The sequence below is a fragment of the Lissotriton helveticus genome, chromosome 4_1 (genome assembly GCF_964261635.1).
Source record: "Lissotriton helveticus chromosome 4_1, aLisHel1.1, whole genome shotgun sequence".
Classification (NCBI taxonomy): Eukaryota; Metazoa; Chordata; class Amphibia; order Caudata; family Salamandridae; genus Lissotriton; species Lissotriton helveticus.
The window spans coordinates 270,283,166-270,526,958 of NC_136063.1; the positions used below are offsets into that span (position 1 = coordinate 270,283,166).

The following is a 243,793-nucleotide window of genomic DNA, read 5'->3' on the forward strand; positions in this document are numbered from 1 at the left end:
TGAGGATAAATGCACCAAAACCCACCCAAAATTCAATCCATGGAGAAATCAGATATGTTTCTTTCAGTTGTTTCAAAAGTACTTTAACTTTATCTTTAAAGGTTTTTGTTGATGGCTGTGTGTTTGATTCAGTGAAGCCTTCAGAGGAATCATCGAAGTTTATGAAGTAGCCGGATGCAGTTCTGTCAATTGTTCCAATTGCTTCAGGATTACTGTTTCTTGCAGTCGTTTGTTACTTCATTATAGATTGGTGTGTCTCTGCTAAATGTTGTTATTTGGGTTTTCAGAGGTCTAAGTTCCATTGCATTGTTGCATAGTCCTTGTTGTAGTTCTGTAGGCGTTTCGAATGTGATTAGCCTCTTAGATTGAACCTCTGTGTTAGTAGCAAATCTTGGTGTTCTACTACTTCTCGGGAGTCCACTTGGTCTACTATTTGCTATCGGCCACATGTTGTGGTTTTACCAGGTCCATGGATACAACTCGGTTCTCCTTTTTACCAGCAAGCGGCGGTAGCACAACTGATCTTGTCCCGTTGACAGACAAGACAGGAACTGCTTTTCTGTAAAAAGGCCCAAATTCCTTCTTTACCGCGATCTTTTCTCTGACTAGATCCCCGACTTTTGGAATCCAGACAGGTCTTGCTGGGACAGGTGGTGGTTCTTCAGTGGTTGTTGGCTGCTGTTTCAACTTTATGTTGCTCAGGTCTTTTCTTGTTTCATTTAAGTCCTGCAAAATAGCCAAACGATCTTTGATATCAAAGCTTTTTTCTTTCACCACTGAAGTCTGACTGTCAAGGTCAGAGACCAACATCCTAGTTCCAAATAATAATTCGTACGGACTGAATCCCTTCAGAGAATTTCTTGGCAAGTTATTTAGACTACGTTGGACACTTATTAGATGTTTGACCCACCCAGCTCCCGAACCTAATATCCTTTCTGTTATAGATAGCTTTATGCCTTGGTTTTTCTTTACACCATCCCGTATCCCTCAGGAAGGAAGTGAGAAGAGTCCCGCTGTGCTATGCTCATTTGGCCATGTTTCCCCTCAGGCTGGAGGGCTAGAGTGAAAACAATGGTCAAACGTAGCATGCTTCTAGAGTATATGCCATTTAGACTCGCAAATCTTTGTATAACAGTCCAGACGTCAGCCGAGCGCTGGTGATCTACATTATAAGTGGAAACTAGCCTGTATATGTTAATCGGACGCTTTGCTTTTTACTGTTGATCTTTTCTGGAGTGAAACGACACGGTATTACCCCGTTTCTCTCACCACTGCGATTTCTGTTACAGTTTGGGCAGTTCTTTACAAAAATGGTATGATGCAGGCTCATGCCTGGCCACCAGTACCTTGATTGTAATTCTTCCAGAGAATCTTTTAGTTTGAGGTGTCTGAGACCCTCGCCCATATGTGCGTCTGCTATTAACAAGTTTCTCCTGTCCATGTTTGGAATCACTCTATCCCCCACTCCAGGGATTCGAGCAAAAGGGACGGAGTTTGCATCGATTATGTATGTATAATTGAGTGGATAGTTGATCGGTAGCGCTGAGCAGTCGCCTTTTGATGACGTTTTCACCGCCAGCACTGTTTCACCGTCAATATACTTTACTGTACGCTTTTTTCGAGCTACGGAAGCCGATTTAGTTGCTTCCGCTGTGGCTGTCTCAGCCAATGAATTCCCTGCAACGTGAACGCCATCACGCTGATGACTCAGTGTATGTATCACGTGAGTCTTTGGTAGTTCTTTTTGTAACAGAACTATTTGTTCCCAAAGCAGTTTTTGCTTTATTGTTGCACCTGTGTCATCTTTGTAACCGTTGTGAATCCATGTCTGCAAATCGTTGTTATATGATTTGACGCAGTAATATGAATCGGACACTATAAGTGTCGGGAACTCGCGATCCGCATTATCTAGCGCCATTTTTAATGCTATTATTTCAGTCTGTTGTTCTGAATTAGTTTCTACTGAGTGTGTTTTTGTTAATAGAGGTCTTAGTTGACCTCCGCGCCACACTTCTTTTGTAATCTCACATGTGGGGTTGTATGCTTGTTCTCCCCAAACGGAGGGTTGAGCATGTCCGTTTGTATAGATTACACAAGCGTATTGTCGTAAGGGCAGAATGTCGATAGGCAAAGGGAAAGTTCTTTCATATTCTAGATTTTTCAATTCCTTTAGTTCTGGATCAAAGTAGTAGTATACTTTGTCCGTTGTAATTGAATTCACCCATTGTATCCATTCCGGATTCAATGTTGTTGTTGGTAAATTACAAGGTGTTGTTAATGCCTCAAAGGCTGATTCTGCTGTTCTGACTGTGATACGTCTACCGTCCGCTTGATCTTTTTCTCTAGCTATTGCGGTTTGAACTGCATGAACAATGTTTTCTTTAATGCTGAATTTCTTTTCAGCTTCTGTGTACAAGTGTGATTTGAATGCAATTGGTACCTTTTCTCCCTCATTAGAGGTCAGGTATGTGAATCCGCATCTTCCTGGGATGACTCGAATCACAAGATTGCGTGTGTTATCACGTGTTTCTAATTTTGTTTTAATTAACATGTCTGTTTGTAAGGATCTCAAAATTTCTGTGTGTGTTTGAGTCCAATTGGTTCTTTTAAAATCTGGTTTTATTAGATCATAAAGGGGTTTGACCCTTTCTGCGTAATTTGCAATGTATGTTCTTCCGAAATTTAGGAAGCCTAGAATTGACTGTAGGTTTTTTAGTGTTCTAGGTGCTTGGAGTACGGCACATTTATCTAGGAAATTGTCAGCCAGGCTTTTGCCTTCACTTGATAATTCGTATCACAAGAACAGGACTGTTAGATGGGCAATTCTGGATTTTTTAAAGTTGAATTTGTAACCCTCTGCTGCGAACCCAAGTATTATGGTGTTCACTCTCTTCAAGTGAGTATCCAAGTCATCATCTGTTAAGTATATGTCGTCGACATAAGATAATGCTTCGTCATCATATGTTTGTAGTAATTCTGTTACTCTCGCTGAGAATACCCCTGGGCTATTCTTGTACCCCTGGGCTAACTGACAGAATTGTTTTTGAGTGCCATTTATTGAGAATGCAGACACATATCTGCTCTCTGGTGCTATGTTTTGACAAAAGAATCCATTAGAGATGTCTAATGTTGTTTTGTATTTTTTGCGCACTATGTTATTCATTAGTGCAGCACTATGTGAATTTTGTACTGCAAAAGTTTTGCAACATGAGTTAAGGTGTCGGTAATCCAAAACTAGACGATATGAATTGTCTGGTTTGGAGACCGGAAACAAAGGGTTGTTCATTTGTGAGGTGCAAGTTTCAATCACCCCCTGGTATTCTAGTTGATCTAGGATTTCTTTTACCTGGTTTTTAGCTTCTTGCTTAATTGGGTACTGTCTTTGTGCAGTAGGTTGTGATTTTAACTGGATTTTGTGAGGAGGAGAGTCCTCATCCCATCCTACATGATTTTTATATAAAGCAGGAGCTTGAGCTACTGCCCACTTTCTGGCAAGTGTGTATTTTTTATGAATTGGGATATGATTTGAGAAGGCAGGCATAATTATTTCTTCGCCATGAGGGCACTCCCTGACAAACTCTGGTGGCCAGTCTTTTTCAGCTAGAAGGATGTCATAGCCCTTGGAGAGATTATCCCAAAATAGTCCCCTTATTTTTCTAGTCTTATCCCCCTCTATACGTAAAGTTATTTCATATATTTTGTGAGGTTTGCTAACTCTGGTGTCTGCAGTTTCCACTTGAAGATATTCATTCGTGTCCACTGTCTCCAGAAGATTCATAAGGACTTTGCGAGCTATGCTCACTTCTGCTGCGCTGTCTAGCATTGTCTGGGCCCATTCTCCGTTTTTCAGTTGTGTCCTCAGTATTCTCGGCATTGTTAACTACCTTGATACTGGCTACCTTCTTTTTTGGAAATTGTAGTTTCTTTTTTAGATGAGCAGGTTCCTTGTCTTTGGACTTGGCGTGCTCTTCTCTTTGTTCTGATCGTCCTCTTCTTTCCGATTTCTGCGAGGAAGTCTGAAAAGATTGAGAGGGACGTGTATCAAAATCTTGATATCTATCAGGCTTCTTTATATTATCCCTATTTCTAAGGTTATATCTTTTCCCGGAGGGGTCACTTTGGGGTGACCTGTGTCTCTGGTTCGGAGATTTTTCTCTCCGCCGAGGAGACCTTCCTCTGGACTGGAATTTCTTTTCTTTAGGATTGGATTGTTTGTTTCCATCCCAGCTCTTTTTTTGTGATGTTGAATTATTATTAAAAAATATTTTTTCAGGACTTTCAATCAGTTGTGGTTTTACTGGTATTCCACCTAAACTATCTCTACCTAGTTCCTCATAGGATTTTTCTATAATTCTGGCAATTTCAGCTGGTTGGTCTGCTATATCTGTTTCTTTTAACCTCTGGCGGATCGCCACGTTTGCTACTTCTCCCTTTATGTTGGCTAATAATATAGCCGAGACCTGCTTGAAGTCTTTTAGTAATTTCATACCAAGAGTTAAAGCGGGTTCTGGACCGTATTTGTCTTGAATTTGTTTTAGCACATCTGGTATTACCGAAATGGATGGAACACCGTGCGTTTTTGTGTAGATGGAAGCAAAGACTGTACCCCAAGTGTCACAGTCCTCCACGTGTGGTGCGATTCCCATAGGAAGACAGATAGTCAGAATCCTGTGTTTTTCTAACGGGGTGGTGTCTGGAAACACCGCCTCTATTTGGGTGATTTTTTGTGCTAACCAGAATGGTATTTGTTCCCGTTTAGCTGGTACTTTACCTAGGCAGGATTGTATGTTCTGTGGTGTAATTTTATTTGTGTTCCCCTGATGAGGGGTCAGCTGTGGAATTTTAATTGCTGGTTGAATTGTTGAAGTCCGCATCACATATTGGACTAGTTGTCTATGTAATTTTATTAATTGTTTTAGCTGTGTTAAAAGCTCTGCTTGTGACATCCCATTGATGTCTGGATGTGGTGTGTATCCGGCTAGGACCGGCCACGTTGCTCCTGGTCTACCTAAGGGACCGAGCCTGGTGATGTGATTATTGTGTTTTAGGGCGCCATTAAATAAGAGCAGGTGCTCTTGAAATTTAAATGGTACTTCCACCTCCTCGAAAGGAGTGTACTCATTAGGAGGGTCCTCTGTTTTGTAATAGTGGAAGTACTTTGTTACAGCATTTGCTGCTGGAAAATGTATCCATGAATAATATACCTCTGTCTGCCGATATTCGTGTGCCTCAATCACGAATATGACTGTGCCACCTCTAGGTGTCAGTCCATTTTCTATAAGTTTTAAAGTTATAGATTTCCTCTTGATGACCGGGATGAGTATTATATCCGGGTCTGCATCTTGCAGTGCATTATCAGCTGCTGCGAGTTCAGTTGCTATCCTAACTGTCTCTCTTTCTTCATCACTGTCTCCCATTTTACCGACAGGATGGTTCTTTAGTTTGTTTGCAGATCGGGCTTCTTATGGAAACAAAGATTAGATGCACAATATTTTGGAACAGTGTATCCTTCAACGTTGACTAAACCAAGGACCATACATAGGAGTTTCCTCCTGCGAGGTCTGGCGGATATTACCTTTTACCCACTCCAGACGTCTTTGGAGTATTATGGGAAAAAGGGGTCTGAGTGAAAAAGCACGACTGAGTTACTCTAAATATCTTACGTTAGTTTTATCGCCCTTCCAAACGCGTTGGGCGCCATGTAGTGTAGTTCCTATTATCCCAATAGGCTCTGCGCATTGGAATAATACCTTCAATAGTATAGGCCTAGACCAGACGTTAACTAGGTCTACTACTGTCGATATTAGACTTAAAGTTTTGGGTTTGCCAGCTAGCTCAGAGTTCACTAGAAACTTTCTCGAATAGGCAAGGAGGAGTTGAACCTCCCTGGATAGACAAGAAGGGATTTAGTTTCTGACAACCATAGAACATGACAACTTTGCTCTCCCCTAATCAAGAGTGTATCTCTAGAGTCGTGTGAACAAAAGACAATTTATTTTACTCAGTCAGTACGTGCATTCTTAGTCTCACCAGATTGTAGAGAAAAGGAAGAGACGGGCGTGTTCAATAAAAGATGTTATTTATTGATCAGTCTCTTTTCTCATACAAGAGAAATGGATCGATATTATTGCAATACTTATGGTTAAGTAAAGTGCATACAATAAAAGCAGAAGTATAAAATAATACTGTAAAAACATTGATATGGTTTCTAAGCCATATGAAGGTTTAAAATGAATAAAATATATACATACACATTTACATTTGACTAATCGTACTCAACTGGTGTTTCTAACTACGCCTACCCCGTGTACCTGACCTAAGCCTAATACGTGGGCGGGAATAGAAAGTTGCAGTTTAAGTTAAGTTTGTTTTGCCAAGTGACTGACTAAAGAATTCTCTGCAAGGGGTTATTCAGTTCTGTACCTGGAATCTAGGATGAATGAGGGATGGTATCTCTCGTCTCTGGTCTCGATATTCCAGGCTGCCTGCGAGGGCTACCCGGAAGCGCCGGAGCTGGATTTCTCGGCAGGAGAAAAGACAGCGTCTCGTTCTCAGCGCGTCAGGAAGGCGGGGCTGCGCCAGCGGGGTCTGCTCTGCTCTGGGCTTCGGCAAGTCTGGCTGCTCCGATCTCGTCACCACCGCGTGTGTTTGCATAGGGCAATATCGGTAATATTTATACCTTTAAGGTGCCGAGATTGACGTAAGGATGGACATAGATACGTCAATAAGGATGTCATACGACCTGGTCGTTAGCACATTCCTTTGCTGAAGTTCTCGGTGAAATCAAAACAATGGCCGCAGGGTTTTTTCCCAGGTCTGTCATAGGTTTGATTTGTTTTGAGAACTCCGTATGCCTTATCAGGGGCTGGAGGAATATCGCTTGTCTAATTAGATGGCAAGCGTTATGACCTAATCAGATAACACGTTCCTGTGCCATAGTGTGGCTTTATCAGATAACGGTTCCTGCATCATGGGGGTTTTCTGCCTCATGGGATGGCTGCTAGTTAACTTGTTAACCAGAATAGGGCCAGGAATAGGGGGATCGATACAGAACCTATAGGAATACATCACACCCACTCCACGCTAACTATGGACATATTTACTAATCTATGCATAGTAAAACATACTGTAGAGTATTGTGTATACCTCACCACCCCAAAATACATAAATGCATTTCGAATTTCATCAAATATACGGAAAAAACAGTCACATGTAATATATGCAATATATGCACTCAAGCTGTAGAAAAATGCTAAAGTAATTACGCATATCTATACATTATCACTAATTTGTATATGAGAATTCACACATGAAATGGCTCTTAATACAGAAAATAGTTTCGAGACCATTCCATCACAAAATAAAATAATTATGAACATACCAGCGGGCAGCTAATGTCTATAAAGTATCTAAAAATAGAAATCTTAGTTCTCTAAGAATAGTTCTTACTTTAAGCAGAAGATAGTGTCCCGAAAAAATATGCAAAAATATTTTGGGGCTGCTGAAAAAATTGCTGTCCGTGAACTGGAGGGAAAATTGTTCATGGTATTTTGCTATTCTAGGTGAAGGCCAAATTCAGGGAACGCCGTGTGCGAGCTTGCTCAAAAGTCTCTATTTCTGCTCTGGTGAGAACATCATATCATTTAGACTCTCGAAAAAGTTGTCAACAGCTTCCTGAGAGAGTTCCACTAACTCGGAAATAGGTGTAACCATGCATTCGTGCGCATGATTGTCTCCATTGGCGTTTTGATTAGTATTGCTGACAGAAGGTCGTACCTGATCAATGCCGCTTTCATCTTGAACTTCACTACCCCTTAATCGTAGTGGTGAAGCTTCCACGAATGCCGTCATCAGGATTGGTAGCCGTTGAGGGCAGCACAAAGCATGAGCCTTTATTGGACTCAACAATGTTTCTGCATCCATTGGCGCATCTGATTGTAGAGTCAGACAGGTGTCTAACACGCATTCTTCTCCGCATAGCAGGCACCTTAATACAGGTAAAACACATCGTTGCCACATTGGTCGAAACGAAAGAAACCAAGTCATGTTCAGGTCTCTAAGCCGGGTTAGTCCCAGGATTTTTGATATCCGGTCCCGGTATCCAATGGCTAGGATTGTTTCTTCCCTTGTCGCAGGTGTTTTGTCTGTGACATGGTTTGCCATAACAAAATATAAGGACCAAGAATAGGATTCCTGCAATTAGTCCCAAAATGAGGGGAAGTCCGCCAAAAATCGAATGGACGAAATCTGGAAAAATACCCAGTATGGCTTTGAATGGTGTTAATGCCATCGAGAATACTGTCTTAAATACTTTTGAGACTCCACTGGTATCAGAAATATTTAAGATTTCATTCAGGATTTCTGCGAAATGTATGGGGGAATTAGTCGATAACAATGAATGTATCTCTGCAGTCGTCCTTGCGACTAGGAGATCATACGTTTCTTTTGATGACGTGAGCCTGGTAGGCGTCTGAAGAAGCACTGTTTTCATTCTGCTTAAAGTATCTATTCGAATAGAAGTAATTTTCAAGTTGGGCCATGCCCTTGCCTCCCTGTCTGGAAGGGAGCTGGGGAACAATAAGCGTCCACAGCACTTGACCTTCGCAGTCGTAGTTACGAGATAAGGAGTCCCGGGCATAAGACTACAGCATCTGCGATCTACAATTAGAATGTAACTCCCATTATAGAGTCTTTGAAAGAATGGTTCTATCTCTGTTGCAGGTGTGCCTAACTGGTGACATGAAAGGTTATTTGAGTTCCCTTCACAGGCTCCATGCAAACTAATTCCATTACACAGAAGTGTACCGCTTAGCGACATCGCACAATTATTGCCACTAAGAAACACTTTCTGTCCTTTATTACTGACACATGCATGTGAATAGGGCAGGTTCCATGTTGTTTTAATGTACCCTTTTCCCATTTTTTCGTACATGCCAGCCTGTATATATTTTTGGCAGTATTGAAACCTGAAGGTTGATATTGGAATATTAATTATCCCATGTATTATCCATTCACTGACAGGTCGTTCTGACATTGTCACTGGTAATCTCTCGAGTTTCTCAATGCTCAGGATTGTATAATCAGCACCCTTCTGGGCCATACTGATTTGTTTATCAGTAAGGTTAAAGATATTGAAAAGTGACGTTGTGTTGATTAAACGCCAAGGCACATAGCCTGAACGCAGATTTTGTAACGTCCAGCCTAGCTGTACAATAGAACGCAATTGGGACTGACCGTGTTGTAACAACAGTCCTGCGATATTATGTCGATTGCTGAAGACACAATGCTGTCCAGAGAAAAAATTCTGGAGGACAGAGTCATTAACCCATTGTCCACTACAGAAAGTGATTTTTCCAAATTAATACGGTCAACTTCCCGTATTCTTTCTGCTGTCTCAATTTGAGTCACCTTCCAGGCCTCGTTGTATGCTGCATATACAGAGGCTGCTATGAAACGTTTCTGACGCTGTTTGCGCGGTCCCATAATGAAATCACGCAAGTCAGCACCATCAGTAAGTAAAGTTAGGTGTTGCTTAATTTCTGTCAGTGTGGAAGTTTGTAGCCATTGAAGGCATAATTTGCCCACACTGTAGGTGGTTATTATTCCTGGGTGTTGTCTTTGGGAATATCTAGGGTCTGGCCTGGTCATTTTGAACCCCTGTGTTTTGTTCAGGAATCTGTCTTGACAGTTATTAGTATCTGTGGGCCAGATCAACCACTTTTTCCAATCAGGATGTGTTCTGTTTTGGTTTAATACATAATTTACGTCTATCTCTTCATCTGTGGAGCTATTGCTATTCATTGTTGGTTTTGGAATAGACGGTTTATTTAAGTCTTTGATTTTGGCTAAGCCAAGACAGGTAGTCTGTTGAACAGTGTCGTTTAAGAATATAATTTGTTCTGGGATCATGCAGGCTCTAAACAAGGATTCTATACCCTGTACTTGCCATTCTTTTGTACCCCAAACACTTTTTACTTCAACATGTTTGTCCCAATAATCAAATCCAAAAGTATTCCTTTGTTCAAAGAATGAATCTGAATATATCAATTTCGTGTTTGTTATCATGGTCTTTGTCCCTGTCTTATTTGACAATTTGAAATAAAATGTTTCAGCATTACTTGTGTTAAAACCTGAAAAGTATGAATATTTGTCATAAACGGTTCTTGAGCTCCCTTTTGGAGGGGTTGCACAATGTTCCCATTGATTATAATTTAAAACATTTCTAGGTTGTGCAGATTTATGTAGAAAATGGTTACCATAGTGGTTATAACAGTACATACTATCATAATTTGTCGAACCCTGCAAATAATCATGTTTGGTAAATTTAGCAGACATCACTAAGTCAGACATCATATTATTTATACTTTCAAAGTCCCAATCATCAGCAAATGAGCTCGGTTTTACAAAGTCACTCAATGAGATCTTAATTTGGTGTGGATATTTCAGGATTTCAACCGGACCATAAATTTCGTAATCAGTTTTGTCCCATGCTACCCCACCCGGTATAGGATTGGCTGTGAAGTTGACTGAAGAAAGTTCCCTTTTCTCGACGTGTGAAGATGTGTGTGGTTTGAGAATCAAGTTGATTTTCTGACTTGCTGTGTCCATTTTAGCATATTTTCCCTCAATGAAGCGTCCCAAAGTTAGTACCATGATGAGCCAAAGTATGAGGATAAATGCACCAAAACCCACCCAAAATTCAATCCATGGAGAAATCAGATATGTTTCTTTCAGTTGTTTCAAAAGTACTTTAACTTTATCTTTAAAGGTTTTTGTTGATGGCTGTGTGTTTGATTCAGTGAAGCCTTCAGAGGAATCATCGAAGTTTATGAAGTAGCCGGATGCAGTTCTGTCAATTGTTCCAATTGCTTCAGGATTACTGTTTCTTGCATAGTCGTTTGTTACTTCATTATAGATTGGTGTGTCTCTGCTAAATGTTGTTATTTGGGTTTTCAGAGGTCTAAGTTCCATTGCATTGTTGCATAGTCCTTGTTGTAGTTCTGTAGGCGTTTCGAATGTGATTAGCCTCTTAGATTGAACCTCTGTGTTAGTAGCAAATCTTGGTGTTCTACTACTTCTCGGGAGTCCACTTGGCCTACTATTTGCTATCGGCCACATGTTGTGGTTTTACCAGGTCCATGGATACAACTCGGTTCTCCTTTTTACCAGCAAGCGGCGGTAGCACAACTGATCTTGTCCCGTTGACAGACAAGACAGGAACTGCTTTTCTGTAAAAAGGCCCAAATTCCTTCTTTACCGCGATCTTTTCTCTGACTAGATCCCCGACTTTTGGAATCCAGACAGGTCTTGCTGGGACAGGTGGTGGTTCTTCAGTGGTTGTTGGCTGCTGTTTCAACTTTATGTTGCTCAGGTCTTTTCTTGTTTCATTTAAGTCCTGCAAAATAGCCAAACGATCTTTGATATCAAAGCTTTTTTCTTTCACCACTGAAGTCTGACTGTCAAGGTCAGAGACCAACATCCTAGTTCCAAATAATAATTCGTACGGACTGAATCCCTTCAGAGAATTTCTTGGCAAGTTATTTAGACTACGTTGGACACTTATTAGATGTTTGACCCACCCAGCTCCCGAACCTAATATCCTTTCTGTTATAGATAGCTTTATGCCTTGGTTTTTCTTTACACCATCCCGTATCCCTCAGGAAGGAAGTGAGAAGAGTCCCGCTGTGCTATGCTCATTTGGCCATGTTTCCCCTCAGGCTGGAGGGCTAGAGTGAAAACAATGGTCAAACGTAGCATGCTTCTAGAGTATATGCCATTTAGACTCGCAAATCTTTGTATAACAGTCCAGACGTCAGCCGAGCGCTGGTGATCTACATTATAAGTGGAAACTAGCCTGTATATGTTAATCGGACGCTTTGCTTTTTACTGTTGATCTTTTCTGGAGTGAAACGACACGGTATTACCCCGTTTCTCTCACCACTGCGATTTCTGTTACAGTTTGGGCAGTTCTTTACAAAAATGGTATGATGCAGGCTCATGCCTGGCCACCAGTACCTTGATTGTAATTCTTCCAGAGAATCTTTTAGTTTGAGGTGTCTGAGACCCTCGCCCATATGTGCGTCTGCTATTAACAAGTTTCTCCTGTCCATGTTTGGAATCACTCTATCCCCCACTCCAGGGATTCGAGCAAAAGGGACGGAGTTTGCATCGATTATGTATGTATAATTGAGTGGATAGTTGATCGGTAGCGCTGAGCAGTCGCCTTTTGATGACGTTTTCACCGCCAGCACTGTTTCACCGTCAATATACTTTACTGTACGCTTTTTTCGAGCTACGGAAGCCGATTTAGTTGCTTCCGCTGTGGCTGTCTCAGCCAATGAATTCCCTGCAACGTGAACGCCATCACGCTGATGACTCAGTGTATGTATCACGTGAGTCTTTGGTAGTTCTTTTTGTAACAGAACTATTTGTTCCCAAAGCAGTTTTTGCTTTATTGTTGCACCTGTGTCATCTTTGTAACCGTTGTGAATCCATGTCTGCAAATCGTTGTTATATGATTTGACGCAGTAATATGAATCGGACACTATAAGTGTCGGGAACTCGCGATCCGCATTATCTAGCGCCATTTTTAATGCTATTATTTCAGTCTGTTGTTCTGAATTAGTTTCTACTGAGTGTGTTTTTGTTAATAGAGGTCTTAGTTGACCTCCGCGCCACACTTCTTTTGTAATCTCACATGTGGGGTTGTATGCTTGTTCTCCCCAAACGGAGGGTTGAGCATGTCCGTTTGTATAGATTACACAAGCGTATTGTCGTAAGGGCAGAATGTCGATAGGCAGAGGGAAAGTTCTTTCATATTCTAGATTTTTCAATTCCTTTAGTTCTGGATCAAAGTAGTAGTATACTTTGTCCGTTGTAATTGAATTCACCCATTGTATCCATTCCGGATTCAATGTTGTTGTTGGTAAATTACAAGGTGTTGTTAATGCCTCAAAGGCTGATTCTGCTGTTCTGACTGTGATACGTCTACCGTCCGCTTGATCTTTTTCTCTAGCTATTGCGGTTTGAACTGCATGAACAATGTTTTCTTTAATGCTGAATTTCTTTTCAGCTTCTGTGTACAAGTGTGATTTGAATGCAATTGGTACCTTTTCTCCCTCATTAGAGGTCAGGTATGTGAATCCGCATCTTCCTGGGATGACTCGAATCACAAGATTGCGTGTGTTATCACGTGTTTCTAATTTTGTTTTAATTAACATGTCTGTTTGTAAGGATCTCAAAATTTCTGTGTGTGTTTGAGTCCAATTGGTTCTTTTAAAATCTGGTTTTATTAGATCATAAAGGGGTTTGACCCTTTCTGCGTAATTTGCAATGTATGTTCTTCCGAAATTTAGGAAGCCTAGAATTGACTGTAGGTTTTTTAGTGTTCTAGGTGCTTGGAGTACGGCACATTTCTCTAGGAAATTGTCAGCCAGGCTTTTGCCTTCACTTGATAATTCGTATCCTAAGAACAGGACTGTTAGATGGGCAATTCTGGATTTTTTAAAGTTGAATTTGTAACCCTCTGCTGCGAACCCAAGTATTATGGTGTTCACTCTCTTCAAGTGAGTATCCAAGTCATCATCTGTTAAGTATATGTCGTCGACATAAGATAATGCTTCGTCATCATATGTTTGTAGTAATTCTGTTACTCTCGCTGAGAATACCCCTGGGCTATTCTTGTACCCCTGGGCTAACTGACAGAATTGTTTTTGAGTGCCATTTATTGAGAATGCAGACACATATCTGCTCTCTGGTGCTATGTTTTGACAAAAGAATCCATTAGAGATGTCTAATGTTGTTTTGTATTTTTTGCGCACTATGTTATTCATTAGTGCAGCACTATGTGAATTTTGTACTGCAAAAGTTTTGCAACATGAGTTAAGGTGTCGGTAATCCAAAACTAGACGATATGAATTGTCTGGTTTGGAGACCGGAAACAAAGGGTTGTTCATTTGTGAGGTGCAAGTTTCAATCACCCCCTGGTATTCTAGTTGATCTAGGATTTCTTTTACCTGGTTTTTAGCTTCTTGCTTAATTGGGTACTGTCTTTGTGCAGTAGGTTGTGATTTTAACTGGATTTTGTGAGGAGGAGAGTCCTCATCCCATCCTACATGATTTTTATATAAAGCAGGAGCTTGAGCTACTGCCCACTTTCTGGCAAGTGTGTATTTTTTATGAATTGGGATATGATTTGAGAAGGCAGGCATAATTATTTCTTCGCCATGAGGGCACTCCCTGACAAACTCTGGTGGCCAGTCTTTTTCAGCTAGAAGGATGTCATAGCCCTTGGAGAGATTATCCCAAAATAGTCCCCTTATTTTTCTAGTCTTATCCCCCTCTATACGTAAAGTTATTTCATATATTTTGTGAGGTTTGCTAACTCTGGTGTCTGCAGTTTCCACTTGAAGATATTCATTCGTGTCCACTGTCTCCAGAAGATTCATAAGGACTTTGCGAGCTATGCTCACTTCTGCTGCGCTGTCTAGCATTGTCTGGGCCCATTCTCCGTTTTTCAGTTGTGTCCTCAGTATTCTCGGCATTGTTAACTACCTTGATACTGGCTACCTTCTTTTTTGGAAATTGTAGTTTCTTTTTTAGATGAGCAGGTTCCTTGTCTTTGGACTTGGCGTGCTCTTCTCTTTGTTCTGATCGTCCTCTTCTTTCCGATTTCTGCGAGGAAGTCTGAAAAGATTGAGAGGGACGTGTATCAAAATCTTGATATCTATCAGGCTTCTTTATATTATCCCTATTTCTAAGGTTATATCTTTTCCCGGAGGGGTCACTTTGGGGTGACCTGTGTCTCTGGTTCGGAGATTTTTCTCTCCGCCGAGGAGACCTTCCTCTGGACTGGAATTTCTTTTCTTTAGGATTGGATTGTTTGTTTCCATCCCAGCTCTTTTTTTGTGATGTTGAATTATTATTAAAAAATATTTTTTCAGGACTTTCAATCAGTTGTGGTTTTACTGGTATTCCACCTAAACTATCTCTACCTAGTTCCTCATAGGATTTTTCTATAATTCTGGCAATTTCAGCTGGTTGGTCTGCTATATCTGTTTCTTTTAACCTCTGGCGGATCGCCACGTTTGCTACTTCTCCCTTTATGTTGGCTAATAATATAGCCGAGACCTGCTTGAAGTCTTTTAGTAATTTCATACCAAGAGTTAAAGCGGGTTATTATTATTATTATTATTATAATTGCATTTATCAAGCGCACAGCTACCCGGAGGTTTCCCGGCGCTAAGCAAACTGAGCAAAATGAGCAGAATAAGAGAACAAAAAGAGTCAGACCAGGAGGGTTAAAGGTTAAAAAGCCAAGTTTTAATTCCTTTCCGGAATTTCAGAAAACAAAGTTCAGAGCGCAGAGATTGGGGTAGGGAGTTCCACAGCGAGGGTGCCAACAGGGAAAACGAACGTCCTCCCATTTTGGCTCTGATGACACGAGGAATCCTACATTTGTTCTGAGTAGAGGACCTAAGTGTACGGGGGGGGGATGTATTGCTGAACTAGAGCAGAAAGATAATGGGGAGCTCTACCTGTCATGATCTTGTGCATATAGCAGAGTGCTTTAAATTTAATTCTACTCTCGACGCATAACCAGTGCAGTTTACGCCTATGCTGTGAGACCGAGGATCTTGCAGGGAGGTGACAGATAAGGCGAACTGCCATATTCTGTACCACCTGAAACCTCCTGGTCACCTCTCTGCAGGCACCGAGGAGTAGGATATTCCCATAGTCCAGGCGTGAGGTGACAAGAGCCTGGACTACGGATCTAAGGGTGTCAGTCGGCAACATCCACGTAATTTTCCTCAGCCACCTGATGATGGTGGTACGGGTGGCTGAGACTTTCACCACGTGTTGTTTAAAAGATAGCTGGTTATCGACGATCACCCCCAGATTACGAGCAGACACGCTGGGAATAGGTAAAGGTCCCATCTCCGGCGGCCAATGTTGTGGGCCCCAGAGCGCGGTGTCTGAACCAAACAGGAGCAGTTCGGTCTTGTCCCCGTTTAATTTTAATTTGTGCTGCAGCATCCACTCGGATATTTGTTTCAGTCCGGATTGGAGAGAAGAAGAGGGAAGATTTTTATTAGTGGACAGTGAGTAGATGACTTGAGTGTCATCAGCATAAGAGTAAATTGTGAGACCAGCCTGTTCTGCCAAAAAAGCAAGAGGTCTCACATACAGGTTAAAGAAAAGGGGACTGAGGATAGACCCTTGGGGAACACCGTGAGAAGAAGGGAATATAGATGAAACAGAGGAAGAAGAGAAAACTTGAAACGTGCGATCAGAAAGAAAATTGGCAATCCAGGCCAGGGCGGAACCTCCAACGCCAATAGACTTCAGGGTGGACAACAAGATGGAATGGGAGACGGTGTCGAATGCGGCACTCAAATCAAGCAAGATGAGTGCCACCGTCTCCCCATTGTCCACCTGCCGTCTGATGGTCTCAGACACACCCAGGAGGGTGGTCTCCGTCGAAAAACCAGCCCTGAACCCGGATTGAGAACCATGTAAGAAATTAGAAGTTTCAACATATGAATTAAGCAAAAAATTAACATGTTTTTCCAAGATCTTGGAAAAGCATGAAATCAAAGAAATGGGGCGGAAATTAGAGAAATTGTTGGAGTCAGCGTTAGTCTTTTTCAGCAGTGGGACCACCATCGCATGCTTCCAATCACTTGGCACAAGCGCTTCTGTTAACGAAGCGTTCAGGACATCCAAAATAATTTGGAGTGAGGATGAGTCCAGAGAACTCAGGACTTGAGGGGGCATTGGGTCAAGGGGGGAGCCTGATTTGATGTCATGAAGATACTTTTTTAGAAGCCCAGGAGAAATGGGGTCCCACACTTGAAGTGGGGGAGTCACTGACTCAGAACAGGGCATGAGTATAGGGGAAACATTGCACAGATCTTGCGCAGAAGGAATGGCGGCTGCAGACATAGAATCAAAAGTGTCGTAGATCCTATCAATTTTCTCAAGAAAGAAATTGGCTAGAGCATTGCACTGGACCGTGTTCAAGCAAGGGTCCTTAGGTACCGAGGACGCACCTGACAGGTCTTTAACTATTTTAAACAGGGCCTTCGGCCTATTTTGTGCTGTCAGTATGGTGCTATTAGCAAAATTAGCTCTGGCGATGTCACAGGCCGAATGATATGATTTCAGGGCAGACTTATATTTTGCTTTGTGCTCTGGATTATAATTGGAGCGCCAAATACGTTCCAGCTTTTTACAGTTGGATTTTTTAAGGCGGAGGGAGTCCGTGAACCAAGGTGCCGGTGGATGGTGAATTTGTGCTTTATTTTTATGAATAGGAAGGCACGTGTCCAGAGCGGTTATCAACCATGAACTAACAGCCGGTAGCTCTTGAATGGTCGTGCCGGAAACTGTGGGTTTAGAATTAGCAAGAAAAGAATTTAATTTGTCAATGGCTAGACGTTTCCAGTTCCTGCTGGCATTATGGGGAAGACCAGGGGTCGAAGAATGGGATTCCCTTAATTTGATGGAGAAGTTGACGATATAATGGTCAGACCAGAGGACTGGAATTGCAGAATGATAGACAATATCTGTAAGATTAGATATAATGGGATCGAGAAGGTTACCAGCCTTGTGGGTAGGGTCAGAATTATGAAGGTGAAGGTCGAGCGCTTCAAGATCCTGTAGAAGACGCTTAGAAACCGTGCAAGAAGCAGAGTTAAAATGAATATTTAAGTCACCAACAATAGTGAAGTTCGTTGATTGTAGTAAAAACGGAGCTATAAATTCAGGGAGTGAAGCAGCCCAGCTGCTAGCAGATCCCGGTGGTCGATAAATCAAAGCGCCGGTCAGGGTAAAATGAGGGGAGAGGGTTAGTTTAAATAACCCGGCTTCACAGTTAGGGAAATCGAGGTCTTCCCATTTGCAAGAGAATTCTCTCTTGAAAATAATAGCGATTCCCCCGCCATCTTTAAGGACACGGTTACGGCCTACATAAGTGTAGTCAGAGGGGAGAGCCATGGCGATGTCAGGACCAGAGCAGTCATTCAACCAAGTTTCCGTGACAAACACGGCAGCTGGACCAGCTGACTCTAAAAGATCAAAAATATCTCTCTTGTGTTTCGAGAGAGAGCGGCAGTTAATGCTGATAAAACTCAGAGAGGTGCAAGAGTTACGCACAATAATAGGAAAAGTAGGCTTAATGGTGGAAGTAGTCCAAAAAGTAGAGGAGGTACAGTCAGTACCTGAATTTGAAGAATCCAAGGCAAGGGAGCAGTGGGGGCATGTAATGGGAGCGTTTTGGCAGTTCAGAGAAATGCCTGAGGGACAGAATGATCCTCGCAGCTGAAATAAAGCAGTGCGAGAATATGAAATAAGAGTATGGGCAGGGGAACCAGGCCCTAGGCCCGTGATGGCGCGGACGGGCGCAGACGGGCTTAACTCTGGCGCGACTCCGGCGCGCCCGCTGCGCTCGTCCGCTGCGCTGACGCATGAGAGGCGTCTTTGTAGGCGGTGATGCGGAGGGGGAGGGGTCGGGAGGGCGGGGTAGGGCCAAAATTAAAATAAGATTGCCGATCCCGGCTCTTACTCAGCGGGACTGTCGAGTGAAAACAGACACGCTGCTAGCAATCAGCAGTTAGGGTTAAAAGAAGCCAAAGTTATACAAAGCGCTCAGCGCGAAGCCATCCGCCCTCTGCCACAGGGCATTGACAACGCGCGAGGAAAGAGGCAGCGCCTAAGTAGGCGGTGATGCGGAGGGGGAGGGGTCGGGAGGGCGGGGTAGGGCCAAAATTAAAATAAGATTGCCGATCCCGGCTCTTACTCAGCGGGACTGTCGAGTGAAAACAGACACGCTGCTAGCAATCAGCAGTTAGGGTTAAAAGAAGCCAAAGTTATACAAAGCGCTCAGCGCGAAGCCATCCGCCCTCTGCCACAGGGCATTGACAACGCGCGAGGAAAGAGGCAGCGCCTAAGTAGGCGGTGATGCGGAGGGGGAGGGGTCGGGAGGGCGGGGTAGGGCCAAAATTAAAATAAGATTGCCGATCCCGGCTCTTACTCAGCGGGACTGTCGAGTGAAAACAGACACGCTGCTAGCAATCAGCAGTTAGGGTTAAAAGAAGCCAAAGTTATACAAAGCGCTCAGCGCGAAGCCATCCGCCCTCTGCCACAGGGCATTGACAACGCGCGAGGAAAGAGGCAGCGCCTAAGTAGGCGGTGATGCGGAGGGGGAGGGGTCGGGAGGGCGGGGTAGGGCCAAAATTAAAATAAGATTGCCGATCCCGGCTCTTACTCAGCGGGACTGTCGAGTGAAAACAGACACGCTGCTAGCAATCAGCAGTTAGGGTTAAAAGAAGCCAAAGTTATACAAAGCGCTCAGCGCGAAGCCATCCGCCCTCTGCCACAGGGCATTGACCGTATTTGGACCGGTTCTGGACCGTATTTGTCTTGAATTTGTTTTAGCACATCTGGTATTACCGAAATGGATGGAACACCGTGCGTTTTTGTGTAGATGGAAGCAAAGACTGTACCCCAAGTGTCACAGTCCTCCACGTGTGGTGCGATTCCCATAGGAAGACAGATAGTCAGAATCCTGTGTTTTTCTAACGGGGTGGTGTCTGGAAACACCGCCTCTATTTGGGTGATTTTTTGTGCTAACCAGAATGGTATTTGTTCCCGTTTAGCTGGTACTTTACCTAGGCAGGATTGTATGTTCTGTGGTGTAATTTTATTTGTGTTCCCCTGATGAGGGGTCAGCTGTGGAATTTTAATTGCTGGTTGAATTGTTGAAGTCCGCATCACATATTGGACTAGTTGTCTATGTAATTTTATTAATTGTTTTAGCTGTGTTAAAAGCTCTGCTTGTGACATCCCATTGATGTCTGGATGTGGTGTGTATCCGGCTAGGACCGGCCACGTTGCTCCTGGTCTACCTAAGGGACCGAGCCTGGTGATGTGATTATTGTGTTTTAGGGCGCCATTAAATAAGAGCAGGTGCTCTTGAAATTTAAGTGGTACTTCCACCTCCTCGAAAGGAGTGTACTCATTAGGAGGGTCCTCTGTTTTGTAATAGTGGAAGTACTTTGTTACAGCATTTGCTGCTGGAAAATGTATCCATGAATAATATACCTCTGTCTGCCGATATTCGTGTGCCTCAATCACGAATATGACTGTGCCACCTCTAGGTGTCAGTCCATTTTCTATAAGTTTTAAAGTTATAGATTTCCTCTTGATGACTGGGATGAGTATTATATCCGGGTCTGCATCTTGCAGTGCATTATCAGCTGCTGCGAGTTCAGTTGCTATCCTAACTGTCTCTCTTTCTTCATCACTGTCTCCCATTTTACCGACAGGATGGTTCTTTAGTTTGTTTGCAGATCGGGTTTCTTATGGAAACAACGATTAGATGCACAATATTTTGGAACAGTGTATCCTTCAACGTTGACTAAACCAAGGACCATACATAGGAGTTTCCTCCTGCGAGGTCTGGCGGATATTACCTTTTACCCACTCCAGACGTCTTTGGAGTATTATGGGAAAAAGGGGTCTGAGTGAAAAAGAACGACTGAGTTACTCTAAATATCTTACGTTAGTTTTATCGCCCTTCCAAACGCGTTGGGCGCCATGTAGTGTAGTTCCTATTATCCCAATAGGCTCTGCGCATTGGAATAATACCTTCAATAGTATAGGCCTAGACCAGACGTTAACTAGGTCTACTACTGTCGATATTAGACTTAAAGTTTTGGGTTTGCCAGCTAGCTCAGAGTTCACTAGAAACTTTCTCGAATAGGCAAGGAGGAGTTGAACCTCCCTGGATAGACAAGAAGGGATTTCGTTTCTGACAACCATAGAATATGACAACTTTGCTCTCCCCTAATCAAGAGTGTATCTCTAGAGTCGTGTGAACAAAAGACAATTTATTTTACTCAGTCAGTACGTGCATTCTTAGTCTCACCAGATTGTAGAGAAAAGGAAGAGACGGGCGTGTTCAATAAAAGATGTTATTTATTGATCAGTCTCTTTTCTCATACAAGAGAAATGGATCGATATTATTGCAATACTTATGGTTAAGTAAAGTGCATACAATAAAAGCAGAAGTATAAAATAATACTGTAAAAACATTGATATGGTTTCTAAGCCATATGAAGGTTTAAAATGAATAAAATATATACATACACATTTACATTTGACTAATCGTACTCAACTGGTGTTTCTAACTACGCCTACCCCGTGTACCTGACCTAAGCCTAATACGTGGGCGGGAACAGAAAGTTGCAGTTTAAGTTAAGTTTGTTTTGCCAAGTGACTGACTAAAGAATTCAGCCTGGCTGTAAAAAGCTTGGGGATTAGGTTGGATGGTGACCTATCGATGGCTCCTCAGATCTCGTCGGTTGTGGGCAGCTGTACAAACATCATCCGGCAGCTGCGGAAGCTATCCCCTATCCTCTCACAGCCCATGATGCGATCAATAGTGGCTGCTACTATTATCTCCAGAATCGATTATGGGAATGCTCTCTATCTTGGCCTACCTAAAACTCTCACCAACAGGCTTCAGGTTTTAATGAATGACGCTGCTCGATTGATCTTTAGACTTCCGAGGAGGTCTAAAGCCACTCCTTTATTACAAAGCCTACATTGGCTTCCAATCAAAGAAAGAGTGGAATTTAAGAGTTTGTGTACAGCTCATAAAGCAATTTATGGTAAGGCTCCAGCCTACATTAAAGAGCGCCTGCAGCTGTACTGTCCGGTGAGAACACTTCGGTCTTCGGACTCGCAGCTGTTGACCTGCCCACGCTATAGGCTAGCGACGAAGGGTGGGAGAGCCTTTTCAGTGCTGGTTCCCCAGCTGTGGAACAGCTTGCCTGGAGGGCTGCGTGAGGAAGGAAACCTCCTAAAATTTAGAAAGAGTCTAAAAACGCTATTGTTCAGGAGAAGCCTGAGCAGGGTTTAACTGAGTGCTGCTCTCTGCTCTTACTTCGTTGTGTTATTGTCTTGTACCATCTTTCCTGGCGCTTAGAGACCTGTAGGTGATTAGGCGCGGTATAAAATTAAAATAACAATAACAATAACAACAATTCTCTGCAAGGGGTTATTCAGTTCTGTACCTGGAATCTAGGATGAATGAGGGATGGTATCTCTCGTCTCTGGTCTCGATATTCCAGGCTGCCTGCGAGGGCTACCCGGAAGCGCCGGAGCTGGATTTCTCGGCAGGAGAAAAGACAGCGTCTCGTTCTCAGCGCGTCAGGAAGGCGGGGCTGCGCCAGCGGGGTCTGCTCTGCTCTGGGCTTCGGCAAGTCTGGCTGCTCCGATCTCGTCACCACCGCGTGTGTTTGCATAGGGCAATATCGGTAATATTTATACCTTTAAGGTGCCAAGATTGACGTAAGGATGGACATAGATACGTCAATAAGGATGTCATACGACCTGGTCGTTAGCACATTCCTTTGCTGAAGTTCTCGGTGAAATCAAAACAATGGCCGCAGGGTTTTTTCCCAGGTCTGTCATAGGTTTGATTTGTTTTGAGAACTCCGTATGCCTTATCAGGGGCTGGAGGAATATCGCTTGTCTAATTAGATGGCAAGCGTTATGACCTAATCAGATAACACGTTCCTGTGCCGTAGTGTGGCTTTATCAGATAACGGTTCCTGCATCATGGGGGTTTTCTGCCTCATGGGATGGCTGCTAGTTAACTTGTTAACCAGAATAGGGCCAGGAATAGGGGGATCGATACAGAACCTATAGGAATACATCACACCCACTCCACGCTAACTATGGACATATTTACTAATCTATGCATAGTAAAACATACTGTAGAGTATTGTGTATACCTCACCACCCCAAAATACATAAATGCATTTCGAATTTCATCAAATATACGGAAAACACAGTCACATGTAATATATGCAATATATGCACTCAAGCTGTAGAAAAATGCTAAAGTAATTACGCATATCTATACATTATCACTAATTTGTATATGAGAATTCACACATGAAATGGCTCTTAATACAGAAAAAAGTTTCGAGACCATTCCATCACAAAATAAAATAATTATGAACATACCAGCGGGCAGCTAATGTCTATAAAGTATCTAAAAATAGAAATCTTAGTTCTCTAAGAATAGTTCTTACTTTAAGCAGAAGATAGTGTCCCGAAAAAATATGCAAAAATATTTTGGGGCTGCTGAAAAAATTGCTGTCCGTGAACTGGAGGGAAAATTGTTCATGGTATTTTGCTATTCTAGGTGAAGGCCAAATTCAGGGAACGCCGTGTGCGAGCTTGCTCAAAAGTCTCTATTTCTGCTCTGGTGAGAACATCATATCATTTAGACTCTCGAAAAAGTTGTCAACAGCTTCCTGAGAGAGTTCCACTAACTCGGAAATAGGTGTAACCATGCATTCGTGCGCATGATTGTCTCCATTGGCGTTTTGATTAGTATTGCTGACAGAAGGTCGTACCTGATCAATGCCGCTTTCATCTTGAACTTCACTACCCCTTAATCGTAGTGGTGAAGCTTCCACGAATGCCGTCATCAGGATTGGTAGCCGTTGAGGGCAGCACAAAGCATGAGCCTTTATTGGACTCAACAATGTTTCTGCATCCATTGGCGCATCTGATTGTAGAGTCAGACAGGTGTCTAACACGCATTCTTCTCCGCATAGCAGGCACCTTAATACAGGTAAAACACATCGTTGCCACATTGGTCGAAACGAAAGAAACCAAGTCATGTTCAGGTCTCTAAGCCGGGTTAGTCCCAGGATTTTTGATATCCGGTCCCGGTATCCAATGGCTAGGATTGTTTCTTCCCTTGTCGCAGGTGTTTTGTCTGTGACATGGTTTGCCATAACAAAATATAAGGACCAAGAATAGGATTCCTGCAATTAGTCCCAAAATGAGGGGAAGTCCGCCAAAAATCGAATGGACGAAATCTGGAAAAATACCCAGTATGGCTTTGAATGGTGTTAATGCCATCGAGAATACTGTCTTAAATACTTTTGAGACTCCACTGGTATCAGAAATATTTAAGATTTCATTCAGGATTTCTGCGAAATGTATGGGGGAATTAGTCGATAACAATGAATGTATCTCTGCAGTCGTCCTTGCGACTAGGAGATCATACGTTTCTTTTGATGACGTGAGCCTGGTAGGCGTCTGAAGAAGCACTGTTTTCATTCTGCTTAAAGTATCTATTCGAATAGAAGTAATTTTCAAGTTGGGCCATGCCCTTGCCTCCCTGTCTGGAAGGGAGCTGGGGAACAATAAGCGTCCACAGCACTTGACCTTCGCAGTCGTAGTTACGAGATAAGGAGTCCCGGGCATAAGACTACAGCATCTGCGATCTACAATTAGAATGTAACTCCCATTATAGAGTCTTTGAAAGAATGGTTCTATCTCTGTTGCAGGTGTGCCTAACTGGTGACATGAAAGGTTATTTGAGTTCCCTTCACAGGCTCCATGCAAACTAATTCCATTACACAGAAGTGTACCGCTTAGCGACATCGCACAATTATTGCCACTAAGAAACACTTTCTGTCCTTTATTACTGACACATGCATGTGAATAGGGCAAGTTCCATGTTGTTTTAATGTACCCTTTTCCCATTTTTTCGTACATGCCAGCCTGTATATATTTTTGGCAGTATTGAAACCTGAAGGTTGATATTGGAATATTAATTATCCCATGTATTATCCATTCACTGACAGGTCGTTCTGACATTGTCACTGGTAATCTCTCGAGTTTCTCAATGCTCAGGATTGTATAATCAGCACCCTTCTGGGCCATACTGATTTGTTTATCAGTAAGGTTAAAGATATTGAAAAGTGACGTTGTGTTGATTAAACGCCAAGGCACATAGCCTGAACGCAGATTTTGTAACGTCCAGCCTAGCTGTACAATAGAACGCAATTGGGACTGACCGTGTTGTAACAACAGTAAGTCCTGCGATATTATGTCGATTGCTGAAGACACAATGCTGTCCAGAGAAAAAATTCTGGAGGACAGAGTCATTAACCCATTGTCCACTACAGAAAGTGATTTTTCCAAATTAATACGGTCAACTTCCCGTATTCTTTCTGCTGTCTCAATTTGAGTCACCTTCCAGGCCTCGTTGTATGCTGCATATACAGAGGCTGCTATGAAACGTTTCTGACGCTGTTTGCGCGGTCCCATAATGAAATCACGCAAGTCAGCACCATCAGTAAGTAAAGTTAGGTGTTGCTTAATTTCTGTCAGTGTGGAAGTTTGTAGCCATTGAAGGCATAATTTGCCCACACTGTAGGTGGTTATTATTCCTGGGTGTTGTCTTTGGGAATATCTAGGGTCTGGCCTGGTCATTTTGAACCCCTGTGTTTTGTTCAGGAATCTGTCTTGACAGTTATTAGTATCTGTGGGCCAGATCAACCACTTTTTCCAATCAGGATGTGTTCTGTTTTGGTTTAATACATAATTTACGTCTATCTCTTCATCTGTGGAGCTATTGCTATTCATTGTTGGTTTTGGAATAGACGGTTTATTTAAGTCTTTGATTTTGGCTAAGCCAAGACAGGTAGTCTGTTGAACAGTGTCGTTTAAGAATATAATTTGTTCTGGGATCATGCAGGCTCTAAACAAGGATTCTATACCCTGTACTTGCCATTCTTTTGTACCCCAAACACTTTTTACTTCAACATGTTTGTCCCAATAATCAAATCCAAAAGTATTCATTTGTTCAAAGAATGAATCTGAATATATCAATTTCGTGTTTGTTATCATGGTCTTTGTCCCTGTCTTATTTGACAATTTGAAATAAAATGTTTCAGCATTACTTGTGTTAAAACCTGAAAAGTATGAATATTTGTCATAAACGGTTCTTGAGCTCCCTTTTGGAGGGGTTGCACAATGTTCCCATTGATTATAATTTAAAACATTTCTAGGTTGTGCAGATTTATGTAGAAAATGGTTACCATAGTGGTTATAACAGTACATACTATCATAATTTGTCGAACACTGCAAATAATCATGTTTGGTAAATTTAGCAGACATCACTAAGTCAGACATCATATTATTTATACTTTCAAAGTCCCAATCATCAGCAAATGAGCTCGGTTTTACAAAGTCACTCAATGAGATCTTAATTTGGTGTGGATATTTCAGGATTTCAACCGGACCATAAATTTCGTAATCAGTTTTGTCCCATGCTACCCCACCCGGTATAGGAATGGCTGTGAAGTTGACTGAAGAAAGTTCCCTTTTCTCGACGTGTGAAGATGTGTGTGGTTTGAGAATCAAGTTGATTTTCTGACTTGCTGTGTCCATTTTAGCATATTTTCCCTCAATGAAGCGTCCCAAAGTTAGTACCATGATGAGCCAAAGTATGAGGATAAATGCACCAAAACCCACCCAAAATTCAATCCATGGAGAAATCAGATATGTTTCTTTCAGTTGTTTCAAAAGTACTTTAACTTTATCTTTAAAGGTTTTTGTTGATGGCTGTGTGTTTGATTCAGTGAAGCCTTCAGAGGAATCATCGAAGTTTATGAAGTAGCCGGATGCAGTTCTGTCAATTGTTCCAATTGCTTCAGGATTACTGTGTCTTGCATAGTCGTTTGTTACTTCATTATAGATTGGTGTGTCTCTGCTAAATGTTGTTATTTGGGTTTTCAGAGGTCTAAGTTCCATTGCATTGTTGCATAGTCCTTGTTGTAGTTCTGTAGGCGTTTCGAATGTGATTAGCCTCTTAGATTGAACCTCTGTGTTAGTAGCAAATCTTGGTGTTCTACTACTTCTCGGGAGTCCACTTGGCCTACTATTTGTTATCGGCCACATGTTGTGGTTTTACCAGGTCCATGGATACAACTCGGTTCTCCTTTTTACCAGCAAGCGGCGGTAGCACAACTGATCTTGTCCCGTTGACAGACAAGACAGGAACTGCTTTTCTGTAAGAAGGCCCAAATTCCTTCTTTACCGCGATCTTTTCTCTGACTAGATCCCCGACTTTTGGAATCCAGACAGGTCTTGCTGGGACAGGTGGTGGTTCTTCAGTGGTTGTTGGCTGCTGTTTCAACTTTATGTTGCTCAGGTCTTTTCTTGTTTCATTTAAGTCCTGCAAAATAGCCAAACGATCTTTGATATCAAAGCTTTTTTCTTTCACCACTGAAGTCTGACTGTCAAGGTCAGAGACCAACATCCTAGTTCCAAATAATAATTCGTACGGACTGAATCCCTTCAGAGAATTTCTTGGCAAGTTATTTAGACTACGTTGGACACTTATTAGATGTTTGACCCACCCAGCTCCCGAACCTAATATCCTTTCTGTTATAGATAGCTTTATGCCTTGGTTTTTCTTTACACCATCCCGTATCCCTCAGGAAGGAAGTGAGAAGAGTCCCGCTGTGCTATGCTCATTTGGCCATGTTTCCCCTCAGGCTGGAGGGCTAGAGTGAAAACAATGGTCAAACGTAGCATGCTTCTAGAGTATATGCCATTTAGACTCGCAAATCTTTGTATAACAGTCCAGACGTCAGCCGAGCGCTGGTGATCTACATTATAAGTGGAAACTAGCCTGTATATGTTAATCGGACGCTTTGCTTTTTACTGTTGATCTTTTCTGGAGTGAAATGACACGGTATTACCCCGTTTCTCTCACCACTGCGATTTCTGTTACAGTTTGGGCAGTTCTTTACAAAAATGGTATGATGCAGGCTCATGCCTGGCCACCAGTACCTTGATTGTAATTCTTCCAGAGAATCTTTTAGTTTGAGGTGTCTGAGACCCTCGCCCATATGTGCGTCTGCTATTAACAAGTTTCTCCTGTCCATGTTTGGAATCACTCTATCCCCCACTCCAGGGATTCGAGCAAAAGGGACGGAGTTTGCATCAATTATGTATGTATAATTGAGTGGATAGTTGATCGGTAGCGCTGAGTAGTCGCCTTTTGATGACGTTTTCACCGCCAGCACTGTTTCACCGTCAATATACTTTACTGTACGCTTTTTTCGAGCTACGGAAGCCGATTTAGTTGCTACCGCTGTGGCTGTCTCAGCCAATGAATTCCCTGCAACGTGAACGCCATCACGCTGATGAGACAGTGTATGTATCACGTGAGTCTTTGGTAGTTCTTTTTGTAACAGAACTATTTGTTACCAAAGCAGTTTTTGCTTTATTGTTGCACCTGTGTCATCTTTGTAACCATTGTGAATCCATGTCTGCAAATCGTTGTTATATGATTTGACGCAGTAATATGAATCGGACACTATAAGTGTCGGGAATTCGCGATCCGCATTATCTAGCGCCATTTTTAATGCTATTATTTCAGTCTGTTGTTCTGAATTAGTTTCTACTGAGTGTGTTTTTGTTAATAGAGGTCTTAGTTGACCTCCGCGCCACACTTCTTTTGTAATCTCACATGTGGGGTTGTATGCTTGTTCTCCCCAAACGGAGGGTTGAGCATGTCCGTTTGTATAGATTACAGAAGCGTATTGTCGTAAGGGCAGAATGTCGATAGGCAGAGGGAAAGTTCTTTCATATTCTAGATTTTTCAATTCCTTTAGTTCTGGATCAAAGTAGTAGTATACTTTGTCCGTTGTAATTGAATTCACCCATTGTATCCATTCCGGATTCAATGTTGTTGTTGGTAAATTACAAGGTGTTGTTAATGCCTCAAAGGCTGATTCTGCTGTTCTGACTGTGATACGTCTACCGTCCGCTTGATCTTTTTCTCTAGCTATTGCGGTTTGAACTGCATGAACAATGTTTTCTTTAATGCTGAATTTCTTTTCAGCTTCTGTGTACAAGTGTGATTTGAATGCAATTGGTACCTTTTCTCCCTCATTAGAGGTCAGGTATGTGAATCCGCATCTTCCTGGGATGACTCGAATCACAAGATTGCGTGTGTTATCACGTGTTTCTAATTTTGTTTTAATTAACATGTCTGTTTGTAAGGATCTCAAAATTTCTGTGTGTGTTTGAGTCCAATTGGTTCTTTTAAAATCTGGTTTTATTAGATCATAAAGGGGTTTGACCCTTTCTGCGTAATTTGCAATGTATGTTCTTCCGAAATTTAGGAAGCCTAGAATTGACTGTAGGTTTTTTAGTGTTCTAGGTGCTTGGAGTACGGCACATTTCTCTAGGAAATTGTCAGCCAGGCTTTTGCCTTCACTTGATAATTCGTATCCTAAGAACAGGACTGTTAGATGGGCAATTCTGGATTTTTTAAAGTTGAATTTGTAACCCTCTGCTGCGAACCCAAGTATTATGGTGTTCACTCTCTTCAAGTGAGTATCCAAGTCATCATCTGTTAAGTATATGTCGTCGACATAAGATAATGCTTCGTCATCATATGTTTGTAGTAATTCTGTTACTCTCGCTGAGAATACCCCTGGGCTATTCTTGTACCCCTGGGCTAACTGACAGAATTGTTTTTGAGTGCCATTTATTGAGAATGCAGACACATATCTGCTCTCTGGTGCTATGTTTTGACAAAAGAATCCATTAGAGATGTCTAATGTTGTTTTGTATTTTTTGCGCACTATGTTATTCATTAGTGCAGCACTATGTGAATTTTGTACTGCAAAAGTTTTGCAACATGAGTTAAGGTGTCGGTAATCCAAAACTAGACGATATGAATTGTCTGGTTTGGAGACCGGAAACAAAGGGTTGTTCATTTGTGAGGTGCAAGTTTCAATCACCCCCTGGTATTCTAGTTGATCTAGGATTTCTTTTACCTGTTTTTTAGCTTCTTGCTTAATTGGGTACTGTCTTTGTGCAGTAGGTTGTGATTTTAACTGGATTTTGTGAGGAGGAGAGTCCTCATCCCATCCTACATGATTTTTATATAAAGCAGGAGCTTGAGCTACTGCCCACTTTCTGGCAAGTGTGTATTTTTTATGAATTGGGATATGATTTGAGAAGGCAGGCATAATTATTTCTTCGCCATGAGGGCACTCCCTGACAAACTCTGGTGGCCAGTCTTTTTCAGCTAGAAGGATGTCATAGCCCTTGGAGAGATTATCCCAAAATAGTCCCCTTATTTTTCTAGTCTTATCCCCCTCTATACGTAAAGTTATTTCATATATTTTGTGAGGTTTGCTAACTCTGGTGTCTGCAGTTTCCACTTGAAGATATTCATTCGTGTCCACTGTCTCCAGAAGATTCATAAGGACTTTGCGAGCTATGCTCACTTCTGCTGCACTGTCTAGCATTGTCTGGGCCCATTCTCCGTTTTTCAGTTGTGTCCTCAGTATTCTCGGCATTGTTAACTACCTTGATATTGGCTACCTTCTTTTTTGGAAATTGTAGTTTCTTTTTTAGATGAGCAGGTTCCTTGTCTTTGGACTTGGCGTGCTCTTCTCTTTGTTCTGATCGTCCTCTTCTTTCCGATTTCTGCGAGGAAGTCTGAAAAGATTGAGAGGGACGTGTATCAAAATCTTGATATCTTTCAGGCTTCTTTATATTATCCCTATTTCTAAGGTTATATCTTTTCCCGGAGGGGTCACTTTGGGGTGACCTGTGTCTCTGGTTCGGAGATTTTTCTCTCCGCCGAGGAGACCTTCCTCTGGACTGGAATTTCTTTTCTTTAGGATTGGATTGTTTGTTTCCATCCCAGCTCTTTTTTTGTGATGTTGAATTATTATTAAAAAATATTTTTTCAGGACTTTCAATCAGTTGTGGTTTTACTGGTATTCCACCTAAACTATCTCTACCTAGTTCCTCATAGGATTTTTCTATAATTCTGGCAATTTCAGCTGGTTGGTCTGCTATATCTGTTTCTTTTAACCTCTGGCGGATCGCCACGTTTGCTGCTTCTCCCTTTATGTTGGCTAATAATATAGCCGAGACCTGCTTGAAGTCTTTTAGTAATTTCATACCAAGAGTTAAAGCGGGTTCTGGACCGTATTCGTCTTGAATTTGTTTTAGCACATCTGGTATTACCGAAATGGATGGAACACCGTGCGTTTTTGTGTAGATGGAAGCAAAGACTGTACCCCAAGTGTCACAGTCCTCCACGTGTGGTGCGATTCCCATAGGAAGACAGATAGTCAGAATCCTGTGTTTTTCTAACGGGGTGGTGTCTGGAAACACCGCCTCTATTTGGGTGATTTTTTGTGCTAACCAGAATGGTATTTGTTCCCGTTTAGCTGGTACTTTACCTAGGCAGGATTGTATGTTCTGTGGTGTAATTTTATTTGTGTTCCCCTGATGAGGGGTCAGCTGTGGAATTTTAATTGCTGGTTGAATTGTTGAAGTCCGCATCACATATTGGACTAGTTGTCTATGTAATTTTATTAATTGTTTTAGCTGTGTTAAAAGCTCTGCTTGTGACATCCCATTGATGTCTGGATGTGGTGTGTATCCGGCTAGGACCGGCCACGTTGCTCCTGGTCTACCTAAGGGACCGAGCCTGGTGATGTGATTATTGTGTTTTAGGGCGCCATTAAATAAGAGCAGGTGCTCTTGAAATTTAAGTGGTACTTCCACCTCCTCGAAAGGAGTGTACTCATTAGGAGGGTCCTCTGTTTTGTAATAGTGGAAGTACTTTGTTACAGCATTTGCTGCTGGAAAATGTATCCATGAATAATATACCTCTGTCTGCCGATATTCGTGTGCCTCAATCACGAATATGACTGTGCCACCTCTAGGTGTCAGTCCATTTTCTATAAGTTTTAAAGTTATAGATTTCCTCTTGATGACCGGGATGAGTATTATATCCGGGTCTGCATCTTGCAGTGCATTATCAGCTGCTGCGAGTTCAGTTGCTATCCTAACTGTCTCTCTTTCTTCATCACTGTCTCCCATTTTACCGACAGGATGGTTCTTTAGTTTGTTTGCAGATCGGGTTTCTTATGGAAACAAAGATTAGATGCACAATATTTTGGAACAGTGTATCCTTCAACGTTGACTAAACCAAGGACCATACATAGGAGTTTCCTCCTGCGAGGTCTGGCGGATATTACCTTTTACCCACTCCAGACGTCTTTGGAGTATTATGGGAAAAAGGGGTCTGAGTGAAAAAGCACGACTGAGTTACTCTAAATATCTTACGTTAGTTTTATCGCCCTTCCAAACACGTTGGGCGCCATGTAGTGTAGTTCCTATTATCCCAATAGGCTCTGCGCATTGGAATAATACCTTCAATAGTATAGGCCTAGACCAGACGTTAACTAGGTCTACTACTGTCGATATTAGACTTAAAGTTTTGGGTTTGCCAGCTAGCTCAGAGTTCACTAGAAACTTTCTCGAATAGGCAAGGAGGAGTTGAACCTCCCTGGATAGACAAGAAGGGATTTAGTTTCTGACAACCATAGAACATGACAACTTTGCTCTCCCCTAATCAAGAGTGTATCTCTAGAGTCGTGTGAACAAAAGACAATTTATTTTACTCAGTCAGTACGTGCATTCTTAGTCTCACCAGATTGTAGAGAAAAGGAAGAGACGGGCGTGTTCAATAAAAGATGTTATTTATTGATCAGTCTCTTTTCTCATACAAGAGAAATGGATCGATATTATTGCAATACTTATGGTTAAGTAAAGTGCATACAATAAAAGCAGAAGTATAAAATAATACTGTAAAAACATTGATATGGTTTCTAAGCCATATGAAGGTTTAAAATGAATAAAATATATACATACACATTTACATTTGACTAATCGTACTCAACTGGTGTTTCTAACTACGCCTACCCCGTGTACCTGACCTAAGCCTAATACGTGGGCGGGAATAGAAAGTTGCAGTTTAAGTTAAGTTTGTTTTGCCAAGTGACTGACTAAAGAATTCTCTGCAAGGGGTTATTCAGTTCTGTACCTGGAATCTAGGATGAATGAGGGATGGTATCTCTCATCTCTGGTCTCGATATTCCAGGCTGCCTGCGAGGGCTACCCGGAAGCGCCGGAGCTGGATTTCTCGGCAGGGGAAAAGACAGCGTCTCGTTCTCAGCGCGTCAGGAAGGCGGGGCTGCGCCAGCGGGGTCTGCTCTGCACTGGGCTTCGGCAAGTCTGGCTGCTCCGATCTCGTCACCACCGCGTGTGTTTGCATAGGGCAATATCGGTAATATTTATACCTTTAAGGTGCCGAGATTGACGTAAGGATGGACATAGATACGTCAATAAGGATGTCATACGACCTGGTCGTTAGCACATTCCTTTGCTGAAGTTCTCGGTGAAATCAAAACAATGGCCGCAGGGTTTTTTCCCAGGTCTGTCATAGGTTTGATTTGTTTTGAGAACTCCGTATGCCTTATCAGGGGCTGGAGGAATATCGCTTGTCTAATTAGATGGCAAGCGTTATGACCTAATCAGATAACACGTTCCTGTGCCGTAGTGTGGCTTTATCAGATAACGGTTCCTGCATCATGGGGGTTTTCTGCCTCATGGGATGGCTGCTAGTTAACTTGTTAACCAGAATAGGGCCAGGAATAGGGGGATCGATACAGAACCTATAGGAATACATCACAACACTGCCCACCACCGGGGTTGGTATTGTTGGGGTATCTATTCGAAGGTAAGGAATCTAACACTAAAGTGTTTCTTTCAGATGCACAAGTTACTTACCTTCGGTAACGACATATCTTTAAGAAACATTAGTTAGTGTTTGATTCCTTACTGCCCCACCCATCCTCCCCGTTCTGTGAACCGATATCTAGGGTTAGGGTATTTCCCTGTCAGGGCCCTAGTTTCATGGCACCAGTGTCGGTTTCTTGCATGGCTTTCCAGCGATGTCATTCCGGCGATCGCAACGCAGACGACGGACACGGAGCCGCAGGACGACGGAGCTGCAGGACGACGCCCACCGACACGCAGGTGTCCTGCTGACGAAAAAACTTCCCGGATCCAGTCTAACGCCTGGGGATATTTTAAGGTAAGGAATCTAACATTAACTAATGTTTCTTACAGATATATTGTTACCGAAGGTAAGTAACTTGTGTATTTAGACCAGCCAGCACTATATGCCTATAGGCATCCTGCCCATCCCTCTGCACTTCTGGAAAGGGATCCTTCAGGTACTTCAGGAGATTTGCGATCACAATAGCTGCCATTCTCAGGGAGCACTGGCATATCTTCCTTACCAGGCAGGCGGCATTAAGGAAGTGAAAGGCTAAGCTACCAGCTGAGAAAGCCTTTTTCCTAATGGCTTTCAGGTTTTGTACTCCCTATCAGGAGGAGCTGAGCAGTCCTGGAGCAGGGTCCATGTTAATGTCTGCAGATGTCTCGGCACTGACATCTTAGAGGGCTAGCACATTTGAAGGCAGCTCAGTCACACTACACTGGGACTGAAAATCCAAATCCGCACCATAGCGTGATACTGGGCGTATTCTTTTTCTTCCAGAAGGCGGAGTGCTTCTCTCCTGGAGTTGTGGGTTTTGACTGTCAACAGGGGTTTAGGTGGTAGATGCGCATCCCTATTGACACCGAGGGCAGCGCGACCGCCATCGAGGCCACAAGTGGTGTATGTGTAGTCAGACCGTGCTGTGGCGCTGGTGTTGGACTCCGCATAGGACAGAGGACAATGTTTCCACTGACGTTGGTCGTATAACTCGTGGGTGTGGTAGGGGCTTAAAAGATGGAGACATCATAGATAGAGCCCATATGGTGCAGTAGCATTCCCAGAGTAAAGCCATATGGGGCCTAAAAGAGTCCTTTGGGGTGTGCATGAAGGCCAACGGATTCATCCTCGGCACGGGGTACTTCGGGAATGATGGAACTACCGGTGGTTGATAAGGTGGAAGTGGAAATGAAGGCGTCTGCTTGAGGGATACGAGGGACATCACCAGGAAAATCTCCACTAACTCCAGCTCTGGAGACTGGCCTGAAAGGGACTGGGCCTTGGACTTTTCATCTTTGAGAAGACTGTGCTTTTTCTTGTGACTCCTCTAGTTCTTCGAAGATCTGGTGGACGGTAACGACCTTGATGGTGCCCTGGGCTCTTGACCGTCATTTTGTCCTGCAGTACCCTCAATGACGCTCTCCATTACAAACCATGAAAAGCATGGCACTACGCTCCTTAATGGCCTTCTGGTGGAGCTGCTGGCAGAGATCACACACCTACATGTCGTACCCCTACCAAAGCACCAGACACAGTTATCATGCAATGAGAGGGCCTGAAACCAGACCTCTTCGGAAGTAACATGTCCATATCTTGCACCAACAGGAATTATTTTTTGTGACAAGTAAAATTCTCCAGCGTGTGAGAATAAAGCACCAGACACATTTAATACGTCAGATGCCCTTCTCTGGTGCTATATGGCAGTGGCATCATCGTGAGCCTGTGCCGACAATGTAACAGAACCCGTGCGGCAAACTATTGCAGTGGGTTCTGGACCAGCGTGGCACTTAAGGAATGTTCAGAAAGGAGGAATCTGCATTATCAATTACCCATCAAAAGGAGTAATTTTGTGAAGCTCTGTAGGTATGTAGATAGCATTCAATAGCGGTTTGCATGGTATCTGCATACACAGTGCTTTGAAATCTCACTGTTATTTTCTTAGGAAGCAAGTACAAGCACACACGCTGTATATTCACAGAATAGTTAAGCTAAAACCCACTTGTTTAAAGTGTGCTTTATTGGACCAAAGCTCATGCTGCACTCATGCTTATAACTCTTCTAATAGGAAGGAGGCAGGGCCTCGGGGCAGCTGTATTAAAGGAAGGGCAGGTCAGGAGAGATGGGGAGCTTGTTGACAAATGCCACGTTGACATATGCTTCTAGCAAATGGCAGTTGGTCAGAAAAGGCTAGTGCCAACAACGACAAGGGGGCAAAAGAGATGGGGAATATTCACCAGGCGTCAGACTGAATCCGAAAACTGTTGAGCACTGACGCCGTTCTGCTCTGGAAATGACGTGCGGGGCCAATATAGGTGCCACTTCTATGCGCTGATGTCCGTTCCTTTCTTTCATGCACCACCAGGCGTATCTGGAGCTACCTTTCGTCTCTAAGAAACCTGTGTACCTCACAAAATTCGATAGTCCAGTGTGAAAGGGAACGGAACTTCTGAAAATAACAGGTTTTAAACCCTGTAAGAACTGTAGCAAATATTTTTGACAGATCCTCGCCCGGGTTAGTCTGTGGTGCCTGGGGTCGAAGCACATTTTTTGATCAAAGGGTCTGCCAAAAACCACCTAGAACCAAGGGCATGTATGTGTAAATACAGCAGTTGGTTCCCTGTGGTATGCACAATTTAAAATATAGAGGCTATTCTGTAAGAAATTATTCAGATACACAAGTGAGGTTAATATTCCAAAATATCAACAAATCAATAAAATACCCTCAGTATACTTTTCAAGCATTATGTATTCACAGAAAAAAAGGTGCTCAGTGCTCCAAAGATCACATAGTGAATGAAAAACTTAGTGCAGTGCAATAGTGTGTATAATATATATATATATATATATATATATATATATATATATATATATAAATAAATAAATAAATATAATGGAGCAAAATTGCTTTTTTCTATGTTTGGGTCGCAGGATTTCGGGTACCACAACAGTTTAGTACAAATCAGTTCCTAATGTTCTACTTGTCAATGACGTTTAGACCCATAAGGAATCAACAGTTCTCATCAAAACAAAAACACAGAACAGTAAAGAAAGAGCAATTATTCTGTCGAAATTTGACAAGTTGAACATAGCCGTGCCAAGTACCATGCAACACAGGTTTGACTAACACATTTTAGTGCTGGAGTCCGCATCACCGCACTAAAATGCATTAGGCACGCATTTACGGAGCTTCTTGACACTGTCGGGATCATGAGAGGCTCCGGTGCTGCAGGAATATAATTATTAACAAAAGTTGGCCTCTTAAACGCTTCAGGGCAACCAACATCATTTCAGTTCTGTGTAGTGGGTTACCTAGGCTCGCTATCTTCAAGAACCATTTTAATGACAACTATCTTCTGAGATCGCAGCAACGCAGTAAGCTAGTCTAGCTTACTGCGTTGCTGCGATCTCAGAAGAAAGGAAATTTAAGGAAACTTGTTATGATAACATTCAATTTACATTGTCATTTTCATTGAAACGTATTCATTTTAATATGGAAAACATTTTAAAGTGTTGTTTTAATTCTGTTTATTTATTCGAGTGCCTGTGGATACACGTTTTTTTTTGTTTTTCCGTCTGGTGCGTACACGAATAAATCAGAAGGTTTTCCGACGCGTGAGATGGCCACATACAGTTGTCCATGTGAGAAGCACGGATTCTCCAAATCTAGTCCACACACTTGCTGCGATTGTCCTTGTGCTTTGTTGATTTTTATTGCAAAAGCGAGTCGCACCGGAAAGTGTAAACGTTCAGTATTGGAAAGATTATGAGGGCCCTGGGGCCGATATTTAACCATTTTTTTTTTTTTGCCAGAAACCTTCGCGGGAGTGAATGCATATTATTTTAAAGACATATTTCTAAAATAGCAGCGGCTCATTTCTCTGGGAGATAGTTGTGTGGATAGGATCAGGCGCTGGGCTGCTCTTTGTAACAGGAGTGGACTTACACAGTCCCAAGCTGCTTGTGAAGCAGCCTGGGACGTGCGGAAAATGCATTTTTTTTTGTCGCAGCCCTCCGGAGGTGAAGGAGCTCCAGAAGCGAGCTCCCGAGGCAGGAGATCACTCGAAGGAGTACAAATCTCTCTTTTGCCCAGAGGACTGCTTCGCGTAGCACCGACACCACTCGAACATCCTCAGCGCTACAACTTGTGGTCTCGGTCCCATGTAGGACCTACCACCTGAACATACTGGGAAGACTTACCCCTGGTATCATCGTCACTCCGAGAATACTGTGCGCCTTTTGAAGGTGAGCTGGCCCAGAAGAAGAAGGGCCCTCTGGCTGTTCTACCGTGCACTGGGGTTTGATTAGCTTACGCGTTCTCGCCCCTACCGCATCGGCTGATGACTGCTCACCTTTTGCAGTAGCGCCAGGCCTCGGAGGGGGTAGAGAGTTCCCGGTTCCGCTCACAGTGGTGGGCTCATCAATGCGCTCTCCCCCCGCCACGCCGAGCAGAGATTTCTAACCACAGTGCCAGGCACGGGAAGCTGAGGAGAGTTCCCAGAGGCACTCACAGCGTTCCTCAGCCCCCGCCATTTATTTTTATTTAGTGTGTCTTGTATAGCGCGCGGCTACCCCAACGGGGTGTCCCGGCGCTTCTGAGAGTGTAAATGAATCTTACTCCTGAGGGGATCAGCAGAAAAGGAAAGTTTTGAGTGCCTTACGAAAAGAGAGCTCCTCAGGGATCAACCTGATGGCAAGAGGAAGTTTGTTCCAGTGAGAGGCGGCACAGACCTGGAAGGTTTTCCCTCCAGAGCGAGTTTTATTAAATCTAGGAGAGATGAGAAGATTTTTGGTATCAGAACGGAGAGATCTCACATTTTTATAGGGGCGCAAACAGGATGTCAGGTAAGCAGAGCCTTGTCCTTTCAAAGCCCTGTGAGCCAAGATTAGGGCTTTGCATTCAACGCTCTTCTGTATTGGCAGCCAATGAAGCGAGCGCCAGTGAAATGAGATACGCTCTCTAAGGGAAATGCCACATACTAAACGGACCGCTGAATTTTTTTTCAAAACCGTTTTTATTAAGAGTTCAAGCAGAATTCGGCACAGCCCTCCACAGTCAGGAGGAGACTGTCAATGATTCATGTGTAGAAGTATGGCAGTGAACCCAGAGTTTCAAAATGACTTACCCCAACAATCCCCCCCATCCCACCCAGCCCCAAGCAAAAAACTACCCCCCATCCCAGCCCCAACTACCCACCCCTTATCCCACCCTAACCCGGTGCACGTGATCAGCTTATCAACATGAGATGTATAGCAATGGCAGTGTGGGCCAACAGTCTAGGGTACAGGATCCACATCAAGAGACTGAACATCGGCAATGTCTATCGGGGGGTCAAGCATCAGGCCCCTGTAGTCCGCCCACCGCTTCCAGATTTTGTAGTGTTTGCGTGGACACCCCCGGGCTTCGAAGACCGGCAGCTCCAGGCCCATAAGAAAGTCCAATCCTGCCTTCCATACTCCAAGCGGGGGGGCCCGGTCGCTCTTCCAGGCCTGTGCCAAGTCCCGCTTGGCCACCACCAGACCCAACAGCAGTAGGTGTCGTTTGTAGATGTTACCCCCAACGCCCTCCAGGACATGGAGAAGGCCCAGCCTAGGGGTACGGGGCAGGTCCCACCTCAACACCTCCGACAGGCAGTCCCAAACCCCAGCCCAGAATCTAGTCAGTCTCTCACAGGACCACACAGTATGGAAAAGCGTCCCCCTTTCAGTACCGCACCTCAGACACTCCGGGGCGGCTATCAGGCCCGCTCGCCACAGACGGTCCCTAGTATAATACGCCCTGTGGAGGTATTTGAATTGGATAAAACGAAGACGAATGGCTATGGCAGTACCACGAGGAGATTCAAGGGCCTCACGCCAGTCATCCTCATCCAGGGGGCCAACATCATTCTCCCAGGAGGCCTTCAACGTCGACAGGGAAGGGGAACAGTGCGTGACCAGGGAGCGATATATCTGAGAGACCTTCTTGTCACCCAGGTCCCACATAAAGAGTTTCGCTTCAATGGGACTAAATTCAGGGAGTTGCTCCAGGCCCACTAGGCTAGGGGCAAGGGCGTGGCGGAACTGGAGGTACCGGAAGAATTGGGACTTGGGCATGTTAAATTCAGAACTAAGGTCCTGAAAGGACTTAAGCGTAGTGCCAGTAAGAACATGACCGAGAGACAAGATACCGATCACATCCCAGCTGTCAAACCCCGATAGGGAAGCCAATGCCGGAAGCAAGCCATTACGCCACAACGGGGTCTCGGCCGTTAGCCTACCCCACCAACCCACACGATGCAAGGCTTGTCGCCAGATCGCGAAGACCACCTGAGTGACTCTCGGCAACAATCTCCTCCGTCTGGCCGAATACAATAAGGTGTGTAGGGAGGCACCATCCATCAGAGAGTGCTCCAGGGCATAGGCCGGATCACTACGGTCCCCGTACCACCACTCGTTAAGCACCAGGAGGTGGGAGGCTTGATAATAAGAAAGCAGATCCGCGGACGCCAAACCGCCGCAGTAAGTAGAGAGAAAGCACGTGCGCAGCGCGACTCTAGAAGCACCCCCAGCCCACAGAAACCGACCCAGCACCGAGTTAACACTGCGGAACCACCGTGAGTCGATCCGGAACGGATGGTTCTGCAGTTGGTAGAGAAGCCGAGGTAAGGCCACCATCTTAAAGTTGGCCGACCGACCATAAATGTTAAGGGGCATACGCGTCCACGTCTTGACGTCCATCTGGACCTGATCCCACACCGGCTGGACATTCCGATCCCACGCTACCGAGGCCGAAGTCGAGAGGAAAACACCCAAATACTTCACGCCATCAGCAGCCACCCGAAGGGACGCAGCCCACGGACAGCAGGCCGAGTCACCCCCCAACAGCCACAGGGTCGACTTACGCGGATTAAGAAAGAGCCCGACGCCTGACCAAACTCCTGCATCAACTCAAGGACACGGGGGCCCGTACGCTGCAAATCTGTCATGAAGAAGAGTACGTCATCCGCATACAAAGCTATTCGGTCCGAGTGGTCCGTCCCCCACACAAAGCCTCGATAAATGGCATCTCGGCGCACCCGGGCGGCCAACGGCTCCATAGCCAGTGCAAATAGGTACGGGGAGAGGGGGCACCCCTGACGCGTACCCCTGGTCACAGGAAAACGAGCTGAGACCGCTCCAGAGACCCGTACCAACGCCGTGACATCCGTATAAAGCAACCTAACATAGGAGACAAAGACCGGGCCCAAGTTCAGCAGCGGCAAAAGAGCAAAAAGATAGGTCCAGCTGACCGAATCAAATGCACTATCAATATCCGCCAGCAGAAGCGCCGCCTGATCCCCGGAAGACCCGACCGCGTCAATTGCGGCCTGCGCCCGCCGAATGTTGTGTCTCGTCGCTCTGTGCGGCATGAAGCCCGCCTGATCTGGATGGACAAGGGCCGAGATGTGAGGAAGCAGGCGGTTCGCGAGCGCCTTGGCCAGGAGCTTAGCCTCGAAGTTAATGAGGGATATAGGACGATAGGACTCATGGCGATCGGGGGGTCTGCCAGGCTTCTGGAACACCACAATTTCGGCGTGACGCCAATCCGGGGGGAGGCTGCCACGTTCCCTCGCCAGTTCCAGCGCCCGCCTGTAGTGGGGACCGAGCTGTAGATGAAACTTCCTATAGAATTCACTGGGGAACCCACTCGGCCCAGGCGCCTTGCCCGCATTGAGCTGACCCAGTGCGTCGCCCAATTCCTCTGCCGTAAGGGGGAGATCTAAGGCATCGCGCACCTCATCCGAGATAGCATGCGGGGGGACCGCCGCAAGGTATCCCCCAATGCCGTCCGGGGACATGTCCTCCCGAGAGGCATATTGACGCCCATAATAGTGCGCAAAGCTCGCCGCCAGTACCGCAGGATCCGTTATCGCTACCCCGGCGTTGTCGACCAACCCCGGCAAAGTGACTGGCTGCAAGGACTGCTGACAATGCCTGTGGAGCATGGTGCAAGACTTATCGCCCCACTGGTACACCCTACTACGCGTAGCCAACCACGCCTGGCGAGCCTCGTCTAATAAGGCAGAGGAGTATGACTGCTGCGCCTGTAGGAGCAGCCGCAGTGTAATATCATCGGCTGCTTCCCTGTGTCTCGCCTCCAGCACCTCCACCTGCGCCGCAGCGGCAACAATGCCACTCTGCCGAGTCCGGCGGGCAGAAGCGCACCAGGCAATATCAACACCCCGCAGGACGGGCTTCATAGCCTCCCAGACCGTCACCGCGTCTACCCCTACCGTAAGATTGTCCTGCCAATAATGGGCAATCGCGCCGCGCAAATGCTGGGAGTAGTCTGGACGCTGCAGGTGCCACGTAGACATCCGCCATCGAAATGGTTGGCGCGCCTTACAAAGATCAATTTGGACCGCCACGGGGGAGTGGTCAGACAGCCCGCAAGGCCGGATCACCGCCCCCTTCACTCTGTCTAGGAAAGCCCCCGGCACAAACACACAATCAAGGCGCGAAAGGGAGCCATGCACAGCCGAAACATAAGTGTATTCCCGCCGCTCTGCATGCAGGTGTCGCCAAACATCTACCCATCCTAGGCCATCAATCATAGCACTCAACCGTGTAGGGGAGGCCACAGGTGCAGCCCCCGGTCCCCTCTGCCTGTCCAATGCCATGTCTACCACATCATTCCAATCGCCACCAATCACAGCCAGGGAACGGGGGAGCTCAGTCCACAGGGCAAACAATCGCTCCGCAAGGGCCCATTGCAGCGGGGGAGGGGCATACACACTACCAAACACCACAGGCTCTACACCGATCTTCCCTTGTATAAACACAAATCGGCCCTGAGGATCAAGCCACTGACGCTCATGAGTGTAGGCCAGCCGTCTGTGGACAAGAATGGCCACCCCCCTCGAGCCCCTAGTAAACCCGGCATGGAACACCTGGTGGAAGCCAAACCGCTGCAGACTCAGTGCCTTAGTGCCCAACATGTGTGTTTCCTGAAGGAGGAGTACATCCGCAAGGTCCCTTTTTGCCCAGCGAAGCACAGCCCCCCGCTTAATCTTGTCCAGGAGCCCCCGAACATTCCAGCTCAGAATGCGCATGGAGGCGCCAGGAGACGCTGGACGTGGAACATCAGCCATTGTCATGAATAGGGAACCCCGGCGCTCCCCAGCACCCGACCCAGATCTCCCACACCCCAATTGCAAAGATCACAAAGAACACGTGCACCCCACAGAACTCAACCCCAGACCCCACACCCCAACTCCTCCCTCCCCCACCCCTATACCTCAACAAACAATGAAGCATCTGTCGCGGCATACGGTACTCCAGGCCCAAAACATAGTGCCGAAAGTCAAGCATGCCAATGGATCCCAACTAGCCCCCCCAACCAACTAGACACACTCCCGAAAACCACCCCCCAGTCCCAATAGGAGGAGGCAGCCCATATAACGTGCCCCGAACCCCATCAAACACACATCGAGGCTAAAGGCAGTGCGGCACATAGAACAGAAGGCCGCAATGGTCCCACATCTCCGCCAAAGAACAGAGTAATACTGCACCAGCCAATGTCGGTCCCACCGAGCAAAGTTCAGCCGCCACGGTGTAAGATCACAGATGAAAAGCAGTCAGTAGGTGGCCAGCCAACGATGATCAGACGTCCTTGTCAGATGTGTCCGTAGCATGTTGCGTGTCCCCTAGAAGGGGGTCCCGGGACAGGGATCGTCGTCGCGAGCGGGACTTGCGATGTTGTTTTCCTTTGCCCGGCTGATCCCCCCGATCCTGAGATGAGCTGCGTGAGGAGCCGGAGTTCAACCCGGCTGGGCGTGTGGTTGTAGTCTGACCGCCTCGTCGGTCCACCTGAAGACGGCCTCCGGAGTATCGAAGAAATGGGTCTTAGAGTTGAAGATCACCCGGAGGCGGGCCGGGTAAAGCAGCGAGTATTGAATTTTCAGGCCGCGCAGCTTGGCCTTGGCCTCCAGGAAGGAATGTCTCTGCTGTTGGACCAGTCTGGTATAGTCCGGGAATATCATGATCTTATGATTATCGTAGAGCAGAGTGTCTTTAAGCCGTGCCTCGCGGAGAATGACGTCCCTATCATGGAAATTGAGGATCCGGGCGATGATCGGGCAAGGCCGCTCCCCAGTCGGCGGCCTCTGCGTCAAGGCGCGGTGTGCACGCTCCACCACGAAGCAGCGCGACAGGGCCTCCGGGGGCAGCCAGCTCTCCAGCCACTGGGATAGGAAAGTGTCCATATGCCCCTTCTCGCAATCCTCCGGAAAGCCAATAAAGCGCAGGTTGTTCCGTCGCGCCCGTCCTTCAGCGTCCTCCACACGAAGCGCTAGGCCACGCTGAGTCTGTTCCAGGTCAGCAACCCTCTTCTTGAGAGCGCCCACGTCTCCCTCCACCGTCATGACCCTGGTCTCCGTTTCGGTGATGCGGGCGACCGCATTGCGAAGGTCCTGACGCAACAGCATCACATCGGCACCCACCGCGCCAATCTTAGCGTCCAACATGTCGCGGGACTGCGTAATGGCCGTCAGCAGCGCTGCATTGTCCGGTCCCGCATTCTGGCCTCCTCCGGCACCCCCTCCAGGGCCAGTGAATTTGTCGATAGGTCCCATTTTAGCGGCGGCTGTGCCACCACCACCTCTGGTCATGGCGGCAGCAGAGACGGCCGAGCAACACGCACCTGCAAGAGGGTCACCCCTCGTGAATGTCCACCGCTCAGGCCCCCGATCAGGGCTTTCGGGGCTCCTATGCTCCTGCACCTCCGGTCCAAGGATCAGCGTCGGTGACTCCGGGCAGAGGCTGCCAAACTCGAGGCTCCGGCTCCGCCCTCCTCGCGCCCAAGGCCCGCACCGCCACCACACTGTCCCTGGTGGTCACAGGGGGGACCCGGCTGCTTCAGGCTTCACGAGGCCCTCCCGCAGGGCCGCCTCACTGCAGCCCCCAGCTATGCCGGCAGGTCCGCAAGCTGCAGGGGGCTCCTCCGCTCCTCTTCTCCTCTCCCGGCCGGCACTCCAGCCCCCAGGCCACTGCTCAAACGGACACTGCAACGAGGGTCGCCGCCGGCCGGTGGAGCCAGGCGGGGCGTCTCCAAACTCGAGGCCCCTGCTTCAGCCAAGCGAGGCAGGCCGCCGTATGTCCTCCGCGGCTCCCCGGGGCACCAGCACCAGCCACCACCACTGCAGGGGCACTCAGGGATCACCCCAGTGCCTCGAGAACACCAGGCAGCCCGGGGATCAGGCAGACAGGGAGGCTCCACGGGCCGCGCTCGGGCCCACCGGCTCGGGGGCCGCCAAACTCGAGGCCCGGGCGCAGGTTCTAGGCCGCTCTCCGCTCTGGCCGGTTCCGATCCTCTGGGTGTCCCGGGAGCGCCGCTCCTGGGATCGGATGCCTCCCAGCACTATCCGCCACCGTCACCTCACTTGTGGCACAGAATTCAGGGTCCGAGGGCCAGGATAAAGGTAAGGATAATCACCGGGCTAGCGGGAGCTCTAGAGAGCCACGTCCGCCATTAGCGCCCGCTAAGCCACGCCCCCGGACCGCTGAATTTTGAACTGTCTGTAGTCGATGGCATAACCCTGCAGACAACCCGGTGTACAGAACGTTAGCATAATCCAAGTGAGAGGAAACAGCTGATGAACGGTGTGCAAGAAAATGGGGGAAGAGGAAGGAAGCTGAAGCGGATCGAGCGCACCAGATGCACGGCACTTGATTTGCCCGCTCTTACCTCTCACTGCCTTACCCGGGAAGTTTGAAAAAGGCTCACAGCGCCGCGCTGGCTCTACTATTGGTATGTTGCTTTTGAGAATAAAAAACTAGCTAGCATCCGCGCCAAGAATTTTCAGTTCTATTAAGGACACGGAGGCGAGGATTATGCTTCTCTTTCTTTTATTTGCTACTTATGTGCGTATAAAATGCCTATTAAGTGCTTTAGAAATATGTAGCCCAATCTTACTAAACAGTAACCTCCCAAACCAAAAATTTCCTTCTGGGGCATGTTTTCTATAGTCCATTACTTCTTTGATAAATGGCCAACTAATAATAAATATGTCAACAGCTAATATTATCCATCCTACATTTCTAAACCTATCTACCTGTTGGTGTTTCTACAATGAGAAAGTCCTGGATTTCACAGGTACAGTATCTACTCCAGAGGGAGTTTCATTTAGTATTAAAGAATTGTTACAATTATGCGTTTCAGCTACTGCAATTATGTGGGGTTCAATAATTTAAGGTTTATGAAGGATGTTTGTCCTGATGGGTGATCATATTACATAAGTTTTTAAAAACTATGTCTGCAACTTTTATAGCCAAGAGGTTAAAGTCAACTGACGGAAGTCGGTGTTCATTCCCAAAGTTGGGGCCACCTCCTGTTCATGGTGCCATGGCATCTCAATATTTTATGATGATTTTTACCGTTCCAGACATCTGGAAATATGTTGATTGGTTTTCTTAGCCTACGTTTAAACAGTTTGTTATAAACGGGTGATATAGCTGTAGTTGTGTTTTTGCTAAGCGTTAAAATAGCATAATCCGAAGCCTCCAGTCCTGTAATAGAATAAAAAATTAGCTAGCATTCGTGCCAAGAACTTTCAATTATATTAAGGACACGGAGGCGAGGATTATCCCACCTGGTTTTATTACAATGTTGATAATAAATCACCCACCCACATGTATTTAATATTCTGTATAAGCAGAAGTTACGGGTTTTTTCCCGGTCTCCTTTCAGGTTCTGGAAAAGAAGACGGAGCAGAAGTACTTTGGTTTAGAAGATATAAACTTTCCAGTTTGGTTATGGTTCTTCCATGTTGGAGAATGATCGTTGGGTCTCATGTTCCTTATTTTGGACTGAAATTGTTAACGTTATTCACCCGTCAAGGTTCGAGCAAAGAAAGAGGAGCAGAAACAGGATGCAGTGGTCTTATAGGGCTGTACAGGGTGTGATGTATTATAAGCATCATGGGAAATGTAGGTTTATTTGCATACAAAACGATTTTCATTGGCTGCTGTGGGTAGCAAATAAAAGAAAGAGAAGCATAATCCGAAGCCTCCGGTCCTGTAATAGAATTCCAGCTGATCGTAATTTCGCCCAGGATCTCAAATCCCAGGAAATTGACACAGCACTGATCACACGGGTCGGACACAGTGCGCTCAGCATAAGCTTTGTAATGGATGAGAAAGGAAGCTTCTCCCTGCTATGCGCACTGCATGCTTGCTTTTCAAATCTCTTGAGTGAGTCTGTGAGGCACTTTGAGTGTGTAAGTAAGCCTCTGCTCTGCTCTGTGGTTTAATGAGGGAAAGAATTTCTGCCTCATAACTGTGAACCATGTCTTTTTCGGAAGACTGCTTAACAAGCTGCTCCCCTCCCTCAGTTTTGGGAACTTCCAGCATTTAAAATGGCTTCTCCTTTTTAAACAAAACTAAAAGACTACCCAACACTCTCCCAATTTGCATCATTCAAAATAGCTATAGGAAGAGGAAGAACATTAGTTACTTACCTGTAAACTGTGGTTCTCCAGTATTGGTGTCTTTGATAGATTCACATGCTTGAACACTCCCCGTCGTCGAAGTGGGAGTCCCACGGTACATAAAATAGTAGTAATATATATATATATATATATATATATATATATATATATACACACACATATAGAAAATTATACAATTTATCAATATACATAAGAAATGTAATACATATAAATTATATAACGTAAAGTTAAAAGTACCATAGAACTGAAAAAAGGCCCATAGAAGCCTTAAAGGGAGAATTCACTCTAGTAACATATAGTCATTATAATAGTCCACATTCCAGCCAATCAGGCAACAGCACCCTCTAGAACCTTCTCCTCAGAAGCTCAAGCCCTCAGATTTTCGTAGCACCAAAGTGACCAAGAGTGTATGAGGAGAAGAGAGCCTCTCAGGGGAGGAAGGGTGGGTCGCATGTGAATCTATGAAAGACACCAATACTGGAGAACCACAGTTTACAGGTAAGTAACTAATGTTCTTCTCCAGTATTAGGGGTGTCTTTCATAGATTCACATGCTTGAATAAGAGTAGAAAGCAGTAAAGTAATACATGAGTCATAAAAGGCAGTTCAAAACCAGGATAAGTAAAACTATAGTATTATTAATATAGCATACATTGAGACATAGGTCAAAAACCTTTTATGACAGGAGGCGGGAAGTAACAGAGGCTCACCTTAATTAAACAGATTTCGTAGCACAGCTTGGCCTACAGCAGCAGCCGCGGCGTCCGCTGACTCAAGACAATAGTGCCTCGTAAACGTGTGTCTGCTCGACCACGTTGCAGCTCTGCAGATCTGGCGCAGAGGCACTTCAGCAAAAAGGGCGGTAGGTGATGCCACAGCCCTTGTCGAGTGTGCTCGCACCGGAGCAGAGAGAGGCTTTCCGGCCCGGCAGTGGCAGAAAGAGATGGCAGAAGAAATCCATCTAGTAATGGATTGTTTGGTGACTGGTTGTCCTTTGCATATTCGGCCATAGGCCACAAAGAGCTGGTCCGATTTACGAAACGGAGCGGTGCGCTGGATGTAGAGTTTCAGGCAGCGGTTTAAATCCAAGGAATGCAAAGAACGCTCAGCGGGAGACTGAGGGTTTGGGAAGAAAGTCCTAAGAATGACGGGCTCATTCAGATGGAAATCGGAGGGAACTTTGGGAATAAATTTAGGATTTGTATGCAAAGTAACAGCGTCCTTGGAGAATTGAAGAAATGGAGATTGAATTGTAAATGCTTGGATATCACTTACTCGCCTTGATATTGTCAGCGCGAGCAAAAGAGCAACCTTCCACGTGAGGAATTTTAAGTCCGCTGAATGGATTGGCTCAAAAGGAGGCAGGAGGAGCTGAGATAAAACCAGATTCAAGCGCCACAAAGGCGGAGGACGACGTATAGGCAGATACATTCGAAAGAGGCCTTTGAAGAACTGCCGAATGATCCGAGAGGAATACAAAGATGTGGTGCCATCATGACGAAAGCGGGAAATCGCTGCCAGAAAGACTTTAAGAGTGGAATGAGACAGTCCTGATTTCGCTAGAGATAAGAAAAAAGGCAGGATTTGCCCCGGCTTGGTGAGCATTGGATCAAGAGATTCCTCGTGACACCAGCGCCAGGATACTCCATGGAGTCGCAGTGCGCTTTACAAGTACACAAACATTTACATTTACACCAGACACAAAATCGCTTCCATTTCAATTGATATGTTTTAATGGTGGAAGGAGCGCGTGCATGAGCCAGCACGTTCCTGCGCTCCGGAGTGATATTCAGACCTTCAAACTCATTGTGTTCAGGTTCCAAGCATGCAGTTAGAGATATGCCGGATCTGGATGGCAAATGCGGCCTTGGTTCATGGTGAGCAGGTGAGGCAGAGGGCGAAGAGGTATCGGATCGCACATGGACAATAGGAGGAGGTCCGTGAACCACGGGCGACGTGGCCACTTGGGCGCAATCAGTATGACATGGCATGGTTGAAGCTTCATCCTGTGCAGCAGGCGCAGAATGAGAGGGAGCGGGGGAAAAGCGTAGACGAATTCGCTCGACCAGTTGATCGAAAAAGCATTCCCGCTCGACTCTCTGTGGGGATGCCGACTTGCAAAGCGTAGGCATTTGCAGTTGGTTGGAGTCGCAAACAGATCCAGTTGTGGTTGGCCCCACTGGCGAAAGATGTATTCCAGAATGGGTTGGTGGAGTTCCCATTCGTGATTGTGTGCCAGAGATCTGCTGAGACAGTCGGCGAGGGTGTTGGGAACGCCCGGCACATGAACTGCTGTCAGGTGAAGTTGATGTTGAATTGCCCAATTCCAGATTTCTTGCGGCTGTTTGGAAAGAAGTAGAGTTCTCCTACCTCTCTGCTTGTTGAGGTAGTGCATGCTGGTGGTGTGGTCTGTCCGCACCAGCAGTGATTGGCCTTGTATCAGTATCCGGAAAGACTTTAGGGCAAGGAAGATAGCCAAGAGTTCTAGACGATTTATATGCCATGTGCGATGAGCTGCAGTCCACTTGCCCTTGACCGACATTCCGTCGAGGTGTGCCCCCCAACCCTCCAAGGAAGCATCCGTTGTGAGGGTGAGTGTAGGAGCTGTTTCCTGGAAGGGCCGCCCGGCGGCGATATTCGGAAGGTGAGCCCACCATTCCCAAGCTGTTTGAATGCAGGGGATCAGGTTGAGTTTGTCGTTGAACGACCCCGAAATTTGTTTCCATTGTGTCACCTCCTCCTGTATGACTCTCATGTGAAGTCTGCAGTGTGGGATCAGATGAATGCAAGAGGAGGCCATGCCCAGAAAAGATTTCAAGATCCGGACAGAAACGGACTTGTTTGATTTTAGATAAGCGACCATCTTGAGTATGCGAAGTTGTCGCTCCTGGGACACAAACACCTGTGCTAGACGAGAATCGATTAACGCTCCTAGAAAGATTCTCTGTTGTGAGGGGCGAAGATGAGACTTTTCCTGATTCACAGAAAGGCCCAAGGTGTGAAAAAGTGACAGACAGGTCTGAGTATGCCGTCTTGCTGTTTGACGTGTCTGTGCTTTTATTAGACAAGGGTAAAATTGAATGCCTTGCAGGCGAAGGAAAGCTGCGACCGGAGCAATGATCTTCGTGAAGACTCTTGGCGCTGATCGAAGGCCGAAAGGCAACACCTTGAACTGGAAGTGCTTCGATCCGACAGTGAAGGGAAGATATTTTCTGTGTTTGTGATGTATTGGCACATGAAAATATGCATCTTGGAGGTCGATAGTGGAGAGGAACTCTCCGGGATTGAGGTATTGCAAAATTTCCAGTAGGGTCAACATTCGGAAAGTTTGTGATTTGATGAATTTGTTGAGGGCTCGTAAGTCCAGAATGGGGCGCCATTCTCCCGATTTTTTATTGATTAAGAAGAAGCGGGAATAAAAGCCCCTGCCCTGTTGTGCTCGAGGGACCACTTCGACATCCCCTTTTTGTATCATGATCATGACTTGAGCCAACAGATCTTTTAGATGAGGTGGGGGGGACCAGAAGGTTGACGGGTGGGTGGAAATTTTGTAAACTCGAGAACATGTCCTTTCGAGATGACATCTAGGACCCAACGATCCGAGGTGATATGAGACCAATTCAAGAAGTTTTTGGAGATTCGACCTCCAATCTTCATAGTCGGAGAACACTTGTTGGGGAAGTCACTGCTTTTTGGAGGTGTTTCCCCCTCTGTAATGATTTTGCCTCCGATAAGGTCTTGAATCGGTCTGGCGATTTTGAGATTGGTAGCTGTATCTTTGCTTGTTGTGGCTATAGGAGCGATATTGGGAGGAGCCACGAAAATCTGAAGAGTCGCCTCTGCCACGTGCTCCTCGAAAAGGCCGTTCCCTGTACTGGAGGCTTCCTAAGGCACGAGCAGTATCTGTGTCCTTTTTAATGGATTCCAGAGAGTCGTCGACATGCTTGCCAAAAAGGGAATCATCATTGTATGGCAAGTCGAGAATTCTCGCCTGCACCTCTGGGCGAAAAGCCGTAGATTTGAGCCAGCCCTGGCGTCGTAAAACAGCGGCTCCAGCAAGTTGTCTGAACCCTGTTGAAGAGATGTCAACAGCTCAATCTATAATCTCTGAAGAGATTTTTTCTCCTTTTTGGACTATCGTCTGGGCCTCGGCTCGGACGGAATCTGGGAGCTGGTCAATCAGAGCTGCGATCTCTGACCACATTTGGCGGTCATATCTTCCAAGGATGGCCAGGGAGTTGGCCGCTCTGACCGTTGTCGCAGCCATGGTGGTAAATTTCTTGCGATAGAGTCCAACCGGCGTCCTTCTTGGTCCGGAGGGGAGGTTAGCGGAGTGGCCGGATTCCTTGAACGTTTCTGGGCAGCCTGCGTTACAATGGAGTTCGCCTTATGGTGTGAAACAAGGCATGCTGGAGAGTCTGCAGGCGCCTTGTACTTTTTGTCCAGACGTGCTAACACAGCTGGGATGGAATTTGGTCGTGCCATAAGTTTAAGGCCTTCTTGCCAAATAAAATCAATAATTGGGATGGTATGGGTTTGTTTGAGAGGCTGATCTTTGAAATCATAGAGGAAGCAATCCGTTTGCTGCATCTCTAAGGTTAAATGGAAACGTTTGGCAGCACGCACCATTAAATTATGAAAGCTTCCAATGTCCACCTGCGGGGATGGCAAAGGCGATGTCGGTGGCGTAGATGGCGTTTGGGCTCTATAATCATCCCAATCCGCGAGGACGTTATCTACATCCTGATCAGTGTCCTGGTGCACATCCGCATCATCATCTGTATCTGGCTGCGGATGGACCGGCGTCTCCGCATGTATGGGTGTTGGCGCCACAGGTTGAGGAATTGGTGAAGTAGGCGCAGATGGAGGGAACCTGCGATTATAATCATCTTACATATTCTGCAGGTTGGTCACCGAAGAAGACGGTATTTGAGTCATTCGTTCCTCATGAGGTGCCTCAAAGCGAGCATCATGGACAGGAAAGAGAGCACCCCCTTCCTCCTCATACTCTTAATCATCTTCTTGGCACTTTATATTGAGTTCAGATGGACTGGATGCAGGGCGAAAAACATCATTCACATAGGAACCGTCATCAGAATCGTCTTCTGCAGACTCAAATAATTGCGTTGGAAGAGTTTCAGTCATAGGACTCAAAGGAACCACTGAAGCTTAGCCACCGTGAAAGTAGTTGCAGTAGCGAGTGAATGGTGTGTCGTCGACGGTCCCGTCGACGAGGTGGCAGTGGAAACAAATGTAGATGGCAATGGAGCCGTCGACGGAGATAATATCTTCTCCCTTGTCTTCATTGACTTAGATTTGCCGTCGAAGGAGTCGTCGACGAAGAGGAAGTCGTCGACATGGATGTCGCCGTTGACGAGACAGTCGTCAACAAAGGTGGAATCGTCGGCGTAGACGGCACCGTTGACGAGGATGTTGCCGTCGATGAACTGGTAACCATAGACGAGGGTGCAGCAGTCGACGAGGTTTTGGCCGTCTACGAGGTCTTGGCCGTCTACGAGGTCTTGGCCGTCTACGAGGTCTTGGCCGTCTATGAGGTCTTGGCCGTCGACGGTGTCTTGGCCGTCGACGGTGTCTTGAACGTCGACGAGGTCTTGGCCGTCGACGAAGATGTGATCGTCGACGAAGATGTGGCCGTCGACGATGGACGCGTCGGCGGGGCCTTCGATGATGAATGCTTCTTAGCCACAGGCGTCGACGATGCAGGTTTAATGGCTGTCGACGATATCTTGAGAATAGAGGAAATAGGCCTCACCTCTGGGAGCGTCAACGAGGTAGACGTCGTCATCGTCGTCTTTATAGATATAGAACATGTTGTCGTCAACGTTGGTACAGCGTCGACGGATCTCGTAGTCGTCGACGGACGCGTCGACGGTCCCGTCGACGAGCTGGCGCCTGTTTTAGATGACGAGGGCACAGCTTGGGATTGCGACGCCAGAGAACCAGGTCCCGTAGGCGTGGAGGCTAGCAAATCCCGTGGGGAGACAGATTTAGAAGCGTCGACAAGCTTCTTTCTCTTCAGGAAAGGAGAAGGCATCTCAGTGTCTGACCCACGCTTAAGAGGCTTTAGAATGGAAAGAAGACACGCTTTCCATGTCAGAAACAGGATCTTCGGAAGTCTTCAACTTCTGTAGCCACAGAAGGAGACGGGCCTCTCTATCCTTTAAAGTCTTTGAGGAGAAGGTCCTGCAAAACTTACAGTTTTTTTACTTCATGGTCCGGATAAAGACAGTAAATACACTTACTGTGAGGATCTTCATGAAAAAGGCGAAGCTTTCCACGGGATGAACAAGGTCTAAATAAAGATTTTTTAGTTGAAGACATCTTGACAGTTGAAATGAGCAAAAGAGTTGAAGAAACTGAGCAGAGCTCAGGGAGACTCCCTTCACACGACGTGTGGTAAAAAGTCTGAGGGCTTGAGCTTCTGAGGAGAAGGCTCTAGAGGGTGCTGTTGCCTGATTGGCTGGAATGTGGACTATTATAATGACTATGATATGTTACTAAAGTGAATTCTCCCTTTAAGGCTTCTATGGGCCTTTTTTCAGTTCTATGGTACTTTTAACTTTACGTTATATATTTTATATGTATTACATTTCTTGTGTATATGTATAATTAAATGTAAATGTAAATTATAATATATAATTTTCTATATGTGTGTATATATATATATATATATATATATATATATATATATATATATATATATATAATCCAAGATTCCTGTCCACCCTCCAGGGTACAGAAAAAAGGTCGGGTTTTGATTTGCTATTGATTTATATACACGTAGTGGCAACATAACTCTGAGTATATAAAGGACTTTGTTGTTATATTATGTATCTATAATACGTGCATGCTTTATGGTGAGCCCACTGGGGCGTGAGTCTTAACCATATAACCACTACAAGATGGCGGTCAAAATAATGATATGAAATGCGCATAGTCCTATGTCCATTACTATCACAGGGTGTATGTATACGGGTGGAAAATGTGCTGACACTACCGTGAGCAAGCCTAACGGCGAAACGCGTCGGCTTTGTTAACCTTTGTTGGTAAATAAACACTTTTGAATATCTCGGAGTGTCCCGACCTTTTTTCTGTACCCTGGAGGGTGGACAGGAATCTTGGATTTATTTCTTCAAAAACCCCGGTTTTGAGGGAGGGACCGCTGTGCAGTTTGAGCCCAGGATTACCGGCACGTTGTGCAAAAAACAAATCGTTTCTAATCCGGGCTCCACCCCTACTACCCGTCCGAAAAAGGCGCCAAACAATTTTAATCGTCAAACGCCACAGTACGGGGGAGATCCAGTGCGGACCGCAAATAGAGACCATCGAGTAGCGGTTTCAAAATACAGTAAGCGGCGCCATCGGCTTTCTAGACCGAGCAAAGCTACGCAGTGCCAGCTACACTGTATCAACTTGACTACCGTATTATCAGGAAAAGCACTGGAAGATCGCTGTAGGGGGAACAGATCAACCCACGCTATCCGAATTAAGGGAGAGCTAAGGCTGAACCGAGATACAGAACACGAACAACGTGTTTAGAGTACCACGTTATATTTGTTACCACAAATGGCAAACAATTGGGAAAGCAAAAGAAAAGAAGCTTCCAATAGACTGTTTTTCACACAAAGTATGGAAACTGCTGCAAGTGCACAAGAGGGCAGTGTACAAACCCTGGAGACTAATGAAGTGAAAATACTATCAATATTTGAGAAACTGGAGAAACTGCATAGAAAGGAACTCGCCAAATGGTGGGAAGCTGAGTCTCTTCAGAAATACATCGATGTGGGCCGGGTCCCGAGGGGGCTTCGCCTATATACAATTCCAACGTACGAAGACCCGGATCCGGAGATGCTCGAAGAGTGGGCAGATAACTCGAAGGAAAGCTCGACGGTAATGATGCGCATATTAATCAAATATGCATTTAAAGACAGGAGCAAAATAATGAAAGAAATCGGAATACTTTTGGAGGAACTTTTAAAACTTACAACACAGGAAAAAATAGATTCCTTCATGGAAAAAATGCAAGTACGCCTCAATAAAGTAGAAGAAGAGATTACCGCCCGCAAACAACGGAAATTTATAAGAGACTACAAGGACTACCAAGCGGGTAGAACCCTCACGTTCCACAAAAAATATGACCACCTATTTGCCGAAGGGGAGCAGGGACAGAACAACAAATCGCGGAAGACAACACATGTCCCAGAAGAAGCGACAGCGACAGCTCAAACCGAGGAGAGCGAAACCTCGGATAGCAATATGTCGGATGTGTCCCTGGAGAGGCTTAGCCAGCGGGAGCCAGTGGCAACCCCGAACCGGAATAACTTTCTGAAACAATTCCAGGCAATAAGCAAGGCGAAACAAGTCCAACAGAATGCACAAGAAAAGGAACAGGATTTTCGGAGGGGCCGAGGACCACGCGGCAGAACGCGAGGAACAAGAGGAATAAAAAAGCCAGAAGAAGGTGCAAGAAACGACATACCCGCAGCTTCACCGATGGTAACAAGAGCAAAGAGAGGGAAGCAATGACTGTCATCAACATCTCTAACCGTGAGTTAAACAGTATAGAAACAAATGTACTATCGTTAGGATTATCCTTTTGCCCCACTAAAAATATGGATTATGTGCAGACCCGCATTGACATTTTCTACTTTTTGCGTAAATTGAAATTGAGGAAATGGTTCCACTTACATCCTATCCCGGGGGGAGTTAATGAGGACATTATCAGTACACCCACAATCTCTATTGCGGATATTGACGTTTTACAAACATTATGTGAACTGGATGAAAATGTGGTACACCATGATAACCCTATACTCAATTTACAAGATACAGATCTGGTCTTAGATGCTGCAGGCGGTAGTGGCTTCAAGCCTAAGTCCAAATTCCTTCCTGTGGTACATTGTGAGGCCATAGAGGTGTTCGAAAAAAGTGTCACCAAAGAACTGAAAAAAATTCGTTATAAAAAATATGGGAACACAAGACCTAACCTCAATAAAGAACAGGTGACTGCCATTGATAGTCTTAGAAATGATCCAACTATCACTATAAAACAATCAGATAAAGGCGGCAATGTGGTGGTGTGGGGGACACAGGACTACATCAGAGAAGGAGAACGCCAACTATCAGATGACACATGCTACAAAACAGTAGAGAAGGGAATTATGGAAACTGCACATAGGAAGTATGATGCAATGTTGGAGGATTGGAAGGATAAGGGATTGTTAACTTGGGAGGAATATGGTAGCCTAAGGTGTAGGCATGCAAAGACACCTCTACTATATTTACTCCCCAAGTTGCATAAGGACCCTAAGAATCCCCCGGGGAGACCCATCGTTTCGTCGATGGGATCCAAGCTGGAAATGACATCAAAATACATTGATTTTTTCCTCAGGCCCTTTGTTATAGCCCTACCGGCATACCTTAGGGACACTATGCACTTCTTGAATATGATTGATGGAATACACTGGGAATCTGATTTTTTGATGATTACTCTAGATGTTACGAGCCTATATACATCCATAAAGCATAATGCAGGGATTCGGGCAGTCAGACATTTTTTGAAAGCAAGATCCATCTCATTGTTAATGCATACTGAAATGTTGATTGATATGATCTCATTCTGTTTGTCTAATAACTATTTTTACTTTGATGATCAACTGTATGTACAGTTACAAGGGACAGCGATGGGCACTTGCTTTGCCCCAAGTTACGCCAACCTATTCATGGGTTGGTGGGAGGAGCAAGTGTCCAACTGCTTAGAACAGTTCAATGACCAGGTTGTCATGTGGACCCGGTTCATTGATGATATTTTTGTGATCTGGAGGGGAGATCATAAGAGTGCTATAGAATTCATCAAGGAGCTGAATGATAATGATTTGAACATCCAACTAACCTCACAGATAAGCAGGAACTCTTTAGTATTTTTGGATGTAGAGGTACAGGTGCAGGGGGATCATCTTAAAACCACACTGCATAGAAAGTCTACTGCCGGGAATAGCCTACTAAGTGCCTCGAGTTCGCACCCATTTAGTCTCATACAAAGTATTCCCTATGGGGAACTAATCCGGGCAAAAAGGAACTGCAGTAACAATGAGGAATTTGAGAGAGAAAAGAACACCATGTGCGAAAGATTTACAGAAAGAGGCTACTCTAATAAAGTGATCAAAAGGGCAGTGAACAAAGTTAATGAACTAGAGAGAACAGCACTACTCAATCCTAGAGTAAGAAATGATGATAACGAGAATAAGATCAGATTTATTACTACATATTCCAGTCAGGCCTTCCAGGTGCGCAAGATTCTCAATAATAACTGGCACATATTAAAAACTGATGCCACACTGGATAAATGTTTACATGAATCCCCCCAGATTACATTCAGGAGAGGAAAGTCACTGAGGGATGAACTGAGTAACACAACCAAAAACACCAGAGGACAGAGTAGAGGGATGGCAGGCTTTTCTTGCTGTATGCGCTGCAAGGCGTGCACATACAGTAAAAACTGTACGACACTCAAGATCCCCAACAGTGACAGAACCTTTGAAATAAGAGGAGATTTTGATTGTAACACGGAGATGTGTGTGTATTGTTTAATATGCCCGTGTAACAAATGGTACATTGGTAGCACCAAGAAAAAGGCCAAACTTAGAGTGTTGGAGCACAAAAGAGCTATCAAAAACAATAATGAATTATATCCTGTTGCTCGTCACTACAAGAGCTATCACAATCAAAATGAAAAACTCCTGGCCTTTGTGGTGTTGGATTCCATTAGACCTCAAACCCGTGGGGGGGACAGAGAACACCAACTCAGAGTTTTGGAGTCTAAATATATTATCGACTTCGAATCTCTAATGCCCATCGGGCTAAATTCCAGTGAAGAATTAGCAGTCCATTTGTGTTGAAATGAATAGATTATACAGCCAGGAACTTCTTGTATATAAATATTGCTGCAAACCTAATAGGAGTTTTTTTATGATAGATAACAGTTTTTAATCTAGTATTGTCTTTTCTTTTGCTATGATATGTGAGCACCACGTTTGTTTGTATTTTCAGGACTTTGCAGTTTGATGAGGAGAAACTATTTTGGGGGAGTGATTCTGATCATGTGGCAAGACCCTCGCAACGTTTGCCCACTTGGGCTGGACTTTTTTGATTTGCTATTGATTTATATACACGTAGTGGCAACATAACTCCGAGTATATAAAGGACTTTGTTGTTATATTATGTATCTATAATACGTGCATGCTTTATGGTGAGCCCACTGGGGCGTGAGTCTTAACCATATAACCACTACAAGATGGCGGTCAAAATAATGATATGAAATGCGCATAGTCCTATGTCCATTACTATCACAGGGTGTATGTATACGGGTGGAAAATGTGCTGACACTACCGTGAGCAAGCCTAACGGCGAAACGCGTCGGCTTTGTTAACCTTTGTTGGTAAATAAACACTTTTGAATATCTCGGAGTGTCCCGACCTTTTTTCTGTACCCTGGAGGGTGGACAGGAATCTTGGATTTATTTCTTCAAAAACGCCGGTTTTGAGGGAGGGACCGCTGTGCAGTTTGAGCCCAGGATTACCGGCACGTTGTGCAAAAAAAAAAATATATATATATATATATATATATATATATATATATATATATATATTTTACTACTATTTTATGTACTGTGGGACTCCCACTTCGACGACGGGGAATATTCAAGCATGTGAATCTATGAAAGACACCCCTAATACTGGAGAATAGTGTATTCTCAATGGTGGACATCTTGGATAGGGCTAAGAAAACCTTTATTTCCTACCTGCGTAATGGTCTGTGGAAAGAGGATTGGTGTATCAATCTGTGGCGACCATCTTGGATATGGCAACTCACCACATTATTCCATAAATTAATTGGGACCTCCAGTAATGACATTCGTGCACTGACTACTGTAATCACCTATAAGATTCTGTTGCTCCCCTACCACTCATATGGGCACCTCTATTTATTGGAATATGCTTTCTTACATGTCTTCTGTCTCGTTACATACCTTCTCCAAAATGGTCTCCCTTGTCAATTGCTGAAAACAAAGGAGGGTCTCCCACAAACCGCTGCACTGGATGAGCAAATACGGCAGACATCTTGGAACGTTATTGGTCAGTCATCAGTCTGTGACTTCTCACCTTTACTGGTCAGCTGACACACCTCCGGTGGCCAATAGTACCTCCTTTTGGTCCTGATCAGACCACACCTCTTCTGGATTATTTTCACTCAATTTCCAGAATATGCTCGCTCCTCTTATTATACTTTTTTGCACTTTCGCTACCTTAGTGGCCCCTTCTTCTACACCCACCCCTTACCCCCATCTCCCTACCATAGCTCCCATTCAAATTAAGTCTGGAGCTAACTGCTTCAAAGTTATTTATCTCCCTAATCTGTCCAAAGTTGCTGCAAAACGATTTAAGCATTACACCATTGAACAATTCTCAGATTCCCTCTTTGTTGACCAATTCCACAATGGGCGTCTAGGGAAGCTTAAAAACAACCTCATTTTCTCCACTCACGACATACCTTCCTGGTATACCTGCTTCTTCAATATGTCCTCCTCCTTCCCTATCCCTCATGTGCAGCGGCTAAAAATGTCCCCCTCCACTTGTTTTAATGGTTCCCTCACCATTACACTTTAGAACAATGGCACTGTCATGATCCAAGCTACTGACTCCGTTCTCTGTCTCTCTCTTTGACCATCTCTTCCACTCCCTTCGTCCCACCCATCCGACTACTATCTCCCTTGATTGTTCTTCTGCTAGCTCCTCGCCTTTGTCCCCCCTATCTTCCTTCAGGCCGCTTTCCCTGGAGACACAGGGCAATCCCTTGTCCCCCCCCCCTTCTCTTGTTCCCTCCCCTCCCGTTCTACCCCCCTTCCCAATCTGATCTTCCCCCTATCTCATCTACATTACCTCCGGCTTCCCCTCCCCACCCTGCCTCTTGCCAATATTCCAATGCCATCTCCCCCCTACTTAATCCACCTTTCTTACAACCTGGTCTACTAGTCAACTTCCCTACTCTCCCCTTTTCCTCTTCCTGTCTCCTCCTCATACCTTTCCACTCTCCCCCTTCCCTGGTTTCCTTAATTCTTCTCCTGCACCTTCCATCTCTTTTATACCTCCCCTTACTCCTATGCTTCACAAACCTGTCAACCCTATCGGTAATTCCCCCATCTGACCCTACAGTCCTACACTCCTCCCCCAACTTCCACCTAGCTCAATGCCCCCAACTCTTCCTGATGCCTGTTTCCCTACATACACCTTTCCTAGCATATGGTACCTATCCAACACCTCCCCATTCATCTGACCCTCCTTTGACTCCCCCCCCCTTCCTGTACAGCCCAGTCTCCTCTTACCTCTGGCCTTCCTTTGGCCCCCCTCCTCCTCCTTGTACAGCCCCCTCTCCTCCTCCCATATATCCGGCCTTCCTTTGAACCCCCTCCATCCACACTCCACCCCCCGCCCTCCCTCTCTACTCCTCAACTGCCTCCTCCCACTTTTAATCTCTACCCTACCCCTATGCTCAACACCAGTAAAAATATCACTAACACCATTCACTCCTCTCTAACACCATCTTTCCTTACTTTCGACCCCTGCACCCAAAACCCACCCCCCATCTCTCCCTGTCCTCCCTTGCCTACTGCACTCCATCCCTTAACCAGCGAGCCTCCCAACATTTTGTGCTCTGCCCTCCTCTCCCTGGAAAATAAACTCGATTCTTTCATTTCTTCCATTTCCCAGCTTGTAGCGTCCATCTCACTTCTAAGTACTAAGTTATCCCACTTCCCTACAACCCCCCGAGGAGTTCCCTGCTCCTGCGCCCCAATAAAACCAACCATAGCCTGTCCTCCACAGACATCACCAACTTACTGGCTAGCTACAAGACTACCAACGTCAATCCTCCTCCACTTTCCCCTCCTAATAATCCTACTCAATTCAGACCATCAATACTGTCAGACCTATCCAGTCTCCCTCTGCTCCCCTGGCACCCTCTTCCAAGAATCTTATCCCCCTCTCCCTTAATAGCCCAAACTCCCCCATCACCAAAACAGTTGCGTCAGAGCTGCATTGTTTGTTCCACAACTGCAGATCTGCAATCAAGCACAAACTGGAAATTTCCGACACTATCACCCATCACAATCTTGACATGCTCTTCCTCACTGAGACCTGGTTTAATGATTCCTCTCATACTTTGTTTGATCTTCTGTTACCTACCAACTACTCTATCCTCAGAAATGAAAGAACTGACAAAATTGGGGGAGGTGTCGATATCATTTTCAGAAACTTCCTTCTAATTAAAGTCATTCCTATCATCCTCTTCCATACATTCGAATGCTTATCCCTAGAACTTCAAAGTACATCACGGCTCACCTTTCAGGTTCCAGGTCATCTACCATCCACCCCTGTAACTGCTCTCCCTTTTTGGAGGAACTCACCGACTTCTTTAGTGACCAATTGTCTCAAAGTGACAGACAGATCTTCCTGGGTGACTTCGATCTACACTGGGGCTCTTTGGAAGACTTGGCTGCCAAAAAGCTTGCCATTCTTCTATCAGCCAAAGACCTGTTCTAGCACTGCTCGGAAACTTCACACTCTAAGGGCTCAATTCTGGACCTTGTCATATCCAAAGCAGACCTGCTCACTATTGCTCCCCCTGTCCATGTAGACTGGTCAGACCACTTCCTCATTCCCTTCAGTTTTCATCTATCGCACGTTATTACACTGAGCCAACCCAAAAGGGGAACTACCTGGTTCTGCAACACTAAAAACATTGATATTGACACTCTGTGTGAATCTGTGTTGCAATCACTTCCTAGACTAGACCCTAGCTGGGATGTCAATGATCTCACCTCTCATTGCCTCTGTCCTAGCAGTCGAAATCGATATAGTTGCCCCACTCCAAAGCAAAAAGAAAAGACCCTCCGCTCCATGGTACAATAAAGCTCTGTGATGAAAGGAAAAACCTTAGAATCTTGGAGAAACAGTGGAGACAATCTACACCCATCACCAATCTCTCTCTTTTACGTTCGGCAAGATGCAAATACCACAAGCACATATTCCAAGAAAAAGCATCACATTTCAGATCCCTCCTCGACTCAGCCAAAAACAGACCCAAACAACTATTTGACCTCATCAAAAACCCAAACTGCTCCCCCCAAACCATCGATCTTGAGGATTATTCAAAGAAAACAGCAGAATTTGCCTTCTTTGATGAAAAGGTAAAATCACTAGTGGATCAGGTCATCCACCCCCATTGAGGATCAAAATCCTTAGTCACTTGGCAGAACTGTGCTGCCATCTCTGAAGATGACCTCCTCAAATGCATCCTTGAAACCAAACCCTTCAACCATTCCTCTGACCCCCATCCCTAGTGGCATTGCTATTGATTTCTACACCAATACTCTCTTTTACTGGACCAGGCTAGTTAACCTCTTCCTCAGTCAAGGCTGCCCTCAAAACAGGACAGGTTATCCCTCTTCTAAATAAATAAAAAAAACCTCCACTGATGCGAATGACCTCAACAACTTCCGCCCCATCACCAACCTTCCTTTTCTTTATAAAATCACAGACAAATGTGTTGCGAAACCACTTTCCCTACATATTATGGACAATAATCTTGACGTGTTCTAGTCTGGCTTCATCCAAAATTGCAGCATTGAAACAGCCCTGCTGCAAGTGATTGATGATGCGCTGCATATACTTGATTCTGGGGAATCGTGCCTTCTGATTCTTCTTGACCTCTCTGCAGCCTTTGACACATCGCAACACCCTCCTTAACACTCTTCAACAGAGAATGGGCGTGGAAGGCACAGTGCATAAATGGTTTGCCTCATTCCTCCCGGACAGATCCAAAATGATCAAGATATCAAACAGTCTTTCATCTCCATTGGCGGTACGTCAAGGCGTCCCTCAAGGTTCTATCCTTGCACCCACTTTGTTTAATCAGTCGGGAACCTCCTAAGTAAATCCAGGATCCACTACCATCTCTTTGCGGATGACCCCCAAATCTACCTCAAGGTGTCTTCTGCACACGATTTTTCACTACTCAACTCTACTCACAACTGGGTGTTAGTTCAACTCATTCTCAATCCCACCAAAACTGAATTCACCCTCCTATCTACCTCTCATTCCCCTCCTCCGGTTCAATCCTGGATGGATCAGCTGAATTTACTGAACAATAAACCCATCATTGTCGACAGCGCTAAATCCCAAGGTGTCATACTTGACAAAAAAACTCAACCTAATCTCCCACATCAACGCCATTGCTAAGAACGCACATTACCAGCTGCGCCTTCTGTGGGGAATCCGTTGGTTCTTCCCAGAGAAAGACCTAAAAACAATGATCCAATCGCTAGTTCTCTCTAGACTGGATTACTGCAATTCTCTTCAGATTGGTTTACCCAAATCTCACCTCTCCCCCCTCAAATCCATCATCCACTCAGCAGCTCGCTTTATTTCAGGATCAAAACAAAGTGACCACATTACTCCTATCCTGTCTTCTCTTCGATGGCTTCCCATTGAGGCAAGATCCATTTATAAAACTGCCTGCATCACCCATAATACCCTATCAGAAGCTGGCGAGGGGGTGAAGTTGAAGCATGAGGGTCAGCTAGGTTCAGCTGCCCCAGAGCTTGACGTCACCCCCCTGAGCTGCGCTGTGACATGCCTGGGGTGTGGGCTCCCCAGGCCGTACTACTGGCAGAAAGGTGAGGGTGCTGAATAGCCTAGGCATCCGAGCAGCAGGGGCGGTCCTGCTTTCAGGGTGTTGTGGCATTGCCCCCTATATTTAGCCCCCAGGCCCTAGTTGTGTCCACTATACCCAGTGTAAAAGCAATAAATCAAACCCTGGACGCAGCATCAAGTTTTCAGCCATAGGCCAATTTCTTTAAGTTCCTTCCAGAATCCTCAGTAAGGAGGTGGGTAGGGCGGGGCTTCAACACACCACGCACAGTAAAAAAACATCCTCAAAGGCAGACATTCTCTCACTCGAGTGCGCATGGCAGGCTGGCCGCAGTAGGCAGCCGTCCCAACTCTACATGCACACTTGAGGCCTTGCTCACCTGCTAAATTAGTGAGCTGGGGGCTTCACTGCTGCCGTTTACCTGATGGGGCTGATAAACATTTCCCTTTCGAAGGTTTGCTGCGCGATTTTGACCCTGGGACACCCCCTTCCAGCCAGAGTGCGGATATGACAGAGGAAGTAAGCGGAGCAGTGTGCAGTCGAAGTCTTGGAGTCAAAGCACACGTCAGCTGTAACTGCCAAGCCGTGCTAAACTAGCATAGATCGAGGCTACACAGGGTTTTCGATCAAGCTGCAATTCGAACCTGTACGTAAGCCCTTATTGCAGTACTCATATGCCTGCCCAAACATAAGTGTGGTAAACTTTTACAATATTTGAAGCTGGAGTAAAGGCCATTATGGGGTGATAACGAGGTATTCTGCCATAGCTGCTGACTACATGACCGTACTGACACTCAAGAGTTGAAAATAGTGCTTACTGACACAAGTCGATGTCCCACAGATGGATACCATTTCCTAAGGATGACATGGCAGAGCAGGTTAATTTTAGCAAAACCACCATTTTGGATGACACGGTCTCTGCTCTAACAGTGCTGCAACTTGGGTGCTCTGGGCGGTGCTGCCACCGATTGACTCAGCTGGTCAAGCTTCAGTACATAGGATCCCATGAGGACTACACCACAGGAGGAGATTAATGTATAAGCTCGTCACTAAACCACTCACTTTATGAACTTATTTAAGTGAATCAGAATAGTGAACTCAAGAGGTATGTATTCCTCCATCTTCCTTCTGACCATTACCTCGCTCATCACCTCGGTCTCACACGTCCTATCGTGCCATGTTCAGGCCCGGGTCTCCGGCTTCACAGCAAGGCAGCACTTTGAGTCCGACTCAAAGTTGCTTGGCCACAGCAGCAGTAAAACAATAATAACCGAGACCCTTCAGGAATCTGCACCCTGTGCCCAGTGGTCGCCAACTCACTGCCGCAACACTCTGAGATATTGGTTTTGATTAAGGTTCAACGAAGGGGTAGCGAGTGCATTTAGTAAGGTAATAGAAACACATGCAGCTGAATGGAGCCCTGTTGAGGAAGCAGAAATGAAATTCCATTATTCCCAAAAAAAAAAAAAATCAGAATGCTATGGCACTGATTTTTTCCTTCACTGCTGCTGTCACACCTCTGAATTATTTTTCTACAACCTCCTAGGAATGCCACAGCCTCCACTCCATCCATGACCCTCTTTGAGCCTATGCCACCTTGCACATTCCCACGTTGGCTTGAAAAAATGAGTCCAAGTCAACTGCCGAAGGGTTTCTTTGCAGTGACATGTGACTATCCTGTTGCACGCTATACTAAACACCCACAAAAATGGAGCTGAAAGTAGACATGAATTGGTTTTTATTTGTTGGTTGTATTGTTTTAGTCCACTTGTAGCACACTACCACAAATTAGGCTTCAGATTGCTGTCGCTCTATCCATACACAATTTCATATTTATTAAGAACAAAGATATTGCCTTTTTCCATAGTTTTACAACAGATCCCTGGATGCTGTAACCACACCGTGTTTGGAAATCTCAACAAGGCATTTGCCCAATCTTACGTAGTCTGCTGTTTTTAATCTATAGGTCAGTTTTAATTTGCACACCCTGAATAGTTATTTTACATAATCCCAATTTGAATTGTCAGAATTACTTATTTTGTGCAAAATCCAAGATAGCTCCCAAGGTTTCAGGGTTATTATAGCTAGTCTCTTCATTGATATCTAAACTACCCTTTCACAGTTGCCTTAATAATCTCTCTTTTTCCAAAGTTGCTTACAAATGCAACATCTGCTCACTTTTTTCAAATTTTCCCCGAACCCGCCCCCCTTATGACAGTCACTCATCCTGAACTTTTACAACACACCACTTTCAAATGTCACCAGCCACCACAGGCGGAGGGGCTACCTCATTCACCACGACTCCGAGCAGGGGCTGCAGGAAGCAGATGGGATCAGGAGAGACTCGCTGACAGCATCAAACTAAGGGGGGGGGAGGGTACTCAGGCTACCCGACTGGCGTCCCTGAGCAGTCCCCGGCACCCGCTGGATAAGATCTGTCTCCATCTATGTGATCCATGTTGGCTCTGCTGAGCAAGGTGCGGCCTGAAGTTAATCTGCATGGAGGAGTCCTGGTAGACCTGCAGCAACTGTAACCCAGGTGGTAACTGGCCAAGATCACCTGGGTCACTACCATGACCAGTGAAGTTTCCCGACACCGGGTGGCTTTGGGAACACTCAGGAGAATAGGGACAAGCAGCTGGAAACTGGACAATCTGCAGGGTGTCTGCTTTTTTTCTCTAGTGCGCAGGTAGCCGTGAGTAAAGCAGCATACCTCATTTCTCCCCTTCCCTTACTATTGAGCACAGAAGCAGTCACAGAGAGGCCCTATAATGGCCCAAGGAAGATGGGGGTTGAGGGGGTGTAAAAGGAGCTTGAGGAGCACACCAGATAGAGATGAACAAATACCCAGTCCCCAAAGATCCACCCAGGGGGAAGAGGGGGCACGCGATTCAGATGCTCCCACTGCATGACATAAAAAGCAATTTAAGGCATGTGCAACTCCCTCAAACCCAGAATTGCCTCAGTTACCAGAGAAGTGGTGTTAGTGAGAGCCATTCCACATAACATGGACGCTCGTGTAAAGGAAATGGATAATACCATGGCTGCCCTGACGGTTGACACAACAGCCTTGAAATCACAGATCACTGAACTGCATGCCACCACGGTCGTCCTGTAGGCTCAATTGGAGTACTATGAAGGCTGCTCCAGACCAAACATTCACATAATTGGGGTGCCTGAGCTAGTGGAAGGGCCAGCAGTGGACCTGCTAGTTGAAGACCTAAGTCTGAAACCGCTGCAGCCCCATGACCTTTGCAATTACTTCTAGGTGGATCAGGCACACCAAGTCCCAGGGATCCAGGCGAAGCTAGGGGCAGCAACCTGCCCAATCATAGCTAGAATAATCAACTACCAAGGCTGTGATGTCATACTCCAAAGAGCCCACAGCACCCACCTCCAATATACGAAAATGCCACCATTACTTTTTTCCTGGATGTGCAGAGAAATCAAAGAGACCCTTATTGGTTCACAGAGGTAAAAGTAGATAATACTAATGCTCTTTGTTGTGGTTGTGTGGGGGAGCAGTAAGGCTTATCGGAAGGTAGTGTTAAGCATGTGTTTTACACAGTGGCAATAAAAGGAACTCAAGAATGACGTCAACCAATTTGCACAAAAACAGCAAGTCTTTTTAAATCTATTTTGAACGAAGAACTTCAGTTGAAAAGGTAAGCATGTAATACATTTTAGGACTAAGCAAGGAAAGTACAAGCACTATACAGTTGTGTGCAATTATGCAAAAGATTGTGCTAGGGAGAAAAACATAGTATGCAGTAAATAAGAATGCAGTAAGACTTAGGGGGTTCACCTTCTAGAATTCGAGTGTTAAGGATCCAGGGTTCTACGAGCAGTTTCTCGGGAGCGTGCTGGATTCATCCATGATCAGGGTGCTGGGAGAGCAAGTACCTGGCATGCTACGAAGGAGGTGGCAACCTAAAAATAGGCTGGGGGGGGGAAGAACTTGTAGGCAAGTCTGAGGGCACTCAAACAAGTGTAGAGGTCGCAAGGGCCTGGGGAGCACAAAGGTTTTAGAGGGGTTAGGGCAGGACTGCTGGGCTACTCAGCAAGTGGCTCTCAGGGCTGCAGAAGTCTCAACCGGTGATTGGTCCTCAGGCAGTTGGAGTCCAGCTTTGACTCCTGTAGTCAGTCTTGAGTTGCAGGGCGGGTGATACCTTGGGGTTGGTGCCGGAAGATCCTGGAGCCTCCAAATTTGGTGAGAAGGAAGAGTTGATCTTCAGGGCTGCTGTGCCTTCTTCTGGGCAGTTGCAGCATGGGCTGGGAAGCTGCAAGTTAACATTCAGACTCTGCAATTGCTGTGCCTGCAATGCAGGCGAGTAGCTCCTCTACTCCAAGGGAGTTCTTACACAATTTACCAAAGTGCTGGAGGGCCCCTGGGATTTGTAGAGGTCTCTCTGCAGCAGGATTAGTCAGTGTTCTGAGATTGTCGTGCCTTTGGGCTGCAGGTAGGGTTTTGCACCAAAATCTACTCCAGACTGTCATCTCGGGGTCATCCACTCTTCTTTGTGGTCATAGAATCTGAAATTCAGTGGTGCCATCTAAATACTACATTTAGGGGTGTTAGAGTGCCAGGTAGTAGCCAATGGGCCACCTACCTTTATGTGAACTACACCCTCTAAATGCTCACCCCACGGGGGTAGGCATGACCCCAATAAGTTATTTTCTCCATCTACAAGATGGTGGAAAAATGAACTGGGGGAGCCACATTGCCTGCCCCCACCTCAAGGGTGGTGTAGGTTGGCTGGTGACCCTTCTCATACAACTAATTTTCCTGCCCGTCTTGCCGACAGTAGGGTCGGGGTGCCATCTGCTGCTTGCAGGAGAGGTGTGTTTCAGAGTTTAAAGGCGGCATTGCCTTGGACAATTTCCACCCTGGCATGATGTCCCTATTATGGAGGGGTGCAGCACCTCCACCCAGGACAGGTATTGTTTCTGGCCCTAGAGAGCAGAGGCTCTCACTCCATGGGTCTAGAAACAGGTCTAATAGCGTCAGGCTGGTGAAGACCAGTCAGGAATACACTACAAGTTAGTAGGTTTAAGGGGAATCATTTTAAAGAATCCTCTGGGTGCAATTACTAATAAATCTGACACTGGAATCAGTGCAGGTTTTTTTAAGACTAATTGTTTGGTACCAAACATCCCATAATACAGTGAAGCCATCATGGCACTGGGGAACAGGTCATGACGAGTGGCCAGCTCATGTACTCTGGCTACCTTTATATTATCCAATAATCGACATGGATATTGTAGGGGCATATCTGCTCATGCAGATACATCCTCACAGGAGATATAGTGCATCCTTCCTTAGGGCCAAGGTCTACTATAGGGGTGGCTTACCTATATCCCATGCAGTCTTTGTGGGCATGGCATACAGGAATGTGCCATGTCAACTCTTGGGTACTGTCTTCACCAAGGCATGCAGTCTGCAATGGCAGCATGCATGGCCTTGGTGAGAGGACCCCTAAGGTGGCACAATTTGTCCGGCTACCCTCAGGGTTCCTCTTCAGTGCCAATGGCTTAGGGTACCCGCAGTACCATTTACTAGAGACAGAGTATTGAAGGCATGCCAATTGGAAAGCAAAATTACCATTTACGGAAGGAGCTCTGGCACAGGGGACCTGGTTGGCAAGGACCCTGTGCACTGCTAGTCAAAATTCCATCATTTTCCAGGCAAAAACTGGGGCTAACCATGTCCAAAAGAGGCACTTTACTACAAGAACCCCCTTCCCAACTGAGACGATGAGACTAACCTTCCCCTAGATAAGGGGATTTGTCCACATGGAAGACCCTAGAAAGGCCATCTGCATTGGCAGTCCCAGGTCTGCGTTTCACTTCAAAGTCCATTCTCTGTAGGTTTAAAGACCACCTTAGCAGTTTTAGATGTTCGTATTTCCTTTACATTAACAGACTGAGGCATGTGGCTGGGTTGAACAAGGTAGAGAGTCTGCTTCTTCAGGGACCAAACCACAGTAAAGGCTTCCCTCTCAATGGAACTCCCAACGCTGTTCCCTGTGGAGTAGCTTTCTACTGATGAAAGCCACTGGCTGGTTCAGACCTTTGTCATTTTGGATAGGCCTCTCCTATCCCATGTTCGGAGAAATCAGTCTGCACAATAAATGCTTGGTTTAATCTGGAGCTTTCAGACCAGGTGGAGAGCACATGGTTTCTTTGATGGTATTAAAAGCCCAGCTCACAGCCCAGCTCACTGTCCAGTTCACCTTCTTGGGCATTATTTTGGAAGCAGATTCTCTGAGGCGTCACAATGGTGCCATAATACTTGAAACCTACTATAGTACCACGTCAATTCAAGGAAGGGTACGACTTAAAACTGGCTTGTTAGAGCCACCTAGTCCAGAATGCTCTGGATCCGGGGCTGGAAGGATTGTACCAGGCCTCCACCAACAAATTGGCCCAAGTCCACGCCCCATCTGGCACTTGCTTGCCAGGATAGTGAGGTCTGTAGCCCTCAAAGCCTGTTGTATTTTTTCCAAGTTGGATCGGGTAATTCTGCTAGGTGGAGCTAAAGACCGCATTATCAGCCAAATATGCTGCACTAAAGAATTACATTCCAGCAAGGGATTTCTTCACCAAGCTTTCAAAAGTGGCAGGTACATTTTCCAAACCAAAGGGCATCATAGTGAACTGATCATGCCCATCTGGGGTTGAAAATGCATATTTGTTTTTTGCTCCGAGGGCCTATCTGCCAGTATCCTGATATGAGATCAAAAGTACTCCTAATTCGCTGCTCCCAACCTGTCAATCAGTTCATCTGCCCTAGCAATTGGGTGTGCATTGGTTTTAGTTACAGCACTATGGCCTCTATAGTCCACACAGAACCTCATTTCTTTCTTACCACCCTGGGTAAGAAGCTTGGAGACCTATACAACTGGGCTGGCCCAGGCGCTCTCAGATGGTTCTATGATTCAATTCCAGCATCTTCCTTACTTCAGCTTTGATGCTCACATGATCAGATTAACTGTACATTTTATTCTGGACAGGCTTTCACCAGTGTCCACATGACTATACCAACTAGTTTGACCAGGGGTGCAAGAGCAGCTCAGCAAACAGATTTAGGACTTGCCTGAAATTAATCTGCTGGTCAGTAGTGAGGGTGTCTAATGAGACCATCCCTTCCACTGACCCATCATTTGGAGTGTTAGACAGGAAGTAAGGGAGAGGCTCCCTCTCTGCTGCCTGATCCTCATCTGTAACCATCAGCATGTGGTTTTTTTTCACTTAACCTACACTATGATTAGTACTGGTGAAACAAGCTGCTTTACACTTCTTCTGGACTAAGCCTGAAAGATGCTTGCCACAGCTACCACTTAGAATCTTTAAGGTTGTCTAAGACTACTAAAATCACCATAGGGGCTGTCTGGATTAGTGCATGGTGATACATGAGTACCATATCCCAAGCCAGCCTCTTCCATTGGTCTGCAGGAGTTGGAATTAAAGCCTGCATGGTTTTACCAGCTAATCTAGGTGTGAATTACTTGAAAACTCCACTAGCATTAGGCATATATAACATTTACTAAGTTCTACTGAACATAGATTGGTTGATAAGGGTCTAGCACAACCCTTGCTCCAATCTTAGAAAGTTTAGTTTCCACTAAAGTAGGTGGGTGCAATGTCACTATACTTAGACGGGTCTTTAGTATTGGACCTCAATGGGGCCCAGTCTTCTAGATACAGTGGTCTTAAGTTCCAGGAATTAGGGGCCCTGTCTACTTCTAGGAAGTAGAAGACAGGTAGCAACCCAACCACTAAGCACCTCTTAGAGATGATCATAGATCTCCAGAACTTTGACAGGGCAGAGGATCAGGAAAAAGTCAGTGTGAATGCTCCAGAATAGGAGTCAGTATGGGATAACTGTAGTGGCCCCAATTCGGAGCATGGCTAATAGGAGTCTGATGACTCCACCTTGGTAAATTCTGATAGGGCATAGTGCAGACGGTGTCCCCTTTATTCCTCCTGGGAGGGTTCAGAGTAGGCAGAGGTCTAGCACCCCCCACCTCCCCCCTTCCCACACACACATCCCCTTGCAGAGTCCAATGCTTCAGATCATTCTATAGGGACCTCCAGCTCTAGTAGATGGGGACCCCTTAGAGGGACTCGGGCAAAGATAAGTTACCCCTTGACAAGGAGATCCTGGAAGAAACAGACTAGAGTCCCATGGTGGCAGCAATAGTGTAACTAGAATCAAGGAACCATCCTTTGACACTAGTAATACGACAGGATAGTCCTTCCTTACCAGGAAGGGAATGATATACATAAATGGATCACTGCCTTGGAGAGGGCCTGTAAAGTTCAGGTCCCTCAAGGGCAGCCATCCTGTGGCTCTCCTTTGCTAACAAAAGGTAGAGAAGCTACTCAATGTTAGAGAAGTGGATGGTGAGAATTGAATTACTCAGTCTTAGAGTGCACTCATAGATGGGTTTGGCTTAACCCCCGAGCAATACAATATTAAGTTCAGACACCTTTAAGGCAAACACCCAAGACTGGGTAGATGTCATGGACAGTGCCATTAAGGCTCTGGAAGGCTGGCTTTATGAAAGCAAGGTACAGGACTATGAGGGATTGTACAATTTGTTAAGGGAGCACATCCGGACAGTCAGAACCAACTACTGCACCAGTACCTGGTGGACTCTAATCTGACCCCCAAGAATTGGGAAAGGTGGCAGACAAATGGGTCTCCATCAGGTTTAAGCAGAAAAACCATGGTGGTGGAGGGGACCAGAACTAGCAAGATTTTAAAAACCATAGGAGAAGGGTGGGGAGAAGAGCAATGGCATAAAGGAGTCAAGGTCCCCAAATACCTGCATCTGGAGGGTGAGTTCCAAAACTCCAAGAAGGGTAAAAAGAAGCCTAGGTAAAGTAAAGACCCATTGGACAAGTGATACAGATTGTCCAAAGGCCAAGGAATCTACCACCACTGCCCCAACAAGCACCAGTACAAGTGGTAGTACAGCAACCAAGGGATTAGTTATGTTAACCTTGGGTTCTGAGGTAGAGTCTGGCCTGGTCAGAACTCCAGCTCAGGCTGTCCTCATCTGTGATGGTGGCATAGATCTCACCATCTTACTAGTAAGTCCCACACTAACTTGGGTAAGTACAGACAGCCTTTAATCAATGGTAAGGAAGATATGGCTTAAATGGACACAGGGGCCAGTGGTGACAGAAACTTGTGTCCCTTGAACAAATCAAACTTGGTCAGTTATACCAAATAACCAACGCTAGCAGTGTCAGGACTGTTCATTTCTTGGCAGTTGTGAATCTCGTGTGGGGGTACCTGGTCCTAAAGGAGTGGAGGCATCTCCAGACCTACCCGTAGATTGCCGGTTCGGCAAAGATCTAGAAACTTCATCATGGTCCGTTCAGGGACCATGCAGAGATTAGGGGAGTCTCTGCCAGTGCATTTGCTGTCACCAGAGCTCAGGTCAAACAGCTCAGCTCTGCATCCTGAAAGAGTGGACCAAACTGCTCCTAAGATAAGGAGCTGTAAGGATAAGGAATTATCTTTCTCCCAAAATCCCAGTGAAGACTAGTTATCGTTACACATTTCATACTTAAAATACTGGATGCAAACTTGATGCAATCAGTTATGGATCTTCCCAGAATGCAAGGCAGAAAAGTAACCTTAGGGCACTGCCTGAAAACATCTTTATTTCCACTCAGTCTGAGCTTAGCCTACTCTTTAATGTACACAAAATCGCGGTGGATGAGGAACAGATACAACCCAAGTAGCTCAAGAGAAACAGAGCTCATACCTTTCAAAACTTCCATTAAAGCATTCCTTTTTTTGCTGCAACACCCACAATGTACAGGGCAGTCATGGTAATCATCAAGAAGCTGAAGAAGATTCGGCTACAACAGTATTCAATGTAGCAGCAACTTTATTCAATGAAACAGTGCTGTAAGACTTAACTTTAAGTGCAGTTCATGAATTTAGCATCCATTTGTCAAACAAGAGTCAAACGTCTACATTTTATCTTCCCCATTACATGGCCAATTCTCAACTGCTTCTTCTCATACACAAAACCAAATTGGTTGACCATCTTCATACCTAAACAAGGATATATATTGTGCAGTAGTCACTATGCAAACTAAAATTTAAATCAAGACTAAAACTAAAATACCTTTAAAGAAAAAGAAATAATCATTTATGCTTCTACAATTTTCTGAGTCTTTTTTGCAGTATTACTAGATTTCCTCTCCACAGCTTTAATCACCCCGACAGCAACCGTCTGCTTCAAGTCACGAGCTGCAAAGCGTCCTGAAATGCAATATATATCACTGTAAAACAGCACTGCTAAATTATTAATTCTAGCCAACACCACTACTCCGAAAGGAGTCAAAATAATGTGCTCTTATGCAGAATAGGTAAGACAGCAACTACACCTGCCATTTAATGGTAGTCACCAAGCATAAATTAGGAATGTTAGAGTACATTTAATATGCAAAATAAGCGCAACACTGAGCAACCCATACCCATTTTCCCGAGTTTTACGGTGGAGCCACTGGGGCAGTACATTGGAATGTTTCAAAAGCTGGCACAGGAGGATACTTTACCATTTGTTTACCTTTACACATCTTGCAGCCTCAAGTGGAAGAGACAGCATCTCAGATATACAAGTGGGCTCCAAGTAGTGCACCAAGATGCAAAGTTCCAGCTCTGGCTAGTCCTACGCTATGTAGCCAGCCTACTATAGTAACTATATTGAAATGCTTGTTAAACCTGCAGAGGACAATTTAATTGTAGAACTTCTAGTTCCACAAACAAGCCAGTCCCATCTTCTGCAGAAGAAAGGAGGATCTATTTCCAGCAATTCCCTATGGAGAGTAGAGAAGGCTTAATAGCTTGTACCAGATGTGACATGCTACAGATCAGCCCAATTAAAGCATACCAGTTCAATTAAAGAAATCCTATCCATGCCACTACCAGTATGCAGTTTAGTTTGAAGGTCTAAATGAAATCCTGGCCAATTTGCTATTTCTTCTAGTGCATTCCGACATTTAGACATCCATGCTGCTACAGCAGACTAGAGACTCCACCTGCTTCAGTGGCACTTATCCACGACTGGAAATTCCATTAGACAAGCAGAAGATGCAAAAACATTGAAAACTCCCACAAGGATGAACTGTTCCATATAATTTACTGCGATGTTACCATGTTGCCAACCAGGACCTCAAATGCCCCTGAAGAGTTTACTCTGATGTTAAAGTGATGCATAATGAAAGATTCCACCATTGCCCCCCAAAACTAAAGCATTGCATAACTAGTGAACCATACCAACCTAAAGGAGGGTAATCATAGAAACGCTCCACGCAGATGGGTTTATGAGGAACAAGCTTGACCACTGCAGCATCTCCAGACTTCAACTGAACGGGGTGATCCTCAAGTTTCTTACCAGACCGGCGGTCAAGCTTCTCCTCAAACTCAGCAAACTTGCAGGTGACATGAGCAGTGTGACAGTCGATAACTGGCGAGTAGCCAGTCTTTATAAATCCTGGGTGGTTCAAAATGATCACCTAAATTATGAAGGCAGAGGTTACTTTATCCTGTATAACAAAAATGTCAAATTAAACCATCAGCAAGATTCGTTTTAGGAACTGGATGCTTATAAATAAGCCATCATAGATCAGACTTAAAATTGCAATTTTAGAAGCCAAAACAGATCCCAATTGTCCCACAGAATCAATGTCACATCAAGTTCCAATTCTTAATCCTATGCTATGTGTAGTCTCCTGCTCAGGTGAATAGCATACAAAGTGTAATTTAGAGCATCAAGGCATGGCATACACAATACCCCTCCTTTCTCTGCTGCCCACTAAAACTGCAGACAGCTTAGGGGGTCACCAGATCCCATCACACCCATGATTAGTTTCAAATCAGAATTGAAAGCTTACAGAACTAGTTAAGCATATTACTATTGGGATAAAATTACACGGGACTTCCTTTTGCCAATTACTGTCAACCTCCCCTCAACCCACACATTGCATTTTTAACATTACACAGCTAGGAATGCCAGCTACCGGTGCAAGGTCCCAGTCTAAGCCACCAGCTAAACAAGATTTACTTTGAAAAAAACACCCTATTTAGGTCTCCATTTGCTGTAGAGAAAACAATATTCACTGTATAAGAACTCAGCCCATTACACTAACCTGTGCACTGAAACTAGATGATCCAGTTGGTGGGTCAGCTTTAGAGTTACCTACAACATTCCCACGCCTTAGGTTTTTGACAGCAATGTTTTTTACGTTGAAACCTACATTGAATCCCGGTAGGGCCATTTGAAGTGGTTCATGGTGCATCTCAATAGATTTAACTTCAGCCGTAAAATTAGATGGTGCAAACGTAATGGTCATGCCTGGCTTAAGGGTTCCAGTTTCAACTTTACCAACAGGGACAGTGCCAATTCCTAAGAAACAAAGCACAAGTAAACTTTAAAAATTGTACTTGGCATTCAAAGGTTATGCTTTGGTGACAAGTTATTTAACGGATCCCCAAACTGCTTTAGAACTATGAACCATCATCTTCACAAGACAGTCAATGATCCTGATTTAAACATGCCATTGTCAATTCTTGGTCTACCCTAGTCGTTCTTAAACTTTTGAAATCTGTTGACCTCCACATATTTACATGAACCTGGAGACCCCAACTGAATTATGGGTCCCTGGCCTAAGCAAATTTGTTGGTGTAGTGTAAAATATACAAATTTACAGGACCAAGCATGCAAACAAAAAAATGAAATATTTAATTCCACAAAAACTATTTTTTGTTAACAGTGGAGCTTTTCTACAAGTTCCGTTTGATACGTTGCACTACTCCCACAAATCAATGTGATTAAAACAACCTCCCCACCCCCTGCCCCCGACCGGATTGAGCACCCTAATAACAGCTCTAAAATCAGGGTCATATTTGATGTACATCAAGATTTTTCGTGGACCAAGACGCCATTCACCAACTAAATCTGCCTCACTGAAGACATGGTTGTAACCAATCTATACATGCTTACAATGAATAAACGTAAAGGCCCCTTAGTAATGTGTAGACCGTTCGTTAACATAATTACCCCTCTACTTCACTCCCCCTTAGCAGCCACTAAGTATAGGTGATGTCACATCGGTACTTACCTCCTATCTTGTAGACATCCTGCAATGGTAGTCGCAGTGGTTTATTGGATGGGCGGACAGGAGCTAGGAGAGCATCCATGGCTTCGAGGAGCGTGCACCCCTTAGCAGACCCCTCCTTTCGTTTAATCTTCCACTCTTTAAACCAAGGCATCTGAAAGTGAACAAATTAAGAGCCTCAAATGGAACAAAGGAACGCCAAGCCAGTAGATGTGTCAGTTGTAAAAACCCACTCTACTATAAATGTCTGCTACGCAAGTCGTGAAGGCCAAGAAAAGCCTTGCTTAATATGCACCAAGAGTGCCAGTTGCTGCTTGACCATGAAAGCAGTCCGAAATAGCAATATGCTGCTGATAACAGGAAAAAATAAATTGGGAATTAAAATGGAAAACCCACCCTCCAATTCGACATACTTAAGGGTTTCTGCATCTCAGAGCTACTGCTGCTTCCAGACCCTACAGGTCTCCACTGAAGACTGCTGTAAGGAAAACTGTACTCATGGCAGAACTAAGATTAGAAAAACTGAAGTAGTGTATCCCTTTTGGACTGAGTCGCTTGGGACACAAAGCCTTCGGACCCCCTCAAACAAGAATATTTTCTTGTCAGATTTCCTACATGGCTGATCAGTTATCAGATAAGGCCCACTCCCAAATGCAACCCAGGGCACTATAGTAAGACAGAAGGGGGCGCAGATGCCTGTGCAGCCCATACTGTAATTCTGATAGCGCTGGTGCACATGTAGTGCCAGTGCCACCTTCAGAGGGCAATCCCTCATTTGCATACGAGTGACCCAATGCTAATGAATAACTGACTGCGTCCACACCATATTCTTGACATGGGTGGAGAGACAAGCATGCCTTTGAGGCGGACTGACCATTCATACCCTTGAAAGCAGCCCTCCGGAAATTGATCCCATAGACGCCCTGCAGGAGGGTGCAGTCACTCACTCCAGCTGCCTGCAGTGGGTGCTCAGTCACCTCTTTAAAGGGCACTTAGAGCAGCTACTCCACATTTCATAAAATGTGCTGTCCGCCAATGCAGTGCAGGTTCACGGCTGAGCTTGGTCAGTACATTCATTGTAATAAGAGTCCACTCACTGTCGCCATTTGCGCACCTATTTAAAAGTGTGCTGTGGTGCCAACCACGAATATGTGCACCCCAGGCGTTCAAGGTAAAAGTGACAGATTTGAACAATCACAGAATGAGGTTACTACTATTAAGATAAATTATGTAGCTGGACACTGCCCCAGTGAGTAAACGAGCGCTTCAACTGTTAACTAGGTTATGTAATATTACCAGTGTTATGAAGACAGTATATCTAGTTAATTAGTATGCAAAAGGAGGATCCCAGTGTACTAGAGATACAGTACAACTAGTTAAGGCACGAGGAGCAGAAAGGTACATCGGGGGAAATAGGATCATGTCAAAAGAGTAAACTGCCTGGAAAGTGGAGTGGAGTGTCCCCATTATAATATAGAAGGCAACATCTAAAGCAGCAGCCCTTAAGCACCACTGAGGATTAAAGATACAGCTCACATAACCCTACTTCTCCTGTAAGCGATGGCCCAGACATAGCCACCAACGAAAAAAATATCCAAAGATACAGTATCAAACAGAATGCAAAACAGCCCAAGACCCAAGGGTGATACGAAAGACTAAATTTAACATTTAAGTTTGTGCCCCTTTACCTTCTTACTAGGTGATGTGATATTCTCGCCATTCCAACCAGACACAGGAACAAAGGGAATTGCACCAGGATGGTAACCTATTTTCTTCAGGTACATGACTACGTTTTTGGCAACTTCATCATAGCGCTTCTGGCTGTACGGCGGATCAGTCATATCCATTTTATTCACACAGATAATGAGTTGTTTCACTCCCAGTGTGTAAGCCAGGAGGGCATGCTCTCTGGTCTGTCCTTTTCTGGAAACCCCAGCTTCAAACTCCCCTGTGGCTGCGGAGACCACAAGCACGGCAGCATCAGCCTAGGGGGATAAAAACATTATGAGTGCTAAGCATGCCTAAAGCATTCAACACTGCACAAGAAACCAAATCAGCACTGAGATGGGGTGTCGCACCACCAGTAGACGCTTTGCATTTGATACAGCACTGCGGTGTACAGTTTACTGCAGATCAAAAATGATACATTGTACACAAAAACTGGGTGGAGTGCATAAACTGGACTACAGCAGGAAGGAGATACAGCCTAGTGCAGCATTTCCCAAACTGTGCTGGTGGGTCAGGAAATCCCGAGCAATAAGATCCATTTAAAGTATGTGTACATCCAGGCACATTTGTACCTGCTTCAAAGTAGTAAAATGCCAGGCTAGGCTGTCTGACAAATTACTGCTCATTCTCTTAACGTGCTGCAAAGAGGGGTTCAAGTGGACTATGACAGTCTTGTAGGGGTAAAGGAGCGAAGTGGTAGGCTGTAGTTTAAATAAACTAAATGAACTGTACGCATTCAGCAGTTAGAAAAGCTAAACTGAAGCTTTTTTGTAATTCTGAAGTGGGCTGGAAACAGCAACAGGATCAAGACACTACCTAGTGACCCACAAAAATCAGGTTTCCAAACATTTGTGTGCCAGCTTTACTAGTAAAAGTGCCTGTGCAAAGTTACTGCCGTTTCACTAGAAAATGTCCTGTCTAGAGTACAATAAGCTACCACAGTATGCTTTAGTTCTATTTAAAAAAATAAATACATTTAAAAAAAAAATCACCCCTCGTGTTTATTAGAGGTATGTGCGTAGTGAATCTGTCAATCTAAAACGTGTTCTAAAAAGCTTGGGAACCAATGGCCTATTGGTTTAAGAGACCCAGTTATGCTAAAACTGGTCTGGGACCCTCCCTTAGCCGTTCAGGGTGGATTGTACCTACTGGAGCATACAAAGACTGGTGTGCATAAAGCTGGTCGATCTGGAACGGGGCGAAAAATGGACTAAATTGCTGTCCATGTGACTGCCAGTGGATGGGTCATGGCACCCATATTTTTTGTTGTCCTTACGACCCCCAGTTAGTTTACTCAGAAACTTTAGTTTTGATGCTATTGAAAAGGTCCACATTGTTAAATAGTGCAAAAATGTTGTAAAAATTCATTTTGTAAGCAGAGTTACAAACTCACTCCGTTCATTGAAGTGCGCTTAAATGCAGAACTGATCAAGAGGAACAGCTGTTGGGAAGCAAAGGGTGGTTAGGAGATACCCGCGAGATTTGAAACCAGTTTACCTGGGATGTTCCGGTCAGCATGTTCTTAATGAAGTCACGATGCCCCGGTGCATCAATGATGGTGATAGTGAATTTCTGTGTTTGAAACTTCCACAAAGACACATCAATCGTGATGCCACGCTCCCGCTCAGCCTTCAGTTTATCAAGGATCCAAGCAAATTTAAATGAGCCCTTGCCAATCTGTCGAAAGAAAAACAAACAAATAAAATGCAGCAAATTACATTCTTAGAGTACCAGCACGCACTTTAAACCAACAAACAAGTGCCCTGCTACACATTCCTTGTAATCCTTCACCGGTGAAGTTCAGCTTAGAACCCCACTCAAGACTGGTACTTATGTGTAGTCCTGCAGAAATGCATCTGGCAACTCCTGAAGTGTGCCCGAAAGCAGCACCTATCCATCACCACGTAATGTATCGACAAAAATCTAGTGGCCAGAACCCAGATATCAAAAGCCTAGCCCTAAACGGAGAATGTGACAAACTGAGCCCAGACAAAAGCTTCATCTTTGAGGCTTAGGACACTTTATTGGCTAACCATATTACCATCTGAAAAAGGTACACATTGGTTTAAATCTCCTACCTAGGCATGCAATGCACACATCTGTGGTCACGTTATATTGGAGATACAGAGTGCATATGTGGGTAAGATTTTTACTCAGACAAATTTAGACTTCATTTGAAGTGTCTTGTTAGGTCCAGCATGACAGCGAACCTGTCTGCATGACAGATTGTTACCCCTCTGCCCAGAGCAGCATCTCTACTTTGGTTATTCGCACATCATTCTCAGGGCCACTAGAATTATGTAGCAGGGAAGGAGCCAATAACGCAGTACATAGTCATAATATTACTTAATTTTCTCTTTTTATACGTGTTAACACAGGGTATAGGTGGCGCCTCATTGCTATCCGTTTAAATCCCAAATATAGCAATAAGCAACGGAAAGGTGACAAGTCAACCTTTACAAAGTGTGTATCACCTCTTGGCAACATGTAGGTGCGTTTAGTAACTTTTGAAACGCTTGAACCAGAAACACTTAAAAATCGGCAGATTAAGTAAGCATCAGCTCGATTATATGACAAATCCATAAGTAGGCGAAAATGGCCATACAATCGCATAATTAATTCTCTTGGCCCTGAATCTGGTCAGTCTGAACATTTTAATGAAAGCACCTCATGTGGTAAACTGAAGTTTCACATCCCAAAAATTAACCGTCAGGACGCAGTTGGTCTCACTTTCACTGCAGCAGGCCCTTGCAATGACTCAACATGCAAGCCAGAGCTACTGGGTTTGCAAATGCTTGATAATAGTCAGTGCTACATACGTCTAGTGTTTTAAGTAGGCCGGGTACAGCCGGTGCTCAGCACCGGTACTTCTTAAAAGCAGGTGCTGAAACTTGTCCCTATCGGGCTCTCATTTTAGGCCTCACCCTCGATGGAAAAAATAAACTAACCCAACTCTGCAGCAGTCCCACCTTTCTCTGCCTTTGATGTAATTTCAAGAGACTAGTTCCATCACTCATCATTTTAGAACGGAAGCATTTTCATTAGACACAGCGAAGCCATAGTTGCTGCTTGAAAATAAAAAAATCTTATGTAACTAAGCCACTGAGCCAATAGTACTGGCGTGTTGTAGACGATATATATATATATATATATATATATATATATATATATATATGCAGCCACAGAAGCGACAAAATACCTGTCGGGCGGCTCACTAGGCTAAGCAAGAATTTTTAGCTTAAGTGTCAAAGCCACGCGCATAAGCCCTCAACCACCCGGTTTTTTCCTCACTCACAAACCCCTACATACATCCAATCTAAATCGGACTAGGCATACTATGCCGGTTGAACCACTCCAAATTTCTATAAACACGACACCTGTAGTTGATAACCTGCTGTTCAGATATGGGGTTACTGCTAAATTGCTGTAATTTTGCAGAACGCAGGTCAAATTGGAAAGCAGCCGGTAGTGCGGATATGCTCATACTGTGATGAATGCAACAATTAGCTTTGTAATTAAAGTACCCTTCGCTTAACAATTAGATCACCAAAACGCTCCTCACTGGCCTAAAATATAGCTCGTTTATTTGACTTACGTTTATAGCGCCTCGTGTCACTTGGGCAGATATTAAAGCAAGGGAATGATACCAACTCCTCCGGTAATGGGGCGGGAGGGCAGAAAGAATGCGCTAACAGGAGGTAGGAATGCATGTTCTAAAGCCGTGCAGGTGTTTACGAGCCGATTCGACTCAATACCACTTTTCGACTGTTCTGCTAGCATAGAAACGTTTAGGAGAGTTTTTTTTTTTAACCAGGGCGCGGGGCGAAGGCAACGGGTACCCAAAGTAGAAATGACCTATACAAGTTTCAGCAGCTTCCCAATTCGATTTAATGCAGTCTTTGCAAGAGAAGCAAACTGTCTCTATTGCAGAGAGCGCCCCCCGCAAGCGAGCCCAGCTCGTACCCTCTAACCAGGGAAGCAAGCAATGACCCCTGAAGGCGCCGAGACAGGGCAGTAATCGCAGGACACCTCCGCCATCATGAATACATGTTTTTAATTTTTTTGGGAGGGGGGGGGGGGGTTCTCTGCGATATAGCAAGCACCTAGCAGAAATAAAAACGATGCAGTGTGTTTTCCCCCAAGAAAGCACATCGCATTACAGTTTGAAAAAATACTCCGTGTGGTGTTTGGGTTTGCTCCCCTCAGCAGCTTATACGTACGAATTAAACAAAAGTTCGGTTTCACATAGTTCCGCAAGGTCAGCGTCCGCCTGAACTGTGTTTACACGCACCTACATACAGTGTCACAACTTAGCGCCTAGATACATCAGATACGCGACATTTTAGCCACTGCTAAAAGATACCGGGCCAACATACTAGAAAGAAGAAAGTGAAAAAAAATCCATATATACACACACACGTATAATTTCCCCAACTGATATATATAAATATAAAAAACAGAGGCAATTTCTGGCGGGAGACAGCCATAATAGTCTTTTTTGCTAAGTATATGTACATATGGAAATCTGCACCTAAACCTGAACTACAGGCAAGCATGCTAACAGGCCATAGGGCTCCCACACTTGCATGCGGTTAACAGAACGGCGGTGATTGGCGTCAAGAGTCGGGCACCCCAATCCGCTAGCCTTTACCTGATTGGCCGCGGCCTCCACCTTCTCCAGTACCCGCGGCTCCAGCCCCCCACACTTGTAGATCATGTGTCCGGTGGTGGTGGACTTGCCCGAATCCACATGGCCAATAATAACCACGTTGAGGTGCGGTTTCGCGGGCGCTTTGTCACCACTCATGTCTGCTGCGCTCTCAATCCGTTCTGCCTTCTCTTCCTCTTCTCGGGATATCTGGAACTCAGCAGGCTTCCGCGCAGCTTTTATTGCCTCTATTCGGACTGGGTGTAGCTGCAGTACGCGGCCACGCCCACGAGAAAAAGAGAGCCAATCACGGAGGCTACGCCCAGCACAGCTGAGGAAGATAAACTGTCGCTCACAAGAAATGAACCAATGACAGAGGTCAGTGAAGGAAGGCCGTTGGAGCCCAAAATACTAGACCAGACTCCATTGGTTTTTCGGCATATGGTCCTTGCTTGATCGGTAGATACTGTCGCTGATCACAAGAGTTGAAAAAAATACTAATGCTTCTCAGCTGCGTGTAGCAATTGCCCTTTTAACCCGGAATGGCAATCACTCGTTATTCTGCTATTGTGAGTAAAAACCTTTAATCATCTGTATATTGAAAATGCGTTTTTTTGGGGTTGCGCCTGTTGTTCGTGAGGTTGTGTGGTTTTCAGAGTTTCTAATCTGATACTAAATAAAATAGGGATTTGGCATGCCCCTCAACTAATGTGAAACCGATGTCAAAGAGACAGATATACGCAGAAAAACACAGTTTGTGTTATGTTTCCACAGTTTGCTTCTATTTTTTTTTTACCAAGATATGGCCAAGTTCCTTAATGTGGCACTAAGAATTTTCTCGATATGTTGGGATAGCCTTGATTCATTTTCTTGGTTTACGAATTATTATGTGAGTACTTGGACAGATTTTGAACATTAATATCCGTTTTGCATAGGTGCTTTTGCAATATCCAGAGGCAACCACTGAATTGCAGTTGTGTACATGTTCAAACTCTTCTTAGCATGATGGCAGTACCGTTGGTCTAGAAGACCTACCCGCCATCAGTTCAAGTCTAAAACGAGGGTGAAATTGCCGAATGCTATGCACACCATCCGTGGGTCACAGAAAAGGTTTTTGTAACTTTGGGAGATGTTTTTCTGAGTTCAATGGACAGTGACATTTAAAAATTTGCAAACATTCGTGACAAGAATTTTCAATTCTATTAAGGACTAGGAGGCGAGGATTATGCTTAGTCTCATTTCTTTACTGACACATAGCAGCCAATCACATTACAGTAAAGAAAACAGAAACAGGGCAACCATAGAGTACACCCATAGTATATAAACAGTCTCAGAGGTAACCACTTCCTCTTTCTTTGTCCAAAATCCAGTAGGAAGAACTAATTAAACATCAGAAACCAAGGAAAACATCATTCGAAAGGACCAAAATCCGAACGTGGAGGCGGAGGAACTTCCAAAAACCACAGGAACAGAAGCAGGCCAACGAGGAGAAGAAACTCGCAGCAGAACGTCCACAAGGGCGGAGCCGGAGGAACCTCACTTGGGATCAGAGCCTGAAAAGAGACACAAAGCCGTAATACACATCCTGTGTAATCATGAGCAAATAAAGGGTGGGTAAAGAAAAAACCAAAGCATTCATCACATTTCATTAGGAAAGATCCATGAAGTATTGCATAGTAACAATATAATAGATACATGCATATACAACGGGTGGGATAATCCTCGCCTCCTAGTCCTTAATAGAATTGAAAATTCTTGTCACGAATGTTTGCAAATTTTTAATTCTATGTCAGGACAGGAGGCTCCGATTATGCTTTTTTAAAGCTGATCTACCACCACAGAAGCAACACTATCGATAGGTTTAAAGTAAAAAGTTTTAAACACAGAAGCAGATGACCAATCTGCAGCCTTCATGATATCAAACAGAGTAACACCCATGGAATAAGCTTTGGACGCCATCGCTCCACGTGCAGAGTGTGCGCCAAACACAGAAACATCAATTCCAGCTTCAGACATAAGCCCCCGCACCCAGCGCGCCAAGGTAGCTGGAGAAACAGGGCGAAAAGGCTTTTGTAATGCAATCAGCAGTTGACCCTGCATGTCTGAGCGCAAAGAAGCAGTACTCACCTCATAATCCTTCAGACATTGAACCACACAAAGGTTGGGGTGAGAAGGGAAAGAAGGATAAGAAATAGAAGGCGTATTAGATTTGGTACGTCTGGAGAGACGAAAGGAAACTCCTTCAGGAGTGAAGCTGCGACCCGCCAGATCCAAAGCGTGCACATCCGACACGCGCTTACAAGAGACCAAACATAGCAACATAGTCCGTTTTGCAGAAAGCTGCTTGCGAGATAAGGAAGCATTGGAAGGCCAGGCCTCCAAAAATCTGAGGACAACAGAAACATCCCACAAGGTAACATATTTAGGGGTGGGAGGTTTTGCAAAACGAACTCCCTTAAGCAACCTGGAAACAAAAGGATGTTCACCCGCGGGTTTCCCATCTATGTGGGCATGACCCGCCGAGATAGCAGACCGGAAACCGTTGATAGTCGAATAAGCCAGACCAGAGGTGGCTAAGGAGGCCAAGAAATTAACAATCATGCTGATATCTGCTGAAACGGGATCAACTTGTTGTTGTGAACACCAATCACACCAACGCTTCCAAGACCCCTTATACCGTTTGTGAGTATTGGGAGCCCAAGCTTCACTAAGGAGCTTGGAAGCGTCGCTTGAAAGGCCCGGGAGCGACCAGCGATCCCCGAGATCCTCCACGCGAGAAGAGGGAGGGAGCCTGAGAGGATCAGGGGATGAGGATCTCCGAGAGGGTCCAACAGGAGATTCCACAATGGGGGAAGGAGAAACGGTGGGGCCGAACACATTTCTAGAAGGACCGGAAACCACGCTTGAGCCCTCCAGAGAGGGGCAATCAGAATCAGATCCGTCTGAAATCGTTTGGAGTAGGCCAATACCCTGGGAATCATTAGAAATGGAGGGAAGGCATAACAGAGGGTCGATGGCCACTGCTGGAGAAAGGCATCCGTGGCCAGAGCCTGAGGGTCCGGCCTCCAACTGTAAAAATGCGGAAGTTGCGCATTGAGGCGTGAGGCAAAGAGATCTAGTTGGCAAGGACCCCAACGCCGATGGAGAGCACGGAAGACCCGGGGATGCAGCCTCCAATCGCTGTAATCCCGAAGGTGCCTGGAGTGCCAGTCCGCTATCTGATTGCGGCATCCCGGAAGGTACTCCGCAATAACAGTGATCTTTTCCTGCAGACAGAAGTGCCAAAAATCTTTGGCGATCTCCGCCAGGACTCTGGACCTGGTCCCGCCCAGTTTGTTCACATAGCGGACTGCCGAGATATTGTCCATCCGGAGAAGGACACAACAACTGGTCTGTAGGGGAGAAAAACATTTGATCGCAAAGGAACCCGCTAGGAGCTCCAGACAGTTGATATGAAGTTTCAATTCCTGAGGGGACCAACGACCCCCGGTCGAGACCGAGCCGCAACGGGCTCCCCAGCCCCACCGACTGGCATCGGATTCGATCACCAGATCCGGAGACACACCGAAGAGGGCTCGGCCGTTCCAGGCCTCCATGTGGTCCAACCACCACTGCATCTCCCACCGGACCTCCTCCGTAAGAGGAATCTGATCGGAATATCCGAGGCCTTTCCGGAGATGAAGAATTTTCAGGCGCTGCATTGCCCTGTAATGTAGGGGACCCGGAAAAATCGCCTGAATGGATGACGCCAGCAGACCGACTACACGCGCCAACGACCTCAACGACACAGTCGGTCTGGAAATAACAGACATCAACTCTCTCTTGATATAACGCATCTTTTGGTTGGGCAAGAGAAGTTGACAAGTAACCGAGTCGATCTGAAAACCCAGGAAATCGATACGCTGGGCTGGAACCAAAACCGATTTCTGGACATTGATTAGAAACCCCAGAGACTGTAAAAGAGTGATGGATAATTCCAGATGTTGAAGAAGTTTGAGAGGACAATCCGCCATAAGGAGAATATCGTCCAGATAAATAATCAACCTGACACCCAGTGACCGAAGATGTTCCACAACTGGTCTCAACAGCTTCGTGAAGCACCATGGTGCTGACGAAAGACCGAACGGGAGAACCTGATACTCGTACCAGACTCCCTGCCAGAGAAACTGGAGAAAACGGCGATGAGGTTTGTAAATCGGAACCGAAAGATAAGCATCCTTGAGGTCCAGTCTGACCATCCAATCCCCTTCTCGAAGGAGATCCCTCAACAGATGGATGCCCTCCATCTTGAAATGACGATAGACGACTCCGCCGTTGAAGTCTTTCAGGTTGAGAACAAGACGAGCACCGCCCCCTTTTTTCTCGACCAGAAAGACAGAACTGGCAAACCCCTTCGGATGACGGGTGGTTGGAATCACCGCCCCTTTTTGCAGAAGAGAGTCTATCTCCTCGGAGAGACAAACCTGATCCTGAAGAGAAAAACGCAGACAAGGAGGGGGACAAGTCTGATGCATCGGGTGATAGAATTCTATTCTGAACCCCTGAACAGTTTGTAGCACCCAAGCATCGCCGGAGAGCATGCGCCAATTCTGCAGGAAAAATTGAATGCGACCCCCCAACATCACATCGCATGCATGAATCAGGCTCACCTGTAGGGTGGGAATCTTGGTATTGTCCCTGATGACCACCGGAACGTCCTTTGCCATACTGGCCTTTTCCTTTTCTGGAAGGATAAAAGGTTGCGCGGGTGGAGTAGCCAGAGTCGTATTGGCCACCACGATGCTGCGATCCACCCCTCTGGGACTGTTGCTGAGATCCACGGCCGAACGACCGTCCCCTTTGTCGTCCGGCCTTGGTGAAAACCGGACGCATGGCCCGGCGCAAGGAAGCTTGTGCCTTATCAATGCCGCTAAAGGCAGAGACAAACTTAGTCAACTCCTTTAGAAAAGGCTGGCCAAAAAGAAGACCCTGCGCCTCTGGACCTGCCTCAGAGGTGGCCAGCTCCGCCAACTTTGGATCCAGTTTCAGGAGAATGGATCGACGACGTTCTGCTGAAATGGCACAATTAACGTTCCCAAACATGCATACGGCCCTCTGTGCCCATTCGATTAGCTCGTCAGGGTTAACTGTCGCCGAGGCTACCTTGGCCTTGAAACCTAGGTCCAGGATTTTGGATAGGGGACCCAACATGTCCATTAGCTTGTCTTGACAAGACCGCCAGGAGCGGTCCAGGCCTTTCTTGGGGTCTTTAGAATATTTTTTAAGGTAGGTGACCATCATAGGGTCCACCTCCGGGGTTTCGGCAATATGGTCTGCCAGGTCAGGCCTCGGGCACTCAGAGCGAAGCCGAGCCCGGACAGGCGCCTCAAAGGGTTGGCGAACATGCGCCTCCAGGTAAGCTGCCACCGCTGGAGCGGGCAGCCATGACGTGGAATTTGGATGGACAATGTCCTCAGGTTCGAAATTGAGAAGGGGGGGGACGCTCAAAGGCGTCAACAAAATGCTCCTTGCGGAGACGCTTTTTAGGAGGAGAGTCATGACCTGAAGAGGCTTGACCATGGTCTGACTCCTCCGCATAAAGAGACGCAGAAGACTTGGGTTTGTCTGAAGATAAAACCTTCGCCAGTCTCTGAAAATCTAATTTATGAGGGTTACCAGGAGACTTTGCGGATTTTTGTGAAGGAGGCAACCAGCCCTGTTGAATGGCATATTCATTAAGATGGCGTTTAAGGGGATTAATGGCCCTTACCAGTGCCTTGTTAACTGAAAGTTGAACACCATTATCCAACTCCTCCACTAAGTCATATTCAAGAGAAGTATCTTCCTCCTCATCATAATAACAGTCTTCATCTTCATCATAATACTCAGCCATTGCAACAATATGCAAAAGTCAATGCCCACAAGACTGTAGTAATATATGGAGTATCTTAGATACCAGTAATGGGGGAGTGTGAACCCCAAAGCAGGCTTAAACTGAGGTAAAACTCGATGCAAAAAACAATTTGAATGTGGAGGGAGAAAGCCTGCCGTCAAAAAACACTCTAGGCAGAGCCTATGCACAATGAAATACAACCGAAGCTCTTTCCTGAGCTCCGGCGTCAAGCGGGGTCAAAAGTTCAGGGCTGTGGGCTTGAGCGCAGATTAACAGCGGTCCTTCACTCAACCGGCAGGAGGGCGTGTGAAGAAAAAATGCCTCGAGCCGGAAATAAAGCAGCGCGCATGCGCGACGCTGAAATGCCACTGAACAACACCGGCTCGAGAGCGCTCGCGCTCCCAATGCGAACCGCGGACCCCTGCTCCCGCTCCACCGAAAGCGACCGGCACAAACGGCCAGGCACTGGGAGGCGAGCAACGCGCTCCCAACAAACGCGCCGAAAACGGACGCGAAAACAGTACCAGCACACCGAAAGGCGGACCACAAAGCATACACAAGCCGCGCGCAGGTATCAGAAAGCAGCGCAAGATAAGGCAAGTGCACAAACAATCATAACAATAAGATTTACAACAGCAATATAAGCATTAGAAGGTAAATAGACTTAACTGGCTGCGGAGCAGCAAAGAAAGAGGAAGTGGTTACCTCTGAGACTGTTTATATACTATGGGTGTACTCTATGGTTGCCCTGTTTCTGTTTTCTTTACTGTAATGTGATTGGCTGCTATGTGTCAGTAAAGAAATGAGACTAAGCATAATCGGAGCCTCCTGTCCTGACATAGAATGTGTGATGCATTGTGAGGAGTGGCAAACTATATCTGTGCCACCTGGGGAATGATGTCACAATCAGTCTTAAAATCCCAGCAAACATCATTTCAGTCTGGAATACCTATTGTTAATCACTGTTAGAGCTGCAGGGACTGAGTAAAGTGATATACGTTTTTTTATCTACACTTTGATGGGGTCCATTTAGTACCAGTACAGCAGGCCAAATGTGCTTTAAAGGGTCTTTAAAGAACATTTGGCCTGCTGTACAGGTACTAAATGGTATGACGTAAGGTTACTTCTTTAAGAAATATTTTTTTAAACCACACCGTGCCTGTAACCTTGGTTAGCAGTGGATAGAGATTAAAGTCCCTCCTTTATGTAGGGCCCATACTCTTTACTTTAACACACATTGGCCAAGTGACAGCGGACAGAGCTTGATGCAAATAATTGTAAAGACGCTGTAATCGATGGGATGGAAAATTGTGATTTTCTCCCAAACTAATATTTGGAGCCCCCCGAACCAGGCCAGGCCCCACCCTCATGCCTGCCTATCCCTAACGGTTTCTATGAAGGCTGCTGAATCCGCCTGAAAAGCACAGGGGGAATATCATTTTATTCTGTCTATGAAGGACATATGTACTCTCAGAGCTAAACAAAGACTCTATAATGCATCTATAGGAGAGGCCAAAGGCCAGTATTATGCCACTCGCATTGAGCGAGCAAAAAACAATTCCAAAGAAATCTTCTCTATTGTACAGAGTTTTCTAGCCCCCAGTGCACAGGTGGCAGTCACACCTGTTTCAGAAATTTGGTGTAACACCTTGGCGTCATTCTTTAGGGACAAAATAATCAGCATCCAAGAATCGCTATTAATTTCTTCGAGGAACCTCGGTGTGGTGTTATCTTTACCTATTAGCACGGCTGAGCCGCTCGCCACCTTTTCGGAGTTTAGGCCAGTTGACTCTGCCAGCTCCCTTAAAATTCTTAAGGCCCTTAAGTCTGGCTCACCCTACGACCCCTTTGCAGCCAGGCTTTTGTCGGATCTGGCTGACACCATAAATATAGAAGTGAATCTCATGATCAACAAATCACTATGTATGGCTTGTGTTCCTAAGGCTTGGAAACATGCCCTGATTCTTCCATTACTTAAGAAGCCGTCTCTTGACCCATTGGTGCCTGAGAATTATCGCCCTATCTCGCTGCTACCAAGTTTGGCGAAAGTATGCGAGAAAGCAGTCACCTTCCAACTCACCAATTTTGTTGAGGAGGAAAATAGGCTTCATCCGGCCCAGTCGGGCTTCTGTGCTGCTCATTGCACGGAATCTGCATTGCTGGAGGTCACTGAGGCAATCCGGGAGTGTTTGGATGCCGGCGGGAGAGCAGCATCGGTTATGCTAGATCTCTCGGTGGCATTCGATACCGTCACTCATGCCATGCTTCTCAATCGCTTGTCTTCAATAGGCATCTCCGGTAAGGCTCTTCAATGGATTAGCTCCTTCCTGGAGGGTCGGCAGCAGCAGGTCTGGCTCCCTCCGAGTGCCTCTGCGTCCATGTCTGTGACTACGGGGGTGCCGCAGGGGTCATCACTTAGCCCCCTCCTGTTTAACATCTATGTGACTCCGCTGGTGTATCTTGCGGAGTAACTGGGGGCTAAGGTAATGGCATACGCAGATGACACCCAGTTGTTGTTTACTTGGCACAAGGTGGAAGACTTCGTTGGGACAGCTCATCATTGCTTATCCTCAGGCTTCCAATGGTTGGCCAATGCACAGCTGAAATGCAATGAAGAAAAGTCGGAGGTGCTGTTGTTTGGCTCTTTTCCATCGGATTTTAGAGAGAGGTTTTGGCCTCTGGGTTTCCCCCGTCCCTCTGAGAGAAAAGGCGCCGTAAAAAACCTCGGCGTCTGGTTCGATGATAATCTGAACTTTGTGACGCAAGTAAAGAAATTGTCCGGCACCTGCTTTGGCATATTGAAGAGCTTGAGGAAGTTTATCCCCTTTCTGCCTAGCACTTCCAGAGAAACAGTGGTCCGTGCATTAATTCTGTCTCGCTTGGACTACGCCAATGCCCTCTTGGTCGGTTGTCCGGGTTTCCTTGTGAAAAAACTGCAAGTGGTGCAAAACTCGGCAGCCAGACTTCTTGTGGGTCTGTCATCCAGGGACAGTGTTCGGACACATTTGCGTTCCTTGCACTGGCTCCCAGTGGAATCGCGCCTGAAATTAAAAATGCTGACAATTGCTCAACGGGCCCTGTATGGCATAGGTCCCATCTATCTGCAAAAAAGATTCGCCTTCTATGCGCCAGGGAGACAGCTTCGTTCCTCTGCTCAATTGCTGATGCAGACCCCGAAGTTCAAGCGACAGCGTCTTGGTGGTAATTCCTTTGTGCACAGGGCAGGTTTGGCCTGGAATCTGTTGCCCCTAGCCTTGCGGGGCACTCAAGACTCATTGCTATTCAAGAAGAAACTCAAAACGTTGCTCTTTTAATCAGATGAGTGTGCATTTCTTTCTTTCTGAAGCAAGCGCCGGCACACTTCCAAGTAGCCGTGCGCTTTTTAAATTAAATATAACATAACATTCTCTGTCCTGCCTAAATAAAGTAAAGTACGACTATGGAAATGGTGCTTGCTGTATCACTCCAATACTCTGCACCTTACCAGAGCAATAGATGTTTCTGTTTAACATTCTGAGTGCATCCTCTATTGCACTGTGCTTAAATGCCCCTCTCCACACACTATGCAGCATAAACACCGCCTAAAAGAAGGACATGCCTGACTGTAATGACTGCATATGCAATATATCCGCTTTCATCACCTTTAAAAGTGCCAAACCAGACAGATAACCAGGTCATTTACGCCTAGATGCAGCACCAATAAAGCCGGACACTTCCTGCCCAGAGATGACTCAGCGATCCAGGGCTACAATTTGCCTCATCGCATCCTGCTCTTACCACACCATGTTACTTCTCACACACCTGTCCTTAAACCAAAGCTTTGCCTAAAGTTTTGGACTCCACCTGCTTCAGTGCTCATTTGACCTGCGAGTGTCCTATTATCCAAATTGTAATAATGGCCGACAATAGTCCTTGAACATAGACTGCAACAAGAGTAACGAAAAAAACAACGCAACTAACCTTAAACTGAGCCCACAATCCCAGATGTACCTCTCACAGCATTTAGGAGGCTATCTGCTTTACCTCCTTATGTCAGATCTCCAAAACGCAACATTTCTACCTCTGTAGACCTGCCAGTCCTAAATGAGTGAGCCCATAACGGACCTCCCTCGATGCCCAATAACAGCTGCACTTTTCTCATTAGCCGCAGTAGGTGGAAACTAGAAAGCCTGAATCCATTTATATGACAAAACACCTTCCCCCTTTAACCATATTGTGTCTCCTAAAATGCCTGCCATGCTGCCTCAGGACAAATCTACTACCCCAACCTCCCTCAGAATCATCTATCTACCACTCTGGTCCATTTTCAAAGTCTGCAGCGCCCCAAAGCACTATGCGTTGTAAAGGTATTCGTTGTAAATACCGCGTTGTAAAGGCATGCGTGGTAAAAGCATGCGTTGTAATGTCATACATCCGTCTGTCTGGCTTGTGATATCCTGTACAACATTGTGCTTATACATACATTTAAATATCTCGAAAGAGATTATCTTCTTTACAGTGGGCTTTATATTAGTCGTATTCCCCATTTTGAAATTATTTCCATGACAAAATTCCTTGCCACAATGTTTTTGTCACTCGTGTATCAGGCCAACATCATTTTTTCAGACCTCTTTGATTCCCACATTACAATTTTTCCTCCAGGTTTGTGCAGGACACAGGATGAAGTGTGTTCATTTAAACTATGCATGATTTGATTATTCATGCTGGTTTTTCCGGTACCAGAATTGTTGGGTTTGAAGAAACAGCATATCATGCTGAGTGAGGAGGTGTGCCTTAAGGGATGTGGATGTATGACATTACAACGCATGCTTTTACCACGCATGCCTTTACAACGCGGTATTTACAACGATTACCTTTACAACGCATAGTGCTTTGGGGCGCTGGATAGTGAATAGTTTAATTTACTATTCCAACTCCAGTCCCCGTGGATAGTAGGGAAGGTGTTGGATAGTAAATTAAATCTATTCCCTATCATAGAGCGCCCCCCAGCGCAATCCGTTGTAATGGTTTGCGTTGTAAAAGTTGCGTCGTAAAGGCACTGCGTGGTAAAAGTTGCGTTGTAAAGGATGTTTCCCCAGACAGACATATTTGCTGATATTGGTGAACATGGGAGCAAGAATGAGAAAAACACCACAATAGGGAAGTCATTATTTTTTACCGCGCTGTTTATTGTGTTTTGAGGTAACCTGATAACAAAACAAAGTAATTCATTACATACTGCAAAGCATTGCACATAATGAAATAAAACAGCAATGCAATACATACATATTAAAGATGTCCATTACCTAGACCCCTATTGTATAGGAGAAGTTCAACCACGTGCCCCATATCTTTGTGTGTGTTATTGGGGACAGCTGCTGGATTTGTAAACATACTCTTCGGCTCTGGCAAACCAGTCCATTCCAATCAATGTGTCCATTTCTGTAGCAGGGAAGCCCTAACAGGGAACCGGTTGTGTGCTATGTCACCTTTGGCAAGTATAAGTATGAGATCCAGCAGGGTTCTGGTCGACAGCGGACCTCCCCATTCATCCATTAGTCCCAAGAGTCACACTCTATGGCCAGCAGTAACCGTTCTACCTACAAACTCCATGAGGATCGAATGTATATGCGACCAATATTGCTGTTTTATGGGACATGTCCACACTGTGTGGTAAAAGGTGCACAGCTCAGTACTGCATCTGAGACAGCTAGGATCAAGGCCCTGTTAATAGGCCTTGAATGGCTGTGGTAGACCCTGTGCAGTTATTTCAGCTGAATAAGGCGCAGTCTTGTGGAGATCGCCAGTATCTTTTGTGAAATTTTTGCCTTTACCCAATCCGCATCATCTAGAAGGCCTACATCCTGTGCCAATCTATAGTGCACTGTCACCAGAGGATCAGGGGTATTGGCGACTAGTGTGTGATAAAGCCTGGAGATGTCCTTGCTCCCTATGGCTGACTGTGTAACTTGTGCCTCCAGTTGATTATAGCCAGAGAGTTTGAGAAGAGTGCCTCAATGTGCTTTCTGATCATGGCACAATTGTAGATAGGAATAGAATTGTGTGATTTATTTTGTATGTCTCAACTAGAAACGAGAAAGGTCGTATATGGCTGCCCCTGGTACAATGGGCCTATGGTTAAAGAAGGTCCTTCAGGGCTGCAGCACGAATTTGGAACTCTCATCAAGCACTGACACACTGCCACTGCAGCCCGTGTGTCTTCGTGCAGACAAAACTGAAGATTCGACATGGCACAAATTCCTGTGTGCCATGCCCAAAGACACTGCAAGAGATATGGGTAAGACAGCCCTCTAGCAGGCCTTAGCCTTGGCAGGGTGCACTATAACTCCTGTGTAGGCATATGTGCATGAGCAGATATGCCCTATGCACTTTCCTCGCTGATTCCTAGATATTGTAAGTGACCAGTGAAGCCATAGTAAGTACATTGGTTGAACACATGTCATTACAAGTTCCCCAGCTCCTTGATGGCTTCACTGAAGTATGGGGTGTTTGATGTAGGAGACTGGTTCAGTATATAGGGCCATATGTATGAAAGTTACATTTTGCGATTCTCAAACAGCGATTTTGAGAGAATCGCTATTTGAGAATCACAAAATGCTATGTATGTAGGATTTGCAAATAATTTTGCGAATCCTACATATTCCTTAATTGCGAATCGCTAATTGCATTTCGCAATTAAGGAATACCTCCCCATTCATTCCTATGGGCCTAGAGGCCCATAGGAGTGAATGGGAAGACATTCTCAATTTGCGATTCTCAATTAGAGAATCGCAAATTGAGAATGCAATTTCAAGGGTGCCAGGGTGTCAAAAGGACACCCTGTTGCACCCCTGAATTGTGCATGAGTGCCCATGTGACACACATACATGCCCTAAGGGCATGTATATTTGCCACATGGCACTTTGAAAAATGCAAAAAGTGCATTTTTCAAAGAAATCGCAAATTACCACCAACTTGAAGTTGGTGGTAATTTGCGATTCCTTATGGCCAAATTGCACTTTTTTCTGGGCCTCATACATTGCATTTAAGGAATCGCAATTAGCGATTCCTTAAATGCAATCGCAAAATAGGGAATCGCAAATTTGCGATTTCTTATTTTGCGAGGCTGTTTTGCTTACAAATAGAAACAACCTCTTGTCTAACCTACTTAATTTAATTCAGGCAACTGCTCTGCTAATCTTCATTAGGTGTACAGCACAGATACTAAAACAAAAGTAAAAGTGATTTTCATTTGAATTCTATTTTATTTATACAAAAACATTTTTTCTCTTTTTTGTTTTTATAGTTCTATTTTTCTATGTAAAAAAGTATTCTTTTCAAACATAGGACGGAACAATCAATTGTTGACATTATCCTACAATAAACATTATTTTCTAAAATTCAGATAAGACATCACATTCTGTTATTTCCTTGCCCATAGGCATGAGAAGAACTTAATAGACCCCACACAAAAAGAATATCATAATACAAATGAAGTCAAGTTCAAACGCTCACACATCCTTTCTCACCAGTCAGTGTTCTCAGACATACTAAAAAACACACCGTACAGAGAAAATATTTTTCATAGAGAGAAAAAAAGAGAACATAGGAGAAGCACATCTTAACTTGATCAAAGCTTGATCTATTGAAAACACATTCATATAAGGGGCATCAGTCCATCCTGTTCGTTTCCAAAGGCTTTCTTTCTTTGGCTGGTTTCCTTGTATTAAATGTTCAGATGTGCAAGAACTGGCTTACGTACGTTTCGGTGAAAAGATGGTTATATCACCTTCATCAGGGCTTAAAAAAACAACAAAATCCAAAGGGACAAGTGGGGGGGGGGTCTAGATATCTGAAATAACATAATACAACATTAAAACATCTGTGCTGTACATCTCATATCACCTAATTTTATGTTTTTAGAAAGCATTTTAGTGTGCTTAAAAAGAAATTGCAACCGAGAACCACTTCAAAGGTAAAAAAAAGCAGAATTTATAAGAGAAGTGACCAGTGTTGGTAATAATGGATTTTAAGGAAAGGCCAAGAGTCTCCACAGCAGACTTCACCAACAAGTGAGAGAGCAAAATAAGTGATACTATATAGAACAAGCCAACCATCACAAGTATAAAGAGTTATAAGATCAAAAAATGAATAGACCTACATCTTTAGTGCCAAGATATATTTCAGAAAGCGAAGTATAATGTGCTAAGTTCTGAAGGAGGGCTTCCTTTATCACGCTATCTATAAAAGGAATAAAGCTGTCAAGTAGAAAGCTGCATCATAGATGATACTGTGATGATATTATCATGAGCCTAGGATGTACCTACTTACAGACTGAGCTACTGGCGGTGAATAGAAGAGTTATTCTGAAGTCTGATCAAGCGGAAAGGCACATTGATTCTGACAGTCCAAGGGAAGATACATTAGAAGGCTTCCCTATATTGCCTGTGAAGAAATTGTAGCTTAATGTATCATGCGAATATAGGAGAGTCCCAGGTAATGTCTACCATATATATCTTAATGGGATCTTACCCATATTCAAACCCCAGTCGGTAGAACATATGATTTCCTATATTTATGTTCCAGAGTCCTCTCTAGGTTCGGTATTACTCTGGTCACTGTACTTCATTTGTCTACAGAAACAAAAAAGCAAAAGGGGGGAGTTGTCTATATTCACTGACAGCTGAAACCAAACTACTAGAGAAAAACTACCTCTCTCGTAACGCCAACCCAGAAACGACTCCTGCGACCCAGTGAGCTGCCCTGAAGGCGGTGGTTAGGGGGGGGGGTTATTGCCCTCGCCACGGCTGATTATAGGGAACGCCAGCGCAAGCGTGATGAGCTCACACAATGCGTCTGTGAGTTTGAACACATGCACTAGAGGACGGGAGCCCCAGGAGTGTGGCGGAACGTTAAGGCCATGCAACACCAATTGACGGCACTTGATCAAGACCGCGCAGAGTTTGCGGCCCTGACACTGAGACACGCTTGCTATACTGAGGGCGATAGGTGTGCCCACCTGCTGGCCAACAAGTTACGGGAAGCACGTCAGCAACAAAGGGTTAAGGAGATTGTGAGGCCTGATGGGACTTGTGTCTCAGAAGATGCTGAGATAGTGGAAACCTTCCACGCCTTTTATGCCACTCTCTATACTGGTAGTCAGTTGGATAGTTCCGAGGGTGCCTCCATTTTGGATTCGGTCTCCTTACCCTCTTTGACAGAGCCTCAAGCGGAATACCTTGAGAGAAATATTCAAACGGAGGAGGTCATCACTGCTATTGCTCGACTTAAATTGGGAAAAGCGCCAGGGCCAGACGGCTTTTCAGCTATTTTTTACAAGAAGGTTTGCGCAGTGCTCGCCCCGATCCTTACCCGACTGTTTAATACGTTTGCTGAATGAGGAGCGATACCGACTGACCTCTTAGGGGCTTCTATTGCAGTTATCCCAAAACCCGGGAAGGATAGGACTAAATGTGGGGCTTATCGCCCGATTTCCCTATTGAATGTGGACCTTAAATTGTACACTGGGATCCTGGCTGCCCGACTAGCCCCTCATCTGCCTGGACTTATCGACCCGGATAAGGCAGGTTCTATTCCCGAACGCCAGACGATAGATAACACTAAACAAATTCTCCACCTTATAGAGAAAGCTACCCGGGTGCCTGGGGAATATATGATGTTAGCGATAGATGCCGAAAAGGCTTTTAATCGCGTTCACTGGCCTTATCTAGTGCAGGTCCTGGAGAGAGTGGGGATTCGGGAGAAATTCCGCACCTTTATTTTTAATTGCTACAAGTTCCCTACAGCCGTGGTCAGGGTGAATGGCTACATCTCTGCCAGTTTTAACATCGAGAGAGGCACAAGGCAAGGGTGCCCATTATCGCCCCTTCTCTGCGCCTTATACATGGAACCTCTGGCACAGAAAATACGACAAAATCCGGCAATCACAGGGATCAAATTTGGTGGTTATATCCATAAAATCAGCCTCTATGTGGATGACGTATTGATCTCACTAGATACTCCAAAGACGGCCTTGCCGGCGTGTATGGCAGATTTAGACGCCTTCACCCGGGTTGCCGGATTCAAAATGAACACAGACAAATCGATGGCCTTGGATCTCTCACTGTCTCCTCACACACAGGCTTATCTGCCGGGTCTATTCCCCATTCAATGGGCAACGGACACAATCCCATATCTGGGGATCCAATTGGCCTCTTCACTCCCCACTATAGTCGCCACCAACTATGCCACCCTCCGCGGGAAAATCCGAGGGGATGTCACCCGGTGGAGACATTACCCCCTCTCCTGGTTAGGCAGGATCGCGGCGGTCAAAATGACTATTCCACCTCAGATCCTCTACATTTTCCGTGCCCTTTCGCTGCGACCGCCTGCCGGGTGGATCCGGCAGACACAATCTGATCTGGCCCAATTTATCTGGCACAGCCGGAAGCCTCGAATGCGGAGAATGTTGGTCTCGCTTGCCCCAGAGATGGGAGGTCTGGGGGTTCCCGATCTCCACCTATATTATCAAGCGTCGCAATTGCGATACCTAGTCGAATGGAGTAAATGGGAATCGGAGAAACACTGGCTGTTTCAAAACCAGGCGGTGGCGGCACGACCACTGCAGGAAATCCCTTTTCTCCGCAAGCCCCACAGGCCCCCTAACCTGCACGCCTCGCATATAACGCGGGTTCCCCTTCAAGTGTGGGACGTCACTAACATCGCACACGGCCTCACGACCTTCCCCTCTTCACTCACTCCGTTGGTCGACAATCCCGATTTTACCCCGGGTGCAGTGGGGAAGACTTTTGCCCATTGGAGGCCTGCGGGTTGCCGCTTCTTATATCACATATATGGAGCAGAAGGGGTCGTCCCCTTTTCCCAATTCAAACAGGAGTATGGCCTCTCAGAGACCGAGCGGCTACGCTATTTACAAGTGAGGCAATGGGCACTGCAACCGCCGGTACGCGCAAGGGCGGATAGACTCCTCCTCCCATATGAACGATGGCTCATCTCCCGCACGTCAGATACTAAACTAATTTCTGATCTCTATAAGATGCTACAAGCTACGCAGACGCACATACACAACTCGGGCAGGGAGCGGTGGGAGAGAGAATTAGGTAAGACCCTTAGCCACAAAGAATGGGAGGGGATCTACTACAGGGCCTGACACTCTGCATATCACATGGGACTCACGGAGACGTTCACAAAAGTGGTGACATATTGGTATTATACCCCAGAACGGCTACATGCGATGGACCGCAATCGGGATGCGACCTGTTGGCGTGGCTGTGGCCAGGTTGGCAACCTGGTACACTTGTTGTGTGAATGTGTACAGATTCAACCCTACTGGGCGCAAGTGCTGGATGAAATAGACAAACACTTTGAGACAGAACTCCCGTGCTTCCCGGCCTATATCCTATTAGGTCTTCAAAACTCACTGACCTATCCCTTACAATCCCGTAGAGGTAGACAAATGGCTATTGCATTGGAGAAGTGTGGCTCAATGGTTAGAGCGGCAGACCCTGATGCAGAGATCTAGCCCGGGACCAGGGTTCAATTCCCGCCTCGGCAGTTCTTGGGCTCAATTTCCTCGGACCTGATAATTCTCGCCTCGGTGCCTATTCTAATCATGGGTCCCACTCTGCAACTCTGGGTAATAGCTTGCTTAATCTCCACAACGGCCCCCACAACGCTAGGATGCCTGGCTTCACCTTGGGGGTGCCCAGGAGTGGGCACTTCACAAGGAAAAGCCAGGAAGGGTTCCACAGCGGTATTTGTACAAGCGCCGAGATACCCCAGCTGGGGTCGATTTGTGCGCTATACAAGTACACTACATTTACATTTACATTTACATTGGACTCAACATACTCACACATTGGCGTACTCCCACCACACCCTCCTTTGTAGGATGGCTGATGATCAGTGGCAACCATTTATGTCACTCTTGTCCACCGAATTCCGGGAAATCACATGTCCCCGATATCTGAGATTGTTAAGACTCACGTAACCAAAGAAGGCAGACTGTTAAGTTGATCATAGCAGATTCGGCACAGCTGGGTGGAGAGGTGGTGGGGTTCGGGGGGAGGAAGGGAGCACTGGACGGGAGGGGGGAGGGAGGATTCTTGGTATAGGGGGGTTGGGGTTTTCTATTTCCTGTTGTTTCTTCTCATCCTTTCAATACCATGTACGAGCACTTGACTGATTGTCCCTTGAACACTGAAGCCATGTCTATAATAGACTTTATTTGATTGCACGTCTTGACATTGAAAGTTCACAGCTAAAATGTACATGGAGATGTTTATATGCCTTTTCTATCTGATCTCAATAAAAACAGTTAAACCATAAAAACATTAAGTCTACCAACACTGAGGGGTTGGTTTCTAATCTGCTAGCTAATGGCGTACTTAATTGTAACCTACAGACTGCAGCACCAATATCCTCTCCATCTTCTGGTGCGTGTGGCACCAGCAGTAAAGTCAAGGAATGTTTTTCATCAGAGCTCCCAACTGTGCCGGATACCCTTTCTAATGCTGGTGGTACCAATAGCTCACCTGCACTGCTTCACATATGTCCCCAGTTTCTCGCAGTGTGCCTAGGAGTACCGCCAATAGTGCAAACTTAGGGGGTGGCAGATTTTGTGCTGGGGCTCCGGGCCCCGAGAGAATAGAAATCACTCAAGCCAGCAGGGAGGTGCTTAGCCTACCACCTGCATCATGTCCTTTTGTTTTGGTCCTGGCAGGGGTACCGCCTATCAGGAAAAAACAAGTGGAAACATGGGATCAACTGAGCAATAAAAGTGCTTATTGGGTGTCAAAACATAAAGGTTCTACCATATATTAAGGGAGTGCCCAGAGATAGTGCCCTTCTGGACTAAGGTTGCGGACACAATGGCAAAAGTTGTGGGTTCACTGGTCCCGCTAGAGCCCAGGTGGCTACTGCTAATGATCAAGGGGGCCACTGACTGCTCCAGATATAATGAGATCTGTCTGGCACTGGCAGCCGGGGTGGCAAAAAGGAACATAGCCAACGGCTGGGGGGCGCAGGCTCCTCCGCAGTGGAACCAGTGGTTGCGCGACCTAGATTGGTGCCAGAGAGCTGAGGAAACAACTTAAAAGAGCAGAGGTTGCACTAAGAAATGGAAGAAAGTCTGGGGGCCATGGCAAACATACAGGGCGCTGGGGGGGGAGGGTCAGGGTCATGATCTTAACAGTTGAATGCCCAGCTTGTGTCTTCGACAGCCTTACACTGTATTGTAAAATGTTACTCTACCACATGCTCTATGAACACTGTCCTGTAATGTATGATACCATGAGCACAGTTAGTAAAAAGATTTTTTTTAAAACCCATAAAGGGTTCAGGATGTCAAACATAAATTATATTATCATGGTGCGTAGAGTAGGTTCGGTTGAGCCGTCTCCAAGGAATATTGAGGGGGACTGTATGGTCATTAATTTTCGAAATCCACAGTGAGATCTTTATTGATGGCACAGGAGGTAAACACCCCAACTCAACTGTCACTGCCCCTTGGATATTTTTACAGACCAACTATGGGGTTAAAAACCAATGATGTTTTCTCCCTAATTACTCACAATAGGTTTCTACCTTTGTCTGGTTTAGATAACCAGGATTGACTGCCTTCCGTGCCAGTTCTTAATGAGTTGAGTCCCTCGTTAAATGAGCTCTTGCCCGGTGGACACTGAACCTCAGTTATGCCTGGTGATGATCCAAATTTAAATATATTAAATTTGAATGTTGCTGGTCTGGCATCTAAAATAAACTTGCCAGACTGGATAGAATTAGCTCAAAAACTGGACATCCTTATGTTATAGGAAACCTGGGCCACGCGGGATCTGTACTAAGAAGAGTTCGAATGTTTTAACATTGTTGTCTCGATTCCTAAGGCATGCCGCCCATCTGGCGGGCTTTCAATTTGGGTAAATATCTCGGCAGGAGGCAGTGTGAAAGCTCTTGATACAAAAAAAGGATAAGTTTCAGGCATTGATTTACACAAGGGGGGTTTCTATCTGTTTAATTAATGTCTGTAATAATGATTTCTACACCTTACCAAACATGAACTTTATTAACCTGTTAAAATGTATTTCAACTTTAAAAAATCATAAGAGTTTTGATAATCTAGCTGGAATTTGTCTGGGGGTGATTTCAATGTTAGGACCTCTGGGGGAAATATATTAGGCATGGACTCTCTTAATACTGCCGCCCCTTGTAATAGAATTATTGGATCACCTGTGCACTCATAATGTACTTAATACTATGGAAATAGCCGTAGTACCCAACAAGGATAAGTAAGTTGAGCCAACATATAGAGGTAGGGGAAGTGCGTCTACTATCGATTATGTTTTCATTTCCTCTACTCTAGAAGATTGCCTGCTAAAAGCTGAGGTCATAACAACTGTTCAAGGTGACCACAACCCTATCCAAATAATATTGGGAATCGCCCCCAAGCCAACTTATGCTAAAGAATGTGGCGCTAGGAACCTATCACCCTCCACTGACAATCTGGGACTAGTCTGGCGACGTATTGATAACAATGATCTGTTCCTTAATATGGTTAAAAAAACACTTGCCTCTTATTGACACTTGCCTGATACTAAAAGATTTTACAACCCTGAGGCAATCAGTGTTTTCGTTCAACTCTGTGAAGGCATTACATTTATGCTATCAAGGCCCTTAGTAGAAACACATTCTGGCCCAAGATGGTTCATTAGAGATTGCTCTGTAGGAAATAGAAGCTTCGCAAGGCACTCATAATGAACCCCAAAGACCAGGACCTCATTAAATCATTGAGGCAGCAATATAAAGTAGCCATCAGCCAACGAAAGGATTTAATTATAAAAGACAGTTAGCTGCTCCTGTGATGGTATCTCAGTGCAGTCCCTTCTCAAGGTAACCCTTTTCTGTAAATTTTTATTCTGAACCCAGAAAACGTTGGCTGATCCCGCTATTGAAACTGATGGGTTTACGTCAATGCCGAAAAGCCTTTTTGGCTCTTCAAATGCTGGACTCGACATCGAACCAACCTGTAGTCTGAGCTTAGTTTTACGATTTTTTTTTTTACATTTAGAAAAGAAACATTTTAAGAAAGCAGACTAATAATGTTTTTTACGAGGTTATTGCAATTTGTATTCTGTGATCTAGCAGGAAAACTCCTAATGCATTTTACTTGGTCACTAATGAAAGTCTCTAGAGAAACTTATATATCATAGTATATATTATAAGCGGGTCACTCATGATGCAATCACTGTAATTTGCACCTCCAGTAGGCACTTAAAAGCGTAATTTGCACATCTTTGAGCTCAGCCTCAAGCACTGTATTCCTCTATTTTTATATGACGTTCATTGTTAAGAATAATTGTCATCCATGCAACTTATCTGAATTTTAAATTGTTTTTAGATTTTCATTTTGCACCTTTTGGAAGTATCTAAAAGCGAAATTTGCACATTGCTGAGCCTAGACTAATGAACTTCATTGCTATTTCCACACGATGTTCCCTGCTAAGAATACCCGTCATTCTTGTAATTGAACTGAAATTAGAAATAATTTCATCCTTTCTTACTGATAACATCCACTTTAAGCCTCAAGAGATAGACGTTTTGTATCCTTATCTTTTCTATTTCTAATTTGGCAGCATTATCAATATCTATGTATCTGTGATGATTTTAACATGTGTATTTGTATTTGCTTATATGGTCGTGCACTGCATACAGAATAAACCATTTTGATGATGATGAAAAGACAGTTGTGATAACCTTGCATGCGCTGCCATATTAAAGAATGGCTTTTGGGCAGCATTTAAAGACATGAGGTGCATGCGAGGCTAATTTTTCTAAGATTTATTGAGTCCCTGCTCTTAACGAGGCCTATTGTGAATATAAAGCAGCCACCAGGAGTTCCATAACCCTGTCAGAAGTGGGACGCTATCCAACAGAGTCTGGGCAATAAAGCTCCTGGCCCTGACGGGCTGCCCATTGATCTCATCAAGAATAAACCAGAGTTATGGGCCCCCCTTTTGTGAAACATTTTTAATAACTTAACTAATGCTACAATTCCCAGCACATGGTCTGCCAGTATTATCATACCTATTTCCAAAAACGGTAATCTTTCGAATCCAAGCCATTATAGACCGATCTCTCTGATTGATAATACACTGAAAACTTTAGGGAGGATCTTGTATAACAAGATAAGGTTGTGGGCTGAGGATGGCCACATTTTACATCCATCTCAGTTAGGGTTCAGTAGTAAAATAGGCACTGTTGAGCAGTGCCTAACCCGTAATTTGAATATTGGCAAATATACTATAGCCCAAAAATCTCCTTTTAATATGGCTTTCATGGATCTTACCTCAGTCTTTGACTACGTTAATGCGTCACGATTATGGTCAATTGTTTTAAAATAGGGCTTGGATGAAGTTTTAGTTCATTGTTTAGCTTATTTGCATAGGGACTTGAAGGCCCGGGTGAGGATCGGTAAGGGTAGGGAGGTATCAAAAGACATCAAAATAGGTAGAGGAATCAGACAGGGGTGTGTCTTGGCCCCTCTCCTTTTTCTTATATATCAACGATTTGCACAAATCTTTGGCAAAACTTATTATGATGTCCCCAGATTTAATGGTAATATACTCCATGCCCTACTATACGCTGACGACGCTTTCCTAAAGGGCCGCACACCGAACGCACTACAAACTCTTGTACGGGGTTTTGTAGATTTTATGGCTGCTTTAGATCTACGTACTAATTTAAAAAAATAGTTTTTAATGGCTTGGGGACCGAAAAAGTATTTTATTAACACAATCAGTATAGACTCTGAAAATGTACACCACACTTGCACTTTTCCCTATTTGGGATTGGTATTCGCAGCAAATGGCTCTCGGGATGACCACATGGCGCATAGCAGGAGTACGTTCTCAAAACCATTAATTCAATTCTTGGCCTCCCCAACCCAAAAAGACAGAGGTGGTCTTAGCCATTTATAACATTTTTAAATCTCAGTGTATCCCGACTGCCACATATGGTGCTGAAGTTTGGGGTTTCGCAAAGTGTGACAGCATCCAGGGTGAAGAAAGTAGATTTTGCCGGAGACTCCTCGGAGCTCCGATTTCCTTATTACAGTATGTTTGTCACAAAGTATTGAAATTGCCATTTATCTTAGACTATATCAGGGCTTGTCTGGCTATATTCTGGCTTTCAATCTGGAAAAACCCGGCAGCGATCCTCACTAGAGACATAATAAAGGACTACCTTAAGTATGAGAAAGGCAGGGACATACCCTGGCTTGTTGTTGTAAGGGAGAGCCTAAATAATGTGAACCGTGATCACATTTTCAAAATCCCATCAATTTAGAGCGTATAAATAAAAAAGTAATTCAGAATGTTTTTATATGCTCAGTATAGCAAAGCAAGATATGAAAAGGAGTCGCAAAAAACCTCAGTTGCCAGGTATATGTCCATAGAAGATGCCTCTTACCTGCCGTCCAGCTATCTTTTACAACCCATAGGTCGATGGAAAAGAGGATTGCTCTTTCGCCTAAGGGCTGGTACATTGAGATACTTACTTTGCTTTCCTTTGGCATATAACACTAAACTTGACCAACTGTCATGTCCTTGTGATGACCAAAGTAATCAAATGATGTTACATTTTCTATTTTTTTGTAATTTTTATTTAAAATATACAAAATGGATGTTAATGCAATTTTTTAAAGAAAAAAGCAATTTCTCACTATAAAGAAGCTTACACAGAAATCCTCAAATTGCAAGAGGATGAATTCATTTTCCGTGTAGGCTCATTTTTAAAAGTAGCAGGATGTGCACGCAGAACAATGGGTACCACATGAAGGATAATTGTGATGATAGTCTATTGCCATTGTATTTATGATTATTGTTTAATTATCTGGATTTGCCCTTATTGGTGTAACTCATCTAACTTTCTAGATAGTAGCCACACATAATCAACCAGTTCCTATTCGGAAAATGTTTTTATATCGCTGTGTTTTTATTGATCATATCTTTAACTGACCAATGTATTATTATGCTGCTATTTGATCTGTGCTTTTATGGATATTTGTATCCGAATAAAGATTCTTTGACTTGACTTGACTTATTCAAGAGGGTGTAAAGCAGGTGCATTTTACCACTATAGTCACTCAGTAAGCTTTTCCCACAAGAAAAAACCACACCAGGTGAGTATATACATACTTTGTATTTATTAACACACACTATACACTAACTTGGTATATCTCCTACCCAGAGATATCAACTACATACTAGAAATACTTCAGAAATAGGTAAGTAGCACAAGAAAACTTATAGGGCACAACCAGGGGGCGAAACCATTCACTAAAATAGTGGAATGTGAGGTACCAAAACAGGACTAATGCCCAAGTATGAAGGACCCCAGGGGAAGCGTGGAACCACCCAAGGGGAGCTGCCAGGGACCCCAAGGCCCCCAAGTGTAGGGTGGTTACACTGGGTAAAACATATTTTGGATAACACAGGGTAAGTTATGGTTGGACATTTACAGCTCTAGGACCCTTCCCAAAGGACTCAGAAGGAACCCCTTGTATCAATGAAGGTTGGAGAGCCAACCCACCCATGGATACCTCAGGAACCAGGATACCTACACCAGGGACATAGGGATGAATGTCAGAGGGATGTCCGGAAACAGAAGCGAGGAGGCCGTATTGGGTTGATAGTGGGTGTTTTATTGGTCAATAGGGTATATGCGCAGACAAAGTGTTATGATCCAAAGGTGTATATACAAAGTCATTTATCTGTGTACAGACATGAGAAAGGGCATTTCACGCTTTTCCTCTTCTCTGCCTCTTCTAGGTGCTTCGTTCCGGAAGATGGGGAGGCTTTCAGGGGTAGAACAACACAAAAGAGGAAAAAAGAGGCGGTGAGGATTACCGTATTGGTATCAATATCCTTCCACCATACCGGGGTGAGTGCAAGCCGAACCGAGGTGACAGAGAAAGCAAAAGAAGGGGATGCCGTGAGCATGATCCCCTACAGGGACCTTACTTCAGTTCCCCCCTGTGGGCAGGCTTATTCAGGCATCGGTCAAGCTGTGCTCGTAAAAGGAAAGAGTGCGTTTGGTGTGCCAAAGGAAACAATGAAAACAAAGGAACGACTGGCTATGAAAAGAAAACGTATAGTTGCAGACTTTGCAAGGCAGCTAGAAGTCGGTGCATCTTAAGACAAGGCGGTGGATGTGCTTCCTTAGCCAACCGCCTTAACCCGCCACACATTGATACCCCTTGTACCCGCAGCACGTACGGCCTTAAGCCGCAACTCTCTGGAGTTGCGGCGGCTCCTGCGCGTCCTCCAGGGACCACCACTCTTCGCACCACATGTCAGGGTCGTCTTTGTAGGTGACATCGACGTCAGCTGTGTCCCTGCTGTTACTCCCCGCTTACACTGCTCCGTCTTCAGCATCCTTCCCTGCGGTGAAGGTTTCCGTCTACTTGGCGTTTTCCTCCGTTTCGCCGGCAGTCTCTCACGCATCTTCCTCCCTTTCAGGTTCCTCTTCCGGGTGGATGTCCTTCTTCGCTGTCCCCGTTCCCTTTTCTCCTCCTCGCCTGATTGGGATTGGTCTTCTCAGCTGACATGCTGGCGCAGGGGCGGGCCCGGCTTCTAGCACCCTGCCAGGGTGGTGGTCACATCCTAATTCCGACGGAGGGACCGTCGCTGCCCCTGCGGACGGTCCCTCCACCTCGGGGTGGCGGACGGACGCAAGTCCGTCCGCCATCATAATAGGTCCCTAAGTGTGGACAATCTGCTTATGGATTGGCTGCTGGGCTTTGGGAGCTTCGGTGGAACTTACTGAGCCCCGGCATCCACATCAGACTGTCCCTGCACGCCAGCGGGCTGTGGTAGGGCTAGGAGTTGACTGCAAGGGCTTGTTTGGTGCTCCAAATAGTTTCTTGCTTCTGTTTAACCAGCCGTTCCTGGATTTGTTCCACATTGCCTCGTACATCGTTATTCGTGATATCGGACATGTATTAGGAAGTGGGTACATATGAGGACTCATGTGAGTTGCTTTGTCTGACACTAGTATCTAGTGAGAAATATTTGAGTGGGTGCTTGGCCTCGCATGGCTAGGATGCAGAATTAGGGGTGGCTGCTATTGACTGTAGGCATTTCCAACCAGTACAGAGGACAATAGAGTGGTCAGTTCAAACCGTGGACACAATACAAAATTGGTGACACTCATCCTGAACTTTTACGCCTCACTACTTTCAAATGTCACCTGCCGCCACTGAGGAGAGACTATCCCTGTGCTGAAGTGCTTTTTCGCTCTAGGTCCTCATTGCAGGTACTTTTAGATCGATATCTAAATGAATAGGCACATTTAATATACGATTTACCTATTTATATATAGAGTATTGGTAATTTACCCCTTTTGCTGACGTGAGTAAGGTTGGGATCTGTTCACCCCATCCGGAAGAAGAAGCCCAGCTTTGAAATATGTCGACGCACTAGTGAGGTATTGTACATTACATACAAAAATACCCCCACCACACCCCTTTTAACAATACCAGCATGGAGACAGAATAAAGTTTATTTCAGCACTCTCACTTCATTTCACTCCTGAACCCACCACTCATATATTGCCCAATACCCTCACGCACCACACACAGAGTTTACAACAAGTGCTTCCTCGTAGTCGCTGGTTAGTAGCACGCCGCATTCCGTAGAGGGATGCGAAGACCCCTATGATGAAGCATGACACCAAGGGTCCTTTTGGTGTGTGAGGGGTATTTAAAGAACACCATGTGCTCCCCACCATTGTAGGGACCACATTCCTAATTCCCCCTGTGGATTCTTTCTGTTTATGTATATTGCGGTTGGGGAGACCGAATCCACTTCCTCTCCACTCCCTTTTTGTTATTGTTTACGATATTGAGGTGAGACACAAAAAGGGGAAACCTCCCGAGCAAGGCAGCTCTTATAAGCCTATCTCCCTGCTAAATCCAGAAGTGAAAATACTAGCCAAAATACATGCCAAGCGTCTATCACCCCTGCTCAACAAACTGAACCATCCAGATAAATCTGGCTTTATACCGGGCAGGAATACTGCACTCAATCTAAGGCGTCTTCATGGTATCATGGGCAGGACCGGGACGATCAGAGAGGAGGCAGTGATAATGTCCCTCAATGCTTAAATGGCATTCGACATGATCGAATAGCCCTTCCTATTCGCAGCTCTTGAACGATTTGGGTTTGGAGGAAACATTTTGTCATGGGTATGGCTCCTCTACACTGAACCCCTGGCACGAGTCACAGTGAATGTTGGGCAGTCAGCGATGTTTAAATTGCAGAAAGGGACAAGACAGGGCTGTCCACTTTCACCATTGATTTTCGCATTGGTCCTCGAACCTCTGGCAATCTGGATTAGAGCAGACCCTCTTATCAGAGGACTAAATTGGACACCGAAGTGGGAGCACAGCATCTCCCTCTTTGCCGATGACATTTTGCTCTACTTTGCCAAACCAGATTTTTCAATACACAGAATCTTACACATATTTACCCTCTTCCACAAGTACTCAGGTACACTATCAATTGGGAGAAATCGCTCGCATATATCCTGTGCAGGGAATGTTTCAATCTGCCCAGCGGTTGTGGAGCGAAAAAAGTTACCAAAGGCTTTCAGTATTTGGGGATCTATGTCACGACTAATCCTACTGTATTTTATGATAAAAATGTGTCTCCTCCACTGCGTCGACTACAGGACGACGTGCAGCATTGGAAGACCCTGCCCCTCACGTTGCTGTCCAGAGCTTCCGTGTATAAAATGATGGCACTTCCCGCTTTGTTTATGTCTTACAAAACACACCATATCTTGTTCCAGCTCAGTACTTCCAAGCATTAGAATCAGAAGTACGCCCACTTCTCTGGAATAATGGCATTCCTCGCATAGCACTGACCAAACTCATGAAAAGCTGGTATGACGGAGGAATAGCCCTCCCACCAATTAAAAGTTATTATTAGGCCTCTCAATCAGTAGTCACCAATCACTGGGTACACTGGCCAGGAACAGAACCAGCCTATAGGATGGACAGACACAATATGACCCCTGGAAATTACTTGAGAGCAATATATGGAGGGGGAAAGAATGGACCAAAATGCACACCAACCTCAACTACCGTGAATTTATGGCACACTGCAACGACCGTCCTGGAGTGGAAAAACAAGATCACTCAGGTTATCCCTCTTTTAGAGACTGACCAATTGGGGTTGTTAGCAAAATGTCCAGGATTCGATAAATGGGACTTGATTGGTCTTTCGAAGGTGAGTGGTGTGTGGGCAGGGGGGAAGGTTGCCCCCTTCAGTGACCTTCAACGGGACTATGAATTTGGTGTAGGGGAAACCTTAAGATACCTTCAGGTCCGCAATGCACTAGGCAGGGCGGTCCCCAGAGGTACTGATCTCCTGGCCTCTTGGCCCCTGGAGGACAGACCCCTTGATGGCTATCTAAAGGAGAAGGCGATTTCTCTGACTTACAGAAAAATACTAAACAGCACGCCTGACACAAAGGAAAAAATATGTGCAAAATGGGTGGAGGATGTGGGTGATATGAGTGATGAAGAGTGGCAGGAGGCACTGGCATCCCCTGGGAGGTGGCGATTCGCTTCCTTTTTAAATTAATGCAACTTAAGATTCTACATAGAGCACGCTACACCAGCGTAGCATTGGCCAAAATGGGTATCTTAAACTCCTCACTATGCCCTAGAGGGTGTGGCCTGTTGGGGAAGTATATACATCAGTGGTGGGAATGTCCGACTCTCCAGAAATATTGGGGGAAAGTAACGAAAATGTTAGCTACTTGTGGGAAAAAAATTGAGGTCTCGCCCTAATGGTGTCTCCTCAATGTATGGGATGCAACTAACCTGCCTGTAGCTGAGAAAAGTTGGGTCTCCCTCGGAATTGTGGTAACGAAGCGCAATATAGCTGGAAACTGGAAGGGAGTTACCAGGCTTAAGTTCCGAGATTGGGAGACAGACATGGACTGGTGCATGCAGGCGTAGAGGGTGGTATATGAAGAGAGAGGATGCCCACAAAAGTGGTCCAAGATCTAGTGGCGTGAAACAAAAGTAGAGGGATGATATGTACGCCGTTTAATGATTCTGCCCCACAGGAAGGAGAACATTCTGGATATTGAAGACCAAAATGCAGTACAGACTATAAGGAATGATGTAAAGATATTGGCCCAATGTGGCGACATACTCACAACTGTACAAATGCACTGTGCTCGTTTGACATTTGTGTAATTGCACTGTAAATCTTTTTGTTTGTCTATTTAATGAAAAATATTAAAACGAGAACAACGGAATTGTTCTCCAGAAACAAGCTCAAAATAAATGCCTCTGTGACCTGAAGAACCGTGAAACCCTGCTCCTGGTTCCATTTCTGCACCCAAAGCCTCTGACCCGAGTCCATTTGGCCCACCAGTCCTAGTGAGGTTCCCCAGCGCTCCAGACCCTAAGTCCATCATGAGTTGACCCCCCCCGGACTCCTTGACGTCGCCTGCAGCCTCTGGACGGAGACCCGCCTCAACCGCTACCTGCTCAGGTAAGCTGTTTCCGAGATCAAAAGACATCCATGCACCCGACAGCCCTGGACCTTGGTGAAGCAGACCAAAGGTGTCCCAAACATCACAACCTACCACTCCAGCTGTTGATTTCCTCGACCAGCCTCCTGGCCTGAGCCTGCCAGCCCTTTTCTGATTTTGCCTTTCTCAATTGCTTTACATTTGGCAGCCGACGCTGTGTTGGCACGATGCACCCTCCGCCCCTGTGCAGCTGGTGGTGTAGTGTTGGTGCTGCTTTGGACCCTGCCCAGTCCTTGCTTTAACCCCCGGAGACTGGCCCCCCAAGCTGCTGCTACTTACCTGTAAGCAGCCCCTCTCTACAATTACCCCAGTCTTCATTGAGTTGTACTGGTGCTAAACACTGTATTTGCACGCTGCACCCTACTGCCCCGGTGCTGCTGTTGGGTTACTTTTGGTGCTGAACTGAACCTTGCCTAATACTGACCTTAACTCCCAAAGACTGGTTTTGTAAGGTGATGTTACGTATCTGTATGTTGAATGGTTTCGTCCTTCCATAGGTTAACATTGCAAAATCTGAAAATTGCTCTGTGTCCACTTTTGATCTTGAAAAATATTTCTATTGCAAAACATATATACCTACAACGAAGTTCTGTGGTTCTACAAAAGAAAAATAACCAAGTATTATTTTTATAAATTGGCCTAGTATTTATTTATTGAGTGTTTGTCTCATTTATTGCCACGGTGTGAACAACAAATGCTAGACACTGCCCTCTGATAAGCCTAACTGCTCGCCCACACTACCACAAAAGAGAGCATTAATAGTATATCCTTTAGCCTCTGTAAAGCCTCTTGGAATCCAGTGAGCTCTCTGCGCACTATACCTCTTTGTGGTATAGTATATAGAGAGCCAACTTCCTACACGAACCAATTAAATTGAGTAACTGATAGAGACATCTATCCACAGATTCTTTACTATAGAATTTCTTACACTGGATCCGGAAGAGTTTTGCTCAAGCAATACCCTTGCATGCCAGTAGGTGGTATCTGTGGGCACCACGAGATGTCGTCTGTGTTGCCACATCAGAAGTGACATCCATCCCACATATGTAGGCGCCGTCTTGGCGTGCTGAAATCAGTTCCTTTCTTTCTGCGCCAGCTACCTCAGATCCTAAAGAGAGCTATCCTCCGTCACTTTTTGACAGGCTTTTTTTGTCATTTTTTCAATGATTTTTGGTGTGTAGGTTTTTCCACAATGTTGAAGAAGACTTCTGGATTCAAACCGTGCGGCACCTGCCCTCGCGTCATGTCAGTGATTGATCGACTCCTAATTTGTCTGTAGTGCCTGGAGTATGACCACGACTTGAAGTCCTGCTCCAACTACCAGGCCAAAGCTTCGAAAGCTGTGAGGTAGCTGTCCCTAACACTGCTTGTTGCTCTGCTCGCGGCACCATGCCGTTTGCGCTAGAGGTCTCATTCTTGGCACCGGTCTAGATGAAGGTCCGAGCACAACTCTGGGAATCCTAAGTCCTCATCCTCCCACTCAAAGTCATTGGATCTGTCAGGTAAATCCGCAGACCCTCAGAAGAATTGAGGTGCTGTGACTGGAATATCGGGACCTGACCCAGAGGGAGGCAAGGCAGCCTTGCTAGCCACCCACCACCGCCTCTACAATACCGGATATAAGGCTGACAAGCTGCTGTCGTGGTTGAGTAAGAAAGAGGCCGAGGCACACTGGGTGGGAGCCATCACGGCCTCCTCAGGAGTGAATTACATGACCGACGCCCTCATGGTAGAGGAGTTAGCCCGATACTATGCAACATTCTACATAGAGCTTGTGCTGCCGAATGCTGACCACATTAGAGACTTCCTCACAACAGTGACAACCCCAGTGCTTACAGGGGTTATTGAACTCCCTGAGGTCCAGGCTGCAATAGTGAGGCTTAAACCAGAAAAACTACTGGGCCTTAAGGGGCTCCCAGCAAAATTCTTTAAAAAATCCCAGAATATTAGGACTCCATCTTCTTAACCGATTTCGAGAAGCGAGGGATAGGGGACCGCTACCACCTGATCTTCAATACGATACCATAACTGCAATACATAAGGAGGGCAAGCCTAAAACCAGCTGTGAATCATATTATCCGATCTCACTCCTGAATGTTGAAGCTTAGGTGTTGCCCATGATCCTGGCTACTAGGCTGCTGAAGGTTGTAGTTCCGCTGTTACATAGAAACCAACCAAGCTTCATGCCAGATAGATCCCCCAGGCTTACTCTACGGAAACTATGGAATTGGTTGGCAGAAGTACGACGCAGTGAGACACCCCATGTCTTTTATTCGCTGGATGCAAAGAAAGCATTTGATGCAATATACTAGTCATATCTTCAGAAAACAGTGGCGAAATTCCCCTTCGGCCCAAGGTATAGGCAGATGGAAACATTGCAGTACCAAGTCCATAACTTCGGCAGAGGGGATTAAAGGTGTCCTCTCACTGGCATTCCTGATAGATCGAGGAACCCGGCAGGAATGCCCCCTGTCCCCCCTCTTGTACATTCTTCCAATAGAACCTCTGGCATATATGATCTGTGGAATCCGTTGATTTTGAAAAAACGTGCCTCAAGAAACAAGTCTGAAGGCACCAACAGCCAAGGGTGCTGACTAGTATTATATAAATCAGAGAAAGCAGAAAGATGCAGAGAAGATGAAATGAAGGGGTTAGCAAGAACCACCTCGGGATAGCTGGTGTCCTATCATTACACAAACATGTGCCCAGTGTCATCATCTTGGATACCAAACAACTCTCTCTTGTCCCTACTTATTCGCTGAGGGGACCAGAGAGAATGAGTTGTATCTTCTTGTGCGGTTCTCACAAAGGAAAAATAGATACAGAAGGGACTCTTTCTTTTTATATTTTTATCTGGAATAATTCTTAGGTGCAGTGCAAAAAAAAGTGAAAAAATGTGATTTAAAAAGGATAAACAACAGAGATAAAGTATGTAGATAATGCTTTTTCTAACACTTTTTCGAACAATCTCTAATTTGTTTTCTTGCCTAAAACCAGTGTGAAGGTGAAAAAGAAACAGTTATGAATTAATCACTGTTTCAGCGGTCAGCATGTTTCAGCCACTAGGATAATTCTCCCTCGCTTTCTTCAGGACCTAGACAAAACACCTCTTTGTCACTTCAAATAACGAGATTTCATACATACAGTACAGATTCTGCTGTATCAGTATTCAGATCCTCGATTCAAGCATGTAGCATTACGGCATCTAGAAAAAATAATTGAGCGTCAAATATATCTGCATCTCATGGCTTTCCAACATGATTATTCTTTAAAATTGCTGTTTTTAGAAATAATTTTAAATGAGCTTACCATTGCTTGTCAAGGACTAAGCCTAACCTCTCTCGGCACTAGCTCAAGTTTTTAAGAGGCCCCGCTCTGTGGGATAATCATAATCCAACGACAATTGTAGTGTAGTTCCTATATTCCCAATAGGCTCTGCGCATTGGAATAACATAAACGATAGTTTAGACGTAGGACTGAGGTCGACTAGGTCTCTACTGAATATGTTAGACTTAATTATGAATGCCAGCTAGCTCAGAGGTCACTAGAAACTTTCTCGAATCAACAGAAGGAGTTAACTTTCCTGATTGGACAAGAAGGGATTAGTTTCTGACAACCGCATAAACATGACAACTTTGCTCCCTCCAGAACAAGGAGTATATCTCCAGAGTCGTGTGAAAACAATAGACAGCTATTTCACTCAGTCAATCGTGCATGCTTAGTTTCACCAGGAGTGCAGAGAAATAGAGAGACGGGCGTTTTCAATAAAAGATGTTATTTATTGAGCAGTCCTCTTTCTCGTGCAAGAGAAGTGAATTGCCACAATTGCAATACTTGTTATAAAGTAAAGTGCGTACAGTAAAAGTAGTATTATGAAACAATACTGTAAAAGCATTGATATGGTTTCTGAGCCATATGAAAATTAAAACGGATAAAATATATACATACATAAAATCACTGACTAAACGTACTCAACTGGTGCTTCTAAGATACGCCTACCCCGGTGTACCTAACCTAAGCCTAGTACGTGGGAAGGAGTAAGTGAGCTGCAGTTTAAGTTAAGTTAGTTTTTGCCAAGAATCTGAATCAAGAATTCTCTGAGGATCTAATCAGCTCCGTACCTTGGTTTTAGAATGAAGGAGGTCTTGTATCTCTTTCTCAGGACTCGATCTCCCAGCAACCCACAAGGGTGACTGGAAACACTGGAGCTGGATTTCTCGGCAGGAGAAAAGACAGCGTCTCTCTCAGTGCGTCAATGGGAGGGTCGGCTTCCTTCAGCACTCGCATCAGCTGGGCAAGTAGATAGCCGCTCTGCTCCAAACCACTGTGTGTTTGCTTAAGGCAAACGTTAGTATATTTATACCTGGAAGGTGCCGAGTTTGACGTAAGATTGGACATAAGACGTCACTAAGAACTTACAGTTCTTTCTGGACTCCAGGAGTTCTTGTTCAAATCAAAACAAAAGCAGGGGGGATTCCCGGGCTGCTGGAGGCTTGGTTTGTTTAAAGAATGCGTTGTACTTTCTAGGAGTCTATGGGACTAACCTTGCCGTATTTGGACTGCATTGGCTATGACTAAATATGAATATGATTCTTATGCCTTTATAAGGATATGTTTTGTTTTAACCACATAAGGGCATGAATCGGGAATATTTAAATAGGGTCCTAGATACGTTTACAACACAATATTTTATGGAAAAGGCATATATATGTAGTTGTAGCTATATTTTTATGCCATTCAACCATCCATTATTAACTAAAAAGGGGCATACTGTTTAAACTTCCCAGTCACAATCAAAGCAGAGCGTAAGCTTAGCAAATGGACACAGGATATCAGAAAGGAGCTCATCTCAAGATCAACTATGTATATGAAAATATGCTAGTTGTCTTAGTAAAGTGTCATTATGTTCTATCGCAAGTTGGGAAAGAGAAACAACCCATGTGTGAGCCACTAGTCCCAGTGGTGACCTAGGTCTGCTTAGATAAGAAGTTCTCTAAAAACAAACAAACTGACCTAAGAAGCCAGAAACAGTTATAAAAAGAACGGTACAATGTTGTTGATGGATTATGATTATCCCACAGAGCGGGGCCTCTTAAAAACTTGAGCTGGTGCCGAGAGAGGTGAGGCTTAGTCCTTGACAAGCAATGGTAAGCTCATTTAAAATTATTTCTACCACAGCAATTTTAAAGAATAATCATGGTGGAAAGCCATGAGATGGAGATATATTTGACGCTCACTTATTTTTTCTAAATGTCGTAATGCATCATGCTTGTATCGAGGATCTGAATACTGATAAAGCAGAATCTGTACTGTGTGTATGAAATCTCGTTATTTGCAGTAAAATGTAAATGTAAATTGATACTTGTGTAGCGCACTACTCACCCGCAAGGGTCTCAAGGTGCTTGTACGAATACCGCTGTGAGGTGTCCACTCCTGGGCACCCCCAGGGTGGAGGCCAGGCATCCTTAGCGTTGTGGGGGCCGTTGTGGAGATTAAGCAAGCTATTGCCCAGTGTTGCAGAGTGGGACTCCATGATTGGAATTGGCACGAGGCCAGAATTATCAGGTCCGTGGAATTTTTGAGCCCAAGACCCGCCGAGGCGGGGAATTGAACCCTGGTCCCGGGCTAGACCTCTGCATCTGGGTCTGCCGCTCTAACCATTGAGCCACACTTCTCCACCAGTGACAAAGTGACAAAGAGGTTTTTTGTCTAGGTCCTGAAGAAAGCCAGGGAGATTTATCCTAGTGGCTGAAACATGTTGATCGCTGAAACAGTGATTAACTCATAACTGTTTCTTTTTCACCTTCACACTGGTTTTAGGCAGGAAAACAAATTAGAGATTGTTAGAAAAAGTGTTAGAAAAAGCATTATCTACATACTTTATCTCTTTTGGTATCTTTATTGTTTATCCTTTTTAAATCACATTTTTTCACTTTTTTTGCACTGCACCTAAGAATTATTCCAGATAAAAATATAAAAAGAAAGAGTCCCTTCTGTATCTATTTTTCCTTTGTGAGAACCGCACTAGAGGATACAACTCATTCTCTCTGTTCCCCTCAGAGAATAAGGAGGGACGAGAGAGAGTTGTTTGGAATCCAAGATGATGACACTGGCGACATGATGGTGTAATGATGGGACACCAGCTATCCCGAGGTGGTTCTTGCTAACCCCTTCATTTCATCTTCTCTACATCTTTCTGCTTTCTCTGATTTATCTAATACTAGTCAGCACCCTTGGATGTTGATGCCTTCAGACTTGTTTCCTGAGGCACGATTTTTCTAAGTCCACGGATTCCACTGTGTTTTGTGAGTATCAGAATTAGGAGGATTGAATCTGTTACGGTCTTTAAACTTATCCCTCGGACCCTTCATTTTGTGTATTTATATATGATCTGTGCCCACCCTGGTATACAAGGTTTCCAGGTTTCCGAATCTAGTAACGGGGAGGAGAAAATTGTGCTTCATGCAGATGTCATCTTTATCTAGGTCATAGACACAATTCATATAATCTTCCAGACCATAGAGAAGTTTGGTCGTAACTTACGGTACAAGTTAAAGTGGGAGAGGTCTGTGGTGTTTCAACCATATGGCCCCTCTGATCCCGTCGCCATTCTGGGTAGACTATGGGTGGAGACCTGAGAATATATGTAATGCCCTATAGAGACCTGTCTCACTGCCAGCCTCTGGAGGGTGCTAACTGTTTTTCAGGGAGATGTGGAACGGGGGTGTGGGCTACCCCTGACCATCATGGAGAGGGTTGCCATTTTCAAGATGATCACACTTTCTACATTGCTATTCAGCTTCTAGAACACATACTACAACATCCCAGTGGAGGTAGTCACTAAAATAGACAGGGAGGAAAGAATGTTTCTGTGGAACACAAGGCACCCCACAGTAACGATACAGACGCTGCAGCGAAGCTCCTATAATGGGGAGATCTCTGCCCCGGATGTGAGGGCTTATTATTCGTCTGTGCATCTGCTATCAACAAATGACTGGGTGTTTGCGCCTCCGGATCACTCAACCTACAAGTTAGAAAGCATCTGGTTGCTACCACGTCCCCCTCTGCACTATATATATGGAGGGGCCAGGACAGGCAGACTGCTGCCGGCGACGCAGGTGATGATGGAGGAAGTATGGGGTGTGCAACCAAGGTGACTAATGAAACTCCCTTATGGGAAGGGGGTATGATGCAGGAATGGTGGAAGCTGTGTGGGTTTGAAGCATGGGATTTGATAGATGTCTCCAAAATATGGGATCTTCTTGCAGATGGAGACTCAATGCACTTCCCATCTCTTAGGAAGGAATAGCACCTCCATCAGAACAAATATTTTAAGTAGGTGTAGCTTCTACAGGCATGGATGGTCAAAGGATTGGATACTGTAGTCATACCTGAATGTGCCTCGCTCAAAGACAGACTACTTATAGACAAGCTCGGGATAGGGGCGAAATCACACACCTACAAAACACTAAATAATAATATGCCTGATACATTGTTCAGGCTGCAAGAAAGGTGGATAGCTGATGTAGGAGAGATGGATGCCACAGACTGGGTGGCAGTCCTGATTAATCCGTGTGAAGTAGCAATAAAGTATATGTTTGACTAAAGCAATTTAAAGTACTCCACCGGGTCTATTATGACCGAGCAAGGATGAATAGGATGAGAAAAGTGGTGTCCCCAGACTACTACTAGGTAGGACATCCTGCGCACACTTTAGGGATGTCTCCCGGATGTGAGTTAGAAAGGGCCCAATTGCTACAAAATTTGCCTCTGCACCATAAATATACAGTGGAAGCTTGGAAGTAGGCCACCAGAAGTATAGGTTGGGTGACTAAGGAAACACCCTTATGGGAAGGGGGCATGATGCAGGAACTTGGGAATTCGCGAGGTTTTGAAGCTTGGGATTTAATAGGTGTCTCTAAGATAGGGGATCTCCTTGAAGATGGAGACTTAATGCACTTCCCCTCTCCTGGTAGGGAATACCACCTCCATCAGAACAAATATTTGAAGTATAATTAGCTGTGTCATGCATAGGTGGTCAAAGGTTTGGATAATGTAGACTTAGCTGAATATGCTCAGCTCCAAGTTAGACTACTTATGGGTGAGCTCGCGAAAGGGGCGATATCACACACCTCCAAGCATTAAATAATAATATGCCTGGTACATTTATTTATTATTTATTTTAATTACTTATTGAATTTATAAGCGCAGGAATCGCCCTCGAAGGGGTATCTACGCGCTAAAGGGACGATGTATGCAGATCTAGGTTGGTCAATTACTGAACAATTCTGTCCTGAAGTGGAGGAGATTAGTGCACGTGCGTAGTTGGATAGTCAATTGGTTCCAGTACACGGGTCCAGATGAGTTAAAGCTTTGCCCCCTGCCCAAAGTTTTCAGTAACGGGGAGAGCTAGCGGAGCTTTATCTCCAGAGTGCAGAGATCTGCCAGACAGATAGTATTTAAGTTTTCCGGTGAGGTAATTAGGGCCTCTTTAATGTAATGACTTGTGAACTAGATTGCAAATTTTAAACTTGATTCTCTGGCGGATGGCGGGCCAGTGAAGCTGCCATAACAATGGCCAGGATTGGGTACTGAGGGGCATGTTGAGAGCTAAGCGGGCTGCTGTATTCTGAACCACCTGCAGTCTGTTCAGCATAGTTTTATCAGTGGACAGAAGAAGGCCGTTGCAGTACTCAAGATGGCTGATAATTAAAGCTTGTGTTAGGTTCCTGCGGACAGTTATGGGAAGGAGGTGAAACACTCTACGGAGGAGGCTAAATGTGTGGAAACAGGTACCTGAGGTGGCCATTACTTGGTCTCTCATAGTTAGAGAGTGATCCAGTTGGACAGCCAGGCTTTTGGCCACAGATTTGGGAGTGGGGGCTGAGCCCAGCTCTGCGGGCCACCAATCGGGAGACCACAGGGTTTGAGGTTTACCGAACAGTAAGATTTCAGTTTTGGCTGCATTAAGCTGAAGGAAGTTTTGCGTCATCAATCCGTAGATTGCTTGCATACCTTCGCAAAGCGAGATTTGGTAGAGATCTTGTTGTTATCAAAAGATAAGAGGAGTTGGGTATCGTCTGCATAGGAATAAGGGGTAAATCTATGGTCTCTGATGATCTTAGCGAGGGGGCAACGAGCACATTGAATAAAGTAGGGCTAAGGCAGGAGCCCTGTGGTACACCCTTAGTGAGCTCCAGGGTGCATGACCGGAAAGGGCCCATGTTGACAGGTTGTGTCAGCCTTTTGAGTGCTAGTCCTTAAACATTGTGCAGACTTAAGGAAAAGTGGGTAGCTGATGTAGGAGAGATGGATGAATAAGACTGGATGCAGCCGCAAGAAGTAGCAATAAAGTTTATGCTTTGACTAATACAGTTTTAAGTACTCCACCAGGTCTATTATGACCGTGCCAGTGTGAATAGGATGGGAAAAGCGGTCTTACCAGACTTTGTACGTTGCACTAGAGCTAGGGATGTTTACCTGCACACTCTTTGGGGCTGCCCCGTTAAACAAGTGTACTGGACTAAAGTGATACGGGAACTCCGGGCTTTACGGGGATGGACGTCCCAATGGACCTGAAATATGTTCTTTTAGGAATACCAACTGAGGTGGATGTCCTGAGGGCTAAACTACTCTTTTGCAATCTGGGTTTAGTCTTGGTGAAGAGGGATGTGGCCAAACACTGAGGAGTGCCAGAGGACCCAACACTATGCACGTGGAGGACTGGAATGGACATGAATATGGCTGCAGAGAGGGTCACCCACAAGAGCAGTGGGTGTCCTGCAAATTATTAAAAGTCTGGGGGAATTTAATAAACTATTTTAACCTGGGACCAGAGTATGGCGAGTCCGAAATCCTGTGGCAAGTGGCTCAGTGTGTTGTGTGGGAGGTACTCATGCAAGCGGTGTGTCTAATGATATATTGTATGCCACAATGGGTCCCTTGTTATTGGTCATTTTGTATTGTGGGCACCTGTATTGCTAATGTCTCTAGGGACTCCACCCCCTCCCCCCCATCCCCCCCCCCCCCCCCCCCCGCCACCCAACGTTTTTGATGTTTCAGGCATTGCATGCTCTGTATTCTACTGTGATATTATTTGGAAAAAATTGTATGTTTGCGGTATGGCGCCCAACTGCTCTGTTTTCTTTAAAAAACAATTAAATAAAGATTTTTTTAATTATAGTGTAATTATTTTAAAGGGAGCATAATTATTTTAAAAGCAAAGTAGAATTTTCAGTGATCTTTTCTTTTTTCTTTCAGGCTCGGGTTTCTGTTTTTGATACCGGCAGTTCCTCTTCTGATGAAAGCACTGAGGTAAAGGTAGCCTGCATCTCTGAAAATTTTTGTTTTATGTATTATATTAACGATCACAAAAGATGATGCCTAATTCAGCACTTAATAACATTTTCAATATAAATATATACATATATACGCTCTCTTCACCCTCTCTGGGGAATTTGGAGCAGCCAAATCAAGGGTGGCGTCGAAAAGTACAGAACCAGCCCATTCTGAAATATTTTTATAATCCTTACAGTGGTAAAGAACGCCTTCGACGCTCGAAAAGTAATAGTTTTATTACTTAATCCATCACAACGCATTGCGAACCGCCATGCAGCCTTGCTCACATACACCGAGCGCCATCTTTGTAATACTATTTACAAATTGAATGGCTTACTTTGTCACATAGGATCATAAACAACATTTATGAGACGCTACGGGTCTCATAAATGAGTAATTAAAATCTCTTCCATATTGAGGCCACATAGTGTTTTTATGTTAATTTCCGGATGTAAAGTGACTCTAATCTGCGGAGTTGTTTCTCTCTTTTGCACCCATGTGTGTTTCAAGGCACTGAGTCAATGATTAAATATTTCAAATCCCCTACAGTGTTGCAATGCTTTTCCTGAAAGTGGCAGGCAATTGGATAGCTCCTAACAACGTTCTTGATGGGTCACACATGTCATAATACCAAACCATGCAGTAGATAGTTGAATTAACCAATCCTGTTTGGTAGCCTAGACGAAGAGATTGCACTCTCACACATCCACGTTGATCCAATTCCTGAAACATGCTAATCATCAAATGAGTGTTAACTCGGGCAAACTATGTGGTACATTATACATTTATATGTGAGATGCAGAGCCAAACGTAGGTACTAAGTACGAGTACCTGTGGATAGGTGTCTGACCGCCACCATTGCGTCTGACCTCCTGCCCTATTACGATGGTGGCGGGTAACTCATTACCTACTGGCGGTCGCCAGTAGGTATATATAGTTAGGATTTTTTCTCTATGGGATTTTTGAAAATTCTATGTCTAATAACTTTGGCGTTTGTGGACGGAATTGGCTGAAATTTTCAGGAAAATGGCACATTTTGTTTCTGAGCAGCCCTTGAAAATTTGGGGGGGGTTCGTCAAGGGGGGGCCGAGAAAAAAGGGGGGTCCCAAAACGTGTTTTTAACATTGAGTTTTCCATAGGGCGGTTGGCCTCACTTTTAGCCCGAACGGCTGAATGGATTTGCACGAAACTTGGCAAAATTGTAGGGACTGGTAGCCCGATGTGCCTTTGCTAGGTCTCAATATATGTGCTCCAGTGGATTTTGAGAAATTAACGTTCAAAAAAAGATATATATCTGTAACAGCGGACCGGGCAGCGCTCCGGTTCGCGGACTTTACGCGTAACGGAACTTCGCGTAGCGAAGCTGATTGGCTCTCCGGCGTCTGTGAACATTCCAAACAGTCCGTAGCGGCCGCCATCTTGTCTCTCGGTAGGATCGAGAGACAAGAGGAGGCCAAAGCGAAGGGGCAAATGACCATAAGGGGGCATAGTAGATCCTCGCTGACCCCCTAGGTTTGATGTGGAGGTTTTAAAAGGGTCCCGCGGTGCAAAAAAAAAAAATAATAATAATAATCGAACGGCTGAATGGATTTGCACGAAACTTGGTAAAATATTAGGGACTGGTAGCCCGATGTGCCTTTGCTAGGTCTCAATATATGTGCTCCAGTGGATTTTGAGAAATTAACGTTCAAAAAAAGATATATATCTGTAACAGCGCTCCGCTTCGCGTAACGGAGGTTTGCGAAGCTGATTGGTTCTCCGGCGTCTGTAAACATTGCAAACAGTCCGTAGCGGCCGCCATCTTGTCTCTCGGTAGGATCGAGAGACAAGAGGAGGCCAAAGCGAAGGGGCAAATGACCATAAGGGGGCATAGTAGATCCTCCTTGACCTCTTAGGTTTGATGTAGAGGTTTTAAAAGGGCCCCGCGGGGAAAAAAATAAATAATAATAATAATCGAACGGCTGAATGGATTTGCACGAAACTTGGCAAAATTGTAGGGACTGGTAGCTCGATGTGCCTTTGCTAGGTCTCAATATATGTGCTTCAGTGGATTTTGAGAAATTAACGTTCAAAAACAAGATATATATCTGTAACAGCGCTCCGCGGAGATAAAATTATATCTGTATTACCTAGCTGTTGCTAACACCAGTTAGCGACGGCTAGTAGGAGATAGCGACCATCTTGGGCCCCACTTTGCATGTGAGTGATATTTATCACTAATGACATGCAAAGTGGGCATGCCAAGATGTTAGCGACTGGAAACAGTCGCTAACATCGCTATCTCCTATTATCAACTTTTGGAAATATTTGAGATAAGCGCGAATATCTCCAAAAGCTAGCACCTGCCCTGAGCAGTTCTTAGCCATGTTATCCAATGGGAGGTGGATAACATGGCTAAGAGCATTAGCTCGGTAATGCATGAATATCGCTGAGTTTTCAGCGATATTAATGCATTGCGGTCGTTTATTATCGTATTTGCGATAAACCTTGATAATAGCAAGGTTTATCTGCGATAATTTCTGACGATGCTTAGCGGTAAAAAAATCGTTGCTAAGCATCGTTAGGGATAAATATCGCTTAACTTTGGTAATATGCCCCAACGTCTGTTAACGTTCGATTCGAAGGAAATCAGGAAGTGTTGAAAAACATTGTCTGCGCCATCTTGTCTTTTTTCAAATGCCACACTTTTGTCGTGCACGGCAGCCATTTTAGATGCCTTGACCAGACCCACTCTGTGCACGCTGTCGATCCTTAGCATGGCTCCCCACCCTCGCAAGCATCTCCCCCAGGCAGTGGTCACCCCCGCTCTCTGTCTTATGCATGGGTAATAAACCTCCCCCCATCTGCGCTGCTCTTCCCTGAGAATCACACCCTGTGCCCGCCCGACACCTCCCTTTCGCCCTATTCACTACCGCACCCTCTGACACTCCTTTTCCTCTGTGTCCGATTGTCCAGGCTGGTCCTAGGGTATCAGCTAGCCCTGCAGATGTAGTTTATGGCCCCAGCTGTAAAGAATCACCCCTCTTCAAAGGAGTTATAGTAGATCAAGGCCCACACTCGATGAGATCCGTCACAGCAGACGCGTTCCTATTATCTGAAAACCATCCTGTATTGTGATTGGGGAGGGGACCGAGCCTGAAGCGGAAGATTCCAGGGATGACTCTTTGTACATCAAAGTTTTTACAATTATGTGTCACATTAAAAATATATAGCACTCCGACAAAGTAGTAAGATTATAAAACTTTAATAACTTATAAATATATACAAGAAAACAAAAATAGTAATAACATATAAACATTTTTAGGGAAAAACAACGAAGTAGCGGTCGGCTGTGCGAATAGTCCCAACGCAGCATTACGTCCAGATTTCCGGCGTGGGGCGTCGCGGGGGGTGGGTCATCAGTAGCAAACTGTTGTGCGAATAGTTCCAAGGCAGCAGAACGATGGCACCAAGGTGATGTCCAGTAAGTTGCCGCACTGGTTTTGGTATCCTACAATGCTGCTCCGAATAACGGCGTGGGGCGCCCCGGGGGAGGCGGCGTGAACGGGCCTCTCCAGGTGGAGTGTCATCTGTTGTAGTGGGGCGCCCCTTTACCGTTTCAGTTGCCATTCCGTCCGTTTTTGGTCCACTGTGTCAATATCCGCCATTCAGCTGAGTTGCGCCCACTCTTGCGGTGCAGCGATAGGCGGCTGTCACAGGACTCTCAAAATGGCGGCAGGCTCTTTCCTTTTTGGGCCTGGTCCACTGAAATGGCCCTGGGACACCTTGGAAATCGGACGCTTGTCTGCTAGGTCTTGGACCCCATTCTCGAAAGCGTCCCCTCCGCCTTGAGGATTCATCAAAAGTTTTGGGGGCCCCCGACTCCTGTAGGCTTCTGGTGGGGAGCGGTTGCCATGATTGCTCGCGGAATGACCACGACGGAGCTACGAGATGGTGGTGCTCTCATGCTGACGCCAGCTTCAGTCTGAAACATCCAGAAACAAGGTGGGGCTTTCATCGTTTGGGAAAAAAAAAAAGTTTTCATCCAATGAAAAGTGTTGTTTTTAGGTCATATGATCAAGCCTTCCATCATTAGGAAACCAAAAGTAAAATGAACCAATGAAAAGTTTTATAAACAAGTCACATGACCTGTTATGCGGCATAGGGTATAAAATGCGGAGAAAATATGTTGGCACGTGAGGCGGCGTCAGTAGCGGACCGATGTACGAATAGGCCGAAGGCAATACAACGCGCCAAGATCCGGATGGCACCGAGGTGGTGTCCAGCAAGTTGCAGCACTGGTGTGGCCATCCTACTATGCTGAAAGTCGGCGTGGGGCGCCCCGTTGGCCTGTGAGTTTGCGTCAGTAGCGGACCGATGTGCGAATAGGCCGAAGGCAGCACAACGCGCCAAGATCCGGATGGTACCGAGGTGGTGTCTAGTAAGTTGCCGCACTGGTGTGGCCATCCTACAATGTTGAAAGTCGGCGTGGGGCGCCCCGTTGGCCTGTGAGATGGCGGCAGTAGCGGACCGATGTGCGAATGGGGCCAAAGGCAGCGCAACAATATTTTCGGAATAGAAGACACCACAAGGCGCTGAGATGCCAAGATCCGGATGGCACCGAGGTGGTGTCTAGCAAGTTGTGGCACTGGTGTGGCCATCCTACAATGGTAAAAGTCGGCGTGGGGCGCCCTGTTGGCCTGTGAGATGGTGTCAGTAGCGGACTGATGTGCGAATGGGGCCAAAGGCAGCGCAACAATATTTTCTGACTGACACCACAAGGCGCTGAGATGCCAAGATCCGGATGGCACCGAGGTGATGTCTAAGTTGCGGACCGATGTGCGAATGGGGCCAAAGGCAGCGCAACAATATTTTCTGTATGAAAGATACCACTAGGCGTTGAGATGCCAAGATCCGGATGGCACCGAGGTGATGTCTAGCAAGTTGCTGTACTGGTGTGGTCATCCTACAATGCTGAAACTCGGCGTGGGGCGCCCCATTAGTCTGTGAGATGGCGTCAGTAGCGGACCGATGTGCGAATAGGCCGAAGGCAGCACAACGCGCCAAGATCCGGATGTCACCGTGGTGGTTTCATAGTTGAGAGGCACTTCATCTGCAGTGGGGCGCCGAGATCCGGATGGCACCGAGGTGATGTCTAGCAAGTTGCTGTACTGGTGTGGTCATCCTACAATGCTGAAACTCGGCGTGGGGCGCCCCATTAGCCTGTGAGATGGCGTCAGTAGCGGACCGATGTGCGAATAGGCCGAAGGCAGCACAACGCGCCAAGATCCGGATGTCACCGTGGTGGTTTCATAGTTGAGAGGCACTTCATCTGCAGTGGGGCGCCGAGATCCGGATGGCACCGAGGTGATGTCTAGCAAGTTGCTGTACTGGTGTGGTCATCCTACAATGCTGAAAGTCGGCGTGGGGCGCCCCATTAGCCTGTGAGATGGCGTCAGTAGCGGACCGATGTGCGAATGGGGCCAAAGGCAGCGCAACAATATTTTCTGAAGAGAAGACACCAAAAGGCGCTGAGATTCCAAGATCCGGATGGCATCGAGGTGGTGTCTAGCAAGCTATGCAGTTGAGTTGTGTGCGCACTTGCGGCGAATAGGTCGAAGGCAGCATAACAATGTTTTCTGAATAGAAGACACCACAAGGCGTTGAGATTCGGTTACCACCGAGGTGATGTCTAGCAAGTTGCCGCACTGGTGTGGCCATCCTACAATACTGCTCCGAATAACGGCGTGGGGTGCCCGAAGGGGGGGGGGGGAGGCGGCGTGAACGGGCCTTCCTAGGTGGAGGCTCGTCTGCTGTAGTGGGGCGCCCCTTTACCGTTTCAGTTGCCATTCAGCTGAGTTTCGGCTGCTCTTGATGCTACAGCGACAGGCGGCTGTAACAGGACTCTCAAAATGGCGGCCTGTTCTTTGGATTTGGGCCTGGTCCACTAAAATGGCCCTGGGACACCTTAGAACTCGGACGCTCGATTTTTTTTTCCTTTCCTGTACATGCAAAAAAAGGTAAATGCCCGGTACGTTACACGCTTCATCTGCCACGATGAACTCTCCAGAGGAACCGAAAAAAAATATAGGTATGGTAACTATACCATGCATCGTCATATGGAGAGGTGGCACCAATTAATTATAGTGCTGCATAAAAGAGAGATTTGGAGGAGAACCCCTTACCTGCTAGTACATTCATCAAAGAAGTGGCACTGACAGCATCAGAGGCAAGGGAAACGGTCCCAAATATTTAGAAGAACTTTGGAAAGATTAAAATGACATGTTTAGATTGTGGCAAATTAATTTCATGTGGACAGATGAGTGTTACTCTAATAAATACAGCATATGAACATCATCATAGTCGATGGTTGGTAGAGACATTTTGACTATATCCTGGACCTGCCCGTCCTCGCCCAAAATGGCGCCGGAATAAATGGGACTCGTAACTCCTTGTTGTGTACTGGTTGCAGAACCTTGAAATCACGAGATACGTATGCAGTTTTGAAGCACATGGCGGGCGGGGACGAGAATTGATTGAATATTTCGACATCCCTATTGATATTAAGTTCTGATGTGTTATTGATTACTGTACTATTGAAAGTTCGAATTAACGTCACCCATGGTACTTGCCCGCAAATGTATATCTAGATAATTTTATTGTAACTGGCCCTGTCGTATTTTAATTATAAAATGTACGTCCACCGATTCCGTAACTGTTAGACACCTTAGTTCTTGCAACCTAATGGCCCGCCCGTTACGTTCCTCTACAGTGTAAATGTCTACTCATCATATACGATTACAGTTTGCTCCGTGGCCGGCCCACGTGGTTATAGGCTCGTATTTGTATAATGAAATTTTCACAATAAAGGTTTTTAAAAGAAAACATGGTAGTAGTATATACATTGGTAAAGTTTTTAATAATAGTCACTGTTTTAGAATCATTAAAAGGCAAGTGAAATAAAGCAGACCAATTACATGAAGGGTAAAAGGTATAATACGAAGGAACGCAGTAAAGATAAATGGTCAAGGGCTGTTGTGTTTTCTATTCCTGCAACATAAAGTGATCGATAAGAATCTCATATTCAGGCGTATCGGCGACTAAGACAGCAGGTCGACCCTCTTTTGCTCAACGGCTCCGTCATGGGACTAAGAAACGCTCTTTTTTTCGAAAAAAGAATATATTTTACTTGCAGGACAGTTGTAAATTTTCCGGGAAAGTACATTAGCCTGGAACATTATAACATATATTTAAGAAAAAATAATGTTCGGAAGTAATAAAAAGCGTAATTTTTAGGTCATATGACCAAGCCTTTCATCATTAGAATAAGAAAAGTAAAATGAACCAATGAAAAGTTTTATTAACAAGTCACATGACTTGTTATGCTTACGTTACGCGCTGCGCGCCCCGGATGACTTCCGGATGCGCTAACGCGGCGCGTCATATGACGCATTACGTGACAACGCAGGTCCAGAATATAGTCAAAATGTCTCCACCAACCAGCGGTCGGAACACAACCCCTTTCAGCAGGCTAAATAGTTCTGTTAAATGACAACAGAAGGGACAGGCAACAAGAACCATCAGTCAAAGAGGGGAGGGCTAGTTCTTCTCTACCGGGTTACATTGGGGCGCTACCGGAACTGATCGAATTGGTAGTCTACAGTGTTTCTGGATGTTTCAGACTGAAGCTGGGGTTAGCATGAGAGCAGTACCATTTCGTAGCTCCGTCGTGGCCATTCCGCAACCAATCATGGCAGCCGCTCTTTATCGTTATTTTGGGCGGGGTGGGTGGCGGAGCCGAGCTGTTTTGCAGCCATCATTGTGTGGAGTTCAGTTCATCTCACTAGTTTTGTATTTGTCATGAGGGGTTGTTCCTAATGTTTCTATTTTAGCGAGGTCAAAAAGAGATCCCGTTAGTGGCCTACTGATTTTGCTCGATTCCTTTTCTTTTTTTTTTTACACGATTTTTCGTTATCTGCAAAGACTAAACAGAGTATTGCGACTCTGTGTTTGTTTGTAAATAGAGAATGAACCAAAGAGAACCAATTCTAAAACAGTAAATACTTGGATAACAATCAATCAAATGGAGAGAGAAGCAGGCACGACGTATTACAACGGGGGCAAAGGCCTGCGTTAACTACCCTTCACTATGTGCAAAGAGAGAGTACTCCTAATAGAAATGAGGGGGGGGGGCACCATTCAAAGCAGATCAGTGTGCATAAACACGAAAATGTTTTCACTTACCACGTACTTGACATTCGACAGCTTATGATATTTGCTATTAAAAAACCATTGAAATTCACTGAAAAAACCATAGGTTATAGATCATATATAGTTAGGAATTAGCATTTACAAAACCTTGAAAATTCACTGAAAAAACCATAGGTTATAGACCATATATAGTTAGGAATTAGCATTTAAAAAACCTTATTTTACTCACACAAAACCATTGAAATTCCATATATAGTTAGTTGCACTAACTATATATCGCGCACCCGCAATCCACTGCTGATGATGTCACATATTACATCATTCATGACATGGTCAGTGACATCACTGATGACATCACTGATGACATCTCAAATGACATCACTGATGACATCACTGATGACATCTGAAATGACATCACTGATAACATCTCAAATTCACTGATGACATCTCAAATGACATCACTGATGACATCACTGATGACATCTCATTTGACATCAATGACCACATCACTGATGATATCATTCATGTGACAATACAATGCATCTCCTCACACTTTAATATAACCTCTGTTACACCCAGTGTTAAATACAGAGTATAATTTTTGAAACCATTGACACACCAATACTAGTTACTACATACGCACTCAGTGATTCATATGTTTACACACACATTCACTCATTTACCCATACAATCATTCATACATACAATCACTCATCTTTACAACACTATCATATGCACTCATACACCTATACAGACTCTCACACTCTGTCACTCATCCATGGAGTTACTCACACACCTAGTCAGTCCTGTAAATAATCAATCACACTTCCATTTTCTAATCTATACAGTTAAACATAGAGCACCTTACATTTTGAAACATATACTAACACATACTTACTCTCTTATACAATCATTGATACAAGTACACATTGATCTGCACAGAGTCACACACCTCCCAGCCAGCCACACACACACTCAGTCTCCCATACAAATACTTGGGCAATCAATCAATAACCCATATAGTTACTCATATAGCTACTGACCAACACATGCAGCAGTTTACAGAACAACAGACATAATGATGCACAAATTAAGACAGTTTAGTCACTAACCCATGCACTCAGTGAGACACATTTAATCACTCACTCATACAGTCAGTCACGCACCTACTAAATCCTTTGTCCAGACACTTATACTTCCACTCATTCTTCAATATGTAAGACACATTTTAACTTTACAGAAACATACAGTCACTGGATGTTGTCATCAGTGATGTCATCAGTGATGTCATTTGAGATGTCATCAGTGATGTCATCAGTGATGTCACTGACCATGTCATGAATGATGTAATATGTGACATCATCAGCAGTGGATTGCGGGTGCGCGATATATAGTTAGTGCAACTAACTATATATGGAATTTCAATGGTTTTGTGTGAGTAAAATAAGGTTTTTTAAATGCTAATTCCTAACTATATATGGTCTATAACCTATGGTTTTTTCAGTGAATTTTCAAGGTTTTGTAAATGCTAATTCCCAACTATATATGATCTATAACCTATGGTTTTTTCAGTGAATATATATATATATTCACTGAAAAAACCATAGGTTAGAGACCATATATAGTTAGCTGGACATTTTATTGACATAAAACCAATGAAATTCCATATATAGTTAGTTGCACTAACTATATATCGCGCACCCGCAATCCACTGCTGATGATGTCAGATATTACATCATTCATGACATGGTCAGTGACATCACTGATGACATCACTGATGACATCTCAAATGACATCACTGATGACATCACTGATGACATCTCAAATGACATCACTGATGACATCACTGATAACAACATCCAGTGATTTTTTGTTTCTGTAAAGTTTAAATATGTCTTACATATTGAAGAATGAGTGGATGTGTAAGTGTCTGGACGAAGGATTTAGTAGGTGCATGACTGACTGTATGAGTGAGTGATTAAATGTGTCTCACTGAGTGCATGGGTTAGTGACTAAACTGTCTTAATTTGTGCATCATTATGTCTGTTGTTCTGTAAACTGCTGCATGTGTTGATCAGTAGCTATATGAGTAACTATATGGGTTATTGATTGATTGCCCAAGTATTTGTATGGGAGACTGAGTGTGTGTGTGGCTAGCTGGGAGGTGTGTGACTCTGTGCAGATCAATGTGTACTTGTATCAATGATTGTATAAGAAGGTAAGTATGTGTTAGTATATGTTTGAAAATGTAAGGTGCTCTATGTTTAACTGTATAGACAAGAACATGGAAGTGTCATTGATTCTTTACAGGACTGACTAGGTGTGTGAGTAACTCCATGGATGAGTGGCAGACTGTGAGTGTCTGTATAGGTGTATGAGTGCATATGATAGTGTTGTAAAGATGAGTGATTGTATGTATGAATGATTGTATGGGTGAATGAGTGAAGGTGTGTGTAGACGTAGCAATCAGTGAGTGCGTACGTAGTAACTAGTATTGGTGTGTCAATGGTTTCAAAAATTATACTCTGTATTTAACACTGGGTGAAACAGAGGTTATATTAAAATGTGAGGAGATGCATTGTATTGTCACATGAATGATATCATCAGTGATGTGGTCATTGATGTCAAATGAGATGTCATCAGTGATGTCATCAGTGATGTCATTTGAGATGTCATCAGTGATGTCATCAGTGATGTCACTGACCATGTCATGAATGATGTAATATGTGACATCATCAGCAGTGGATTGCGGGTGCGCGATATATAGTTAGTGCAACTAACTATATATGGAATTTCATTGGTTTTATGTCAATAAAATGTCCAGCTAACTATATATGGTCTCTAACCTATGGTTTTTTCAGTGAATTTTCAAGGTTTTGTAAATGCTAATTCCTAACTATATATGGTCTATAACCTATGGTTTTTTCAGTGAATTTTCAAGGTTTTGTAAATGCTAATTCCTAACTATATATGGTCTATAACCTATGGTTTTTTCAGTGAATTTCAATGGTTTTTTAATAGCAAATATCATAAGCTGTCGAATGTCAAGTACGTGGTAAGTAAAAACATTTTCGTGTTTATGCACACTGATCTGCTTTGAATGCTGCCCCCACCCCTCATTTCTATTAGGAGTACTCTCTCTTTGCAGATAGTGAAGGGTAGTTAACGCAGGCCTTTGCCCCCGTTGTAATCCGTCGTGCCTGCTTCTCTCTCCATTTGATTGATTGTTCTCTTTGGTTCATTCTCTATTTACAAACAAGCACAGAGTCGCAATACTCTGTTTAGTCTTTGCAGATAGCGAAAAATCGTGTAAAAAAACAAAAGGAATCGAGCAAAATCAGTAGGCCACTAATGGGATCTCTTTTTGACCTCGCTAAAATAGAAACATTAGGAACAACCTGTTGAAAATAGCAATGTGTATGTACATAAGCGGCGTTCATTTGTGTTCACAGTACCCCTTGTTGATTGTTTGAATCGAGCATTGAATTGTTCGAAGTTGGTTCTCTTAAGGATCTTCTCTGCCTGCAAACAAGGAAGAATAGGAATATTCTCTCTCCCTTTGCAGATAGTGAAGGGTAGGTAACGCAAGCCTTTAACACGTCGTACCTATTTCATTCCTCATTGATTGATTGATTGTCCGAACATTGACTGTTTGGGAATTAGTTCTTTTTGGAGGTATTCCCTGTTTGCAAATAAACGTAGGAAAATCTTTGCAAGTAGTGAAAGGGTAGGTAATGCGGACCTTTCTCCCCCGTTGTAATCTGTCATGCCTATCTACTCCCCACTGATTGATGCACCTGTTTCACCCGGACCATTTACTAGAGATATCTGGCCCAACAAGAGAGCACCCCTAGTGAAAAGGACATATGCAATAATAACGAAGTGATCACTGTATCCTGTTAACAGAAACTTTAGCATGAAACAACCTGGAAAGAAAAGAATAGGAAAACGAAAATCAGTAGGCCACTGATGAACTTTTTTATTAAATAACAAACAAAGAAACGATAACAATAAGTAATGATAAAACCTATTATTGTCCTAGAAACAAGAAACGTTAGAAGTAAGCCCGTAATAAGAAACCTGAAAACATCGCCCCTCACTGCCCCAAAACGTGTCTGTCCCACCGCCTGCCACGGCCAAATAACGGCAAACTGGGAAAGATAGAAGTCAGCAGACATCCGCCCCATTCTAGAAACTTCCAAAGGGCAACAGGTTTTCGGCTACGCCCAGCCGGAAGCAACACATATAAGGCGGGTCCTGCTGCCACGCCTCGGAGATCATCACGTAGGGTGTAGCCGGAGGAGAGGCCGAGGCCGAGGCCAGCGGGACCCGGCCAGGGGGATTGACAACGCTGGAGAGTTGCAGGGGGGGGAATGTCCGTGTCCTCGACCCTCCCCTCTCTCTCCCAGTCCGGCCGCGGTGGCCCTTGACAGTTTCAGGTAGTCCCGCCACATTCTCTACCAGTCCGGCCACCAACGGCCGGGGCCGATGGGATCCGGCTGCAGCCGATAAACCAAGGAACCCGTTCATGGGGCCAGAGCAAGGGGCGTCCGGCCGACATCCACCGGAAGCCCGGCCCGAAGACGGACGGGACACTTCTTCTTTCTTGAATAATGGCTGCGACAACACTGGGGGGGGATGTCTTGCACATGCCTCCGACCCCCCCCCCCTCGTCCTCATCGCCTGGTCCGGCCATAACAAATCTCAAGCGAGACGCCGTGGGGTGCAATGGGAGGGAGAGACGGTGCGAACAGGCCTCTCCCGCCTCCCCAGTGGAGGCTTCCCACCTGCGCCCTCAGCGCTCCAGGCGCCCGGAAAAGGGTTCTTCCACTGTGGCGATGCTGCAACGTCTTGCCCGGCAGGGTGGAGCCCGTCCGCTCATTTGACCCCGCGATCGCCAGTAGCTACCGAACTCTCAAAATGGCGATCGACGTGGCAAGAGCGGGCCCAGCATAAAGAAATGGCCCGGTCACTGGTTGACTCCACCACAGTAGTCCTCCACGACCTTGAAGATTCTAGAGAAGCCGCGGGAGTCTCCGACCCCCGCAGACACCCCCGATGGGGAATGACTGCCATGATCGCCCGTGGAGTGACGAAACTGTATCCGCGGGACGTCGGCGCTCCCATGCTGGCGCCAGCCTCACTTTGAATTACTAGAATCCTTCAAATCTCAGTTCCGGTGAAAGCACACTGTGACCCGGTAGGAAAAATTGTTGCACCCCCTCCCCTTTTTGACTGATAGTTCAAACCACCGATCCTTTCCTTTGCCCTTTTACCAGAACTTTGGACTGCCTCCCCCTCTTTTACATTTTCTAGAGAAAACAAAACATTAACCACTACATTAGCATAGCAGTTGACACCAGAACTGTTTTCAAATTGAAAACCAACAACATCTTCAACAGAATCCTTTTTGTTTCTGCTGTGACCCTGCTACAGCACAGGCATTGTCCCCAGCAGTAATTCTGCAATGCCGGTAAAAATACCTGTGGTGCCTACTGGACTCACTCACCCCCGCGGCGCCCCACGCCGTTATTTGCTGGGCGGCAACTTACTAGACATCACCTTTGTGCCATCTAGATTTCAGCGCGTTCTGCTGCCTTGGAACTATTCGCACAACAGACTGCTACTGACGACCCACCCCCAGGCAACATCTTCTGAATTTTCATAATTTGAAAGAACTAGTAACATGTCCTCATCAGGAATTTCCTCATGAAAAGTCTGCAATGATGATTCTTGTAACTCTATGGTCTCCAAACATTCGATAAATTCGCCATCAAGAGATTGATCAAAAAAATCATTCAAGTCATCTCCTCCTTGTGAGAAAATTTCATTATTGGTGCTGTCAATTTCAATAAATGTATTGGATATTTCAAAAGAAATTGCCACGGTCTCTTCGTTGTTTAAATGTTTTTACTGTTTTTGTTTTGTTGTATATATTTATAAGTTATTAAAGTTTTATAATCCTACTACTTTGTTGGAGTGCTATATATTTTTAATGTGACACATAAATGTAAAAACTTTGATGTACAAAGAGTCATCCCTGGAATCTTCCGCTTCAGGCTCGGTCCCCTCCCCAATCACAATACAGGATGGTTTTCAGATAGTAGGAACACGTGTGGTGTGACGGATCTCATCGGGTGTGGGCCTTGATCTACTATAACTCCTTTGAAGAGGGGTGATTCTTTACAGCTGGGGCCATAAACTACATCTGCAGGGCTAGCTGATAGCCTGGACAATCGGACACAGAGGAAGAGGAGTGTCAGAGGGTGCGGTAGTGAATAGGGCGAAAGGGAGGTGTCGGGCGGGCACAGAGTGTGATTCTCAGGGAAGAGCAGCGCAGATGGGGAGAGGTTTATTGCCCATGCATAACACAGAGAGCGGGGGTGACCAGTGCCTGGGGAAGATGCTTGCGAGGGTGGGGAGCCATGCTACGAATCGACAGCGTGCAGAGAGTGGGTCTGGTCAAGGCATCTAAAATGGCTGCCGTGCACGACAAAAGTGTGGCATTTCAAAAAAGGCAAGATGGCGCAAACAATGTTTTTCAACACTTCCTCATTTCCTTCGAATCGAACGTTAACAGACGTTGGTGCATATTACCAAAGTTAAGCGATATTTATCGCTAACGATGCTTACCAACGAATTTTTTACCGTCAGAAATTATCGAAGATAAACCTTGCTATTATCAAGGTTTATCGCAAATGCGATAAAAAACGACCGCAATGCATTAATATCGCTGAAAACTCAGCGATATTCATGCATTACCGAGCTAATGCTCTTAGCCATGTTATCCACCTCCCATTGGATAACATGGCTAAGAACTGCTCAGGGCAGGTGTTAGTTTTTGGAGATATTCGCGCTTAGTTGGTAATAGGAGATATATATCTTGCATGTTGTAATGCAAATTATTGTGGTATATGGAACTCATACCATAATCTCTCAGGAAAGCAGAAACTGATCCTTTTGGGACCGCCTGAGAAGGCCTAGGGGGTGAGGGGTACTCTACTTTGCCCCCTTTTCACGTTCCGAACTATTTTATTTTACTCTCTTCTGTAATTACACAAAATAGCAGCGATAAGATGCATCAGAGACACACAGTGAGAGAAAGGAGGCCGGAGATGAAGAAGAGATGTCAAATACACATTGGAGATAATATAGTGGGAGAAGGGAAGTAAATATGAGTAAACTTACCATGTAACATAAAAATGTTGCACTCTATACTATAAGTCTCATTTTATACTACAATCACTTCGCTACAACCTCATAAATTAAAAATAAAAATGAATAATGTCTCAAACAATTTTTGATTTCTAAATATAAATTTATTCTTCTGAATTTTCTAAATTTGAAAGAACTAGTAACATGTCCTCATCAGTAATTTCCTCTTCAATCATCTCATCTGGAATCTCCTCATTAAAAGTCTGCAATGATGATTCTTGTAACTCTATGGTCTCCAAACATTCGATAAATTCGCCATCAACAGATTGATCCAAAAAATCATTCAAGTCATCTCCTCCTTGTGACAATATTTCATTATTGGTGCTGTCAATTTCAATCAATGTAGTGGAATCATTCAAGTCATCTCCTCCTTGTGACAATATTTCATTATTGGTGCTGTCAATTTCAATCAATGTAGTGGACAATTCAAAAGAAATTACCGCGGTCTCTTCATTGTGAGCCATTTTATTTTCAAATTGCTTGCTGTAAATTGCAGAAAAAAATAATCACTTTCATTTATCGTTTTTAGTAATACATAATATAAAACTAACTTTATCAAGTATTTAGTATAACAGAAGGACTGCAAATAAATAACAGAAAACATTTTTCAAATTATCTTCAAGTGTACAACATAGTTCCCCTTACAAATTAACAACTCACCTTTTTAAAAGTAGGAGAAGTGTTAGTACTGTGTAAATCCAACACCAGAAATTCACCACCAAAAATTCCTCACAAATGTACCTCAGACAGTAGTATCACAAAATGGCTGTGGTTTCCTCTCATTTGAGATATATACATAACCAATTAACTTTCATCACACACAAATACAAAACCAAAGTAACATTTTAATTGGTTCTAAATTTCAACACTTTCAAATGTGTTTTCCCCATGCAATTTTCCATAGGACATTTACATACGTCTACAGCCTGAATGGCTGAACGGAATTACACCAAACTTGGCAAAATGGTACATCAAACCTAAGAGGTCAGGAAGGATCTACTATGCCCCCTTATGGTCATTTGCCCCTTCGCTTTGGCCTCCTCTTGTCTCTCGATCCTACCGAGAGACAAGATGGCGGCCGCTACGGACTGTTTGGAATGTTTACAGACGCCGGAGAACCAATCAGCTTCGCAAAGCTCCGTACGCGAAGCGGAGCGCTGTTACAGATATATATCTTTTTTTGAACGTTAATTTCTCAAAATCCACTGGAGCACATATATTGAGACCTAGCAAAGGCACATCGGGCTACCAGTCCCTAATATTTTGCCAAGTTTCGTGCAAATCCATTCAGCCGTTCGATTATTATTATTATTTTTTTTTTTTTGCCCCGCGGGGCCCTTTTAAAACCTCCACATCAAACCTAGGGGGTCAGCGAGGATCTACTATGCCCCCTTATGGTCATTTGCCCCTTCGCTTTGGCCTCCTCTTGTCTCTCAAACCTACCGAGAGACAAGATGGCGGCCGCTACGGACTGTTTGGAATGTTCACAGACGCCGGAGAACCAATCAGCTTCGCTTCACAAAGCTCCGTACCGCGAAAAGTCCGCGAACCGGAGCGCTGCCCGGTCCGCTGTTACAGATATATATCTTTTTTTGAACGTTAATTTCTCAAAATCCACTGCAGCACATATATTGAGACCTAGCAAAGGCACATCGGGCTACCAGTCCCTACAATTTTGCCAAGTTTCGTGCAAATCCATTCAGCCGTTCGGGCTAAAAGTGAGGCCAACCGCCCTATGGGAAACTCAATGTTAAAAACACGTTTTGGGACCCCCCTTTTTTCTCGGCCCCCCCTTGATGAAACCCCCCCAAATTTTCAGGGGCTGCTCAGAAACAAAATGTTCCATTTTCCTGAAAATGTCAGCCAATTCCGTCCACAAACGCCAAAGTTATTAGACATAGAATTTTCAAAAATCCCATAGAGAAAAAATCCTAACTATATATACCTACTGGCGACCGCCAGTAGGTAATATATATCAGGCGGTGGGGAGGCCATTGGCTAAAGTGCGACCTAGTTCAAACAATGGCCGCACGTGCAAATACAAGCTCCGTGATAGAGAGGCAGTCAGCAGAGCGTGGGCAGTTGAAATGTCGGACGAGACTGTTAAAGAACGGGAAATGGCTTCACTGGAGCTTTTCCAGAATTTGCCTAATGTTTCCAAAAGGGGAGCAATTGCAGGAATCTCAGCAAGCGCACAACCAGCTCCCACATCAAACGAAGCACAGATTAAAAACATCATGAAACGCATGGAAAAATGTATGAAAAATGAGTGCACAAAGTGGTGGGAACATAAATCACTCTCAATGTACGTAGCTGAAGGGCGGGTCCCACGTGGACTGAGAATTCTTTTAGCACCGAGCTACGATCAGCCACACCCAGACATGCTCAAGGAGTGGTGTTTAACTAATTGGGACTCTTCAACCAAGCTGATAAAAATATTAATCAAGTATGCAGAAATTTACCGTCTGCAACTTTTAAAAGACATGGAAGATAAAAAATAATGAATTGACAAAATTTGAGCCTAACGAATTGATACCAAAAATGAAAAAGGAAATACAGGAACGCCTAAAGGTACATGAAGAGAAAAAAAAAACGTGGAAAGCATGGAAATTTGCGCGCGACAAAGATGATTTTGAAAATGGCAAGATCTACACATTTGCGCACAAGTTTGAAAATGCTAATCGCCTGAAAATCAATCAAAAAACAACCCCAGTTGGTACTACATCAACAACAGGAGCTGGGGCAAGTAGTACCACACAGGAAACAGAAGCAGGGGCCAGCGAGACAGAATCTAATAGCAGTAATACAAGCAGTCTGTACTCAGATGAGGACCCCAGGGGAGCATCAGGCATGACAGAACCTCAATATGGAATTGAATTTAGGTGAAGAAGTTGATTTTTTAGTAAGCGCCTGCCTGCAAACTTTACGCCCTCGCAATCGGCAGATACAATTTCAAAAAGGGCAAGAATCAACAGAAGCCGCAAACAACGCCGGAAAAAGCACAAAAGAAAAACGCAACAAAAAGAAAAAACAAATCTGGCGCAACAAGAAATAAAAAGGACAAAGAACAACACAATTGTCAATTTATCAGCGGCGGTATTAACATCAGCAGAGGAGCCGTTGCTGAGTTTAGGTCTCACTTATTGCCCCATTTCAGACTTCAATTATACTTCCACCAGGATTGATGTCTTTCGATATATCCGCAAATTAAAACTGCGAAAGTTTTTTAATATCAAAGAAAGTCTTAATGAAATTGAGAGTAATACCATGAGTGCACCCAAGGCAATGTTAGAGGCACGAGATGCAAGAGGGCTTCTTACACTACAACAACTGGGGGACTCTATTAGCAACATCGATGATAACATCAATTTGTCCACTCAACAAGAATTAAGAAATCAGAAATACATCAAATTGGAGCAGGAGCAAGTCCATTCAAGCCCGCTTCCAGTTTTATTCCTACCATGCCAAGAGACGCCATCGATTCATTCCACGAGGTGGTCACGGCAGACCTCAAGAGATTGTACTACCAGGTCAAACATCGTAAGAGAATCAAAACATCCAAGGAACAACAATACTGGGCTCTAGTTAATAAATTGAAAAATGACCATCAAATTATTGTGTGCAGTTCTGACAAGGGAGGCAACATTGTCATCTGGCCCTAAGCACAATATATTGAAAAAGCGAACAGACAACTTTCTGACATTGTCTGTTATGAAAAGACGAGTACAAAACAGTATGATTTGGCTAGAGAACAATTGAAGAAATTCCTTTCAGATATAAGAGGGAAGGATTGATCTCTAGCGAGGAATTCAAATTTCTTCATGTGGAGCAACCAGTTTTGCCCAGATTTTATCTGATTCCCAAAATACATAAAGGCAGGTCTCCTGTTCCAGGAAGACCAATCATCTCAGCCATAGACAGTGTAGCGGAACACCTAGCACAATACACTGACTATTTCTTACAATCCCTGGTCACAAATCTGCCGACATACAGAAGGGATACAGGCCACTTTTTGCAAAAGTTAAAGAACATTGCATGGACAGATGATGGTTTACTGGTTACGTTAAACATCGAAGCCCTTTATACAAGTATAGACCATCATAAAGGGCTTGAAGCACTGGAATACTTTCTGAGCACAAGACCAGTGCATTGTTACAACCACAATAAGATGCTTGTTGAATTTGTGAGTTGGTGTTTATATCAACACTATTTTTTGTTTGGTAATGATGTCTACGTGCAGAAAAGGGGTGTAGCCATGGGGCAAGCTTCTCTCCCAGCTACGCGTGTCTTCACGTTGGCTGGTGGGAGAAGCGGGTCCTCATGGAGACACACCATGCGATGTTCACAACAAATGTGGTTATGTGGGTTCGTTTTATAGACAATGTGTTTTTAATTTGGCGAGGGAGTGAAGAAAGTGTGAAAGAATTCATTAAGGCACTTAACAATAATTAGGAAAATCTCAGGTTCACGCATAACATTAGCAACGAAGCAGTGGACTTCTTAGATGTCAAGGTCTTTCACAAAGCAGATAAATTAGCAACCACTCTCCATAGAAAGGACACATCTGGAAACTGCCCATCCCCGCCATGTCATAGACAATATCCCTTATGGAGAACTACTTCGGTTGAAAAGAATATGTTGTAGTGATGAGGAGTTGGCGGTTTGCACTACTGAAGCATTGGACAGATTTAGGGAGCGAGGATATAAAGCTAAAATATTAAAAAGAGCGGTAAATAAAATGAAACTAAGACCTAGAGAAACACTGTTTAAACCAGTGACTTCAGATACAGTTACCAGGGAAGATTCGGCTGAATCTACCATCAGGTTCATCACTGCATATAGTTGCCAGGACAGAAAGATTCGGTCCATCCTAACTAAAAGTTGGCCTATATTGAAAACTGATGCGGTGCTGTCTCAACATTTACCTGCTCTACCGAATATTACGTTTCGGAGGGGACCCTCCTTACGTACACATATCTCTAATCCTTGCCCAGAACTGTCCAAAAAGGAAAAAAGGTTCCCACCCCGGCTGGTTGCAGGGCTTGTAAATTTGGAGTTAACACCCAACATTACAATACTCCATTCAGCCCTGTACCATTGCCAATTAAAGGCAATTACGGTTGCAAGACGGAGTATGCTGTTTACGTCCTGGCGTGTACCTGCGGCCTGAGGTACGTGGGTAGTACCAGGCTTCCGGTGCATGCCAGGATATTGCAGCATATTCGGGCAATCGCCAACAATGATAGCTCCTACCCAGTAGCTAGACACTTTAAAAGTGTACATGGGAATAACCTTCAATGTCTAAGCTATTATGTCCTCTCCTCAGTGCCAAAACCTAGAAGGGGAGGTGACCGGGATAGGATGCTACGGCAATTGGAATCTAAAATGATTTTAGAACTAGATTCCAAGGTACCGAACGGGCTCAACACTACGGAAGACCTGTATTATTTCTTGTAAATAATTAACTTTCTTCAAATACAGGCACCGTAGTCATTTTACAGCCAGTACACCCTAGACCTAAAGCAAAATTCTATATTATGCCTCTACTTAAGCCATCCATTTATACGTTTTATTTATATACAGTCTCTGTCCTACACCCAAAAATGACTTTTTTCGTTCTCTTTTTCGTTATTAATATTTGTGCAGTGATGGATCTATGATTTTCCTGCACTATAATAGGTTGCACTTTATACATGTACTCTGGGCAGGTTATATTAGTCATTTTAGAAGGGGTTGCCATCACAATTCGATGTCCCCAATGTTGGGTATTTTGTATATACATGTAATATGAATGTTTTGACTTTTAACACAGACTTAGTTCTGGAATGCTCTTTAATCTTTTGCGCCAGATTGCACATTTGTAGGTGAAGTTTACATTGCTATTGTATTGCACATTTGATATGGAACTACTATAATGATCAAATCCAATGAATTAATATATTTATTTGTATATTGGTTTTAAGTATGTACATTATTACTTTTTTAACCAAGAAATGATTTAGATTTTATATACATATTTATTGAATTTTTTTACATTTATGTGTATATGTATAGTGGTCTATTTTCGAAATTGCAATGTATTTATTTGTACTTTGCACATGGGCAACTGCACAATTGTAATGCACTTTAGAGACACAAACTCAGAACAGTCTATGCAACCAGGCATTTATGCAGATATTAAAAAATATTGTAACCCAAGGTTAACATTACCAATGTATTTACAAGTGTGTAGAGAATGGCAAGCAAACCCCGATGCTTTCATTGTGACTATTACCTACCAGTATTTTGTTTGTTTTCATTTTGTCACATGGTGCACACAAACTCAGTTAAAAAGAGGGCATTATGGGTAATATCTCTGATGTGAACAAGGGCAACTGCCCGAAACGCGTCGTCTGCCACGCTGCTGTACTTCTCTCGGATATAAATATCCTTTTGCCACCATTTGGGATTCGTTGGTCTTTTTGAGATTAATCGCCGAGATACAGGTGATCCCAAGTCGACCTTCTGCAGCCGATATATATATATATGTATGTATTACCTACTGACGGTTGCCAGTAGGTAGTTATAGCTAAAACCTAGTTTCCATAGGAAATCCGCAACATTCTATTTGGAATAACTTTGCCGCCGGTGGACGAATCTTCGCGAATTTCTCCAAGAAGATGGCCTGCTCCGCTCCGCTCCTTCCCTGAAAGTTTGGGGGTGATTCGTGAAGCGGGGGACGAGAAAAAAGGGAGGTCCCAAAACTTGTTTTCCCCATGCAATTTCCCATAGGACCTTTAGCCGGGGCTACAGCCCGAACAGCTGAAAGGATTTACACCAAACTTGACAAAAAGGTAGAGTTCTGTTCTCAGATGGGCCTTTTTGTTAAATGGTGTAAATTCGTTAAGTAGTTCCTGAGAAAATCAAAAGTAAAATCATAAGTATATCTAGAGGTGCATACGGTAAGCTTACTGTAAGCTTACTGTACTCTGTACCTTCCCGAGCACGAGTTGAATGCTAACTGGCTGTCAACTGTCTATCTGAAAGAGACACGTTAGTGATAGATTACTTACCTTAGAATATCCCCAGGCGTCAGACTGGATCCGGAATTTTTTTTGCGTAGCAATACCCCTGCGCGCCGGCAGGCGTCGTCCGCGGCTCCGCGTCCGTCGTCTGTGTCGTTAGCGCCGGAATGACGTCGTCGGAGTACTTAGACGACGCCCATGCGCGCTGACGTCAGTTCTTTTTTCCGCGCCAGCTAGCGCAGATCCGGAGAAGCTCTACCCCTTAGTCTTTTTTGACTAAACTTTTCGATCTTCTTGATCGCTTTTCTAGTACGAGTCTTCGACTCCGACGGTGCCGATAGGGATGCCCGGGTTCAAACCCTGTTCCAAGTGCGACCGCCTGATGTCGGTTACCGACCCCCATCGCCGGTGCCTGAAGTGTTTAGGCCCGACCACGACGACCGTGCCTGCTCCGACTGCCGACCCCTGACGTCGAAAGCTAGGCGGGAGCGGTCCCGCAAGCGGCTCGAGCTACGACAGTCGGCCCCGCGCCGCTCCAGGTCCCGGTCCCACGGGAGGTCGAGGGACCGGTCGCGAGGTCGGAGTCCTCGCAGCTCCGGGAGTGGACATCGGTCATCGGGATCCAAGTCCTCAGGTAAGAGGCATGAGAAGTCGGAGAGGGGTCATCGTTCCTCCGACCCACCCCGTCGCTCGAGCGATGCGGCCGGGGGTTCGGGTGACACCACCCACGCGGCTCCGCTTGAGTCGCAGGCGTCGCCACCTGCCCCACACCTTCGGGTCCCTGAGCATGGGGCGACGCTGGAGGAGGTCGAGCGGTACCTCATGGCCATGAGGTCCCTCCCTCCTCAGCCGGGTCCCGTGGCGCCTTCGGGCCCCGGCTGGAGGCCCTAGCGGGTCGAGTGCTTTGGCCTCGACGCCGTCGGGTGCTTCGGCCCCGGCGCCGCCGGCGACTTCGGTCCCGGCGCCCCAGGACCTCACCGGATCCGCTTCCGGATCCGGGTCGTCGCCGGTCGACCTCACGACCTCACCGACGCCGGCCCCACGGGTGTCACCCGCGGCGCCCCTTGTGGACGCCGTCCCCAATGTTCCCTTCGGTCCGACTCTGGTGCCGGAACGGCGCCGTTGGGCGCCGCTTCCGACGGCCTTTCGAAATTTTTATTTCCATGAGGAGGCCCCGTCTGATGACCCTGTTCTACAGGTGATGGGTGACAAGGGAGATTGGGAGGGGTCTGCTGACCCTCTGGCAGAGGAATGCCAGTGTCAAGAGGACTGGACATATGAGCTTGGGGAGGCCAGTGGTATTGACACTTCGCCAGACACTGGATTTGTCTCCCCTCCCACCGTGGCTACGGAGGAGGGGGCTGCTTACAGTGTAGTGTTGACGAGGGCGGCCAAGGCCTTGGGCCTTGAGCTCCCCGTCACGGCCGTGAGGACTAACCTCCTCACTGAGGTCCTTAAACCGCAGGCAAGCTCCAGTGAGCCACTGCTGCCGTTTAATGAGGCCTTGTGTGACGTTCTTGTGGGCACTTGGTCCAAGCCCGCCTCAGGTCCGCCTGTGGATAGGAACGTGGCCAGACGCTACGGCCCGGCTCCGGGCGACCCATGCTTTTTGTCCACCGATCCAACCCCCGAGAGCCTGGTCATCCAGGCCTCTACTTCCCAGATCGCATTCCCGACGCCCCCGCCCGATCAGGAATCCAAGAGGTATGAACAGTTCGGGAAGAAGGTGTTCTCGTCCCTGAGCCTCTTAGGCCGCTACACCCACACCCGGTGGGATACGGTCGCGGACGTGCTGCCACAATGCCCGGAGAAGGTCCGGGCTAAACTCGCCCAAGCCCTTGCGGAGGGTCGAGATGCAGCATGATATTCCATCCGGTGTGGGCTGGATACCACGGACTCACTGGGCAGGGCGATGGCAACGACGGTGGCGGTTCGACGCCACGCCTGGTTGAGGACCGCCAACTTTTCAGCCGATGTCCAGTCCACTCTTCTGGACATGCCATTCGATGGCCGTCGCCTCTTTAGCGACAAGGCAGACCATGCGCTTGAGCGTTTCAAGGACTCCAGGGCTACGGCCAAGTCCTTGGGCCTCTCGGCCCCACCCCAGCAATCGGGTGCCTTTCGTTCCTTTCGTGGCCACGGAAGGGGCGTCCCCACACGAGCTGCCAGCCACGCACCGCAGAATGTTCAGCAGCGCGGAGGTGGCCGTGGAAACCGCCGTAACGGCGGTCGGGGACAGCGGCGAGGCCAGTCCACACCTCCCTCCGCAGCACTTGCCGCAAACCCTTCCTAGTCCGTGTTTTCAGGCCCATGTGACGCCAGTGGGTGGCAGGGTTCGCCATCACCTCTTCCACTGGCGCAATGTCACGTCGGACGGGTGGGTGCTGCAAATTGTCCGAAGGGGCTACTCCCTCCCCTTCGAGGCAACCCCTCCAGCCATGCCACCGCAGTGTCTCCGAATATCGGGGGATCATTTGCGGCTTCTGCAGGAGGAAGTTACGGCCCTCTTGGCCAAGGGGACCATCAAGCGCGTTCCTGGGCCAGAAGTAGGGTGTGGTTGCTACTCCCAGTACTTTCTGGTACCCAAGAAGGGCAAAGGGGGCCTCCGCCCTATCTTGGACCTACGGAACGTCAACGGTTTCCTCCTTCAAAATGCTGACACTAGCTCAGGTCCTAGCTGCCCTGGACCCAGAAGACTGGATGGTAGCGTTGGACTTGCAGGACGCTTATTTCCACATCCCCGTCCTGCCGGCCCACCGGCGCTACCTGCGGTTCACGGTTGGCCACGAGCACTTTCAATTTACCGTGCTCCCCTTTGGCCTTACCAGCGCCCCACGGGTGTTCACGAAGGTGATGGCGGTGGTCGCAGCTTATCTGCGCAGGTTAGGGATTTCAGTCTTCCCCTACCTCGACGACTGGTTGTTGAAGGCGGGCTCGCCCCAGACAGTCGTCAGCCACCTCCAGACGACGGCAGACCTCCTGCATCAGCTGGGGTTCTCCATCAATGTACCAAAGTCACACCTGTGCCCCTCTCAGAAGCTCCTCTTCATCAGAGCGGTTCTCGACTCGGGGCAGTTTCGGGTTTATCCTCCCGAACAGCGGGTCCGGGATATTCAGGCTATGATTCCACTCTTTCATCCTTCATCCCGGGTATCGGTCAGGTTGACGCTGCGGCTTCTGGGGCTGATGGCCTCCTGCATCCTTCTGGTGCATCACGCTCGGTGGCGGATGTGGGCTCTGCAGTGGGACCTGAAGTTTCAGTGGGCCCAGCATCAGGGCAACCTTTCCGACCATGTCCTGATCTCGGAGGGCACTGCTAGACAGCTGCAGTGGTGGCTCACGGACCGCGATTGGGTTAGTGACAGATCCCTCTCCCTTCCCCAGCCGGAGCACGTAGTTGTGACGGACTCGTCCCTCCAGGGCTGGGGAGGCCATATGGGAGAGGCGGAGATCAGAGACCTCTGGTCTCCGGCGGAGTCCCGGCTCCATATCAACCTCTTGGAGCTGCGGGCGATTCGTCTAGCACTGAAGGCATTCATCCCCCCTGTCCGGGGGAGTGTAGTGCAGGTGTTCACGGACAACACCACAGCCATGTGGTACTGCAACAAACAGGGCGGGGTGGGGTCGTGGACCCTTTGCCAGGAGGCTCTGCGCCTCTGGCAGTGGCTGGAACAGCAGGGCGTGACCCTGGTGGTTCAACACCTGGCAGGTTCTCTGAACGCCAGGGCGGACGAACTCAGCCGTCGGTGCATTATGGATCACGAATGGCGTCTGAATTCAGACGTGGCGCAAGGCCTCTTTCAGCAATAGGGAGAGCCTTGGTTAGATCTTTTCGCCACCGAAGAGAACGCGCAATGTCATCAGTTCTGCGCGTTGGAATTTCCAAGGCGGCACTCGCTCGGAGACGCTTTTCGTCGCGAGTGGAGTTGCGGTCTGTTGTACGCCTTTCCCCCTATACCACTTCTGCCCAGAGTGCTGAAGAAGATCAAGCGCGACCGGGCCCAAGTCATCTTTGTGGCTCCGGACTGGACACGAAGGTACTGGTATCCAGAGCTACTCAGTATGTCAGTCGATCCCCCGGTTCGTCTGCCTCTTCAGGAGGACCTTCTGTCGCAGCAGCAGGGGACGGTCCTCCACCCGAACCTGTCCAGTCTCCACCTCCATGCTCGGAGATTGAGCGGCGACAGTTGAGGCCATTTGACTTGCCTCCTGAAGTCTGCAATGTCATTCTGGCAGCCAGGCTTCCCTCCACTAAGTAGGTATACGCCTGCAGGTGGAACAGATTTGTGGCATGGTGCACAGCAAAGGCTGTGGATCCTCTTGCTGCCCCTCTTTACGCAAAAAAAATTCCGGATCCAGTCTGATGCCTGGGGATATTCTAAGGTAAGGAATCTATCACTAACTAATGTCTCTTACAGATATATGGTTACACAAGTAGTAACTTGTGCGTCAACACTCTAAACCAGAAAGTGTTGGCAGCCATCTTGTGCCTCGGTAGACTGAGGCACAAGAAAGCAGAAAAACAAACGTGTAGAACGCAAAAAGGGTGCAGGGTCGAAACACCCTGACCCCCTAGGCCTGCTCAGGGGGTCCCACAAGGACCCCCAAGGCCCCCCCCCAATTTTTTTTGGGACAAAAATCGCGGGGTAGTACGATTACCGTACGCGTACCTTTCCGAGTACGAGCTGCATGCTCATTGGCTGTGGACACTCCAAAGCAGGAAGTGTTGGCAGCCATCTTGTGCTCGGTAGACCGAGGCACAAGAAAGCAGAAAAACAAACGTGTAGAACGCAAAAAGGTGGCAGGGTAGAAACAGCTTGACCCCCTAGGCCTGCTCAGGTGGTCCCACAAGGACCCCCAAGGCCCCCAATTTTTTTTTTTTAAAACCCGGTCTGCTTTTTTTCAAATTACCGCCCAGGGGGAACAAATCCAAGGGACATAGTGAAAAAGAAGTGGGGGGTGGCCCAATCCCCCCCCCCCACACTGCCCTGGGGACCACCACCACCCGGGGCAAAGCAACGCAGCCCACTGGCGCATACTGTAGGTTCCAGGTGGGCTAGTTGGCCCACATGGACCCACAGTATGCAAGGGGAATTGGTTCCCCCTCTGCAAACGTGCCAGGGGGCTGCGTTGCAGAGAGGTGTAAAAAGGGGCGTGGCCTCATTACACCTCTCTGCAATGCAGCAGTGTACAGCCTACCTGGAATATGAAACCATAAAGAGATGTGCAGGTAGAAATGGATATTGCCCAATGTAGCCAGTGATGTGGTGTGATCTCATGACCCTGGTCTACATGCAGCGCACAGTGGAGTGCGGGAACTTGCTCACCGAATAAGTGTTTGTGTGTGATTACTTTTATCCCCCCTTGGTCAGTCAGCATTAGGCAAAGGGACAACAAAGGAAAGAGAAGAAGAAGAACCTCTAACCATCAAGCACAAAGACAAATAATAACTGCTTTCAGCAACAGATTGACCGTCGAGGAAATCACAACCGCATTCAGCCCTGTACTTTAAACCGCCAATGGGATCTCAGATGCACTTTGGATGGACTCTCCATTTTGTTTGGGTGGCAGGCTTGATGTAATATGTGGAGGAAGATCCAAAGGGGAAGATTTTCCTTCCTCCCCCATCAGGCGCAGGGAAGTGCTGCCTCTGCGTACCTGTCCCCACACAGCCCCAACACTTCTGAACTGGAGACGCCCCCCAGCACACAACTACGTTCTCAGGACAACACAGGAGTCAGCGGGGCAAAGACAGAGACAGTGTTGCTGCTCCCTGTGGGCTTTGAGTGAGCAAGCACCCATCCACCAGCAATGGGTGGTGGGAGAGGCCAATGTTTCAAGATTTTGGTTCAGCATGCAGCTAAGATTGCAAGGGCCATAATAACATTCACAGAGAACAGGACATCTACACCTCAGTAACAACCATATAATGACTGCATTATTGTTAGTGTGTCTTCATATGAAAGGATATTGAAGCACACAAGCCCCTGGTGCAGCAATGTATTTTACACTGATCTTGTTATACTAATAAGAATAAGGTAACTGCCTAAAGTTTGGAATTTCTAACTCACTTACCCTGCGATTGTCCCATGATAATTGTATGTTCTATGTCACTCTCTGTGTTTCATGTGTATTATTTTGCTATGTATCCTGATTAAAACACCCTTCATTTCAAGTCAATCCACTGGCAGGACAAGTATGTCCAAAATCTGGACTCCGTATCTTGCAGTCCTGTTTGATGCCATCCTTTGGGGTTCCACGCTACCGGAAACTTGGTTGGGAGCGGAGATTGTCCCCATTTACAAGAAGGGCTGCCCGTTATCCCCGTCCAACTATAGGCCCATTAGTCTCCTAGACACTTCCCAAAAACTAATGGGCCGGATTCTACTGGATAGGATACTGAGCTGGATAGAGGAACACAAAATACTGAACACCCTTCAAGCTGGTTTCAGATCAGGCATCTCGACCCTGGACCAGATCTTTAGGCTGCAGGTCCTTTTCTGGAAAACTGCAAGACTAGAGGGTGGCAGCCTCTACCTTGTTTTTGTGGACCTGCGGGCCGCCTTTGATCTTGTGCCCAGAGAGAAACTATGGAGAGTATTGGAAGAACTAGGCCTCCCGCTCTATTTAATAGATGTCTTGATCCATCTCCATGCGGGGAACTTTGCCCAAGTCAGGTGCGGAAGGAACGGCGAACTCTCGGCCCCCTTCCCTGTAACCAGGGGGGTACGTCAGGGCTGTGCACTCGCCCCTACCCTTTTCAGCCTTTATGTCAATGGCTTGATAGGTGAATTGGAGGGAGTTATGGATAACGATGCCCCGAGATTGGCAACTGGAAGGGTGCCTGCTCTGATGTTCGCGGACGACACTTTGCTGCTATCCCGAACATCATCAGGCATCCGGCAGGTTCTGGATGGGTTTTCAACTTTCTGTGCCTCGAGGGGATTGGAGGTTGACCTGGACAAAACCAAGTTTATGGTTTTCAATCCCCCGAGGCACACCCGCCCGAGCCCTGCCTTGAACGGCACCCCACTTGAGCGGGTGAAAACCTTTGTCTACCTGGGTGTCACGTTAACTGAATACATTGACTGGGGCCAACAGGTGTCTAGATCTGCCCTGAGACTTTCACAGATTACAGGGGGGATCGGGAAATTTCACAAATCTACACTTTTTAAACCAGTCGCCCCCGTCCTTGAAACTTATAGAGCTCAGACCAGGTCCGCAGCTACGTACAGGGCAGAACTATGGGGGCACAAGAACGCATTAAGTCTACTAAAGGCGGAACAAGCTTTTATGAGAAATCTGGTAGGCTTACCCCAAAGCACCCCTCTCACACCATTCCGGTTAGATATGGGCCTCGAGTCCATAAAAGATTTGATTGCCGCACGACCCCTGCTCTATTGGAGAAGGCTCTGGACTGTACCGGAACTTGTTGATTACAGATTGGAATTTTCTATGGTCTGGGGGCAGCTCAAGAACAAAAATATACCCTGGCTATCCCACATTAAGGCCTTGCTTTATCAAATTGGCTTGCCCCAATTGTGGGAGTCCCCGGAGATGAGCTGCCCTAGGCTCCAGAGGTCAGAACTGTTGGCTATCTTGAGAAACTACAGCCTCAACACGCTACTCAGCTCCCCATCCCAGGGCAGACTAACAATCGAATTCCTGCAAGTGAAAGCTGTGCCCAAGAAGGAGGACTTTTTAGATCTAATACAGCCTCCTTTTGCGAGAAAATTATATATTCAACTAAGGCATGGCTGTTTGCCCATCAGGGGGCTGACTTCCAAATGGACTATTTCAAATGAGGGAAGTTGCCCAGCATGTAACAACAGCACAGAAGATATCGTTCATGTTATTATTATTATTATTATTAAATTTTATAAAGCGCGTAGTCACCCGTAAGTATCCCAGCGCTAAAGATCCAAACAACTGAGGATCAACCGGGGCAGATGGGGAAGGCAGATCAGGGGAAAAGGTGCGTTTTCAGCCGCTTCCTGAATCGAAGGTAGTCTGGTTCCGTCCTAAGGTTCCGGGGAAGGGAGTTCCAAAGGCGGGCAGTGTTAACAGAAAAGCGCCGTCCACCCGTGCGCACCTTCTTGACTCTGGGGATGGTGATAAGGTATGCCTGATCAGAACGGAGGGATCTTGGGGCTTTGTAGGGCCTGATGAATTTTCTTAGAATAGGGGGGCCTTTTTCTTGTAGGAGTCTGTGAGACAGACAGAGAGCCTTGAACTTCACCCGCTCTCTCACTGGGAGCCAGTGAAGGAGTTTCAGGGCTGGTTTGGCCGAGGATCTGACCGGGGTATTAGTAAGGATCCGGGCCGCGGCGTTCTGGATCCTTTGTAATTTGTTAAGGGTTGCCTCAGGAGCGCCTAGGTAGATGGTGTTACTGTAATCCAGCCTTGATAAGATAAGGCCTTGGATTAGCAGTTTCTGGGAGGCCGGAGGAAGTAGAGGCAGAATCTTCCTAATCGATTTGAGGAGCCCGAAACAAGTACCCGCGATTTTTTTGGCTTGCGTCTTGAAAGACAGATCTTTTTCAAGCCAAATTCCTAGGCTCTTAATCTCAGACTTAGGAGCAGGGGGTTCACCCAAGCAGGGGGGCCAGATGTTCTGAGAGAGGGAAAGCCCCTTCTGGCCAAGGAGGAGAATATCTGTCTTTGAGCCGTTAAGTTTCAAAGACGAGCTATTCATCCATCCTTGTATTTCTGCCAGACAGTTGTATAGATCAGATGGTGCTTGGTTCGGGTGGGATAGGGACACCACTAATTGAGTGTCATCAGCATAGCTGATGATATTCACTCCGAACGGGTTGACAACCTCCTCCAGTGGGGACATGTAGACATTGAATAATGTCGGGCTTAGGGATGAGCCCTGGGGCACGCAGCATTGGAGGGGGGTTTCGGGGGAATGGGTGTCATTCTCCCAGACCTGAAAGGAGCGCTGGCCAAGGAAGGAGGCGAGCCAGGTCAGCGCAGTGCCCTTCACACCGACGTTCTTAAGTCTTTGGATTAGGACCCGGTGGTTAACGGTATCGAAGGCCGCACTGAGGTCCAGGAGGATCACTGCCACTGATCCTTCTGCATCCAAAAGTACTCTGGCCTCCTCCACCGCTGCGAGAAGGGCGATGTCAGAGCCCTGCCCTGGACGGAATCCAGTCTGCGAGTATCTAAGCAGATTGTTGGTTTCCAGATACTGCGAGAGTTTTTTGTTCACTAGCTTTTCAGCAATTTTACTGGTTCCGGGGAGAAGAGAGATTGGCCTGTAGTTGGCCAAATCCGAGGGGTCCAGAGAAGGTTTTTTTAGTAGCGCCTTGACGACGGCCGCCTTCCAGCTGGAGGGAACTTTTCCCTGAAGCAGTGAAGAATTTATGAGATGGGTGAGTGGGGGGACGATGGTAGGGGCAACTTTCTTAAAGATGCGTAGCGGAACAGGGTCCCTAGGGGATCCGCTTTTGATGGTGTCTAGCGTGGTTGCAACCTCTTCGGCAGTTACTGGTCCCCAAGAAGTTAAACGGGGAGAGGTGGGGTTCATATTAATACCTTCTTCCTCGCTGAGGTTAATGGGTGGAATGGAGGCAAGGATTTTCTGAACCTTCTCCTCGAAGAATTTAGCCAATTTAAGGCATTTTTCCTCATCTGCTTTGCGGTCTGGCGGAATCTTTGGTCCGGTATCTGGGGCTTTAAGTAATTCTTTTAAAATGATAAAAGTTTCCTTGCTGGAGCACGAGGAGTTTTCTATCCTTTCCTGAAAGAATATGCTTTTAGTATTGCGAAGAGCGAGCTTGTAATTTCTTAAGGAGGTATGGAAGGCATCCTTCTTAGCTGTCGACTTATCCTTCCTCCAGGAGCGCTCGGTTTTTTTACACTCCTTCCGTAGAAGATTAAGCTCAGGAGTGTACCAGGGGGCAGGGCTCACTCTTTTGATTCGCCTAAGGGTGGTAGTTTTGGGGAGAAGTTTGTCCAGTGATGAGGTGAGCCAGGAATTGAACTGTTTATCAGCGTTGGCTGGGTCTGAGATTGGGGAGGGGAGAGATGCCCTGAGAATGGTGGTCCATGTCTTGTTCTTCTGCTCGGCGTATAGCAAAATACGAAAAATGCTGGTTGGCCCCTCTGTGTAGAAATCTGGGACTTAGACAATGTGCTCAGGATTGCAGAATTTTAACATATGATACCTCCCCCCCCATTGTGTTTGCTGTCTCCCGCTTCTTGCTCGGTATGTGGCGCAGAAGGACTACCTTTTTTACAAGGACCTAATTGGAGTAATCCCCCTTTAGTATTCCTATTTCTTTTACTTTCCTTTTTTGATAAGATTTTGATAACTTGGGACAAACTTGTGGTTTAATAATTTTTTAACGGTTACTTATTTATGGATTTTATTATCGTGCTTGTATGTATTTTATCTGCACATTTATGGTCTATGACCGAAATAAAGTTATCAAATGAATGGTAATTATTATTGTACACTTCATTGAGTTCTGTCTCTCTTCCCACCCACACCACCTCCCTGAGTGAACCTTGCACCACTCTGACCAGTTACCCTGATGTTCAAGTGCTAAGGAAATGTTGTAGGTGTCCAGGTTTGGGTCCAACAATAGTGTAAGCTCCAGAAAACCAGAGGTAAAAGGCTTGAATTCTCACAATTTAAACAAAGGGATCCCTCCTTGCACTGGGACTCCTAAAAGGTTCCCACACCATGATTTGGTGGAAGGGATGAGCATAAGGGGATTCTGCTCTCTATGGCCGGTTTAGGAATGAGACAAATAACATAGGATCACTTATAGGTTTGTGGAAAGGGTGCCTTTTCATGTAGGCCAAGTGAAGTGAACACCTTGCATGGCCATATACAACATTATCAATGTCCTGTTTCATCCCACTGTGTAAATGATACTCTCTACAAACTATAAACAAATGAGTCCAACCCCCCTCCCTATCTCATGTCCGGATCCTTTCCTAGTCTCTGTGTTTTTTTAAATATTTTATTGTGCATTATGCAGACTAGAAGTAATTGTTAAAAAGTTGGTAAAAAAGACAAAAAGTTGTTATTCATCAGAGGCGTAGCTAGAGCTTGTGACGCCAGGGGCTATCCTTTAGATTGCCGCCACCCTGGGGGGGATGCTGGGGAAAAAGGAGGGCGAGCACCTGATAGAGGTCCGAGAGACACGTAGTATCGCTGCTAATAGTTACCTCGTTCATGCAAGTTACATGCACATACATGACACGGTCCAGGACTAGACAGCCCCCATCCCCCAAATAGTGCCGCCTGGGGCAGACGACCCCACCTAGCTACACCACTGAAGGAAAAGCAGAAGGAAACCCAAAACTTACATCAGTTCTACCTACCCTATTTGTGACATCTCACTCATAACATCACAGCTTGTGCAGGACCCTTGTCCCCTGTCCCCTATCTGCCCCATCCATTATCTCAGCAATGTCTGCAGACCGGTCCACCACACTGGGTTTGACCACGATTCCCCTGGCAGCACCTTCAGGATACTACAGGTGAGTCCAATGAACCTGATGACTTGACTAACTTGAGTTCTGTAGTTGGGGCAGTACCGGCCCTGCAGTGGAAGCCTTCTCACTCCACCCAAGTCCCCCATGAGAGCTCAGTAGCAGCCATCACACGTGCCCCTCCAACTACCCACCACCCCGCCTGCGGCACAGTAGGACACTTCAAGGAAACAGGTCCTATACGGGGGTGTCAGGCACCATAGCTGATTCACCCACTGTCATCTGGGAGTGGTGGTAGGGGTGCCAACAATCCATGCATTTTTCATCACATTCTGAAGCATGCCAACCAAGTTTGTGCAGAGACAGACACATAACTACATACCTTACAGCTGGCTATCACATCACGTCATACTTGTCAACAAAAGACAACACATAAAGTACATTACAGAGAGCATCCCTCATAAAGATACGCTGTGTAGTTGGCTATGAGGGGTGACTAAACCAGAATGAACCAAAGCATGTTAAATAAAACATCCCAAATCATACATTAGAGTTGCTGGCATGCATCTAAGAGAACTGAGATGTGCCATATACTATCACTACTGACAATGCCATCATGCCATCTAGATAATTTTACCACTGCGAGATTTAGAGTCAAGGACATATTTCAGACCATGCAATCAGTCATAGGCATTCAACCACATTTCCACCAGCATACTAACACCCAGATTTAAATTCATTTAAATCCGCACCAAATTGTCCAGCTGGCCTACTCACGATCCTTTACATATCGATCCAATGGTTAACCTTACATCAAGCAAGTCACACCATGCAGACCTCAACAACAACAGTTTAAAACCTTTAAACAAGCTGAAGTAAAATGTGTGGCTAGTAGAGTATCCCTTAAATCTTTAATTTATTCCTTGTCCGATTTGCCTCCGCACTCCTTTAATTATCCATTCTATTACCACTTTTAATTCAAACCATCTCCAACCTGAGTTGTTTTCCCTTGACTTTGTAGGTCTCTTGTGTTTTTCAATTGAATACCCCTTTCATTTTTTTTCCAATAATTTACTTTATCAAAACAATAAGTAAACAGGGAGAGAGGGTGCACATTCAGCAAGAATCGAATCATAACCAGTAAGTAATCAATTATCAAACAGCACACAAAAGACTCACTAAGCAGAAATAGAACTACAAAAAGCATCTGAGCGAAATTGATACAGTATTAAAAAACAGTAGGGGCCATTAGAACTCATTTATCAAAGAATGGACTTTTGAGACTATATACATGAATAACATATGTAAAAAAACATCAAGACAATCCCAGATAGAGTCTAATATATACCCCTGCAAAGGATTCAAGCAGCCTGCCCGTATAATATAACCAATATCAAAATGAATCTGATCATACAGTGTTGTACTCGTACATGTGTTAGCAGAAAAATCCAGACAGTGCAAAAACTGGAGCTGCATTTAGGCTCAAAAGCAGGTCATCCTACCCAAGGATCCGGAGCCAGCCAGAGAGCATGACCCCAATCCGACAGGGGCTCCAATATTCTTTTTTCCTTCTGCCTCGACCTTCTTCCTTTGTGCTCATACAGTGCAATTTCTAAATTGAGGATAGACAAAACCAGCCCCCTGCCATTGCTGAAAAGTGTGAGGCTGTGGATCGCTTAAGCGATGCACATACGAAAACAGCCATAGCCACATATATTAAGGAATCACCCCCTCTAGCCCTTCCTGCCTCCTGTATCCCGAGGCGCATAGTTTGAGAGGTCAGAACAATATTGGTGTTGAGAATTCTCTCCCTGCCCCTCGCCCCCAAAGTTTTTTAGCGACCTCGGATCTCAGTACATCCAACTGAAGGAATGAGCAAAATATATGGCTCAAATTTGGAGGAACTTATTCATCAACACTGGTGTTTTTAATGAGGACCAGTTAAGGATACAATCATTTACCAGGAGATTACTTGCTTTGTCCAGAATCACAGGATGTTGGCCTGACCAAGAGACTCGAACCGGGTTCCCCAGCGCCCAAGTTGGCATCTCTGGTAATTACGCCTCATCCTCTCCCCACTTTCCATGGTAGTTGTTTGTTACGTTTTCGGTGGTGCTCACAGGCCAAATGGGCTGGTGCAAGCTGCCTCTTGGTGAAGGCCCCAGCATTTATTTTTGACCAAATTAACCACTGGTGTCGCCTGCATGCCCTCTCCCTGGCTGCACCGGAAGTAGTGGGCTTCTCAGACGTCACGAGGTGCACGCGCTGGAGCATTTTGCAAGCAGGTCACGTGCGCAGCGCTTGCACTTCAAATGTCGGCCGTGCGGCACTGGCCCGTTGAGGCGGCCTTTATAATTTATTTGGGTACACTGACTGACAGTAGCGACAGTGAGTGTCCCCAAATAAATTATAAAGGCCGCCACAACAGGCCAGTGCCGCGCAACCGCCGCCCTCAAAATATTGTCGCCTGGGGCGGACCGCCCCCTCCGCCCTCCCCCCCAACTATGCCGCTGAGAGGCTGAGTTGGCTATGAACCTGATTTGGTATTATGGTAATGACAAGGGAGGTGCCAGTAACATGAGAGGAGGCATTAAAAGTACAAAAGTATGACACAAATACTATATCAATCTTGGGTGCTGTATGCTCTAGGGAGAATCTCAGGAGCAGATTCTCACAGATTTGACCAAATACAGTTGCCTGCTTTGTGATCTGTATATGATGCATTCATGTGACGCGACTGATTCAAGTCCTGCGCTTCATTCACATGCCCATTTCTGTTGAGCACCAGTTTCTAAGGAGACATCCTCTGGCGGTCAAGAGTATTATGTATTCATATGCAGGACCATGGCATATGCGGTTGATGCAGCGCTACTCCGGAAATAATTTCTAAAACCATGTCACCTTTCCCTGAAATATCAAATCATACATTTACTCATCAGTGGGACCCATAACACTGTGAGTTACACACAAAACACTTTCATCCTACTTCATGGATCGGTGAGATTCAGAGGAGAGCTGCTGTATCATAGCGGAGTGTCTAAATTAAAACTAAATATTTATACTATTTACACCTGCAGTTTAAATGAGTTTAACCATGGTTTCTATCGATAGGACATATATTTAGACACACCACCGTTATGGTCAATGGGTCTGCTAGTAAAAAATTAGGCGAAGGAAAATACAAGACCAGCTTAATTCTCCATTTATCTAATTTTTATTAAAAGCAAAATTTAGCATGTCTAACAGTTTATTCGCTTTATTTCTTTCTTTATTCAAAAGAGAACTTTAAAAGAGTAAAGTTTATTTCAAACAGTTATATTCATTTTTATTTCAGAAGTTCGAAAATAGACATTATTATTTAGACTTCAGAACACAAGTATTAGCAAAAGACAGATAGTTCCCAAAATTCATTTTCTCCTAACTTCCCTAACTAATAACCTCATCTAAAGCTCATTTCTCATTCAAGGAAAAATAGGAAATTATTCAAAGTCTTACATCTCAGGAAAAAACAGCATACCGTCAGCATCTCAAGAGGAAATTGGAAGAGAGTTTTTTTCTTAAGTAAAATCAGCACTTTTTATACCTTTTTCACTAACTTTATCTATCTACAAAAGTAACTATCAGCATAAACTCGAGTTCTGATTGGACAATTTTGGGGTGGATGAGCATCACCTCATCATTCTAACATTCAATTTCCGTTGTGTCAGCCGAATTTTAAAGAGTTCGTTGTTTAAGAAAGTCTTTGGCCTAGTCACATCCTCAACTAGCAACTTCATGGACTTTTCCCACGTTCAGTAACTCATACATCCATTCTTTTGGCAGTCATCTGGGCTTCCAGGGCATGCTGTCCTCGAACTTGTTTTTGTTCGTGCACAAGCAGCTCGCATTCATTTTCGGCTTTCACCGTGCGTGCGCATTATCTGTTGTTGTCACAGTAGTCGAAAGACTCCATGTTTTAGTAGGCCTCACGAGCCAAAATGGGAACTATCATAGAAACAAACACAAATAAATGTTAATTATTGAAATATATCCTTTCTGTTTACCTCCCCCCACACTAAGGTTTCCCTGTTAGTTATTTCCTAGCAAATAAGCTACATTTATGCACAATATGCTCACCTGTCTCCAACCTCCAGCCACAAATACGTAAACAAAAAGTACTTTTATGGCGTTTTTAATTATTTAATAGCTGCTTATTAGTTCAGGACAGGACAGATTCACATAATTAGTTAATTATGTTTGCAACATAAGCAAAATTAATTTCCCACGTGTCCTTGTGTAGGAACAATTTTTATTCTAGGTTGGTTAATTTCACACATCACTCAATTAGTTCAAGTTATGGTTATGAAAGTGTGACTTCATGAGGGGTATACACAATTTTGTTTCTCCACCTCGCTCCATCAACTCCCTCCTTTGGTGATCTTATCACCAAATATCTCCCAAATCGTTTGCAAATTTTATCAAAACATGTTTTAAGTTCTTCAGATTAGTATGGGTTTATACTCTAGTATCTTCTTCTCTAGTTTCTTTAGGGACCTTTTCTCGGTGTTCCTCCAATTCTATATCACAGTTTTCTCTTTCTCGTTTTTCTTGAATTGCTTTCTTTATTGCCTTTCTAACATTCCTTCTTTTTCTATATATGCAGCATAATCTTATCATCAAAATCACTAATACTATTACTGTTACTGGAATTAATATTTTACCTACAATTGAACTACCTATTTCTTGAAACCAATGTTTAACAGCTGAAAAACTTTTACCAAGTCGTTCAAGAACACCATCAACCTCCAGTGGTTCAATTTCCTTATGCACCTCTGTAATGTTTGTAATGTACTTCTCAATATTTTGACTTTTATCTGGAATATAGGTACAACAGTGCTGTACCTTCAAAATTCCACAAACTCCTCCTTCTTTTGCCAATATTATATCAGGAGCAAGACGATTTTGCATTACCAATGCCATAGCTCTCATAGCAACCATTTTGGTGTTTACCATTAAAAATCCACCGGCTGTGTCTGTTGTCAAACGATCTACTATCGTTGACAATCTTCAAATTCGATTTGCATTAACAGATATTCCCACTGCTGGTATCAATGCTCCAAAAATATCATCTTTTATTTCTATAACACTCTCTCTTTTTCTACGACTTAAAGGTTTACCTATCTCATGTATGCCATTACTACCTCTATCTATATGAAAGATTTTAGGAAAGACCAAACCCACATTGCAGGTCCCGTACCAGTGGCCCGGTAATCTATAATAAGCTTTGTTTCCACAGATAAAATATATACCAGGGAAGACTGGATCTTTTCCCCCTTTAAATCCCCAACCCCTGTGATTCTATAGGTGTCTTTACACTGACTTGCTCCCACAAAATGATTGTCATACACAGTGTTGTCTCTCCTAATACAGAATTTCCCTAACAATGGAGTGTCACTATTTATGGCCACATTCACATTTCTTTCATCAAGATTTTCATCTTCAAATGTCCAATATTTGGATTTCTCATGCTTTACTTTTTCTTTACGTTTATAAGCAATTCTTCTCTCTTCAACCATATCTAAAAATGCTTTCTCTTCAACTCTCATTTTACATGTCAAATTATTTGTAAAGGTGTAATCATGGCTTAATTCATCTATTTCTAAAAAAAAATCCCCCATTACTGTGGCGGGCTTTATTTTATTCAGTGCATTACCAATTTTTAGCTTAGCAAAAATATCCTCTGAATTTGAGTAATGGTATTCTAATTTTCCTGTTTGGTAAAACAGGCTTGCAATCACACTACACATGACTCCATATGTAAATGGAAGGTGGTGATATGTCACACCTTCTGAAACAGATGCAGGTAATTTTACACAAACGTAGCAATCACTAGCATCCATTGTCCTGACATATTCAGATAACAACCTTGCAAACATATTCTTAGTGTAATCGCTAATGGATCTATCCTGATGCATTTCTGGTCTATATACATGCTGCTTGTTAGACTTTGATTCCACATTTTGTCCACTTGAACTCACATTATGTTTCAACTTCACTAAGTTATCCTGAAAAGGAATGACAATAGCTAAGAATATCCATATCAACGTTAGTAATCCTGTATATATCAAACATGAGCTACACCATTTCTAAAGATAGAACATTATGTTTTATGCTCATTGTTAACCATTTTCTTTTTTTTGTTACACTGCGATTTTTCTAACAATTTTTCTTCGACCTTTTGTCACCTATAGGCTTTCACCTTTCACTTACAATGTCCTCTTTTATTTCAGGATTTCAGATTTTTATCTTCACCTTGTCCCTTTGATCAATTATCACTTTTCTCTGTGATTCAGTTCTTTACTCACTTTTCCCATTTGTCTTTCGGCAGCATAAGTTCTCTTGGCTAATGTTTACTTCTTCAATCAGAGGTAACACTATATATGTTCATTCAGGTGATTTGTACTTCTGATTTGGTCTTCTCACTCTTTTTGGCCTTTGGACAACTTCTATTCTTTTACTCAATGACTCATTTTGACTGATTATTTCATTTACTTGATCTTCTGGCTTTCTTTCTTTGTTAACCAGTTTAAATCTCAGTTCATCAGTTCCTTTAGGCCAAATATCTCCTTTACAAACACTTTTTGTCTTAGGCTCTATGGTGTTATGTTCCACTCTCCAAGCCCTTTTTCTTGAACTCTTTCTCAATGGAGTTTCATCTGCACTGTCGTCAGTTTCACTTTCAATCTCTTCAACAGTTTTATTTATGACAAACTTTATAATGTCTTTTTCTTTTTCAGAATCAGTTTTCTCCTTCGACAGTTCTTTCACTGTGTTAGGAACATCTCCATAGCTGGTACTTGGAATCTCATCCTTATCGTGAGTTATTTCCTCTTTTCCAGTGTCAGGATTTTCGTTCCTGCTTTCAGACTGTTCTTCAGAATTTTCTTGATCACCAGTTTTATCTTTACTTTGCTCAGTGTCCTTACTGGTGTTAGTCTCTACCAAATCTCGATCTTCAGATTGATCTTCAGAATTCGGTCTTTCAACAATTTCTCCTTCTCTTTCAGACGCAGAACTTGCATCTGATACTTCCAGATGTCGATGTTCTTGTCGAGCTTCAGTATCTGGACTTCTCTATGGTTCACCTTCAGAGTCAGAATCAGTTGTGCTTTCACCTTCCTCGTTTGGATTCTCTGGTTCAGGCACACAAATGGTATGGCTTTCATGTACCCATCTTTTTACTCAGGCACATTTAACTGCAGTGGTGCTGACCAATATGACTTGTCTTGGTCTGTGCCAACGAGGCACCAAGCAGTTTCTTCTGCGGTGTACCTTTATACGAACCCAGTCTCCAGGAACTAGATCATGAGCTGGACTTTTCTCTTTCGTGTTTGATTTAGTTCCCACCTGATGGAACACAGAAGTCACCACGTCAGACAGGTTTTTGCAGTAATCCAGTATGATGTCATCATTAATAGTTAACAGCTTATCAACTGGTACAAATGCTTGTCTCATCATCCTGCCAATTAAAATCTCATGTGGACTCAATCCAGTTTTTCTGTCAGGTATGCTTCTTAAGGTCATCAAAACAAGTGGTAAGGCACCTGGCCACTTTAGTCCTGTTGCCAAACACATTTTTGCAATCCTGTTGTTAATGGTTCCATTTACTTGTTCAACCACTCCTGAAGCCTTAGGGCTGTAAGCACAATGCTGTTTCTGGCGAATGTCCAGTGCTTCACATATCATCTGCATAAGTTCATTTTGAAAGTGAGTGCCACGATCAGTTTTGATCGTTACTGGAAATCCGAACCTAGGGATTATTTCACGTAAAAGTAATTTTGCAACAGTTAGCCCATCATTTCTTCTCGAGGGGAAGGCCTCTACCCATCGAGAGAACAAACAGATGATCACTAAAACATATCTGAGACGGTTACAAGGTGGAAGTTCGATAAAATCCAACTGCATTCGTGTAAATGGACCTCCCTCCCGTCCTATGGTTCCCAGACTCACAATTGTTTTTCTGTTTGGATTAAACTGCTGACACACTAGACATCTTTGACATAAGCTTTCAGCAAATCATCCTGAATTTGGGATTTCATTACAAGACCGGAGGCTAACATTATGCATACAACTTTTAATGCAGTCCAAGCATAGCCGCATATGTTACAAAGCAAAAGTTCCAACTTAGAATACATATGAACCAACAATAGCATGAATCAATAGGCAATCAGCCTCTTTTAAATGCGGCTCCAAGCAAGATAAGTCAACTTCCTACTTAACTCCTGATAACTCTTGTATTTTATAGATTAATACTTCATTATTACTACTATGGCTTTGTTGTTATTGTATACTGAGTAACCCTCTTATCCCTACAGGACTAAATATTCATTTTACAATGTAAGTATTTCATTTTAAATGCTATATGGTTAAATATCACCTTTTTATATGATCGTTTTCGGTCTCTCAACCTCCAATTTACGGAGGTTGGCTTCCGCTTTTCTTCCCCTTGATTTGTGCTTATTTAGGAACATATATCAGAGTTTGTTTAAAATCGCCCGTTAAATATTTTGGTTGCGATCTGACCCGATTTTGATTTGAGTGGAACGTGGGAACTTCCATACCTCTCCCCACAGTTTTTGGGCGATTCCTTGCTCTGCAAGCCTTGCGAGGATCGAGACCTCTTGGGAGGAGATCGAGCCTTTGCGATCGAGTCAAATTTGAGGCATGACCCTTAGCAGCACACGCGCAGCGTGCGCTGGCTGCCAGGGTCCTTTCTCGCACTGCCGCAGAGAGAGACAGCTGATCGAGCCAAACAAACGGATTTCTTCTCCGCTCGAGCATCCAGAGAGCCATTTCTCAGTGCGCTTTGATTAGCTTTGTGCACTTTGATTACCTAGTCATCGTCGTTTTTTATAAATAACTTGCTTTTTGGACTAACCCACACCCCCCACTTCGATTATAATATATATTAAAAAAAGGTGAATATTTACAATTTAGAGCTCAAACTTTTATGTATATATAAAAAAATAAATAAAGAGAAAGGTTATAATTAAGATTCAGACATTTACATATATTTATTTAACATTATGTCTGACTCAGACTCGGATTCAATCCATAGTAATACTATTGAATCTGATTTTAATAGTGATGCCATCAAAAAACTTATCCATAAGGAGATGAGATCATGTATGTTTTCTACTCTCTCTCAAGTTATGTCATCTAAGAGATCCTTGATCCATGAAAACGATCATTTATCAGATCTGGACATAACGGAGGTTGATGATCTCACTAAAGAAAGGGGTAAGAGGCATAAAAAAAGTAAAAATATTGATTATACCCCAGAGAGCACGGGAGGTCCTAGCACCTCAGGTTTTAGAGGAGGTCCTCGCACCTCATTTGCCTCAGGTGTCCCTTGCGGCACAAATTTGAAAGGTGTCCTTAGCGGCACAAATTTAATGGGTGTCCCTCGCGGCACAATTCATCAAAGTGCTCTAGACAATGATCCTATTGATATTGATGATGGCTCAGAATTTCCTGACGAATATATTCTTGATCTCGATGACGATGATCAAGATATTGATTCCTTTCTCTTAAATGATGTTAATGGTCCTTCATCTTCTAAGGACAGTATTTTGGACCCTTTGGGTGAGGAGATGTTCTCCCTTGTTAACATTAAACACCCTAGAAGCTCTGAGTGGACCCCACACAAGCACGTATCTAAATTCATATCTAAATGGATTAGAAATCCTTTAGAAAGAGAGACTCGCAATCTCTTAAGAGCAGAGTGTACCAGACCTTCAATCGATGGTAAAGTATGTCAAACTCCGAACCTTGACCCAGAATTAATTACCTACCTATTTAAATTAGGGAGAGACCCGCGTAAAGGCCTGGAAAGATCGCTTAAGATCTGCCAAGATAAAGTTCTCAACATTCTAGGCCCCCTAACAAAAATAATCGACGCAGCAGAGGAGAGTTACCTTAATGGCTGCCCTCTTGATACACACTCCATTCGGGGGTGGAGCCAAAGGGCACTAGTCCTCTTAGGCAACGCGAATGCGGGACTTAATTGTGAAAGAAGAAAAGTGGTCCTCAGTAAAATTAGCCCTAAACTAATCGATATGGCTGAAAATGAAACCTCCATTAATCCAAAAGGTTTACTTTTTGGAGAAGATTTAACTAAAAGTTTGGGCAAATATGTATCGTGCTTTACCGCTTTAGATAAAGCACACCAGAACATGAAAAAAGTTTTTAACTACAACAGCAACCTTTTTGGAAGGGCCGGTAGAAGGGGGAACTCTTCCTGCCGGTTCAACCGACGCCCCTTTCCAAGAAACAGAGGGAATTTTGGTAGAGGATATCAACCATCCAACCAACCACAGTTCTATCCACCCAGAGGAAGAGGTTTCAGCTCGAGAGGATTCCGAGCGAGAGAAGCACCTGCCGAAACCACCCCTCAAAGTGAGTACAGCTTCCCCTTCCCTTTCTTCGAATCCAAAAGTGGGTGGGAAACTGAAATTCTTTTACCACAATTGGAAAATTATCACACAAGACCCCTGGGTTCTAAACACTGTTCTCGGTTTTTCAATAGATTTCATCCAGACTCCAATCCAGAACTCTCTTCCAAGGCCGATTCCCCTTACACTAGATCAAGAAAAAATAATAGAGGAAGAGATTTCCTCAATGCTAAAAAAGGAGCTATTTTAGAAGTTCCCATGGAACTTATGAGATTCATAAGTACTCTCTTCCTTGTGGAAAAGAAAGACAAGGGTTGGAGACCGGTTATAAATCTCAGAGAACTCAACAAATTCCTTGTCTACCGACATTTCAAGATGGAGGGGATCCATCTTCTCAGAGACCTCTTACTAGAAGGAGACTGGTCAAATTAGATCTGAAGGACGCCTACTTTACCATTCCCATGGCAAAGGAACACCAACCCTTTCTTCAGTTCATTTGGAAAAAACATCTCTTCCAATTTCAGGCTCTCACCTTCGGTCTCTCCTCTGCCCCATGGTGTTTCACCAAGGTACTGAGAGCAGTGGCCTCATGTCTAAGAGAAAAAGGTATTCGTCTCATCATCTACTTAGACGACATCCTGATTCTTTCTCAAGACTATGCTCAAATCATCAAAGATCTCAAGACAGTTATAGACCTCTTAGAAAGTCTGGGTTTTATCATAAACAGGGAAAAATCCATTCTAATTCCCTCAAAAAAGATGGAATTCCTGGGTTTCACAGTAGACACAACAGAATGTCTTCTCCTTCTCCCTCCCAAGAAGATTGCCAAAATCAGAAAGGAGATAAGACATGTATTGAAACGAAAAAAATCTCACCCTAAGAGAATTAACCAGACTTTTAGGTCTTCTATCTTCTTCCATTCAGGCCATTTTTCCGGGACCACTGAATTATCGAGCCCTTCAGAAAATAAAAGCAAGAGCTCTCAGGTCAGGTCTTTCGTACGGAGATCGAATGTCCTTAAACCCAGATGCAATCTTGGAACTAACATGGTGGTTAGACAATCTAGATGCATGGAATGGGAGAGCGATGTTTGGTTCAGCACCAGATTTTATTCTAGAATCAGATGCCAGCCTTCATGGCTGGGGTGCTTGTCTACAGAACCAGAACACTGGAGGAATTTGGTCGCAGCAAGAGTCCCTGCACCATATCAATTATCTAGAATTAACTGCAGGGCTTTATGCTCTAATGAGCTTCAAACACTTTCTTCAAGGACGATCAGTCATATTGAAAATGGACAATATGTCTGCCGTCGCTTACATAAACCGTCTAGGCGGGACCAAGTCAGAAGACCTCTCCAATCTAGCAAAGAAACTTTGGTTTTTCTGCCTAGAACACAAAATCTCTCTGAAAGCAGAATACCTTCCCGGGAAATCCAATCTTTGCGCAGATTGGAATTCAAGATTCATCTTGGATTACAGCGATTGGATACTCAACTCTTCTGTTTTGAACTCCCTGAATCATTTCTGGGGCCCATTCCAAATAGACCTATTTGCGAGCAGATTGACTACCCAATTGGTATCATATTTCAGCTGGATGCCCGATCCCGGTGCTCTAGCAGTGAATGCCTTTCTCCAATCTTGGGAAGGAATCAATGCTTATGCCTTCCCTCCATTCGCAATGATCCAGAGACTCCTTCAGAAAGTGAGACAAGAACACTCCTCAATTGTCCTAGTAACTCCGTTTTGGCCATCCCAAGCATGGTTCCCAACAGCTCTGGAACTAACCTACGATTTTTCCTTCCTAATTCCTCCTCTGAAAGACCTTCTCACAGACGCAGACGAACAAATTCACCCCCTTGTTCAGACAGGGAATTTGAACCTTCTTGCTTGGAAGGTGTCAGGAGATCTAACGATCTTGCAAGACTTTCATCAACAGCTTCAACTCTCCTTGGAGAGTCGTGGGCCCCCGGGACACATTACCGGTACAACAACATTTGGAACGTCTGGTCACGTTGGTGCTTGTAAAGGGACTTGGATCCCGTGGAGGCACCTATTGTTGATATAATTAATTTTCGTGGAGAGCAATCCGACAGAGGTTTAAGTTACAGATCTCTCAATTGTTTTAGGTCTGCTATTTCTGCTGGACATTCTCTAATTATTAATAAAACGGTAGGTAAAAATCCTATTATTTGTAGAATACTTAAGAGTATTAGACTTAGAAGACCTCCTCAACCTAGATATCAATCTCTATGGGATGTTAATTTAATTCTCGACCTTTTCTGTTCTTGGCCAAATAATTCTCTTCTCAGCAGGAAGAATCTTTCTATCAAATTAGCTACTCTTCTTTGCTTAATTTCATGCAGAAGAGTTTCTGATGTTAAAGCTCTTGATATTTCTTATAGATCTTATGATATGTTTGGGGTTAATTTTGAAATATATAGAACAAAAACAATGTCAGATTTTATTTTCTATCCTCGTTTTGATAGTTGCACTAAACTCTGTGTTGTTCAATGTATGAAAGAATATGATGTTAGAATGAACTCTCTTCGTCCTTTGAATGTATCTCAATTACTCATCTCTTTCGTTAAACCCCACAAAGGAATTTCTTCTTCCTCTATTGATAGATGGGTTAAGACAGTCATGAAGCTTGCTGGAATCAATCTGAATATTTTTAAACCACATTCTATTAGAGGCGCAATTGTCAGTAAGTCATTCTGGTCAGGTGGTAAGTTAGATGATATTCTTAAGGCTGCTGATTGGTCTAATTCTAGAACCTTTGCTCATCATTATTGCAAACCTGTATCTCATATGTCTGATGTTGTTTTACATGGCTACCAACATGCATAATGGTAGCCTCCGGTCTTGTAATGAAATTGCGATTCTCCTATTAACATGACCAGAGAATCTGGATTTTATTAAAGACACGGAGGCTAACATTATCCCTCCCACCCTTTCCCTGGGTGGTTGATTATATGATATAATACGGTACAGGTTTATTTTTTATGATATGTTATGCTTATTTGAATATTTTATTACAAGCTAACATTCTTTTCCTTTGCAGGACTGCTTAAATTCTTTTCCTTTGCAGGACTGTTATTTAGCTGATTTTTTAATATTCAAATCCTTGGGTTTTATTAACAACCTTTCTTTACTTTGCAGATAACCTCTCTTGATTTTGTCTTCTCGATTCCACTTCTGGTGGATCAATCGTGGATGGTGTATTCTTCCGTCATCCTTCTTCAAGTTTGATGTTTCATTGGAGTTGTTTGAACATTTCCTTTCTCACTGTCACCACATTTAAAAGAAGCTGATTGCCTAGTGATTCATGCTATTGTTGGTTCATATGTATTCTAAGTTGGAACTTTTGCTTTGTGACATATGCGGCTATGCTTGGACTGCATTAAAAGTTGTATGCATAATGTTAGCCTTCGTGTCTTTAATGAAATCCAGATTCTCTGGTCATGTTAATAGGAGAATCGCAATTGTACCACGTTTGTCTGAATAAACGAAGCATGGCATCTCTTCCAACATGAGCTTGACCATGGTACATTCGGGCCATATTTGAGATCATGCTATCAGGCATTACTGGTCTTTCATTTTTGTAAACCCAAATTTCATCTTCCTCTCTTTGTCTGCATCCTGCTTTTAACCAGACATTTTTCTCTTCCTCATCAGTTTCTTCCTGCATTTGCCTCATTTCCTGCCAAGTTTCAACTACTGTTGTTAGCATTAAAGGACTTGAAACATGCTCTTTTTCTCTGTCCCGATTAATGGAGGCCAAATTTTTAGCACAATATTTTGCAATTGAGTCTACATACCTGTTACCTCAGGTGATGTAATCATCCCCCTTTTTGTGAGCCGCACACTTCGCCACAGCAATCTTGTCGGGCAACTGAATTGCATCTATCAACATTCTCACAAATTCAGCATTACATATTGGTGATCCTGCAGAAGTCAAATAACCTCTTTGGGACCACAGTTATCCATAATCATGGACAACTCTGAATCCATACTGACTGTCTGTCACTATGGTAACCTTAATTTCCTTTCCCAGTTCACATGCTCGAATCAAAGAAATCAATTCTGCTATTTGAGCAGAACAAATCCCTTTCAGACAAGATGCTTCTAATACATCTGCCACTGTGCAAACAGCATATGCTACACTCAAAACTCCTTCATTTGTTCTCAGACACAAACCATCAACAAATATCACATAGTCTGATTCAGGCAATGGCTCATCTCTGATGTCTGGTCTTGGTTTGGTACAGTATTCAAGAACATCCAGGCATTTGTGATCAACTTCATTTCTCACTTCAGCTTCCATGGTATCAGGTAATAGTGTAGAAGGGTTTACATTTACGCATCTAGAGATTGTCACATTTTCTGCTCTCAGAATTACCTTTTCATATTTAGTCATTCTATTGTTGGTGAGGTACTGCGTTTTTGTCCTAGTAAGGAGAATCTCCACAGAATGATGTACATACACCGTCAAAGGAAATCCCATCACTATTCCTTCACTTTGTTCTAGACTGACGCTTGTAGCTGCTACTGCTTTCAGACAACCTGGCAACGCTTTTGCAACTGGATCTAAAACAGCTGAGAAATACGCAATTGGATTTCCCAGTTTTCCATGTCTCTGAATCAGTACTGACAATGCACATCCTTCTCATTCACTGCAGTACAGTTCGAACTCTTTTTCATAGTCAGGCATCCCTAAAGCTGGTGCTTCACATAAGCTCGTTTTTAGCTGTTCAAATGCTTCCATCTAAGTTTTAGTCAGAACTATAGGGTCGCTGATATCTGCTCTTGTTAATCTCTTTAATGGTTTTGCTATCAATGAAAATCCACTAATACATTGTCTACAGTAACCTACCATTCCCAGAAACATCCTTACTTGCCTTTGAGTTTTTGGTGGCTGCATTCCTTGTATCATTTTAATTCTTTCTGCAGTGACTTGTGTAATTCCTTTGGCAATCTTATGACCTAAGTAATGCTCTTCTTTCTGACAAAATTGTAATTTAGATGGAGACACTTTATGTCCCTCTTCTGCCAAATGATTCAGCAATTCAAAAGTATCTGTTATACATGCATCTTTTGTCTTTGATGCCACTAAGAGATAATCAATGTGCTGGACCAATACAGACTCTCCAGGCATGTTCAAGCTTTCTAATGATTTCTTTAGCAACTGATTTAAGATAGATGGACTTTCAGTATACCCTTGAGGATTCGGCACCATGCCAAAATACGATCTCCGAACCGGAACGCAAATATTGGCTGGCTTTCTGGGTGCAATGGAACTGTAAAGAATGCATTACACCGATGGATCACAGTGTACCATTCTGCATCATGGGGAATTTGATATAAAATCACTGCTGGATTTGGTACAATCAGACAACATGGGACAACTATTTTATTAACCTTTCTCAAATCCTGTACAATTCTAAAGGTTCCATTTGGCTTTTTTTATCCCATTATCGGTTAATTCCAAGGAATACTTTCTATTTCTCTCAGTATGCCTTGCTCAATCATTTTATTTATCACTGGAGTTATTCCTTCAATTATTTCTGCTGTCATTTTGTATTGGGGAATGTACGGGTAATTCACACCTTCTTTTATAGAGACTTTTACAGGATCTACATCTTTCATTAATCTAATATCTTCTCTTGTGAAATCCCACACCTTTTCTTTCACCACCTTTTTCAATTCATCAGATATCTTTTCTCGATCAAACACAGGAAACAATTTATTTTGTTCTGCCTCAATCATTAGCACGGTCATTTTATACAAGCTACCTTCATCTGGGGTTTGCATTTCTATGACATCCGGAGAACAGTATATGGCACAGTTCATTTTACATAAAATGTCTCGTCCTAACAGATTTATGGGGCTACTATCACACACCACACATCGATGCATGTCTTTGAAATTTCCAATTTCTACTTCAACTGTTTGTGTTAAGGAGGTTTTTATCTGTCTATTATCTACGCCTACAACTTGGATGCTTTCTCCCGAGAAAGGAAGATTTTGGACTTCCACTGAACTAACAGTAGAACGAGTAGCACCAGTGTCCACTAGGAAAGTTATTTCTACATCATTCACCTTTCCGTTCACAAATGGACCAGACTGATCCACCTTCAAGAGTGGCTCCAAGCACACACTCTTCTCCCTCTCTCAGGCACCGTCAGAAACGTTCATCCAACTCACTCCCGCCTTACTCTTGTACCCAATACTGGGGACTCACATTCACTCTGGGCGATCTGTTTACCTGCTCGCCTCCGCTGAATCCTGTCTCTGCACTGTATCTCTGCAGATTTACACTGTGTGGAAGTGGCGGTTGTGGCACCTGAATTTGCTGATTAACTATCTGCTGCTGTTGCGGTTGCTGTTGAATTACCTCATGCTGCACCTGTGGATTCAATGATGTATTTTCTGGATTAACTCTTGGTGGAAATGTACACTCTTTCCTTCAATGCCCTATTCTGCCGCAATTATGACAAGGGAACGTTTTCGTGAGCTCTTCTATATTCCTTACTAATTTTGTTTTTTTTTAAATTTCCTTTCAATTTTCCCTGATTTGCATAAATATTTTTATTTTCCAATTGTGCCACTTGGTGTTCTGCTACCTTCACTTGTGCCCACACAGCCTTTTCTTTTAATTTCTTTTGTTTGGCATCAATTTCTTCACTACAATATTTGGCTTTTCTTATGACATCATCTACAGTGCTCGATTGCCATCCTATAATACTATGCCTAATCATATCTCCAATTTCTGGCCTTAATCCATACACAAATCGATATATAAAATGACTCATGTCCTTTTCGCTCAATTCTTCATATCCACTGTATTGTTTAAACACCAATAACAATCTTTTATAGAATGCATGTTCAGATTCTTTCGGTTCCTGTGTAGTTCTGTCTATTTTGACCCAATCTGTTTCTTCTGGCGGAATTTTATTCTTCAAGAACACTATCACTTGTTTGTATTTTCTCATTACTTCAGGTGACGGGGCACCTGTTACTTTGTCTCGAGGATATTCCTTCTTTGGCCAATTTACAGTTATTTTACACTCAGTCCACAAATCTGCTGGCACGACTATATCAAATAATCCATCCAGATCAACCCATAGTACTTTTGAAACTTTCACAAATCGATCTACCTGTCGATACCATTCTACTGGCTTTTCTCTCAATCTGGGGAAATAATTTGTAAATGATAATATATTCTGTCTACTCCAAGGAACATGCACATATCCTCCTCCAGGTTTTTCTCGCATAGGGAACTCATTTGCGACTGTTTCCTTTTCTCTGACTGGGAACGCTAATGTAGATTTATCACTAGCCTCTTCTTTCTTCTTTGCCCATTTCACTCTCCACTTATTCACATCTCCGTAACAGCACAATCAATTCTTTTATTTGGGTTAACCTTCCAGCAGTATTCATATTCTCAATGTCTTTTTCTGAAAAGTCTACTCTGTAGGATTTCTGCAATGTTTTATTCTTTGCCAATTTTACTTCAAATTCATTTGCTAATCCTTCTAATTGATTATGTACAGACTTCGCTTTCCATGTTACACTCTTGCACATGAACATGAGTTCATAATCTTGATACGTTTCTAATCTGTCTGTTCCAATTGTCCAAATAATTAATTCTTCCATATAGATTTTTAATCTTGCTACATCTAATACTTTAGGTTCATGCTCTTTTAATTTCAGAGTTTTATTCCAGTCACTTAATTCTTGTTCTGATGGTCCTACAGGGGTCTGTGTTAAATCTATTTTCTCTATGCTCATTTCAGGTATAGCAGAGTCAGATTCTGCTCCGGTTGCATACTTATAAGGTAAACTCTGATTGAAAGTTAAGTCAGGCGGATTTACATTATTTACTTGTCTAATTTCTGAAAATCTGCATAAATATTTTCATTTACTTTTTGCAAACTCTGTTGTAGAGGGATTGTCAGACTTGGCTCTTTTATTCTTTGGTTTTCAAACATTGGGATTACAGGTCCTATCGTTACTGGGACTGTTACTGCTTCTATGTTTTTCGTAAGCTCCTGTATCTTTTCTGTCAATTAATTTGTAGACCGTATATATTCAGCAGTGCTTGTTTGTTCTTCAAATGGCTTTTCTACTCTATATACACTTTCTAGTTCGTTATTTTGCTTGGGAGTACCGGTAAGTCTTAGTTCTGTTATTGAGGTATTCGGATTATATCTCACTTCTACTCTTTCTGGTACATCTCTAAAATTTGAAAATTGCCTTGGGGTTTCATTAATTCTCTCTTCTACTGGCGGAGAATTAGGAGTACTCCATAAAGAACCTAGTTGATATGGTGGCGGTCTCCTATTTAATATTTCTTCCAATACAGCATCCTCTGATTCACTATCACCATAACCTTCTTTCCCTGTTTCCACATTTTTCCTCTTCTCTGTACATTTCCGCCCTTCATATTCATCCAATAATCTGACTGGATACATTCCATCACACATGTCAGAGTTTCTCCATCTGCGCATTCTACTCTCATGTGTCTCTCCCCATAAACCACGCAATCTACCTCTTGGTCTGATATGTCTTTCCGACCTTTCTCGTTCCATTTTGTGCATCTCATCTTCCCATTCAACTAAAGCTTCAAACTAAGTCGGTCTAGGTCTTGGCTCAAGCTTCATCATTCTCTCTCTCAAATTTCGCAAAACTGCCAAATGAAAAGATCCGACTTCTGGGAAAGCTAACGCACCATCATTTCTGGTATACCTTGCCCAATTTTCTAACCAAACACATGTATGGTAACCATATTTTGACAACATATAGGAAGCAGACGTTTTCGGCAGAGGAAGTCATTTTCCCTCTCTTGTTACTATCGCCTTGTCTTTCACAAAGACATTTTTCAACTTTTTAAACCATGAAGGTTTCTTCTTTTCCTCTTCGTAATAGTAGTCAATTTTTCTGTAAATTCCCTGTCTTTCAAAAGATCGAGTACTTTTCTGCTGCTGTTCCGTAACACCAACCGATCACAGTGCGGTTTACACTAGCGTACCAATTAGAACAAGATACGTCTCTGTAGTGCTTAACCAATAGTTTCGCTGCTTTTTCGTGATGCACCAATCAGCCCTTACTCTGTCTTGGTCACAAGAACCAATCCTTGCGCGAAACTTTTGACGTCACCAGCGCTCCGGGTTCTGCACCGCCGACTGACCCCTCCTTTACAGGGTTTATCGAGAAGCTGTATTTACAAGATATTCAACTGAATCAGTTAGTAACTTACACAAAACACAACTCCATTCGTCTGTTTCGCTAAACAAAAGCGATAGAATTTTCTCTATCACACAAGTATTCTGTATTTCCAGTAGACAGCGCTTACTCTTCTCTACCACAGAATTTTTAATTCGCCAATAATGTAGCAAGATCAACTTTTGAGATTAGACAGGGTAGAAGGGAAGGTGACTCCTGCCCCGGCGCCAGTGAGAAAGCCAGGTAATCTCCTTACTGGGGGACTGATCAAAAGTCGGTCTCTCATCAAACACTCCTTTGAGGTTTCGGACCTGATAGAGGACTTGAGGCTCGATGTCTTGTTTCTATCAGAGACTTGGTCTCACGCCGAGTCAGCTGTAGATCTAGGAAACGCCTGCCCTTATGGGTATAAAATCCTCCACAAACCTAGAAATACGGGTAGAGGAGGTGGTGTGGGGCTAATTTTCAAGGAGGAACTGGATTTTAGAATCCTGCAGGTGGGTGAGGTAGAGGGGATGGAATCGCTGGGGTTCTCCCTTCACTCCTCCAGTGGGAACCTCCTCTCATGATTAGTGTGTTATAGACCTCCAGGGTGGCTACAAACTATCAAAATTTGTTCGATAATATTACCAATCTCACCTTGGCACACTCCACTATGATCATTTTAGGAGACTTTAATCTCTGGGGGGAAGGGAATGTCAATAGCCATCTGCGGGATCTCAGGCTTACCTGTGCTAATCTAAATCTCTCCCAGTTGGTGGAAGATCCAACACATCGAGGGGGTCATACCCTTGACCTGGTATTCTCCAATCAGTCTACGACCAGGATTTTAAATATAACTTCCCAGACTTGGACCGACCACCATCTCATCCAGTTTATTACTAGGTTGCCACACTCGGGCGATAAGACTGGTCAGCATAGGGCTTATAGGAGAGGCAGGGAATGGGCGAAGCTGGAGAGGACCGGTTCTCCTCTATTGGAACTGGGCGTTTCCCACTTTGCACCCACAATGCCTGTCGATGAAAACTACAAAGTCTTTATTAAACATATAGACAACATCTTGGATCAAGTTATCTCTATAAAAGTTATTAAAACCAAAAACAAACTCTCGGCTCCATGGTATTGTGAGGAGTTGAAACAGCTCCGTGCGCTCCGTAAGAAGGCTGAAAGGAAGTGGAGGAAACAATATTATGTAGAAGACAAAAAAGATCTCAGACGGATACAATTGCAATATAAAGAGCAAATTCTCAGGGCCAAGGCAGATTTTTATGCTAGCTTAATCATCCAATCGCCCAATGGGACTAAAACACTATGTAAAATTAGCAAAGATCTCTCCTCCCCTACTTGTATAGAAAATAAAATTGTAGCATCCCAAAAATTATGTGATGGAATTAACCTGCACTTCCAGGACAAGATTGCAAGTATTGTGAACACCTTGCATGATAATGATAATGTCATTCAACTCAACCCTGATTACAGGATTCAGGGCGATCCCCCATTGTCAGCCTTTCTGGATAATTTCCAGACATTAACAGAAACGGTTTTTGATAGCCTGGGCGACATGGTCTCCTCTGGCTCCCCCTTAGATCCTTTTCCCCATAAATTGTGGAAATATCTAGGGTGTAACACCTTTCCATGATTGAGGCAGATTTGCAACCAGTCCTTGGAAGAAGGCAAGGTTCCGGACTGCTGGAAGCTGGCGGTGGTGTCACCCTTGATTAAAAAGCCCTCATTGGACCCATCATTACCGGCTCATTTTAGGCCATTTCCCTCCTTCCCTACCCGGTGAAGATTCTGGAAAAAGCAGTCAGTAGGACCCTGTCTTGTTTCTGGAGGAGAACCTTCTACTGGATAAAGACCAGTTTGGCTTCCGTCCGGGGCACGGGACTGAGTCCGCTCTGACTACAATGATGGATAACCTGCGTATGCAGGCCGACAGCGGGAATGCCACTATTTTAGTGCTTCTCGATATGTCGGCCGTATTCGACACGGTGAACCATCTCCTACTGGTGGAGAGGCTGAGGAGGCTGGGAGTGAGAGGTCGCGCACTGCAATGGCTTCAGTCCTATCTGAAAGGTCGTTAGCAGGTGGTAACTTTAGCACCTTTCTCCTCCGGTAAGTCCCCAGTTGTCCATGGGGTGCCACAGGGCTCTGCAATTAGCCCCATCCTCTTTAATGTCTACCTGCAGCCCCTGTTTTCCATCGAAAAGTCCTCTTGAGTCAGCTTAGTCAACTATGCTGACGATACGCAACTGGCCTTCTCCTTGGAAGGTGACCATGCTGTATCGATGGACTCGTTCTAGCATTGTATGCGGCAGACAACGGATTGGCTCAAAAGGAATTCGCTGCAATTTAACAGCGGAAAGACGGAGGTGATGTTCTGCTCTGCAGGCTGGATATCTAGACAATTGCCTTGTAACTTCAGACTCCTCCCAGAGGAGGACTCACTAATCCCGGTTAGGAAAGTCCGTAATATGGGGGTGTTGGTTGATGATGACCTACAGATGGAGTCACAAGCAAATAAGACCGCCAGCGTCTGCTTTACTCTCATCCGCATGCTACGCAAAATACTCCCCTTATTACTTAAAGAGAAACGACCTCTGGTGGTTAGTAGTATTGTGGACTGCAGGCTGGATTATTGCAATGCCCTTTATCTGGGAGCTCCTGGGTACATCTTCCAGGGATTGCAGAGAATCCAGTCTGCAGCAGCCAAACTGGCCCTTGGTAGGACACGCAGCTCCTCTTCTACCATGGCTTTGAGAGAGCTCCACTGGCTGCCTGTTAGGGAAAGGTTCCATTTTAAAGCTCTAAGTATGGTTTTTCGAGCTGTGCATGAACTTGGCCCTGTTCCACTACAGGAAAGGTTTACGTGGTATCATCCCACAAGGCAGCTTCGTTCTTCCTGCGCTGGCTTGTTGTCGATCCCCCGGTTAAAACGTGCTAGGCTTGGAGGAAGGGCTTTTAGCAGGGTCGGTGCCCGCCTTTGGAATGAGCTCCCTCAAAGCCTCAGACTAGTTAGCTCCCTGTTAGAATTCCGTAGGAACTTAAAAACCTGGCTTTATCCCACGACTTAGTTCATGCTCTCCTTCCTCTGTGGCGACCTGGCTATACTCTGGTCTTGGTTTAGTTCTCTGTCTGAAGCGCCAGGATGCCCGTAGGGTGACAGTCTGCGCTATACAAAAGCTTAAATCAATCAATCACTTCCTCTACTTTACCCATCTCTCAAGCTCGGGTTAAGCTCTATTACTCTCCTAGCAGTAAGTTTTAAATCACGATACGCAATGATCCCTGTTCTTGAAGGCTAAGATTTTATAGACTGTCCTCGCTATGCATTTATCCTTTCACACGTAAAGTCCCTAAACTTGTGATGTCTGACAACACCACTTGTGATATACGACAATACCACCGCAGTATACGACAATACTACTTTTTGAAACAGAGTATGCGATGTGCGACTTCACTGCGACACTTTCTCTGTCTGCAGACAGAGTGACCAGCTTCACGCAATACTCAGAAGCCTTTTCAGGACTACATATAATGTAATACGAACTCAACAGATGTTAGTCACAATTCTGTACATCAAAACCCTTATATAACGCTTTATACATAATCCTAGCTAATTCTATAGCAACCAATGCTCTGCTACCAAGCTAATAACTGATGCAGCGCTACTCCGGAAATAATTTCCAAAACCACTTCCCCTTTCCCTGAAATATCAAATCATACCTTTACTCATCAGTGGGGCCCAAACACTGTGAGTTACACACAAAACACTTTCATCCTACTTCATGGATCGGTGAGATTCAAAGGAGAGCTGCTGTATCATAGCGGAGTGTCTAAAGTTTCTATCGATAGGACATATATTTAGACACACCACCGTTATGGTCAACGGATCTGCTAGTAAAAAATTAGGCGTAGGAAAATAAAAGACCAGCTTAATTCTCCATTTATCTAATTTTTATTAAAAGCAACATTTTGCATGTCTAACAGTTTTTTCGCTTTAGTTATTTCTTTATTCAAAAGATAACTTTAAAAGAGTAAAGTTTATTTCAAACAGTTATATTAATTTGTATTTCAGAAGTTTGAAAATAGACATTATTATATAGATTTCAGAACACAAGTATTAGCAAAAGACAGATAGTTCCCAACATTCATTTTCTCCTATCTTCCCTAACTAATAACCTCATCTAAAGCTCATTTCTCATTCAAGGAAAAATAGGAAATTATTGTAATGGTTGCAAGTAGGTTCCGCAGGAGCGTCAGGAATCCGAAGAATATTCCACAGCCTTCCCCTATGGTCTTCCAACTCTATCAAACACTACAGTACGAGAGACTCGCCAGGGGGAAACAGGGAGACAAAACAAGGAAAGGTTGGGGGGAGAAAGTGCTTGAAGGTGGTCTCCAGAATGGATGCGTGGCAACTCCAATTGGGTACTGGACAACAGGTGGGCTGCAACAAAAGGTAAGTAACAACCTTATCTAAAGGAAACACTATACCTATAAACTCTCTGATATCTTTATATACAGAAACATTACATACCAAAGGGTTTTCTGATGTGTCGCAGAACTGATATGTAGGCTAATCTTAGGAAACTCTTCTTGAGCTGTGGCAAAGATGACATAACACAACAGTAAGCACTTCTTCTACTCCGATACAAGTGAGAGTAGTACCATCTATTTGTTAAACTTCTCACTCTGACTGTTGTAGAAGGCTCGAGGAAAAACATCCAATAGTCTGGTGGACATGTAGGAAAACTGTTGCCAACACCATTGACCGTTGCAAGAAAATCTATGAAAATAAGACATACATTCACGTTTCTGTTATAGACATAAACCTACTCAATATAACGTGTAGCGCAAGGAACGCTGTTACCGTGATTCTATGTCGAGATGCTGAATTCTGCACCCCACTCAGGTCCACGCAAGAACTCCAAAATAGATGAGACGCTGACCCCAGGATAGATTAAAGAAAGGATATCCAAAAAGGGGATCAGCAGCAACAAAGAAAGGGGAAACTAGAATTAGGAGGCTAGGGAAACCCAGTGGAAAGGAAAAGCAACAGGAGAGAAAAAATGAGGGAAGGAAAATACCTAACTTACTAAGGGGATTGGAGAGAAAACCCAGCCGGGCAGCGGAGACTAAGCCCGGCCGCCGGGCGGAGCAACTCAAAAAGAGGGAATACGAAGAATATGCCCGGCCGAGCAGCGGAGACCAAGCCCGGCTGCAGGCGGAGCAAACAATGGAGGTGGAAGTAGTAAGGCAGAGCCCAGCCGGATGGCGGGGAAGAACCCGGCCGCCGGGCGGGACTCCAGGTAGGGGAGAAATGCTCACGGAGAAATCCGCTAACTGAAGACACCAGAAAGCAGACGCCAAAAAATGGCAACGCCCGCAAACGCTGCCCGCTGGAAGGAGAGAGTGAATACCGGGGCCCGCACAGCAAGCGGGGGCCGGGAACACTCTCACAGAGATGACAAACAAGAAGTAAACAGGAACGGAAGTCAGGCAAACAGGATCTGGACGGAACTGCACCTGACGGAGCTAAACGCAAGAACGTGAAGCGTCGCTCCATAGGTCTTGGTGTCCTAAATAGCGGGAAATTTAAAGGGACAGTGTTGCAGGAGGCTCGAGGCATGACAATTCTTCAAAGTCTTACATCTCAGGAAAAATCAGCATACTGTCAGCATCTCAGGAGGAAATTGGAAGAGAGTTTTTTCTTAAGTAAAATCAGCACTTTTTATACCTTTTTCACTAACTTTATCTATCTACAAAAGTAACTATCAGCATAAAGAGTTCTGATTGGACAATTTAGGGGTGAACGAGCATCACCTCATTATTCTAACATTCAATTTCCGTTGTGTCAGCCGAATTCTAAAGAGTTCTTTGTTTAAGAAAGTCTTTGGCCTAGTCACATCCTCAACTAGCAACTCCATGGACTTTTCCCATGTTCAGTAACTCGTACGTCCATTCTTTTGGCAGTCATCTGGGCTTCCATGGCATGCTGTCCTTGAACTTGTTTTTGTTCGTGCACAAGCAGCTCGCATTCATTTTCATCTTTCACCGCGCATGCGCATTATCTTTTATTGTCACAGTAGTCGAAAGACTCCATGTTTTAGTAGGCCTCACGAGCCAAAATGGGAACTATCATAGAAACAAACACAAATAAATGTTAATTATTGAAATTTTTCCTTTCTGTTTACCTCCCCCCACACTAAGTTTTCCCTGTTAGTTATTACCTAGCAAATAAGCTACATTTATGCGCGATATGCTCACCTGTCTCCAACCTCCAGCCACAAATACGTAAACAAAAAGCACATTTATGCCGTTTTTGATTATTTAATAGCTGCTTATTAGTTAAGGACATGGCAGATTCACATAATTAGTTAATTATGTTTGCAACATAAGCAAAATTATTTTCCCACGTGTACTTGTGTAGGTGCAATTTTTATTCTAGGTTGGTTAATTTCACACATCACTCAATTAGTTCAAGTTATGGTTATGGAAGTGTGACTTCATGAAGGGTATACAAAATGTTGTTTCTCCACCTCGCTCCATCACGGTACATCACATTCAGAAGCCTTGCAACTCCAACAGAGGTCGATAATGAAGAGTTTTGCTTTAAACAGACTGGAGGGACACAAACCAGTGGTTCAATATCTTGAAATAAGTCTATTTAAGATCTGCTTCACATAGTTTTCTGTCTTGTGAGCAGGAACCATCTCCCCTCTGCTTCTGTGTAGGTTTCTCCCAGCCACATTTCTCTATTTGAGTACAGATTTAGGGCCTAATTATGAGTCTGGCGGTCCACGGACCCCAGACTCCGTGGTGGTCTTGTGACTGCCTTATTACAATTACGACGGTTGGCCCACCGTTACGGTGGTCAGGAGGCCACAATATGCTTGGCGGGACCGCTGCGGTCCCAGCCAAGCACATTACATGTTTTTATCTCTGCTATGGTTTTTATGGCAGTTCCTCCGCCATGAAAACCATGGCGAAATTAAACAAACTGTCCTCGTGTGCCTCTGCGCAATGGGGTGCATGCAGGAGGGCACAACATATGCCCTTATGTGTGCATGCAGCCCAGTTCCGCCACTGCATGGGCTTTACAGTCTATGCTGTGCAGGAACTGCTTTTGGCATTCCCATTGCAGTGCCCATTTCTCAGGGCACCGCCGTGGGAACGTCAAAAAAGCCCACCAGATTTACATCGTAGAGTACTCCAACAACGGACTCTTTGACGGCATACTTCGATACAATAGCACTATTGTGGCTTGAAAATAAGCAGAGGGAATACTTGAATGAGCCCTTCACGGTGGAAGACGTTATTAAGGTCGTCAATAGTCTGCCGCCGGATAAGGCCCCTGGGCTGGATGGCCTACCAGCCTCTTTTTACAAATGTTACACGTCCATCATAGCTCCACACCTAATAGATGTTTACCAAGAGGAACTTTATACAGCCACCCTACCTCCTTCTCTCAGAGAAGCCGGCATATTACTCCTCCTTAAACCTGACAAGCCACAGACCCATTGTGACTCATACCGACCCCTCTCATTTATCAATACAGACAATAAAATATACGCTAAACTATTGGCTAACAGAATCCAACCTCTGCTTCCCTTGATTGCCTTGCCAGACCAGTCAGGCTTTGTCCCCAGTCGTTCTACAGCACATAATTTATGAACTTTTTTCGCTATACTACACTACCTAGATCGCCAACTTACCACGGTGGCGGCTTTTCTGGACGCCACAAAAGCCTTCGACACACTTGAATGGTCATTTCTATTTGCCGTTTTACAAAGGATAGGCTTTGGCACACCTTTTATGCGCCAAATACAGCTATTATTCACAAAACCCTCAGCGCGCATTTTCGTAACTGGGCAGTTGACTGATTCTTTCTTCATTAATCACGGCACAAGGCAAGGGTGCCCCCTCTACCCATTGCTCTTTGCCATAGAAATGGAGCCACTTGCGGCTAGATTGCGACAACACCATGCGAATTCACAACCAGAGGGATCATAATTTCACAATATGCAGACGATATTACCCTATACATTAAAAACCCACAAACAAATGTGTTGCCTGCTTTGAGGGAACTTAGGAGATTCGGTGGGCTGTCTGGAATACAGGTGAATTGGAAAAAATCTGTCTTGTTTCTGTTGACGGAAACAAACATGCCTTTCGAGTTCGATTTTCCGGTATGTTGGGCCAAGGGCCAGATAAAATACCTTGGGATTGGCTAAGTATGGACCTACAGGTAATATGTAACATTAACCTGGGCTGAGCTATTACATGGTTTGAAGAGAAAATTAAAATATCGACCGTACTCCAATTATCACTTGCGGGGCGTATTGCAGTAGTTAAGATGGTGGTCCTACCTAAGTTTCTCTACGTTTTTGTTAATGTTCCACTCTTATTAACCAAAGCCTTCTTTCAGAAGTTGCGATCTCTGGTGACCTCCTTTGTGTGGGCGGGAGGGCAGGCTCGGGTGGCGTGGGAATTGTTGACGCTACCTCTAAGCCAGGGTGGTCTGGGGACACCTGACTTCCCCTTATATGCTTACTGCGCGCAGGCAAATTGTTTATATTACTGGGTCCACCCCACTCCATTTCAACCCCTTGTGGCAGTGGAGTGTGATAGGGCTACACCAATTCTGCTTGAAGTAGCACTCTACCAGAAATTCACACGCCCGTGCTACACCATGGACACCACAGAAACAGTCAGATGGGCCTGGGATAATATTAGCCGAAGAGCGCACCTACATAGTATATATATGCCCCTACGAAGCTTCTTTCTAGAAATCAACTGATGCCCCCTTTGGCTTACCAGGGAGAAACTCATCGTACCAAGGGTTTAGGAATCCAGCACCCATAATCATTTCAAAATCAAGAGAACAATGAAACACAATATTAACTCCGGCCATCACAGAAGATAAATGGCGATTCTGTTGTGCACAATTAGAACAGTTATCTCCCAATTATAAATTAAGATTGTTACACTTCAAGTTTCTGAATTAAACTTTGACTTGACGATTGGTGTCACTGATGCCATTACAATAAAAATGAAAGTGAAATGACCCAATCGACTCATTTCCCTTTCAATGCATGGGTGCTCAGGGGGGAGCTATCACAGCACCCCAAGCACCGATTCATGCAGGAGAGGCATCATTGGAAAAGGGAGAATCTTCCCTTTTTACTGGTACCATACCCCAATGGATCCTTACTTGGGGATTGCCCCAGGAGGGTGATCCCAACGCAAGTATCCACTCCACTAGCCACCAGGGACCATTTTCCATTGCGGGGTGCGGCCCCTTGAGCAAGGGTCACTCCCCTTTATTGGGTACATATTTTGGTCATTTTTTGCTCCCCTTGGGGTGGATCGGCCATAATTTTAGGCCCATCTGCCCCCAAGGAGGACAGAAAGCCACAAGGCACCAGGGATTTGATTTATGTATATGTCGGGGAGTGGCCCTTTGGGCAAGCCTCGCTCTCCATTATTGGGGCAATATTTTAGCTGTTTTTCTGCCCCATGGTGGCAGATTGGCCATTTTTTCAGCCAATCTGCCCCCAAGGAGGGCAGAAAACCACTAGACACCAGGGAACGTTTCTGTGTGTTTGTGTTTAAACTGGAGTTTGGCTGATGACCTGTTTGTACTGATGTTTGGCTGGTGGTGTGTTTACTGCACTTGGCTGGTGGTGTGTGGACTGGGACTTGGCTGGCAGTGTGCGTGAACAGGTGCTTAGCTGGCAGTGTGTTTGGGCTGGCGTTTGACTGGTGGTGTGGGTTGATGGTGCTTGGCTTGGGTTGACTGGCAATTGGCTAGTGGTATAAGTGGATGTCGCTGGGTGAGCAGTGTGCTGGCGGTGTGCGTGGATAGTGCTTGGCTGGCAGTGTGTGAGGATGGTGCTTGGCTGGTGTTGTACATGGACTGGTGGTGTGCATGGATGGTGCTTGGCTGGCTGTGTGGGTCGACTGGCACTAGGCTGGCTGTGTGTGTTGACTGGTGCTTGGCCGGTGGTGTCCTTGGATGGTGATTGGCTGGCAGTGTGCGTGGACTGGCATTTGGCTGGTGGTGTGCGTGGATGGCAGTGGATTGGCAGTGTTCAAGGATGGCACTTGGCTGGGGGTGTGCGTGGACTGGTGGTTTGAGTGGATGGCGCTTGGTTGGTGGAGTGCATGGATGGTGCTTGGCTGGTGGTGTGCCTGGCCTGGTGCTTGGTTGGTGGTGTATGTGGTCTGGTGGTGTGCCTGGACTGGCACATGCCTGGTAGTGTTTGGGGACTGGTGCTTGACTGGCAGTGTTCCTGGCCTGGAACTTGGCTGGAGGTGAGCATGGACTGGTGCTTGAATGGTGGTGTGCGTGGATGGTGCTTGGCCAGCCGTGTGCCTGGATGGCACTTGTCTGGTGATGTGCGTGGATGGCACTTAGCTGGCGGTGTGCGTAGACAGGAGGTGTGCGTGGATGGCGCTTGGCTGGCAGTGTGCAGGCAGTGTGTGTGTATGTGGATGGCACTTGGCTGGCGGTGTGTGTGGACTGGTTCTTGTCTGGTGGATTTTGTGGTCTGGTGCTTGGCTGGCGGTGTGTCTGGACTGGTGCTTTGCTGGCTGTGTGTGGACTGGTGCTTGGCTGGCAGTGTGCGTGGATGGCACTTTGCTGGTGCTGTGCATGAATGGTGCTTGGCTGGCAGTGTGTTTGGATAGTGCTTGGCTGGCGGTGTGCATGGATGGACCTTGGCTTGCAGTGTGCATGGACTGTCGTTTGGCTGCTGGTGTTGTGGTGGTGTGCATGGATGGTGCTTGGCTGGTGGTGTACATGGATGGCACTTGGCTGGCGGTGTGCATGGACTGGTGCTTGGCTGGCAGTGTGCATGGATGGTGCTTGGCTGGAGGTGTGCTTGGGCTGGCACTTGGCTGGCGGTGTGCGTGGATGCCACTTGGCTGACAGTATGCGTGGATGGTGCTTAGCTTGTGATGTGCGTGGACTGGCAGTGTGCATGGATGGCACATGGCTGGCAGTGTGCGTGGATAGCACATGACCGGCAGTGTACGTGGGTTGCTCTTGGCTCGCACTGTGCATGGATTAGCAGTATGCGTGGATGATGCTTGCCTGGCGGTGTCCGTGGACTGGCACTTGCCTGGCAGTTTTTGGGGACTGGCAGTGTGTCTGGCCTGATGCTTGGCTGGTGATGTGCGAGGACTGGTGCTTGGCTAGCGGTGTGTGTGGATGGCAGTTGGCTGGCGGTGTGCGTGAATGGAACTTGGCTGGCAGTGTGCATGGACTGGCGGTGAGTCTTGAAGGTGCTTGGCTGGCAATGTGTGTGGATGGAGCTAGGATTGCAGTGTCCAGGAAGTGTGTGTGGATGGCACTTGGCTGGCAGTGTATGTGGTTGGCACTTGGCTGGCGGTGTGTGTGGGCTGGTGCTTGCCAGGCGGTGTTTGTGGGCAGGTGCTTGTTTAGCGGTGTGCGTGGACCAACGCTTTACTGGATGTGTGTAGATTAGCACTTGTCTGTCAGTGTGGGTGGATGGCAATTGGCACTTGGCGGTGTGCATGGATGGCATTTGGCTTGAAGTGTGCGTGAACTGTTACATGGCTGGCGGTGTGCTGGTGGTGTGCATGGATTGTGCTTGACTCATGGTGTGTGTGGATGGCGCTTGGCTGGTAGTGTGCATGGACTGGCCCTTGACTGGCAGTGTGCATGATGGTGCTTTGCTGGTGTTGTGCGTGCACTGGCACTTGGCTGGCAGCATGCGGGATGGTGCTTGGCTGGCAGTGTGCGTGGAAGACGAATTGCTGGCGATGTGTGTGGACTGGCACTTGGCTGGAGGTGTGCGTGGATGGAGCTTGGCTGGTGGCGTACGTGGATGAAGCTTGGCTGGTGGCGTGCGTGGATGGCACTTGGCTGGTGGTGTGTGTGGACCATCGCTTTCCTTGCAGTGTTTGTGGACTGATGCTTGGCTGGCGGTGTGCATGGACTGGTGCTTTGTTGGTGGTGTGTGTGGACTGGTGCTTGGCTGGCAGTGTGCGTGGATGGCATTTCGTTGGTGGTGTGCGTGGACCGGCAGTGTGCATGGATGGCGCCTGGCTGGCAGTGTGCATGGATGGAGATTGGCAGGCGGTGTGCATGGACTGTTGCTTGGCTGGTGGTTTGTGTGGATGGTGCTTGGCTGGCGCTGTGCGTGGATGCCTCTTGTCTTGCGGAGTGCGTAGAATGGCTCTTGGCTGGCAGTGTGAGTTGTGTGGATCCCCCAGCGTTTTATTGCCCAGAATCCTCTGCAAAGCTCAAATTTACTATAAAGTCACTCTTTCCTCTAATTTCTGTGTGGAAAACTTGTGTGATGACCGCACCAGCACAAATTACCCACCGCCCAGTGTTCCTATTGGTCTCCCAAAAATGATACCTCATTTGTATGAGTGCCCAAAACAAGGACAGACTAATAACATATATAATGAAAAACATAAGAAAGAACAAAAGTGCGTCCAAAAGGGCAGGGTTTTTTTAATGCGTTTTTAGGCTGACTCTGCTTTGGGCACCCACACAAGTGCGCTATCATTTTTATCAGGAGACTGATGGGAAAGCTAGGTGGTGAGAAATTTGTGCCGGTATGGTGATCCCACAATTTTCCTGTGTGACTTTTAAGCACGTTTTTAGGTTTGTATGGGATTCTGGGTAAGAAAACGTTGGGGGATCCATGCAAGTCACACTTCCCTGCACTCACCCAGGTGTCTAGTTTTCAGAAACGTTTGGGTTTAGTACGTTTCCCTAGATGCCCGCCGAGCCGGGGTCCTGACAGGATCTCTTTAGTCCAGGATATGGTTCTCTGCTGACTTCCATTCAGAGTATCCAAAACTGTGCTATGGGCAAACTATGACAAGTTTTCTATTGATCCATTATCACATAAAAGCAAATCATCATTGCTTTAGATTGTATAAACAAATTCACTAGGAGCAAATGCTTTGTTCTAATGGCCAACTAAGGACCCGATTATGATGACGGTGAGACCGTCACCGACAGCCCGTCGGTGGCAGTCCCATCGCCATCGCAATCATATTTTCCACCCGCTGCATTTGGATGGTGGGGGGGTGTGTGGCAGTTGGAAAGACCAACCGCCACGGGTCCGACAGTCGGAATGATTCAGACTGCCCATCAGACCTCCATGGTGGCACCACCGTAGGGATATCGATATCCAATTCTGCCTGTTTGTCAGCGGTGGTTAACCCGCATTGACCAGGCAGGTGGTAACAGACTTGGGGGCACGCAGCGGCCCTTTGACATGGGCCTTGGGGCCACTATAGTGCCCCTTACATATACCAGCACCATGTGGCAGGCACCGCATGGTGCCTGAAACGTAGTGCAGGGATATGTAACATGTCAGTTCAGTTCAACAGACTTTATTCAGTATGTACAACAACCATAAAAGCAATTACAGATTTAAAATACAGTTCTAAAAACATTTACAGCCAAACATAAAACAATCCAGATAAAACATGTGACTCAATAAACAAGCACAATGCCTTTTCTTACGTCAATTGCCCTTTGAATATATGACGCAGCATAAAAATATGTTCTAGGGTCATTGAGAGTAATAAGTAATTTCATAGCAGCCTGGGTTGTTCTCACATTATATTTTTTTTAAAGTGGCTTCAAGGAGAATTGCCTAAAATACAGATACAATTTGCAGAGAAGCATAAAATGCATGGTGCTTTCTTTTGATTGTCCATCACAGGGGCTGTAGGTGCTGAGACACATTGTCATCGTGGGGAAGGCAACTAAGTGGTGTGCTATTCCTATTCTCAGTCTAGTCAAAGCAAAGCGATGTGAGGGCTCAGTCACTAGGGTCAGGTAATCTTGGAATCCCTTTTTTATGTTCAATTATTTGATAAAATATGAAGGTCGATTGTTTCCCAACCACTCTCATACGGTTCTCTTTTTTATGGGTCAAAAATATGTCCTTTATCTCCTGTTTTGGTAAGGTTGTCATGTATCTGGGGTTTACATGAATCTGAAACTTGAATAGATTGCTATATGAATCATTGATGTATTTTAGCCGTAGGATACGTGAACTTTTATCCTGGAGTAGGTAATCCTTAATAATGGCTTGGGTAAATTTAGTCTTGTTTTTGGCCCAGATAGATCTCAATAACAGAAGTGGCCATATACTAATCAAATCGGCTAAGTAATTAATTCCTACTTCTTGGTGTATTATTTCAGTAGACGCTGATGATTGTAAACTTAAAAGACGTTTCAGAAAGGAATTTTCTTGTTGTTGTAGAACCTGACTACAATTATGTCCCCACACCCCTGCAGAGCTGTGGCAACACATCTGGCCATGTATATATCTACCATATCATTAAGGCGGCGATCACCTAGCTTAGTTGCAAATCTAAAAATCCCATGTGCACTCTTCACCATCTTTGAACGGACGTTGGTTAATTCGTGCGTCTAATTCCCGTTGCCTGAGAAAGTTATTCCCAGGTAACAAAAGATATTAACTGTTTCTACTGGGGTGCTATTGATGTAAAAAGTTTTACATTTCTTAGATATATCGGGCCACACACCATAGTGAAAGTTTTGGTTTTATTAATTAGCAATTTCCTTCTGACAAAAAAATTCCTAAACTTGTCAATAAATCGTTGTAAGCCAACGAGAGTTCTAGAGAGCAGCACAGCGTCATCTGCATAGAGCAGGACAGGTACAGGACTGCTGGCAATTTGGGGTGCATCCGCCTCCGCCGAGCGAAGTGCTTTATCGACCTCATTTATAAATAGTGAAAACAGCAGTGGGGCTGTAACATATCATTTGATTTTACTGCGGAGGGTGCTGCAGACCACAGCGCCTGCCCCAATACAATGAATAGACATTATGGGCCCGATTCACAGAACTAACATAAGACAAAATCCTAAACGTACTACCATTTTGGTATTCACAGAAGGCACTTACTCATTTCGGTATTCACAGACATTAGGAGTCCTAACTTTAGGACTCCTAAATGCCTTCTGTGAATACCAAAAGTCTTAAAGTTAGGATTTTTCTCAGTTTAGGAGTAGTAAAGTTAGGACTCCTAACTTTAGGACTCCTAAACTGAGAAAAATCCTAACTTTAAGACCTTTGGTATTCACAGGAGGCATTTAGGAGTCCTAAAATTAGGGCTCCTAACGTCTGTGAATACCAACACAAGCATTGGAAATGCAATAGGTCTCGCATTAGAAAAGTTGGAGCTATTGGTCTTGTAAATGACAAATATTTTATTTATGTGTTGGTTTTTAAAATAGCTAACTGGATAGCTTTGTCATTTACAATGCCAATAGTTATAACTTTCGCGAATGTGACACCTATAGCATTTGGAATGCAACATGTTTTGTATTTACGTGACTTAGATGGCAGCTCTGGTCGTTAGGCCACATCTCTAGAGAGCACGAGAGTGCAGCAGGGGCGAGAAGCACAGAGAGGGAGCAGAGAGTGCAGCAAGGAAGAGAAGCACGGAGAGGGAGCCCAAGAGTGAAGCAAGTGTGAGATGCACGGACAGGGAGCCTGAGAGTGCAGCAGGGGACAGAAGCATGGAGAGGGAGACAGAGTGTATCAGGGGCGAGAAGTACGGACAGGGAGCCCAAGAGCGAAGCAAGAGAGAGAAGCAGGAGAGGGAGTCTGAGATTATAGAAAGGGAGAGAGTTGGGTATAGAAAGGGAGAAGATGAGTTTGGGAGAGAGGCATGAGAGGTGGAAGGCAGAGCAATGGAGATAGACCTGGGAAAGGAGTAACCATGGGGGAGATGAAGATGTGAACAACAGGGAACAAGCAATGAATGTGTTCGTCTGTAATGCGACAGGTGCTCGATTACCTTCGGGTCGAGTTTGCGCTACATATAACTAAAATAAGCGACCGTGACACCTTTAAGTGCGAGGGATGAAAAAGCGGGATGTTTGGCGTCGTGTACCAACTGGGTGGTGAAAATAACCCAAATTACTACATAAAACGGGACAGCTGGCAATCCTAAAAGCAACGTTACTAGAATTCCCTACCTTGTTTGATCTCCAAGCACCTGGGACAGAAACAGCAAGTGAAGTTATGCAGCTCACAAGGAGGGAAATAAAGCACCACATAAAAAGGTGCACTTACCTTGACTTGTTTCTCTTTATGTTGTTCCCCATTTCTCTTCATTTCACTGTCTCCGCTCACCGACATGTGACTATCACAACACGCGTGGAACGCCGGCTCATGGAGTCTGGGAAGAGCAACCGAACACTCAAACCAGCTCGTAGTAAACTACCACTCCCATGAGGAATTGTGTTGAAACTACACGTATACGTCACGTACAACGTCACGTTATAGCTGAAGCTGCAATATTATGCAGCGGCCCTAGAGATAGACAAAGGACTACACTCTGAAGGAGCATTAGATATGGACTGGGATCGTATGGACTGGAAGCAGCCATCTTTTTTTGCCAGAAGTGGTGTATGACATTGATCCCAAAAAGTAAATATGAAAGCGTATAAAGAACTTTGGTGCTACAAGATGAATCGCTATGAAAATGTTGTAAACAATTATAAAAAATGAAACTTAAAAACTGCTTTATTTTTCTCCAAATGGTTTATCTTATGGTTGCAACAAGAATGCCTTTTTAGTTGCTATTCTCGTTTGATCTCGTTTTGTGTATTTTACAAAAGCGACACTGTAGGCAAGCTTGTCCTAAGGGCTCAGAATGTTTCGTGACCTATGGCTGCGGAAGTGACGTTAGTGGTTAGAAACCGTCGCTTGGAAAGACGAGAAACGCCGAGCGTGGTTAGGGTCAGGGGTACAGTGGGTGAGTGTTGGGCTTGTATGTGGAAAAAAAACATTGCTAATGTGGTAGTCAAAGATTAAGCTCACTTCGGTTTAAGTGGTACGTGGGGTGTGTCAATAAAACATTCTCCGTGAGAGAGAGGGGAGGTGCTGGCTAAGTAGCAGATTCAGGGGAGGCTGAAAAAATAACACGGCCTGTCGGCCGTGAGAGAGAGGGGAGGTGCTGGCGGCTGGGGAGGGGGAGGAGAAATGCGGCCGTAGTGTGAAGCAGCAGGGGCCTTTGAAGTGAAGCTAAGCTTCACTTCAAAGGTGTGGGAGGAGTGCTGCTGGGGAACAGATGGCGATTTGATGATGTGCACGCGCATTTTAGGTCAATGCGCTTGCGCATTGACCTAAAAGCGCACGGGCACAGCATCAAATCGCCAGTCAATCGCCAGTGTAGGTAAACCTTATTTAAGCCTCTATAGTCTCGCTCAATGCGCATGCGCATTGAGAGGCGAGACCTAATGAGTAAGTGCCTTCTGTGAATACCAAAATGTTAGTAAGTTTAGGATTTTGTCTTAAGTTAGTTCTGTGAATCGGGCCCTATGACCGCAATGGTGATGGTCACATCGTATTTCGGTGTGTGGGACAGCCGCCTTGTATGCGGGCCGTCCCCATTCTGAATTTGTGACGGACGGACAAAAGTCCGTCTGCCATCCTAATGAGGCCTTCAATTACAAAGGTATTTGCCTTAGTGACTTGGGATTGATTCTGCCCCAAGCCCACAAACGTCTCACAGGTGTATTCCTGCTGAAACATCACAATAGTCTGAACCTGCCAGCCCACTACTGTGTTTTCTAAATGCCTCTACCCCATGCAGTCTGCAGTGTAATGAAAGCCCATTTCTAAAAGTTAATACAATGTTTGCACTAACAAGATACGTTACCACTGATATGTTGAATAAGACTAAAATGTATGTAAATTATGCAGATTGCACTGATGTAATTTTGCCCCAATATATATGTTAGCCTTATAAATCAGTACAGCTTTGCACCGACATTTCGATTGGGTAACTGGTGCAAAATGCCGTTTTTAGTGGATTTTTAAAAAAATGTTATGCAGCATCATACATCACACATTTGCCCAATTTCACTGAGTTTAATTTTGCTCTGTTCATTCATCGGAAATGTCTCTTTAGCACTAATCCTAAAGTAATCCACATGACCTGGAAATGGTGCAAAATTGCACCAGAGCAATTTAGGAAACCCAGAAATATTTGTGTAAAGCTGAACTAGATCCGATGTCATATTAGTAATACAACATTGCATAATCTGTATTACAAATCTTTAAAATCGAATTTAAAACTGAAATCACATAGTCGCATGGTGGCGGCGCTGGATACGTTTTTGTATCTATTGCACGAAGCTGGAAAAGAGATGCTGCGAGGTTTAATGCAAAAGCATGAAGGCAGTACAGCAACTACACAACCGCTTGTTTGGCGCAAAAATATAATTTTATTCTGACAGTGAGAGGAGTTTGCATTTGCACGCCAGAAGGTGGCAGCGCTGGATATCAAATACATTCTGCAGGATTTATATTTGATGGATTTGAAAATCAAAGAGAACAAATTCAGAAGCAGATCTGTTTGTGGGGTATCAGAGATCATAGAGACACGAACATGTGAAGATTGTTGTGTTACAAAATCTATGGAAACAACTTTAAAACTATATCTGTCTATTATGTTATGTGCAACACCAGACAGTCTTATTTTTTCTCTTTTTGTCAAGAACCCTTTGCATTTTGGGATATGCAGTTTTGGTTTCCTGATCCACACATCAGCATTTGGCGCCCACGTGATGTTGGTGTTAAAAGGCAGGACAGCCCAAGAATGGCACACGTCTAACTTCTGAAAACATGCACGTCTTAGAGGTTCATGACGAAAAAGTGGATTGTGTGTTGAATGCAGAATGATCCAGCCATGCCAAAATAAAACATATGAAAATGCCGTCATGCAGCAAAAGTCTGAAGACGAAATGACAGCAGATTATCCTTCCAAAGGCACTCAGCTGGGCACTAAGTATGCCCCCGAGATATTCAGACTTCCCTCGAAAACACTGGTGCGACTTTTCCCCAAATATCCAGACTAACATCCAAATATATACCACGCAGCACCTCCTTTCTGCAGTCCCCACGCCGAATATTCTTAAGCCTCTGCCTCATACATGCATCGACGCATTCCCTGAATGTGCAGCATTCCTTTCATCACATTGGTATCGCTGCTTTTATGCATGCAGTGCACCAGGACGCTCCCCATTGATGCAGTTGACTGTTTGTTAATCGCAGGAACGAGCCCTCTGTCACTGTTCTTGCCTGGGCAGCAAATTCTGTTCTGTTCGTGGAATTTTGGTAATTTTGCGTTCCGCGGATAACGCAAAATTGCCCAAAATTGTGCGTTCTGCGGCTTCGTGAAATTTTTTGCTTGTTATGTTCTCAAATGCGTGTTCGTGAGATATTTCTCCCTGAGTACGCAAACAGCGAGTGCGAACACTAAAGATGCATCGCTAACAAGCAATTCCGCATGTTCGTGGAATTTCTGCGTGTTCGCGGAGATTTTTTACCGTTTCGCGGAGATTTGTGTAATGCAATTACGCAAATTCCCCCCACCCTAATGAAGAAGCCATAATCACATAACAGCACTTTTCTGTTCACAGGGATTTAACCGAGCATTATACTGTAAAGTTTGATGGGTTCTGCCTTTACAGAGAGGCCGCGGACTATGGGAGCAAAGAAGATGCTGGCTGGGTACACGGGCTACAGCAATAGGAGGGCAGCACCTTGCTGGGCTTAGGGAGTCAAATCTCTTCATCACATAGTAAACAAAACCGGAGAAAGTTGAGTTACGCGAGTTTCCACCAGCCCGCATTGTACTTTACGCTCCCCTACTCAGCACACCTGAAAAGGAGCAGGGTGTACTGTACAACATACTGCACTACGCTCCATCTTCCTGGAAGGAGCAGATTGTACTGTATTGCACAAGCAGCACTTATCTGGAACGAGCGCACTCTAATGTACTGCAAAAGCCAATACCTATCTGGAAGAGCACTCTACTGTACTGCAGTAGACAAGACCTATTTCAAAGGACTGCACGGTATTTTGCATTGCACGAGACAGCATCTATCTGAAAGGAGCACACTGGACTGTCAATATACCTTATTATGCAGCACCTACTTGGAAGAAGAACTCTGCACTACACAATACACTGCACTATGCCGCACCTACCTTAAATGAGCACATTGTTTGGTACTGCACTTTACTGCACATATCGGAAAGGATCACAGTGTACTGTACTGTACAATATACTGCACTGTACAGCACCTACCTGGAAGAAGCAAAGTGTACTGCACTGGCAGCACCTATCTGGAACGAGTGCACTCTAATGTAATGAACTAGCAACCGCCTATCTGGCTGGAGCACGCTGTACTGTACTGCACGAAACAGGCCCTATTTCAAAAGACTGCACTGTATTGTTCATTGCACTAGGCAGCACCTATCTGAAAGGAGCACATTGAATTGCCAATATACCACACTATACAGAATCTACTTGGAAGAAGCACACTGCACTATACTGCCAGCCACGGCCGGTGGTAGGTGTAACTGCAGGGCAGTGACGTAGGGAGAGGGAGGGGCAGGGTGGGGGGTTGTAATGTATGGATTACGGACTTTAACAGGTAAGTAAACATATAAATAAATAAAACGAATTTCGTTGCGCGCACTGCATCGCATTTGGTGATACAGTGCACACAACGAAATTCGTTCAAAACTTTTCTGTTCAAGCACAACTTTAATTTTGGCTAGTCGCCACTTTTGTTTTCCTTCCGATTTCCTTGATTTCAGCGGTAGAGATGGAGACTGAATCTCAATTGGCTATCTTAAGCCTGGCTGATGAGGGGTGTACCCCAAACTGGTCACAGGAGGCTTGTTTTCGGTCCAGGGAATACCTGGCTTGGCAGTTCGGGCTGGACTGTTCCCATGAGGAGCAGGGTCAAGACTGAATTGCAAATGGCTGGGTCTGAACTGGGGTGGCGAAGTGAGCTAAAGAACGATGATGGATTCAACCCAGATCTGTGACTGGGGGTGAGTGTCTGAAAGTTTTTAGCACTCCGCCCATCATCTCCTGTTCTTTGCTCGGTGTATAGAGACACTATCTCTCCACTCACACCTTTCCCCAGGCTCAGCTGTATGCATAGTAGAGTGGGGAAGGTACGCACTTCACATGTAAGACCTTAATATTCTGTAGTAAGTATAACAATTACTGACCACTCCACAGAGAAATAACCATGTACGTATTAGTGTGTGGGAATGGATTTGACTGTCCAGTCACAGCTCTCCTCAGCATGACAGAGTGTGTAGAGAAACATTGTCCTCTCCACTAACACCTATCTCCAGGACAACTTGGATGAGCAGTATGGTGTGGGCAAGCAGTGACCTCTCTACTAAAACCTCTCCCTAAAGCAACATGGATATGAATGGGTGTCTGAAAAGGGAGTGACCTGCCCGCTAACATATTTTATCAGGGTGAGATGTGTCTTTAATAGGCTTTCAGAGAAAGATCTTTCTCTGCTCATACCTCTTCCCATGCTGACAGGTATGCATGGTAGGCTGTAGGGAGGGACTGCCCTGTTTGTTGGCATATCTCTTTTACATGATAAATCTACTAGTAGTGTGGGTGGAGACTTGGCTCTCTCATCTGAGCTGTGTCTTGGATGATGGGTGTGTAAATTGCTGTGTGAAAAGAGGCTTACCTCTCTGGTCACAGCTCTCCCCAAGATGACGAATACACAAGTATTGTGTAGGGATAAAATTACCTCTATGCTGAGGAGTCTGCCTTGCATGCAACAATAAATAGTGTGATAAAGAAACACCCTCCCCTATCAGCTGAGACATCTCCCCAAATTAACATATGTGCAAAGTAGGCTGTGGGTAGAGACTGCTCTCTCTGCACATGCCTCTCTTCATAGTGATGAATGTCTAAAGTATAGTAGAAAATTGAGTAATCTCTCTGTTGAGAACAATCAGTTTTGGTCAATATTGCAATTCTATAATAAAAGTGAAATGTATAATATGTTGAACAAAGAAATCAAAAGCAACTTTAAACTTTATTACACAAAAAATTGTAACAATAAAAAACTACAACAACAGATTGTGTTCGCAGTCTTAGGATATCTTTGCTGGGCACGGAGAATCTGAATGAATAAAATACCTAAAGAATATAAAGAGTGATCCCAGGGATGCAATCTAGGTTTACTAAGCTATGTTACATTCCATAACTGTATTATATTCTCTCACTTTGCTGCTATCTGATAACATGCACTACTGAATTGACCACAGGAAATGTGAAGAATAACCTCAGGGTCTGTATTGATGCACAATAAGTGTATGCTTTAAGTTTTACGTTTCAATTGCACTTTATCTTTTTTACTGCTGTTTGACAATATACATGTCGTTTGCTGACCCAGATGTACATGTAGTGTATTATGTATTGCTTTTCTTTCTTTAAAAAAAAAAACGTTTTATCATTTTATTGTAGTAAATGCTTTTATGGTTTTACAAGCCAAGATAAAGTATTATTGAATTGAACTATAACAATGATATTAACAAACTACATCAACAACTATAAAACAAACAAAAGAAACAACTTTAGTAATATAAAAAAAATTTCTCGGACGCTCATTGGCAGGCGGTAATGTCTCCCCTTTTTGCTACATTTGCCTACTGGATTTTAATGTTGGTAGTACTTGTTTTCCTTTCTTTTAACACCTTAGCCTGCCCAAGGGTCTTCAGTTTCCTCCTGTTTCCTAGCAGGCTCGGTGACCAAAGAGCCACAGAAAGTAATATATCTATAAATGGCACTTTAAAAAAATGGTTTACAAAGCATAGCTCGTGCATTGTTTACGCCGCCACTACATCACAAAAAGTGACACAACAGCGGTACAAAAGTGTCACACGGCGTTTGTAAATAAGCCCCAAGTCTGTAAACTATATTATTAATTACTGAGCTTGAAGTTCTCTCTCAAGTGCAGATGAAGACACCAGTCTCTTTCAGCTCGCTATAAATTCACTTCTGCTGAGCACAAATGAAACAGACTTCCTTCTTCTCCAAAGCACCAAGGACAAACTCAGCTATCTCTGGCTCTGCTCCCAATCACATTACAGCATTTCTTCAACTATGTAATAAGAATGGTAACTAGACTTGGCCCTTTTTTTAACTTTTACTCATACGATCTCGCAAGACTCTTGCGGGATCCTAAAACATCTTGTGACAGACCCAGTAATCTTCCAAGCGGCTCTCATGAGTGTCTTGCGGGGTCACACCAGCCACATGCGGCACTCTACTCTTGCAAGACTCTTATGGGATTGCAGCATACTTGTAGGGAAATAGTAGTATATGGGAGGGACTAACCTCTCTACTGAGAACCCTTTCTTGGATAATGGGTGTTCATACTAGGGTGTGAGAACGGACTGTCCTCTCCTTTCATACCTCTCTCTCAAATGACAAGTATGCATTGTATGGTAAATGAAAGGACTGGCCTCACCGCTGAGATCTTTCTCTTCGATAATGAGTGTGCATAGTAGGGTGTGTGCAGGGCCTGGCCTCTCCAATGAGTCAGATCACAGATATGCATGGTAGGGTGTGTGGAGGGACTGGCCTCTCCAATGAGACCTCTCTGTCAGATCACAGATATGCATAGTAGGGTGTGTGGTGGGACTTGCCTCTCTGGCGGGAACCCTCTTTGTAATGATGTGTGTGCATGGCAGGGTGTGGAGATGGATCTGGACTCTGCTTTCAGACCTCTCTCTCACATGACGGGTGTGCATAGTAGGGTGTGGAGAGGGACAGTCCTTTCCTCTAAGACCTCTCTCTCAGATGACGTGTGCATAGTAGAGTATGTAGAGGGACTGGCCTCTCTGCTGAGACCTCTCTCTGCAATGAAGGGTGTGGGGAGAGACTGTCCTCTCCTTTCAGACCTCTCTGTCAGATGACAAGTGTGTGTAGTACGGTGTGTGGAGGAACTGGCCTCTTTGCTGAGACCTCTCTCTGTAATGATAAGTGTGTGTAGTAGGGTGTGGGGAGGAGCTGGTCTCTCCTTTCAGACATCTCTCTCTCTCAGATGATGGATATGCATATTAGAATGTGTAGAAAGACTATACTCTCTGCTGAGACTGCTCTCTGTATTAATGGGTGTGCATAATTAGGGTGTAGAGAGCGACTGGCCCCTCCTTTCAGACCTTACTGTCAGATCACGGGTGTCCGTAGAAGAGCATGGGAAGGGATTGCCCTCTCCTTTCAGACCTCTCTCTCAGATGATGGGTGTGTGTTGTAGGGTGTGTAAAAGGACTGCTCTCTCTGCTGAAACCTCTCTCTCAGATGATGGGTGTGCATGTAGGGTGTTTGGATGAGCTTTAACTCTTCTCATAACTCTTCTCAAACCAATGAGCATAAAAGGTAGAGCCTGATAAACACCATCTCCAGTAAAACTCCTTCATAGAGTAACAAGTGTGCATAGCAGAGTGTATTCAAACATCACCCACTCCTTCCTACTTTTCACAATGCCACAAGAATCATTAAAAAAATTACATTCTAATCATCACAAGGAAGACAACATGCATACCTACCAGTGGAGAGTATTAAGAATTCATCTACTGCTTTTTAATATTCATGTAACCGCAAGGCTCCCACAAGATTGTAAAAATTAGTTAAAGACAATTTTCTTTACAGTATCTATCCCTTAGATACCGCCTCTCTAAATCTGGGAGGACAGCATGCCTTTCTACTACCCCCTTATATCGCTTTTTCCTTCATTTCCAGAACACCTCCAATTTCTCACAGTAAACAGTAACAGCGGTCTTTCCGTTTCTAACATTCCAACAGCTAATCAGAGTACTTGCTCTCACAAGAGCATGACGGCTCACAGGAAAAATGGGCCTCTCGACCAATCACAGCACTTCATTTTTTATTTGAGGCTCTCAAGGGAGGCTCATAGGACTCTCGCAAGTCCACCTGTCAAAATATACAATCATTTTTTACTCTTAATATCTCAAAAACTACTGAACCGATTTACACTAAATCACAAAAAGCACAATCTGCAGAGCAAGATCTAGCTTCCAGCCAAATTTGTTGTAATTTCGTTCAGCAGTTTTTGCTGTAGCCATGTTTAAAGAAGGCTATGGAAAATGCATGGGGATTTTGCATTTTAGGACCCTCCCCTCCTTTTTGTCGGCTCCCACCGCTGGATGGATCAACCAGAAACTAATATTAAACAAAGGAAGGAGAGAGAGAGAATATGGATTCGTTCTCCCTAAGTTACGTTTATGAACAAGAAGAATCCATAAAGTTATGGGTCGACAGTGTCCCTACTGTGGTTGGGAGCACGTCTGATGTTTTTGGGTACCCCTCACACACCAACAGGCCCCTTGGTGTCATGCTTCATCATCGGGGTCATCGTATCCCTCTATGGGATACGGCGTGCTGCGACCTGCGTTTGCGCGGGAGCACTTTTTGACTATGTGTGGTGTATAGTGAGGGGTGTTTTTATATAATATTGTGAGTGAGTGTAGTGGTGGGGTAAGGGTAGTGAGTGGAGATTAAAAAGGACCTGACTCGTGGGGTTACACAAAAACTTTAATTGGTCCCCGAGTTGGTACTGTTAAAAAGGAATGCAAGAGGAGGTGTGGCGTAGTATTATGTGCGCCGCCTCTTTGTGTGTGTCAACATGTTTCGATGTAAAAACATCTTCTTCAGGACTGGGGTACACAAAATCCCCACCTTACTCACGTTTTTCTAATCTCTTTCTGTGTATATACAAGAAAAGTGATATTAACAAGTGAAGGTCTATCAATGTACCTACACTTTAGCCGCTATTTTGCTGACTGTAAAATAAGGAGTTCATTGCTCCATGAGACCGTGTCTAACGTAGGGGTTACCCGGGCTTCCTTGCTGCGGGTCTATGAGGAGAATCCCTCTTCGCTGCCCCTTACGCCGGCTCTGCTGTTCATACAGCAGAGCCGGCGTAAGAGCCGGCGTAAGGGGCAGCGAAGAGGGATTCTTCACACAGCTCTGATGATGCACCTCAGCACGGGGCTCACAGCTGTTATTATTCACACAGCTCTGATGATGCACCTCAGGCATGGGGCTGACAGTTATTATTCACACAGCTCTGATGATGCACCTCAGCACGGGGATGCCGGTAGTTATTATTCACACAGCTCTTATGATGCACCTCAGGCACGGTCTGACGTAGAGGACGAGATGGAGAACGAGGCAATAACGTATGCATGAAAGAAGGAAGGCAAGAGTGGCAGCAAAGAATGAAATAAAGACGGCTTTAAGGACAAAAGCAAGCTGGGATTTTTTATAAATGAAATACCTGCAAAGGAGGGACAAGTATGAGATGGAAGGGGAGGAAGACAGTGAGAAGAAAGGAAAGGGAGAATGGCACAGCAACGAATGAAGGGACGTGAGAGAGGAAGGGTGGAATTAAGGAGGGAAAAAGAGGAAGAATGTAAAAGGGAGTAAAAGAAGGTGTAATAACTGCTGAGAGGGAGGACTATGAGGTGGATAGATGGATGGATGGAGGAGAAGCAAGACACTGCGGTTAAAAGTAGTAAGGAAATAATGACAAGGTAACGAATGAAGTGAGGCGAGGGATGAAGGAAGAGTGGGAGTAAGGAATTTAAAAGTGGAAGGAACAAAGAAGTAAATAGAAGTGGTAAAGAACATTTGCAACAGGCCTCGTTAAAACTTTTCTTTAAATAAGAATTAAATAGAATGTTCTGCGAACGGCTTGTAAAAATGGCATAGAAAGAGATAATCTTCCCTGTCTTTTCCTGCCCTAGCTGCAAGGTCACAGAGAAGCATTAGCGCGGGCGCCTAACCCTAAATGCAATCTTATTAGTAAGGCTGTGCCCCGTCGTGATCTGCTCTCACTTATCCGGTGCAATTGGAGCTATTTATCAGTCACTGTACTGATAACCTGTCGAAGAGAAGGACAGCAGCATCCAGGGCTTGGGAGCGGGAGCACATTAGTGAGTTCTGAGCTGCCCTGCATCCTCAGGCACGAAGAGTTGTGGACTGGCCCATATGCCCACATGCACGGATTTCACCTAAAGTAGGCACAGGAATGTTTGAAAAATGTAGAGATTCAGATAGGAACACTGTCAAAGAAGGAGTACCATTAGCTTAATGCAAGGCAGGGACACAGGTCTATACTTCCACTCTCCGTAAGGTTAGTAAAGGAAGGATAAAAGGGCGTCCCACATCCATGGGCCCGATGTCTCTGCACCCACTGCTACACTAATGAGGACCACGCTCCTGCTCTCTGTCTCCCATGTTGAATATCCAGCGGGGTACGCCCGACAAATGTGCAAAACAATCTTGTTATCTTCAAGTCTTTTCCTCCACTTACCCACACAGAGAACCATTTTCTCCCGTCCTAATTTTTAACATGGGAGGCGCTACAGTGCTTAATTTGAGATGTGGTCTCCGGTGCTCTGGCACAACCAGAAACTATCCAGGATGAAGCTGAGGGGATAGTTATTTTAACCTTTGTTTTTTTTCAGTAAATTTCTAGGTATTTTTTTTAGCATAAAGTAGTATTTAATTACTATGCGTTAGTCACACGACTGGTTCGCTTCAGGACCTGGCCTGTGGCCAACCCACCCGGCCAATTCACTGCATGCATCCAACACCACACTGCACACAGCCTTTGACTTTGTGCAGTGAGGGGTTGGCTACAGGGTCTTTTCTTTTTTAAGAGGGGGAGGACTGCATGGCCCCCCTCCTAAACCTATTATGGCCCTGGGGACCCTATTTCCCGGGACTCAACACATTTTCCCCCCATGACCCCTTTTTTAGGTCTTGTGGCGTAAGCGCTGTCTCCGCCAGAGACCTATTGTCGCTGGGTCCGCTTCCCAGGAGACAGCACCTGGCCGCGCGCATCTCGCAAAAGGCGATCGGCGCAGGCCACGCGCGCGCGAACGCGCTCGCCGTGTCTGTCTCCTGGGAAGCGCAAACATACACAGGCACACCTCCCCCTGCACGCATGCGCACACACAGAGACACACATACACAAGCGCACATACACGCACGGAGAGACTTCCCCCCCAACCCCCCGCCATCGCACACAGAGACACACACACACACACGCACACATACAGACATCCCCCCCTTCCCCGCTCACCGGCACTCCGGACTTGTGCAGCCTCCGCGGGGCTCTCCCTCGGGCATGGGAGCCCCGCGTCACCACTGCTCCTTCAGGCAGTCCGTGGGCGCGGGCTTCACAAAACGGAAGTCCCGCCCCACGATAGGTTTCGTTTTGCGCGCACCTGTCTTGTATTTATTGGTGCTCTGCCAGTGAGCCTTACTCTTTCCCAGCAAGCGCAGTGTTTAATCTGACCTCCGCAGCGCTCTGCAGAAGTCAGCCTGTCTGATATTCAATGGCGGGCGCGCCATAACCTCTGCACATGCCTTACTATCAGCGCACGATGGCCTCTCCTCCTGTCTGTTCAAATGTTTAAAAAAATTTATACATATAAAACACACATTTATAGAGCAGGTCGTATCGCGCATGTCCTTGTTGCCGCCGCACCACTCCGGCCGTGTATACCAAAGTTCGCTCCTCCAGCCCAGCTCAGGCTTTTGCTCGGACATTTCCGCTCTCCGTTTCAAAGTGCCACAAGAGGCTCGTATAGCGCCACAACACGCTCGTTGTCAGAAGAGCTGGAGTCAAGAAGTTGGCGTTGGCTCAGAGGGCAGACTCAGACACTTGCTCAACTGCTGTAAGGTGACTTTTCCCAGAATCTCGGTGTCTCCAAGTTATATTACTGTTTTTATTTTTCACAAATATATCGATAATACCAGTTTGTTTACTTTCACACGGTGTTGAAAGCAGATATAAAATGTAACATTCTCGACAACAACGCACATAACGTGTAGACGTGAGCGAATCACTTAAATCTCCCTGTGCCTACCTAAAATAAATGTGTCCTGTACTGGTGCTCAAGCGCCAGTGTTGATTAAGTGCCGGAGTGCCAGAGCACCGGAGACCACATCTCAAATTAAGCACTGTAGCGCCTCCCATGTTAAAAATTAGGACGGGAGAAAATGGTTCTCTGTGTGGGTAAGTGGAGGAAAAGACTTGAAGATAACAAGATTGTTTTGCACATTTGTCGGGCGTACCCCGCTGGATATTCAACATGGGAGACAGAGAGCAGGAGCGTGGTCCTCATTAGTGTAGCAGTGGGTGCAGAGACATCGGGCCCATGGATGTGGGACGCCCTTTTATCCTTCCTTTACTAACCTTACGGAGAGTGGAAGTATAGACCTGTGTCCCTGCCTTGCATTAAGCTAATGGTACTCCTTCTTTGACAGTGTTCCTATCTGAATCTCTACATTTTTCAAACATTCCTGTGCCTACTTTAGGTGAAATCCGTGCATGTGGGCATATGGGCCAGTCCACAACTCTTCGTGCCTGAGGATGCAGGGCAGCTCAGAACTCACTAATGTGCTCCCGCTCCCAAGCCCTGGATGCTGCTGTCCTTCTCTTCGACAGGTTATCAGTACAGTGACTGATAAATAGCTCCAATTGCACCGGATAAGTGAGAGCAGATCACGACGGGGCACAGCCTTACTAATAAGATTGCATTTAGGGTTAGGCGCCCGCGCTAATGCTTCTCTGTGACCTTGCAGCTAGGGCAGGAAAAGACAGGGAAGATTATCTCTTTCTATGCCATTTTTACAAGCCGTTCGCAGCACATTCTATTTAATTCTTATTTAAAGAAAAGTTTTAACGAGGCCTGTTGCAAATGTTCTTTACCACTTCTATTTACTTCTTTGTTCCTTCCACTTTTAAATTCCTTACTCCCACTCTTCCTTCATCCCTCGCCTCACTTCATTCGTTACCTTGTCATTATTTCCTTACTACTTTTAACCGCAGTGTCTTGCTTCTCCTCCATCCATCCATCTATCCACCTCATAGTCCTCCCTCTCAGCAGTTATTACACCTTCTTTTACTCCCTTTTACATTCTTCCTCTTTTTCCCTCCTTAATTCCACCCTTCCTCTCTCACGTCCCTTCATTCGTTGCTGTGCCATTCTCCCTTTCCTTTCTTCTCACTGTCTTCCTCCCCTTCCATCTCATACTTGTCCCTCCTTTGCAGGTATTTCATTTATAAAAAATCCCAGCTTGCTTTTGTCCTTAAAGCCGTCTTTATTTCATTCTTTGCTGCCACTCTTGCCTTCCTTCTTTCATGCATACGTTATTGCCTCGTTCTCCATCTCGTCCTCTACGTCAGACCGTGCCTGAGGTGCATCATAAGAGCTGTGTGAATAATAACTACCGGCATCCCCGTGCTGAGGTGCATCATCAGAGCTGTGTGAATAATAACTGTCAGCCCCATGCCTGAGGTGCATCATCAGAGCTGTGTGAATAATAACAGCTGTGAGCCCCGTGCTGAGGTGCATCATCAGAGCTGTGTGAATAATACCTGCGTCAGCCCCGTGCCTGAGGTGCATCATAAGAGCTGTGTGAATAATAACTGCCGGCATCCCCGTGCTCAGGTGCATCATCAGAGCTGTGTGAATAATAACAGCTGTGAGCCCGTATCTGAGGTGCATCATCAGAGCTGTGTGAATAATAACTGCGTCAGCCCCGTGCGTGAGGTGCATCATCAGAGCTGTGTGAATAATAACAGTTGTGAGCAACAGCATACTATTGCACACACGCTCACTGCTCACCAATTCAAAGTTTGCTAAAAATGTTATGCAACGCATTGCCATACACAATGCCAATAACTCAAACTTTAATGCTGCGAGACCTATTGCATTGTAAATGCTTGTTAAATTAAGGGGGAGGACATGCAGCCCCCATCCCCAGGCTGATTGTGGCCCCGGGACTCCATTTCCCAGGGCCCAGCATATTTTTCAGAGGGATTGGGACATGGGGCCTCCCTCTCTGGGCTGTTTTTGCCCGGAGATTTAAACTCCAGGGGTCCTGCTTATTTTTTTTTTTTAGAGGGAGGGGTCATAGCACCCTCCTCCCTGGGCCTCTTTTGGCCCCGGGAACCCCTTTCCCAAGGGCCCTGCAACATATTTAAGGGGAGAGCACATGCCCCTCTCCCTGGGACGATTTAGGCTCAGATGACCTCATCTCCTGGGGCCCAGCCACATATGTGACGAGGGAGTGGGGCATGCGGCCCCCCTCCTGGGGCTCCTTTTGACCACAGAGACCCCATTCCTGGGGCCCAGTGCATCTTTTTGGGGAAGGGGGCATGTGATCCACCTCCCCTGGCCAATCTTGGCCCCAGGGATCCCAGCCCCTGGGCCTGGCCGCACCTGGAAAGGAGAAGGGGGCATGCAGCATCCCATTCTCAGGCTGATTTCTGCCGCCCGGGAATCCCATCTCTGGGTACTGGCCTAAAAAAGGTGAGTGTCCAGGGTGGCTACCCCACAGCCCCCAAAGCTTTGTTGGGGGCTGTGGGGGGAGCCCCAAGGCCCCTGCAGTCCCAGCTGGCTCCCAGCATCAAGCGGGAACCGCCACTGCTCCCGCCCACAGGAAGCAGCTAAAAATGCTGCTCTCTATGGGCGGGAGAAATCTTTTCACCTGTTTGCCGTCCGCATCACTGCGGGCAGGGAAACAGCCGAAAAGTACGCACCCAGCAGGCAGGAACATGTTTGAAGCTACCACTCACTGGCAGCAGCCTTGGTTTTTGCTCCCGCTTGGAGGGAGATTAGAAATTGCTCCCGCCAAGCGAGAGCAATCACAGGTTTCCCTAACCCTACCCGTGCCAGTGCAAGCAGGAAAACCACAATGTCCCAGGCGTGGACTCCTGGGACATAGCCTGAGCCAGCTCTGGAGAGTGGGACACCCAGGGACATTTATGGCTCAGACAGTGGGCTACGTGGCACCCTCTTCTTTCTTTCTAGATCCAGTTGGGCCCTCGGGATGGGGTGCTTGGGGTCGAAATCAGCCCAGGGAGGGTGACGCTGTGCACCTCCCCCTTCTAATAACAGCTGAACCCCAGTGAATGGAGTCCCTTGGACTGAAATCAGCCCGTGGAGGGGGGCAGTGTGCCTCCTCACCCTAAACAATGCAACCAGGCCTGGAGTGGGGGCGCACCAACCTCCCCCAAAAGTGAAATGTTTGTTCCACCCGGGACCTCGCCCACCTGGATGGTTTTAATAAAACACGAGCATGTTTGTTCTTTTTCATTGTGCCGCGTATCCTCCATGAATCTGTGGCAAACTTTTTACCAAAAAGTTCTGTCCCTAGGTGCCTGGTGTCCTTTAAGAAAAAAAAGGTTAGGGACTCAGGGCCGAGCCCCAAGTCCTAAAATGGCTGCCACCACTTCCTGGTTGAGGTGGTGACAGCAAGTCAGATCTCAGATTGAGCTCTGTTGGGATCCATGGAGCTTCCGAGCCCCAAAATATGCAAAGTTATTATTTCATTAATTGCTCAAAAACTACTGAAGGGATTGACTACAAAACACAAAAACCTTTCTGGACCTAGAGCTAGTTTTCTGCCAAATTTGTCCTAAATCTGTTCAGCGGTTTAGGCTGTAGCTGTGTCTAAAGTTGCTATATGAAAATGAATGGGAATAGCACTTTTTGGACCCCCTTTTATATCAGCTCCTGTTTGACGAATCACTCCGAAACTTGCCATCCACAAACCAGGCAAAAAAGAGCACTATTTTTTTTATGTTTTGTGGAGATTCGTCAAACGGCACTAAAGTTATTGGCAACACAAAAATAAATTTCCTACGAAAACACGATCCTAACTATAATTACCCTGTGGAGGCCACCACTGGGTAATATATATATTACCTACTGGCTGTTGCCAGTAGGTAGTTATAGTTTGGACCTAATTTCCATAGGAAGAGTGTTTTTTCCTTTGCCAATAACTATGGCGTAGTTTGATGAATCCTCGTGATTTTTTTTTTTTATATATTTCTTTTTATTGAAACTTTTAACAACATAAACAAGAAAAAATAACAAGGCAATACAATCAATCGAATGGCGAAGCGTCCTGCAGGGGGGAAAGGCATAAGATCATAAAACAAACATTGACATTACAGGATGGGAGTAAAGAGGGATATAGCAAGTCCGGAGACAATCCAAGCAACACATTAGGAGGAATGTCGGGTCAAGAGGAAGGAGGATCAGCCACTAAGTGTGTGAAGGGAGGTGTACAGATGTCTCCCCGATAGGTGTTCCATCGACCCCAAATCTTGCCCCACTTGCGGGGCCTGCCACGTGCAACATACACCGTCTTTTCTCTGAACATGCACCAGTCCATATTTTCCTTCCAGGCCAAGACTGTGGGCGGCCTCTGAGAGCCCCACAACTGGGCATAGATCCTATCAAGAATCTTAAGCTGTACAAACCGGAGGCGGACCGGAATTGCAACCTCTTTTGGTGAGGATATGGCCGACTGCCAGTCCTCGTCGTCTAACTCCAAGCCATCACCGGTCCAAGCTTCCCTGAGGCGCTGTAGAAGGTCGGTCCTATTATTTATCAACTTCTTGTAAATAAGCGAAATCGTACTGTCGGGAACGTGTCCGTCAAGCAGCCGATCCTCAAGCGGCGAAGCCTCCGGAACAGTAGTGTCCGGAGGAAAAACCGCCATCAACGCGTGTCGGATCTGAGCGTATCTAAAAAACTCCTTGTCACTCAAGTCATACTCCAGTCTCAATTCCTCAAAGGTTTTAACCCGATCCCTAGTCCATACATCGTTCACCCTGCTTATACCAATAACGTCCATCTATCAAAACCTTTCGTCTTCCACAGGGAGCCTAGCCTCTCGGAAGCGAAAAGAGGGGTTGCGCGTGTGAGTCTATCCTTCCATCCCATTGCATCGTTGGCACGATGCCAGACCTGCACAGCTATTTTGGTAGGACCAGTAAGCGTCCTCCCAGCGGATTTCGTATAAAGCGCCCTATTGTAGTCTCCACCAGGCAGCAACCATCTGTCCATTTCGAACGCGGGATTCGACGCGGGGCCGTACATGCCGTGGTTATTCGCCCCCAGCTGGGAGGCCCAGTAGTAGCGCTTAATATCCGGGAGAGCGATTCCACCATCATACCAAGGAAGTGTTAACTTGACAAGGGCTATGCAGGACCGCCCTCCCCATATCAGTTATCTCTGCAAGCTTTCGACCTCTGAAAGTAACTGGCCGGGATGGTATCAAAAGTATTCTGGAGGGCATAGAGAAATCGGGGCAGTGACATCATCTTGAATAAAGCCGCCCGTCCAAGTGGGGACAACGGAAGTCTACGCCATGCCTCAACATCGGACCGCAGGCGCCGAAGCAGGGGTAGCAGGTTACGTTCAAAGCGAACAACAGGATCCAAGGTGATAAACACCCCCAAGTATTTGAAACCCGCATATACCACCTGTATTGGACACCCACGCGGCAAGAGAGGAGAATCTCCCGAGAGAACGTACACGCAGGACTTGGACCAATTGATCACAAGGCCAGAGTTTTTGCCGAAGGAAGTCAATACATCGAATAGCACTATTAGCGATTTCCGAGGAGACGTGAGGTATAGCAGGATGTCGTCAGCGTAGAGCGACACTCTGTCCTCGAAGTCGGGGGTCCAACGTATACCCTTCAATGACGGTTCACGCCTCAGCCAAGCCACCAAGGGTTCCAAAGCAAGGGCAAAAAGAAGCGGGGACAACGGGCACCCCTGGCGAGTACCCCTCCCGAGAGAAAACGAGCCAGAAACACGACCATTAACGACCACCTGAGCCAAGGGGTCATGATATAGTAACTTCACCCAACTGATGAAAACAGGGCCAAAACCAAGCTTGGCGAGGGCGGCCCAAAGATATGGCCATTCCAGCATATCAAACCCCATTGTGGCGTCCAAAGAGGCCAAAATGGCCGATTCACGTAGCGAGGACGCTCTCGCAAGGGCGCCATGCAGACGCCGAAGGTTAAGTGCCGTATTATGGTGCTGAATGAACCCGGACTGATCCGGATGGATCAGGTCGCAGACAACAGTTATCAAGCGATTCGCAAGCACTTTTGCGAGGATCTTAGGCCCGGCGTTCAAGAGCGAGATGGGCCTGTACGACGCGCAGCAATCCCGTGGCTTCCCCTCCTTGTGGATCACAACGATAGATGCAAGTCGTTGATCATAAGGGGGGGTACCAGCTTCTAGCGATTCTAAAAACATAGAGCGAAGATGCGGTGCTATTTTATCTGGACGTAGCTTATATAGTTCGATGGGAAGTCCATTCGGACCCGTGGCCTTCCCGGATCTCACAGAGCGAACCGCGACCGCGATCTCCTCGACAGAGAGTGTCGCGTCCATCATCTCCCTATCCAGATCCGACAAGCAGGGCAAAGCAATATCCCTAAGAAGCAGATGCGAGTCCTGTTCCGGTCTATCCGATACTGGGGAGTAAACGGTTTGGAAATACTCAGAAAAACACTCCACAATCTCACCTGGGTCAGTCACTCTCACCCCATCCGCCTTCTCAATCAAAGGAACCACACGACTAGCCCTCTCCCTCTTGTCTAACCAAGCAATCAACTTTCCGGCCTTATCACCCACGTCATAAAAACGGCCTTGCTGCTCCCTCCTCATCACCTTAGCGGCATCAGTGACCATTGCTCTATAGTCAGTTTGTTTGAGGCTGAGAAGGTGCAACCTGTCCTGAGTAACATCAGATTCCAGGTCTCTTTCTATGTCTGATATCTCAGTTTCAAGTCGGACCACTGCCTCGCACTTGCGCTTCTTAGCGTCATTAATTAACGACAAGGCGTGACAGCGGATGACGGTCTTATAGGCTTCCCATAGCGAGACAGACGATGACACAGACCCCACATTATCCACAAAATAATGGTCGAGTGATTTGATCAGTTCCGTTCGGATCTTAGGTTCACGGAGATACCAAGGGTTTATCGGGGCTACCCGGCCCTCAGTTCCCGGCCCAGTTTTCATTACAAGCCATAAGGGGGAGTGATCTGAAATACCCCTAGCCAAGTGTCTGATTTCTTTAACCAACAGGGCCTGTGTTGCGGGCATCAGGATATAGTCTAGTCTCGAGAGGCTACCGTGTGCACCAGAGTGAAAGGTGTATTGCAATTGTCCAGGGTGGAGCAGCCTCCAGCAGTCTATCAATCTCAGAGTGTCAAGAAAGCAACCCAGCCAAGACTGGGACCTCCCAAGATCCCTAGGCGGGTAGCGATCACTATGCCCGGAGACCACTGAGTTGAAATCGACGCCCACCACAAGAATGCCTTCTGGGAGCCCCAGCCTCGTGAAATTTTAAAAACTAGTTCGACGCTCTATTTAGCTGCTGTCTTGAAAGTTTCATAGTGATCCGTCAAGTGACGGCGAGAAAAAGGGGGTGTCCCAAAATTTCATAGGCACTTTAGACACAGCTACAGCTCGAACTGCTGAACGATGCTGCAAAGGTTTCAGAAGAAGTTTTAATATTGTTTCAACGCTGGAACAGAGTTCATCATTATTATTTAATGGCGCCAGGGAAGATCGCGCCAGCCTTGTCTTGACCTCCTTATATGGTGGAACGTGCTTATTATGCAGGGAGCCCCCTTTTTCTTTTTACCTTGGGATCGTTAGGCGAGGGAGTATCAGCTTGTATTGAGCCAGCATCACCCAGAGACCCTGGGGTGAAATTCTGCTGGATTCATCCTCCGACGCAGCACTTCCCCATTGATGATCCCCACTTACATTTAGAGGTAAGATATCTCTGGCCACCTCCAATGATAGGCTCTCTGTGAGTTCTATTTCTTTTGTCAATTCCCCTGCTGCGCCATCTGTTCACAAGCACAGGTAGACAACTTACATGCACATGGGAGGACTGCCTGGTGGGCCTTTACCCCAGAGCTAAGAAGCATGGATTCACCACACATTTTCTAGATTTAGGCTTGCTGGTGCCCAATCGCCGGATCAGCAGCCATTGGAAATCCCACAAACCACTGTCGGTGGAGTCTTGGCCACATTCTGTTATTACCTGGGCTAGGACTGATGGCGTCTCTCTCTGAAGAGAGGATAACCTGACCCACTGATTTTATCTGAATGGGTACACCTGCATAACATCTAAAGCTACGACACACACTCTAATCTAATATATTGTTTATTGCACTCTGACTTGTTTGTTATTCCTTGTAACAACGGAGGAACTATAGGTGTGAACTGGGACTGCCAGGAGCTGTGGCACATCCCTCATTTTGATTTCCTCTCCATTTCTTCCCCATTTTGTTTATTATATGATGGTTGATGGTTACTGAAGGTTGACAGGTTGCAAATCAGTTTGATGTTATTACCATACAGTGCGGTGGCCAGGATTGTGGTGTACCACGCTGACATGCTGGATGTATCATAGTACTTCAAATGCAGAACCACTGTTTGAAATTGCCTCCACTTGACACAGTCAGATCTTTGTGAGATGTGTACTTATCATTATGTTGCATTGTAATATACACTATCCAACTTCATCTCCTAACGGGATTGTGATTAGAATGTGATTTATTGCGTCCTGCCATTGTAATATTAATGCATGAAATCTGAATAAAAAGATCCAACAAAAAAATAACAAAGGAAGGCTTGGGATTTGCCATACCTTTAAATAAGAAAGTCGAGTTAACAGTTTAAAATTGCTCTTCCAGTCTGCAGTGGCAGACCTGGAGACATGTTTTACATTTGTCACACCCTGGTTGGCACAACCAGTGCTGCAAGCCCTGGAGGACACTCTAACTTACAGGCCTTGGATATCCTGGGTACCATGTACCAGGGACTTAGAAGTAAGTTAGCTTATGCCAATTTAGTATAAGCCAATCAAACATACATGTTATAAGGTCAGGTCACTGGATCTGAGATCTGGTTTGCAGGCCTCAGTGCAACTCTCAGAGTGAGAAAATAGCAGCAACAGTCCAAAAACATGGGCGTGACCAGACACAAAGAGCCATTTCCTTACTCCAGGGCTCCAACATGTATCCACTCCTTTTAAATGCATACCTCACCCTACAACTGGATATCAAGTACTTCACTCCTACCTTTTACAACTAAGCAAATAACATCTATATCATACTCAAGACTGAATACCGAATGGACTCAAACTCATCCTGCCTAGACAATCGGCTCTAAGATGTGGACCAATGAATGTGGATCAGTCACCTGAAACTCAGCCAAAAAATGGAATCACCCTTATCTGTGGGAACTGGTTGAATTAACACTCTAAGACCATTTGACTCAAGAAGTGTGGACCATATCCAACAACATTACCAAAATAAGAAACTTTAGAATTATCATGGTTGCCTCACAGATCTAGCACCACAAAGGAGTGGAGTTACCAGGAAGCCCATCTTCACCATGTGACCCCTGACCCATGTGTTCAATCTGGGTTTAGCTGCTGCGTGTCCTGCCCTTATAGGTTATGTGGGTTGAATGTATAGCCTTCTTTGTATAGACAGCCAAACTCTGGAACTCATTGCTGGAAAAGACAAGCAAAAATTTCTACTATCACCCAGAATTAAGGAAGGCTTTAAGGAAGGCTTTAAAAACCTGTGACTGTAATCCTCACTTTTCTTGCCTCACTCCACACTTGAGGACATATGCAGTTTCACATCAGTACATTGATCTGCACAACAACTAATCACAAGGAACAGATTAGCATTCTACCTGTTTTCCAAGATGGTCTACAGACACGTGTGTAGCACTATACAAATGTTACTGTTGCACATTACTGATCAATGATGCCTTGACAATAAGGTACAAAAAGTTAGGATGTTGTGAGCCAGCTGGAACTAAGAGTTGCAGACCTAGACTAAGCCAGTTTTTTGCGGTCCCATTGCAATACTTCTTTCAAGATTTACAGAATTTCGGGAAATATTAAAAAGCAGGTCTGTATTAGGTACACAAACATATAAAGCATCTCCACTTTCACAGTGTTGCACATTTTTGGGGCCATATCCAGTCTTGGAAGGCTAATAGAATGCAAGGATTGCCCATCAGTCATTCACTTTCACCAGTAGCCTACATTGTTTTAAATGCCTGCATATTTTTAAAGAGTTCTGTTGTGTAATGGTTGGCAACAAGGCATATTCCATTTGCAGTTGGAGTGCACACAGACACCTATAGACTTCAGCCAGGCAAACCAAGGTTTATGTCAGGAACATACAACTGCAGTAACTGCTGTGGGACCAAATAATGTATTGCATTGTATTGTATTGTAATTGCATTTATATAGCGCTTACTACCCCTGACGAGGCGTCGAAGCACTTTTTCGGCGGGTAGCACGCTACTCCGGGACCCATGGAGGATTAGTGTTGAATTAGTATAGTGAAACATGCAAATACATTTTAAGTGGTGGATAGGTTAGTCAGTTATTTGGATTTGGAATGATAGCAGAAGGATAGAGTAGGACAAAGGTTTGTATTTATTTATCGCTCGCTTGTTGACACATGCTATTCAGGGAGCCTATAAAGCATTAATGGTGAATTAATATGGTGAAATATGAGGTAATTTCAGTGGTGGATATTAGTCTGTTACTTGGAGTGAGAAGGATAGCGGATGGATAAAAGGGGAAGAAAGATTTGCATTCATATAGCATTTGTCACCCCTGATGGGTGTTGAAGCGCTTTTCTGGCGAGTAGCACGCCACGCCGGAACCCATAAAGGATTAGTGCTGAAAATGAGTATAGTATAAATATGAAGTCATTTGAGTAGTAGATATGTTATTCAGTTATTTGGGCAGTATATTAGTATAGTTGAATATGGAATATGGAATTTGAGAAGTGAACATGTTAGTTTGTTAATTTTGATTGAAAAGGATAGTGGAGGGATAAAAGAGTGAAGGATTATTATTATTATAATTTTTTAATTTTTTTTTTATTGAGAACAAAGAAATTACAATAACAACAAACAGAACAAAAAAAAAAGAGAGAATTTTCCAAGGCAATGGTCACATTAATTACGATCATGTGTCCACATAGAATGTTACTCCAAGTACGACGATAAGAATCATACAATTGTAACCAGATACATAAGGGGGGGCAGTGAGGAAACATTGCGATAAATACCATCAGTAAGCGATACATGGAATGCCGTTCAGGGGGATAAGGAGACCTCAAGTATTAAATCATGCGGGGGGGTACATATATTTCCAGGATAAGCATTCCACTGGGACCAGACTTTGTTCCATTTCCTAGGTCTTCCCCTAGCTAGATACACGTTTTTTTCCCTAAACATGCACCAATCCATGCCCTCCTTCCACACCAATACCGTGGGTGACCTCTGGGAACCCCACAACTGTGCAATGTCCCTCTTAGCTATCATGTTACCGAGGGTCACCCACCGTAATCATTCGGTTCCCACACATTCAACAGACAACGCCTGGCCTCAGGCAGCAGCGACACCCCGGTAACCCTTTCCTGTGCAGCATGCACCCGTGCCCAAAACGCAACCACCTCCGAGCATTCCCATAGAATGTGGAGGAAGGTACCAGGCACACCGCACCCGCGCTTACACAACCCATCCAGAGAATAACCCATTCGAACCAGACTCGGACCAGTGACATACACACGGTGCAAGATCTTGAGCTGGACAAAACGAAGACGGGCAGGTATGGCGACCTCCTTGGGCGATGACAACGCAGACTGCCAGTCCTCGTTGTCCAGCTCCAACCCATCATCAGTCCATAGTGCTCTGAGATGCACAAGTAGATCAGCCCGATTATTGATCAACTTTTTATAAATCAATGAAATCGTGCTGTCAGGCACATGGCCGTCAAGTATGCGGTCTTCAAGAGGAGAGGACTCGGGAATATCAGTGCCAGCAGTAAAAACCGAGAGCAGGGCATGACGCACCTGTAAGTATCTGAAAAATTCCCTGTCCCCGAGCTCATATTCCGTCCGCAACATCTCAAAGGTTTTAACAGTACCTTTGGACCAGAGGTCACCCACTCTGCTGATGCCAATCATGTCCCACCTCTCAAAACCTTTCGTTCTCCACAAACAGCCCAATCTCTCAGATGCATACAATGGGGTCGCACGAGCCAATCTATCACTCCAACCCAAAGCCGCAGTCGCATCATGCCAGACTCGTACAGGAATCCTAGTGGGACCAGCCAGTGTCTTGCAAATCCCCTTGGAGTAGAGCGCCCTACCATAATGTCTGCCCGGCAACAAATGTTTGTCCATCTCAAAAGTCGGGGAAGGACCGGGTGCATAGGTTGCGTGGTTAATCACACTCAATTGGGAGGCCCAATAATAACGCTTGATATCAGGGAGGGCGATGCCTCCGTCGTACCAAGGGAGCGTGAGTTTGGAGAGAGCAATACGCGCACGCCCATCCCAAAACAGACGCCTCTGCAGGCTCTCTATTTCCCGAAAATAATTTGAAGGGATAGGGTCAAAAGAGTTTTGGAGTGCATATAAAAATCTCGGCAGTGACATCATCTTAAAGAGGGCCGCACGCCCGAGCGGCGACAGCGGCAACTGACGCCAGCACGCAACATCAAGTTTCAACCGTTGGAGAGAGGGTAGGAGATTGCGTTCATAGCGGACAACGGGATCCAAGGAGACGTGAATCCACAAATACTTAAACCCCGTCTCGGATACCTGAATCGGGAATCTACGAGGCAGCGGAGGAAGGTCGCCAGCCAATACGTAGACACAGGATTTTGTCCAGTTAATAATAAGACCCGAGTTCTTCCCAAAGGAGGTCAACACGTCAAAAAGCACGTTCAGGGATTTCTGGGGAGAGGTGAGGTACAAAAGGATGTCGTCCGCATAGAGCGAAATGCGATCCTCGAAATCAGGGGTCCACCAAATGCCCTTTATCGAGGGCTCCCAGCGGAGCCAAGCGGCCAAAGGCTCCAGTGCAAGGGCAAAAAGCAGGGGTGACAGCGGGCAGCCCTGCCGAGTAAAACGCCCGAGAGCAAAAGTGCCGGAGACCCTACCATTAACCACCACCTGAGCAAGAGGCCTCTCGTACAGAAGCTTCACCCAGGCAATGAAAACAGGGCCAAATCCAAACTTAGCGAGAGCCGCCCAAAGATACGGCCATTCTATTGTATCGAAAGCCATCGTGGCGTCCAAAGAAGCCAAAATGGCCGACTCAGAAAGGGTTCCAGCTCTCGCGAGAACTCCATGGAGTCGCCAAAGATTAAGGGCAGTATTGCGATGCGGGATGAAACCGGATTGATCCGGGTGAATCAAGTCACTGATCACCTTAATCAAACGGTTAGCTAACAATTTGGCTAAGATTTTAGGTTCGGCATTTAAAAGTGAGATGGGTCTATAAGAGGCACAGCGGTCGCGCGGCTTACCCTCCTTATGAATCACCACAATAGAGGCCAGTCGCTGATCCACAGGGAGGGAACCAGAGTCCAATGCCTCGAGGAACATGTCCCTGAGATAGGCCGCCATTTTGTCGGGTCGTAACTTATACAGTTCAATGGGCAAACCATTGGGGCCCATAGCCTTACCAGTACGAAGGGAATGGATGGCAACAGCGATTTCGTCTATCGTGAGCGGTGCGTCCATGAGATCTCTATCAGCTTCGGATAAGCAGGGCAGCGTAATGCCACGTAACAACAACTGAGAATCCTCCTCGTCCCTATCACAGACCGACGAATACACAGTTCGGAAATGGTCTACAAAAGATTCAACGATTCCAACCGGGTCAGTAACACATACTCCATCAGGCCTCTCAATCACAGGGACGACACGATTCACTCTTTCCTTCTTGTCAAGCCACGCAATCAGTTTACCAGCCTTATCACCCACGTCATACAATCTACCCTGTTTCTCTCTGTTCATTACTTTAGCAGTATCGGTCACCAGGGCTTTATAATCGGATTGTTTTAAACTGAGGGAATGAAGTTTAGACCGGGTGACACCCTCCTCGAGGTCAATCTCAAGGGCAGTTATGTTAGCCTCAAGGCGTACCAAATCCTCGTACTTGGCTTTCTTGGCACATGCAATTAACGACAAAGAATGTCCCCGTATAACAGTCTTAAAAGCCTTCCACAGTGACACATATGAGGAAACAGATCCCACATTATCAAGGAAGTAATGGTCGTTGGACTTTATCAGCTCCGAGGGGTTTATGGGAGCTACCCTACCTTCGCTACACAACCCGGCCTCCACACAGAGCCACAGAGGGGAATGATCGGAGATGCCCCTGGGAAGATGTCGAATTTCCCTGATAGAGGAAGATTGGGCCGCCGGCATTAGGAAATAATCAAGCCTGGAGAGGCTTCCGTGGACGCCCGAATGGAAGGTGTACTGTAACTGCGTAGGGTGCATCAACCTCCAACTATCTATCAGCCCAAAGGTTTCCAATAGCCCACTCAACCACAACTGAGATCTAGGTAAGTCCCTAGGAGGGTAGCGATCTGAAGTGCCAGAAACGACCGAATTAAAGTCGCCACCCAGGATCAAGAGACCCTCAGGAAGCCCTAAAATGACCCGTCCAATATCAGCAAAGGTGGAAGTCTGCAGGCCCGGGGGGACATAGATTGTGAGTATGGAGAGCATCTTCCCTTCCCATCTACCAGTGAGCGCGGCGTAGCGCCCTCTGTCATCAAGTAGTACATCATCGATTTCAAATAGGAGGGAAGACCGAACCGAAATACCCACCCCCCTGGAGCCACATGTAAATCCAGAGTAAGCAACCAGACGATATCCACGCCTATTCATGGCTTGACATGCATTACCAATTAAATGCGTTTCTTGCAAAAGAACAAAATCGGGGGAGTGACGTTTCAGAAACTGTAAAACAACCCCTCGTTTTATCCTATCCCCCAACCCGTTGACATTCCAAGACAGTAGTCTCAACTCACTATCCCCAATGTCCAGAAATAATGTAGAGCACACCCCACACGGAACACAATGATCGGAGCAAAAAAGAAAACAATACGGTGCCTTGTATGAAAAAACAAACACATAAACACCCCCTCCACCCCCCAACTTGAACCCGTTACAACTCCCCCCACCCTGCACCTCTGCATACGACTCAAAAGCCACCCCAACTTGCAGTGTGCCTGTCGCCCAGACATTACACTAATCTACACAAAGAAACCCAGGAGGAGGAAAGAGTCCCATTGCACCCCCGCCACCCTCAGGCCAATCCAGGATAAGACATAAGGAAACTAAAGTATACGGACTCAGCTGCGAAAACAAAGGAAGTGTTCAGACATCGGAAACCACAGTATCACTCCTGCTCCGGCAAACCACCCTCGGCTCCGCCAGGGTGCTCAGTTCGATCATCTGTCTTAGGCAAGGGTCAAGCCAGTCACTGACGTTGTCTGGACGGTCGAAAAAAAATGTCCGTTCTCCGTACTCAATCCGCAGTCTAGTTGGAAACAGCATGGCGTACTTAAGGCCCAAGTCTCGTAGCCGGCGCTTCACTCCCTGAAAGCCCATTCTCTGCCTTTGAACCAACTGGGAAAAGTCTGGGTAGAAATGAACAGATGCATTCTCAAACTTTACCGGGCCGCCCACCCGAGAGGCCTCCAGGATGGCATCTCTGTCACGAAAATGAAAAAGTTTTGCAATGATAGGTCTCGGGGGGGCACCCGGTTTTGCCTTCCCACCCGGAACTCGATGGGCACGTTCCACAGCAAAGAATTTGCTGAGTCCGGTGGGGGCGAGATTATTCAGAACAAGATCCTCCACCAAGAGGTTGGTAGCAGAGTGGTCAGGGCCCTCAGGGACCCCAATGATGCGTACGTTATTACGCTGGGCCCTATTCTCAAAATCCTCAAGTCGGCGAACCATCAGGTCGTTTGAGGAACGCAAATTGCCAACTTCGGTCTGCATTTCAGAGATGTCGGCGGTCAGACTGGAGGTCTTGATATCCAACGACTTGACTTTCTCATTCGTTTTCGCCAGGTCCGCTCTGATCAAAGTAACTTCAACGGCCACCGTATCGATCTTCGAAGCGAGAGCCTCATACTGTTGCCCCATAGAAGCCTTCATGCTGGCAATGGCGCTCATAACATCCTGTAGGGATAGTTCAGGAGAAGCGGCAGGGTCAGCCTTAGGGTCTTCAGGAGCACGGCCAGTACCGTCGGGGGATCCCTTAGGAAAGGCGTAGCGATCCATGACGTTGGTTTGAGTCTGTCCCCCACGGATAGGCGTCTTAGTCTTGCGCTTCTCGTTATCAAGTCTGGTGGCCATATTGGAAAAGGAGCCCCGAAGGGGCCCGCGAGACCTGGTGAAAATGGCCGTTAATAGCGATGCCGAAAATCAACGAAAGTGACCCAAAATAACAGAGATGCCGGGAGAGCTGGATGTGGAATGCTCACCGACAGTGATGCACGGCGAAGAAGCAAAGCCAAGCCGGCTCAGGGGAAAATCCAAGCCGTCTTCCGATCAGATAAGGCCCGGAGTAGGAAAACAAAACTGAAAGTTAAAACGAGGCCGTCAGGGGGAGCACCCCACTAGCCGTTGTTGTTCAACTACTCCACGGCCTGTTGGCTAACTGAGCCCCCGGCAACTCCCCGGGCAGGCCGCAAAAGTTCAAATCGGTGTAACAGCGGCTCCCGACGTCCAAATTAAATTTTTGAAGGAGTATTGAGATCAGCCAAAGTCCGTCTTCAAGAGCCCATCTCCGAAATCAGGATATATGTCAGGATAATAGCGAAGAGCGGCGAGGGTCCCGGGAGCTCTGTGCTCACCCGACCATCTTGGACGCTCGCGAAGCTCCTCCCCATTATTATTATTTTTAAGTCTTAGCAGTAGGAAGAGGCTTTTGGATGAGTAAAAAGGAGTTTTGGGGGGAATGAGTCAGAGGGGAGAGTTTAGAAATGTATATGTTTCATGCACCTGATTTGGTTGTGTAGTATTTTTTGTGAGAGGTAGTTGTTATGTAGAGGGGGTGGTGATGTGTTTATGTGTAAAGTGTATGTTGTGTGTAGGAGGGAATGAAGTAGAGGTGAGAGTGTTTATCTTAGACTGGTTTGTTTCAAGAGTTACAAAGTGTGGTGGTGTGCAGTGTGTGTGTTGTGTGTTAGTGTTATTATGGTAGAAGGGAGAGGAGGGTGTTTGTTGGACAACTGATGGAAGGATCATTATATATTTGTTAGTGATAAAAGGTGGACTGTTAGGTGTAATTACAGCAGGGAGAGTGTGTCTGAGTGGGATGTAGTTATGTATGGTGTTGATTGGCGTTGTGTTAGTAATGAGTGTTTTGGTTAGTGGTATAGGATAGAGTTGTGTACTGTTTGTGGGTGACGGTGGATATGTGTGGTAGTTGGGATAGTAGGGTGTGTAGATGTGGTTTGGTTGGGTTGGTGGTGCATGCTGGTACATTAATCTGTGCATAGTGTTGTGTGTGGTGTATATTTGGCGTGAGTGTGTTGCTCTGTTTGTGGTTGTGGATGGTGTGGGCTGGGTATTGTCAAATGAGAAAAAGGGCAGCATTTCTGGCCCTAGTACCGACCAGTCTCGAACAGGCTCAAACAGACAACTACCCTTGTCCTCTCCACCCATAACAGGCTCAAACAGGCAACTACCCTTGTCCTCTCCGCCCTTCACTGAGACGCCCTAAGCCTGGCCTTTTTTGTAGCCCTAGTAATCAGGTGACCCCTTCAGCCAACTAGCCCTAACATCTAGAACCAATAGGAGACCAGGACCTTGCACCCAATCAGTTCAAAAACCCTGATCTCTACGTCCAATAAACGCCTTAGCCCTACCACTAGTCCCAACCCAAGTCCAAGCAGCCAATGGTACATGTAGCCCTAGTCGCTACTTCCAATAGAAAGCCTAACCCTACTCTTAGTCCCACAACTGGTCCAACAACCAATCACACCAGAAGCCCTAAATAGCTACTTCCAATTAAAGGTCTAACCCTAGCCCTAGTCCCACCCTAGTCCCAACAACCAATAACATAGGAAGCCCTAGTCCCTACTTCCAATAGAAATCCTAACCTTAGCCCTAGTCCCAACCCTGCAATGATTGAATCACTGACCGAGAAACCAATCAGAACCCTCAAATACCCAACCAATGAGGACATTAACCCTAACCCAATAGAAACACCAGATACAACCACCAATCAGTGTACACATGTGCCAACCACTAGCACACCATATAAGGTCCCAGCAACCTCAGACAAGGTTTGCTGGCCAGGGAGTTGGAAGTTGCTTGCTCCTGTTCAGAATCTCCTAGGAGACAGACAGGCTCAATCCACAACTTTGGACTTCTGCAGGTAAAGGCTTCACTAACTCGAAATCTAACAATACTGTTTGAATAAATCTTTACTCCCCCTGCTGGCCAAAAAACGAAGTGCACAGGCCCCAGTAAATACAGTTTAAACAGTTCACAGAAGCACCCTCTGATGTAGAAAATCCCTGTTGCTGGGGGGTGGGAGGCAGGGGGGCTGGCCTCACTGGCTTGTAAACACAAAATGGTGGCTGTGGGTGCACTGTTTGAGCACACAGGCCTAAGCACAGAGCAAAGGAGACATTTGGAGGGAAAACAGATTTGTCACCAAGGAATGAGAGGGACAAACTACAGAGGTTGGACTGCAAATCCCACAATTCAGCACACTAAATGAAGGCAATCATGGGCAGAGAAAACCACAAATTTAAAACACAACACAGGTGATAAAATATGCAATTACAGGCAGGCTAAAACTACAAATTTTAACTGTAACAACCACAGGCATAGACAGTAAACACAGAAAGTGAAAATCGTTTTTTAAACAACTTTTTGTCTTGGGAAGAGACAGCACTAGTCTGTCTCCTTACCACTTCCTGGACTCTTGCTCACTGCAATCTGGGGCACATGTAGGCTGCAACTCACAAGATGGAGGAGAATGGTTTGGGGTGCACCCAGCAAGGCCTTAAGGGGCCTGGGCAGGTGTGAGAGGAGGGCTCAGACTTGCCTGGTAGCTGAATAGCCAATGTCCCTTTCATTTTGATAACAAGCTTTAGCAATTCTAGTAGGTCTAGCTTTAAATGAATGCATGGTAATGTGACGCATTACAGATAAATATCATGGAAATGGATATGTATTTGTGTAGAAGCAACAAACTGTAGAATAATATTCATGCAGGTTAAAAGGTCAGGTGACTATTGCACTGTAATGCCAGACCTAAACATCCATATACTTTAATGACTGCCATTCTCTCATCTGTGCTGCCACCAGAGAAAAACAACATACATTATCTAGTTATCTAAGATGCTTTCCTGTGCCATGTGTGTGCCCCCTGAAAGTTCAAGCTTAGGCAGCTCTATAAATAAATAAAATCATTACAGGTGCCTATAGGGCAAACACTTTTTTTGTGGATGCGCACAACTTGTGCCCAATCAAAACATGTTCTTAAAGCTTAACATGTGGGCAGAGCCAATGCTCACATAATTGTCTGGCAACAGCTGCGCTGTCAAATCGGACCATAAAAATAGAGAGCCTTCAGCTTCAGGACCCCCACTCATTTGCTTCTGTCTCGAGTTGCACCTGGAGAGGAGACTTAGTAACAGAAGTGAAGTCAACTCAATAGCTTAGTAAAGAGAGGACTGAAAAGTTGTTGTTACTGCTTTATATGTAACATCTAAAGCTTGCTAGAGTCAGACAAGATGGTCTTACTATTAAGCTGCAAAATATGAACCTCTACCTTTGGACTTGGGTTTGAAAATGGGTCTGATGCTTCCCATATAATTGTGGGATATTTGGCAAATATGGCCTTGTCTGTTATGCAAATGTTTAAAATGCAATTGTAATTACGCATTACCAGCACCACTCGAGAAGCTTTATTTAGTGAAATAACAGACAGGGGGCAATTCTATTTGCATATGGAGAAATGCAAACATGATGCTCCTCATTACGAGCGGCCCAGTTGATTGTGATATGAGTGGTAACTCCTGTTACAGCACATGTCGCAATTATGGGATCTGTGATAAATACTGGCAGCACAAACCTGATGATATTTATCAAGGGATAAATACCCAGCATGGAAGGTAGGGATTTTGGAGTGGTAAGCACAATAATTCACACGTTAGTCCACAAAAGTCGGAACTGGCTGGTATTTCTCACACCCAATAGATTCCAACTCGGTGGAGTGGTATTTTATCATGTGCAATAAATATCACACCTTGTACCGAGCTGCTCGTAATGAGAGCCTAAGAGTACCAGAGTCACCATGAAGATAATTTCTTTTCATTGTACAACAAGTGATTTTATGCAAAACATATGAAACAAATAGAACATAGGAGGTGGTTACATTGGCACACAAGAAAATGGTTGGCATATGGGAGATTCCAGAGCAAACATTCTTATTACCCTGTAACGCTTCACCCTCGTCGCCGGCTTTTCGTGCGAGATATACAATAAACTAAGACCCTTCTGCTGGCACAAAAAGCCACTTTCTTATAACACATCTGTTGTTTAATTAATTAACTTGCAATGCATTAGTAAACCAGCCTTGGCAATACATTTAACATTCCTGACATCCCTCCTCACTAAATTTCACCTAAATGTACACAGTCCCCAAACAACTCATCCCTACCCCAAAAAATTGTTGCTTCTTCCACTCACAGTCATTCCCTTACTTCCCCAATTGCTTATGACGCAATGCAATGGCACACCCACTCTCTCGCTCACTCACTCCCCACAAAACACCTTCCCCTGCCCCAAAACCCCAAACGTATCTGTTCTGTTTACTTCCCCCTCATGGATGGATACGCCCACACCTGACTCACCAGTCCTCTAAACTACTGCCTACACTGACACCCTTACAATACAACGCCTGCCCTCCTGTGGCATATTATCATCAATTCATTTAAATATCTTCTCATCTACGAAATCTTGAAATAAAGCTAAAATTTTAGATCCACCTTTCACCCCCATCCCTTCACACAAGTAAATGTTCCCTTTGCAAATAATTGGGTGGGTGAGTTCCTAGTCCCACCCTCGCCAATCCAAAGGTGTCTTTTTTAGGTTTCATCTGCACAGTGCTTGTGCTGTGCAGGTGAAATTTATTGTGTTAAATATATCTTAAAAGGGACTTACATCCTGCCTTCACGTCTCATTGGTCCTTGTGCTTGTCACTTTACTTTTGCTCGTTTCTATTAGTTGTAGGTGTTCTATTTCCTGTTCTACAGTGTGCGTTTCTCTAATCAGTTTCCCATTGGCAAAGTACTGTGTTAATCCGCTTTGGTGGAACTTCTTTTAAGTGACTCAAGCAATGATAGGGAAAACAAAATAAAAACAAGCATTTGCAATGCAATAGGTCTCGCATTAGGAAGGTTTGAGCTGTTGGTCTTGTAAATGACAATTTTTTTATTTATGTGTTGGTTCATTATTTTCAAAACCAACACATAAATAAAAAAAATGCCAATACTTTTAACTTTTGCAAATGTGACATCTATAGCATTTGTAATGCAACATGTTTTGTATTTACGTGACTTTGATGTATTGATATTAAAAATAACAATGGCTTTTATTCTTTTTGAATAATTAATACTTAAATAAAAGTTATTGTAATTTATAATGGCAATAGCTTAAACTTCAGTAAATAACTTTTGTGAAGATTATGTTCAGTGTATTTTATTGTGGCGAAAATCCAAGAACAGAAGTGAAATATTAACATATTTTTGTGACATTTGTAATAAAGCTTGACACATTGAGAGAACCATTACTTTTTTTTTTTAGTTCATCATAATTTTAAAGTTTCAAGAAAAAAATGCACTTTCTCTGTCTCAATGTTGAAATAAGAAATTGTAAGTGTGCATTAAACAAGCTGATTATAATAAAGATTTTCTCAGTTCCTGCATCCATCAATGGTTCACACAAACTATGTTTCACAATGGGTTCAGAGTTGAGAAGCTGACTCGTCAGACGCTCGCTGATGTAGTGCCCAGGAGCCAGGGGTTGTGTGCTCATTTCAAAGACATCCATTGAGACCTGGTTTGTAGTGTTGGGAGTCAAAAACTAGGCGGCTCTAAAAAATACATGACTGCTTCTGATCAATACGAATGGAGTGTGATCAACTATAGAAAGTGCCGACATTGAGGAGCCATCTTCAGCTCTTGCTACACAAACCCCTATTTTGAGCCCCACTGAGTTTGTTCGAGGCTGACAATATTCTACCAGAAAAGCCTAGAGGCCCAAATGATTCCAACATTAACAAAGTGTGAGCGGGGGGGGGGGGGGGGGATCGGATCCCTTTGCTCTTTGAAGTGAAGCTCTCGTCAGAGCACGGCCTCGCGGCCGTGAAAGACAGCAGGGATGTAATTAGGGGGGAGGAGAAGTAAGTGAGGCCGAGCCCGCTGGGGGAAGCAACAGATGGCTTTGATGTGGACGCGCTTTGCGCGCCCTTTGAAGTGACGGGTAGCAATTGTATAAATTAAAGCACTATGTGTCTGAATAATATGGGAATCTATGGGACGATGTTACCTATGGGACAGAGACTGTAGGCTCCTGGCATTCGCTGGAAGGCTTTTGGTATATGCTGTGGGCAGTTTATCTGAACGAGTAAACATGGCAGAAGATTGTAACAATTGCATCATTGTGCTAGCTTGTGCCTGGCCTGGGCCATGATGGTTGCGTGTGGCCACGATCCTTTTAAAAAAGTGTATTTACCAATTCAGTCCAGTGTTCGTGTATAGCCACGCTGGACTCTGACCAGCGCCTGCACACAATGTAGGGTAGAAGGCCCTATTAGGGAAGGGAGGGAGCGAGCGAGGGCGAACGGGAATCTGTGTTAAAGGCGGTACAAATTAGCCTCTGTGACAGTAAAAACCAGGCACGAGCAGCTAAGGAAGGAGGAGGGGTCAGTGAACAGGTAGAACAGAATGAAGGGAGGGCGGTCGCTGAAAGCAGAGACACCCGAGAAAAAGCTGAGGGAAAGTAGGCAGAATATATTCCACACAGAGAACAGGCAAGAGTGGAATTAAAATAGGTGGAACACTACGAGGGAGAGAAGGGCTAGAGAGGCGGAGAAGTTAACAATTCTGAAATAGAGAGACAGGAGATTCAAGGGAAAGGAGATGAGAAATAGAAAAAGATAGATAAGAAAGTGATAAGAAGTCCTGCTGATTCACAGGCGCCAAGAGGCGGCTCCCTACCGTGGACAGAAATCTGCCAAGCAAAAACTGTGGAAAAGGAAAACAAAATGCATGAAAGCATATTCATCGCCCAAGGAGTTTGAAGAAGAGAGAGAATGCTGTGGGAGATGGTTGGCAGACGTCCGTGCAAACCCCGGCTGCTTTCTTGGGATGCTGCCTGCGGATTGTTTTATGGCTTACTTTGTTGTGCAGCTTCTGGTGTTTGGAAATAATCTTCGCAACTTCCCGGGAGGCTTCCGTCCTGTGCTGGGGGGAGTGGCTGCGTGTGCACTGATTGTCCTGGTGCAGTAAAGAGCTCGCCACCATCTTGTAGCTAGGGATTCGAGGCGCTACAGTGATGAAATCGGTACAATTCCGGTGATCAGGAAGTTTGTTGCTTGTCAGCTGACCATCTGGGGGACGCTTGCATCGCGCCTCTGGCAGAACTCTCGGGGTGCAGAGCAGACTGGTGTGAAGTGAACAAACGCCGCACTTCCACTTGTTGCATCACATGAACCAAGTGCAGGGTCGCTTGGTCCGGGAACTCGCTGTGCGGTAGAAGCTCTTTGTGCTGCAGTCGTGTTAACCCGCAACAGAGATCAAATGTCAATTATCTAACCGGCCTCTATAGTAAATGTGTTTTAAATTAACAAAGATGGGAACTGCATATAAAAACTCGCCGTGCGGTAGAACCTCTCTGTGCTGAAGCTGTGATAAACCGCAACAGAGATCGAACCGCGCTTCAATGATCAAAAGCACGTCTACAGTAGATTGACAGTTGCGAGAACAGCATTTAAAACCTTGCCGTGCAGTAGAAGCTCTCTATGCTGAAGCCGTGTTAACCCGCAACAGAGCATGATGCGCGCGCCAGTAGTAAAACGATAGCTTCAAAGATCAAAAGCGCGTCTACAGTAGAATGACAATTGCGCATTGTGGAAATTACATTTCAAACTACATTTAAAACCTCCCCATGCGGTAGACGCTCACTTTGCTGAAGACGCATTAAATAGGGTGACCAGATTCTCAAAACAAACAAGTCGGGCGGCACAACAGGGGCAGAAAAAAAAAACGCGGCCGCGAAATGAAAGTAAAAAAAAAGCGGCCACGAAATGAAAGCCTTTGATGCTTTGATGCAGGAAGGGGCGGAGCGGATACCTTTGAAGAGCTGCTGGAGGCACCAAGCTGGGGAACAGATGGCTGGCTCTGATGTGCACGCGCTTTGTCAATGCGCTTGCGCATTGAGCTTGCTTTTCACAGGCACTGCATGGCATCGCCCGGTGGTTAAGCTCTGGATAAGCCCCTATATTCTCGCAAGCGCATTGACGGCGAGACCTAACAAGAGCCCCTAGCTCAGAGCGCTGTTATTATCTCAGTGAGTGGAGTTCCTAAGAGTGCCTTTCATTCCTTATTCTGGCGAAGCATACAGTCCCCAGTCCCCAGGGGGACAAGCAGGAACCCACTTGAGTAGGTTCACCATTGCGTGCCACTCACACACAGCATTCCAGGGGGGACTATCTTTGCCTTTGCTCTCCTGACCATCCCCATTCCACTGCCTGCTTCTCACTGCAGGACTACACAGCATGGCAGGGACATGCCTGGAAGAGGCAATGGCACACAAGGGAAGAGACCCCGCCACATTACCAATAACAAATCCACAAACTTTAATGCGAACCACTACTTTATTTCTGGGTGTTGCGACCCATCCCAGAAAAAAGTTCAGTGAATGCTTTCAGGGCAGCATACACATAAGTAAGTAGTCAAGTGGCAAGGGAGAGGGCAACCCCAGAAATAGGTGACAAATTCACTGAGAATTTCACCTGCAAGATGTATGCATCAAATGCTTTCTTGTAGGGAAAAGTCCTAGTACCATGCAAATCATTAATAAAATTCCCTTAAATTCTCATCTTCTTCTACTTCCTGCAAAGATCATGGGCAGATCAGTCTCATTTCAGTGAACTCTGCTTGGTGTGCTTCTTTACCATACTGATACAGCTGACGGCATCCCTCTCTATTTCATTGGTAAAAATAAGCTCAGTACATTTTTGTATAATACAATCCCTTTCTGCAGCAATGGTAAGCGGTGGATCTATTAAATTGCCTCATATAAAGAGAAACTCTGCCAGAGGTTTGTTTGGACGAATATCACATATACAAGACATTGGAACCAACTAGTTTCCTTGCCTCTTGCTGTCTATGACAACCCACAGGTTGTCCTATCTTGAGGGCATTAGGCCCACATCTCTGACATGCTAACCGTAGGACTTTAGCCTAGTTGTTCGTCCTTTCATCTATTCAGCTATTTGTTCTGTTCTATTTGTTTTTTAGTTAGGCTCCATGGTCATCTGTTTATCAAGTTAATCTCTGGATGTGTACATTTCTCAAAAGGTTTCTTGCACTTTTTAATGACTTTACCGTATCTTGGAATGCAGCAGTCAGCTTCTCACTTAACAAGTTCTTTAATTACTGACAGCCAAGCCCTATGATTTACCTGCCATAGTCTATGTGGAGTCTTGGAGTCCTCGTGAATGCTGCCCTCAGTGAAACAGCGCCAGTCAATGCAGTAGTCTAATATTTAGGTCCCGAGTTAGATCTGGGCGGACAGGTTACTCAGTCACAACGGTGACGGATATCCCGTCCGCTGAAATAAAACTCCTATTATATACTATGGCAGCGGTTCCTAAACTTATTCGACCCACGCCTCCCTTGACCTATTGGCCATTGGCCGCGACTCCCCATTATGTTACATTTTCCTGGCGGGTAGGGGGGATGTTAGCCCAGCCTCAGAAGTACTTATATTTTTCACCTTGAAAATATTTAGGATGAAGCCGATTGAGGTATTATAATCATAGATGATGTAACAAATTAAAAATATAACAATTATTTAATAAAAAAAACTTTAATTGGTTATGTCAGGAACAATTCTCTTAGCAGTGGGGTCTGCATGGGGAATTTTTAAAAACTATTTTTTGTTTTAAAAAAAATTGCCTTAAGAGGGAGGGGCTCACTGCTGGGAGCCAAGTGGAGAGGGAGATTTGCGGGGACGAAATAAATAATTCTCATTGGCACCTTTCGTGAGATCACTTTAATGTGCCAATGCATGCCAGCAGGAGTAGAGTGAACATAGAGTAGTATAGTTATCCATTCATTAGTCGTGCAGTTCAATGCAAGCATTCAAGTGGACATGAATAGATAGACTGAAAAAGCCCAAAGTATTAGTTAGCAATAATATAGAATAGCCGCATCTTTATTAACAATTATTCTTTTTGTCCTGAAAAAGAAAAAAAGGAAATGGTGGTAGCTTTCTAACTTTCTGTATATGTGCCTAAAATTGTTTTATTAAGTAATGGCCAAAAGCATTTAGAAACTGTTTTAATAAATTGACAAACTGTCTAATTATTATAGAGATATGAACCGACTCTACTTTTCTATTGTGGCAACCCAGAATATTACTGAATTTAGAAGTGCCACTCTGTTCCCATTTACACCGGTTCAATATATTTTGGTCAGGGAATGGAATAATCTCATGAAAAACTATGCTTTCCTACACATCTGTTCCCATTTGCAATACTCCAAAAACTAACTTTTTAACCTTTCTTATTAACTCGTAGGAACTCTGCCCCGTCTGCATGTTTAGCACCAAAACGCTTCGGTGAAGCTGGGATTACAAATAATAAACCCAAAATGCACAGATTTAAATCTTTATCTTTAAATAGCTACCAGGAACTAGAAATGTTGTGGCATACAAAAATCTGCAAGCCCAGGGTATTGTGTGGTATTTAAAGTTTGAAAGGAAAAACGAACAATTCTAAAATAAGGAAATTGCATGGTAACCATATTACACCTTGTTCGGTGGTGCGCCCTAAAAATGTAAAACATCATTCCTCATGATGCGTTCAACTAGCTGTCAGTCTCCAGGATAACCTTTAATTATAATGTACGTACAGCAACCGTTTTCACAATCTCCCCACATGCAAAATTGTTTAAGTGTTGCGTTTCCTGCCAGTCTGAGCATTGTGCTTACAAAACTGTTCAGTCAGGCAGCCAGCTGGCTTCTAAGAGTCCTTGCTGGAGCTTGCAGGCCTGTGATTTATGCACATGGTTTCTTCTGTTGGTTCTCAATCTGTTTGTGGCGCCCCTAGCCAGATTTTATGGCGCCACGGCGCACAGATTGGTAACCTCTGTACTATGGGATATATAGTTTGGTGGACGAGATATCTGTCAACGTTGTGATGGAAAAACCCGCCCGCCAAGATCTAAATTGGGCCCTAAATCCAGAAACTGCTTCAAAGGATACTACCTTTTTGTATTTTCTGGATTCAATGTAAGCCACCACCATAGCACTTATTCTCTCTCATCTGAATTACACCAACAGGCCTCCCACGTCTTTTCCCCTCATTGTCACAGTTATTGAATACCCTGTGCATTAGTAGGGTGAATAAGTAAGATCCTTTATTTATACATTAAAAATATTTTTAAAAAAAAGAGGGCAAGATGGAAAATGTATCTGACTCAGAGTCGGATGTGAACAATGATACGCTTCCTAATTTTAATAAGGAAGATTTTCGCATTATGATCCAAAAAGAAATGAAAACCTGTATGCGGGAGACCTTTGCACAATTTGCACCCTAGAAAAGACCACTTCCCTCTCAGGAAGATGTCTCTGATGTGATTACTCATGATAGATTGGGCGCTAAACATACAAGGAAGACTAACCATACCGCTACCGAGACCCATGCGAGCACGGGAGGTCCTAGCATCTCTGATATTATTGGTGGTCTTAGCACCACAAAATATTTGGAAGGTCTTCGCACCTCAAATAATAGAGATGTCTCTGGTGACACACAACAATTGGGTGCCCTTCGCGGCCCAAATATCTTGGATGCCCTTAGCGGCTCATTATCTCAAAGTGCTCAACGCTACCCAGTGGACTCGGATGATGATGATGATATTTCTAACGATCCAGACGAATACGTTCTGGATTTAGATGATGGGGATGTAGGAATTTTTGATGAGGAGGATGAACCTCCTTCTTCCTCAAAGGACAGTATTCTAAATCCCCTGGGAGAGGAGATGTTCTCGCCTCTAAATCTAAAACATCCTCGTTCCTCGAAATGGTCTCCGCAGGAGCATGTCTCAAAATTTATTAAAAAATGGATTAGTTTCCCTCTTGAAAGAGAGACAAGGAATATTTTAAGGGCTGAGTGTTTAAGACCCTCAATTGATGAAAAAGCATGTTTTGCTCCTAATATGGATCCGGAATTAATTAAGTATCTATTTAGACTTGGACGAAATCCTAGAAAAGGCCTAGAAAAAGCTTTTAAAGGGTGCCAAGATCGCCTTCTGGATGTGCTTGGACCACTTAGCAGAATTCTTGACTCCGCAGAAGAGTGTCACCTTAAAGGTACCCATCTCAATACAGATTTAATTAGGGGATGGAGTCAAAGAGCCCTCATTCTTCTAGGCAATGCCAATGCCAGCATTAACGCGGAAAGGCGTAGGCTTATCCTTTATAAACTCGACCCTAAACTCTCCGATATGGCTGAGAAAGAGCCATCTTCAAACCCGAAAGGCCTGCTCTTTGGTGAAGAGCTTATAAAGTCACTTGGAAAGTACGTTTCAACCTTTACAGCGCTTGATAAGGCCCAGCAGAATATCAAGAGAGTATTTAACAATAATGTTTTTGGGAGGGCCGGAAGAAGGGGCCTCTCTTCTGGCCGGTTTTAACCAGAGGCCCTACCAGAGATCACGCACCTTCGGAAGAGGCTTTCAGCAATATAATTATAACAACACCTTCAATCGTGGAAGAGGAAATCGAGCAAGAGGTGCAAGATCACAAGCGTCATTCTCGTCAAATCCTCCAAGTAAGTCCTGCTCATTTACTTTCTCCTTCTATCCCGCCAAAGGTGGGAGGCAGACTCAGGCTTTTTTCGAAAAAATGGGAGAAAATAACACAAGATCCTTGGGTTCTGTCCACAGTAAGTGGCTTTATAATAGATTTCGTACAAACTTCGTTTCAAACTTCCTTACCAAGGGAGATTCCTGTTTCATTAGAAAAAGAGAAAATAGTGGAGGAAGAGATCTCCTCTATGCTCCAGAAAGGAGCGATAGTAGAGGTTCCTTTGGATTCCCTAACCTTCGTAAGCACGTTGTTCCTCGTGGAGAAAAAAGGAAAAGGCTGGAGACCGGTCATAAATCTGAAAGGCCTCAACACATTTCTTGTTTACAGGCATTTCAAAATGGAAGGAATACATCTCCTGAGAGATCTTCTCCAAAAAGAAGACTGGTTAGTCAAACTAGATTTGAAGGACGCCTATTTCACAATTCCCATGGCGGTCATGCATCAGCCATTCCTACAATTTCTATGGAAAATCATCTTTATCAGTTCCAGGCTCTTCCCTTTGGGCCTTCTTCCGCCCCTTGGTGTTTTACCAAGGTAATGAGAGCAGTAGCCTCCTTCCTGAGGGAAAGAGGCGTCCGCCTTATTATTTACCTCGACGACATCTTGATAATGTCTCAGGACCCCCATCAAATTCTCCTAGACCTGGATACGGTTATGAATTTACTAGAAAGTCTAGGTTTCATTGTCAACAAAGAGAAGTCCATCCCTGGAGTTTCTGGGTTTCACTCTGGACACTTCCAGGTGTCTTCTTCTTTTGCCTCCTTCAAAGATTTCAAAAATCAGAAAAGAGATTCGACATGTCTTGAGACAAGAAGATATCCCTTTAAGGGAGCTGGCAAGACTCCTAGGTCTCTTATCTTCTTCCATCCAGGCGATCTTTCCAGGCCCTCTGAATTACCGGGCCTTGCAAAGGATAAAAGGAAGGGCGTTGAGGTCCGGTCTTTGGTACGAAGACCGAATCACCCTGGACTTGGAGGCCAAAGCAGAACTGAACTGGTGGTTGAAAAACCTGGAGGCTTGGAATGGGAAAGCAATTTTTGGTTCGGAACCAGATTTTGTTTTGGAATCGGACGCTTCCCTTCATGGTTGGGGTGCATGTTTCCTAGACCGGAATACGGGTGGTGTTTGGTCTCGGGAGGAGCTTTCTCACCACTTCAATTTCCTCAAACTGACTGCGGGCCTTTACGCCCTTATGAGTTTCAAGCACTCAATACAGGGGAGATCGGTTGTCCTGAAAAGGGACAATGTTCTGGCAGTGGCCTACATCAATCGGTTGGAAGGTACGAAATATGCCGACCTTTCCAACCTAGCCAAGAAACTCTGGATGTTCTGCTTAGAACACAAAATTACCCTCAGAGCGGAATACTACCCAGGGAAATTGAACGTCTCTGCCGACTGGAATTCCAGATTCCTTTCGGACTACAGCGATTGGAAACTCAACGTCGCTGTCTTGGACTCACTAAATTCTTGTTGGGGTCCATTCGAAATAGACCTCTGTGCGTGCCGTCTCACCTCTCAACTAGAGCGTTTCTTCAGCTGGATGCCGGATCCCGGCGCGCTAGCAGTGAACGCATTTCTCCAACCCAGGTCAGGGATCAATGCTTATGCCTTTCCCCCATTCGCAATGATCCAGAGAGTTTTACAGAAAGTGAGACAAGACCGATGCTCTCTAGTTCTAATAACTCCCTTCTGGCCGTCACAAGCGTGGTTTCCCACTGTTCTGGAACTAACTTACGAACTTCCCTTTCTGATTCCTTCCCTGAAAGATCTCCTTACAGACGTAAACGGAGACCCTCACCTCATGACCCTATCGGGGAGTTTGAACCTTCTTGCTTGGAGAGTGTCAGGAGATCTAACGAGGTCTCAGGACTTTCGTCATCAGCTTCTACTCTCCTCAGAGAGTCTTGGGCACTGGGAACTCACTACAGATACAACAATATCTGGAAATCTTGGTTTCGTTGGTGCCTGGAGAGGGATTTGGATCCCATACAGACACCTATCGTTGATGTAGTGAACTTTCTGGCTGAACTTTTTGACAAAGGTTTGAGTTATAGATCGATCAATTGTTATAGATCGGCTATCTCTGCGGGTCATGTTCTTGTTAATGGCAAAACAGTCGATAAAAACGTAATTGTTTGTAGGGTTATGAAGAGTATTCGTCTCAAAAGACCCCCGAAGTCGAAATATGATACCCTCTGGGATGTGAATTTGATTCTAGATCTTTTCAATTCTTGGCCCGATAATTTTCTTTTGAATAGAAAATGTCTCTCTATTAAACTTTCCACTCTTCTTTGCCTTATCTCTTGTCGTAGAGTTTCTGACGTTAAAGCTTTGGAAATCTCTAACAGATTCTATAAATTGTTTGGAGTCAAATTTGAGGTCTGAAGAAGAACCAAGACCATGTCCGACTCAATCTTCTATCCTCGTTTCGACCCTTGTCCGAAACTATGTGTAGTTGAATGTATGAAAGCTTATGATCTAACAATGTCTAACCATCGTCCGCTTAATGAGAATCAGCTTCTCATTTCCTTCGTTAAACCTCATCAGGCTATTACCTCCACCTCAATTGCTAGATGGGTTAAGTCTGCTATGACTCTAGCAGGTATTGATATATCCAAATTTCAAGCTCATTCTCTCAGAGGTGCTATGGCAAGTAAGTCACTTTGGTCCGGAGGTAAGTTGGATGATATCCTTAAAGCTGCTGACTGGTCTAACGCTAGTACCTTCACTAGACATTATTGTAAACCAATTGAACACATGTCTAATGTAGTTTTACAAGGCTACCAACATGCATAATGTAGCCTCCATTCTTGTAATGAAATTGCGATTCTCCTATTAACATGCCTAGAGAATCTAGATTTCATTAAAGACACGGAGGCTCACATTATCCCACCCAACCCATTCCCTGTCTGGTTTTGGGTGTCTCTTTTATATACTGATTACTCATGTTTAGTTTGCTCTTGTTTTTTCTCATTGAAATGTTATTTCAATTATATTTGCTTTGACATGTATTTTACAGATGTTCAATTTGTTTCTCTTAAATTGTTTCTGTGATTACTCCGTTCATGTGGGTACAATTTTCATTGTCTCCTTTCTTTTCAGATAACCCTTCTAATTGAATTACGTCGAAGGTTTCATCACTGACTGGTGCCGTGTTGATTTTCATCTTCAGTTTCGTTTCATTTCACTCCATTATTCTGGATCTTCTTTTCGCCTGATTTAAAAGAGGCTGATGGTTGCTATGCCTTATGTCTTACTTTATCTCTGTGTTCTCATTGGAACCTTTGTATTGTGATGTGACTGGCTTGGATCTGCAATTAAAAGTCATTGCATAATGTGAGCCACCGTGTCTTTAATGAAATCTAGATTCTCTAGGCATGTTAATAGGAGAATCGCAATTTTTCATGACACACCTGAACATTTTCTACACAGACACACAAAGTTAGCAGCAACACTTCTTCTCCATCTCCAGCCATGGACTCACATTTCGCCTGCCTCCCAAGCACTCCACTGGCTCATAGTGGCACTGCAGACCTGACTGATGGCACTCAGAATTGCACCTGCAGCTCTTTCAAATTCAGATTTGATGAACACACCTATAAATGTAAAAACACAAAACCAGATTGTGGTAGTGCTCAAGCAAAGGAGCACAGGACTTTCCGCAGGTGTTCCTGCTGAATGGCTGCATTCAGTAAATCCCCTAAGGGACTTTCCTAATATCATGTGGTTTTACTTCCATTAATGTATGTGTATGTATGTATTGATATTTGTATGGCACAAGCCTAGCACTGACACAAAGGAGTGCTGTACATTAGAAGAGTGGTTGGGAAACGATTGTAGTTCATGTACGTCAAGTCTATGACTTCTGAACTAGGCAGTATCCCTGCTGAGAAAGCATAACGCGGTGGCTTGGTTTGATCCAAAGGTCTTGCTATCAGAAGGATCATCAATTTTCAGCTTCTGATAGTTAATGTCAGGAATGCAGAATGTGCCCAGCTAGAGGACAGATGTGATCAGAACAGCTGCCCTTTGCTCCAGATCATTAAAGCCTATCGGTAACAAGCGATGGTAGATCAGGTAACCTAAGGTGCTGGACCACATGGAAGGAATTCCTGGAACAGTAAGTACTGGGGCTTCATGCTGAGGAGGATAGTAGGGTTGAATATAAGAGAAATCTGAAACGAGATCCTGGCAGGAGATGTGTGAGTTTGAATTAGAGTATTCCCATTCCACCCATAGGAAATCTACCTATCTGTCAGGTATTGGGCATGAAGTGAGTTTGATAATAATCTGCCTCACTTCCTTGTATGCTTCTACACCTACACCTACATATATTGAGAGCCAGCATTCAAAATATTGCTCATGGAAAGAGGAATGGATTGGAGAGAGAGGGAAAGAGAGAGAGAGAGAGAGAGAGAGAGATGTGGGGAGAGAGAGAAAAAGCTCAGCTTTTCCATACAAAATTTGGGGATACAAAGTTCTTAGGGTGTTTGACAGTGATGCATGATATCATTAGGTTCGTATGTCATTGTTCATAGATATGTGTCTCAGGTAAATTTGCAACATTATAGGTAAACATAAAAAAACTCAGCCTCATCCCTCCCCTTTTGGAGTTTATATTCACCAGCTTCCATTTGGCAGGGCTTCGTGAACCTAGAGTACTTTAATGAGAGGAATTGAAGGAAGTAGGGAAGCAGGCAAAATAAGCGTTTGGAGGACTTGTAGGAAACAGAAGCGGAAAATCAATGATGTCTCAGAGGCCAAGCAGAATGAAATGCATGGAAGCCGGAGGAAACTGCAAGGGAAAAAAAAGAAAAAAAGTGTGGGACAAAGTCTTGTGAATGTACTAGCCTGAACAAGGACAAGCTGCGGAAGAATTGCTGCCAGGCGCTAATAAATGCCTTTCTTGGTCCTAAATATGTCTCTTCCTATGTTCAAACAGACGATATGCCCCTTAACCTGGATGCCAAACCTCCCTCAGCTCTGATGCTTGTGCCACCACAAGCCGGTTTTTCCTCAGACACTGTCCTGAATAGCTGCACCTAAAAGTCGAGTTGATCTAGTAACTATACACTGCATGTTCCCTGAGTTCCTAACACTATCTGATCAGAAATTACAAGAAGGCCCCAACCTCACCGAAGAATGAGCCTGGGAAGCAAGTCTATCAGAGAAGGCATCCTTTTCATAAAGGACAAGAAAGAAGTCAAGGTGATCAAGGAAGGAAAGAGTGGGATCTACGTATGGAGATGATCATTGGATAGGAGCCATAAATTCAGGAAACCAAATGATCGTACCAGGAGAGGGAAATCAAAGTTGTGCACCAGGATCAGACATGGAAAGTGAAATGAGGACAGGGTCAAGCAAACACCTACAATCTGAAGGTCGTTGCCATCAAGTGCAAATCAGTAAAAGATCAGAGGAATCCAATGCATTCCACAGGCAGAAGTAAGTGAGTTCATGCGGATGTCAGTTCAAGTACACGTGAGGAGGGAAGATTGTTGGGTGCCAACTGAGCCTCCACTATGGCACCCACCTCTAACAAGAAGCAATGCTTTACTAAGCCACCACACAAGAAAAACAGATGCAGTTCTCACACAACAAGCAGGTATAAAACAGTAAATCCCAAGAAATACATCATATAAGATACACTGATATGAATAATGAAAGTCATCACCTAGCAAAAGCAACAAAGAAGAGGACGTCATTCGGCAAGCTTCAGTATTTATAGGGTAGCCTTCCGGTGGAGTGGTTCTTAGGAATTAATTCACACTGAGAGAGCTTCTGAAGTCCTACTCTTCAATTTTTTATTTATGCATTTTAGCATCTATATTGGATGTAAGTTTTTATGGGTTTTTTGTTGGTAGAGTTTTTAGTGAAGATGTTCAGTGATAACTGAGTCGTTGTTTATTGTGATAAAATTCACTTTTTGCCTCCCTGTGTCTTACTAACTGGGCAGGTAGTCAACAAAGACCTCGGCCTCTTCTCAGAGCGTTCTTAGTGACCTCAATATTTTTTGGTGTCAAGAAGAACCTCGCCACCAGCATGACTCACCCTTCTGGCCTGCCACTTAACTTCAGTCACGTTCTGTGCAGTCTGCTACAGGGCCTGTTTGAGGTTCTGATCCATCCTTCCATGCTCATCTCTTAAGTGGTCTTCTAGTTATGCTGACTCTCTGCCTACAGCATGCCTCCATACTGGCTGATTCTCCGAGTCTTGTCAGTATAGCAAGCTCTGTGGTTCTCCAGGACTCTTCCCAGTATGCTTCAGACTCTCAATGGTCTTGCAATCTCTCAAGAAGAGTTCTAGTGGGCTGTCACTTTCTTCTCGGAGAAACTGTGGCCCCTATCAAGTCCCTACAAACTCTTGCTATACTATTTTTGCAGGAGACCCTGTGCCAGTTGTGATTGTTTCTCCCCAGTTGTGTCAGGTTGCTTAGCTTAGGGTGTAGGTGGGTCTTAGCTCACACACTTGTTTGAATTTCACCACACTTACCTTTGCCCCGCTAACTCTTTCATCTTTAGGGGATCCATCTCTCAGCATGTAAGAGTATTCTAACCCGCCACTTCCACTTTTTGGCTTGCCACCAATTAGGCTGCCCTTCTGTAGTGTGAGTCAAGTGCTTACTTCCCCTTCCCTGTGGGCATCCTGGCAGATTGCACTGAGGGTTAGCACCTCCCCCCGTTCTGATAGCTAGTTCTGTTTTGGGCCCTTGTTGCCTTTCACTCTCCTTCCTACCTGCTGTCTCTCCCTTCAGTCACACTCATCCTGTACATGCTGGACCCTACAGTGCTGCTTTTCTCTATGCTGCACTCTGGATACTGACTAGTGAAAGACCCTGATTCAAAGGTCCCATTTCCTTTGGTGTCAGCATCGACCTCTCTCAACCACCACTTATTCCTGGATGACCCCTCACTGTCATCTTAAGGATTTTTGAGGCCTCCGGACCCCTGTTCGCAACGACTATGAATTTTGTTGGCTATTTTCGGATGAGTCAAGCGTGCATGATGCCAAACAATCTTGAATGATATGTTCCATTTTAACCAATGAGGTAACACAAAAACATTCAAAATATGTACTGGCTGGGGCCGCAGAATTCTTAAGATGACACTCAGTATAGAGGGACAGGGATTGACGTAGCAGTAGTCAGAGAGAGAGGAAAAGAAGTTGAGATAGAGAAATAGACATGATATAGAGAAAAAAATCACATCCCCAGGCAGCCAGGGGTGGAATAAGAAATAGTTTAACGCTTGGGAATGCCACTCTGGTTTCCCAAACAGGCTCCTGCAGCATGGGCGGGTGGGGGGCAATCTTTCAGGGGCTCCCGTTGTGCCCAAGACCAATGAATATCTATGCGATAAGAGAGACGCCAGGGCCCTTCATCACATTCTGTAGGGGGGGGCATCATTTTGCGTTACGCCACTGTTGCCGGCTCCTTGGAACATTGCACCTTCCTGTGACTCAATCAGTCCCCAAACAACTAAGGGGCATTTAAAATTTTTTAGAATGACAACCAAGCTGGCGGTCGTTCCTGTTAATGCATTTTTCTGTTTGGTGCAGGGCTCCATCAGTGGGACAGAGCCCTGAACCCAACAGGTTCCTTTTTTTATTTTCAGAAAGAAAATCCCAAAAAGGGATTTTCTTTTTGAAAATAAAAAATGCAATGCTGCCCTCTCCATAGGAGTGAAAAGCATTTATGGCAGGGGAGCATTTAATAGTTGTTACTGGCCTTTACTGCCAGGGTTATCCTGATGGTGATCAGAAGTGAAAACTGACCTGTAATTCCGTCCTTCTAAATATGGTGTGGGGAATTACAGGTCTGCCACTGGAGATGGGGTTTAATCATGCTGAAAATGAAATAGTCTCTTCCGTGATTAACCCTGAGGTCCACCTGCAATTGAATTTGGCGGTTGGACCGCATTCTTGGCAGTAAGGATACTCCATTTCATTGCCACAGAGTACTCTTACTGCTAAGAGTTACATTGGGCCTCCTCAAACACCCATCCTCATTATCCAGCCAAGTGCACGTCTTTGACTAACCTGCTGCCTCTCCCCTACCACCAGCCTCTTGACCACAACCACATTTTCTGCATCCAAAGCATGGAAGCTTCAGATCAACTATCCCAACCAGTGCTCGGCACCACTCACCCAAAAAACGTGGGGGCAGATGCCACACCCACCTTGCCCCCACAGTAGTCTCCTTGGCAATCTCCACTGTGCTCAGCCTCTGTGTAGCATCAGTGTGGGTGGGAGCTACTGTTGTACTGACAAGTTGTTCTTGTTTCTTTAAGAACAGCTTGTCTTCCTGTGTGCCTGTCCTCCGGTGCTGTTTGTGTTCAAGGTCCACTCCACATTCTGGCGTTGTGAGGAAACTGTTTACTTCGGCAGTTACGACGAGAGCACCAGAATGAGCGGTTGTGGGTTGCTTATTCTCCCACGCATATTTCTTGAATAAACGGATGTTAAAATGCCATCTGCTTCCTGATCTTCACTTTCAACATTTGGCTACGATTGATTACCTTATTCTTCGCGACCCACCGACCGGCTCCAACCATTTTCAGCCGTTTTCTGAATTCTTCGTGGCTGTCTTCATCGTGCCTCTTCTACATCGAATCTCCTGCTGTTAGCTGTGCCTCCGTCAACGTGACGACGCACTACGTATAAAGACGAGGGATTTCGGGAAATTTTGGAGTGATTGGCATACCCCGCTTATCTACGATTCACAGCATTTATGGTTGGCTAGCAACCTGAGTTAACTTTGCCGTTTCTTCGTTGAAGAACACCGTTTCTTGTGTTTCTTTCTATGCACAATCTTACATTGAGTCTGGTAAGCATTGCTGCGCTTCGGTGACAGGCACACCTTTTCATTATACTTTTATTCTTCGTTTGCCTGCCAATTCCCTGACAGGCACACTATCCTTCAATTTGTACTGTGTTTTTGAACGTGCCAAACCTGCCTGCACATTCAGTCACTTTCTACTTGGCATCTTTAGATACGTATTACTTTATATCTATGGCTTCTAACAATCAGTTACTTACCATACCAAATTTTCTCGCTGCTCCAGGGAAACCAGTCATACCTTGGAAACATTGGCTCAATATGTTCCAGAACTACCTTATTTCCAATGACGCAGTTGAATATGATGCGAAAAGAAAGTTTGCTTTACTATATGATCATTTAGGATTTGAAGAACAACAAGTCTTTAACAATTTACAGCAGATTCAACCACCACCAGGTGAACAGGAAGTATGGAATGTATATTCAGAAGGATTAGCTAGTCTTACCAGAAAATTTGCAGAAGAACCTAGTGTTCTTTTAGAACGTTTTAACTTTATGAAAAGAAAGCTTAATATGGATGAGTTATGTTATGTTAATATTTTGTAAAGTACGACAGCTGGCCCAGCAAAGGGGTGTCCCGGCGCTGACAGCAGTAAGAGACAAACGGGGGTGCGGCAGGACGGAATACAACCAAGGGAAAGGTATGTTTGAATTGTCTCTCCGAAAGCTAGGTAGTTGTTC

At 45.0% G+C, this 243,793-nt stretch overlaps 1 protein-coding gene and 1 long non-coding RNA gene across 2 annotated transcripts; one reads left to right on the top strand and one right to left on the bottom strand.

Moving 5' to 3' along the window:
- Positions 1-73,553: 73,553 nt before the first annotated feature.
- LOC144828518 (elongation factor 1-alpha-like) lies at positions 73,554-83,514 on the bottom strand. Its single transcript, XM_078686754.1, has 7 exons — positions 83,209-83,514; positions 80,055-80,234; positions 78,518-78,814; positions 76,833-76,983; positions 75,861-76,117; positions 74,993-75,227; positions 73,554-73,971 (listed from the first exon to the last, which is right to left on the bottom strand). The coding sequence occupies exons 1-7, from the start codon at positions 83,362-83,364 to the stop codon at positions 73,859-73,861; spliced, it is 1,389 nt and encodes a 462-aa protein (XP_078542880.1). The 5' UTR covers positions 83,365-83,514; the 3' UTR covers positions 73,554-73,858.
- Positions 83,515-83,615: 101 nt separating this feature from the next.
- Positions 83,616-237,616, top strand: LOC144828519 (uncharacterized). Its single transcript, XR_013610479.1, has 3 exons — positions 83,616-83,774; positions 122,945-122,998; positions 237,379-237,616. It is a non-coding gene; the product is annotated as an uncharacterized LOC144828519 (long non-coding RNA).
- The last annotated feature ends 6,177 nt before the right edge of the window (positions 237,617-243,793 follow it).

Excerpts from the sequence above, each read along its gene's own strand:
- LOC144828518 (XM_078686754.1), bottom strand. The coding sequence starts at position 83,364 with ATGAGTGGTGACAAAGCGCCCGCGAAACCGCACCTCAACGTGGTTATT. Across the intron at positions 78,815-80,054 it reads TGCTGACCGGAACATCCCAG|GCTGATGCTGCCGTGCTTGT; the intron begins GTAAACTGGTTT and ends TTATCCCCCTAG. Across the intron at positions 73,972-74,992 it reads CTATGATTACCCTCCTTTAG|GACGCTTTGCAGCTCGTGAC; the intron begins GTTGGTATGGTT and ends ATTGCATTTCAG.